Source organism: Bubalus kerabau, chromosome 11 (genome assembly GCF_029407905.1).
Source record: "Bubalus kerabau isolate K-KA32 ecotype Philippines breed swamp buffalo chromosome 11, PCC_UOA_SB_1v2, whole genome shotgun sequence".
Taxonomy (NCBI): Eukaryota; Metazoa; Chordata; class Mammalia; order Artiodactyla; family Bovidae; genus Bubalus; species Bubalus kerabau.
The window spans coordinates 6,423,543-6,693,361 of NC_073634.1; the positions used below are offsets into that span (position 1 = coordinate 6,423,543).

General features: G+C 43.3%; 2 protein-coding genes and 1 long non-coding RNA gene across 11 annotated transcripts; 2 read left to right on the forward strand and 1 right to left on the reverse strand.

Annotated features, from left to right (window-relative positions):
• Positions 1-7,531: 7,531 nt before the first annotated feature.
• On the forward strand, positions 7,532-176,843 carry VWA3B (von Willebrand factor A domain containing 3B). Of its 7 annotated transcripts, XM_055539392.1 has the most exons (27): positions 7,532-7,731; positions 12,931-13,158; positions 18,977-19,071; positions 24,908-25,158; positions 27,208-27,367; positions 32,045-32,214; positions 37,034-37,149; positions 54,647-54,772; positions 65,563-65,741; positions 73,028-73,182; positions 78,279-78,417; positions 79,481-79,612; positions 86,909-87,007; positions 95,486-95,668; positions 100,747-100,874; positions 103,504-103,646; positions 110,322-110,438; positions 111,815-111,902; positions 111,985-112,141; positions 120,961-121,079; positions 127,253-127,303; positions 134,011-134,215; positions 157,699-157,810; positions 162,993-163,117; positions 164,237-164,374; positions 166,438-166,538; positions 175,741-176,843. In XM_055539392.1, exons 2-27 carry the CDS (start codon positions 12,963-12,965, stop codon positions 176,090-176,092), a joined length of 3,837 nt encoding a protein of 1,278 aa, XP_055395367.1. In that variant the 5' UTR covers positions 7,532-7,731; positions 12,931-12,962; the 3' UTR covers positions 176,093-176,843. The 7 variants fall into 7 exon arrangements, 6 of the variants coding, with proteins under 6 accessions (XP_055395367.1, XP_055395368.1, XP_055395371.1 ...); XR_008700128.1 differs by lacking the exon at positions 175,741-176,843 and having other exon boundaries at positions 162,993-163,041; positions 166,438-166,527; XM_055539393.1 differs by lacking the exon at positions 127,253-127,303.
• A 25,196-nt stretch (positions 176,844-202,039) lies between these two features.
• LOC129622771 (uncharacterized) lies at positions 202,040-204,391 on the reverse strand. 2 transcript variants are annotated; one of them, XR_008700131.1, is made up of 3 exons: positions 203,901-204,391; positions 202,487-203,751; positions 202,040-202,124 (listed from the first exon to the last, which is right to left on the reverse strand). It is a non-coding gene; the product is annotated as an uncharacterized LOC129622771 (long non-coding RNA). The 2 variants fall into 2 exon arrangements; XR_008700130.1 differs by having other exon boundaries at positions 202,040-203,751; positions 203,901-204,376.
• Positions 204,392-204,421: 30 nt separating this feature from the next.
• CNGA3 (cyclic nucleotide gated channel subunit alpha 3) lies at positions 204,422-239,455 on the forward strand. 2 transcript variants are annotated; one of them, XM_055539399.1, is made up of 9 exons: positions 204,434-204,761; positions 217,161-217,297; positions 224,954-225,067; positions 225,927-226,106; positions 229,311-229,364; positions 232,183-232,248; positions 233,534-233,641; positions 234,819-234,925; positions 236,511-239,455. In XM_055539399.1, the coding sequence occupies exons 2-9, from the start codon at positions 217,197-217,199 to the stop codon at positions 237,899-237,901; spliced, it is 2,121 nt and encodes a 706-aa protein (XP_055395374.1). In that variant the 5' UTR covers positions 204,434-204,761; positions 217,161-217,196; the 3' UTR covers positions 237,902-239,455. The 2 variants fall into 2 exon arrangements, 1 of the variants encoding a protein (XP_055395374.1); XR_008700129.1 differs by lacking the exons at positions 217,161-217,297; positions 224,954-225,067; positions 225,927-226,106; ... (3 more) ...; positions 234,819-234,925; positions 236,511-239,455 and adding an exon at positions 205,376-206,497 and having other exon boundaries at positions 204,422-204,761.
• Positions 239,456-269,819: the final 30,364 nt, after the last annotated feature.

Below are 269,819 nucleotides of genomic sequence, written 5' to 3' on the forward strand. Positions count from 1 at the left end.
GGTGCTTGCACCTGGACAAATATCTCTTCCAGCAGTAGATTCAAACTACAAGGGACTTAAAACAACTGCAGGCATGAGCAGTTGGTGCAAATTATGTACAAGATACAAAAAGTCAACAAACTAACTGCAGCTTCTGAGGAGCTGGGAGCAAAAGCAGAGTCCCCCCTGGCCAGGGTCCCTGCACACAGAGCCACCAAGGGGGCGCACAGACCTCATAAGCCACCCCTCCAGTAGGATCCACAGATCCGCTCCCACCCTTCCACGCTCAGAGCATTTAAGGAGCCAGCTCACTACCCCCCCCAGCCCACCCCTGGAGGAGCTAGTAAGGACACATGTTATTTGTTTTCTCTCCTTCCTGTTGCACGAGTCCCAAGAGAGCCTTGTCTGACTACCGGCCTCTCATAATTTCTGTTGATTTAAGAGTTCAAAGCTTCCCAGGTGGTGCTAGTGGTAAAGAACCTGCCTGCCAATGCAGGTAGATATAACAGATGTGAGTTAGACCCCTGGGTTGGGAAGATCTGCTGGAGGAGAGCGTGCCAACCACTCCAGTATTCTTGGCTGGAGAATCCCAGATTTCTTCAACGAATGGGCCTCAAGCGTGGCTGCTTGTGTCCCCTCTTGCCCACTGAACCAACATCTTGGCTACATCCAAGGGAAACCTGGCCACAGTGAGAGGGATTCTGAGCTTCTCGGGGAGTCTGGTGTCCAGTGCAGCCCCTGCAGAGTTGGCTCCATTGGGCCCCCACTGCTGGCATTCATCCATTTGACTATCTTCACCCTATTTGTCAGCCTGGGGGCTTCCTTCAGTCTTTTGTTTGCACTCCATCCTCTGGTTCAAAGCCAGGATCCTTCCGTATCTATGTTGGCTCAGCTTGACAGACACCCACAGGAAACCCAGACTGACCAGACCCTTCCCAAATTTCTTTCTTTTTTAAATATTTATTTACTTGGCTATGGCAGTTCTTAGTTGCGGGACTTGGGATTTTCGATCTTTATTGTGGCATGTAGGATCTTTGGCTGTGGCGTATGGGATCTAGTTCCTTGATCAGGGATTGAACCTGGACCCCTTGCTTTGGGAGCTTTGAGTCTTAACCACTGGAGCACCAGGAGAGTTCCCTGAATTTCTTTATCACCTCTCTTCATCCCCTTTCCTCCAGGTGCTAATTTCCTTCCACGTGTATTTCCCTGTGCTTTGCGCTCTGGGTCACTACATTCAGGGCTCTCTGAATCGAATACAAGCTTATGCATTATTCACAATTTGCTCTCTCCTCCTCTGCGGCCACACTCATTGGTCTGGGCCCAGAAAGAAGGCTCCTGCCTCCTTCTCCTCCCTGTGAAACTCCCTTTCTTGAAAGGCACTGAGCTGCCATTAAAGGCCCATTCACACGCACACATGTTCATCTGACTCCTGCCCTAGGAATTCAAGTTCAGATACACAATGTTATTTGATGTATGGTATTTGAGAAGGGTAGTTTGTTTTCTTTCACATTTGCACATTAAAACATTCCAGGGGGTATGAAGGCATGAATGTTTTATGACCCCTGAGAAAAATGATCAAAGAGTATAATTAACCTGACTAAGGTCACACAGCTAGTGGGTGTGTTTAATCAGTGCATGGGCCCCTTGACCCATTACCTCTGATTCCTGTACCTTCAAAACTTCCTTTTTGTACTTGCATTGGTAGGTGGGTTGTTTACCACTAGCACCACTTGGGAAGCCCAAACCACAGCCTGCAACTCTTTATTCTCCAAAAGCCCAAGCCTTGGTTTATATGGCAGAGAGAAATCCCTACTGCCCACTGGTTAGCCTGAGCTCCCCATAGTTCCTCATCTCCTACCGATGAGGTGGGGCCATGTGACTTGCTCTGGCCAATGGGCTGTGAGTGGATGCAAACACGACTACATCAGTATAATTGTGTGTGTGCATGTACATAAAATGTTTGCATTTGTTTTGCAACTTGTTTAAAAGATAAATCGGTAACATACCTTGGAAACTGTTCTGCATTATTACAAATAAACTTTGTAATGCTATCATATTACCATGAGAATATACCATAATTTCTGCATTGTGTGCGTGCTGCTGCTGCTGCTAAGTCACTTCAGTCGTGTCCGACTCTGTGCGACCCCAGAGACGGCAGCCCACCAGGCTCCCCCGTCCCTGGGATTCTCCAGGCAAGAACACTGGAGTGGGTTGCCATTTCCTTCTCCAATGCATGAAAGTGAAAAGTGAAAGTGAAGTTGCTTAGTCGTGTCTGGCTCTTAGCGACCCCATGGACTGCAGCCTACCAGGCTCCTCCATCCATGGGATTTTCCAGGCAAGAGTACTGGAGTGAGTGTACGTGCTAAGTCGCTTCAATCGTGTCTAATTCTTTGCAACCCCATGGACTATAGCCTGCCAGGCTCCTCTCTCCATGGAATTCTCCAGGGAAGAATACTGAAGTGGGTTGCCATTTCCTGCTCAGGGGATCTTCACGACCCAGGGATCGAATCTGTGTCTCCTGCATCTTCTGCGTTGGCAGACAGGTTCTTTACCACTAGCATCACCTGGGAAGCCCATCATAATTTCTACTACTCCTTCACTGATGGACACTTAGATTTCTATTATTTTGCTATGATAAAAACACTTTCATATATTCTCAAGGACATCAAAAAGTGGAATGGCTAGGTAGAAAGGTATATATGTTTACAATTAAAAAATGATTTAAAAATATTCTATTAAATTCATTTGCTGCCATTTTACCTGGGAATTTTACAATTAGATTCATCAGTGAGAATGCTCCAAGTGGTCTAATGTTATCCTCTTCCTCTTTTTCATCTCTTCCCTTCACTCCTCGGGAAGTGTGAGTACTGGCCTAATGGGATCAGATTTCAGGATGCTGATGAGGCTAAGTTTATGTCCATCAGGTGTGTTTCTCCCTCTGGCACTTAGCTGTTTCACAAAAGGGACAAGAGGGCAGCCAAACCAGAACTTACATCTTCTGGTGGGCAAACACTCTTCTCTCTTCCTCCCACATTAGCAGTGTCACACGCTGGCCCCTCCAGCCTTGGCAAGGATCTGGTAGAGAGACCTGAGCTTTGAAGGAGAGACCCTAGACCTGTGCCCGAGTCCTGTGCCCTGTAGTTCACCCTGCCTTGGGTTCATGCAGTGTTTACTTGCTAAATCGTGTCCAGCTCTTTTGTAACCCCATGGACTGTAGCCTGCCAGGTTCCTCTGTTTGTGGGATTTCCCGGGCGAGAATACTGGAGTAGGTTGCCATTTCCTTCTCCAGAGCATCTTCCTGACCCAAGGATCAAACTCACCTCCCCTGCTTGGCAGGCAGATTCTTTACTACTAAGCCACTCCCTAAAATGAGGAAATGTCTTATTTCCCATTGCCATTGTTAACACTGTCTACTCTGATCCTTAGGAACCACGAGAAGAGCATGTCCCAGCCAAGGCAATATTCAGACCCATTCCTGAAGATTTGTGCCTATGATCAAAGTCTCATTCCAGGAGTGTTGGTTTTGCCAGCTTTTGGTATAAGTATCTATTTTGAAGAGTGATTTAAAATGTTCAGGTGTTTGGGACTTCTTGTTTAGATAAAATATTTATCTAAGTCTTAATTCAGCAATTGGGATATGACTGTAGACTTAAAGGCATCTAGTTTATTGAAAAGCAACACTGCATTGCAAAGGGGTTGATTAACAGGAAGTGTGGGAAGGAGGGGTGATTAGAAAATGGATGTGTTTTATTCCATTTAAAACTGAAATGTGTTCTGTTAAAAGCCCATTCAAGTCCAGTGAGGTTTTCACTGTGGCACTAATATCCAGTTCTAAATGAACACTGTACAACCAAGATGAAAGAACATTTATTATGGAGAAAACTAAAGCCAATAACTGATCATCACACCACATAATTAAGAGGGTGGGGTGTTGAAGCAGATTGCCTGGGTTCAAATTCTTCGGCCACCATTTACTTGCTGGGTAATTTTGGAGAAGCTGCTTGGGCTTATGTCTCAGTTTACTTGTCTGTCAAATGGGGATAATCATGGTATCTTCCTCCTGGAGCCTTTGTAAGTATTGAATGAAGTGACATATTAATAGTGCTTAGAACATTGCCTGGATTTCAAGAAATTCTAGCTATTATTTTTAAATGTTGATTAACACTGAACATTGTTGTTCAATTGCTAAGTTGTGTTTGACTTTTTGTGACCCCATGGACTCCAGCATGCCAGGCTTCCCTGTTCTACACTACCTCCCAGAGTTTGATCAGACTCATGTCCATAGGGTCAGTGATGCCATCCAACCATCTCATGCTCTGTCGTCCCCTTCTCCTCCCGCCTTCGATATTTCCCAGCAGCAGGGTCTTCTCCAATGAGTTGGTGCTTCATATCAGGTGGCAGCATCGGTCCTTCCAATGAATATTCAGGGTTGATTTCCTTTAGGATTGACTGATTTGATCTCCTTGCAGTCCCAGGGACTCTGAAGAGTCTTCTCCAACACCACAGTTCAAAAGCATCAATTCTTTGGCACTCAGCCTAGCAATTGTCAAAGGGCAGAACAGTTATGCTTAAAATCTCTATTTCTCATGAAAGATGTTATAGACTGAGGGCTGCAGACCTGCATTCACTCGCCACACAAAGAACAGTGAACTGAAGAACATCATGCTACGTACAAATGTCTCTTTGGACTTTGCCTGCCCTGATGTCTCAGGCAGCCCACGGCAGCCAAACTCCCTAGACCAACAGCACCATCCAAGGTTCAAGAGCAGCTGCTGCCTGATTCAGTTGCTTCACTCCCCATTGCCTCCTTCCTCTTCAGGAGTGCTTCTGTGATAATTCTTTCTCAGACTCATCCTCACATATATATACAATTCCCTTGGATTAACATTTTACTTTTTCTCTGGTTCCAGGTTTTGTGGTGGGCTCAGGAAAATTGCTTTTCTTCCTCTGGTTTCATTTATCACCCTCCCTGCCCCTCACCTGCTGCTGCTGCTGCTGCTAAGTCGCTTCAGTCGTGTCCGACTCTGTGCGACCCCATAGACAGCAGCCCACCAGGCTCCCCTGTCCCTGGGATTCTCCAGGTAAGAACACTGGAGTGGGTTGCCATTTCCTTCTCCAATGCATGAAAGGGAAAAGTGAAAGTGAAGTCGCTCAGTTGTGTCTGACTCCTAGCGACCGCATGGACTGCAGCCTACCAGGCTCCTCCGTCCATGGGATTTTCCAGGCAAGAGTACTGGAGTGGGTTGCCATTGCTTTCTCTGCTGCCCTTCACCTACCAAGATTCTAATCATGATCATAAGCCCAGTAGTGCCAGTGATAGTCTTGTTTAAGAAAAAAGAAAAAACATTCAACTTGAAAAGTAAACAGCACAAAGGTCAAATAACAACGTAAAGGGTTGTCACACTTGGACATGGTGCCAAGAGTGTGGTACTGACAACTGGTACTCTAAATCTGGACAGGTGGAAAGAAATGATTGGGGCTGGAGTGTCCTGGGGGCCAAGTAGAGACAGGGGCTTGAGCTGGCCCTGTAGGTTCTGGGGACTGTGGCTCCCAAGTGGTGGTAATTCAGGTGAAGCGGGTGTTGGAGTAGAGGCATCTGTGGTCAGAGGTAGGGACCACATTTGTCTCTCTGCTGGAGAATTTGAGATGTGGGCAAAGAGGCTGAAAGTATATGGTCCCTGAATGGTAAACTCAGGTTAAACTTTACTTCCCAGGTGGCGCAGTGGTAAAGAATCCGCCTGCCAACGCAGGAGATGTAAAAGAGGAGGGTTATATCACTGGGTGGAGAAGATCCCTTGGAGTAGAAAATGGCAACACACTCCTATATTTTCACCTGGAAATTTCACAGGCTACAACCCATGAACTCCAAAGAATTGGACACAACTGAGCGCACACACACACAGATATTACTTTAAGGATGGTAGTGAAATGACAGATGTCAATTACTCAGGTTGAAGGTAGGATACAAAATATGTATAAAATTCAAAACAAAAGTGTAAAGGTTCAGTCCAATGGCATATTGCAACTGTGCTAAAGGTTTTGTTTTGTTTTGATATTTATTTGGCTGCACCAGGTCTTAGTTGAGGCATGCAGGATCTTTAGTTTTGATACGTGGGATCTAGTTTCCTGAGGGATGGAACCTGTGCCCCCTCCATCCGAAGCGCAGAGACTTAAGCCTAGTAGTGCCAGTGATAGGCTTGTTTAAGAGAAAAGAAAAACCATTCAACTTGAAAAGTAAATAGTACAAAGGTCAAATAACTTCTCCGGAGCACCAGAGAAGTTCTGCTAAAGATATTCTTACTCCACACCACTCAGCAACCAAAAATAAGTTGAACTCCCGTAAGGCTGGCTGAACTGAAGTCCCTATCAGCAATGCAGAATTCCAAAATGATTTCAACTTCTGCTCACTTTTCTGTCTACACTTTAAGTAATTAATGATTAATGTTTCCTAAGAACATATGCTTACAGGCATATACACATAACTGACAGAAGCATAGAGTCACCTGCAGTGACTTGCATGTTAAGAGGCGAGTGTCACAGGGAAGGGAGAGGACATGGGATGAAGGTGGGGTGCCCGGCGTGACAGCATGAGGCAGTGGGTTTAGTAGAGTGGATGCTGTATGCTCTGTCTCACCCATAGTGACCTAGGAATACAAGCCTGGCAGGGTGTGGGCAGCAGGGTTTAATGTGGCATAGGCAAACATGGGCATGGCCACTGTGCTACTTGCCTTCTGAACAGAATCTTCAGTACTGCTGAGTTTTTGTTTTTTGGGGGTGCAAATGGCAGGTGTCATTTGGGACAGTAGTATACAATCTAATAATTTTGTGTAATGATTTATGATCTGAGAGCAAACCTTTCAGTACTTTTATAGTTATAAAGGCATTCAAAGAATATAGGAAAAATAAACCCCTGTAGATAGGTAGACTTTTCTGTTGGGGACAGAAATATTCAGTTCTAATATTAACTATGTTTTATTATATCTCTGAGCCAAAAACTTACCAAAAAAAAACCCACCCCAAAATAATCTGGTCACTTCTTGAATTTTAAAATCTAAGACACATTTTAATATCTCAACACAGTAAAACAATACTTGCCTGTGGGATCTTATTAAGGATTTAAAGATGCTTTTCATAAACAATTTTATTTCCGAGAGACTGAAAAAAAATCACGTCTTGCGCTCTTTGCTTACTCATGGTTACAAATAAAAATAAGGGTTAAAAATAAAGCCAAATAGAGAAGATAATACCTATAGGAATACTCACATCCAATAGAAAGGAGGAATTTTGGTAACTGCAGCCCCACCCCCGCCCCTCTCCAAAATTACAAACTTGCAAGACTACAGTTCACAGTTCTTCGGGTCCATCTGTCTCAGCTGGACCCGCACACCCAGCCGCGGGCCGCGCCCAAGCACCGAGTCCCAGCGCCTCCTCGGAGCCCCGCCCCTCCGCCCCTGGCTCCGCCTCCGCGGGGGCACGTGCTCCATGGGCGGGGCCGGACCGGGGAGCCGAGCCGTGATTGGAGGTGTCCGAGCGACCGCCGCGACGCTGTGCCCCACAGGTCGCCCTCGGGTCACAGAGAAACAGAACGGCTGGAATCCTTTCGCACCAAGCTCGGACACTTCGCCCGCTGGAGTCGCTCTTTATCAACCGAGATGCGTACCTCGCCTGTCCTCACGGGCCGAAAGGCCCCCCAAGCAGGGGAAGGTGGCTGCTGACAGGAACCGCCTGGTCTTTCACCTGACAGGTTGCCTCGTAAGTGCGGACTGCTGTCCCCTCACGTCAGAACCCCTGAGGCGCCCAGGTTGCCAACAAGCTGCTGATGGAAGCCTTGGAATCCCACAGTTTACGAGCTGGACTGGCCCCCGCTTAGGGGAAAGCTCGGCAACTTACCCTGAGTCACTTAACTAATTCATACCAGGGTCAGCCAGAAACGCGTCCCGACCCCTCCTACCTTAGAGCGCTTTGCACCTCCCCTCATTCCGGGGGCAAAGCTCGCCTCTGTGGTGGAGACCCAGCTTAGAAAAATTTTGTCTGTACTCTAGGCCGACACTGATAAGGTGAAGCAGGTAGAAGTGTGCCAGATATTTAGACTGAATTAAATTATAATTAAGTCATGCATTGTGGTGGTGGTGGCCCCCTCAGCCCCAGCCCGAGATGTGAAGGGCCCTTCCCTCCCTGGCGCGGGCCGGAGCGCTCCGTTGAGGCAGGCCCGGCTCTCCGACAGCTCTCTGGGCTCAGCCCCGCATATCCCACCCGACCGGCCTATTCCCGCCGCCAGCACTGCACAAGCGGATAGGGAGCCCCGTTTTGGTGCAGTGGGTAGCTCCAGGGCCACTTCGTGAGTCATGGGCTGGCTGGTGGGGTCGGCGGCCGGCTGGGCCCATGGCGCTGGCCAACTTAGACTGTGATCCCGGTTGATGGGGCACGTCCACCGTGTCCACGTGGCCACCGTGGTCTCTGCCGCCTGCAAACCTCCCTCAGCCAAGGGCTGGAGGGCGAAATTGCAGGAGCGGCCTCGTATTGGTTTGGACAGGCTGCTTTCTGGAGTGCACCTTTCTGCTAGAAGAGCAGTGGAAGCGAGGCAGGCACCCACTATACCACCAGCTCAGCCACTGGTGGGTGCCACGGTGGGACCAGGGCTTCCTAGGTGACTCAGCTAGTAAAGAATCTGCCTGCCAAAGTAGGAGATGTGGGTTCCGTACCTGGGTCGGGAAGATCCCCTGGAGAAGGAAATGGCTTCCCACTCCAGTATTCTTGCCTGGAGAATCCCATGGACAGAGGAGCCTGGCAGGCTACACTGTCCATGGGGTTGCACAGTCAGACACAATGGAATAACATTGCCACTCAACCTCTAACCATACAGGACTGCTGTCTTAAGGCATGAGGCCTTCTGCAGGACTCAGCTCAGGGCGGCCGTGGGACATCTCTTGCTGCCTGGTACCCAAAGACCCAGCAGCTCCAGGGTGGCCGTACGCGGAACCCCTAGTTACCTTGCTTGGGGACTTTGGACTGTGCCAGTTTAGACAACTTTCTATATTTTCCCCAAACTTCTGCCTGCCTGCAGCTGCCTTCAGCTCACACTTTCACTTTTTTTTTTTCTTTTTTCCATTTATACTTCCTCTTTCTATGTAGGAAAACCTTTTTCTATTTCCCAAAACTTTGACTCTTGGATAGCTTTTAAAACTTAGGGAAGTGCTCAACTGGAATTTGTTATTTCTAACTTCTGGATTCCTCTATATTGTAATAACCTCAGATAAAGAAACTCAGTTATAATACTAATCATAATAACATAGTCAGAGCTGGAAAATGTCTGTTTAAAGAGACAGCTATTTCCTGCACTGCGAATCTTTGCCTTTTTTGGAACAATCAGGATTCTCAGTAATTCTGAGTGATCAATTTAATTCAACTCAACACTTGCACAAAGTACCTGCTGTATATAAGGCACTGTGCTGAGGACATTCATGTGGTTTATCCCTGTAGTAATCGAATCTATTTTCAATCTAGGGAGGACAGATTTGAAGTGGCTAAGGCCATATGGGTGGAATAGCCAAGCAAAAACTGGGGCTTTTGCAGGGGGAGGGTGCAGGGGTTTGATGAGGCCTCTGGAGAGGCTTAATGGAGGAGATGGGATTGGAAATGGGCCTTGAAGGCTGAGATTCCACACAGGAGAATGACCTGAGACCAGCTTAGAGGTAGGAAAACAGGTGGGCTGTGTGGAAGGATTGCTTTGTCAGTTCACTCGGCAACTTTGCTCTGGAAACTTTCTTGCTTCTCCAGGGTACCTCTTACCCCATTTGAGAAGAATGATCTCTTCTGTTGGAGGTGCCCTTTCTCTCCTTCCTTCCTTGTTTTCTCTGGATAAGTTCAGCTCAATATGGGTATTCTCATGCTAAAAAGCCAGAAAAGTCAAGATATGAATTAGGAGGACTCCTATAGGTTCTCTGATCTGACAGAGCCTACTAGACTTAAAAAAAATATTTAAAAAGATCATTTGAGGGACTTCCCTGGTAGTCCAGTGGCTGGGACTCTGTGCTCCCATTGCAGGGGCCTGGATTCTGTCCTTGGTCAGGGAGCTAGATCCCATATGCTGCAGCTAGGCATGTGGCAACTAAGACCCAGAGCAGTCAAATAAATAAATATTTACTATTTTTAAGATAAATAAAAATCTTTCAAATGCAAAAGGGACTGGGCCATACACCTTAGCTGAAGGATTCAGTTGCCTTTTGTTTGGAATTGAGAATATGTTTGGCTTAAAAGCAAAAGCTATGGCTCTTCTAAAATCTTCTTTAAGCTTCCAAAATCCAGTTTAGTAGCCTTAGTGAGCAGTTTGTGTAGCTGTGCTCCTTTTTTAACCTCATGCATGTAGCTCCCTTTAGGAAGAAGATTACAGGAGGTAGATGAGTGTGTTCAGGAAAGAGAGTAACTGGAAATGATGAAATAGTGAAAAATATTCTGAGCTTCCTTTTTCTAGTTTCTGTAGGAACCATTGACCAAATTTAAAAGTCCTTCAGCTGGCAATCTTTGTTGGACAGACCTCAAAAAGAAAGCAGAAGCATATTAGCCTGCCCATCTTGCTGTCTTCATATTCTGTGATTCTAAAGGAGTAGGAGGTTTCCAAACTTCATAGCTCTGGGAACTTTGGGACTTCCAAAAGGAGGTTTGGATAAAAGTGGATGTATGAAACAAGGCACAATTACTAAAGGGTAATAACTTTTTTTAAAGCTTAATAAGTCCATTCATTAGGTTACAAATAGTATGAAGAGTAATGACTTTTAAGGAATTTATTTGTGCATAGTTCTTTCTGATATATCAAGTGCTCATCCACGCATTGACACATTTGTTCCTTGCGGTGGCCCTGGGAGTTAAGATGTGTTAACAGTGCAGAGAGGAGGAATCACTTGCTTAAAATGGCAGAATGGACCTATAAGGAGTTTTCATCCTTTATCTTCCAACTCCTACATGATGCTCTCCAAATACTATTGTAACATTCTCATCAAATTGAGCCTTTGTAGAAAGAAGATCTTCACCAAAAATATGAATTTGTTTGAAATTTGGAATTCAACATATAGGGACAGTACAAATTCACATAAACCTTAAAATGAAAATCATTATCTTTATTATTTATTTAGTTAGTTAGTTTTCAGCTGTGCTGGGTCTTCATTGCTGCTCGCAGGCTTTCTCTAGTTGTAACAAGTGGGGGCTACTCTCTAATTGCAGTGTGTGGGTTTCTATTTGCAATGACTTCTCTTGTTGCAGAGCACCAGCTCCAGAGCTCAGGCTCAGTTACAGCGCACGGGCTTAGTTGCCCTGCAGCATGTGGAATCTTCCTCGACCAGGGATGGAACCCATGACCCCTGCATAGGCAGGCGAATTCTTAACCACTGGACAACCAGGGAAGTCCAGAAATCATTATCTTTGAAAATATGTCAAAAAGCTTATTGAGCCTGTACATATGTGCTTAATCACTTCCAACTCGTTGTGACCCCATGGACTGTAGCCTGCCAGGCTTCTCTGTCCATGGGGGATTTTCCAAGTAAGAATACTGGAGTGGGTTGCCATTCCCTTCTCCAGGGGGTCTTCCTGACCCAGGAATCGAAGCTGTGTCTCTGATTCTTTAACACTAGTGCCACCTGGAAAACCCTTATTGAGCCTGAGGTCTGAGAATAAAGGTCAGTGCTCGGTCTTCAGTGAGGACCCAGGAGCCCTCCTGGACAGCAGTCCTGTTGTATGGAGTCTGTAGCCTTGTAGCATAGGACCAGGTGGGAAGAGGTCACTTATCACCATGGCAGAGTGGTAAAGAAATGGCTTTGATTTCTGCTTCTGCTTTACTGACTGTGTCTTCTGAACATGTTCCAATTCCTCAAATGTAAGTAGGGTGATAGCCGTGGGTAACTGATACTGTTATGAAGAATTTGTGAGATAGTCTTTGAAAGGCTCAGCCCAGTTCCTGGCCAACAAATGGAAGTTGCTGCATGCAGTTGGATTTTTTATTGTAAAGTCCGCAGGACATAGACCCTGGAATGGAAGGCACAGGTTAGAATCTAAGCCACATACCTCCCCCCACCCCACCCCCACCAGCTGTGAGAACTGGCCAAGTTAGTTAGACCGCCGCTATGTTGGTTTCCTCATCTGTAAGATGCGAATAGTAGTACCACCTACCTCATTAGGTTACTGTAAGGGAAAATGTATACTACACAGAAAATATACAAAGTTAAATAAATGTTTGCTAATAGTATGTCTAACGTCTTTTCACAAAACCTCCCTAGCTTGGGTCCAGTTGATTTCTGTTTGACTAAATTTGCTTGTCATAACAGGGATACTTTCTGGAAATAGGATGAGAATTTTAGAAATGGGAGAAGGGAGTTTTTCCATTGTTGGAAAATGTTGCATTCCAGGGAACCCATTTACATGCACTGCACATTCCTAGATACAAAGGGAAGCAGAGCTTTCTACTCTTTCCTCAGATTTTCAGGCCCTGCCTGAAGTAGTGGTAAGTGAGCTAAGATCACATTACAGTCTCCCCACTCCATGTATACACCAGCTTTGTTTAGGCAGGTTGTATATTGCTTTAAGTTGGGCTGATCTCTTAAACTTTCTGGCTACTTGAGCCAGAAAGCCACAACTTTCAAGTAAAGTCTCAGAGAATGAAACATGGGATGGTGAATCCTTGTATTCACCACACAGAGAAAACTACTGTAAAATTGGCATATATCTTTCTCAATGTTTTTCTGAGTGGGGGTATGCACATATAGATATTGAATCTTATGAATACCTTTTAGGCATATATTTATGTATCTTCTTTGCCAACAAATATACAATTTGTATTATTTTTACCTGTGCTAAATAGCATTCAGTGTGATTGTACTCTCATTTATATTAAACAAGTCCTCAGTTGATATTAGCTTGTTTCCAAGTTTTCAGGAAGTCTGATTTTGACAATTGCCCTTACAGGAGGTTCCTGTGACTTAGATCCTGATTCAGAGATGGAAGTACCAGGCTCATCTTCCACCATCTCTGAGGAGCAGCCTCGGAAGCAAGAGGGGCTGAGCGACACTAGAACAGACTCAGTCAAGCAGAGTCTCATCTCATCTGAGGAATGGCTTCAACTGCATGGGCTTAAGAGCAACAAATTGACCTTGAAACAGATTTTATCACAGATTGGATTCCCACATTGTGAAGGTATTAATACAAAGCAGCACTGACTGGAAAACCCAAACAGCATGCTGCCCTTTAAGCCTTTGAGGAGGCGGCATCAGTTCTGAAGTCCTCTCAAAACACAGGTCTCTGAGTTGGTTTATATTTTTATTTGACTGTGCCAGGCCTTATTAATAGTCACAGCATGCAGGATCTTTGAGTTGCAGCATGCAGGATCTAACTCCCTGACCAGGGATCGAACCTGGGCCCCCTGCATTGGGATCACAGAGTTTTAGCCCCTGGACCACCAGGGATGTTCCTCTGAGTTTGTTTTGATCTCACATCCTTATGGGTAAAAAAGGTTTGCACATGGACCCCCAATATATGTATATTATATAGATGTACAATCTTCAATCCACCTATTAAATATTAGTAATACTTAATTTCATTCTTTCTTCTTTAAAGATGAAATAAAACCTAAATATAAGTTATACCCCTCACACCCTGCATATGTCTTGCTCCCACCCTGGCATGTGCAAACCCCTTTTGGAGGCTATGGATTAGGGTAATAATTATAATTCAGTCATTAACATTAGCAAAATAACAATTCTTCATATTTTGTCAAGGATTTTTCCATTTAAGATCATGAGGGGTGTTACTCTGTAATTCTCTTTTAATGTCCTTATTAGGTTTTGGTATCAGGATTATGTTGACCTCATAAAATGATTTGGAAGTGTTGCCCTCTCCTCTGTGTTCTGATGGTGTTTGTATATGATCGGTACTAGTTCATCTTTAAATGTTTGATAGAACTCACTGGTAAAACTTATCTGAGCCTGGAGTTTGTAAGAAAAGTTTGATAAGAAATTCAATTTCTGTAATAGACACAAAACTATTCAAATTTTGTTTCATCATGTCATTTAGAATTTCAAAGTCTTCCTGGTGAATTGACACTTTTATAATTATATAATGTCCTCCTCTAGCCTTAGTAATATTCTTTGCTCTGTAGTTTACTTTTTTTTACATTAATACAATCAACCCTGCTCTGTTTTTATTAATATTTACATGACATCTTTTTTGTCCTTTTACTTTAACTTATATATCAGTATATTTGGAGCAAATTTCTTAGACACATTATTTAATCAGTTTTTAAATCCTCTTTGCTAATCTCTTTTAACTGTTGTCTCTATACCATTTGTATTTAATATAATTATTTGTATGTTAGAGTTTGCTATTTTGTTTTTTGTTTTGTTTTGTTTTCTTTGTTTATCTGTTTTCCATTTGTTTCTTTTTCTTGCCTAGCTCTGGGTTTCTTAAACACTTTTCAGAATTTAAAAAAAATTATCTGTAATATTTTTGAGTGTATCTCTTCATGCAGCTCTTTTAGTGGTTGTGCTAGATATTACATTATAAATATGTAACATATCAAAGTCTCCTGGTATCAGCATTTTACCAGTTTGGATGAAGAATGGACACTATTTCCCTTTATGTCCCTTTAATCTCATTTTTAATATGCTTTATTTTTTCGTACATTGAGAATCACATTAGGCTGTACTTTAGTTTTTTATTCAACCGTCAAGCAATTTAGAAAATTCAAGAAGAGTCTGCTTATTTACACATATTTATATGTGTCAATACTTACTGTGTTCTTCCTTCCTGATGTTTCAGAGTTCTTTCTTTTATCATCTCCTTCCTGTTTGTAGAACTTTATTTATTCTATAAGAATAGTTCTGCTGGGAACTTTTATTTTTTTTAGTTTCTTTGTCTGACAGTATGTTTATTTCTCCTTCATTCTTGAAGAGTAATTTCACCAGATATAAGTTTTGGTGTTGACAGTTCTTTTCTTTTAGCACTTAAGAGAGACTGTATAGGTACTTCCCTGGCAGTCCAGTGGTTAAGACTGTGTGCTTCCACTGCAGGGGGCACAAGGTTCGATCTCTGGTTGGGGAACTAAGATCCCACGTAGTGAGAGGCACAGCCAAAACAAAGAAACAAAGAAGCTGCTTCCTTTTGGCCTCCATGATTTCTTTGGCTGTGCTGGGTCTTTGTTGTTGCACAGGCTTTTATCTAGCTGTGGAGAGCAGGGGGCCACTCTCTAGTTGTGATGTACAGGCTTCTCGTTACTTTGGCTTAGGGCACGCCGTCTTCGGTGGTTGCAGCTACCAGGCTCTAGAGCACAGGCTCAGTGATTGTAACCCATAGGCTTAGTTGCTCCAAGGCATGTGGGATCTTTGCAGATCAAGGGTCAAACCCAGGCCTCCTGTGTTGGCAGATGGATTCTTTATCACTGAGCCACCAGGGAAGCCCCCTCCGTGATTTCTGATGAGAAAACCACTGTCATTAGAGTTGTTGTTATTTTGTTTTGTCATTAGAATGTCACCCAGTCATGTCTGTCTTTTGCCATCCCATGGATCAAGATTTTCTAGGCAAGAGTACTAGAGGGGATTGCCATTTCTTTTCTCTAGGGGATCTTCCTGACCCAGGGATTGAACCCATGTCTTCTGCGTTGGCAGGAGGATTCTTTGCCACTGAACCACCAGGGAATGAAAATGTTTTTACCCTGATGCTTCTTTATTCATTACATTTCCTTTACACATGTTCATATCATGTACTCATTTTTAATCTCTTATACTTAGAATATATGCATTTTATATCTATTGACATTTGTTGTATTGGAAGTTAAAACTAAAACCTTAGCATAACATTTTTAAGAAAAATAAGTAAATTTTTTAAAATAAAAATGCTAGCAGGAAGAATGGCACGGTTTTACATTTTTGCAAATCTCTTTAATGTTTATCCCAATAGGAAACAGCTAGTTCAGGTATGGCTGATTCATTTTGCAGTTCAGTAGAATCTAACACAACATTGTAAAGCAATTATGCTCCAATAAAAATTAATTTAAAAAAACACAGCTGTATTTGTATATCTACTCAAAAAAATTATTTTTGATCATGCTATGTGGCATGTGGGATCCTAGTTCCCCAGTCAGGGATCAAACCTGTGCCGCCTGCAGTGGAAATGCATAGTCTTAACCACTGGACTGCCAGGGAAGCCCCTCTCCTCTCTGTTTTTTCAGAAATAACAGCTTTATTGAGATGTAATTCACATTCTATACCATTAACCAATGTAAAATGTATAATCCAGTATTCTTTAGTATATTCACAGAAATGTGCAACTATCATCACAGTCAACCTAAAGAAAATTTTCATCACCTCAGAAATAAACCTCGTACTTCTTAGCTATACACCCTGCCCATAAGGCCCCAGGCCAAAGGAATCTACTTTCTATCTCTCTAGATTTGCTTGTTTTGCACATTTCATACAAATAGAGTTATATAATATGAGATGCTTTTTGGCTGATTGTTGTTTAGTTGCTAAGTTGTGTCCCACTCTTTTGCAACCCCATGGACTGTAGCCCACCAGGCTCCTCTGTCCATGGGATTTCCCAGGCAAGAATACTGGAGTGGGGTGCCATTTCCTTCTCCAGGGGATCGTCCTGACCCATGGATAGAACCCAAGTCTCCTACGTTGGCAGGCGGGTCCTTTACCACTGAACCAGTTTCTGTTGTTGTTCAGTTGCTAAGTCGTGTCTGACTCTTTGCGAGCCCATGAACTGCAGCCTGCCAGGCTCCCCTGTCCTTACTGTTTCTGGGAGTTTGCTCATATTCATGTCCATTGAGTTGGTGATGCTATCCTACCATCTCATCCTTTGCCAGGAAGCCCCTTTGTGACTGATAGCTTTCATTTAACATGATGTTTTTAAAATCCATCTATTAGTATGTTGTAGCATATACCAGAGGGAGAAGGCAGTGGCACCCCACTCCAGTACTCTTGCCTGGAAAATCCCATGGACAGAGGAGCCTGGTAGGCTGCAGTCCATGGGGTCGCTAAGAGTCGGACTCGACTGAGCGACTTCACTTTCACTTTTCACTTTCATGCACTGGAGAAGGAAATGGCAACCCACTCCAGTGTTCTTGCCTGGAGAATCCCAGGGACGGGGGAGCCTGGTGGGCTGCCGTCTCTGGGGTTGCACAGAGTCAGACATGACTGAAGCGACTTAGCAGCAGCAGCATATACCAGAACTTTATTTGTTTTATGGTCAATTACTGTCAGGAGATGAATTGTATGGATATTGCACAGTTTGTTTATCCGCTTATCATTTGATGGGTGTAAATCTGATTTTTATCCTAGCAAGCAGTTAACTTGGTCGGACTCAAACTTCAAAGTGTCTCCCCTGTTAAATAAATGCAGAACTCACCAGTTTCCTTCTTTCAAGAATTAATGCCACTCCAGTTTCTGCCTGTTCTTGATTGCTCTCTAGTGCCTTCAAGTAGCTTTTTAAATATTTTGTTGAGAGGGGTTTTTTTTTTTTTTTTTCCTGTGTAAGAGTTAGCAATAAAACCTACTTCACCATTATTGAATGAGGAATTCACAATGCCTTTTATTTTAATTGGCAATACAGCTGATGGAGTCTTACATAAATTAATCTCCTTCAGTTCTCAAAAACACAGCCGTCTCTCCTGACTCCAGATAAATGCCTGAGGTAAAGAGAGAATGCTGCTGGTGATGTGAAGTTGCTCTATAAATGTCAGTCACGATATTGAAATCTTGGAAATGAAGGTTTTAGAGTTTGAGAGATTTATTGAATGAGGATATTGCTGACAGAATTCAAGTACCCATTCTTTGCTCTTTCCTATTATGGACATTGAACTTCAAGACTTGTAAATTTTATCATTGCTGGTGATTTGGGACCAAGCCTAGTCTATAAAATGTAGCCTTGCCCTTCCTGCCTTTCCCAAGCAGGCTGTGATCCTGCCTCCCTAGAAAGGCAGAGGAAAGGAAGTGTTGGATCCAAGAGTATCACCATTCTTTTCACTACTTTTGGGACTTAATAATTTATAATAATAACAAAATAATCATCACAATAAAAACAGTTCCTGAAGCCTTACCTCATCTCTGTCTTGCCAAGTCATAACTAGTCCATGAAACTTTCTTTTAGTTGTGTGAGGGAATGACCATGTTTCAGGAAGCATTGTATTCCCATTCTGGAAACACTGTGTCTAGCACATAGTGGGTGTTCAGTGAGGGTTTATGGGGTGGATGTTGAACAGCTGAGCATATGCTCTGAGAAGAAAGTGGTTTTGACATTCTGTATGAGTATTCTGACTCTTGCTTCATCTCATTTATTCACAACCCCCTACTTGATGGAACAATAGATAATATCTAAGTTTAATATTTAAAATCTTTATTCATTTAATTTACTGTGCTGTGCTGGGTCTTCGTTGCTGCACGTGGTCTTTCTCTAGTTGTGGCGAGTGGGGGCTGCTCTCTAGCTGTGGTGTGTAGACTTCTCATTGAGTGGCTTCTTTTGTTGCGGGACACGGGCTCTAGGGTGCGTGGGCTCAGCAGTTGTGGTGCATGGGCTTAGTGGCTGCATGGCACGTGGGATCCTCCAGGAGCAGGGTTGGAACCCGTGTCCCCTGCATTGGCAGGCAGATTCTTAACCATTGAACCGCCAGAGAAGCCCCTAGGTTTTATTTTTAAAATTCTGAAAACTAAGTCCAAGTCCCAAATAAAAGATTTCTGGAATTAAACATAATTTCTGTGTCATCTTTTTGACCTCTGCCTTAATCGTTCTGGGCAAAAGACCCAGCAGACCAAGAAATAAACACTGTTCGTCCTTCCCATTCATTCATACATTTGGTGTTATAGCGGTCACATGTATCATACTGCCTGGAAATACTTCATTGTCTAGAACAGAATTCTAAGCATCACAGATATAATTTGATGTCAGAGATAAGCGTTTGGAAATAAAAATAAGTGTTGATATTGTACCATTTTGACTGCTTTTCTTTATAAACATGCAGATTATGTGATGTCTCTGGGGAGACTTGTGGCTTCCCGGTATGCAGATGGCCTGTTTCCACGGATCTACACGACGGAAGATGGCAGAGTGTACAATGTAAGTTGGAGTTCCCTCGATGGGCAGGTCCAGGGACACACTGCTGAGGTTGACACAGAGAGGCAGCCAAGCCAAGGCCTTGTCAGTGCTGGAGGATTTCTTCTGACAGTGTAGAGGGTGGTGAAAGTCACAGCCCAGGAACTTGACCCATTAGAGGTGAGTGCAGAAAGCACCTGACCAGAGGTGAAGACGTTTGCATATCAACACTTTGTGTTACCTGGAAAATAAAGGGGAAAAAAAAAGTATGACGGGGGTCATCTGAAAGGCTAGAGCAGGCTGCTGTTACCTGACAGGTGGTGTAAAATAAAGGACCACTGGTGCAGGTAGTAGTGAACATCGAGAGAGTGGCACCTTGTACTGGAGTCCTTCATTCCCAGCAATTCCACATGTGATTCCTGCACCCGCCCCATGTCAGGCCCTGTGCACACCCCGGCCACCACAGGGAGCTCCAGAGACACACGTCCCATTGTGTTGCTTCACGGATACTTGTTCATGTCACTGTACATCCATGTAGAGTCCACTTGGACCATTATTTCTTAGTATTTAAAAAATACACGTTACTCTCATACTTAGCCTGTTCCTAAACAATAACAGTGTTTAGTAGGGCTTCCCAGGTACCACTAGTGGTAAAGAACCCACCTGCCAATGCAGGAGACATAGGAGAGGGAGTTCAACTCCTGGGATGGGAAGATCCCCTGGAGAAGGCAATGGCAACCCACTCCAGTATTCTTGCCTGGAGAATCCCATGGTCAGAGGAGCCTGGCAGGCTGCAGTCCATGGGGTTGCAAAGAGTTGGACACAACTGAAGTGATTTACTGCTGCTACTGCTGCTAAGTCACTTCAGTCGTGTCCGACTCTGTGCGACCCCATAGACGGCAGCCCACCAGGCTCCCCCGTCCCTGGGATTCTCCAGGCAAGAACACTGGAGTGGGTTGCCATTTCCGTCTCCAGTGCGTGAAAGTGAAAAGTGAAAGTGAAGTTGCTCAGTCGTGTCCAACTCTTAGCGACCCCATGGACTGACAGCCCATCAGGCTCCTCTGTCCATGGGATTTTCCAGGCAAGAGTGCTGGAGTGGGGTGCCATTGCCTTCTCCACACACACAAACAATAATATCCATGGAATTTTGAATTTGGTGTACAAAATGTATTTTTTTTGTCTGAATCACCTTAAAAATCAATGCAGAAATACCGAATACGTCTGTCTTTGCCATTCAATTCCACCTTTATGGCCCCTGTGACACGGTCCCACCCTGGTTTTCATGCTGTGGTAGTGACTTGTAGTAAGTGCTGGGAAGTCTGGCGAGGGGGTTGGGAATGCTGCTTTAGGGAGCCATGGAAAGCGGCAGGAAGTGATGCTTGTGCTTCAGGAATAAGCTTGAGACGCAGAGTTGGGGGGTGAAAATGAAAGGAGCTGAAGGCAGAGTGCTGAGCCTGAGCCAAGGCATGAAAACATAGAATTACATGTTGTGTTCAGGAGACACACCTTCCTTAAGGTGTTGTGAGGATTGTTGAAAGGTTTTTTTTTTTTTAATACCATATCTTTTAAAAATTGATTCTTCACAGAATAGGACACCACCTTTTCTCATTCCTTTTGTATATCTCCTGCCCCCTGCCAACACCCTGGAAGGCCTTGCGTGGTTGTTCTGACCTTGTGAATGATGCTTTATTTGTGTGTCACCTTTCAAGGGCAGCCCCTGAAGCGTTGGTGGTGGTTCTGGGTGATCAAGTGATCTAGGTACAGGGGAGCTCGGCCTGAGAGACAAGAGGTCACAGGACAAAGGCCATGAGCACGAGGATGGGCACTGGGATGGCACCCCTTAGGGGAAGCCAGGCAGATATGCTGGCATGTTTGGAAGCATTGTCAGAAATGTTTTTGGCATGTTGTAGTTAGGCAGATGTTTCAGTGAAATTTTTTTTTTTCAGTCTGGCTTTGCTGATCTCGCTTTTCTTCTACCTAATTTCTTCCTCGCCCCACCTAGTTTTCTTTGGAATATCTGAATTTTATCTAGATTTGTTGAATACAAATTTTTAAAAATTTAATTCTTATTTTATATTATTGGATAGCATCACTGACTCAATGGACATGAGTTTGAGCAAACTCCAGGAGATAGTGAAAGACAGGGAAGTCTGGCATGCTGCAGTTCATAGGAACAGAGAAAAAGGAAACCTCTGCAGTTGCAGAGTGTGGACACAACTTAGTGACTGAACAACAGCAAATAGTTGATTGACAATATTGTGTTAGTTTTAGGTGTGCAGCAAAGTGATTTAGTTATACATATACACATATTCATTCTTTTTCAGATTCTTTTCCCATATAGATTGTTACAGAGTATTGAGTCCAGTTCCCTGTGCTATATAGTAAGTTCTTGTTAATTATCTATTTCATATATAGTATGTTGCAATAAACATTGGGCTGCATGTATCTTCACAAAATTAGTGTTTTCATTTTCTTTGGATATATACCCAAGATAATTGCCGAATTATATGCCAGTTGTATTTTTAGTGTTTTAAAGCACTTCCATCCTGCTTTTCATAGTGGATACACCAGTTACTTTCCCACCAACAGTGTCGAGGTCTCCTTTTTCTCTGTTCCTTTTCCATCATTCGTTCTTCGTGGTCTTTCTGATGACGGACATTCTGACTGGTGTGAAGTGATATCTCATTGTGGTTTTGATTCGTATTTCTCTGATGATTGGTGATGTTGACCATCTTTTTATGTGCCTGTTAATTATCCATATATCTTCTTTGGCAAGATGTCTGTTTAGATCTTTGGCCCATTTTTTCAATTGTGTTTTTTTTTTTTTTTTAATATTGAGTTGTGTGAGCTGTTTATTTTGGATATTAATCCCTTGTGAGTTACATCATTTGTAAATATTTTCTCCCATTCAGAAGACTGTATTTTCATTTTGTCAATGGTTTAGTATGCTGTGAGAAAAATCTTTAAGTTTATTTAGGTCCCATTTGTTTATTTTCGCTTTTGTTTCTTTTGCCTTAGAAGACAGATCCAAAAAATATTGCTCTGATTTATATCAAAGAGTGTTCTGCCTATGTTTTATTCTTGGAGTTTTATGGTTTCCAGTATTACATTTTGTTCTTTAACCCATTTTAAGGTTATTTTTATATGCAGTGTTAGCAAATATTCTAATTGTATTCTTTTATAAGTAGATGTCTAGTTTTCCTAGCACCATTTATTGAATAGAGTGTCTTTTCCCCATGGTATATTCTTGCCTCCTTTGTCATAGATTAATTGCCCATTATTTCTGGGCTCTCTGTTTTGCTCCATTGATCTATGTGTCTGTTTTTGTACCAGTACCATACACTGTTTTGATTGCTGTAGCTTTGTAGTATAGTCTGAAGTCAAGGAACATGATACCTCCAACTCTGTTCTTTCTTAAGATTGCTTTGGCTATTCTGGGTCTTTCGTGTTTCCATACAAATTTTAGAATTATTTGTTCTAGTTCTGTGAAAAATGCCATTGGTATTTTGATACGGAGGCATTAAATATGTAGATTGTCTTGTGTAGCATGGTCATTTTAACCACATTAATTTTTCCAGTCAATGAACATGGAATACCTTTCCAGTTCTTTGTGTCTTCTTTAATTTCTTTTATTAATATCATAATATTTTTCTGAGTATAGGTCTTTTATCTCCTTAGATTTATTCCTAGATATTTTATTCTTTTTGATGTGATGGTAAATGGGATTGTTTTCTCAATTTCTCTTTTTGCTGGTTCATTGTTAGTATATAAAACTATGACAGATTTCTGTGTACTGATTTTGTATCCTGAATTCATTCATGATCTTTAGTAGTTTTTTTGGTGGTGTCTTTAAGATTTTCTATGTATAGTGTCATGTTGTTTGCAAACAGTGACGATTTTACTTCTTCCTTTCCAAATTGAATTCTTTTTATATTTTTTAGGTCTGATTGCTTGAGTCTCTGACTAGAACTTACAATACTATGTTGAATTAAAGTGACAAGAGCAAGGCATCCATGTCTTCTTCCTGATCTTAGAGGAAATACTTTTAGCTTTTCACCATCAAGTATAGTATTAGCTATAGGTTTATCATATATGGCCTTTATATTGTCAAGGTCCCTCTATATCCACTTTGTGAGGAATTTTTAAAAAATCATCAACGGATGTTCAATTTTACGAAAAGATTTTTCTTCATCTTTTGAGATGATCATGATTTTTTATTCTACAGTTTGTTAATGTGTATCACATTTATTGATTTGCAGCTATTGAACCATCCTTCACCCCTGGGATAAATCCCACTTGATTATCATGTGTGATCCTTCTAATGTATTTTTTAATTTGGTTTGCCAATATTTTGTTGAAGATTTTTGCATCTATGTCCATCAGTGACAGGCCTGTAATTTTATTTTTTGTGGTTTTGATATCAGGGTGATACTGACCTGGTGGAATGAATTTGGAAGTGTTCCTGACTTTGCAATTTTTTTGGGAAATAGTTTGAGAAGGATAGGTGTTAATTCTTCTCTAAATATTTGGTAAAATTTTCACCTGTGAAACCATCTGGTTCTAGACTTTTGTTTCAGGGGAGTTTTTTTTTTACTTATTCAGTTTTGCTGTGATAATTGGCCTGTTCATGTTTTCTATTTCTTCCTGGCTCCATCTGGAAGATTCGTGCTTTTCTTTTATGTTGTTCATTTTATTGGTATATAGTTGTTCATAGCAATCTCTCATGATCCTTTGTATTTCTGTCTTTTTCATTACTGATTTCATTGATTTGGGCACTCTCTCTTTTTTCTCTATGAGTCTGGCTCAAGGTTTGTCAGTTTTGTTTATCTTTTCAAAGAACCAGCTCTTAGTTTCATTGATATTTTCCATTGTTTCTTTAGTCTCTATTTCATTTATTTCTGCTCTGACCTTTGTAATTTCCTTCTTTCTACTAACTTTATGTTTTGTTTGTTCATCTTTATCTGGTTTCTTTAGGAATTTTTTTTCCAATCTGCCTTTGCTGATCTCTATTTTCTTTTACCTAGTTTCTTCAGAGTATCCCTGAGCATTTTCAGAATTAAAAATAATTCTGTAACTGGAAAGGTTAAACACAATCTGGAAACAGTTTTTTTTTTTTTTTTTTTAAAGAATGCTATATTTTTGTATAGATCTCATCATCATGTTTCCTTCTGTGGGAAATTATCCAAGGGTTTTTTTTATGTAAGATTGGAAGACTTCTTCCTGGAATGTATGGGGTTTGGAGGATCATCTATGAAATTGTTATTAATATACAGTTCTTGATGGCAAAGTCATAACTCAGTGGGCCCTATTGTTCCTGGCTGCACTGGGGTTCAAATGACTTGTTTGGACTCAGGTAATAACAAAACAATGCCATTTACAGCAACATGGGTGGACCTAAATATTGTCATACTGAGTGACATTAAGTCGGACACACAAAAAATATGATATTGCCTAAAGTGGAATTAAAAAAAAAGATACAAATGTATGTATTTACAAAATGAAAGTAGAGTCACAGATGTAGAAAACAAACTTATGGTTACTAGGAGATGGAGAGAATAAATCAGGAGATTGGGACTGACATATACACACTACCATATGTAAAACAGAAAACTGTTGCTGTATAGCAAAGGGAACTCTACTCAGTACTCTGTAGTGGCCTGTATGAGAAAACAATCTTTAAAAAAAAGAGTGGAGATATATATATATTTATATATATAAAACTTATTCACTTTGCTATACACCTGAAACCAACAAAACATTGTAAAAAAAGAAAACTATACTCCAGTAAATGATTTTTAAAAAATAACTTGTTTTGGTATGCTTCTATTTATTTTATTTTGTTACTTTTATTCTCATTAAGCTGACAGCCAAATCAGAGCTAATCTCTCAGTATATGGAACATTTAACACAAGCTGTGGAGAGCTACAAGCAGCGGATGGACTGGCTCACCAGCAACAGCCGGCAGGTCTTTGGCGTCATCTTGGAGCAGTGCATCACCATAGTGCTGGATTTTGGTGGCATGCTGGAGGAGGAGCTTAGTCTGTGCCGAGATGCTCTAACCATGGTCCTCCAGGAGCAAGTGGCTCACATAGCCAAGTTCAATGTCATATGGTGAGTTCCCATAGGAAAGGAGTATTTCCCTGAAACTTCATGAGTAATTTTCATGTATCTGGAGTTAAGTAGCATCACTAACACAGTTAGCTCTGTGGATAGGGAAGAGCTATAATCTTGTAATTTCTTAGACTTTATCATTCCAGCAAAAACCCACAATGAATCAGTATTAAAAACTTTTATCTATTTTGTGCAGGGCATTAGAAGAGATTTTAAAACAGCCTTCTCTTCAGTGTATGTCAAGGTCAAAATATAAGAATATTTATTATATTGAATATATATTTAAGGCCATAAAATTCCTTCACACATTTTAGACTTTAGGTTTGATAATGAATTTCAGCATCACAAATTTTCAGTTTTTCAGACTGAGTTTGCAGCTCAACTTGATTTCCTCTGTAAGCTGATCTCTCTTTTAATCAGAACAACAGGTGGCTGGCTTTATAAAAGTTCCCTTATTTCAGAGTCTTCACAATCGATTATTTACAGATTCTTGGATTCAAGAGAATTTGGACTTCAGTGCTGATTTCTCCTGTGGAACAGTTGCTCTATCTCCTTGACAAAAGATACCTGGATGAGAAGGCCATCTATCTGAATCTTCCTTTTCTAAGTAATATTTTCAGCTAAAACAGATGACATTGAAGATACTGCCTGATTGTGTTTGTTCTATCCTAGGTTCCTATTTCTATCACAGATATATTATCGAAGGAATTAAGTGATTAAGTCTATAGTGCTTCAGCTTTCTTGGAAATATGTGCTATAGCATATATGCCACCAAGCCAGATCCTCTATGCAGAGGCCACACAGAGGTGACACAGAGCTGAGGCAACCTAGGCCTCTGGAGGTATAGGCCAGGAGGGCAAATCAGGCCGATTAATTTAGTCCGGGATTCATATAATTCTTCCTATTACAAATTAATATATGATTCATATAATTCATTTAATTATTTAATTATAAACACAGAGATGAACTCAAGTAGCTGTTGTTTTTTGGGCAGGGGTGGATTTCCATCACATTTCCAGTCCCAAATTAAATGATTTAATCAAAAGTTCCAAGAATTTAAAAACTTACACTCTGATGAATTCAAAGCAATACTGTTTTTGATCCTAAAAAGGGTAACTGATAGGAATCTTTCAGAACAATGAAAACAATGTAATAAAAGAATTAGAAATAAAGTTGTGGAGCAACAAAATTGTTGCTGATTTGCAAATCTTAATGCTTATAAACTTAATACTCATAAAAGACAGTTGCAACTAAACCTGCCTATTTATGAAAATAACTTTCCTCAATAAGTTTTTGACATTAAAATTTTTATTGAAATATAGTTGATTTACAGTGTTATTTTAATTTCAGGAGTACAGCAAAGTAAGATTTACAGTGCTATGTTAATTTCAGGAGTACAGCAAAGTAATTCAGTTATAAAAATTTATACCTATTCTTTTTTAGGTTCTTTTCCATTGTAGATTATTACAATATATTGAATATAGTTCCCTGTGCACTTGCCTCAATAATTTTAATGCACTTGGTAATATTCAAATTTTTGAGATTTTTTAATTCTCAAAAGTGAAAAGTGAAAGTGAAAGTTGCTCAGTCGTGTCCAACTCTGCGACCCAGGCCAGAATAGTGTAGTGGGTAGCCTTCCTCTTCCCCAGGGGATCTTCCCAACCCAGAGATCGAACCCAGGTCTCCCGCATTGCAGTTGGATTATTTACCAGCTGAGCTACAAGGGAAGCCCAAGAATACTGGAGTGGGTAGCCTATCCCTTCTCCAGCAGATCTTCCTGACCCAGAAATTGAACTGGGGTCTCTCATTGCAGGCGGATTCTTTACCAAATGAGCTATCAGGGAAGCCCTTCTCCTATAAATGTTGTTTTTCCCAATCAGTACAGCTTATGGAAAGTCACCTGTTTTCTCAGTAACTTTCAGAGGTCTGGGAGCTACATTTTCTTTCTCTCTAGTGACGTTGGGTGTCTTGTTGCTTGTAGCTCTGAGACTGAGGGCTGACAGCTACGTTGACCACTGCCTGGTGACAGCCCCATGTGATTCCTTTCAGGGTTTCTCAAGAGCCTGTGAAATGGCAGGAAAACGCTGTTCCTGTGACAGCACGATCCATAGCTGCCGCCATCAGCTGGGTTGCGAAGTTGCCTTTTGAGCTGGCTTCGAGCCACACCAGCCGCCTGGAGGCTCTGCTGGAGGCGGGGAAGGATGAAGTGGTGAGTGAGCATCTGTGTCTGGTCCCAGGTCACAAAAGTGGCTTTGAGCTTATTCCTTCACACTCAGTGTCCTCACACTGCCTCTCAGCTGAGCCGGAGCCCTTCCAGTTGCATCACACAGACACTGCCTCCTGGCATCCAGGAGCCCCAGAAGTCTTAATCCTGTTCGCCTCGGAATCTGGATCCAATTGAGAAATAGATGACAGGCCCCACATGGGGATCAAAAGAGCATATCTGGTGGTGCAGAGGTGGATCAATCAAATCAGACTCTGCTCCCCGAGCCTGGCTGGGCTCCCCCTGCGAGGAGGGGATGGGGGCCACAGGGCACACCCTCCTTTAACTGCTGCGGGGAGAACCATGTGCTGCTCACAGCCTCTGAGCATCAAGAAAGGAAGGCAGTGAGGCCCTGATTGTGTATCTCTAATGCTTCAATTTGGAGAAGGAAATGGCAAGCCACTCCAGTGTTCTTGCCTGAAGAATCCCAGGGACGGGGGAGCCTGGTGGGCTGCCGTCTATGGGGTCGCGCAGAGTCAGACGCGACTGAAGCGACTTAGCAGCATCAGCAGCAATGCTTCAATTCCACTTTTGCTCACCTGACAATTAGATAAACCTGTCTCTTATAGGCTCTTCCCTGGCGGCTCAGATGGTAAAGACTCTACCTGCAATGCAGGAGATCCAAGTTTGATCCCTGGGTCAGGAAGATACCCTGGAAAAGGGAATGGCAACCCACTCCAGTGTTCTGGCTTGGAGAATCTCATGGACAGAGGAGCCAGCAGGCTACAGTCCATAGGGTTGCAAAAGGTTGGACATGAGTAAGTGGCTAACACTTTTCTTTCTTGTGAGAGAAGAAGCTATAAGACTCCTCATAGAACCCCAAGGATGAGGAAATAGGGTTTCCCCAACATCCATGCTTTGAGTCTTTCCCAGTTCCTCTTCTTCACAAATGGGTCCATCAGGTGCTTTCCAAGGTGAAGTGTATCCCTGCTGGTGCATCATCTGTTTTCAGATCATATATTTTTTGATAGGGACCTTTGGGAAATAAAGCTTTACCTGGAAGATGTGATTAAATGGTGGTGTTTTGTCTTTTTTAGCCATTAGGATGTGTGTTTCTGTGAGTGACTATTAAGGACAGTGACAGGCTAGAGAGGAAGTACTCTGAGCAGGTGAGGTCCTTAGGGCAGCCTCAACTTTCTGCTTTGTCTTGGGATACAGATGCATAATCCTTACTAACTGATCCATATTAATTAATATTCATAATTAATTTCTGCTTCTACCCTGGAAGCCTGGGGATTCTGTAGATTTCAAGCTTTACTCCGTTGTATTAAGAAGTCGTTTCTTGGGTGAGGCACCTTGAAAGGAGAGCCCTCAGTGGTCACCAGACTGTTTATTGATACTGAGGGTTGATGGTTTGAAATTGGAAACATACTGTTTATCTTTATAAAGCCAGAGGAACAAATGTTTTCCATTAAAGAAGAACGAAATACAAGCTACGTTGTTCTTTGGCCTTTCAAGTTTGTTTTAACATCTGTAAAATTTCAAATGTCTGGACACTATAATAAGCATTCAAGAAATGGACTATTTCACAGGCTTCGGATGTGTGTGTGTGTGCATGTGCACATGGGTGTTCTCTTTCTTTGTTCCCCTGGCTACCCTGGTCATAGCTGGCTCTGGCAACCTGACCTGACAGCAAGATTTCCTGGTGATCTTGCCTTTCTATTTTATGTTCCTCTGGTTTGTATGCCTCCTTTCTCTGGGGTTTTCCCCTAGCCCAGGAAATGTATAACAATATAGTGAGTTCCAGGGAAGTTCTGTGGAAGAGAAAGTACCAAGAAAGAAGTTTCCAGGCATTGGCCACCAAATGCCACATGAAAACTTGAGCAGAGACTATGGGATGTGAAAGATGCGGAACGTATTCAGACTGGTGTTCTCCACTCAGAACTTGTATCTGGCTGTGGTCCCGAGGAGAATGTTAGTAACTGCCTTACATATAAAAATGCCATGCTCTGTGTCTTAAGATGAGTGAAGAAAAGCATGTGTGGTGACTTCCCTGGCAGTCCAGTGGTTAAGACTCTGAGCTTCCACTGCAGGGGACACGGGTTCAGTCCCTGATGGGGGAAGATACTGCATGCCAAGTGGTGTGTCAAAGAAACAGCAACAACACCACCCTATAAATAGGATAAGACTTAAAAAAACAAATCTATTAAAAACTTCCCTGGCGGTCCAGTTGTTAAGACTCCATACTTCCAGTGCAGGAGGTACAGGTTTGATCCCTGGTCAGGGAACTAGACCCTACATGCTGCAACTAAAGATCCTGCATGCCACAGCAAAGACCCAGTGCAGCCAGATAAATAAGTAAAGATTTTCTTTTATAAAAAGAAAGAAAGGCAGTGTGCAGATAGTAGTCTCTGGGAAAACATGTCCCCAGAACTCTGGAGCACGGATAACTGAGAGTTGACCAAAAACACAGGCAACTAAGAAGCTGAGTAAGAACCTTAGTGAATAGTAAATAACCCCATAGCCTTGATTAATGAACGAAAGCAAATCCTGACTCACTGCTGGCTATAGCAATTTCTAGTTTGATGAAATCTTGAGGGAAAAAAATCTCTCTGTGAGAATTTCAGGTTCCTGGGTTATTGCCAGAGCAAAGAAGCTATGTTTGCACTGATTGAGGCAGAGATACAGGGTGTCAGAAGCTGTCAACAGAACAATGAGAGATATTTGTCCTCACTCACTTTCCTGTTGATGTACCAAACCCTAGAATATACTCCCTGTGTCTGATTCCCTGTCTCGAGCTTTGTGTGATTGTAGATCCCAGGAGAGGATGAAGCTGTCCTCATGCTAAACTTGGGCACCAACACAGCTAGAAAACCAGTAACTGTGGCTCAGGAACCTATTTAAGATGTCCTATGTAAGCCTGGGGTGCTACAGTCCATGGAGTTGCAAAGAGATGGACATGACTGAGGGACTGAACAACAACAATGTAAAGTAACTTCTAACACCACGAAGAGAATGCCAGGGAATGCACTTTCTGGAAGAACAGTATTAGTGTCTAATTAGGAATCTGAAGAACGCTTTCTTCCTCCTGTCAGTGTTTTTAGTTCTTTTCAGGTGACTAACTGGGAGAAATAGACAACATTCATTCGTCTTTACCTCCCACAAGGTACTTTTAAAAGTCAGGGACTTTGTGGTGAAGGGCCTGAGAGAGTGAGGGGTCAGATGGACTTTTTGTGCCCAGTTCGAGGAGGAGTGTGGTTGCAGTAGACAGGGCTCAGCTCCCACTCTGGCCATCACCTGACTCCCAGCATGGACCCCCTGCCACCTGCCTCCTTGGGCACAGACTGTCCCCACTTTGCTGTCACTGACTGGACATCCTAAGCAGCTGGGAGCTGACCCTCTGCCCACCTGCCTCTGGGCCAGGTAGGCTTAAGTCCCAGCTTTGAAGTTGAGGTGAGGTAACTGACTATATACCTTCAGCTAACCCGGGATGGGGGATGTGTAATTAGAGGCTCCTGAATCCTGAAGGGCTGGTGACATCTGTTTATCCCTTACAACAGAACACATTTGCTGGAGGTTCTGGCCGGGTTATAGGTAGAGAATCACTTAGGGTGTTTGGTGGGGTTAGGTTTAGATGATGTGCGTTTCTGGCTCTCCCTGTGGTTTTTACTTCCTGAGATTTATATACATGCATAAGTGTAAGTCATCATGTTTAAGCTCTATCATGAAGCCAATTGCATAAGCTCCTTTTCACAGTGAAGAAACTGAACTTACACCACTTTTCCAAGGTTACGGAACTCAGTAGTGGCAGAGGAGACCCTTAGAGCAGTGTGGTTAAGGGTGGGGCGGGACCACTGCTTGCGGCCCTGTGGATGGAGTTGATGTCTTTAAGTTAAGCTGCTGCTAAGTCGCTTCAGTCGTGTCCGACTCTGTGTGACCCTATAGACGGCAGCCCACCAGGCTCCTCTGTCCCTGGGGTTCTCCAGGCAAGATCACTGGAGTGGGTTGCCATTTCCTTCTCCAATGCATGAATGTATGTTAAGCAGGGACCACTTTGTCATTGTCTCCTTTCTGGGTGAGGTATGCATCTCCCAGATCCCTGGTTTAAGCTTGGGTGGGTGTGTGTGTGTGTGTGTGTGTGTGTGTCTTTCTCCTGACTTCTGGCCTGCTGTGCCCCCTGACTGGCCTCACCTCCCCAGGTGTGTCTGTCCCCTGAGGTGAGACCAGAGGATGAACCAGCTGGGAATATGCCCTCCTCCCCACACACAGCCTCAGACTGAGGATGCCTGAGTTTGCACTGTAGAATTCTGGCACCAACATGGGGAATTGCTAATAAGCTTCCTGCTCCCAGTGGCTATGCCAACACTTCCTTCATTCCTGGACTTGAAAATAGCCACTCCTGACCTCATAACGTATCTGTGGGCTCAGAGGAAGCTTTTCTCCAAATCTGCCAGTCATATCCTTCCCATGTAAAGCCTGAGACTTCTTGGCACCAGGCCTTGAATATCTCACTTCTTGACTTTGGCCCCCACACATCCTCAAGAAATGTTGAGGAGTGCTGCTCTTCTTTCTGCCCATTTATTTTTTTAAAGAGACAGTTTTATAGAGATTATATGAGCCATGAGTCTGATTCAAGGCTAGGGTGTGTCAGGGAAATAAACCAATGGCACCACTGTTTTGCAGATTGAATCCATTTACTACTTTGTGGTGGGAGACATTCCTGAGGAATCCAAGGAGCTTCTCCTTCAGCAGGCTTTGGAGATCCCCTGTCCTGTCTGCACGGTGTCCTTCAATGCCAGAGGACAGGGCACCATAGCCTTCCTGAAGGATTTGAGTGCCAAGACCTTCAGCAGGTAGGCCAAAAACAGGCTCCAGGGGAACTGAGTGAACTGCTGCTTGCATGAAGTCAGCAGTGGGTCTCAATTCCGAGTGGTTTTCATGACAAATCAGTTGCTATGGGATTTCCCTGGTGCTCCAGTAGTAAAGAATCCACCTGCCAATGAAGGGGACAAGGGTTAAACCCCCGGTCTGAAAAGATTCCACATGCAACTAAGAGCAACTGAGCCCATGAGCCACAACTCCTGAGCCTCCAAGTGTAGAGCTCATGCTCCGAAACAAGAGATGTCACCACAATGAGAAACCTACACACAGCGATGAGGACCCAGTGCGGCCAAAAAATTGGTTTCTCTGTTCTTCCCTTTCCAGGAGCCTTCAGTCTCCATTCACCCTTGCACCTGTGTTGTTGTTGTTCAGTTGCTCAGTTGTGTCCTGCTCTTTGCTAACCCATGGACTGCAGCATACTAGGCTTCACCATCTCCTGTCCACCATCTCCTGGAGTTTGCTCAAACTCATGTCTGTTGAGTCAGTGATGCCATCCAACAATCTCATTCTCTGTCACTCCCTTCTCCTCCTGTCCTCAATCTTTCCCAGAATCAGGTTCTTTCCCAATGAATCTGCTCTTTGTATCAAGTGGCCAAAGTATTGGAGTTTCAGCTTCAGCATCAGTCCTTCCAATGAATATTCAGGGTTGATTTCCTTTAGGATGGACTGGTTTGATATCCTTGCTGTCCAAGGGACTCTCAGATGTCTTCTCCAGCACCAAAAATTGAAAGCATCGATTCTTCAGTGCTCAGCCTCCTTTATGATCCAACTCTCACATCCATACATGACTACTGTAAAAAACCATGGCTTTGACTATATGGACCTTTGTCTGCAAAATGATGTCTTTGCTTTTTAATACACTGTTTGGGTTTGTCATAGTTTTTCTTCCAAGGACAAGTATCTTCTAATTTCATGGTTGCAGTCACCATCTGCTGTGACTTTGGAGCCCAAGAAAATAAAACCTGCCAGTGTTTCCATTTTTTCCCCATCTATTTGCCATGAAGTGATGGGACTGGATGCCATGATCTTAGTTTTTTAACTGTTGAATTTTAAGCCAAGTTTTACACTCTCCTCTTTCACCTTCATCAAGAGACTCTTTAGTTCCTCTTCACTTTCTGCCATTAGGGTGATGCCATCTGCATATCTGAGGTTGTTGATATTTCTCCTGGCAATTTGATTCCAGCTTGTGCTTCATCCAGTCTGGCATCTCACATGATGTTCGCTCTGCATATAAGTTAAATAAGCAAGGTAACTACATACAACCTTGACGTACTGCTTTTCCAATTTTGGACCAGTCCATTGTTCCATGTCCAGTTCTAACTGTTGCTTCTTGCCCTACTTACAGGTTTTTCAGGAGGCAGGTAAGGTGGTCTGGTATTCCCATCTCTTTAAGAATTTTCCACAGCTTGTTGTGACTCATATGGTCAAAGGCTTTAACATAGTCAATGAAGCAGATGTTTTTGGAATTCTCTTGGTTTTTTTATGATCCAATAGATGTTGGCAGTTTGATCTCTCATTCCTCTGCTTTTTCTAAATCTAGCTTGTACATCTTGAAGTTCTTGATTTGTGTACTGTTGAAGCCTAGCTTAAAGGATTTTGAGCATTATCTTGCTAGCGTGTGAGATGAGCGCAACTGTGCAGTAGTTTGAACGTTCTTTGGCATTGCCCTTCTTTGGGATTAGAATGAAAACTGACCTTTTCTAGTCCTGTGGCCCCTACCGAGTTTTCCAAATTTTCTGGCATATTGAGTGCAGCACTTTCACAGCTTCATCTGTTAGGATTTGAAGTAGCTCACCTGGAATTCCATCACCTCCACTAGCTTTGTTTGTACTAATCCTTCCTATTTATACAGTTCATGGTGTTCTCATTGCAGGTATACTGGGGTGGTTTGCCATTCCCTCCTCCAGTAGATGGATCATGTTTTGTCAGAACTGTCCACTATGATCCGTCCATCTTGGGTGGCCCTGCACAGCATGGCTTATTGCTTCATTAAGTTACACAAGCCCCTTCGCCACAACAAGGCAGTGATCCATGAAGGGGATCATAAAAAACTGGAAAACTCTTAAAGAGATGGGAATACCAGGCCACCTGACCTGCCTCCTGAGAAACCTGTATACAGATCAAGAGGCAACAGTTAGAACTGTACATGGAACAACAGACTGGTTCCAAATCGGGGAAAGGAGTATGTCAAGTTTTGTCACCCTGCTTATTTAACTTATATGCAGAGTACATCATGTGAAATGCCGAGCTGGATGAAGCACAAGCTGGAATCAAGATTGCTGGGAGAAATAGCAATAACTTCAGATATTCAGATGATACCACCCTTTTGGCAGAAAGTGAAGAAGAACTAAAAAGCCTTTTCATGAAAGTGAAAGAGGAGAGTGAAAAAGTTGGCTTGAAACTCAACATTCAGGAAATTAAGATCATGGCATCCGGTCCCATTACTTTATGGCAAACAGATGGGGAAACAGTGACAGACTTTATTTTCTTGGGCTCCAAAATCACAGCAGATGGTGAGTGCAGCCATGAAATTAAAAGATGCTTGCTCCTTGGAAGAAAAGCTATGACCAACCTAGACAGCATATTAAAAAGCAGAGACATTATTTTGCCAACAAAGGTCCATCTAGTCAAAACTATGGCTTTCCCAGTAGTCATATATGGATGTGAGAGTTGAACCATAAAGAAAGCTGAGTACTGAAGAACTGATGCTTTTGAACTGTGGTGCTGGAGAAGAGTCTCGAGAATCCCTTGAACTGCAAGGAGATCCAACCAGTCCATCCTAAAGGAGATCAGTCCTGAATATTCATTGGAAGGACTGATGCTGAAGCTGAAACTCCAATACTTTGGCCACCTGATGCGAAGGACTGATTCATTGGAAAAGACCCTGATGCTGGAAAAGATTGAAGGCAGGAAGAGAAGAAGATGACAGAGGATGAGATGGTTGGATGGCATCACCAACTCAATGGACATGAATTTGAGTAAGCTCCGGGAATTGGCGATGGACAGGGAAGCCTGGCGTGCTGTGGTCCATGGGGTCACAAAGAATCAGACACGAGTGAGCAACTGAACTGAACTGAACTGATGGTTGTGAGAACTGGACCATAAAGAAGTCAGAATGCTGAAGAATTGTCGCTTTTGAACTGTGGTGTTGGAGAAGACTGTTGAGAATCCCTTGGGCAGCAAGGAGGTCAGACCAGTGAATCCTAAAGGAAATCAACTTTGAATATTCACTGGAAGGATTGATGCTGAAGTAGAAGCTCTAATACTTTGGCCACCTGATGTGAAGAGCTGACTCACTGGAAAAGATCTCGATGTTGGGAAAGATTGAAGGCAGAAGGAGAAGAGGGCGGCAGGGGATTAGATGTTTGGATGGCATCACCAATGCAGTGGACATGAACTTGGGCAAAGTCTGGGATTTGGTGGGAGACAGGGAAGCCTGGCATGCTGCAGTCCATGGGGTTGCAAAGAATCGGACACAACTTGGTGAGTAAACAACAACAATGCTTCCTAAGGCCCACTTGACTTACAGTCCAGGATGTCTGGCTCTCATTGAGTGATCAAACCATCATGGTTATCCAGGTCATTAAGACCTTTTTTTGTACAATTTTGTGTATTCTTGCCACCTCTTCTTAGTATCTTCTGCTTCTGTTAGGTTCATACCATTTCTGTCCTTTATTGTGCCCATCTTTGCATGAAATGTTCCCTTGATATCTCGATAATTTCTTGAAGAGATCTCCAGTGTTTCCAGTTCTATTGTTTTCCTCTGTTTCTCTTCATTGTTCACTTAAGAAGTCTTTTTTTCTCTCCTTGCTATTCTTTGGAACTCTGCATTCAGTTGGGTGTATCTTTCCCTTTATACTTTGCCTATAAGTGGTATCATACAATGTTTGTCTTTCTGATTTATTTCATTTCATATGATAACCTCTAGGTCCATCCATGGTGCTGCGAATGGCATTGTTTCATTCTTTCCATGGCTGAATAATATTCCATTGTATATATGTACCACATCTTCTTTATTCATTCATCTATTGATGGACACCTAGGTTGCTTCCATGTCTTGGCTAGGGTAAATAGGGCACCATGAACATTGGTACACAGGCGCTTTTTGAGCTTTAAGCTACATGGAACTGCCCCAGGGACCTTGTTAAAGTGCAAGTTCTGACTCAATGAATCCAGGTGGGGCCCAGGAATGTGCATCCCTAGCCAGCTCCCAGGTGCTGCTGCTGCTCCTAGGACCTCACTTAGAGAAGTCAGGCCTTAAAAACTCGCCCACACTGAATTCTTTTCATTAGTCCTTATGCTCAGGTCCTGGGGGCAGTGTGTGTTTGCTGAGTTAAAGCTGACTGAAGCCCATCAGCAGCCCATCAGATAAGCCAATGGTGCCTGTTATCACCAAATTTCAACACTGAGCCCTCAGGACTATGGGCACTGTCTGGCCCCTCATTAGCTTCTTGGCTATCAAAACTGTGTTGACATGATGGAACCCTGGGAACAAAAGAATAAATCTCAGCACAGGGTATCATTTTTCCAGGATCAGTAAATACCATTTGGTTGAGCTAAGTGTCCTCTAATGAAACAGAAGAGTCATCAGTTAAAATCCCAATGGCTTCTCAATTCTCTGTTCTGTTCTGCCTTCCTGTCTTTTGTTTGTAGGAATTGACAAGGTACAGGGGAAAGCAGTGAACACTTGGAAGATTCTTAGCACCACAGAAGAGCAAATTCACAGCCTTGGGAGAATGAATAGGCATGTGCACTTACTAGCCTAATGTGGCAAATCTCTTCCTATTTCAGATTCCATGCATTTGCAGAGAGAACAGAGTGTGTAGAATTTCCTGCCTTTCCCATTAAGGATGGTGACAGTGTGATTACTTGGAATTCAAGGAAACTGAAAGGAAAACTCCCTCCAGGTATCTGGGGTCAAAAAGAAGTGTGTACTTTATGTCTTAATAACTCCAGATGATCCCTGGCCTTGAAAAATAAAGCACAAGGGAGAGAGACTAACCGTATCTTTTGTATTATTCATGTGGTACGGGGCAGAGTTCATAGATGTTAATGGAGCATTTGGCAGCCTGGCAACCAGGCATAAGTGTTTTACCTGAGGAAGTAGCCTCAGTGAGATGTGTTTCCTAGCTTGGGAAACTTCTAGAGACACGGCCCCAGGCGTGTCAGTGCGGTCTTCATTCTTGGACAGGCAGAGCTGCTCTGGCCCGGGTTATCTGGAAGCTATAATGAGGATGCCCTCACTTCTTGTGGGTTTTCTGCTGCCTCCCCGTCAGGGCTGGCAGTGCTTCTAGATGTACATGCTGGATGATCCTGCCTCTTGTGAGGGCCAAGGGCATATAGGAAACTCTGGAGGCTGAATGAACTTCCTCTTTCATTCAAAAGATGTGATCAGAGAGTTTAATAGGCATTGAGAACAAGCTCAGGAAATAAGTGAGAAATAGTACTGTGATTCAGGAATCCAGTTCTAGAAGCTTCCTCCGAAAGCAGCAGATGGGAGTTTCTTTGGGGAGCTGATGAGATTGCTAAGCTGGAAATACACTGAGTAAACACCACTGAGAGGAGTGGAGCAGGGAAGGTAGCTCCTGTGGGAATGTGAGATGACCCAGCACAGAGGGCATTAGAAGTCTGAGAAAGCCTATCCCAACCCCTATCTTCCCGCTCATTTATGATAATCATCAGAAAGATTTCTAGCTTCAAACAGCCAGGAACTATTCTTTGGGGGTAGTTTGGGGCTGGGGAAGAAGTGCAGGGTACACATGTTTGCAAGTTCCCTCTGTTTACATAACAGTGTTGCAGAGGCTCCAGAGAGAAGGGCCCTGGGACTGCGTTGGAGCCACTTGCATTTGCAGCTCAGGGGTTGACACACACTTTGTGAGTTCAGATTCTGGGTCGCCCCAGAGCAGGGGAGAGGTTCCAGTTGAGGTCATCAGGGTCACTGCTTTGGGTCACTTACACCTTTGCTCTCATGGTGAGGTGGACATCTCCAGGGGATTTGAGAAAATGTCAGTTGGTAAGCAAAATTGTTGCTTATCTAAGAAAAACATTAATTTAGGATGTATGCCTTTGAAAGTAATTTATAAGATTACACCTAGTGGGCAATGAATCAGTCAAAGTAAAGAATGTGAGATGTCACCAGCTCCCCAAGGCACACCAGTGACCGTAAATGGGGTTTAATTCAGGCCTATGTGTTCCTTGGCAACTTGTTATAAAGGGAAGCGTCTCTGTCTGCATAGCTTACATTTTCAACAACTACCCTCTTTCCAATTACCTTGAAGCATACAAATCAAATTACAGATAAAAACAATTTTCTTAGAATGAGGTCCTCGGTGTGGCCTGCCATTCTAATGCCATCTCAGTGATCACATGTTCTGAACTAGGGAGAGAATCTCAAATCCTAAATATGTGATCTTGTCCCTTCAATCCATCACAGTGTCCTAGAAATGCCAGCATTTCAGAACCTACCTCTCCTACTCAAAAAAAAAAAAAAAAAAACCCTGCCCAGAAATCCTTGAGATGGTTTTGGTTTGGAAAATGTGTGCTTTTCAGCCTCACTCAGGCTCAGAGGCAGTTCTCCAATCTTGCCCTGATCAGTTCCCCCTCCCTGTCTCTCCATCATCTGTCTCAAGCATTTATCAGTTGAGCTTCTTCAAGGCCCTCTCTAGTCTCCTCTGGAGATAATTCCGCCTTCTGTTACGTAGAAAAGACATACTGTCAAGTGCGGGGTTGGAGGAGCAGTGCTCAGAGAAGCGAACTGGCAACTGAAAGAAATGTCCTGCTGTTTCTGACTTTGAGGTTTCCAGAGCGTGAGTTCCCCTCATCCCATGCGCTACATCAAGGCTATAAACCTCTGTAGTCAAGATAATAGTTTTTAAAAACTGTTGTAAAATGTACATAAAATTTATCATCATAAGGACTTCCCTGACAGTCCAGTAGTTAAGACACCATGCTGCAGCGGGCATGGGTTCGATCCCGGGTCGGGAAACTAAGATCTCATATGCCAAGTGGCACAGCCAAAAAAAAATTTATCATCTGAACCATTTTTAAAGTGTTAAGTACATTCTCTAAACTCAGGAGTGTCAAGTACCTTCACTGTGTTGTGCAACCATCTCCAGAACTTCGTCCCTCTTGGAAAACTGAAACTCTGTACCCATTAAAAAAACCTCTCCATTTCTCCCTCTCCACAGCCCTGCCCCCAACATTTGCCATTCTGCTTCCTGTCTCTGAATCTGACTGCTCTAGGTAATTGGAATCACACAGCATGTGTCATTTTGTGACTGGCTAATTTTACTTAGCACATGTCCTCAGGGCTCATCCATGTAATAGCATGTCAGAATTTCCTTCTGTTTAAAGGTCGAATAATATTCCATTCTCTCTTTGTGTGTGTGTATAGGGTGCAAGTCCAAGGCTGGCCACTTTCTTTGGTTTCTAGAATTCAGTTTAATGTTTGATTCCAGTGCCCTACTATCGCAGCAGATTAGGGGAAAGTTAACCCCAGTCATTCCCAGGGATGACTCCTGAGCTTTTCCCACAGCTTGGAGATCCTCAGCTGTGCTAAGGCATCAGGAGGCGACTCTAGTAGTTGGATATCTGTTCCTGCAAATTGCCCTATAAATATCCCCTATGCCCGTCTTATGGTCACTCCATGCTGAGCAGTTCTCTGCTGTTCCTGTGCATGGTGGCTTTGGATGTGGGAGTCCTTTGTAGACTCTACCCCCCACACCGTTCACCCTGGGACGAAGGCCCAGGGTGCTGCAGAGACTCAGAGCCAGTTCTCACCTTATCCCAGGATAAGGGGATTTCTTCTCTTCTTCCCCAAGCCAGGGGGAATCTCCTTCTAATCTGGGATACCGCTTCTCTTCCTATTGCTTCTTAAAGCTACCTGCTTTGTAAACCCCAGCACCTCTCCTTGGAGTGGGGGATGGGATTAGGCTTCAATAGAAAAAGCCAGAATGTCTTGCAGGCTGTTTCCTCTTTCTGCTCTGCCTTTTTTGGGGCAACTTTGCTGTGTTCCTGATACCTGCATCAAGGTGGAGGAAGGAGATGGGGAAGAGAAAAATACAGGGAGAACAGATGAACATAAAAAATATGATCCAACAATACACATAGAGGAAAACAATAGAATGGGAAAGACTAGAGATCTCTTCAAGAAAATTAGAGATACCAAGGGAACATTTCATGCAAAGATGGGCACAATAAAGGACAGGAAACAGTATGGACCTAACAGAAGCAGAAGATATTAAAAAGGGGTGGCAGGAATACACAGAAGAACTATACAAAAAAGATCTTCATGACCCAGATAACCACCATGGTGTGATCACTCACCTAGAGCCAGACAACCTGGAATGAGAAGTAAAATGGGCCTTAGGAAGCATCACTATGAACAAAGCTAGTGGAGGTGATGGAATTCAGTTGAACTATTTCAAATCCTAAAAGATGATGCTGTGAAAGTGCTGCACTCAATATGCCAGCAAATCTGGAAAACTCAGCAGTGGCCACAGGACTGGAAAAGGTCAGTTTTCATTCCAATCCCAAAGAAAGACAATGCCAAAGAATGTTCAAACTACCACACAATTGCACTCATCTCATATGCCAGCAAAGTAATGCTCAAAATTCTCCAAGCCAGGCTTCAACAGGACATGAACCAAGAACTTCCAGATGTTCAAGTTGGATTTAGAAAAGGCAGAGGAACCAGAGATTAAATTGCCAACATCTGTTAGATCATAGAAAAGGCAAGAGAGTTTCAGAAAAACATCTACTTCTGTTTCATTGACTGCGTGGGTCACAACAAACTGGAAAATTCTTAAAGAGATGGAAATACCAGACCACCTTACCCGCCTCCTGAGAAAGCTGTATGCAGGTCAAGAAGCAACAGTTAGGACTGGACATGGAACATGGAAAGGAGTATGCCAAGGCTGTGTATTGTCACCTTGCTTATTTAACTTACATGTAGAGTACATCGTGTGAGATGCTAGACTGGATGAAGCAAAGAGGGAATCAAGATTGCTGGGAGAAATAGCAATAATCTCAGATATGCTGATGACACCACCCTTATGGCAGAAAGCAAAGAGGAACTGAAGAGCCTCTTGATGAAAGTGAAAAAGCTGGCTTAAAACTCAACATTCAAAAAACTAAGATCATGGCATCCAGTCCCATCACTTCATGGCAAATAGATGGGGAAACAATGGAAACAGTGACAGACTTTATTTTCCTGGGCTCCAAAATCACTGTAGGTGGTGACTGCAGCTGTGAAATTAAAAGACGCTTGCTTCTTGGAAGAAAAGCTATGACCAACCTAGACAGCATATTAAAAAGTAGAGCCATTAGTTTACCAACAAAGGTCTGTCTAGTCAAAGCTATGGTTTTTCCAGTAGTCATGTTTGGATGTGAGAATTGAACCATAAAGAAAGCTGAGTGCCAAAGAACTGATACTTTTGAACATGTGTTGGAGAAGAGTCCCTTGGACTGCAAGGAGATCAAATCAGTCAATCCTAAAGGAATTGAGTCCTGAATATTCACTGGATGGACTGATGCTGACGCTGAAGCTCCAATACTTTGCCTACCTGATGCAAAGAACTGACTCATTGGAAGAGACTGATGCTGGGAAAGATTGAAGGCAGGAGGAGAAGGGGATGACAGAGAATGAGATGGTTGGATGGCATCACTGACACGATGGACATGAGTTTGAGCCAACTCTGGGAGTTGGTGATGGACAGGGAAGCCTGGCATGCTGCAGTCTTTGTGTAGCAAAGAGTTGGACACAGCTGAGTGACTGAACTGAACTGAATGATAAGCATAAATATGACCTTTTATAGAGGTGAAACCTTAACCCCAGGATGGGCTTTCTCTGAAGGAAGATAATATATCCAGTTGCTATTTTTTATTCTATAAAATAACACTTCAGGAATCAGTGTTGGAGAATGGAAAACGGAGAGTTGGCATGCTATTAAATTGGTGACACATATAGGTCTGGATCTGCTCTGTTCAGTATGGGAGCCGCCAACCACATGTGGCTAGTGAGCATTGAAGTGTGAATCCAATTTGAGATGCGTTGTAAGGAATCCCCTGGTGGTTCAGTGATTAGGATTCCGCACTTTCACTGCTGGGGGGCCCAGTTCAATCTCTGCTCCAGGAACTGAAATCCCACAAACTGCACCGAGTGGCAAAAAAAAAAAAGGTAATGCACTGTAAGTGAAAAATGCACCTAGAATCTCAAAGACTGAGTGGGGAAAAATGCAAATTACCACATGAAAAAAATGTGAATTATCACAAAATCTATTTAATATAGATTAAATGTCAAACTGATAACATAAAAATATGCATTGCATCAAATATTATTGATAAAATTAAGTTCTTTCTAACTTAATTGTGGCTGCTAGAAAATTAGAAATTATATATGTGGTTCACCTATTGAATTAGTATTGGATTGTTTTGCTCTAGAGCCACTCTAGCTGCATCATCACTTAAGCAGCTGTGTAACTTTGGGAAAGTTATTTAACCTTTCTGCTTCCTTTTCTCATCTATAAAATGGGACTAATAAATTATTATTATATTATACTATATTATATTACTGTTTATGTGCCATGTGCTCAGTTGCTCAGTCATGTCCAACTCTTTATGACCCTATGGACTGTAGCCCACCAGGCTCCTCTGTCCATGGGATTCTCCAGGCAAGAATACTGGAGTGGGTTGCCATTTCCTTCTCCAGGGGATCTTCCAGACCCAGGGATCAAACCGCATCTTTTGCATCTCCTGCATTGGCAGGTGGATTCTTTACCCTTGTGCCACCTGAGGAGCATATTGCTGTATATTATATTATTTGTGTTAAATGATGAGGAGGCGGAGAGAAATAAAGTGTTGTACTATGTTCAGGGAACTCAAATGCAGTAAAATTAAAGGCCCAGGCTTTGGAGCCAGACCTAGGTTTGGATTTATCGCTTAGCTGTGTGATCTTAGTTAAGGTACTTAACTAATCTGATCTTTGGCTTTCTTATTTATGAATGGAGATGATGATGTTTGGGGCTGTCCTCATGGCACTAGTGGCAAAGAAGCCACCTGCCATTGCGGAGGCATAAGAGACTTGGGTTCAATCCCTGGGAAGACCCCCTGGAGGAGGGCATGGCAACCCACTCCAGTATCCTTGCCTGGAGAATCCCACGGGCAGAGGAGCCTGGTGGGCTACAGTCCATGGGGTTGCACAGAGTCAGACATGACTGAAGTGACTGAGCATGCAGCACGCACGATGATGTTCACCTTATGGGTTGTTAGGAATATATTTATATATGTGTGTGTGTGTGTGTGTGTGTGTGTGTGTACACTGTATAAAACACTGTGTGTATATATACACGCACACACAGTGTTTTAAGCAGTACCTGGCACATAGTTAACCAGTCAATAATTTATAACTTGTTATTGTCATAACCATCATCCTGTGGGTTACTCTACTGTTATTACCCCCAAGTAAGCAACTTAAAGACTGAATTTGTTTACCTTTACTTCTGTCATTCCAATTCTCATGTTTGTTTTAATTCTTCTATTAAGTACATTTAGTTCTGACTTGCAGTCCATCTGCTTTGGTTTCCCAAGCCATCCCTTGGTTGGCTAAAGTTTATCTTCTAATAGTTTCTCCAAGGAGGGAATCAGAGAAAAAATATCCCCAATGTTTCCAAATGTTCTTTTCTACCTCTTTATACTTAAGACATCTTGGCTGGATGGAAAGTTCTGGCTCACATTTTGTTTGTCTTCTGTGTGTTACGGATTGTGCTACAGTATCTTCTCATAGATCATGCTGCCGAGAAGAACTCCAAGGCCAGCTTAATTTTTTTTCTTTCATAAGTGACTTGTCTTTTGGCCTGGTTGCCTAGGAGTTTCTTTTATTCCACCAAGCTTTATTGAGATACAACTGACATATAGTATTGTAAAAGTTTAAGATGTACAGTATGATGGTGTGATACACATATATTGTGAAATGATTATCACAATAAGCTTAGTTAAAGCATCTATCACCTCACATAATTACATTTTTTGTGTTTTGAGAGCATTAAATATCCTCTTAGCAACCTTCAAATGTATAATACAGTATTGTTAAATATAGTCACCACACTGTACATTAGATCTCCAGGATTTACTCATCTAATAACTAGAAATTTGTACCCTTTGACCAATTTCTCTCCATTTCTCTCACCCCAGCCGCTGACAACAACCATTCTACTTCCTCTTCTACAACTTTGGCTTTTTTTGTTTTTACATATAAGTGAGATCATAATAGCATTTTGTCTTTCTAATTTATTTCACTTAGCTGCCCTCAGGGTTCCTTCTATCTCATGACTGATTAATATTGCATAGATAGATGTTTTAAATTTTTATACCCGTAAAAAGTAAAATATAAAATCACATTTTCTAAATTCATTCATCTGTCAGTGGATAATTAGGTTATTTCCATGTTATGACGGTTATAAATAATGCTGCTATGAACATGGGAGTACAGATGTCATTTTAAGACAGTAATTTCATTTTGTCTGGTTATATACCCAGAAGTGGGATTGCTGGATCATATGATACTTCTATTTTCAGTTTCTTGAGGAACCTCCATCCTGTTTTTTGTAGTGGCTTCACAAGTTTACATTTCCCAGCAACAGTGCACAAACGTTGCCTTTTCTCTACATTCTCACCAACACTGTTACCTTTTTATAATAGCCATTCTAACAGGTTTGTGCTGATGTCTTGTATTGATTTGTTTTTCCCTGATAATTAGTGATGTTGAGCACCTTTTCATGTATGTGTTGACCGTTTGTATGTCTTCTCTGGAAAAATATCTATTCAAGTCGTTTGCCCATTTTAATTGGGTTGTTTGTGCTTTTGCTAATAAGTAGTTTGAGTTCCTTTACATTTTCTGTGTTAACTCCTCCTAAGATAAAAGGTTGGTAAGTATCTATTATACTTCCATTCTGTAGGTTGCCTTTTGTTTTACTGATAGTTTCTTTCTCTGTGGAGACAATTTTTAGTTTGATATAGCCCCACTTATTTATTTTTGCTTTTGTTGCTTGCTGTGTTGGTGTCCTACCCCCAAAAATTGTTGCCAAAACCTGTATCAAGGGGCTTTTCCCCTGTGTTTTCTCCTAGTAGTTTTACAGTTTCAAAATGTTTAAATTACTTAAGTTTAAGCCTTTAATCCGTTTAGAGTTGATCTGAAGAGTGGCATAAGATAGAGGTCCAGTTTCATTCTTCTACGTGTGAATATTCAGTTTTCCCAACACCATTTTTTGAAGAGACTATAATTTTTCTATCGAGGATTCTTGGCTCCTTTGTCAGGTATTAGTTGACTTTATATGCACGGATATAGAGACTATCATACTTAGTGAAGTCAGAGAAAGACAAGTGTCATATGATATCACTTATATATGGAATCTAAAAAGAGATACAAATGAACTTGCTTATAAAACAAATAGACTCATAGACATTGAAAACAAATTTGTGATTACCAAGAGGGAAAGGGTAGGGGAGGGATAAATAAGGAGTTTGGGATTAGCAGATACACATGACTATATGTAAAATAAATAAACAACAAAGACTTACTGTATATCATAACTGTGTCTCAATTTTAAAAATATGGGAAAAAAGGAAATTCCATTGCAGTCCGGTGGTTAAGATGCTGAGCTGCCACTGAAGGGGGCGTGGGTTCAATCCCTGGTTGTAGAACTAAGATGCTATATAGTGTGGGGGAAAAAAAAAAGGTGGGGGGTTAAAAAAAAAAAAGAAAAGGAGTGAATTTCGGGTAATAGGAAAAGATGATGATTTTCTGAGAGAGTTTTTGTGTCCAATACGCCTGGCAAAATGGTGTTAGGAAATCTGTTCTGCTCCACAGTATTGTTCTGAAGTCCAGAAATGGTGTGGCTGTAAAAATTTGGCTGATTCTACCTTCAGAAACTAAACTTTTTTGTGTGTTGGTGAAGGAAAAATGCATGAAAGAAACTAGGTTTTACAAAACCAAAATTTACTTATTTTAAGGTATGTTCTGCCTGTCTGGCTTAAGGAGAAAAAGCAACCAAGTCCTTATCCTTGGAAGACATTGTGATCTTGAATTAGGTATTTAAATTTTGCAGGCCCATCACTCAGACTTGGCATCACTTCTTTGTTTCTAAGCGGTAATTTAATTTAGAAGCACCGACTGGTGCCTGTTTATGGTTTACTGAGAGCAGTTCTCTCAGAGGTCTCCTTCTTGCTCCCCGAGAACTCAGTTTAATTCAATAGATGGAGCCGGAGCAGCTGCACTTCCAAAACTATTGCCACATTACAGATTATGAGGCTGAGACTTTAATTATCTCCAAAGTCCTGCTCCTCCTAATGGCTTGCCTTGGATTTCTTATTAATACTACTCTGAGACAGTCCTCTGGTTAATTAAGCACTTATTAAATGCCTTGTGTGTGCTTTGGAGTCTCAATAGGGGTGAGGAGGAAATTCAAAAGGAATAGAAGACAAAGTTCCTATTCAGGGAACCCCAAAGTCTTAGGATATCAATTTGGCTTCCACTTGGTAATTTAATTTCCCATGATAACTATAGGATCTCAGTTTAAGGTTTAAGAATTGCCCACCTACACTCAATCTTCTTCTTCCCTTAAGATACATCTTCACCTGATATATGGGAAGGTCTCAGTTCAGTTCAGTTCACTCAGTCGTGTCCAGCTCTTTGCCACCCCATGGACTACAGCATGCCAGGCTTCCCTGTCCATCAGCAACTCCCAGAGTTTGTTCAAATTCATGTCCATCGAGTCGGTGATGCCATCCAACCATCTCATCCTCTGTCATCCCTTTCTCTTCCTGCCTTTAATCTCTCCCAGCATCAGGGTCTTTTCCAATGAGTCAGTTCACATCAGGTGGCCAAAGTATTGGAGTTTCAGCTTTCAGTATCAGTCCTTCCAATGAATATTCAGGACTGATCTCCTTTAGGATTGACTGATTTGATCTCCTTACAGTCCAAGGGACGCTCAAGAGTCTTCTCCAACACCATAGTTTAAAAGCATCAATTCTTCAGTGCTCAGCTTTCTTTACGGTTCAACTCTCACATCCATATATGACTACTGGAAAAACCATAGCTTTGACTAGATGGACCTTTGTTGGTAAAGTAATGTCTCCATTTTTTAATATACTATATAATGTCTAGATTTGTTACAGCTTTTCTTCTAAGGAACAAGCGTCTTTTAATTTCATGGCTGCAGTCACCATCTGCTGTGATTTTGGAGCCCAAGAAAATAAAGTCTGTCATTGTTTCCATTGTTTCCCCATCTATTTGCCATGAAGTGATGGGACCGGAGGCCATGATTTTAGTTTCCTAAATGTTGAGCTTTAAGCCAACTTTTTCACTCTCCTCTTTCACTTTCATCAAGAGGCTCTTTAGTTCCTCTTCACTTTCTGCCATAAGGGTGGTGTCATCTGCATACCTGAGGTTATTGATATTTCTCCCGGCAATCTTGATTCCAGCTTGTGCTTCCTCCAGCCCAGCGTTTCTCATGATGTACTCTGCATATAAGTAGGGTAACAATATACAGCCTTGACGTACTCCTTTTCCTATTTGGAACCAGTCTGTTGTTCCATGTCCAGTTCTAACTGTTGCTTCCTGACCTGCATACAGATTTCCCAAGAGGCAGGTCAGGTAGTCTGGTATTCCCATCTCTTGAAGAATTTTCCACAGGGAACCCCTTTATTGCTTGCTTTCTACCATGGGAAGAAGAATGATGATTTATATTCATATTTTCTATGTGAATATTGGACAATTAGACTGCATTCCATTTGCATTTTATAGTGTTCCACTTAGAAGAAAGAGACCCCAGGAGATGAAACCATAGCCAACTGTTAAGATTTACCCACACTTGAGATTTGAAATTGCTTTTAAGACATTGTGTTGATTGTGAAACACATATATTCATTGTTCCATGAAAATGTTAGATGTTTATCAACATGGTGAAATGAGTCTATTTGCTTTAAATTAACATAAAGGAGATCAGTCCTGGGTGTTCATTGGAAGGACTGATGTTGAAGCTGAAACTCCAATACTTTGGCCACCTGATGCAAAGAGCTGACTCATTGGAAAAGACCCTGATGCTGGGAAACATTGGGGGCAGGAGGAGAAGGGGACGATGGAGGATGAGATGGTTGGATGGTACCACCGACTCAATGGACATGAGTTAGGGTGAACTCCGGGAGTTGGTGATGGACAGGGAGGCCTGGCGTGCTGCAGTTCATGGGGTCACAAAGAGTCGGACACGACTGAGCAACTGAACTAAACTGAATTAGTGGTTACTTTCCATAGGGCAAGACTGAGGAAAATATCTTAATATGTAATTTAACACAAGGAACTGTGAATTTTTCCATTATAACAAAAACTACCAATTTCACCACTTTCAATCCCTTTATGGATATAATATGTCCTCTTTTATCAGATCCATATTATAATTTTAGGTCTCTTGGAATTTTAATCACCTCATTGTTTATTATTATTTTTAAATGATTCATCACTTTCTGAAAAGAGATGTGCCATGTTTTCCTGAAAGTTCAGCCTTTGAGAGTCATCTTCAGCTTTTTTATATCCTTAAAATGAGTAGGGATTTAGGGCTCAGGCAGTCAGCCGAATTTCCACCCGGGGGGGCCAGTTCCTCCCCCAAGAGTCCTGGCCATGGGGAAAGGGCCACAAACTAATGAGCTCACAGTCTATTAATCACCTTTCTTCTCCTGCCCCTGGTATTGCTAATATTTCAGATATTGGAGGGAGAGGTGAACCTTCCCTTGCTGTGGCATGAAGATCTAAAAGTAAACAACTTACTGCTTTAGGGCATGTCACTGTCAATATCCAGCACACCTAGGGCACAGCCATATGCTCAAATGATATCAGTCTGTTATATACCATTCAGAAGAGTTTCTTGCATGATTAGGGGCTATCAGTTATGAGACAGTGCAATTCCTTGAGGAAAAAACATATTAGGTACTTGGTCATTGTTTCTTCATAAAAAATAAAAGGAGGAAGGATAGGAATTCTTACTGGAAACTCTGGATCCTGTGCTGAGTGCCTTGGAGGATATAAAGACAGAAGAGACATTATGCCCTTGCAAACAGAACCCGTAATCCAACTCTGCAGGCTGATACCATAGAAAAGCTGTAGGTCACAGCTCTCGGCCCCAGGATGGCCCTGGACACAGTGCTGTGTGGTGAGCTGTGTTGTTAGCAGCTGCTTACTAAAAATAAAGCCTTGTGTTTGTGAAGTATTGACTTAAATTGACGAGTTTGGATGGACTCCGGGAGGTGGTGATGGACAGGGAGGCCTGGTGTGCTGCGGTTCACGGGGTCACAAAGAGTCGGACATGACTGAGCAACTGAACTGAACTGAATTAGTGGTTAATTTCCACAGGGCGAGACTGAGCAAAATATCTTAATATGTAATTTAACACAAAGAACTGCGAATTTTTCCATTATAACAAAAACTACCAATTTCACCTCTTTCAATCCCTGTATGGATGTAATATGTCCCCTTTTATCAGATCCATATTATAATTTTAGGTCTCTTGGAATTTTAGGTCTCCTGGATTCAAGGTCTGGATACACTAATTCACTATCTCTGCCCAATGCTTCTTTGTGCTCTTTGGAATTGGAGGTTGACATGCCAGGCAGCCAGGAATTGCATATGGCGCCAGCCTGTCTAATGGCGTGTAGCCTGAGAGTGTGTCCTGGCACAAAAGCACTGAGAGCTGTGGTTGTGGCTGGTTCATTTCATGGGAATTAAGAAGGGGCAGAAGGCAGATGGCTGTTTCACGGAGAGGCTGGGTGAAGCTTGATGATGGAATCAGGCCGGTGCCTTGACTGAAGGGTGGGGTTGGGTAAGTGCGGTGGTGGGCTATGAGCCCCCGATTGGGAGCACAGGCAGATGCAGGGGCCCTGGAGGGCTGGGAGGACAGTGCTCTGGCCAGGTTCATGGTGGCAAACTATTAGAAGGGACATCCGTCCTGGGGGGCCTTGACCCCTGGGTTTAAATGCCAGCTCAGGGAGCAGGGCCCTGTTCACTTGACAGTGTCCACTCACCATGTATACTAAGTGCTCAATGAATATTTGCCAACTGAATAGAATAATGGGGACTTCCCTGGTGTCCAGTAGTTAAGAGTCCACCTGCCAATGCAGGGGACACGGGTTCAATCCTTGGTCCAGGAAGATTCCATATGCCATGGAACAACTAAGCCCATGTGCCACAGTTACTGAGCCTGTGCTCTGCAACTGGAGAAGCTACTGCAATGAGAAGCCCGCACACTGCAACTAGAGAAAGCCTGCATGCAGCAACGAGGACCTAACACAGTCAAAAATTATTTAATTAATTAAATTTTAAAAGATTAATGAATTGGACTCTGACAACTGGACTTTATGCTGCAGGTGAGACAAGGAAGTTTAACAGGGAGATGGTGTTTGGTGGCAGGTACTCTGTGGGCTCTTCCCCTGATACGTCAAAACATACCTGACCCGAGTCTCACTCATATGTTGAACTAGCCAGTCTGAAAAGTCTGTACCGGCTACAAATGACAAACAGCAGCTTGATGTGACCCTAGCTGCAACTGGTGTCAGCATTCTGGGAGCCTTCAAGTTGTTGCCACAAGGCCTAGGGGGATGTCAGGGGTTGGTGAGGGGAGAGAGTCCTTTGGGTTGGAGGATCTTTTAGGTCACCTTGGTGTCTCTAAGGCACAGACCCTGTTGCTGTGCATGACAGGTCTCTAGATGGCTTATACCTTGATGGTCAGAATCCATTGTGGTTTCATCTCCTCTCTGGTTTGACCTGGAGAAATTCAAACTCACAGAGCTTTCTGAATACTGAAATTTCTTGTGTCTCATCCCCCACACTCTTCTATTTTCAGCAGGGCTGTCTCTTTGGCTGCAGTTGTTTTGATTTTCCAGCTAAGTTCCTTAGAAGTGACCCAGATAAAAATGATAGCCCTTTCTGACTGCCTGTAGGATAACTTGAAATAAAACCTCTACCTTCTGGGAACTTCCCTGGTGGTCCAGTGGGCTAAGACTCTGACTTCCCAGTGCAGGGGTCCTGGGTTCATTGATCCCTCGTCAGGGAACTAGATCCCACATGCTGCAACTAAGACCCAGCACAGCCAAATAAATATTTTTTAAAAGTCATAAAAAACCGCCTCTACCTTCTAAGTTAAGCTTTTTATTGCCTGTGTTTTTTTCTTGTCTACTAGGTGGTTTTGTTTCATTCTGTTTGTTTTTAAAGCAAACATAGTTAAATGGGTGCTACTGCTGCCAAGTCACTTCTGTCGTGTCCAACTCTGTGCGACCCCATAGACGGCAGCCCACCAGGCTCCCTCGTCCCTGGGATTCTCCAAACAAGAACACTGGGGTGGGTTGCCATTTCCTTCTCCAGTGCATGAAAGTGAAAAGTGAAAGTGAAGTCGCTTAGTCGAGTCCGACCCTTAGCGACCCCATGGACTGCAGCCCACCAGGCTCCTCCGTCCATGGGATTTTCCAGGCAAGAGTACTGGAGTGGGTTGCCATATAATTCTATTTGTTTATTTTATTTTTGGCTGTGCTGGGTCTTTGTTACTGCTCTGGCTTTTTTCTAGTTGTGGTGAGCGGGGACTACTCTTTAGTTTCCATGCTCAGGCTTCTCATTTCAGTGGCTCGTCTTTGTTGCAGAGCACAGGGCTCTAGGGCTCATGGGCTTCAGTAGCTGTGGCATGTGGGCTCAGTGGTTGGCGCTCCCAGGCTCTGGAGCACAGAGTAGTTAAGGTGCACAGGCTTAGTTGCTCCCCAGCATGTGAAATCTTCCTGGATCAGGGATTGAACCGTGTCTTCCTCATTGGTGGGCGGATTCTTTATCACTGAACCACTAGGGAGGCCCTAGGTGGGTCGTTTTGAGTTGTTTTGTGTCCCGATCCCCAGTGTTGGAATGTGTAGCTGCCTAATTTTAACGACTAAACCAGTGGAGTGATAGTTTAGTGACTCCTTGGTCAGGGGAGCACATCCCAGCTCACTGCTGCCCCTTAAACACACTTTCCTGTCCTTGGATCAGTGAGTGGCCACTGTATTTCCTTGGAAGCTTTTCCTTTGATGCTGAAGGAGTGGTCCACTTCTTGACATATCATTGACAAACCTGGGGAAAATGGAAAGCCTTGACTCATTTGAGACTTTTAATGAGAGAAGTCTGCTACTTAACACGTCTAGGCTGAAGCAAGCAGCTGGAAGTCAGTTTTGCTGTCACAGGGTCAGAAAGTCCTGTGGGCTCCAGGTTTGCAATTGGCAGCAGCCTGCGATATTTTTGGAGTTCCCAGCGTGGAGCTGGGCACTCATCACATTTCACTCCTGGGGCTGTTGATGGCTGCAGATCACTGGTAGCTATCCATCTCTGTCAGGGATCGTCACTTGCTTCTTAATGAATATGGCTATTAATACTGTCTCACTCGCTCAGTCTTTCAGGAGGGCAAAGCTCTGGTGTCCCTCAACTTCACCATGCCCTTCTGGACTACATTTTAAGAGTCAGGAACGTTGACTGTGGTCTGCCCCGGTCTGTCCTGGTGGTTTAGGGTCAGTCCTTTGGGGGTGGATAAATCTCCTATGTCATCTCCTAGACCTGATGGTGGTCCCTCGTTCTCTGTGATTGTGGATCTCGGGCATCTGTGGACTGTAAAATGGGATGCCATCAGCATCTGCTGGGGGAGGGGCTGCAGGGGCCTCTATAAACCAGTCATCCCTTTTCCAGGACAACTAGTCAGGGTGCTGAGTTGGTACAGTCACACCAACTTGGATTTGATACTTTGCTCTACCACTTTTGACCTTGGTATGAGCTGGGACAACTAGCTCTGCCTCCATTTACACAGCCGAGAAACAGAAACAGGAGTAGAATTTGCCTGCAGAGTTGTGGTGAAGAGAGATGAGAAAATGTTTAGAAAGCCCTAAGCACAATGCCAGGCACATAGCAGGTACTCTGAAAAGGTATTTATCATTAGAGAATTGGGACTCAGTTTTAAGTAAAAGCATCAGTGTTCTCTGAGCCAACTGCATACAGTCTGTGAAATAGATTTGTTGTGTACATTTTTTTTGGGTGGGGGATAAACTTTTATGAAATGGAATCTTTAAAACTAGAGAATACATCTGCTAAATTCTTATCTACACAACCTTTTAGAAGCATCCCAAAGCAGAGACTCCCCCGTAGCCCCCACGATGCCTTAAGTGGTGCCAGGTGGTGGCTGGGCCCACAGATGCCACTGAAAATGGGTGAGTGGCATCTGCTAAGTGTGGTTGGAGTTGCCACTGACCTCGTATCCACAGCAGACAAGGTGGAGAGAACTGTAGGTAGAAAGAACTATAGCTGTAAGAAATGCCCACATGCTCTTTTTTTTAAATACATTTCTTAAAATGTGGACCATTTTTAAAGTTTTTATTGAATTTGTTATAGTATTGCCTTTGTTTTACATTTTGGTGTTTTGATGCCAAGGCATGTGAGATCTTAACTCCCCAAAATCGAACCCACACTCACTGTATTGGAAGGTGAGGTCTAAACCACTGGACCACCGGGCAAGTCCCACCCACCTGCTCTTTGTGGCATCTTGCAAAACTATAGGATGATATCACCACCAGCATATTGATATTGATGCTGTCAATATGCAGCCACAGGTTCCCTCGTGTTGCACTTTTATAGTCATACCCATCTCCCTCTTGCTCCTACACCATCCTTAACCTCTCAAACTACTCACATGTTAGAGCCAGGATCTTAGTGGAGGCAGACCTTCTGTCCCAGCCTTGGACCTCTTACCCATGGGATGAACTTAGGTTGACTGAATGATTGATTGCTACAATGATATAAATACCTATATTTAATTTAGCCATATCATTAAAAAAAAGACACACAGCCAGACCAAAACCTTAACTGAGACAGCAGAGTTCCAGAAAATGAGGCCAAAGAATTGTTAGCACATTAGGGAAAAATACCAAGTTGTGAAGGTGGTTTCAGAGGAGCAGAAAGTTTCAGCTTGGTCAAGAAAGGTGAGGGTATTGCTTTCATAGACGGTTGAGTTTCCCTGGCCCACAGTGATAACTCTGGCTTTCATTGGATGCTTTTTGAATATTTTTACTCTTTATTTTATTTGAGTGTTATCAATAAACTCATCTTAAAATATACTGGCTGCTACAAATATTTCCTTTATGAGGACTTATTGCATCCTAAAGTCTGCATTTATGATTTCTTGAGATGACAGCATTTTCTTAGGGATTTCACTTCTGGAATCTCAGAAAGAATTAGTGGGAAAAATGGAATTTGATGTTCAGAAATATTCTAGAAACTTGACCAGGGTGTGCCAGGCCTGCTCAGACCATCAGAGGGTTCTGGAGCCTCCTGCAGTCACTTGCTCACACGTGTTTCCCTTTCAGGAGCTGGGGTCAGAGAAGATGTGTTTCTCATCTGGAGGGAGATGGAGGAAGCTGGCAGCACATTGGCCCAGATCCGGAGGCTGGTGGCCGAGACTCCCAAGACCAGCGTGGCCACAACAGATCGTGGTGGGTGCTGTTGACAGGCACGAGTGTGAACGAGTCAATAGTGAGTTGTAACTGCTACTGTTCGAGAATTGGAACTGTTTCCATATTCCTTACCAAGGAGAGCTCCTTAGTCCGGCTGGCAGGAGCTCCTGAGGGGACTCTCCAGAGCTCTGTTGTGTGTGTGTTTGTGTATGCATGCACATGTGTGTGTCTATTGGTTGTCAAAGCAAAACCAGAGATGGACAGTCAAATGGTTAAAAAAAACAAGGTTCTATTCAGGGACTATTGCAAGAAGGGAAAAGAGACCTCAGTATGGAAGTGGAATCAGTTATTAATAAACATGAACAAGTGGGTGCACCCAAGGAGCAGGGTGGAGGGCTGCTGGATGGAAGATTACTGAGAAGAAACATCAGGGATCAAAGGGGTTTCTGGCTAAACCTATCTGACAGGATTCTTGCTGAAAGTAGGTTGAGGTGATCAGACATCACCTGGGGACAGTTGGGTATGAGGAATTTTTCTCAGATGTGGAGAATGAGGGATCCTGGATAAACTATCTTAGCAGGATTTTTGCTAAAATTGGGCGATGCAAAGGCAAACATAGAAGACCATGGGTCAAGAGCCAGCTGAAAAGAGGATTCAGAGGAGCCTGAGTTTGGAGTGAGAAATATGGTTGTAAGTACCAGTTCCATCATTAGATTAACCTGACTGTCTCTTTGAGCCTTTGGTTATTAGTCTGATAAATAATTATAATACTGGTCTTGAGAGATTCTTGTAAAAATTAAGATAAATAATGCATGCTTTGCACCAAGGAGGTTCTTGGTAACTGATAGCTCAATCTTTTCTCTTTCACAATTAGGGCAATGAGTATACTGATTCTCATCCCTGAGTTCTTGAGTTAGTAAAGGATTTTTCTCTGTAGTCACTAGTTTCATTTAGGGCACAGCTAGTAATGATAGTAGTTAGTACATACCTTAAATGTTAGGCACTGTTCTGAGTTCTTCATAGGTATTAGCTCATTTCATCGTTGCTACAATCTTATGAGATAGATGCTGCTATTATCTCCATTTAAGGCTAAATAACTTGCCCAAAGCCATGCTAGAACTAATGAAGCCGGGATTCAAAACCGAGTTCCTCATTAAGAATACTGATGTCTGGCTCCAAACACAGACATTCTGATTTAATCCATAAAGGATGAAGTCTGGACACTGGGAGTTGTGTTTTTTTTTTTTTCTCTCTCAGTCTGGACATTGGGAGTTTTGAGAGCTCCCCAGGCAATGATAATGTGCAAAAAAACTGGGAACCTCAGCCATGCTGTATTGCTCCTGGTGCCCCGCCTGTGTTACAGAGGCATCTGTAAGGGAAGAGAGCAAGGAGGCCAGGCTGGCTAGGGGAGAAATGGGGAAGAGGACAGGAGTAGAGGGAGGAAGGGGTGAAAGGCAGAAGTGAGCTTGCCCAGTATGACTTGATAAAATCCTGGCAACACTGACTTTTCCCCATGAGTGGGTGTCCTGACTTGGGTCTGGGGTGGCAGCAGCGGCAGTTGCTTTGCAAGGACCAGCTCTCTGAGCTTTCTGAGACGGGACCCAATCAGGCTAGTCCGGAGGGACTGCTCACTTGTAGGGACACCTCTCCCTCCCCCAAAGGTGATCTTAGAGTCAAATACTCAGAGAGTCCTCGGTCATCCTGAGAGAAGAATGAAAATGAAGCAGGGGACCTGGAATACTCCAACATCCATGTCAGGCAAAGAGAGTGGTGATCCTGCTACTAAGGTGTTTGTTTTGGGGAGCACAATGGACTGAATTGTGTCTCCCTCAAATTCAGATGTTGAAGCTGTAACCCCAATGTGTCTGTATTTGGAGATAGGGCCTTCAAGGAGGAAATTAAAGGTAAATGAGATCGTAAGGGTGAGGCCCTAATCTAAGAGAACTGGTGTCCTAATAAGAAGAGGAAGAGACACAAGAGACCTCTCTCACTTCACACATCACATAAAGGAAAAGCTACATGAAGACACATCCAGAAGATTGCCATCCACAAGCCAGGAAGAGCTGCTTCACCAGAAACCAAACCTGTAGGCACCTTGATCTTGGACTTCCAGCCTCCAGAAATGTGAGAAAATAAATTTCTATTTAAGTCACCTCGTCTGAAGCATTTTATGGCATCTTGAGCAAACTAATACAGGGAATAGTTAAACTTGGGGTACTCTTGAGGGTAACAAGATTTTTAGATATTGTTTCTAAAGGAAACAGAAGGGTTGTTGGCCTCTGTAATCTTTAGAGGGATGGATTATCATCCCTTTGTTTCAATCTAATACACATGAACACATACCCAGAATTAAAATCAAAATGACTTCAAGCATAAATTTTCAAGATGCTTTTAGCATACCATTTCTAAAAAGGAAAATTTGGATACCGAAATTTCCACTGTTGGATACCCATAGAAGCTTTTGTAACCTTGCTTTGGCCGCAGAGACTGACTGCTCCTGTTGCTGTCCACAGCCCAGTGTTATTGAGGCAAATGCTGTGTCAGCCAAGACCTTGTGTCTGCTTCGTGTGAAGGTAGTGGCCTTTCCCATGCTTAGCTGCCAGGGCCTGTGGGCCTGAGGAGACAGGGTAGTCATCTGGAGAGGGGAAGGGTCAGAATGGAGGAGATCAGGTAGGCTGTCGTTACAAGAGGAGCCTTCATGTGTATTAGACAAAGTGTCCCTTCCTGAACATGGCAGCCCCTCATTGCCCGCCAGGCTAGGTGCACTGGTTCAGGGACCAGCTGGCACCTATAACCATAGGATCAGAAGGGCAGTTTCTGGCAGGGATGACTCATCAGCCTGATGCCTGGAATAAGAAGATGGTGAGGCCACACACACTCTGGCTGTTGGTAATTTTGACCTCTTTTTAATTACCAAGAGTGGTACATGAGAATTCCCTAAGGGAAACAAAAAAACTGACCAAAACACACAAAGCATTGGTTTTTAAAGACACTGGATACCAAGTATCAAAGGCCAGAGATCCCTGAGAGATACAGGAAAATCCAAGGTAAACTCTGATTGTCTCAGCTTAATGCTTTGCCATGGTGTAAGAAGAAGGAGCACAGCAAACTTCCAAGTTTGGGAGGTAAAGCTAAGGATCCAGGAAGATCAAGATATCTAGCTTTCATAAGACAAAGAAGTAGAGAGAGAACTCTGGAAATCTGCCAAGAGTCCCTCTAGTGATTTCTGATTATCTTAATCATTCTGTGAGGAAATTACCCAAGGCTGGGAAAGATCCGCTGGAAAGACCTAGAAAGAAAAGGTTTAGAGCTCATGCAGGGTGAAGAAGAATGCCTGTTTTCACCAGCCCATTTGGAAAAATTTATGCCATAGAGCACTGGGTGGACTGCTTGGGAGGTCTTACCTCAGTCATGGGGAATGGCTGGCTTTAAAGAGCTCTGAGCCCTCCTGAGGAAGCATCAAAGCAAGACATGAAAGGAGAGAATTCTTTATATATAACTTAACTTCATCTCAGAACAAAGCTCAAGAAGATTTATAAGAATATAAAAGCATCCAGCATCCAACTAGGTAAAACTCACAATGACTGGCATCTGATCAAAGATTATTAGGCATGAAAAGAAGGCTCTGTCCCTTGCTAATCAATCAACATTGACACAGATGTTAGAATTGACAGAAGACAGTAATTATAACTGTATTCCTATATTCAAAAAGTTAAATAGAGGCAGGGAAGTATTTTTTAAAAAAATACATGCTGAACTTTTACAGATTAAAACTTTTAGGCAAGAAAATATCTTAGGTTGAAAACATGCTGAATAAAATCAATGGCAGATTAGACACTGCAGGAAAGAAAATGGGTGATCTTGAAGACATAGCAAGAGAAACTATTCAAAATGTGAGACACACAGAGAAAAATAGCAAAAACAAAGAACAAACAGAAGAGCATCAGTGAATGTAGATGGAATTCCTGAGGAGAGGGGAGGAGACGGAACAGAAAAATATTTGGAGAAATAAAGATTGAAAAATTTCCAAATTTGATGAAAGTTATAACTTAGAGATCCAAAGAATTCAGGGAATGTCAAGTACAAGAAAATGAGGGAAACTGTACCAAAGAACATCACAATCAATTTGCTCAAAACCACTGATAAGGAGAAAATCCTGGGACTTCCCTGTGGTCCAGTGGTTAAGATTTCATCTCCCAGTGCAGGGCACACAGGTTCCATCCATGGTAAGACCCTACATACCTCTTGGCCAAAAATCAAAACATGTATTGCAAAAAAATTCAATAAAGACTTTAAAAATGGTCCACCAAAAAAAAAAAAAGAGAGAGAGAGAGAAAATTTTAAAAGCAAACAGAGGGAAAAAAGACATTTTCTATAGAAAGGAACAGAGATAAGCACAATAGTAGATTTCTCATTGCAAGTGAAAAGACAGTGGAGTAACATCTCATTTTTTTCATTCAATACCCTAAACTGTCAATCTAGAATTCTGTGTTTTGTGAGGATACTTTTTCAAAAACAAAGGCAAAAAAAAAAAGGCAAAATAAAGATATTTTTTATCTTTACCTACAGCAGAAAAGAATTAATTGTCAGCGCATCTGCACTGTGAGGAAATCCTTCAGGCAGGAGGAGAATGATGCTTTAATGTGGGAAGAAATGAATGGAAATATGGTTCTACACAAAGGAATAAAAAGCTGGAAATAACTGTGGATAAATAGATGATGTTTTGCTATTTAGATATCTTTAGAAAGCAATTTCTGTTTAAGCAAAAGTAATAATGGTGTGCTGTGAGGTCTGTGTGTGCATGCTATGTCACTTCGGTCATGTCCAGCTCTACAGCCCTATGGACAGTAGCCCGCCAGGCTCCTCTGTCCATGGGATTCTCTGGGAAAGAATACTGGAGTGGGTTGCCATTCCCTTCTCCAGGGGATCTTCCCGACCCAAGGATCAAACCTATGTCTTTTGCCTCCTGCATTGGCAGGTGGGTTCTTTACCACTAGTACCACTAGGAAGCCCCTGTGAGGTCTGTATGATATATATAAAAGTTAAGTGTTTGACAATAGTGCATGAAAGACAGGAGGGGAATCACAGCATTATTCATAAGTTCCAAAGATGAACAACCCAAATGTCCACCAACAGATGATGGGACAAAAAAAATGTGGTCTGTATGTGCAATGGAATATTATTCAGCTTTAAGAAGGAAACTCTGACACATGCTACAGCATAGATAAACCTTGAAAACATGCTAAGTGAAATAAGCAGACACAAAACATGATTACCATGGGCTGGGGGAGTAGGGAATGGAGAGAGTCATTTAATAGGTACAGAGTTCCTTTCTGGGATACTGAAAAAGTTTTGGAGTTGGATAGTGATCCAATAATGTGAATGTGCTTAATGCCACTAAATTGTTCATCTAAAAATGGTTAAAATGATAAATTTCATATTATGTATATTTTACCACAATTATTTAAAAAAAAATCCCACTGCATTGCCAAAAAGAAATTCAGAAGGGGAGAAAAGGAAATATGCTATTGTAAGGTTCTTTAAAAAAAAAAAAAATTTTTTTTTTAATTTATTTTACTGTGTCAGGTCCTAGTTGTGATGTGAGGGATTTTTCTCTCTAGTTGCGGCTCATGGGCCTAGTTGCCCCAAGGCACATGGGATCTTAGTTCCCTGACCAGGGATCGAATCTGTGTCCTCTGGACTGCAAGGTGGATTCTTAACCACTGGACCACCAGGGACGTCTCTGTTATACAGTTCTTATAGCATATGGGGGGTAGTATAATATCCATTGAAATTATCCATCCAGATATCCATTGGGCTTCCCTGGTGGCTCAGACGGTAAAAATTCTGGCTGAAATGCGGGAGACCTGGGTTCTATCCCTGGATTGGGAGGATCTCTTGGAGGAGGGAATGGCTACCCACTCTAGTATTCTTGCCTGGAGAGGACAGAGGAACCTGGCTGGCTACGGTCCATAGGGTCGCAAAGAGTTGGACATGACTGAGCGACTAACATACACACATGTTGAAGACGTGTACTCTAAATAAGGGCTTCCCTGATAGCTCAGTTGGTAAAGAATCCACCTGCAATGCAGGAGGCCCCAGTTCAATTCCTGGGTTGGGAAGATCCCCTGGAGAAGGGAAAGGCTACCCACTCCAGTATTATGGCCTGGAGAATTACAGGCCTTTTGGCCTGGAGGGTCGCAAAGAGGTGGAGGCGACTTTCACTTTTCACTATAAATAAATTACCCACTAAATAACAAAACAAGCCAACAAACAAGATAACTAGGAATTGAAAATACTCAATCCAAAAGCTGTCTTGGGACTTCCCTGGTGTGGATGAGAATCTGCCTGCCAATGCAGGGGACACGGGTTCAATCCTTGGTCTGGGAAGATTCCACATTCTGTGGGCAACCAAGTCCTTACACCACAACTACTGAGCTCATGTGACACAAGTATGGAAGCCCACACGTCCTAGAGTCTGTGCTCTGCAACAAGGGAAGCCACCACAACGAGAAGCCTGTGCACCATAACAAAGAGTAGCCCTTGCTCACCACAACTCGAGAAAGCCTGCACACAGCAACAAAGACCCAACGCAACAAAATAAATAAATAAATAATAAATAATTTTTTTAAAGTGCTATCTGGAAAAAAACAAAGAACAAAGGACAGATGGCGCCAATAGACAACAAATAGCAAAGTGATTGACATAAACCTAAGCATACATATGTCAAAACTTAATGTGTATAGTTTAGTTATCAATGATGAATATACCTTAACACAGCTGTTCATAAATAAAGTAAAAGAGGAGATGTGGAGGACTTCCCTGGAGGTCCAGTGGTTAAAACTTAGAGCTTCCAATGCAGGGGGGCATGGGTTCAATCCCACATGCTGTGTGGTGTGGCAAAAAAATTAAAAAAATTTTTTTAAGAATATGCATAATTCCTGATGTGCTAAACTGTTTTGAGACTTGTTGTTGGCACATCTGAGCATTCTATGTGTATGTATACCAGTTATGGCAATCAAGATTATGACTTTTCTCACAAAACATTCAAGACTTCAGCTCAAAAAATTTCAGGAAGTCCTTATTTGGAATAACCTTCACAGCCATTTTAAGACTTACTAGAGATGATTAGTTTAATCATATTGTGTAGTCATGCCAAGATTGGACTCTGAATGCTTGGTTCAAAATACCAAACTCTGTCAAAGGACGAGGAAAAGCTGAAAAGTTCAGTCAGGCTCTGTGGACAGGCTAAGTAGGACAGGGAGGCCAGGTAAGTTAATCTTGTGACATATATGTGATCTAGCATGTGATTCTCCTGCCCATGGATGAGGGACAATCTTTAAGAGATGGGTCATGGGGAATGGTAAAGCCATGTAATCAGGATGTGCCCTGAAGTCACATCTCCATCATAAATGAAGGTATTATACTCAGCTCCATAGGTGAGAATTTATGTAGCATTTTTAATTAAGATAACCACAGGGGAATCGGAAAGACCTCTTAGTAAGTGACTCTAATGAACAGATGACTCCCTCTCCTGTCCCTTCCCTGGGATATGAGGCTCAGGTGTTGGTGGTGTAATTAGCACTGAAAGTGAAAAGATTTCCCCCTTTCTCTCCTTTCTTCAGCTTTGGAGTACCTGGGCTCTCTGTTTTTGCCTGCTTGACTGCCCCTTCTTTCTTTGATAAGGTTCAAGTTATTGGGGGTCTTCCTCCCAGCCTCCATTTAGAGGATAATTGGAAGCCTGAATCATGCCCCCAGGCTGACTGCAGTGCCTGGTCCTGGGTGGAACTCCCAGTCAAAACTTAGTCTCTGGCTCTATAAAATCCCTTCTTAGAATTGGATTGATGTGTTTTTAGGAAGTTCTTTTCTGATCAGCTTGAATTTATCATTGATAAAGGACTCTTGTCTTTTTAAAAGAAGGCAACCAAAACAGAGCAGAGCCTGTGATAGGGTGAATGTTGCTATGGAAATAACTGAATGAAGTTTATTTCCTACTGTACCTACTGATCATAAAGGAGGGAGGAGAATAAAGTAGGAGTAAAGAGACAAAGTCTTAGACTGTAATCAACAATAACTGAAGAAAAACACTCAAAGGGTTTCTCCAGCCCAGCATTTCTAGAAAAAATCACTTTAATTCACTTCATGGCATATAGATGGGGAATCAATGGGAACAGTCAAAGACTATTTTCTTGGGCTCCAAAATCACCGAGGACAGTGACTGCAGCCATGAAATTAAAAGATGCTTGCTTTTTGGAAGAAAAGCTATGACAAAACTAGGCAACATATTAAAAATCAGAGACGTTACTCTGCCGACAAAGGTTTGTATAGTCAAAGTATGGTTTTTCCAGTAGTGATGTATGGATGTGAGAGCTGAACCATAAAGAAGACTGAGCAACAAAGAATTGATGCTTTTGACCTGTGGTGTTGGAGAAGACTCTTGAGAGTCCCTTGGACTGCAAGGAGATCCAACCAGTCCATCCTAAAGGAAAGCAGTCCTGAATATTCATTGGAGGGACTGATGCTGAAGCTGAAATGTGAATACTTTGGTCACCTGATGTGAAGAGCAAACTCATTGGAAAAGACCCTGATGCTGGGAAAAATTGAAGGCAGGAGAAGGGGATGACAGAGAATGAGATGGTTGGATGGCATCATCGACTCAACGGACATGAGTTTGAGCAAGCTCCAGGAGATGGTGAAGGACAGGGAAGGCTGGCGTGCTGCAGTCCATGGGTCGCAAAGACTTGGACATGACTGAGTGACTTAACAACAACAACAACAAAAGGATTTCTCCAAGGAACTTGACCCTACTCACCAAAATGGCTCCAGTCTCTTTAGGCTATTTCCCTGTGATGCAGGAGAACCTCAGGATCTTCCCAAAGCTCTGGGAAAATTCTGATTTCAGCCCCCTGTTCGGGGTGAAAAGACACTTTATGAACCATATAGAAACCAACTGCTGGCATTGGGGATGGTGCCCAAAGGGGCTTTTGATGCCAGATGGGATTAAAATTCAAAAGCCAAAATCAAGCTTCTTTGAGAAGTTCCAGCCCCAGTAGGTTTCAGAGTTAATTTTCTAAAAGTTGTTCTATTAGAATTTGAGGACAAGTATAACATGAAGGGACAGAGCCTTCATGTATCATTGAAAAATAATTGACTCTCAAGCATTTTATTTCTTCATATAGTATTCTAGTTATATGTCTCCTTAGATATAGTAGTGGGTAACTATGGGCAATATTTTTATTTCCCCAACATTGAATGCTACTTTTTAATTAGAAGTATAATTTAAGTCTGGTAGAAGCATAAATGATGGGATGACCAAATCTTAATTTAGAAAGCTCTCTTCCTCTTACCCTAGTGCTTGGCTAAACACCTAGGGAACTTTGAAAATCTCAATGTCCAGATCAGTTAAAACAGAATCTAATGCATGGTGTGTGGGGGGGGCAGGCATCAGAGAATTCCAGTGTGCAGAGTTGAGAATGGCTGATCCAAGTGAGTAACTGTAGGGCTACTACTACTACTAAGTCACTTAAGTCATGTCCGACTCTATGCGACCCCATGGACTGCAGCCTACCAGACTCCTCCATCCATGGGATTTTTCCGGGCAAGAGTACTGGAGTGGGTTGCCATTTCCTTCTCCAAAACTGTAGGGCTAGTGGACCTAATATGTGGTAGTGCCTGTTTTAAAAACCACCTCTCTGCCTAGCACCTTCTCCCAGTCCTCCCTAGGTCCCACTAGGGGTAAAAGCTCAGGGTCCTCTCTGCCTTCCATCCAAGGGCATGTAGAGAAATATCAGCCCCTCTCTGGAATAAGAAAGCCCTCATTTGTAGCATCCACTGATTTTCACATTTTGTAAATGCTTCCAGCTTGGTCACTTTCATCATGTGCCACCACTGAGCATGGAGTCTGGAAGAAAGGGGTACAGTTAGCTCTCAGGGGCCAGCTTAAGACACCCATGCCTCCTCTATGCCCACCCTCAGATACCCCACTCTTCCTTAGGTGGTTGTAGGGTTTCTGAGCACATTTTAAGTACTTTGCTGTTAGTATGATAAACTGGCTACCAAGGTGTTCTGCTCAGGAAGCATAACATCTCCTCACATTTACAGAGTACAGGTAAGCTTTGGAAGACAGCAAGGGAATGTGCCCAAGGCTAAGGATATTCGGGCAATTGACCTTCTTTCTAGACTTGATCCTATGAGCCTGAGGTGAGTCACAGACATAGCTTCAGGCACCTGAGCTGACAGGAGGTTCCTGAGCCTGTACTGTTGAGAGCCAGGCTCTGAATCAGGGATAAATCCACCATGTTAACACAGGAGTTCCTGCCCCTCCTTCTCCTCCTTCTTCATTACAACACACTTTCACATAACTTTTCATATTGAATAACTTCAACCTGCTTAGAAAGGCCAAGCAGATGCCATCTGCAGGTGAAGAATTCTATTGATGCTCAGAGAGTTTAAGTGGGGTGACTCACCCAAGTTTGAGCAACTTTCCCAAGCTAGTAAGTAATGGAGCCAGGACTTGAACCCAGAGCTCTGACCCCAAGTCTAATGCTCTTCTGACACCTTGCCTTGTCTGTCAGCCACCTCCGCCCACGCATGGGTCCAGGCAACTTAGGTAATGGAGGAAGTGAAATGAAAAGTAGCAGGTTCCTGCCTTCCAGTCTTGTGAACTAGTTATCTGCTAGTCCTGCTTTTGGAAAGTGTGCCTTCTGCAACAAATGTGAGCTAACAAGGAATATGTTTCAGCTTGGGAAAAATACTAAGTTGAGGATGACATATGAAAGTCTTGTGTAATATAAATGTCTGATGAACTGTGATTCCACAACTGCAATTAGGAGCACATGAGTCAAATCCAGAGGACACCTGGGACTCAGAGAAGTGGCTTCAGAAATATGGTTTGAAAGCCCAGAAGCTGTCATTTTACAATGTCATTGCTGACTGCTCCTTCCGCCACGCTGATGGAGTTGTTGATATAAAATCCAAACCAGAGAACGAGTTGGTGCAGACCAGTGCGGTAAGTGAAGCGAACCCCTAGGTTGGGGCTGCCCTGAGTGGGGCATTGAGGACCAGGGTTGGACCCAGGGCAGGACCAAGGTTGACTGTCTGTGAAGGATACTCCTGTTCTCTGCCTTATACTTCTCTGAATGATACTTGTGGGAGTGGAGATCAAGTCTGAGAATGGCTTCTAGATATAAGTGAATTAGATAATAATTATATATATAAACCAGGAGTTGTAGATATCTAGGCATTATGTCAAAAAAACAAACCCTTTGTTTTCCCCATATTGAATGGAAGAGAGAAACTGCTGGTGAATGTTCCCCAAAGCAGGCATTTCTGCGGTCCTCTTGTATTGTCACCATCTTGAAGATACATTATTCAAATGACTTATTGTTGCTCAGTCACTAAGTTGTGTCCGACTGTCTTCGACCCCCTGGACTGTAGCATGCCAGGCTCCTCTGTCCTCCACTATCTCCTGGAGATTGCGCAAATTCATGTCCATTGAGTCAGTGATATCTCTGCTTTTTAATACACTGTCTAGGTTTGTCATAGCTTTCCTTCCAAGGAGCAGCATCTGGCTTCAGTCACTGTCCGCAGTGATTTTGGACAGCAAGAAAGTAAAATCTGTCACTGCTTCCAATTTTTCCTCTTCTGTTTGCCATGGAGTGATGGGACTGGCTGCCATGATCTTAGTTTTTTGAATTCTGAGTTTCAAGCCATCTTTTTCACCCTCTTTCACCCTCATCGAGAGGCTCTTTAGTTCCTCTTTGCTTTCTGCCATTAGAATGATATCATCTGCATGTCTGAGGTTGTTAATATTTCTTCCAGCAGTCTTGATTCCAGGTTGTGATTCATCCAGCCCAGCATCTCACATGGTGTACTCTTCATGTAAGTTAAATAAGCAGGGTGACAATACACAGCCTTGACATATTCCTTTTGCAATCTTGAACCAGTCAGTTGTTCTATGTGTGGTTCCAGCTGTTGCTTTTTGACCCTCATACAGGTTTATCAGGAAGCATGTAAGGTGGTATTATATTCCCATCTCTTTTCCACCATTTGTTGTGATGCACACAGTCAAAGGCTTTAGTGTAGTCAATGAAGCTAAAGGCTTTAGTGTAGTCAGTGAAGCTAAAGGCTTTCGTGTAGTCAATGAAGTACATGTTTTACTGGAATTTCCTTGCTTTCTCCATGCTCCAACGAATGTTGGCAAGTGACTACCAGCCAGCATTTAGCGGATTTTCAATAAATATGAAATTATTTTCGCTAAGGGGTTATAGCATGGGAAGGGTCTATACTGTAAATTTCTGAAAGCTGCAGTTCCATTGTGACAATGGTTCTGAAAGAAATGTAGCTTTTCCAGGTGCCCAACTCTGGCTGGCAGTGGAAGGATAATGATCTGCAGTAGTGGCGCCTAACCTTTATTTTATTTTTTAAGCTTTTTATTTTATATTGGAGTATAACTGATGAACAATGTTGTAATCATTTCAGGTGAAGAGCAAAGTGACTCAGCCATACATATACATGTATCCATTCTCCTCCCGACTCCCCTCCCATCCAGACTGCCATATAGTATTGAGCAGAGCTCCCTGTGGTACACAGGAAGTCCTTGTTGGCTATCCATTTCAAATACAGCAGTGTGTACATGATGATCCCAAATTCCCTAACTATCCCTTCCCTCCATTCTTCCCCTCACCACCACCTTTAAGCATAAGTTCTGTTCTCAAAGTCCCTGAGTCTGTTTCTATTTTGTAAATACATTCATTTGTATCATTTATTTGTAGATTCCACATATTAAGTGATGTCATATTATATTTCTCTTTTTCTGTCTCATTTCACTAAGTAGGACAGTTTCTAGGTTTATTCATGTTGCTGCGAATGGCATTATTTCATTCTTTTTAATGGCTGAGTAATATTCCATTATATATGTGTAAGTGGCTTCTAACCCTTAGCATGCATGAGTCACTGGGTTTGAGGCCAGGCCCAAGAATCTGCCTTTATAATAATCACCAGATGATACTGAAGCTGCCAGTCCATGGGTCACACTTTGAGAAATGCTAGTGTGTAGAACAGGACCAAGAAGGCTATCCAATGTTTAGAATTATGGAAAGACTAAAAGGTCTCCATATGAAACAGAAACATCAGGATAAAATGATTATTGTAAATTTGTAAAACTGATGGAAATCTCTTTTGCTGCTCCTGCTGCTAAGTCGCTTCAGTCGTGTCCGACTCTGTGCAACCCCATAGACGGCAGCCCACCAGGCTCCCCTGTCCCTGGGATTCTCCAGGCAAGAACACTGGAGTGGGTTGCCATTTCCTTCTCCAATGCATGAAAATGAAAAGTGAAAGGGAAGTCATTTAGTCGTGTCTGACTCTTAGTGACTCCATGGACTGCAGCATACCAGGCTCCGCCGTCCATGGGATTTTCCAGGCAAGAGTACTGGAGTGGGGTGCCATTGCCTTCTCTGGGAAATCTCTTTTAGAAGGTGGTTAAAATCCAGGTCCACACTGAGTGAGTGAAAGTCATGTCTGACTCTTTGCAACCCCATGGACTGTATAGTCCAAGGAATTCTCCAGGCCAGAATACTGGAGTGGGTAGCCTTTCCCTTCTCCAGGGGACCTTCCCAACCCAGGAATCAAACCCAGGTCTCCCACACTGCAGGCAGATTCTTTACCAGCTGAGCCACAAGGGAAGCCCAAGAATACTGGAGTGCGTGGCCTCTCCCTTCTCCAGAGGGTCTTCCCAACCCAGAAATGCACTGAAATGAGAGCTAAAATGCAAGTCACAGAGCAGCCATGCCAGTCATGGCAGCCAAGCAGAGACTGCTAGGAAAGGGAATGTCATGTCCTCTATGTGTCCTCTAAGACTGTGGTTCAGTGTCAGGGTCATCACTGTAGTGTCTCTCAGTCCTACTGAGGCGAAACTCCAGTCCCTTTGACACTCCTTCTTAGGCCCTGGATTCCACATTTCCTCCCAAGGAAGCACCGTTTTTCTTTGGGGCCACTTTAGCCACGTGATGTTGTTTTTGCCTTCTTACTGCTGTGTGTTTAGAATGAACTGCAAGAGGAAAATACTAAAATTGAATTATAAAAAATACAGAATTGATGCAAGAAATGTTTCCTGACTTACATGTTGGGATCCAGAGTAATTGCTACATTGCAGGGAAATCTCATTTGTGGGTTTCCTCCCCCAGCTCAGTTTTCTGATTCTGTAGATATTATTCAGTAACATTATTAGTTCAGGAAATCACACTTAATCACATTTTCATCTTTAAAATAATTAGGCCCTGAATATTGAAAAATGTAGATTCCTGTCAATTTGAACATAGCTTACTGCAAGCTCCCTATAGTGTGGTATACATAGATCTTCTCTAATTCTGATTTTCTCCTTTTCTTTCTTGACAAATTTAAATGAAATTTTACAAGCATGGTTTGAAGAATTTGGCTTTATAAATGGGGAATCTTGCCTCAAATTTCTGATGCTAGCAAGTTCTAATATAGTAAAAGTTGAGAACAGCTTTTACAGTATAGCTACAAAATACAGTATAGCTGTAAAATGCAGTATAGCTATCCTTTGTCACCAATACTGATGGGAAAGGGACAATTTTGCTTTTAGTATTATTTGGGGCTACATATCTGAAACAGGATTTATACCTAAAATTGAGACTGATTATTTAGGGTTACCCTAGACTCCCACTGGGCAGAACCCCATAAACTTTTAACTATAAAAACTGCTTTGTAGGTAGAGAACCAGGAAATCAATACACTGAGAAATAAATGACAAAAAAGGCCTTGCTATGAAGCATTTCTAAGATGGATGAGCAGGTGAGGGGAGAAAACAAAAGTACTTTTCTAATAGGGAATTGCAGGCAAAGTCTAACAACTTAATATTTTGGGGCGCCCATGAAGTCACATTGCATTCATGGCTCCTTATGCTGCTTGAGCACAAAGCCAGCCCTGATGTTCAGAAACTCAGTCTAGTCTCATCACTTATTCCTCTAAAAAATATTTACTGAGCCTTCACTATGTACCAGACAATGTGGTATGGTAGAAAGTATACCCGGTTTGAACGAGAAGACCCGAGTGTAAACGCTACTTCTGTTGTTCAGTTGCTAAGTCATATCCAGCTCTTTGCAGCCCCATGGACTGCAGCATGCCAGGCTTCCCTGTCCTTCACTGTCTCCCAGAGTTTGCTCAGATTTATGTCTATTGAGTGGATGATCCTACCTAACCATCTCATCCTCTGCCAACCTCTTATTTTGCCTTCAGTCTTTCCCAGCATCAGCGTCTTTTCCAGTGAGTCTGCTTTTCACATCAGGTAGCCAAAGTACTGGAACTTCGACTTTAGCCTCAGGCCTTCCAGTGATTTCCTTTAGGACTGACTGCTTTGATCTCCTTGCTGTCCAAGGGACTCTCCAGAGTCTTCTCCAGCACCACAATTTGAAGGCATCAATTCTTCGGCAGTCAGCCTTCTTTATGGTCCAACTCTCACATCCAAACATGACTGCTGGAAAAACCATGGCTTTGACTCTAAGGACCTTTGTTGGCAAAGTGATGTCTTTGCTTTTTAATATGCTGTCTATGTTGGTCATAGATTTTCTTCCAAGGAGTCTTTTTTTTAATATAAATTTATTTATTTTAATTGGAGGCTAATTACTTTACAATATTGTATTGGTTTGCCATACATTGACATGAATCCGCCACGGGTGTACTTGTGTTCCCCATCCTGAACCCCCCTCCCAGGAGTCTTTTAATTTCATGGCTGCAGTCACCATCTGCAGTGATTTTGGAGTCCAAGAAAATAAGGTCTGTCACTGCTTCCACTGTTTCCCCATCTATTTGCCATGAAGTGATGGGACCGGATGCCATGATCTTAGTTTTTTGAATGTTGAGTTTTAAACCAGTTTCTTCACTCTCCTCTCTCACTTTCATAAGAGGTTCTTTAGTTCCTCCTCACTTTCTGCCGTTAGAGTGGCATCATTTGCATATCTGAGATTGTTGATATTTCTCCTGGCCATCGTGATTCCAACTTGTGGTTCACCTAGTTTAGTATTTTGCATGATGTACTCTTCATGGAAGTTAAATAAACAAGATAACAATATACAGCCTTGTCATACTCCTTTACCAGTTTTGAACCAGTCAGTTGTTCCATGTAAGGTTCTAACTGTATTCTGGGTTTGAATGAGAAGACCTGCGTGTAAATGCTGTTTCTGCTGCTGCTGAGTCACTTCAGTCGTGTCCGACTCTGTGCGACCCCAGAGGCGGCAGCCCACCAGGCTCCCCCGTTGCTGGGATTCTCCAGGCAAGAGTACTCCAGGCAAGAAATACTGTTTGTATCAGTTACAAAATATGAGCTGTGGAACAGATAATTTAACCTGATTGATTGTCTCTACATCTGTAACATGGGTTGGTGTAAAGTCTAAATTTGAAAATCGCATATCTGAACACCATGCCTGGCACTTTAGGAGATGCCCACTAGATGTTGCCTTCCATGTTTTCTTCATCACAAACATTGTGGGTCAGAAAGGAGCATTTATGAAATACCTACCTGCTTTATATACAAGGTAAATATTTGTGCTCTCATATCAAAGATGTGAAAATGAAGTCCCAGGGCCTCCGAGAGGTTAGATGACTTTACCTGAGATCTCCTGGCAGGTAGAGGCCAGGCTTGAATTCAGATCTGCTGGGCTCTCAACACTGGGCTTTCCCCATTTGGACATTCTGGTGCTGGACACCTGTTTTCACATAACTTTTGGTCTCGTGTGTTTCCATTTGGAAATGCATGAAGCACAGTTGAGAACTGCCCCGTGACGGGGTTCAGAGTAGGGAGCACATGGTCAGACTGAGAGAGACGACGTGGTCCTCCTCCCTTCTTTGCACTGCAGTGGAGACACTATTCCCCTTCTCGCCTGCCTTGGGAGCATCAGCACTGATCCCATCACCGCTTCCACCCTGCTCCCATCAGTCATCCCTGGACCCCTGGATTCTGCCTCCCTTCTCTGAGCCCCCTCCATTCCTCCTTGACTCCTAAAATCCCTCTTGATCATTTCACAGTAGATCCATATATCAAATAACTATGTTGTACACTAAAATTATTATAATGTTAAATGTCAATTTTATCTCAATTAAAAATTTTTTGTCACTAAGAATTTACTTTAAGGCCTTTGGATGCTTCATTTTTTCACTCAGAGGACAAGCCAGGGTCATTTCCATCAGTGATTAGGTTTTACAGCATCTGCTTCCTGGCCCTCCTCCTCCTCCTGCTCCTCTAGCTTCGTCTTGCTCTTTCCCTCACTCGCTGTATTTCAGTTACACTGCCCTTCCTCAAAGTCCACAGACTTGCTTGGCAAACTCTTACCTCAGGGCTTTTGTCCTGGCTGTGTCCTCAGATTGCCCCCAGACCCTCAAATGGCCACACGCTTTGTTCCCTCAGGTGTCACTCATATTTCACCTTCTCTTTGAGGCTTCCCCTTCTAGGATTCAACTTGCCCCCACCCTTCCCCTGTCCCTTGGCATTCTCTGCTCCTTCCTCGCCTTATTTGTCTCTATAGCATTTGTCATCCTCTAATCTGCTACATGATTATTGTTTTATCATCTGGCTCTTTTCCTGGTCATGTGAGCTCCACAGAGGTAGGAATTTTGGTCTTCATTTATGGATTGTCCTGGTCCCTAGAAGAGGGCCTGGTGGAGTGGTGCTTAATGCATTTATAAGCTGGTTGGATGAGTGACAGAAACAGACCTTCTGAAAGCTCTCTGTGGGAAGCTTTTGTCTTTGACCCATTCTGTATGTCCAGGAGTGGGTGCTAGATGTGGAATGGGGTTCTCAGGTGCTTTTCTTCCTTTGGAGCCGGGAGTAACAATGGAAAGAGGCTTGGAGTGTCTCAAGTCCACCTCCTGTGGATCTCCTTGACCCTCCTGTCCTCTGTGAACTCTTTCTTCTTTGCCAAAACTTGTCCAGTCATTACTGTCTCAACCCAGGACCAGGTACTGGGTGCCTGGTACTCTGCCTTGCCACTTTCTATGTGGGTATGAATCACTGTGTGTGTTTGGTGTCTCCTTGCTGGAAACATTAGATTCTTTGGGGCACAGATGAGATTACCCATGTCTTTCTGACTGTCATTCATGACATCCAGCACAGGGCTCCGTATGGAGCAGGCTGTGGTACGTGTTTGCTTGAACCAACTATTGAATGATCTTGCAGTAGGAGTGAGGGCTAGCAGCTGTCTAAATAAGGCCGAGGCGGAGATGCCTTCGGGGCTTTCCGTTAGTTGTTTCTGAGCGGCTTCTGTCCTATCTTTTCCTCAGGAGACCAACAAGAAGACAGTCCATGCGAAATACTGCAGCAGATTCGTCCACGCTCCCTGGAAGGATGGGAGCTTGGTCCACGTCTGCATCACCAAGGAGAAGTACACGTGGTTTAGTGAAAGAATGCACGCAGTCCTGGCCCAGATCCAGAGGAGGTTGGTGTACTTGCACGAGGGTCCAGGTGGTCCAGCCTCCCTTGAAATTCAGATTTGCTTGAGTGCTTGATAAATTAAAGCTCAGTCAAGAGAAATGGCCAGTAAGCATTGTTAAGTCAGGGCTGCCATCTGACAATTTGCTGTTGGCCTGGTTGTTCATAACCAAAGGGGATATTAAGATGCAGATTCTGAGCTGCCTTGATGCCAGCGTAGATGCTGAAAAGCAGCAAAAATGTAGTTATCATGTTGCTTATGCATCACTGTAGGAAGCAAAGGAATGTTTCTGCTTTGTCTTGCATTTTTTTGTGGACCTCAGGTGAATACAAGACTGTATAACACCTCTCCTCTGTACTCTTGAATATTTTATTTCAAAGCAACTGTTACAATGCTGTGAAACATTTGAATACAATGAAATAATATATATATACATTTTAGGAATCAGCTAAAAATAATTTCATGTGCCCCCGCCTCAGCCCTGCTGGTTCTTAAGATCTGGGAATGCTCATAGTCTCGTGTACTAGTGCTGTGACCTCAACATCAGCTCCATGGGGTGACCCACCTTTATGCTTTCACCTCCCCAATGCCAGCAGACAGTTCTAGACTAAGAAGACCAGGTCCACTTAGGTACATAGTCCCTAAGGTCGGATGGAGCTGGATTCTAATCCCAGTCTGCCATCTGCCGCGACCCTGGGCAAGTTAGTGTCTGTGTGTATCGGCTTTCTCATTTATAAAGTGGGAATAATAATGTCATTTACAAATGTGTTCTTTGGATTAGACTAGACACTAAATCTAGTAAGTTTAGTCCCCAGCCTGCAGTAGTCACTTGTCCGAGCTTATTCACTCTTTCCATGTTTTCTGTTATAAAGTCACAAGCTGCAAACAGCTGTCTACCCCATGTATGCTCTGCATAGCCCCAGTTTCTCAAAACCCAGCTGGACATGATTACACAGAAAAAGTAATCCTTGTGTCTGGAGTCTGCTGTGCTTAAGGTTTGGAGTTGACTCCATGAGGAGAGTAGTTTGGCTTTCAGATCTGGGGAGAAGGACACTGCTTTGACGACACCCCAGCTGGCAGCTCTGGGGTCTGTTTGTCCTCCTCCCACCAAGTGTCAATGGCTGTTGGGAAGTTTTCTCTCCCCTTTTATTTTTTGGAAGACTTCATAGAGAATTTGTGTCATCTCCCCATTAAATATTCATAGAATTCACCATTGAAGCCATCTGGGCCTGGAGTTTTTATTTCTGAGAAGATTTTTGATTTTTTATTATTTTTTAATGTTTTACTATTATCTATTCAGTTGTGGTCTTAATTGTGGCACGCAGGATCTTCAATGCTTGTTTCAGCATGCAGCACCTTTTAATTGCAGGATGCAGGGTCTTTAGTTGCGGCATGCAAGTGCTCTATTTGCAGCATAGGGGATCTAGTTCTCCGACCAGGGGTCAAACCTGGGTCTCCTGCACTGGGAGTGCAGAGTCTTAGCCACGGGAACATCAGGGAAGTCACCAAGGGAAGCATTTTTAAAATGGTGCCTTCAATTTCTTTAAATACACATACAGCTGACATTGGTCATTTCTGTCATTTTTGTTTTCTAATAAGTCTGACTAGAAATTATCCATCCTCTCAGTCTTTTCAAAGAACTGGTTTTTGGTTTCATTTTTTTTTCTCTGTAGGGTTTCCTCCTTTGAATGCCATTGATTTCTACTCTTATCTTTATTATTTCCTCCTTTTTCTTTACTTTGGGTTTAAGTTTTTAAAGATAGATGCTTAGATCACTGTTTTTGACCTTTCTTTCTAATATAAGCATTTAATTTTATAAATTTTCCTGAGTACTGCTTTAGCTATCTGTCACAGATTTCGATATGTTGTATTTCATTTCATTCACCTCAAAACATTTTATAATTCCCCTTTGATTTCTTCTTTGACCAAAAGGTCATTTAGGAATGTGTTGTTCATGTCCCAAGTATTTGTGGATTTTTCTGATAGCTTTTAATTTCACTGTGGAGAGAGAAATACTGTTTTATTTCAGTTCTTATATTGAGATCTGTTTTGTGGCCCAGAATATTAAGTAAAAACTTTCTTTGGGTGGAGTGTACTTTATCTCAGCTCAAGTTTGTTGATAGTATTATTCAAATCTTCCATATTTTTACTGATTTTCTGCTTAATTGTTCTATAAATTATTGAGAGAAGAGTGCTGGAATCTCCAAGTATAGTTTTGTGTTTGTCCAGTTCTTTCTGTTCTGTCAGTTTTTTCTTCATGTATTTTGAAGCTCAATTAGCCAGTACATGAACACTTGTGGTCATTATGTCCTCCTGATGAATCAGCTCCCTTATTATTATGAAATGTCCCTTTTTATCTTTGGTAAATTCTTTGTTGAGAATTTGCTTTGTCTAAAATCAATATAGCTACTCTGGCTTTCTTTTGATTATTTTCTGTAGGATTTATCTTTTTTCCACCCTTTTTCATTTACCTATATGTATTGTATATTGAACTAGGCCTTTCATTGGTAGAATATATAGAGATATTATTTTTAATCCAATCTGACCATCTCTGACTTTTCATTAGAGTGTTAAGATCATTTGCATTTAATGTGATCATTGATTCGGTTGGATTTAAACTTAAAATCTTGCTATTTGTTTTCTATTTGTCCCACATGTTCTTTGTTCCCTTTTTAACTTTTTCTGCTTTCTTTTGTTGGAAGACTTTTTTATGATTCCATTTTTTCTCCACTATTGACTTATTAACTACCTCTTTGTTTTGTTTTGTTGTGATGTGACTACTTTAGCATTTACAATGTAAGTCTTTAACTTATCTCATGTGCATGCATGCTAAGTTGCTTCAGTCATGTCCAACTCTTTGTGATCCTGTGGACAATAGCCCACCATGCTCCTCTGTCCATGGGATTCTCCAGGCTAGAATACTGGAGTGGGTTGCCGTGCCTTCTTCCGGGGGATCTTCCCGACCCAAGGATGGAACCCATGTCTCCTGCAGCTCCTGCATTGCAGGCAGATTCTTTACCCCTGAGCCACCAGGAAGCCCCAACTTATCACAGTCTACCTTAAAATAATAATGTATTGCTTCATGTACATCATGAAAGTCTTCCAATTTCCATTCCCTTTAGGTATTTTCTGTTGTTCTTCTACACTTAACTTCTACTTATGCTATAAGCCCGAAATACATTATAATCTATCATCTTGTAAATAGACTCAAAATGAGAATAAATGTATTTTATACTTATTCACATGTTTGACATGTATGTTGCTCTTTACTCTTTTTGTATAGATCCAACACACATCTGTTGGTGATGAATTACTCAGCTGTTTTAGTCTGAGAAACTCCTGAATTTACTTTTATTTTTGGAAGATATTTTTGCTAAGTATAGAATTCTAGTTTTACAGTTTTATCTCTCAGTACCTTAAAAATTTTTCTCCATTCTCTTTTGACTTGCATAATTTATGATGAGGAATCACCTATTATTCTTATGTTGTCTCTGGCTCCTTTAAAGATTTTTTTCTTTATTACTAGATTTCAGCCATTATATAATGATGTGTCTTGGTATCTTTTTTTTTTTTTTTTTTTTTTTTTTGTCTGTCTATTTGGGTTCTTTGAGCTTCTTGGATCTGTAGGTGTATTTTCATCAAAATTGGAAACGTTTGGTCGTATTTCTCCAAATATTTTTCTGTCCCCTTTCCCTCCTCTTTAGTTTCTAATTACACATATGTTACACTTCTTGATATTGTTCCATGGGTGGCTTATCCTCTGTTATATTTTTTAAACCTTTTTCTCTCTGTATTTTTTTTAACTGTTTACTATTGCTATGTCTTTCTTAAAGTTCCTTATCTTTTCTTCTGCTACTGTCTACTTTACTATTAATAGCATACAGTATATTTTTCCTCAGGGGATTTTTTTTTATGTCTTCCCTTCCTCTCCTCACTCCATTCCTACTTTATCTTCTTGAACATATGAGTTATGTTTATAATAGCTGTGTAGCATCCTTTTTAGAGAATTCTATCATCTGTGTCATTTTGAGGTCTGTTTCTGTTGATCTGTTTTTCTTCTGATTATGAATCATACTTTCCTGCTTTTCTATGTGCCTGATAATTTTCTACTGGATGCTAGACATTTTGAATGTAACATTATTGGGAACTGGATTTTGTTATATTTTTAAAATGTGTGTTATGTGATGCATATAAGTTACTTGGGGTGCAGTTAAGTTACTCTGGGACTTGCTTTTAAGTTATGTTAGCATAGTGCTAACAAGGAGGCATTTTAGTCCAGGATTCATTTGGTCCTATTACTAAAGCAATACCCTTGTGAGGACTCTACTTGGTGCCACATACCTTATGGAGGCCTTTCCACTCTGACTGCTTGGAAGATGAGCTATTCCCAGGCCTATGTAAGCTCTGAGGGATTGGCCCAGCTATTCCTTTTTTGGTGATTTATTCTCTGATTTCAGTAGTTTTTTCACATACATGCACTGATTGTAACTTAGCCAAAATCTCTAGAGAATCCTCCTGCAGACCTCTGGAGCACATTCTGTCCTTTTCTGTCTCTCTTTCCATCATTCCCCAACCCACTTTCTCTCCTTTGCAGCACTCTCTTCAGTGTTTTGCCCTATAAAGTCTAGTTGTTGGGGCTTGCTGAACTGTGAACTCAATTTCAAGTATTTTTATGTCTGCCCTGCCCGCTCTTCCAGACTTTGCCTGCACCATGAACTTCCTGAATCATTTACATCTGTGATGGGACCCTGAGCGTGGACCACATAAGTAGTCCTGCTTACAAAAGTGGCACTTGATTATTATTGGGATCTGGGGTTGCTTGATTCTATCCATAAGCTTCATTGAAGCTTCAGGAATGTGCTGGCATTACTAGCTTGACTACAGTCAGCAGGGTTAGAAGAATAAATGGTGTGAAGTCATAACTAAAGGCCTCAAAATATCAGATGACAGGAAGTAATTTACTTTTTTGGCTTTGAAGCCCAGTATTGGATTTATTTTTCTGTCCTATTGATTTTCCTCTGTAGACGTATCATAAAGTTCTTAGGAAGATGCTCTCAGTGCCACAGGCTCTAACCATTCACTTTCAACTATTTCCTCCCCAGGATTAAATGGTTACAGGATGGGAGTCAAGGCCTCTTTGGAAAAGTGCCTAGTGATTGTGTCTACATTCTCATTGACACGTCTCACTCAATGACGGGGAAACTGGACCTGGTGAAGAACAAGGTCATCCAGCTCATACAGGTGAGATGGTGCTGTAGGCCTCAGGCACCTGGGCACCTGTGCATCATGAGTACATCTCCACCAGTCATGACCTGCAGTGGTTATGAGAGATGCTCAGCCCAGCTTTGTACTTAAAAACCCACAGGAAAGCCACTTCAGAAAAAGGATCCTTTTTGCCAGTGCGAGTCATCCGTTCTTTGCAAGTAGATCCTTGGGTCAGTGGGTCCTTCCTATAACGTACAGGCTGTTAGGTGAATCTCTGTGTCCATCATTCCAGGTCTGCTCTATCCTGAAATCTGTGGCGTGCACATGCCTTCATTATTTTCCAGATACTCTTCAGCTGGGCATGTTTATTCCAAATTTCCAATGAGTGTTAGGGATGCTGCGTGTACTGGCCCCAGAACTGACGTGTCGGGGGAGGGCAGGCTGTTGATCAGGAGCGTCTGGTCCTTATTCCACCTGTGCCACCTCTGAGTTGCACAACCTGAAGCAGGTTTCTAACACTCCCTGCCTCCTAGTTTCCACACCTATAAATGGGTGTCAGAGTACTGTCATGAGTTGGTGGTATTCAAGTGAGTATGCACCATAGAAAACAATCACAGGGAGTGTTTGACAAATACAAAACACAATTTTTAATTTGATGAACTTCTACTGGAGAAATATGGGCTGATGGAAGGCAAGTGAACAAATCTGCAACTGTAATAATAGCCTTGCCAAAAAGTGATGACACCATTTTGTATTTCTTTTTTTCTTTAAGCATGTTGCATTTAGTGTACATATTCAGTATATCATTAATGTCAATATTAAAGAAAATAATGTAATATTTTATATATATATAAATTTATTACATATATCTGATATATGGTCATACATATATACATTTGTAAAGGTTTAATGTCCAAACTGTATGTAAATTTTATTTAAATACCTCTTGTACTAGATTTTTTTCTATTGAATGTAATTTTTAGCTTCTACAACTGAAAAAAGAAATCATAGTGATTAAAATGTATCAAGCAATGACCTGTCCTAATCCCTTCTCACATTTGAATGATTTTTATTGCTAAATAATAATTATCCCTTACAGGAACAGTTGAAACATAAAAAGAAATTCAATTTTGTGCAGTTTGATGCTCAAGCCAGTGCTTGGCAGGAAAAACTTGTTGAAATCAATGAGGATAATCTGAAAGGGGCCCAGGCCTGGATTAGAGACATTAAGGTAAGAAGGAGGCTGGGTCTGGGAGAAGAACAGAGATCAGGATAGAAATGCTTAAGAAACTGCTTTGAACTCCAAGGATGGCCATGGCTTCACATAGACATTTGTTTTACTTACCAAGGTCGTGTTGATCCAGTCTTTTTAGTCGATATCTAACCTTTAGATAGGCTTCTACTGACAACACTGCTCTCAGCCTGTTTATGAAAACAAATTTCAAAATATAGTTTTTTTACTTAAACATTCATATTTGTTTCTTCTTAGACTTCTTCCTTGTTTCAAATGATATATTACAGCTATTTTAAACAGTGGGTTTTGTTCAAAAGTAATGAACTTGTGGAAATACACAGTATAATGTGAGTGGTTAGGGCTGAAAGCCAGGACAGAGATAGGGCAGCAGGGTGTAATGAAAAGGTAAAATCACTTCTTCAGGGGTCTATTTTACTTGGAGAACTTTATATCTACACAGACTACTGGGAAGAATTTCCCTTTTCTCAAGTTTTCTGTTGTCTTGAACTTACCTTCATTTTAAAAGTTCTTTTTTTAGAATCACATAGCATTCCACATATTTAAGATATACTAAAATTGAGACCAAGGACTATTCTTAAAAAGTCAAATATGGATCATGCTGCTGCTGCTGCTAAGTTGCCTCAGTCATGTCCGACTCTGTGCGACCCCATAGACGGAAGCCCACCAGGCTCCCCGTCCTTGGGATTCTCCAGGCAAGAATACTGGAGTGGGTTGCCAGTTCCTTCTCCAGTGCATGAAAGCGAAAAGTGAAAGGGAAGTTGCTCAGTCGTGTCCGACTCTTAGCGACCCCATGGACTGCAGCCTACCAGGCTCCTCCACCCATGGGATTTTCCAGGCAAGAGTACTGGAGTGGGGTGCCATTGCCTTCTCCGAAATATGGATCATAAATAACTTTAAAATGATTCATTGCCTGAATTAGAGTTCCAGATTTGACAGGAAGCTACACATGGCCATTAGTGGAGCTCCCTGAGTATTAATGAGCAGGGTTTGCACTACCATTGGAATGTTCTGGAGTTCCTTTGGGATTCTTTTTTTTAATGAGAGGAAGGGGACTTCCCTGGTGGTTCAGTGGTGAAGAATCCACCTGCCAAAGGGACATGGGTTCAATCCCTGATCCAGGAAGATGCCACATGCTGCGGGACAGCTCAGCCCCTGTGCCACAACTACTAAACTCAAGCTCTAGAGCCCATGATGCTCAGCAAGAGAAGCCACTGCTATGAGAGGCCTGTGCACCACAGCAGAGAGAGCCCCCACTCTCCACAGCTAGAGAAAGCCCATGCACAGCAACAGGGCAGCTGAAATAAGTAAATGAATAAATTAACAGTTTCTCTTTTTAAAATGAGAGGAGGGCCAATTTCCTGGTGGTCCAGTGGTTAGGACTCTGTGCTTTCACTGCCAAGGGCCTAGATTGGATCCCTGGTTGGGGAACTAAGATGCCACAGGCCATGCACCACAACAAAAATAAATAAAGTAATTTAAATAAATAAATAACGAGAGGAGGAAATCTGTTCTATAAGGAATAATGTCTGTAACATTTTGTCCTAACTGGCCACCATATGCTGGAAAAGAGTATTAAATTCATTCTCAGCTTGTTAAACATCCAGGATTATCCATTGAAGTTTCTTTTATGACTCTAGGTAACGGGAAATGTCTTAATTCAGAGCGTGCTAATTTAGAGTTTGTGATAACAGGATGTTATATATGTACTCTCATTGGATAAAAACATTAGCAGGTTCCTCTTTATATAAAAATCACTAAAGAATAGAATCAGTCTCATCTAAATGGCTAAAAATATGTCAGATCATTTTTTACACTGTGATTCTGTTCTCTTCAGAAACCTTTACTGAAGTACCTTTGCTTGCTTGCTGAATGTGTAAAATTCATTTTCAAGAACACCAGATTCCTCTATTAGTCTTTGGACTGATTTGGTCCAGAAATCAACCAAGTCAGTTCGGGACACTACCCAGGTGTTCTGAATGTGCTGTGTGCTGATATCACCGAGCTGTGGTCAGCTGGCATAGGTCAGAGAATTTATAAAATTTCAGTTATTGTATTTTTAAGTTCTAAAAGTTCCATTTGGTTCTCCTTCATGTCTTTTATTTTTTTCATGAGACTTTCTATTTCTTTGCTGATGTTTTTTAGTTTTCATTTGTTTTAAGATCGTTGGTCATTTCTAGTTGAAGCATTTTTTTTCACAGCTGCTCTAAAATCTTTATCAAATAATTCTAACATCTCTGTCTTCTTGCTGTTGCTATCATCTTTTTCATTTCAGGTTGAGAGCTTCCTGGTTCTTGGTATGAAGGAGTGTTTATCAACTGAATCCTAGACATTTTTGTCTTATGTTTATGAGACTCTGGATATTATTCTAACCTCCTATTTAGTCTACGTTGTCTTGACACTGCTCTCTCAGGGGTGTAGTAGGTGGCCCCTGCCTCATACTTCTGGGTGCAGGTTGAAATTCAGGTTCCCCACTGGAACTCTGTTGAAACCTGATGGGGAGAAACACCTTTTCACTGCTAAGTGGTAATGGACATCATTGAGCAGGGAGGACATGTTACAGTTGGTGGGGATGAAAGTCCCAGCTCACTACCTGGCTTTCTTAGCTATCACACTGGGAGAGTGTTAGGTCATTTATTTATCCTACTTGATGTTATCTGACCTTCTTGGGTCCATGGGGTTATATCTGTCATTGTTTTTGGGAAATTCTCAACCATTATTTTTTCAAATATTTCTTCTACCCTCTTTTTCCCTTTTCTGCTTTGTTTCCAATTAAGCATATACCAGACCATTTGCTCCACAGCTCTGTGATGCTCTTTTCTGTTTTGTTCTTTTTCCTCTTTGCATTTAATTTTAGATAATTTCTATTGCTCTATATTCATGTTCACTAATTCTTTCCTTGGCTATTTTGAACTTACAGTCATTCCTCTATATCTACAGGTTCCTTATTCATGGATTCAACCAACCCCAGATGGATTTTTTAATTCCAGAAAGTTTCTTTTTTTTAATATAAATTTATTTATTTTAATTGGAGGCTAATTACTTTACAATATTGTATTGGTTTTGCCATACATTGACATGAATCCGCCATGGGTGTACACGTGTTCCCCATCCTGAACCCTTTCCCACCTCCCTCCCCATCCCATCCCTCTGGGTCATCCCAGTGCACCAGCCCCGAGCACCCTGTATCATGCATCGAACCTGGACTGGCGATTCGTTTCACATATGATAATATACATGTTTCAATGCCATTCTCCCAAACCATCCCACCCTTGCCCTCTCCCACAGAGTCCAAAAGACTGTTCTATACATCTGTGTCTCTTTTGCTGTCTCGCATACAGGGTTATCCTTACCATCTTTCTAAATTCCATATATATGCGTTATTATACTGTATTGGTGTTTTTCTTTCTGGCTTACTTCACTCTGTATAATAGGCTCCAGTTTCATGCACCTCATTTGAACTGATTCAAATGTATTCTTTTTAATGGCTGAGTAATACTCCATTGTGTATATGTACCACAGCTTTCTTATCCATTCATCTGCTGATGGACATCTAGGTTGCTTCCATGTCCTGGCTATTATAAACAGTGCTGCGATGAACATTGGGGTACATGTGTCTCTTTCAATTCTGGTTTCCTCGGTCTGTATGCCCAGTAGTGGGATTGTTGGGTCATAAGGCAGTTCTATTTCCAGTTTTCGAAGGAATCTCCACACTGTTCTCCATAGTGGCTGAACTAGTTTGCATTCCCACCAATAGTGTAAGAGGGTTCCTTTTCTCTACACCTTCTCTACATTTATTGTTTGTAGACTTTTTGATAGCAGCCATTCTGACTGGTGTGAAATGGTACCTCATTGTGGTTTTGATTTGCATTTCTCTGATAATGAGTAATGTTGAGCATCTTTTCATGTGTTTGTTAGCCATCTGTATATCTTCTTTGGAGAAATATCTGTTTAGTTCTTTGGCCCATTTTTTCATTGGATCGTTTATTTTTCTGGAATTGAGCTGCAGGAGTTGCTTGTATATTTTTGAGACTAGTTCTTTGTCAGTTGCTTCATTTGCTATTATTTTCTCCCATTCTGAAGGCTGTCTTTTCACCTTGCTTATAGTTTCCTTTGTTGTGCAGAACCTTTTAATTTTAATTAGGTCCCATTTGTTTATTTTTGCTTTTATTTCCAATATTCTGGGAGGTGGGTCATAGAGGATCCTGCTGTGATTTATGTCGGAGAGTGTTTTCAAAAAGCAAAGCTCGAATTTGCTGCATACTGGCAACCATTTACATACATTTAAACTGTATTAGATATTACATATAATCTAGAGAAGATTTAAAGTAGATGGGAGGATGTATATTAGTTATATGCAAACACCATGTCATTTTATTTAACAGACTTGAGCATCTGCAGATTTTGGTATCTATGGGAGAAAGGGTCCTGGACCAATCCCTGTTGATATATAGAGACAACTGCACTTTGAACTCTTTGAAAGATTTCTTCATATTCCTATTGCATTTTTGTTTATTTTTAAATTTATTTATTTTTATTTATTGGGCTGTGTCAGGTCTTATTGCAGCACACAGGATCTTCATTGTGTCATGAATGCATGCATGAATGCAGTCTCCATTGCATCAAGTCTTCGGTTGCAGTCCACAGACTCTGGGTGTGATGCCTGGGCTGTGGAGCACGCTGGCTTAGTAGTTGTGCCTTGGGGGCTCAGTTGCTCCCTGCCATTTGGGATCTTGTTCCCCAAACAGGAATCAAACTTGTTTCCCTGCATTGCAAGGTGGATTCTTAACCACTAGATCACCAGGGAAGTCCCCTTACTGTGTTTTTCATTATTAGCATTTCCATTCTGCTATTTCTTAAGGTTTCCATCTCTGCTGAAATTACCTACCTAGTGTTGAATGTTGTTCACCTTTGCCATTAGAGATTTTAGTGTATGAATCACAGTTATTTTAAATTTTCTGTCAGATGGTTTTAGCATCTGTGTCACATCTGAGTTTGTTTCTGAGGAGTACTTTTGTCTCTTGATAGTATGTTGTATATTCTATTTGATATGCTTATTTTTTGCTAAAGCTGAAGCTCCAATACATTGGCCATGTGATATGAAGAGCCAACTCATTGGCAAAGACCCTGATGCTGGGAAAGATTGAAGGCAGGAGAAGGGGGTGACATAGATGGTTGAATGGCATCATGGACTCAATGGACAGTGTTTGAGAAAACTCCAGGAGATAGTGAAGGACAGGGAAGCCTAGAGTGTTTCAGTACATGGGATTGCAGAATTAGACATGCCTTAGCAGCTGAGCAATGAACAACACATTTTTTGTTAAGAGCTGGACATCATAGAGCTGCAGTATATAGAGACTGAGATAAATATTTTTTATGCCTGGAAAAGAGCATGCCTTTCTTTTGTGGGATGGGTTAGTGAAGTGAAGTGAAGTGAAGTCGCTCAGTCGTGTCCTACTCTTTGTGACCCCATGGACTGTAGCCCACCAGGCTCCTCCCTCCATGGGATTCTCCAGGCAAGAGTACTGGAGTGGGTTGCCATTTCCTTCTCCAGTGGGGTGGGTTAAATTGATCTAATTAAGAGCTGGACTGGGTTTGAGGTTGGTCTGTTTGCACCATAGCCCTCACATTATTGTAGTGATGCTTTGTGTTAGGGTGACAGATGATGTACCAGAAGGTTGTCTGCTCCACCCTCAGCTTTTGATTTTTCCCTTTACACTGGGCTTCAGAGAGAACTTTTCTCTTGCAGGTTGCTTGTTAGTTGATGTTTCTAGGGGAGTAACAGGGATGGGTATTTTCTGAATAAGCCTCAGTGTTAGTCGGGCCTGGTGTCCAGGAGTCTCAGGGGTGTGGCTTTGTCAGTATCTCTGAGCCCAGAATGTAGCCCTGCTCCTTCTGCAGGTGTAGGGGCTTTGTTGTTTCCTCTTCCATTCCTCAGCCTTCTGGGTTTTGACCAGCACCCTGAGGATGAGTATGTTCGTTACTGCCCTTTACCACACACACACACACACACACACACACACACACAAGCTTTTGTTCTGCAGGGAAGAGAGAGAACAGGGTCTCTGTGGATGTTCCTGTGTCACTGAATCTCTCCCTCAGTTCTGCCCTATGAAGGAGATTTTCTCTAGGCTCTCTCAGTCTATCCTGTGAATACCCTTTGGAGTTTGTGGTGAAACAGTCTTCAAGACAGCACTGATGCCAGGCTTCCCTGGCATTCCACTGGTTAAGAATCTGCCTTCCAATGAAGGAGATACCAGTTTGATCCCTGGTCCAGGAAGATCCCAGATGCCATGGGGCAAGTAAGCCCATGCACGATGACTACCGCAGCCCATTCATCCTAGAGCTTGTGCTTCCAAGAGAAGCCACCGCAATGAGAATGCACTGCAACTAGAGAAAGCCGGCATGCAGCAACAAAGACTCAGCACAGCCGGGTGTGAATAAATAAATAAAACTGAATAAATAATGAGTAAAGACAACTTTAAAAAGAAAAAAAGAACACTGATGCCCCCATATTGTGGTCTCTTGCCAATATATACCCGCAGCTTCTGCTGGTTCACCAGCCACCCCAACCCAGCTCTCCTTCAGTGTCTGGCTGCATCCTGTCCCAGGAGCCAGGGCTTGCATCTCACCGGACTCTCCAGATGCCCACCTATCCCCAGATTTGGGGCCAGTTGGTTGCCCTATGATCTGAGCTCTCTCATGAATGTAACAAAAGTCACATACTTGCTGTTTGTCTGGCTCTTTTTTATTGTGGAGTGACAGTTCTCTCCATCCCTGGACAGAGCTGCAGGAATTTTAGTTTTACAGCTTTCTGTACCTCCAGATTGCCCATGACACCACACTTGTGTTTGCTGAATATTGGGTGTCATGAATCAATCCTGGCTGAAAACAAACACGGTCCCCACCCGGGTGTATTCAGGCTGTGTGTTTAAGCCATGCTGACAGCTGAATGAACAGTAACTGAGTTAGTGCCTCCCACAGAAACACACAAAGATAAAATTGAATTAAGAGCTCTGTCAATAGGACAGGAAATCCATTGTCCCAGCTTCTAGCTCTCCTGGGACTATCCGCATAGACGCTTTTATGATACATCCAAGGATTCAACTTCTTGAATTCCTGGACTGAAATCATTATCTCAATATAATTTAAATTTATCTTTTATTTCACAAATACCTTCTTTTTTTTTAGAGGCAGGGAATAACACTTGTTTGTGAGCTCTTTTTTTGAGATTGAAGTATACACTTGATATGTCTCTCTCTCTCTTTTCTGTAGATTGGAAGTTCCACAAACACCCTGAGTGCCCTGCAAATTGCTTTTGCTGATGAAGAAACACAAGTAATCTACCTTTTGACAGATGGGAGACCTGATCAGGTACTTATCAAAGTTGGGAACAAAGACAGACTCACTAATCCCCTGAAAGTGAGAGCTGAAAGTGGGAATTGGGGGACCTTTTTCATTGCCACCAAAAAGCTGTTGACAGATGCTTGCTTGACTTAGGGACCCAGAAGTGAGGTAAAACAAACACATCCACACTGAGAAATTCCTTTGTCTACTGCAACACTGAGGAAAATTTATGTGACAGTGAGTGTTGTCTGGTTAATTTGATGCACTCCCATAGGCCTGGAGACCAACCCCATGAAAGGAAATGTCTGCCTTCCATGGAAGACTGGTTTATATTTTATTATAAACTAAGAGCAAGGATATCTTTTTGATTTTTTTTCCTTTGGGGACACTGAATCTAAACATGTCACTGCACAATGTCCTTGGTTTTACCCCTAATTTTAACTTAGTAATCATTTAAACAAAAGCATGCCTTTCTGGTGAAATGTTCTTTGTTTTGTTTAGCCTGACTGGAAAATATTTGAAAAGTTTTAGTGGAGTCTGTTCATCTTCTTTTGAGCTTTGTGAATGAAAGACTAATGCTCTGGGCATTAAATAAATATACGGATGTGCAGGCCAGTACAATGTAAATTAACCGCTGAAGTGAATTAGTATCAACTTGTTTCCTTCATTGTGAAGTGTCTGCATGTGAAGACTGCTAGGCAAATATTGTAAAATATCCTGTGTCAAACAGTCCAGGGCTTAAATACTAAAGCAACCGGATTTTACTGCAGCGTTAGATTTGTGGCCAAGAAGTTGTATATAAAGTAAAATTTTATTTGGTATAATTTTCCTATCAATTTCACTGTACTTTCTACTCAAAGGCAGTTTATTGTGCTTTGTTTATGCTCCTTGTCTGGTGCCAAGGTGTGAGGCTACAAAGATGAATAATGTCCTGCTCTAGGGAAGCTTACATGTTGGAGGGTGTGCTAGCATGTACAGTGAATTCTGACACTGTACAGGGAGTAGGGTTGTCTAGGCTACAGACTGGGTGGGAGCACAGTGATGAATTCTGCTGTACAAGATGGAAAGAAGACCAAGCAAGCATCCACTGAGAAGGGCACGCTTCAGCTGTGTCTGAAAGGAGGATAAGGAGTTTTTTAAACAGAAGAGGTTGCTGGTATCCTGGGCAGAAGGAACAGAGGTGTAAAAGTATGTGGGCTGCTCAGGGTGACAACCGGAGAGCAAGAACAGTGATAGAAGAGTGTCAGGGCCGAGTCTCTGAGGTTAAGTTGGGGGAGACTGTGATGGTCCTTGAGTATCACATGGAAAGGATGGTCTTTATCTCACTGGGTACTCTCAGGGGAGCAGAAGGTCCCATCCACCTAATATGTTATAAATATGCCTCAGTAGAGCCAGGGAAAGACTAGATCTTGATGAGACCTGGTGAGGTCCCATCTCAGGGAGGAGCAGCAGAAATTTGGAAGGAGGAACCCATCAGAGACGAGATTATAGGAGTAGCATCAAAGGACTTGGTGGCCAGTTTGTGAGTAGAAGGTGGGGGGCTGGGTGAGGACCAAGAGAGGAAGGGGTCAAGAAGACCGATTTCAGTTGTCTAGTAATTGCTATTAACTGACTGACAACTAAAGAAGTTGAAGACTTAGGGGTTGCCAGTGGAGGAAGCTGAGCTTGAGCCACCTGGATTTCATGGCTGTCCAAAACCCATATAAGTATGGGACTGGTGTTTGGAGAAGGTGTAGGCTGATTCTGTAAGGAGATTCTGACTTGCAAGTCATCTGGACAAGGAGTCTTTTTCTTTTTAATAAATTCTAACTGATTTTATTACAATTTAGGAAATATAGGTAGGCATATAATCATAAGGAAAAATAAGAGGTAAGTATAAGTAGTTCATAATTCAATTTTCTGCCCTTTCTCTAATATGTGCCAGTTTTCCAAGTCATGAGACATTCTTCTGAAACATCATTCTCAATGACTGCATCATATTAAGTTATACAGATTTAATAAAACTACCTTAAAAACTGATTAAATTTTTGCATAGTAGTACATTAACATGGAACATATTACAAAGGTACAAAAGGATATGTAGAGAAAATTCTCCCTCCCACCTCCTGTTCATCACCTAAGAGGCAATGTAGGTTACTAGTTTCTTTATTTTCTTTGAAAGATAGTTTGTTATGTAAACAGATAAATGTTTATATATGTGTATATATATATATATTTCCTTTTTAAAATATATAAATGATAGCATATTACACGGGCTTCCCAGGTGAAGTTAGTGATAAAGAACCTGCCTGCCAATGCAGCAGGTGCTGGAGACACGGGTTTGATCCCTGGGTCAGGAAGATCCCCGGAGGAGGGCATGGTAACCCACTCCAGTATTCTTGCCTGGAGAATCCCATGGACAGAGGAGGCCAGTGAGCTACAGTCCATACGGTTGCAAAGAGTTGGAAACCACTGAAATGGCTTAGCACACATGCACGCAGCATATTACACACACAATTCTGAACCTTTATTAATAAAACAGAGGACTTCGCTGGAAGCCCAGTGGTTAAGACTCTGCCTTCCAATGCAGGGAGACTGGGTTTGATTCCTGGTTGGGGATCTAGGATACCACATGCCTTAGGGTTTGGCCAAAATTTTTTTGTAAATATTTATATAAATAAAACAATATACCTCAGAGATCGCTTAATATCATTTCATAAAAAGCTTCCTCATTTTTTAATAGCTGCTTACTATTCCATCACACAGCTACTTAGTCATATCCCCTGGAGATGAACATTTAGGTTATTTCAATCTTTCTATTCAAGGTTGCAAAAGTAACGGGGCACATATATCATTTTGCACCTGTATGAGTGTATCTGTAGCATTAATTCTGAGAAGTGTTCTCAGTAAAAAGATATATATTTTGATAGATCCCAGCAAATAGCCCTTGAAAAGGATTTACCAAGTAACACTATACCAACAATGTGTTAAGAAGGATGCTTAGATTGGAGTTCATCACAGACTTATGAGGATCTTGGATCTCCCAAAAGTATATTTAAATTGGAATCTCCAAAAAATATATTTAAATTATATTTAAATACGTTCCTCTGGGGAGAAGGTCAGTAGCTTTCCCTGGATTCTCAGAGGGTCTGTGGTCTAGTTAATGATAAGAAACTAGGTCCCATTTGTTTATTTTTGCTTTTATTTCCAATATTCTGGGAGGTGGGTCATAGAGGATCCTGCTGTGATGTATGTCAGAGAGTGTTTTGCCTATGTTCTCCTCTAGGAGTTTTATAGTTTCTGGTCTTACGTTTAGATCTTTAATCCATTTTGAGTTTATTTTTGTGTATGGTGTTAGAAAGTGTTCTAGTTTCATTCTTTTACAAGTCGTTGACCAGAGTTCCCAGCACCACTTGTTAAAGAGATTGTCTTTAATCCATTGTATATTCTTGCCTCCTTTGTCAAAGATAAGGTGTCCATAGGTGCGTGGATTTGTCTCTGGGCTTTCTATTTTAAAATATCATGTATGAAACAAGTTGCCAGTCCAGGTTCGATGCACGATACTGGATGCTTGGGGCTGGTGCACTGGGACGACCCAGAGGGATGGAATGGGGAGGGAGGAGGGAGGAGGGTTCAGGATGGGGAACACATGTATACCTGTGGTGGATTCATTTTGATATTTGGCAAAACTAATACAGTTATGTAAAGTTTAAAAATAAAATAAAATAAAAAAAAAGAAACTAGGGATATGGATGAGCTGGAATTAGGAATATGCAAATTGCTTAAAAAGTGATTTATAAACTCTCATTCAGGCATTTCATATTTCTCTCTGCCTTTTCCCCACATGCAGCCTATTTAGTTTGTATTGCCCCTCAGGTTCTCTCAAAAAAAGGATATTTTATATTCATGTTCTATGTAAAGGACATTAAAATGTAGCACTCAATCTCCATTTGTTTTTTGATTTTCACTGACTGTGTAGGACCTGAATAGGTAAGACCAATGTTATTATTCCCAGTACTCAGCAGAATTTTCTACTTGGAAGAACACACAGAGATGCTATTCAGGATTCAATTCCATGGACATCACTGTACTGCTTGTTTATTAAATGTCCAGGGCAGAATTATATGGAAGCCAAGTCTTTAATCCAGTTCAAAGGGTTCTAGTAATACTAGTTTTCATGAACCTGGGACCACTAGGTGTCCTTTGCTGGGTATCTGTAGATGTGAGTGGACACTGCGGGGCCTCTGCTAGAGAAGCCAAGCACATTTGGCTGTGATTGTGTGGGGATTTCTTTGAAATTAGGGCCTCACTCTCGCAAAAATTGAGAAAATGGACGTGAGGAAGTTAACTGCACCATTTTAAACAAAAACAGATGTATAATAAGGACCCACATGGGGTATATGAGAGGTGGGGGCAGGGGAAGGCACAGGGGACTGCCCCTGTACAAACAAACCTCCTTCAGACTATGAGAGAACCATTCCTGCCTTTCTTGTCATGCCAAGGTAACCTTTGTGGTGAAAGGGACATCTGGCCACACACCTGTTTAGACTCAGGGACAAGGCACTGGGGTGAATGTCTCAGGTGTGCAGCTTGGCCTCATCTTAGGGACCTCATCTTAGGGACCAACAGGGCCTCTGAAGGGAATTGATTAAGGAGTTATATGGGCATTACACAGGGAGTGACCTCCACATTCAAAGCCCTTCCATCTGAGCTACTGGAGTAGCTCCGCTTAGCATCTGAGAAGAGTCAAGGTGAGTCAGGCTGCAGGGGGAAAAGGCTTACTTCAACTACTGAGTCTTCTTGTCAAAGCTGTGAGGACACCCACCAGCAGAGGAAAATCCCTGGGGACTGCGGGCGAGGGGCAGGAGGACAGGAATGCTATCTTCCCTGGCAGAGATCAAGCTCCTTCTGCAGTCAAGATGCAGCCCCGCCCTCTGCCCAGCTCTCTACCACCTCGCTGGGCTCTGGAACCTCGTGCCAGTTTAGCAAACATTACCTGGGACTGCGTGCGGGTCGGGGGCTCACAGCAATACATGTAGCGGACTTTCTCATGCTCGTGCTCTCTTGGGGTGTCAGGACTGATGGGAATAAGTAGCTTTAAATCCAGAGACCTGGGTTAGAGCTCATCATCAGCACTGCCCATCTGAATGACCTTGGGCAAGTGTCCCCAAAGTGAGTTTCCTCATCTGTGACTTAGAGCTAATGCTCCCTCCTTACAGGCTTGCTATGATGTTCTTGTGAATGCATTCCATGGATATTTCCTGAGCATTTTTTATGAGCCAGGTACTGTTATCAATCTGAGATATGGTAGAGAGCAAGACAGACCAGGTAGCTGCCTTCAGCAAAGCTTCTGTTTTATGGGGAGATAGATAGTGAGCAACGCAAAGCTTTTCAGGCTTCCCAGGTAGCACTAGTGGTAAAGAACCACCTGCCAGTGCAGGAGACATAAGAGATGCAGACTAAATCCCTGGGTTGGGAAGATCCCCTGGAGGAGGGCGTGGCAACCCACTCCACAGAGGAGCCTGGTGGGCTACAGTCCATGGGGTCGCAGAGTTGGACACGACTGAAGCGACTTAGCATGCAGACAGTGAGCAAATAAATCTATGAAGTGATGTCAGGTAATGTATGAAAATGAAGATGCTACCCACAATATCAGCACTAAATCAACATTAATGTTCCTCCCCAAATATCTCAGCTGGAAGTCAATATAGAGATTGTTGTTGTTTAATTGCTAAGTCATGTCCAACTCTTTTTTGCAAGCCCAGAGCCTGCCAGACTCTGTCCATGGGATTCTCCAAGCAAGAATACTGGAATGGGTTGTCATTTCCTTTCCCAGGGCATCTTCCTCACCCAGGGATTGAACCCTCATCTCCTGCTTGGCAGGCAGATTCTTTAGCATTGAGCCACCTGGGAAGCCCCAATATAGGAGCAATCTCTAGCTAAAACCTATCTTATCAAATAAACAGAATTTAGGCCTGGTATCTCCAGTCTGGTATATAGGCGTAGGGCCAGTGGCGACGAGTCTTGGTAAGAAATGAGGATGATGATCGTACCTTCCTCAGTGGGTGGAGGGGATGCAGGGAGAGGGCACAGCAGAGCTCTTAGTGACTGGCCCATGGTGAGTGCTCACAATGGAAGCCAGGTCGAAGGAGAGGCAGGCAGCAGAGAGAGATTTGCTCTGTCCTTGAAGTTGACAAGATAGATGGGGTCAGCCCTCAGCTAGGTTAGGTTGCTGTTTGGTTCAGAACCAGCTGATGGGCAGAGAGGAGAGGAGAAGAGAAGAGGGGAGGAGAAGTGGGGTGGGCTTATGGGCAGTGTGTGTGTTAGGCACTCAGTCGGGCTTATGGGCAAGGGCAGGCTCAAGACTGGAACCAAATACAGAGACCGAAGTCATGTGTATGTAGTGGCTGGAATGAGACCGGACACCAGGGGACCACTCAACTGGCACCTCCCTGAGCAGCATGTGAGCTGCTCAAGGCCAGCAGGTGGTGAGTCCAGAGGCCTCCTCCCTCGTCACCTAACCTTCCCGGGGTTCATAGGAAACATTTTGGAAGGGTTAATAGTCAAAGAATAGGAATTGGGGGTGGAGAGTGGAAACTGGCTAAAGGAGCCAGCAGGTTGAATCAGTCAAAAAGGGACTGAGAAATACAGAAGCAATGAGGGCAGGACAACCAGAGGCAGCTTCTGCGGGCGCTGATCTGGGTGTGCTGGTGGAGTGGCAGCAGGGCACATCATCAGTTCACCTTGCCCGTGTGTCTGGTAATGTTTACAGAGTCGATCCTTGCCAAGTGACAGTCTGTTGCAAGCAGGGGAAAACAAATAATCTGACATTGCTTCTAGTACTAAAATCTGTCTTTAAATCTAGTCTTACCACTTAAGAGATTGATGACCCGAGGAAGCTTAGTCCTTCTGAGCCTCAATTTCTCCATCTTTAAGTGGAATCCCTACCTACTGTGCCAATTAGGATTTCATATTACTGGGAGAAAAAAGCAGGAGAGCAGACAAATGATAACTGAAATGGAGAGATTTATATTCCTATGAAGAAGAAGCCTGGTGGTAAGTAGTCTAGGTTATACAGCTACTCAAGGATATCTCCAAGAAAACAGGCTTCTTTTAATCTTCATGCTTCACCTGATCTTTGTGTTTGTTTGACATCCACCCTCATGGTTACAAGCAGCTGCTTTGTGCCTAAGCAGAGTGTCCATTTTCCAGGAGGCAGGGGTGGAAAAGGGAAGGATATTAGCTTTTTTGTTACGTCTTTGCCTTTTTATTAGCAAAAAAAAACTTTCCCTTGAAACTTCAATGGACAGACCTGGGTCATGTGGTCACTCCTAGCTGCAAAAAAAAAAGTGTCAGAAGATGAGTTTTCATGTGTGTTTTGTTACGTTTGTATGTTTGTTTTTAACTGAGTCTGTTGCTGTCTTGAAAAGAAAACCAGGTCTCTGACGGTAAAAAGGAGAGTGGGCCACTAGTAATCTTTCCAAAACTCTGTCACAAGAGGGTTAACTGGGGTATTATGTCCCCAACAGAGTGCTCAGAACATGAAAAGACCCTAAATAAATGTCTCTTTTTTCACTCTGAGATACCACTTTTTATCACTCTGAGGTATCTAAAGCTGGACATTGCTTTTTAGGAGTAGAAGCTTTGGAAGCCACCCCAAGATCCTGTGGCCTCATTCTGTAGAATCCCAGTATCCAGGATGTCTTACCCATGACCCAGTACTTTAAGTGTCCAGAAGTATGTGCGTGCGTGTGTGCTAAGTCACTTCAGTCGTGTCCGACTCTTTGTGACCCCATGGACTGTAGCCTGCCAGGCTCCTCTGTCCATGGGATTCTCCAGGCAAGAATACTGGAGTGAGTGGGTGGCCATGCCCTCCTCCAGGGATCTTCCTGACCCAGGGATTGAACTCGAGTTTCTTATGTCTCCTGCATTGGCAAGCAAGTTCTTTACCATTAACACTATCTGGAAAGCCCTGCTCAAAATTATGTGTATATATGTGTTATTTTCTCAGTCGTGTCCAACTCTTTACAACCCCATGGACTGTAGCCTGCCAGGCTCCTCTGTCCATGGAATTCTCCCCACAAGAATACTGGAGTGGGTAGCCATTCTCTTCTCCAGGGTATCTTCCCAACCCAGGGATCGAATCTGGGTCTCCCACATTGCAGGCAGATCGTTTACCATCTGAGCCACCAGGTCCAACCCTTTAAAAGCATGGATTCTAGGCTTAGGTGCACTAAAATCGAGTAAATGGATTAGTCCGGTCTTTCTCCCAGACTTTTCCCACAGGAACTGTGAGCCCTCAGAGTGCATGCGTTGAGTCACTGGTCTTCGTGCTCTCACCACCTGGCAGTTTGCTTTGTCAGTCAGATTGGATTGACACCTTTCCAAGAAGTCAGTCTCCACTGTATAAGGAATTACTAATTGAGCATTTCACTATCTAGAACAAATACTAGGGACTTTCATGTATTTTTTTTTTTTTTGTCTCTTCCTATCTCCCTTCTTTTCCCTGAAAATGTATCATTTCAGTCACCTGAAATGGTTATGGACCAGGTCAAAGTTTTTCAGAGAATTCCTATTTACACCATCTCCTTCTGTTACAATGATGAGATTGCAAATGGATTTTTGAAAGACCTTGCTTCTTTGACTGGAGGAGAGTTTCATTCTTATAATTTTGGCTGCAAGGATCCCTATACTCCAGAGGCTGTTCAGGTAAGAGCTTCATGAGCCAAGCAGAGAGTGTTCACTTACTTGGGCACTAATGGTTGGAGATCTGTGGACAATGATTGGGAGAACAGCAACCATAAGGACAACTAAGTTGAGAAAATGAATCACCTAACAGCTAGTGTCCTGCAAACTGTGGTGCCCTAAGGACCACCTGAGCTAGGGCACCTGTGAAAATTCAGATTCTTGAGTTCCACTACCAAGCTACCAAATCAGGCTCCAGGCACAGAGGCCCAGGAATCCTAATAGATTTCATTTTTCTTCTAAGGTTTTCATTATGGAATGTTGCAAACAAATGCAAAAGTAGAAGAGTATATAGGCCATGTACCTATCAGTCAAATTTAACAATTACCAACATTTTGCCAAACTTTAGGAACAAACACCCTGGGGGTCCATACATAAGGTTTGTTAACCACTGCCTGTTTGCACACATTTGTGGGAAAGTTTCAAAAAATTCACTTGCTAGGTAGTTGTCTTCTGACTCATCAGGCTGTATAACCATGTGACCATCTGATTAAACAATTCATTTTAATGAGCTAATACAAGAAAGTAAATAAAATTCTATCCCCCAGTTCTCCAATTTTGGCCTGAAGATGTGCATTTCAAGTGTGCCCCTCTAGAGAACGTGTTTCTTATTGTCTGTTCTAAGGAGTGACTTGAAAGCCAGAACACTGATCAATGCTAACATGTGAGAAACTATTAATACTAGAGTCTGGAAATGACTCATTCAAAAGAATCAGACAGACCAGTACTCTGAGCTCATCAGAGGGCAGTGCCCACTCCCATCAGCTAGACTAGAAAAACCTCATAATCCAGTGGGTACTGGGTAAAGTTTAAAGGAAGATCTTGCCTCAGTAGTGGGAGCAGCCAAATGCTGCTCTACTTCTGTCTAGAAAATCATAAATGCAAAACGTGAAAGGGTCAATCCATTTCCAGGGAATTTAGCTGCGTCCACTCTCCCCACTCACATTCAACATACTACTGGAAGCTCTACCAAGATAAGGCAAGAAAATAAAGGCATACAGATTAGAAAGGAAGAAATAGACCTGTCCCTGTTTGCAAGTAACAAAACTCCAAGGGAGCTACAAAAAAACTCCTAGAACTATTAACTGCAAGTAAGGTCACTGGTTATAAAATCAGCACACAAAATTCAATCACATTTTGATAAAGTAAAAATAAACATACAGAATTCAAAATTAAATATTGAAATTTAGTATTTCCTCCAAAATGAAAGACTTAGGTATATATATTACATAATATATATACAGAAAAATCTTCTGAAATAGAATAAAATTAAACTATATTTTCATTCAACATCCAATGGAATGTACAAAAATGCTACTGGAACTAATAATTGAAGTTAGCAAGATTGTAATTTCCTACAAGGTCAACATATAACATACAAAAATGTTGTCATATTAGCAAATAACAATAAACATTGAAATAAAAATTATCTTTTACAATCTCATCAAAAATATGAAACATGTAGTGACAAATTTGTCAAAGTGTGTGAAAGGCCTGTCACTGAAAACTATAAAACACTGAGGGTTGTATGTTGTTTATGGGTTAGAAGACATCACAGTGTTAGAATGTGCATTCTCAAAAAGAAAATCTGAACTGTGTCTATTTTGTATTTGTGTAGTCGTTCCTTTACCCTTCAGTCTGTAGTTGACATGCACAGACAGAGTAGTGGCTCTCGAGTTGCTGTTCTGTTGTCTTCCTGTCTCCTTCAGTCCCTCCATGTGCATTCCATATGTAATGACCTTCTTCAGTGCTATAATAGGGCATTTAACAGAGGTTGCTATGTGCAGTACTGTGCTTAGTGTTTTCATTTTAATTTTTCTAGGACATTAATTTATATGAAAATAAAAAGAATACTAAAAGAGAAAAAAATAGACTTAACACATTCCTAATCAAAATTTCAGCAGTAAAAGCTGACGAACTAATTCCCTGGAAATTCAGAAGATTTCAAATAGCCAAAATGCTTTGAAAAAGAAAATCAAAGTTGAAAGACTAATACTACTTGATCTCAAGATATATAAAGCTATAGTCATCAAGACAGGGTGGTATTAGCATAAAGACAGATTTATAGATCGACAGAACAGAATAGCAAAACCAGAAATAGACTAACACATATGTGTATAACTGATTTTCAACAGAGATGCAAAGGCAATTCAGTGGAGAAAGTATATGTTTTTTTTTCCTCCAACAAATGTTGGAACAATTGGATAAAATAAACACATCTTGCTCCATACATCACACTGTAATAAAAAATTAACTCAAAATGATACATGGACCTAAATGTAAAACCTAGGTTTTTTCCCCTCCTAGAAGAGAACATATGAAAAGCCCTTTGAGACATTGTGTTAGACCAAAAAAACTTGATTAGGATATCAAAAACATAGTCCATATAAAGCAACTCAATAAATTTGATTTAATCAAAATTAAAAATTTCTCTTTAAAAACAATGTTAAGATAACTAAAAGACAAGTTGTAGACTGGGAGAAAATGTTTTCAAATTGTATTCATTGTCTTGTATCCAGAATATATTAAGATTTCTCAAAACTCAAGGAAGCAAAAATGGGCAAAACATTTGGACAGACACCCTACCAAAGAAGATATATACATTTCAAACAAGATCATGAAAGGATGCTTAATTAATTAATTAATCATTAGGGAAACACAAATTAATTAATTCATTAATTATTAGGGAAACACAAATTAACCATAATGAAATACCATTACACAGCTATTAAAATGGCTAAAATTAAGACAACTGACCTTATCAAGTTTTTACAAGGACGTGGAGGAACTAGAACTCTCATAAATTACTAATGGGAATGTAAACTAGTGCAATCATTTTGGAAAACAGTTTGGTCATTTCTTGAAAAGTTCAGCATCACCACCCATGTGATCTTATTCATTGACCCAAGAGAAATGAAAGCAGATGTTCATATGAAGACTTGTGCACAAATGCTCATAGCGTTAGTATTTATCATAGCTCAAACCTGGAAACTCAAATGTCCATCTGCTGCTGCTGCTGCTAAGTCACTTCAGTCGTGTCCGACTCTGTGCGACCCCATAGACGGCAGCCCACCAGGCTCCCCTGTCCCTGGGATTCTCCAGGCAAGAACACTGGAGTGGGAGGCCATTTCCTTCTCCAATGCATGAAAGTGAGAAGTGAAAGTGAAGTCGCTCAGTCGTGTCCGACTCTTAGCGGCCCCATGGACTGCAGCCTACCAGGCTCCTCCGTTCATGCGATTTTCCAGACAAGAGTACTGGAGTGGGGTGCCATTGCCTTCTCCGAATGTCCATCTACAGGTGACTACATTTTGGATTTGGTATATAATAGAATACTACTCAGCCATAGAAATGAATGTACTATTGATTCATGCTGTATCATGGGTGAATCTCAAAATAATTATGAAATTAAACTAGACACAAAAAGATGATATGCTGTATGATTCCATTTAAATAAAATTCCATAAAGCAACTATACTCTAATAAAAATTAATTAAAAATAAGTATGGGTTTCCATTTGGGTGATTAAAAAAGTTCTTGAACTAGATAACAGTGATGGTTGTGCAATATCGTAAATGTACTTAATGCTACTGAGGTGTACACACTTTAAAAATGGTTAAAATAGTAAACTTTATGGTATTTTGCTGAAAACAAATATAGACCTGCTGAAAAAATAAACAGACAAGTAAAATTCCAGAAAATTGAAACTGATAGTGACAGAAAGTAGATGAATAGTTGCTTGTTTTTTGAAGAGGGGCTAAGAGGGAGGGCAGATCTACAGTGGGATACAAACAAACTTTATAGAGGGTAATGGATATAATTATTGTCTTGATTGCAGAGATGATTTCACAAGTGTGAATGTCAAAACGATTCACATGGTGCACTTTACATCCATTCAGTTTGTTGTTGTTCAGTTGCTAAGTCATGCAGCCCCATGGACTGCAGCATACCAGGCTCCCCTGTCCTTCACTATCTCCTGGAGTTTGCTCAAACTCATGTCCATTGATTTGGTGATACCATCCAACCATCTCATCCTCTGTTGCCCCTTCTCCTCTTGCCTTCAGTCTTTCCTAGTATCAGGGTCTTTTCCAAAAAGTCAGTTCTTCTCATCAGGTGGCTCAGGTATTGGAGCTTCAGCAATCAGTCCTTCCAATGAATGCTGCTGCTGCTGCTAAGTCGCTTCGGTCATGTCCAACTCTGTGCGACCCCATAGACGGCAGCCCACCAGGCTCCCCTGTCCCTGGGATTCTCCAGGCAAGAACACTGGAGTGGGTTGCCATTTCCTTCTCCAATGCATGAAAGTGAAAAGTGAAAGTGAAGTCGCTCAGTCGTGTCTGACTCTTAGTGACCCCATGGACTGCAGCCTACCAGGCTCCTCCATCCATGGGATTTTCCAGGCAAGAGTACTGGAGTGGGGTGCCATTGTCTTCTCTGCTTCCAATGAATATTTAGGGTTGATTTCCTTTAAGATTGATTGGTTTGATCTCCTTTTAGTCCAAGGGACTCTAAGAGTCTTCTCCAGCACCACAGTTCAAAAGCATCAATTCTTCAGCTATCTGTACATGACTACTGGAAAAACCACAGCTTTGACTATATGGACTTTTGTCGGCAAAGTGATGTCTCTGCCTTTTAATACACTGTCTAGGTTTGTCATAGCTTCCTTCCAAGGAGCAAGTGTCTTTTAATTTTATGACTGTAGTCACTGTCCGCAATGATTTTGGAACCCCCCAAAATAAAATCTGTCACTGCTTCCACTTTTTTCTCTTCTATTTGCCATGAATGATGGCAGCAGATGCCATGATGTTAGTTTTTTGAATGTTGAGTTTTAAACCAGCCTTTTCACTCTTCTGTTTCACTCTCATCAAAAGGCTCTTTAGTTCCTCTTCATTTTCTGCCACACCTCAATTAGGCTGTCTAAAAAATAAATAAGAACTACATGAAATTCTTTAGATTCTTCTTTTCCTGATACAGTTTGGTTTTTCATTAGAAATGTTTGGAATCTGAACTTTCGTATAATCTTGCAATGTGTTTACTTATTTTGGCAGAATGAAGATCTGACTCTTTTAATTAAGGAAATGGAGCAAGGACGCAATGACCTAGAGAAGGTGCAAGACCTTTACTCAGAGACATTGGTCATGGACTGGTGGTACAATGCAGAAAAGGATGGAGACAAGTGAGCATGGCAAAGTGCCCACTTCCCCATCACAGAGGTCCTCTTGGGTGCTCTGCTGGATCTCTTTACCTCTTTCTACAGTGCTTTGTGAGAGTTCTTTAAAAAAATCACATAGTATGATTATGTTAGGATTTTTGTTTAAGCAAAGGGAACTCATAATCTAGCAAATTAATGATTGGCTTACAGAAGCCACAGACTCATCCTTTTTTTAACTTTAATGTGTTTTGGTTATACTGAGTGGCATTGCATATGGGATCTGAGTTCCCCAACTGGGGATCAAACCTGTGCAGTGGAAGTGCAGAGTCTTAACCACTGGACTGCCAGGGAAGCTTCACATACTCATCCTTATATGCAGGTTCTCAAATCCTGTGTGGTCCTTAGGGATGTCTCATCTGCACCCAATGTGGACATCCCCCACCCCCACCACAACCCACAAAGGTGACAGAGCAGAGTAGGGGTGCACTGTTGTGAAGATTTGACTCAGGGTCACAACTGAAGTGACTTAGCATGCATGCATGCATTGGAGAAGGAAATGGCAACCCACTCCAGTGTTCTTGCCTGGAGAATCCCAGGGATGAAGGAGCCTGGTGGGTTGCCATCTATGGGGTTGCACAGAGTCAGACACAACTGAAGTGACTTAGCAGTAGCAGCAGGAGGCTCAAGGGCTGGACTTCACTCTGTGTGACCTTGGTGAATCCCTAACTTCTCTCCACACCTGTTGATTGCTGTGGGTCTCAGTTTCTTCCTCTTTAAGATGATGTGGTGGTAATATTTGAGATAGATGATTTTTCAGGTCTTTCCCATGCTATATGCTATTAATAATATGTCTAAACCCAAAACCACCCCAGCATTCAGTAAATGTGTCAAATCTTACATGATTTCACATTGTACAGATATTCAGGCATCATAGCATTCATGTATCACAGCATATAAATACCCTATCAGGAATGGAAAACAAATTTATGGTTACCAAAGGAGATAGTAGGGAATGGGGGGAGTTTGGGATTAACAGTGGGAGGAGTTTTGAATTAACAGATATACACCATTATATAAAAAACAGAATAACTTTATTCTGGGCTTCCCTATTGTAGACAACAAGGACCTACTGTATAGCACACTCAATATTTTTTAATAACCTATAATGGAAAAGAATCTGTATAATATCATATATGAAACGAGTCACCAGTCCAGGTTCGATGCACGATACTGAATGCTTGGGGCTGGTGCACTGGGACGACCCAAAGGGATGGTATGGGGAGGGAGGAGGGAGGAGGGCTCAGGATGGGGAACACATGTATACCTGTGGTGGATTCATTTTGATATATGACAAAACCAATGCAATATTGTAAAGTTTAAAAATAAAATAAATAAAAAAGAAAAAAAAAGGAAAAAATAAATAAATAAGAGCCAAAAAAACCCCCAATAATAAATAAACTGAGATTTACTGGATTTCAAGGTATTTTTCAGGATACAATTAGGCAGAGGTTGAAACTTGCATGATTAAATAATATATAAGGTGACCCACTGAAATAAAGAATTTTCTATTTAATAAAGCAGTCATATTTTGTGATAAAAAAAAGAATCTGAAAAATGTATATATGTGTGTGTGTGTGTATATGTATCAGAGAAGGCAATGGCAACCCACTCCAGTACTGTTGCCTGGGAAATCCCATGGATAGAGGAGCCTGGTAGGCTGCAGTCCATGGGGTCGCTAAGAGTTGGACACGACTGAGCGACTTCACTTTCACTTTTCACTTTCATGCATTGGAGAAGGAAATGGCAACCCACTCCAGTGTTCTTGCCTGGAGAATCCCAGGGACAGGGGAGCCAGGTGGGCTTCCGTCTATGGGGTCGCATATATACATAATATATGTAATATATGTATAAATGTATAAAATGTATATATATATAATATAAAATGTATATATATATATATATATAAAACTGAATCACTTTGTGCTCTTGAAACTAACACAACACTGTAAATTAACTATACTTCAATTTAAAAATGACAAACAAGAAATGCCCCATCAGGAGTGTATCTTTTTACTTAGAAGTGAAAGAAAAAGTGAAAGTTGCTCAGTCATCTCAGACTCTTTGTGACCCCATGGACACAAAGAGCCTACCAGACTCCTCTGTCCTTGGGATTCTCTAGGCAAGAATACTAGAGTGACTTGCCATTTCCTTCTCCAATTTTCTAAATGAATATCCACAAAATAGAATCTCTTTTAAGGGCTGGATGATTAACCCAAAGTGAAAGTTGCTCAGTCGTGTCCAACTCTTTGTGACTCCAGGCCAGAATACTGGAGTGGGTAGCCTTTCCCTTCTCCAGGGGGTCTTCCCAACCCAGGGATCGAACCAAGGTCTCCCGCATTACAGGCGGATTTGTGATAGCAAAATGGAAAGAAGTTGAAAATATGTATTAGTCAGGATTTCTTCATTGAAATTCACTGTCTTCCTATTAGCAAATTAAGCATTTAATAAATGCCCATCAGGAACAAAGAGAAATTAAAAACATTCCTAGACAAAAAATAATTGTAGCTAATAGACCTACCCTTAAAGACCGAACACAGGAAGTTCCTCAAATTTTTTCTTTCATCATCTTTGTCTACTTTTTAATCTAAAACAGGCATCAAAAGGAGATTTGTTCCATGGTTTCAACCCCAGAAAAGTGTGCAAAACCTCACACTGATGTCAAATCATCACGAATGCTGAAAATACCAGAGGACCCATCAAGTCAAAAGATTCAGAGAAAGAAAGCGCTCCATGCAGGTATCTGTAAATAAAATGTTTGAATCTCATGACCGGTTTTCCTTCGGTGCAAGAAGGTATTAACAGGAATAAAGGAGGAATAAAGCTAAAGCCTCATAACATTTTAAAAGAAGCCTAAACTTGTGTTTGTTAAACTGAAGTTATTATTGAAGTAATTGTACATTCCCATGCAGTTGTGAGAAATCATACAGAGAGATCCTGTATACCTGCTCTTCACCCAGCTACCCCCAATGGTCACATGTTGGAAAAAAAATTCAGTTTTGCAACCAGGTTATTGACATTGATGCAATCCACAATCTTAGTCAGATTGCCCCAGTTTTACATGTGTTCATTTGTGTGTGTGCACTTCTCTGATTTTATCACATGTGGTTTCATATTCCCCACTCCTTACAGTCAAGATACGGAACATTTCCATCACAACAAAGGTCCCTGGCCTTGCTGTTTTTTAACAACACCCATTTCCCTCCAACACCCTTTCCCAACTAGTGGGAACTACTAAGTTCTCCATTTCTAAAATGTTGTCATTTCAAAAGCATTATGTAAATGGGATCATACAACACATAATCTTTGGGTTTTGGCTTGTTTCAGTCAACGTATTTTCTCCCGGACTCATCCAAATTTTTTACAGGTATCAACACTTCAGTTCTCTTCATTACAGAGTAGCAGCATGTGATATGGATGCTCCAGAGTTGGTTTAACCATTCATCTGTTGACGGACATCTGAGTTGCTTCTAGTTTGGGGCTATTAAGAATAAAGCAGTTCTAAACATTTTTGTACCTGTTTTGTGTGAACATAATTTTTCACTTCTTTAAGATAAAGCCCAGGAGTGCAACTGCTGATTCATATAGTATTGAATGTTTAGTTTTATAAGAAGCTGCCAGACTATTTGCTGGAGTGGCTGTGCCATTTCATATTATCACAGTAATCAATGAGTGATTCAGTTTCTCTACATTCTTGTCAGAACTTGCTATTCAGTTCAGTTCAGTTGCTCAGTTGTGTCCGACTCTTTGCGACCCCATGAATCGCAGCATGCCAGGCCTCCCTGTCCATCACCATTTCCAGGAGTTCACTCATGTGAACTCACGTCCATCGAGTCAGTGATGCCATCCAGTCATCTCATCCTCTGTCATCCCCTTCTCCTTCTGCCCCCAATCCCTCCCAGAATCAGAGTCTTTTCCAATGAGTCAACTCTTTTCATGAGGTGGCCAAAGTACTGGAGTTTCAGCTTTAGCATCATTCCTTCCAAAGAAATCCCAGGGCTGATCTTCTTCAAAATGGACTGGTTGGATATCCTTGCAGTCCAAGGGACTCTCAAGAGTCTTCTCCAACACCACAGTTCAAAAGCATCAATTCTTCGGCGCTCAGCTTTCTTCATGGTCCAACTCTCACATCCATCATGACCACTGGAAAAACCATAGCCTTGACTAGACAGACCTTTGTTGGCAAAGTAATGTCTCTGCTTTTCAATATGCTGTCTAGGTTGGTCATAACTTAACCTCCAAGGAGTAAGGGTCTTTTAATTTCATGGCTGCAATCACCATCTGCAGTGATTTTGGAGCCCCCCAAAAATAAAGTCTGACACTATGACACTGTTTCCCCATCTATTTCCCATGAAGTGATGGGACCAGATGCCATGATCTTCGTTTTCTGAATGTTGAGCTTTAAGATTGTCACAAATATTTTTTATTTTGAAGGGCTTCCCTGGTGGCTCAGTCACTAAAGAATCTGCCTGCCAATGCAGGAGATGTGGGTTCAATCCTTGGGTTGGGAAGATCCCCTGGAGGAGAAAATGGCAATCCACTCCTGTGTTCTTGTCTGGAAAATTTCATGGACAGAGGAGCCTGGCAGGCTACAGTCCATGGGGTTGCAAAGAGTCAAACACGAATGAACACACACACACACAATTTTTAACTGTTCTGATAGGCGTGTAACATCTCCTGGTGATTTTTTACTTGCATTTCCCTAATGACTGGTAATATGGAACATCTTTTTACGTGCTCATCTGCAATCCTTACATTCTCCTCAATTAAATGTCTGCACACATGGGCTTTGCACATATTTTATAAGGATACGTTTGTTTTTTATTGGTGAATTTTGAGAGTTCGCTCTCATGGTCACAAAATGGCTGCGCCACTTCTAGGCTCTCAGAACAGAACTTGTTCATATGTAGGGAACTTACTGTATTTGGAACAATTAAAAATGGTATTGATTTTTTAATATAGCTTGCCATATGTTTATTGTTAGTGTAGCAATATGTGGTTCATTTTGTGTGTTGATCCCATAATGGACAACCTCACAGAACTCACTTAGTGGTTCTAGGAGTTTTTTTGATTTTGTGGGTTTTTTTAAATGGTGATGTGTGTGTGAATTCCTTACCATTTTCACATACAATATGTTATCTGCAGATTGGGACGGTTTTATCTTCTTTTCCAATCTTTCTGGCTTTATCTCTTTTTCTTGCCTTTGTTGCAAAAGCTAGAATTTCCAGTAGTATGTTTAATAAGGGTGATGAGAGTGAGCATCCTTGCCTTTATCCTGGTCTTAAAGGGGAAAGATATTCAATCTTTCACCAGTAAATATGATTTTAGCTGTAGGTTTTTCGTGCATACTCTTTGTTAAGTTGAGGAAGTTCCCCTCATTCCCAGTTTTCTAAGAGTTTCTATCATGAATTGGTACTGGATTTTGTCAAATGCTATATCTATGTCAAATGATATGTTGTTGCTTAGTTGCTAAGTTGTGTCCAACTCTTTTTGATCCTATGGACTGTGACCCACCAGGCTCCTCTGTCTATGGGATTCCTGAGGTAAGCATACTAGAGTGGATTGCCATTTCCTTCTCCAGGGCATCTTCCCCACCCAGGGATCTCCTGCATTGGCAGGCAGGTTCTTTACCACTGAGGCACCAGAGAACAGGGATCAGTGAAAGTCGCTCAGTTGTGTCTGACTCTACTATACAGTCCATGGAATTCTCCAGGCCAGAATACTGGAGTGGGTAGCCTTTCCCTTCTCCAGGGGATCTCCCCAACCCAGGAATTGAACCGAGATCTCCCGCATTGCAGGAGGATTCTTTACCAGCTGAACCACAAGGGAAGCTCCACCAAATGAGAGATCATATATCATATGATTTTTCTTCTTTAGTCTATTGATATGGTGGATTACATTGATAACTTTCAAATGTTGAAGCAGCCTCATATGTTTAGAACATCTCCCACTTGGCCTCAGTGTTTATTTCCAGTGCTTTTGAGTGTAGCTTTTGGTTTCTTTGAGTATAACAGCCTATAAATGTGACTTACAACACTCTTCTGGTATCAACATTTTACCACTTTTTTGTGAGTGTGGAGATCTTACTTCATTTTGGGTTTCTTTCCTGTCCCTAGTTTTCAATGTCATTGGCTTGAGTATCAGGTGATGCTGTAATTTTTGTTTAAATCATCAAATATAAATCTTATGAAGAACAGATAATCTATTGTATTTACCATATTTTTTCTCTTTCGTTCTTTCTTCCTTCCTGATTCTCCAAAATTCCTTCTTTTCTCATTTACTTTCTGTTTGAAGAACTTCCTGTGTTCAGTCTTCAAGGGCAAGTCTGCTGGCCACAATAGTTTTTTTCTTTGTCTAGGAATGTTTTTACTTTCTCCTCATTCCTGAAGGACATTTTTGCCTTGTTCAGAATTTGCAGCTGATTGTTCTTTCCTGTCTATAGCTGAAAACATAGGGCCTCTCCCTCAGGCTGCCTACACTTTAAATGTGAAACTGGCTCAGACTGGTTCAAACTGCTGCTTCCCTGTAGGTACTGGTTCCTTTCTCTCTGGCATGCTTTTTAAATTTTTTCTTTGTCTCTAATTTTCAAATGTTTAACTATAATGCATCTTGGCATGGATTTCCTTGGGTTTATTCTGTTTGGGGTTGCACAGCTTCTTGATTTGTATGTTGTATCTTTCACCAAATTAGGGGCACTTTCATCTATTACTTCTTTAAATAGTCTGTCAGTCCCACTTTTTTCCTCTGTGTCTTGGGACTCTGATGATATGAATGTTGGATATTTTGCTATTATCCTACAGACCCCTGAGGCTCTGTTTATCTTTTCTTGTTGTATTTCTATTGTTAAAATTGGCTGAATTCTATTATTCTGTTCCCAAAGTTCTCTGATACTACCCTCTGCTATTTTCACCCTGCTATTGAGTTCACCCAAAATGTTTTTCATTTGTTATTTTTCAGTTCTACAATTTCCACTTAGAAATTTTTATAACTTCTATTTCTTTGCTGAGATTTTTCTATTTGTGTCAAGGGAATTTTATAATTAATGGCTGAACCATTTTTCTGACAGCTTCTTTAAGATCCTTGTCAGAATTCCAGCTTCTGATTCATCATGGTATTAACATCCTTTGATTGTTTTTTCTCCTTCAAAGTGTGACTTTCTTGATTCCTGATATGATGGATGATTTTTTTTTTATAGTTTCCTAAATGTTCTTTTATGTTAGGGACCCTGGCTGCTGTTTATATCTTTTAGATAGCAGTTGTCCTGTTTAAAGCTGACACATAAGTCTCACTTTGGCCTGCTCTTGTGGGTTCTAATGGTCATTTCATTTTGACAGCCTTTGTGGTATCATTTTGGTGCTTGGTTACCTGGTGTTATTGCGGCTCCCACTGGTCCCTTTATGGTGCTTCCTGAGAGACCAGAGGAGTTTCCCCAGGCCAGGATGCTATATGTCTCTCAGTGAGGAAAGTTGTGATGGCTTCCTCTGCCATACACACACTGTCTCTTTTGTCTCCCCATGTCTCTGGGCAGAGGAGGAGAGCCTTAAACCCATAGAGACCAAAGAAGTATTTGCTGTAGCTTGGTCCCTCTTTCATGATCTGTCCATTTGCCCTCGTGTCTCTGTCTTAAGCCCACGGGGACAAAGAGGATTCCCATTCTGGCATTGTGTGGCAGCATCCCTTTTGCCATTCCTGCCTGGTCGTTCCAGTGAACTTGACTTTTGCTAGAAATGCTATTTGCTACTCATCCTAAATGTTTTAATGGCCTTTTGTCACTTGCACCATTTCATTTAGATTTGGGATTGTTGCTCTTGTTAGGCAGCCCTGTGCCAGGTTTTTATTCTGATTCAATTTTTAATTTAGAAGAGTGATAAAATGTGGTGTTAGACTATACAGAGCTAGGGGAGTAGTTAAATGCTTGAATCCACTGCCAGATAAATATGTCTTCACTCATTATTTGCAGTTTAGGAATAGTACAGTTTTCATGTCTGGAAACTTTGGGAGCTAAATTTCATTTTCGTTTGGACACATCTGTTGTTTCTACCCAGCAATTTTGATCAAGATGGCCTGCTGGTATAGTGAGGAACAGGAGTTCACCTCTCCTATATGGATCATTTGTCTCTTTTGCTCACAGATACAGCTCCTGAGAACATTTATCCTTCCAAATTCCTTGTTACAGAAGCAATGGAGACAGGAATCACCCTATTTGTTGCCTAGAAAAGCAGTGACTATCACATAGCACACTCCTGACTCCACATGTGAAAACTACTGGGGTTATCTTTCTGTGTGAAAGGCAATGCAGATTATTAGCTAATTTTCACTCTAATTTCTTGTAAGAAAGGATAAGTCCCTTCTTGTTGAAAACAGGACACATTTCGTTTACAAATACTACATAAAGCTTTGGTACTACATAAAGGCCTCCAGATCACAAAGTACAGACAACAATTAAAATTAGTGTGGTTTCTGTGATCCCATGGGAAAAGTAATCAAATGTCTTGGTGCAAATGCATTATCCTCTGAAGCAGTAATCCCCAGCGTTTTTGGCACCAGTGACCGGTTTCATGGAAACCCATTTTTCCACGGACTGGGGTTGGGGGAGTGGAGATGGTTTGGGGATGATTCAAATGCACTTCATTTCTTGTGCACTTTATATCTATTATTATTACATCAGCTCCACCTCAGATCATTATGCATTACATCCCAAAGATTGGGGAACCCTGCTCTAAAGCACACAGATTCAGTGTCATTATTTACTTAGTGTCTACTTGCTAGTTGAAAGGACCCAACAGAGGGTAGAAAAGAATACAAATAAAAGTGTAGACAGCAGCTGTGGTGGGCAGAGCTTCTAAAATGACCTACAAAGAGGTCCCGTTCTAAACCCTGCACCCTGTGAAGGTAATGGGCATCACTTCCCTGATTATGTTATGTGAGCCTCAGCCAGGGTTCCTAGGAGAGCCCCATGTACTCACATGAGCCCTTGAATGGGGGGGGGGGCGTTCACCAGCTGGTGGCAGAAGAGGAAGTCAGAGATTTGAGGCAAGAGGGAAATCAGTGTGCCATTGCTGGCGTGAAGATGGAGGGGTCCATGAATAGGAATGGGGGTGATTAAGAAGCTGAGACCCCTGTGTAACAGCCAGCAAGGGAATGGAACCTAAGTCCTCCAACCACAAGGAAGTAATTTCTGCCAACAAGCTAAAGGAACTCAGAAGCAGATCTTTATCCGGGAGGGGCAGAGCTTGAACTCAGATCAGTAGAATCCGCCATTACACAGCATCTGCTTAGTGGCAGCACCGTCCCCCTGAGGGTTGGGAGACTAAACCTGCTTTCTTTTTAGAGGTCCAAGCACATAGCTGCATCTCCCGAAGCACCTCCTTCCATCCGAAATTCCTTTAACCCTTCTCCCTGTGACGCCCACAGAACCAACCAAAACCAGCCTGCTCAGAAGCCAGCTGTCCACCCTCAGGAGCTCAGCCTGCAGTGAGAGGAGGGACAGGCTTTCCAGTTCTAGCAGCTGGAACACGCCAAGTGACAGGGGTAAGCTGTTGAGGGTCTCTACATCAGGAGGCCCAAGCTGGTCTCCCCTCCCCCGTGCGTCTTCTGAAAGAGCTGAGGAGAGAGATTGAGGGGATGCAGATCATTTTTAAGTGAGTCTAGGTTTCTACCTCTTCAGAGGACTCCCTTGTGAGTCAGGTTGTCTTGCTTTAGTGAACTGGCCTCCCTTAGGGCCAGACTTGCATCATCAGTCCCTGGGTGTTTAATACACCCTTGGCTCGGGTAACCACTGGCACTAGTGGTGGTTTTTGAAATTTGAAAACCTAATGCTTCACAGTTGGTTCATTTTCTTCCATTCGTTCACAGGTGGTACCATCTGACGAGCACCTCTCTGACCCATACTGTCAGCCTTATGGGGGCTAAATATGAGGGAAATTCGACTTTTCCGCTCAGTTTTTATTGATGATATCATTATTTTTAAAATAGTAAATTTAAAGACTTAATTTCCTAACATTTTAATTCCTGTAGCACTTTTCCCTATGTTTCATGGAGTTAATAAATAATAAGCCCCCGGCTAAACACACACATCCGCACAACCCCTTAAGTAGGAGGAAGCGCATGAGGGACAAATTTATACCTGCTGTTACTGAGCCATAGCTTAATCAAACCTTGTGTTCTTCAGTGCTGATCTGTGGGGTGCCTTTTCCTCAATTTTAATTAACCTTCCATATTTCCTAAATCTACTACGTGCACAGTCCTTTAAAAGGATTATCATATGATGACTGAGATGTGATTTCTTAGGCATTTAACTAGCTCACTCCCAAACACCCCTTCTTCTACTAATTCAATTAGCTAATATTGCTTTTCATTTGTAAATCCAAGCTTCTATAAAAATAGACATTAAAAATTCCAAATAATAGTTTGAAAATTTGAACTTACAACTAAACAGGACTTAGTAGGGATTTTGGTTTTCCACATAGAGCTGAGGAATCAGGGACTAAACTGTCTAAAACTGAAATGTTGAACGAGGCTGTCCTATGTAGTCTGGGGGGAGTCTAATGAGGGCAACACTGAATAATTATTGGCTCATGGCATTCTTATTTGACATTTAGAAGATACATTTTCTGGAGTGTGAGAGAATGAGTCCGTCTCATCCTTCCACAGAGAGAGATCTCAGTGGGTATGGGGTGAGGTAGATTAGTTAAACAATGCAAGTACCCTATTACCCGTGCATCAGCCTTTAATGTCCATTGCAAATTCATCTTGCCTAGAACCCACTCAGAGATCAGCTCTTGGAGATATAGTCCATTAATTAGTCCTCAGACACACTGAACCCAGATATGAGTGTGATCCTTTTGCATTTTGATATGAACCCCACATGTGAGGAAATTATACAGCTTCCATTTTCTTTTCTACAGAAATAGGCATCCTGCTGACAAATGAGTTTCCAGATGACAAGTCATTAGAAAGATTGACTCGAGAAGGAAGCCAAGTTTATGACCAAGAGTGAGTACTTCAATTTTACTAGCACAGGCTTGTTATGTGTTTGTTTGATATGTCTTAAAATGTCACAATCTCATGTTCTTAGTTCTGCAGGAATATCTTCAGCAACCTGGCTCAAGATCCACGGCTTGGCAGCCAAGAAGCTCACCATCATGGATGCTTTGTCCATGGCTGCCATTCCTCACAGCTCCACCTACGTCCCTGTTCTGGACAAGCACGTTGTTTCCAAAGTCTTTGATGAGGTAAAACTGATTTTCTATACGTCCCTGCTTGATGTACTTTTCATTTCCTGCTTACATAGAAAGTCGTCCACTTAATGTCTTGTACAGTTGTAATAGAAATGTATTTCAGCCATTGGGAAAAAATTATTCGTAAAGACAATGAAAAGTAGAGGGAGAAGCTCTAAGCATTTTTGCTTCTAAGCTGAGAAGAAATTGGCCTTTGTTTGGTTGGCAGCTCATGGCTCCTTGCTAATGGATGGCAGTGTGGAGCTGCAGAAATGTCTGAAAAGCCTCTATGTCAGAGTCACGAGTCATGAGAGAATACCATTCAATATCAAAGGTCAGGGAGAACTTGTGGGAAATTATGATCCTCCTTTGCTTACCTTCTCTTCCTAAATACAGTGGCATCTTTTCCATCATAAAGGTCTCCAAAGGAAAAAATCAAAAGGAGGGAAGGAGAACCACATGGGGCTGAGAGAGAGAAACATGTTGAGTGATTTTCAAGAAGGAAAATAAATGAAAGAGTATTGAGGGTTCTGTTTAGAAAGCAAAGCCAATAAAACAGGACATATATTTTTCTCCTGTGCCTTCCACCATGGGCACTCATGCTCAGGGCCTTCTGTGGCATCCTAAATTCTCACCACAAGCCTGTGGGCACATAGTACACACATGCTCCCCTCATTCCATTATTGATAAGAGCAAGAATCATGACAATGAAGGAAATAATAGTGCAGTAAATTCCAGTTTCACCCTCAAAGCACACTTACATCTTTTATTTAATATTTTCTCTAACTGGAAGAGACCCTCAACTAAAGAAAAGAATGGGAAAACAATGATTGAAAAATATAAACCCTCTGGGTGAGATATATAGCTTTTATATTTGGACCTAACAGTTTTTTGGAAAAGTAGACAAAAAGTAGAATGGAGCTGAAAAGGAAACATGAATCTTAACTTACTTCACTGAGAATTTTAATTTACTTTTACTCCAGTGTCCTGTGTGTGGCCACGTCTGTCTGGGTAGAATTGTAAAGCATCGTTTGGTTTTGTCCCCAGCCAATTTGTTTCATTCATGACTTATGTATGGGCTGTTTCTTCTTCTGGAACACAATGCTGTTTTGGTTTTCATGTTTCCTGGACCAGCATCAAATCTATCACCTTGGAAATGAAGTGTTGAGCAGAGAGGTTGCCCTGGCAACTCTTCATTCAGTTCATTCCAGTTCAGTTCAGTTGCTCAGCCGGGGCACGTTCAGTTTTCAGTGGACCAGATAACTTTAACCTTAGCTCTTTCAAAACAATGAATTCATCACCAAGTCATATACAGAGTAAAACTGCTTTAGCTATTTGATGAATCTGGAATTTAAAGCTCTTTATTGCCAGTTGCTTTGGAAAAAAAAAGAATGTGGGAACAATAGTTTTTGCATCATTGGAAAGGCCACTACAACATCACACATCATCCTATCTTTAACAGCAGCTCATCAAAGCTTCCTGCTTTGCTCTAATCTGGGTCCAGCACATAGCTCTGTGACCAGGTAGCCTGGGCTTGCACCCATCCCTGTCACTTACTCCTGACAGGCCATGACAAGGTCTTTTAATCAGGTATGTGAGGAGCCCTCGTGCTGGGTTCTTTTTTTTAATATTTATTTTTTATTAATTTATTTGGCTGCACTGGGTCAGTTGTGTCACATGGGATCTTAAGTTGAGGCATGTGGGATCTAGTTCCCTGACCAACGATTGGCAAGCCCAGGCCCCCTGTGTTGGGAGCATGGAGTCTTAGCCACTGGACCTCAGGAAAGTCCCTCGTACTAGGTTCTGAGAGAAGCATTTTATCTCATCAAACTGTCTGATCTAAAACTTAAAGCAACCTAGTGAGGTGACTATCTCATCATTTAGCTGACAAGCAATGTTAGGGATGCTGCTAAGGGCATAACATTTTGCTGCTTTCAAATATAATAGCATTGAAAACTGTGTTGATAGAAAAGTTAATTAAAAATTTTAAAGGACAGTTAATACAAAAACTGTATGTATTCATTGTGTAGAAAATTGGAAAATACAGATAAGTAGAAAAGAAAGAAACATTAGAATATAATTTCTCACAGATTAATTATTTGATGACTGTTTGATCAAAGCTTTTTCATTACATATATTGTCTTTTGTTCTCTGTTTTGTTTCACCAAATGAAGTTGAACTGAAGATACTCTGTGCCTTGATTTTTACTCAACAATCTATTTTGAATATCATTCGATACCAGAAAATTTCATTCATAAAATTTACAAATTCAAATTTCATTTATAAAATTTACATTAAAAATAATCTTTTTATTTTCTAAAAGTTTAAAGTTTGTGAGATGTAACCTACCCTGTTGTAAGTAATGTATTTTCATAGGTTTATGAATGATCTTATTGACATACCTCTTTGCCAGTTAATTTTGTGGCCCTGCCTTCAGTTTGCGCTATGGAAACCTGGAAATGTTTCTATTTAAAAAGCAGAGGTTTGGGACTTCCCCAGTGATGCAGTGGCTAAAGACTCTGCCTTCTAATTCAGGGGGTTCCAGTTTGATCCCTGGTCAGGGAACTAAGATCCCACATGCCATGGAGTGCAGCCAAAAATTAAATAAACACAACTTGTTTAAATAAATAAATACAAGCAGAGGTTTAAGTTTTAGCACTGCACCTGTGTTCAGAGTCAGCCATGCGGGATGTGCACAGCCTTCGCATTTTCATTACTCACAGCCAGTCAGACCTCTCCTTGCCCAGTCTGGCGGCAAGCTCTGGGATATGTATAGGAAGAAATGATTTAGTTGAAAAACAGTGAAGGTGTTGAATTCAGTCAGTGTCTAATGATAAATATATAAACACCAGTTTGCATCATTTTCTCATTTTCAAAATGTTGTGGGATTGCTTATAAACACAGCCAGAATGTGGTCTGGTCACGTTCTTCCTGGACTACTGTAACAACTAATGACAGTGCCTGCAGTTCAGAAAGGCAATGCAAAAGAATCGGAGAGCTCACCTCACACGCCAGCGAAGTAATGCTCCAAATTCTCCAAGCTAGGCTTCAACAGTACGTGAACCGAGGACTTCCAGACCTTCAAGCTGGATTTAGAAAAGGCAGAGGAAGTCAAATAGCCAACAGCCAATGGATCATAGAAAAAGCAAGAGAATCCCAGAAAAACATCTACTTCTGCTTCATTGACTATGCTAAAGCCTTTGACTGTGTGGATCACAACAAACTGTGGAAGATTCTTAAAGAGATGGGAATACCAGACCGCCTTACCTGCCTCCTGAGAAACTTGTATGCAGGTCAAGAAGCAACAGGTAAAACTGGACATGGAACAACGGACTGGTTCCAAATTGGGAAAGCAGTACATCAAGGCTGTATATTGTTACCTTGCTTATTTAACTTATATGCACAGTACATCATGAGAAATGCCAGATTGGATGAAGCACAAGTTGGAATCGAGATTGCTGGGAGAAATAGTAATAACCTCAGATATGCTGATAACACCAGCCTTATGGCAAAAAGCAAATAGAGCCTGTTGATGAAAGTGAGAGAGTGAAAAAGCTGGCTTAAAACTCAGCATTCAAAAAACTAAGATCCAGTCCCATCACTTCATGGCAAATAGATGAGGAAACAATGGAAGCAGTGACAGACTTTATTTTCTGGGACTCCAAAATCACAGCAGATGGTAACTGCAGCCATGAAATTAAAAGATACTTGCTCCTTGGAAGAAAAGCTGGTTTTTCCAGTAGTCATTATGAATGTGAGAGTTGCCATAAAGAAAGCTGAACGCCAAAGAATTGATGTTTTTGAACTGTGGTGTTGGGGAAGACTCTTGAGAATCCCTTGGACAGTAAGGTGATCAAACCAATCAATCCTAAAGGAAATCAATCCTGAATATTCACTGGAAGGACCGATGTTGAAGCTGAAGCTCCAATACTTTGGCCACCCGATGTGAAGAACTAACTCATTGGAAAAGACCCTGTTGCTGGGAAAGATTGAAGGCAGGAGGAGAAGGGGAAGACAGGGGATGAGATGGTTGGATGGCATCACCAGCTCGATGAACATGAGTTTGAGCAAGGTCTGGGAGTTGGTGATAGACAGGGAAGCCTGGTGTGCTGCAGTCCATGGGGTCCCAAAGAGTCGGACACGACTGAGCGACTGAACTGACTGACAGTTCTGTGCCGCACTTTCTTCATTTAGCATATCTTAGGCACATATTTCCCTGTAATGACCGTTTTTGGATGAATTTTAATAGTTGTAATAATATTCAGTAATATGAATTACTACAATTACTTTAGCTATTCCCTGCATTATTGGACAGTTTACTTGGCATTTTGTGAGTGCCTGTTTCCCTACATCTTAGCTGTCACTTAGAGCAGTAACATTAAAAACAAAAAAACCTGCCTACTGCTAAGGGAAAATGGTACTCCAAATTTAACTTTTTTTCTTTTATTGTTTGAGAACAGTTTTTTATGTAAGCTAAATACATCTCTTAAAATTTTGGTTACATCATTCACATTCTTGGCAAACACGTCTTTTAAAATAGCAAAGTTATGCTCATTTCATGCCTCAATCACCAAGAACTCAAATCTGGTGGAGTTTAAGACACAGTATTTTACAATATAGATAAACTTCTAAAAATGTTGGAGCTTTAGCCATTACTTGAATTTATATAATTTTAGTCTTTTACATATTTCTAAAATGGTTACTTTGCACATGTATTGTGTTTTAGAAACTAGTATTTTTTAATAGAGTAAAAAACTAGAGTTCAGTGGAGAGGAAAACCAAGTAACAAAACTGCATTTCAATGTATCTATGGAAGGATTGAATGAGAAAATATATAGAGGGCTTAGGAGTTGGCAAACAGCAAAAGATCAACACTATTATCATTATTGATAAAAGTGTTCTCAACTATTGATAAAATTATTGGTTAAGGAGTGTCTCTGGTCTAACAGTGGGAAAAATTCTAGCAGAACCAGCCCAAATTGAGGCTGTCCATGGATTCAGCAGTTATAGTCAGTGACTCTCTCTCTGCCCCTCTCCTCATACCTCTGCCTTTCTCACTCTGCTCTTCCTCCCTCAAGTTACAGTCTCGCACAGACTGTGATTATCATTAATTTGGTAAGGCTTCTAGGTTAATCTCAAGAGGATTAAAATAGGCACTACCTTGAGGCTTCCTTTTATTATCAAATACTGTCCAGAAGGGCCCCGCCATGTTAGTAATGCTTGATTTCCATTATAAGAGGTAAAAAGTAAAACATGTTCAAAGGACATGTGACCAGGTGGTTTCATTCCCTTTCGAGCAATGTCAGTTTCCTCATTAACTGCACTCCCCTCCCCACCTGCCTCCCTACAGAAGCTGAGCAGCCAAGATTCTGATCCCCCAAGTCCCTGTGAGAATGCCCTTTATGACCTCACAGTCACACCAAACTTGGCATCATAAAGACAATGTCCCATGGGACCTTCAGCTGATCACCATGTTGTAAAAACTAAGCCCACAGACTGAAGGTGTGGAGCATGACTTTGTCTTTCCCTCAGTCTGCACACAGAAGGGAATGAGAGTGGGCGCACATGAGCCACATTTGAACTGCTGCTACCCTGAAGTCCAAGATGGCCACGCAAGGGATGAGATCCAAACCCACGAAAGAGGGAGGTAGAGCGTTAAACAAAGGGTTTTCTTTACATACCTTCTGGCAGGGGTCCAGCGGATCCCGATGAAGTCGTATAATGTTGCTAAATATTTTGTGGTGTTGATTTTGCAGTTGAGCCTTAAGTTGGCAATTTGAAGAGCTATTTATAGACTTCTAGAGGGAACTTTTCCCCAGGAGAGATAAGAGTATAGGATCTTTCACAGTTTTTGAGGCTGTTTTTTCCCTCTAAAAGTTTATGTGGTATTTTAAAAGATGGTGGGTTTTGTTTGTGTTTTTTTCTTTTTCACTTTTGTAAATTTCTTTCCATTTTCAAAGTCCAGTCAATTCACCTTTATTTTTTATTTTGTTTGATTGATTGATTGATTTTTGGCTGCACTGGGTCTTCATTGCTTTGCACAGGCCTTCTCTAGTTGCGTGGTGTGGGCTTCTCTTGTTTCAGAGCCTGGGATCTAGGGCGCATGGGCTTAGTTGGTCTGCAGCATGTGGACCCTTCCCTGACCAGGGATCAAATCCATGTCCCCAAAATTAACAGGAGGATTCTTAACTGCTCGACCACCTCGACTCACCTTTTAACCCACTGTTCAGGCTCCTTCTCTTGGACAAAGCTTGCTTAGAGGTCACATGATGAATTCTTTTGTCTTACAAGTAGCAAGATTTGACTATTCAGCCTAACTTAATTGCTTCCTTCCTTCTCAGTTTCCTGAATCTTTGGCTATTTTGTTTGTTTTGGTCTTGAGGTTTTAATTGCAAAATCAACATACATAGTTTTCAATTTCAATGTCTTTTTTTTTCATAATGTTATTTTATTATTCAAAATATTGTTCTTTTTCTCATCCATTTGTTTTCATGGCACATCTGTTTGTTCTTACACTTTCTTATGACTGTTACATCTTTGAGCAACTTAATTGCTAATTTTAATCATAATTAATATAAAATTATTGTTAGGTGGTCATAAAATTAATTTCTACTCAAGTGAATTGATATTCAGATTGTTGATTTGCTCAGCTACCATTTGGGGCATTTTTGTGTGTGTGTGTTTAGGAATTTTAGTTTGTTGGCTCATTTTTAATAAGACTTTTAAAAAATCTGTTTTTTCCTCTGCCTTCTTTTTTTTGCAGTTACCTAAATGCATCCCCTTACTCCCCGGTCATTGGCATTTAGAGCTCTTATTCCATGATGATACTGGGCTAGTGCAGATTGAGGGTGGCTTGGTTTAGTTCTTGGTTGTGAAGCTACACGAGCGTTCTTTCTCATCAGGCAGGGCCTTCTTGCAGGGGTGGGAGAACCTCATACACCAGCTTCAGGCACTGAGCCTGACTCAGAGCCCCACTTGCTTCCTGGGAGCTAAGCTCCCTCTACCCCTGCCATCTTTGGACACAAGAGCCAACAAACAAACCTGCAGCTTCAGTCCTGCTGATGTGTTCAACTTTTTCTCTATAGAAATATGTCGATGCATCTTTCTTTTACTTTCTTTCCTTCTTCTTTTCCTTCTTTTATTTCTATGCATTTCTCTTAAATAATAACAATATAATTTTTGTATGATTTGGAGGCAAAGGGAAGCATGAACTCTGTATCATCTGGAATGAAAGTAAAAATTTACTTCTTAAAAGTGATGGCCCATATTTCTAAAAGGCCTACATGCTCCTTGTGGTTGGAATCACATGCAGTATTGAAACACCACTGTATCTCAGTATTTCTTCTGTTAGTCTTTCTTTTGCATATAAATATTAAGATATGGAATATACCTTTTGAGGAACATACATTTATTCCTTTATCAACAGATATTTGTAGAGGGCCAGGCCTTGTTCAGGTGATAGAAATAAAGAGGTGATGAAACAAAGTTCCTGCTCTTAAGGAGCTTACATTTCTAAAGAGGGATAAGTGAAAGTCACTCAGTCCTGTCCAACTCTTTGCGACCCCAGGGACTATATAGTCCATGGGATTCTCCAGGCCAGAATACTGGAGTGGGTAACCTTTCCCTTCTCCAGGGGATCTTCCCAACCCAGACATTGAACCCAGGTCTCCCGCATTGCAGGCTAATTCTTTACCAGCTGAGCCACAAGGGAAGCTCAAGAGAGGATAAATAATATGCAAATAGGTAAAAGTGAAATACTGGGCTTCCTGGGTGGCTCAGTGACAAAGAAACTGCCTGCCAATGTAGGAGACCCAGGTTCGATGCTTGGGTTGGGAAGATCCTCTGGAGAGGGAAATGGCAGCCTACTCCAGTATTTTTGCTCAGGAAATCTCATGGACAGAGGAGTCTGGTGGGCTACAATCCATGGGGTCACAAAAGAGTTGGACACGACTTAGCAACTAAGCAGCAACAAAAAGTAAATTATTACAGGTCCTATTAACATAGCATGGAATCAGAGACATCCCCAAACCCAGAAAGAAGCAAGCATCAGATGCAGACAGAATTTTTTTTAAATGCCCTCTCATTCTGGTTCTCTACTGTTGTTACAGAGCATGGTTTCATTGATCACTAAGCTGTCTTTATTTTACATGTATAAGAATCTCTTCCAAATTGACAAGGAAAATGGCCCAGAGATATTAATTATAATCATATATTCTCAAGAGAAAATCAAATTTAAAATAAGTACTTGAAAAATGTTGAATCCAACTGAAAAGTGAAAGTGTTAGTCACTCAGTCATGTTTGAGACTTTTGTGACCCCATGGACTCTAGCCCGCCACACTCCTCTGTCCATGGAATTCTCCAGGCAAGAATACTGGAGTGGGATGCCATTCCCTTCTCCAGAGGATCTTCCCAACCTAGGAATTGAACCCATGTCTCCTGCATTGCAGGTGGATTCTTCACCATCTAAGCCATCATGGAAGAACCTAACTAGTCATTTACAAAGTAGCAGCAATGAGATTCTATTTCTTATTGCTCATGCCCATCAATTTGACAGAGGCTTATGAAGAGAATACTTGGTTCTGATTAGGGTTTCCTGAAATAGTTTTTTGAGGTGATGGTTATTTTTAAAATATGTGGTTTTAAAAATTGGAAGGAAAAGGTTAGCAATGATATCTCTGATTTTTATTTCTTTATTTTTTATTTTCTGTATTTTCTAATTTCTCTACAAATCTAAAGTATTGATTTTCTAGCCAGAGAAACATATTGTACAACCATTAAATGGAGTTTTGAAGGCACATATTAAGTGACACTTTCCTTTGACATTGGCGTATAGGTGTTCCCTCTGGCACATGTGTGCAACGACACAAATAAGATGACTTTAATTAACCCCCAAGGAGTGAAGCTCAATATCTACAAGCAAAAAGTGGAACAGGCAATTAAGTCCTATGAAAAGTGAGTATTACTCCTGGCTACTCTTTAATGGATGTGGAATTTGTTTTGGCTTTTCTCTTGTTTTAGCTTAAATTTTTCATCTAGAGCAGCTATTTAACAATAGTCCATAAGAAATATTAACAGCAGCCCCAGCTAACAGAAGGGGCTTCCTCTATGCCTGTGCTGCATTAAGTACATTACCTGAATGTGCCCAACAGGGTTTTCAAGAAACCATCTTCCCTTTCCAAACTCTGTAGACATCTCATGTTTCCATAAACTCTTTTTTCTTTTTAAAGATTTTTAAAGATTTTCTTTTGATGTGGACCATTTTTTTAAAGTCTTTATTGAATTTGTTACAATATTGTTTCTATTTTTTATGTTTTGGCTTTTTGGCCACAAGGGATATGGGACCTCAGCTCCCGGACCAGGGATCGAACCCCAGCCCCCTGCCTCGGGAGGTGCAGTCTTAACCACTGGACTGACAGGGAAGTCCCTCCATGAACTCATAAAGCTTTCTTTTTAGCAGAGTGAACTGGACCATTTTAGCATTTAACTTTCTGTAAAGTGACTAATAAAACCCCACAATAATGACATAATTTACTTAAACAATTTTTAAATCAAAAGCAAGATGATGACCAAGTTGACTACAGTGAAAACTGTACTCTTAAATAGTCACTGTGTTCATGCTGAGTTAGGGGGCCTCTCTTCACAAGGGCAGATAACCCAGGATTTGGCAGGCAACTGCCAGGCTGGAGAAGAGATCCAGATGGGAAAGAAACCCAGGGTCCTTGAATCCCAGCCCCTTCCTGGGGCCTGGCTCCTTCAGGCCTGACCTGGGAGCCCATCTCAGAGTGGAGATTACAGCTCTGTGGTTAGAATCTCACCCTCTCCCAGCTCTCTAGTCACCTCCCCACCCTGCCCCGTAGCACTTAATTACTCCTTGTGCACACTCTTGATTAAACTTTGAGCTACCCAGCTCTTCCAGGCAAGTTCTTATTCTTGGTTCTGGAAGTTGTGCAACTGGGTTTTCATTTACTACCATGTGGTTGGGGAAAATCAAAGTAAGCAAAAGTGACCAGGGCCCAGGCCAGCCCTTACTGGTCTACTATCATTTTTTCGTGTGTCTAGTGTGCGTTCAAAAAAGTATTGGTTTGGTCCCAAAGTTCGGATTTTTCCATTACATGTTACAGAAATACCCAAATAGACTTTTTTGACCAACTGAATATAAGGTCTGACTTCTGCCCAGAGACTGGCCCAGAGACTGGCCTTTCTGCACTAGGCCCATCTCTGCTGCTGCTAAGTCACTTCAGTCGTGTCTGACTCTGCGACCCCATAGACGGCAGCCCACCAGGCTCCCCTGTCCCTGGGATTCTCCAGGAAAGAACACTGGAGTGGGTCACCATTTCCTTCTCCAATGCATGAAAGTGAAAAGGGAAAGGGAAGTCACTCGGTCATGTCCAACTCTTTGCGACCCCATGGACTGCAGCCTACCAGGCTCCTCCGTCCATGGGATCTTCCAGGCCAGAGTACTGGATTGGGTTGCCATTGCCTTCTCCTAGGCCCATCTCAGGCCTCTCCAAATCTGCTTACACTTGAGCTTCTTCTGCTACCCTCACCTAAGAACTGAGGCTGTGTTGTATGGGCTCCTTATGTTGCCTCAAGGCTTTTCTGAGTCTCTGTGGGCCCTTCATTTCCCTCCAAGGCAGGCTGAACTCTCCCAAGGGTCACCCTCCTGTCTGGGCCAGAGACTTTGCTCTGTCTGGTCCTCTTCTCTGCCTCTTCCTCTGCACCAGGCATGCCTTCCCTTGCCTCCAAGCTTTATTGCCACTCTCCCTGCCCACCAACCCAGCTATCCTCTTTCATCCCTTCTTGCCTCAGCACCAATGGCCACTGCCTCCCCTGCCCAGAGGCCCTTCCCCAGCGACTCTCCAGCACCCACTTTGACTGTGGTGCTTGGGAGTGCTCCCAGCTTCAACGCAGGCCTGCCTCTCCCCTGTGAGGGTGTCAGCCCCCAGGGCAGACTCTGGGCTGCTGGCTTTCCCCCTGGTCTCCTCTTCCTAGCAGGTGTCACTGTATATATTTTGACTGTTGGAATTTAATTTGAATTTGATCTAATTCAGGTTTAGTTATTAAAATTCATCTAGTTATATAAAATATAATATAATGATATCATTTATATTATAGTTTAATTTGCTTGACTCGTTCAAATATTTGAGTGCTGTGATTACCTGGTCTGTGAAAGCCTACCACAGGGCCACAAGCTGGGGCTTTGAGGTCAGACAGCTCAGGGGTTTCATTCTTGGCTCTGACAGTTGCTTGACAGGTCATGTGACACTTGTGAGCTTCAGATTCGTTATTTCCAAAAATTTGGTTTGAAGGTTATGTAAATTATATACATAAAGAGCAACTAATGTTAATTACTTCCCTCTTTCATTCTCTGAATCTGCTGATGCTAAAATAACCATAAATACATGGGATGGAAAAGTCAAATAGTTCTTTCCACTAAGATGACCCTTTCCTGAGAATTTCCAGAAGGACAGAGACCCTCTGTTCCTAGGCAGAAGAGAGTCCTTCATTCATAGCAAAACCAAAATACAGACCTAGTAGTGCTCTGTCCCAGTTCTTACTTCCAATAAGTGAATCTGGAAAAGCCTTTAATACCCTCAGAGGAATATTATACCATATTGTTATTAAAATAATAAAATAGTATTAATTTAAATATGATTATTAGCATTAACTTTAATATGATTAATATTGATTGAATGTATATTATTTGGTACCATTAATTTTATGTTTATTTTAAATGAATTATTTAATATTGTTTTTAATAATATTAACATTCATATTGTATAGAACAAAGCTTCTGATCTTTTGTGTTTAATAGTATTTGTTTGCTGGTATAAATGTCAGTTCCCTTTTCCATCTTGCCCCATCTTTCTAAAGCTATGCAGACTATGAAAAATAATTAGTGAAACTTGATTTATCCCCATCTCATCCCCAATAAAACATTTCTAAGGAGTTTCCCACCACAGGTAAGCCAGATATAACTCTAAGTCTGTATGGTTGGGGATGACCAAGTAAGTTGGAAGCTCACAATCCTTTGGTCAAAGTAGTGACACTCTAGCTATTTTGGTCACACCTAATTCCCTTGTGTTTCAGTATTTTAAGAATTGCAGGAGCAGTTTTGACTTTGTGTATCTGCACATAAGCTCTGAGGATATCAGTGCTGGCTAGATTCTCGGGTGATTTTTCTGCAGCTATGTTCATGGTGAACCTGAGGTCAAGTTTGGTTCTCCTAAAAACAGAGGAAGATTGTGATTTATCAAACCCCAGTATCCCGGACGGCTCTCATCCCACACTTTTAAAGGCTTTCCTGCAGCTGCCTTCCACACCAGTGGAGCCAGGATTCATATACTCTCCGCTACCCCCAATTCATGCCTGCTTGCTTTTTCTGTGTGCTTTGAAATAGTTCAGTGAAGATGGCAAATGGAGGAATAATAGGGGATGTGAAAATACATACCCTCTTACGAAAATATTTTCTGAATAAACAAATTAAAATTAGAGACGGGGGACTTCCCTGGCAGTCCAGTGGTTAGGACTGCTCACTTCCAATGCAGGGGGTGTGGACTCAATGCCTGGTAGGGGACTAAAATCCCACCTGCATGCAGCATGGCCAAAATAATAATAATAATAAATAAAAACACTAACCTTTGAGCACTTAGCACATGACAGGCACTGTGGTAAGCATTTTTTTTTTCATTTTAAAAATAAATAAAATTAGAGACATGTCATAGCTAATTGGACCCACATTCACCAACCATTCCTGAATTTCTAAGTCCCCCTCTTCTTTAGAACCTGGAAGGAATAAGCCTTAGTTATTTCTGATCGCTTTATACATACTGCTCATTTCATCCCCTCAATGCCAGGAGTAAGTGGTGTTATCCTTGTTTTATTGGTAAGAAAGCAGTTTTCAAAAGTTACATAACAGGGGTTTCCCTGGTGGTCCAGTGGTTATGAATCTGCCTTGCATTGCAGGTGTTGCAGGTTCGATCCCTGGTTGGGGAACTAAGATCCCACATGCCATGGAGTAACTAAGCCTGAGTGCCACAACTACTGAGCCTTGCATGCCACAGCTAGAGAGTCCAAGTGCTGCAACTAAAACCTGACACAGCCAAATAAATGAATATTTTTTAAGTTATGTAATAGGAGCACACAGCAATAAAGCAGAACCTCTGAGATTTGAACCCAGACCAGTGTCTGCCAAGCCCTTGTCTACACTCCCAGCCTCTCTCTTCCATTGCCTCCACTTTCAAGGTTTAAATTTTAAAATATTTTTAAATACTTTTTTATTTTCCATAAATGCACACAAGTTTTAGAAGCCCTCTTTAATCAACCACATGATTAAAGAAAATTGGGACTTCCCTGATGGTCCGTCCAGTGGCTAAGACTCCACACTCCCAATGCAGGCAGCCCAGGTTCGATCCCTCAGGGAACTAGATCCCACAGTCCACAACCAAAAAAATCCTGCATGCCACAATGAAGATTAAAGATCCTATTGTGTGTTAGTTGCTTAATTGTGCCTGACTCTTTGCAACCCCATGGACTGTAGCCCGCCAGGCTCCTCTGTCCATGGGAATTCTCCAGGCAAGAGTACTGGCTGGAGTGGGTTGCCATTTCCTTCTCCAGGGGATCTTCCCAACTCAGGGATCGAAATCTTCATTGCAACCCGGGTCTCCCTCATTGCAGAAGAATTCTTTACTGTCTGAGCCACCAGGGAAGCCCTGCGTGCCGCAACTAAGACCCAGGGCAGCCAAAATAAATAAATAAATAAAATTTTTTTTAAAGAAAGCCAGTTTCTTGCGACCCCATGGACCAGGCTCCCCTGTCCTTGGAATTTTCCAGGCAAGAATACCTAAGTGGGTTGCCATTTCCTACTGGCATCTTCCTGACCCAGGGATCAAAACTGGTCTCCTGCATTGCAGGAAGGTTCTTTACCATTTGAGCCACCAGGGAAGCCCTTCTAAAGAGGCCACAAAGAACCAAAACTATTGAAGGAGACAGGGGCAGAGCTGGCTTGTTTCCCGCTTCTGACACTTTCTATCACTTACAGAGCGTTTACCTGTGTCAGACACAGTTCTGTGTACGATGCATACACTTGCTTGTTAAATCTGCACTGCAACACTGGGAGGGAGGTACTGTTATTATCCACATTCTACAGAAAAGTTGGCTACTGGCCCAAAGTCTACTGGATAATAAGAGGGGAACACTGAGCTTTGGGCCCAGTGGCTCCAGAGTCTGTGCTCTTCACCACCACACTAGACCCCCTTTCCATGACCTCCCCAAGGTCATGATGGATGATCAGGGCAAGATAATACCACCCAAAGTATGCTCCCAGAGTCCTGTGCCACAGACACTGGGCCCAAGGATTAGGAGCGTGCTTCCTGGGGGGTGGCAGTATTCTCCCACTCCGTCTTATTGAGACTTTTCTTTTCATGGACACAGCTCACAGCCCATGGAGCCAGTGTTCTGTGCCTGGTGCTCCTGGAGCACCGCTGATTAGTAACAAGAAAAGGAGCTATAACTACCCAATTGAAAGCACTGGCTCCAACTTCTTTCTTTCCAGAATCTTTCTGCAAACACGTTCAATGAGCTTAGTCTCAGCCCCACCTCTCCATGCTGGATGAGCAAGGCGCTTCACCATTCTGCCCCCTCAGCAGCCACATTTGGAAAACAAGGAGGTCAGGCTGGTTGATCTCTAAAGTGTATCCCAGTTTTCTTATTTATGACCCTATTAACCCTTTTTTGTTCTGCAAATCCAGACAGAAAAATGTCTACAGGAGGCAGGCTAAGAGCACACTTGTATTTTTCCTTAAGATGAAAATCAGATGTTTTAAAATATCTTCATGCAGAGGTAATGAGGACCAGTTTGTTTGCTGCCTTTTCTCAGCCTGGGTTTTACCTAATGGAGCTGAGAACTATGCCCTCCTTTCACATTTAGCATGGTTGCCACAGAGTCATAAAGCTTCTGCAGTGATGCCGAGGGAGGGAGACCCTCACATCCAGTCTCCGAGCAAGTGGCAATGGTGCGGTCCTGCGAGGGTGCGTGGCTTTGGGCTTTCCCTGCCTGGGGTCAGCCTTTTCTTCTGAAGTAAAGTATTGCTATTAAATAATTATTGTTGATTTTTTTTAAACAGGCGCTTGAATAAAATTGTTTGGCAAGCATTATCTCCAGAGGAAAAAAAAAAGTAAGCCAGTTCCTTTTCATCTTTAAAATGGCTTTTTAATTTTGGTGAAATTCATATAACCTACAGTTAACAGTTTCTTTTAACTGTTTTTAAATGTGCTACTCGGTAATACTTAAGTTATTCACAGTTAGTTCACTTTGCTGTACCGCAGAAAATAACAACATTGTAAAGCAACTCTAGTCCAATAAAAAAAATTTTTTTTAATGTTATGCAAGCCACACGTTCCTTTACTTTCAAAACTTCTCTATCATCTCAGAAAATACCTTGTGCCTGTTAAGTACTCCTTCCCCATTCCTCTCTCCCACTTTAGTAACTACCAGTCTGCTTTCTGGGCTTCCCTGATGGCTCAGATGGTAAAGAATCTGCCTGCAGTGCAAGAGACCTGAGTTCGATCCCCGGGTTGGGAAGATCCCCTGGAGAATGGCAACCCAGTGCAGTATTCTTGCCTGTAGAATTCCACGGACAGAAAAGCCTAGCGGGCTATAGGGAGTTTTGAAAGTCTCCCAACTTTGTTCTTCTATTTCAAAACTGTTCTGGTTATTTGTGGCCCCATGAAGTTCAATGTGAATTTGAGGACTGGCTTTTAAGAAAGTTATTTTAAGTCTTTGTCTGCCAAATCCAGTGTCTGAACTTTATGTGTCTGTTGCTTTTTTCCCCCCGTGAATGGGCTGTATGCATCCATGTTTCTTGGTATTCTTTGTAATTTTTTGTTGAAAACTGAACATTTTGGACATTGTAACAGTAACTCAGGAAATTAGATTCTCTACCCTCCCCAGAAATTGCTACTGTTGCTTGATGAAGGCTGCAGTTGTCTGTTTAATGTCTTTCCACGCTATTTTGCAAAGACTATTCTTTATCATGTGTGTTCACTGAAGTATTGTTTTGTTATCCCTGGGGTCAGCCAGTGACGTGACAGAGATTTCACTACATGTCAGCCTCTCTTTTCATCAAGCATTCTTCTGAATGCTATGTAAGTATTCAACTACATTTTTGAGTTCCAAAACAGTTAATTCTATCAAATAGTTGTTTTGGTGAAAAGACCAGTTCCTTGATTTTTCTACTGCACTGTCTTTCATGACATCACTTCCCTCCTTAGCATCTGAAGCATGATTTTGAGCAAGTTATGACACCGTTACTATATCACAGTGCTTGTGCTCAGTTGCTTCAGTCATGTCTGACTCTCTGCAATCCCATGGACCTTAGCCTGCTAGGTTCCTCTGTCCACAGGATTTTCCTGGCAAGTATACTCGAGTGGGTTGCCATGTCCTTCTCCAGGGGGTCTTCCCAACCCAGGGACTGAAGCTGTGTCTCCTGCGTTGCAGGTGGATTATTTACCTCTGAGCCACTGGGGAAGCCCCATATTGAGGCCGTTTCCTCCTAATCCTAGTTTGTTGAGTGTTTTCATTTTTAATCATGAAGGTGTTCAATTCGTCATGATTTTGCTGTATCCATTAAGATGATAAAGTCATTTTTTCCCCTTCATTCTGTTACTGTGATTTATTATATTGACTGATTTTTACATATCACATTCTGAGAATAAGTCTCATTCTTCAGTGTCTCATTCTTTTAATGTGTGGTTGAATTTGGTTTGCTAGTATTGAATCAATGTTCAAAAGCAATATTGGGCTGTAATTTTCTCATCTCATAGTATCTTTGTCTGGCTTTGGTATCAGGGTGATGCTGGCATCATAGAATGAGTTTCAAAATGTTCCCTCCTCTTCAATATTTGGAATTATTTGAGGAGGATTGGTGTTAATTCTTCTTTAAATGTTTGGTAGTTCTCTCCATGGAAGCCATATAGTACCGGGCTCATATTTATTGGAAATTATTTGTTTGCTGATTCAATCTCCTTACTAGTTACAAGTCTGTTCATATTTTTTATTTCTTTCTGGTTCAGTCTTAGTTCATTATATTTTTATAGAAATTTGTCCATTTCTTCTAGGTTATCCACTTTGTTGGTATATAATGGATCGTGGTAGCCTTTTATAAAATATCCTTCTTATTTCTCTGATAACAGTTGTAATGTTCATTCTTTCCTTTCTGATTCTAGTTATTTGAGTTTTCTCTTTTTTCTTCATCATCTAGCTAATAAGCATTTGTCATTTTTGCTGCTCTTTTCAGAAACTAACTCTTAGTTTCATAGATTTTTTTCTACTGTTCTATTTCACTTATTTCTGCTCTCATCTTTATTATTTCTTTCTTTCTGCTAACTTTGAGTTTATTCTTCATTTTCCCACTTCCTTGAAGTGTAAAGTTAGGTTGTTGATTTTAGATATTTTCTCTTCTTTAATATAAGTCTTTAGCACTATAGTTTTCCCTCTTAGGACTGCTTTTGCTATATCTTAGACATTTTAATATGTTGTATTCTTATTTTAAAATATCTCAAGATATTTTACAGTCTCCCTTATGATTTCTTCTTTGGCCCATTGGTTGTTTAAGAGCGTCTTGTTTAATTTCCACATATTTGATTTCTAGTTTTATTCCACTGTGATTGGAGAATATATTTTATATGATTTAATCTTAAAACTTTTAAGACTTGTGCTTTTACATGCAGTTTATCCTGAAGAGAATGTTCCATGTGCACTTAGGAAGCATATGTATTCTGCTATTGGTTGATAGTGTGTTCTGTGTATGTCTGGTCTAATTAATCTATCATGTTTTTCAAGTCCTCTGTTTCTTCATTGGTCTTCTGTTTGGTGGTTGTATCCATTATTGAAAATGGAAATTGAAATCTTCTCTTATAGTGTTTCAGTTTCTCCCTTCAATTCTATTAATGTTTGCTTCTATATTTGGGAGCTGTGAAGTTAGGTGCATATTTATAACTGTCATATCTTCCTTGTGGATGGACCCTTTTTACCATTATATAATGTCCTTCTTATATGCGAAGTCAGGTGGGCCTTAGGAAGTATCACTACAAACAAAGCCAGTGGAGGTGATGAAATTCCAGTTGAGCTACTTCAAATCCTAAAAGATGATACTGTGAAAGTGATGCACTCAATATGCCAGCAAATTTGGAAAACTCAGCAGTGGCCACAGGACTGGAAAAGGTCAGTTTTCACTCCAGTCTCAAAGAAAGGCAATGCCAAAGAATGCTCAAACTACCACACAATTGCATTCATCTCACACACTAGTAAAGTAATGCTCAAAATTCTCCAATCCAGGCTTCAACAGGAGTGAACCATGAACTTCCAGATGTTCAAGCTGGATTTGGAAAAGGCAGAGGAACCAGAGATCAAATTGTCAACATCCACTGGATCATCGAAAAAGAGAGAGAGTTCCAGAAAAAACATTTATTTCTGCTCTATTGACTACGTCAAAACCTTTGACTGTGTGGATCACAACAAAGTGTGGAAAATTTTTAAAGAGATGGGAATACCAGACCTCCTGACCTGCCTCCTGAAAAATCTGTATGCAGGTTAAGAAGCAACAGTTAGAACTGGACATGGAACAACAGACTGGTTCCAAATCAGGAAAGGAGTACGTCAAAGCTGTATATTGTCATCCTACTTATTTAACTTATATGCAGAGTACATCATGAGAAATGCCAGGCTAAATGAAGCACAAGTTGGAATCAAGATTGCTAGGAGAAATACCAATAACCTCAGATACACAGATGACACCATGCTTATGTCAGAAAGTGAAGAAAACTAAAGAGCCTCTTCATAAAAGTGAAAGAAGAGAGTGGAAAAGGTGGCTTAAAACTCAACATTCAGAAAACTAAGATCATGGCATCTGGTCCCATCACTTCATGGCAAATAGATGAGGAAACAGTAGAAACAGTGAGAGACTTTATTTTGGGGGCTCCAAAATCACTGTAGATGGTGACTGCAGCCATGAAATTAAAAGACATTTGCTCCTTGGAAGAAAAGCTATGATCAACCTAGAGAGCATATTAAAAAGCAGACATTTCTTTGCCTACAAAGGTCTGTCTAGTCAAAGCTATGGTTTTTCCGGTACTCATGTATGGATGTGAGAGTTGGACCATAAAGAAAGTTGAGTGCCAAAGAATTGATGCTTTTGAACTGTGGTGTTGGAGAAGACTCCTGAGGGTCCCTTGGACTGCAAGGAGATCCAACCAGTCCATCCTAAAGGAAATCAGTCCTAAATATTCATTGGAAGGACTGATGCTGAAGCTGAAACTCCAATACTTTGGCCACCTGATGGGAAGAACTGACTCATTGAAAAGACCCTAATGCTGGGAAAGATTGAAGGTGGGAGGAGAAAGGGACGACAGAGGATGAGATGGTTGGATGGCATCACCGACTTGATGGACATAAGTTTGAGTAGGCTCCATGAGTTGGTGATGGACAGGGAGGCCTGGTGTGCTGCAGTCCATGGGTCACAGAGTCAGACATGACTGAGCGACTGAACTGAACTGAATGTCCTTTTTTGTCTCTTGTAACAATTTATGACTTAAAATAGTCATAATTTTCTGATTTTTTTTTTTCTGATTTACGAAGTCACCTTTTGAAGCTCTCTAGTGAATTTTTCGGGTTTCCCTGGTGGCTCAGAGGTTAAAGCGTCTGCCTGCAATGCAGGAGACCTGGGTTCGATCCCTGGGTTGGGAAAATCCCCTGGAGAATGGAATGGCAACCCACTCCAGTATTCTTGCCTGGAGAATCCCATAGGCGGAGAAGCCTGGTGGCCTATAGTCCACGGGGTCGCAAAGAGTCAGACACAACTGAGCGACTTCACTCACTCACTCACTCAGTGGATTTTTCAGTTATTGTATTCCTCAGATACAGAATTTCTGTTTGGTTCTTTTTATAGTTTCTGTGTCTTTGTTGATATTCTTAATATGTTCATCCATCATTTTCCTGATTCCATTTAGTTGTCTGTATTCTCTTTGAGCTCAATGAGCATTTTTTTTAAATTTTATTTTATTTTTAAAATTTACATAACTGTATTAGATTTGCCAAATATCAAAATGAATCCGCCACATCAATGAGCATTTTTAAGACAGTTATTTTCAATTCTCTGTCAGGTAATTCATAGCTCTTTTCTTTAGTGTAGATTTCTGGAGATTTATTTTGTTCCTTTGATTAGGCCACTCTTCTCTATTTCTCTTTATTCCTTAGTACTTTTAGGCAAGATCTGGACATTTGGAAAGGCAGGCACTTGTCCCAGTCTTTATAGATGACTTCTTATAGGGGAAGACCTTCACCAATCATTCTGACTAGAGATTCTGGGAACCTCTCACAACTTTTCTGAGGGTATTTCTTCTCTAGGAGTGGTGGTGGTGGTGGGGTGTGTGTGTGTGTGTGTGTGTGTGTGTGTAATTTCCCAATCAAAGAGATTTGCCCCTGTCTTTTCTCAGGAGCGGGTAATCTTTTCCTCCCCCTGGTGTCTTTCTTTGGGTACTGCAGTATCTCTGGTGCTGTAACCAACCATGAAACTTGCCTTTGCTCTCAGCTGCCAGTAACCTGGCATGCAAAGTATGCTGCCATTTTTATTGGCACTCTGAGTCAAGTGAGACAAAAGCTAGTCTCTCAAGAAGCCCCACAGAAGACGAAAATGTTGCATACATGTTCCACTCTTCTCTTTCCGAGAAGTCAGGACTTCATTTCCTCTGAGTTGCTCCACACGTTGCAAGAACGGGGAGGGGCTGGGCCAGGCAAAGTGCAACAAATGTTCCCAATACACACTTCAGTGCCCACTCTTCTTGGCTTTGAACACCTGGAGAGCTGGTACCTTTTAACTGGCTTCTTGGACTTCTCACAAAGGCAGTTTGTCCACATATTATTGTCGGCATTTCTGTGGGGGAATGAGGCCTGGGGTTTCTCATTTTACTATTTTCCTGACATCACTCCCATTTAGATTTTTAATAAGGATTTTTGCTGTCTTCTGGAGACAAGTTTATCTGTGGATTGAGTCCTGTGATTGTGCTGGGTTTACAGTGTGCTCTTCCAACACACATAACACACACTTAAAAAAATAAAAAGACGTGACACCTTCAGCAATAAGAGAATGATAATTATGAAATGTTCTTCTCCCCATATCTCCCTCACTCAATCTATCCATCGCCCTCTCTGTACCTCCTTCCATGAATATCTGACTCAGAAGTAGCTGGGACTGGAAATAGAATTTAGAACTTGGGCCCTCCACACCCCACTGGCTTTCCCTGGAATCGTGTAGCCTGTTCATCAGCTGATAGAAAGTTTGGCTTCTGTTCTTTGTGAACCAAATCAGTGAAACCAGAAAATATAGGCCTATTTAGGCTTACAAGAGGACAGGAGATAAAGGTAGCTAAAATGAGCTAATAGAAGAATTATTGCACTGAGACAAGTATTTGGGTTTAGTGTTTGCTTGTTTTCCAGAGTCACTGCTAGACATAGCTGTGTGAAATCTCTTTGAAAGTTGCTTTTGCTTCTGCCAAATGTTAGACCTAATAAGAAAGGAATGGGTTCCAAACATACTGAAAAAAAATTGTTGGAAAAAAAAAAAAAACTCGTGTAATTAAGTTCTATAAAATCAGACCATCAAATTAAATAATGGGGAAAAGGGCCTTCCATGACTCAGAGATGATTATTTTTAACTTGTGCAAACTACCAAAGCCCCAGTGGACAAAAAGGCGTGGCTGCAATTCTGTCGACATCTGACATCTGCTCCGACAGATGTTTCTCAGGGGAGGGTTGACTGAAAAACCATCTTTCCATATGTTTTCTGTTATGATCACATTACGTTTCTCTTTCTTCTCCCTTCTCTAGGTTAGATGCAAACAAACCAATGCAGTACTTAGAAAACAAGGCAGCTTTGAACGAGGCATTAGAAAGGTTGAATTGGCCCATTTCATTGAAGGAGCTGTCCATGCTGGAGAATGAAATCCTAGCTGGGAAAATGTACGTGCAGCAGGCCATGGAGCTCCAAGAGGCTGTCAAGAAGGAGAATTATGGAAGCAAAGCACTCGAAGAGGTGTGTGCCATGGTGGGGTCTGTGTTTGCTCCCTCGCCTCTGGTCCGAGCCCTTGACATCTCTGTGTGGGCCTTCCCTCTCCTCCACTTCTCAACACACTGATTTCTAAGACTTAGAGCCAACCCACTGAAGGTCTCAGCACCTCTTTCAGTAGAAAGGAAATGGCGTTTGATTTTACTCTGACCTTATTTTTTAAACAATACATGTTTTAACTGGAAAATAAAACTAAGCAGAAGTATCACAGAGTGATTAAAAGCCTGGACTTTGATATGAGCCAGACCAGCATCTGGTCTCAGATCTGCCACCTAATCCCCATGTGATCTTAGTCAGTGACTCTCTCTAAACCTTACGGTTTTTTTTTTTAATCTGTAAGATAAGAGTATTAATAGTATTAATAGGCTTGTTATGAGAAAATGAACATTTAAAGTAGTTAGTATTGGAAGTCTTCCATAAGTATTAGCGATTATTGTTACTAGTAAAACAGACCTTCTAAAAAGAAAATTTATTATCTAGCAGCCTTAATATTTATTACCACTTTGGATCATTTACTTCTTTATTTTATTTTTTTGTTTGCACTCAGTCTTTGTTGCTACATGTGGGCTTTCTCTGTTTGCGGCAAGTGGGGCTACTCCTTGTTGCAGTGCATGGACTTCTCGTTGCAGTGGCTTCTCTTGCTGCAGAGAATGGGCTCTAGGGTGCTTGGACTTCAGTAGTTGGAGAAGGCAGTGGCAACCCACTCCCGTACTCTTGCCTGGAAAATCCCATGGACGGAGGAGACTGGTGGGCTGCAGTCCATGGGGTTGCTAAGAGTCAGGCACGACTGAGCGACTTCACTTTCACTTTTCACTTTCATGCATTGGAGGAGGAAATGGCAACCCACTCCAGTGTTCTTGCCTGGAGAATCCCAGGGACGGGGGAGCCTGGTGGGCTGCCGTCTATGGGGTTGCACAGAGTCGGACACGACTGAAGCAACTTAGCAGCAGCAGCATACATATATCCCCTCCCTCCTGAAGCCCTCTCCCATCTCCCTCCCCATCCTACCCCTCCAGGTTGACACAGAGCCCCTGTCTGAGTTTCCTGAGCCATACAGCAAATTCCCCTTGGCCATCTATTTTACACATGGTAATTTAAGTTTCCATGTTATATCTCACCCTCTCCTCCCCTCTCCCCATGTCCATAAGTCTATTCTCTCTGTCTGTTTCTCCATTGCTGCTCTGTGAATAAATTCTTCAGTTCCATTTTTCTAGATTCTGTATATATCCATTAGAATACAATATTTATCTTTCTCTTTCTGACTTCACTATAATAGGTTCTAGGTTCATCCACCTCATTAGAACTGACTCAAAGGCATTCCTTTTTATGGCTGAGTAATATTCCATTGTGTATAGGTACCACAACTTCTTTATCCATTCATCTGTTGTAAATAGTGTAAATAGTGCTGCAGTGAACAATGGGATACATGTGTCTTTCAATTTTGGTTTCCTCAGGGTATATATGCCTAGGAGTGGGATTTCTGGGTCATGTGGTTTTATTCCTAGTTTTTTAAGGAATCTCCATACCTTCTTCCATAGTGGCTATATCAATTTACATTTCCACTGACAGTGCAGGAAAGAAAGAAGAAAGTGAAGTTGCTCAGTCGTGTCCGACTCTTTGCGACCCCTTGGACTGTAGCCCACCAGGCTCCTCCATCCATAGAATTTTCCAGGCAAGAGTACTGGAGTGGATTGCCATTTCCTTCTCCAGGGGATCTTCCTGACCCAGGGATCGAACCTGGGTCTCCTGCATTGCAGGCAGATGCTTTACCATCTGAGCCACCCTTTTCTCCACACCCTCTCCAGCATTTATTGTTTGTAGAGTTTTTGATGATGGCCATTCTGACTGATGTGAGGTGATATCTCATTGTAGTTTTGATTTGCATTTCTCTAATAATAAGCAGTGTTGAGCATCTTTTCATGTGTTTGTTAGCCATTTGTGTGTCTTCTTTGGAGAAATGTCTGCTTGGGTCTTTTTCCCACTTTTTGATTGGGTTGTTTATTTTGCTGGTATTGAGTTGTATGAGCTGCTTGTATATTTTGGAAATTAATCCTTTGTCAGTTGTCTCATTTGCTATTGTTTTCTCCCATTCTGAGGGTTGTCTTTTCACCTTGCTTATAGTTTCCTTTGCTGTGCAAAAGCTTTTATGTTTAATCAGATCCCACCTGTTTACTTTTGTTTTTATTTCCATTACTCTAGTAGGTGGGTCATAGAAGATCTTGCTTTGATTTATATAATCAAGTGTTCTGCCTATGTTTTCCTCTAAGAGTTTTATAGTTTCTGGTCTTGCATTTAGGTCTTTAATCCATTTTGAGTTTATCTTTGTGTTTGGTGTTAGGGAGTGTTCTAATTTCATTATTTTACATGCAGCTGTCCAGTTTTCCCAGCACCATTTATTGAAGAGGCTGTGTGCCCCGTTTTCTATTCTTGCCTCCTTTTTCAAAAATTAGGTACCCATAGGTGTATGGGTTTATTTCTGAGCTTTCTATCTTGTTCCATTGGTCTATATTTCTGTTTTTGTGCCAGTACCATACTGTCTTGATGACTGTAGCTTTGTAGTATAATCTAAAGTCAGGGAGTTTGTTTCCTCCACTCCATTCTTCTTTCTCAAGACCACTTTGGCTATTCAGGTCTTTTGTGTTTCCATATGAATTGTGAAATTTTTTGTTCTAGTTTTGTGAAAAATGTCATTGGTAATTGGATAGGGATCACATTGAATCTGTAGATTGTGTTTGTTAATATAGTCATTTTCACAATATTGATTCTCCCTACCCAGGAACATGGAATATCTCTCCATCTGTTTATGTCACCTTTGATTTCTTTCATTAGTGTCTTACAATTTTCTGTGTACCATTCTTTTGTCTCCTTAGGTAAATTTATTCCTAGATACTTCTTTTTGTTGCAATGGTGAATAGGATTGATTCCTTAATTTCTTTCTGTATTTTCATTGTCAGTATATAGAAATGCAAGTGATTTCTATGTATTGATTTTCTATCCTGCAACTTTGCTAAATTCACTGATTAGCTCTAGTAATTTTCTGATACTGTCTTTAGGGTTTCCTGTGTACAGTATCATGTCATCTGCAAAACAGTGAGAACTTTACTTCTTCTTTTCCAATCTGAATTACTTTTATTTCTTTTTCTTGTCTGCTGTAGCTAGGACTTCTAGAACTATGTTGAATAATAGTGGTAAAAGTGAACACCATTGTCTTGTTCCCGACCTTAGGGGGAATGCTTTCAACTTTTTACCATTGAGAATAATGTTTGCTGTAGGCTTATCATATATTGGCTTTACTATGTTGAGGTAGGTTCCTTCTATGCACATTTTTTAATGTGCATTTAAAAGTTTAATCATAAATGGGTGCTGAATTTAGTCAAAGGCTTTTTCTGCATCTATTGAGATTATCATATGGTTTTTATCTTTCAATTTGTTAATGTGGTGTATCACATTGATTGATTTCCATATATTGAAGAATCCTTGCATCCCTGGAATAAACCGAGCTTGATCATGGTATATGAGCTTTTTGATGTGTTGCTGAATTCTGTTTGCTAAAATTTTGTTGAGGATTTTTGCATCTATGTTCATCAATATCAGGCCTGTAGTTTTCTTTTTTTGTGTGTTGTCTTTGTCTGGTTTTGGTATCAGTGTGATAGTGGCTTCGTAGAATGAGTTTGGAAGTGTTGCTTCCTCTGCAATTTTTTGAAAGAGTTTTGAAAAAGTTTTAGAAGGATAGGCAATAGCTGTTCTCTAAATGTTTGATTGAATTCTCCTGTGAAGCCATCTAGTCCTGGGTTTTTGTTTTCTGAGAGATTTTTGATCACAGCTTCAATTTCAATGCTTGTAATTGGGTTGTTCATTATTTCTGTTTCTTCCTAGTTCAATCTTAAAAGATTGAACTTTTCAAAGAATCTGTCCATTTCTTCCAGGTTATCCATTTTATTGCCATATAGTTGTTCATAATAGTCTCTCTCTCTTTTTTTTTTTTCTGGTCAGCAAGTCATCACTTATTCATTAACACAACTCCAAGTCCAGAAAGCTGTCTGACATGACAACTTTTCTTTCTTGGTTATGGTCCCCTCCAGACAGTAGAGTGACAGGGTCATGGATCCCCTTCAACAGAGTGAGATGTGCTTGCCCCAGGGTGCCCTCTTCAGAGATACCCTGTAATTTTGCCAGCCTTGCCAACGTGCAACATGGGGGGGGTCACCCCATTGTCTGTTGTAACCTCTCCATTTTCATTTCTAATTTTGTTGATTTGATTCTTCTTTCTTTTTTCCTTGATGAGTTTGGCTAAAGGTTTGTCAATTTTGTTTATCTTCTCAAAGAATCAGCTTTTAGTTTTATTAATCTTTACTATTGTTTCTTTCATTTCTTTTTCATTTATTTCTGCTCAGATCTTTATGATTTCTTTCCTTCTACTAATTTTGGAATTTTTTGGTTCTTCTTTTTCTAGTTGTTTTAGGTGTAAAATTAGGTCTTCTATTCAATGTTTTTCTTGTTTCTTGAGGTAGGATTGTATTGCTATAAACTTCCCTCTTAGAACTGCTTTTGCTGCATCCCATAGGTTTTGAGTTATCGTGTTTTCATTGTCATTTGTTTCTAGAAATTTTCTGATTTCCCTTTTGATTTCTTCAGTAACCTGTTGGTTATTTAGAAATGTATTGTTTAATCTCCATGTGTTTGTGTTTCTTACAGATTTTTTCTTATAAATAATATCTAGTCTCATAGTGTTATGGTCAGAGAAGATGCTTGATACAATTTCAGTTTTCTTAAATTTACTGAGGTTTGATTTGTGATCCAAGATGTGGTCTATCCTGGAGAATGTTCCATGTACACTTGAGAAGAAGGTGTATTCTTCTGCATTTGGATGGAATGTCCTAAAGATACCAGTGAGATCCATCTCATCTAATGTATCATTTAAGACTTGTGTTTCCTTATTAATTTTCTGTTAAAGTCTCCTAATTAAAGTCTTCTACTATTATTGTGTTACTGTCAATTTCTCCTTTTATGTCTGTTAGTGTTTGTCTTATGTATTGAGGTACTCCTATGTTGGATGCGTAGATATTTACAATTATTATGTCTTCCTCTTGGATTGATCCCTTGATCATTATGCAGTGCCAACAAAGGTCTGTCTAGTCAAGGCTGTGGTTTTTCCAGTGGTCATGTGTGGATGTGAGAGTTGGACTATAACGAAAGCTGAGCGCCGAAGAATTGATGCTACAACTGTGGTGTTGGAGAAGACCCTCGAGAGTCCCTTGGACTGAAGGAGATCCAACCAGTCCATCCTAAAGGAGACCAGTCCTGGGTGTTCATTGGAAGGACTGATGCTGAAGCTGAAACTCCAATACTTTGGCCACCTGATGTGAAGCGCTGACTCATTTGAAAAGACCCTGATGCTGGGAAAAATTGAAGGCAGGAGGAGAAGGGGACGACAGAGGATGAGATGGTTGGATGGCATCACTGACTCAATGGATATGAGTTTGGGTAAACTCCAGGAGTTGGTGATGGACAAGGAGGCCTGGCATGCTGCGGTCTGTGGGATCGCAAAGAGTCGGACACAACTGAGTGACTGAACTGAACTAAATTGAACTATCCTTCCTTATCTCTTGTAGTATTCTTTATATTAAGCTCTGTTTTGTCTGATATAAGGATTGCTACTCCAGCTTTCTTTTGCTTCCCATTTGCATGGAATATATTTTTCCATCCTCTCACGTTCAGCCTATATGTGTCTTTAGGTCTGAAGTGGGTTTCTTGTAGACAGCATATATATGGGTCTTGTTTTTGTATCCATTCAGCCAGTCTGTGTTTTCTGGTTGGAGCATTTAATCCATTTACATTTAAAGTAATTATTGATATATACATTCCTATTGCCATTTTCTTAATTGTTTGAAGTTGATTTTGTAGATCTTTTTACTTCTCTTGTATTTCTTGACTATATAAGTCCCTTTAACACTTGTCGTAAAGCTGGTTTAGTGGTACTGAATTCTCTTAACTTTTCGTAACTTTTGCTTGTCTGAAAAACTTTTTATTTCTCCATCAATTTTGAATGAGATCCTTACCAGGTACAGTAATCTTGGTTGTAGATTTTTCCCTTTCAGTACTTTAAATATATCCTGCCATTCCCTTCTGGCCTGCTGAGTTTCTGCTGAAGGATCAGCTGTTAAACGTATGGGGTTTCCCTTGTATGTTACTTGTTACTTTTCCCTTGCTGCTTTTAAGATTCTTTCTTTGTGTTTATTCTGTTAGTTTGATTAGTATGTGTCTTGGTGTGTTTCTCCTTGGGTTTATTTTGTATGGGACTCTTCGTGCCTCTTGGACTTGATAGACTATTCCTTTTTCCATGTTGGGGAAATTTTCAACTATAATCTCTTCAAAAATTTTCTCATACCCTTTCTTTTTCTCTTCTTCTTCTGGGACCCCTGTAATTTGAATGTTGGTGCATTTGATATTGTCCCAGAGTTTATTCTGCTCTTCAGAAATTATTTCCACCATTTTATCTTCCAGCTCACTGATTCATTCTTCTGCTTCAGATATTCTATTCAGATATTCTATCAATATGCTATTGATTCTTTCCAGAGTATTTTTAATTTCAGTAATTGTATTGTATGTCTCTGTATGTTTATTCTTTAATTCTTCTAGGTCTTTGTTAATTGATTCTTCTATTTTCTGCATTTTGTTTTCAAGATTTTTGATCATCTTTACTATCATTATTCTGAATTCTTTTTCAGGGAGTTTGCCTATTTCCGCTTCATTTATTTGGACTTCTGTTTTTCTAGTTTGTTCTTTCATTTGTGTAGTATTTATCTGCCTTTTCATAATTTTTTTAACTTATTGTGTTTGAGGTCACCTTTTCCCAGGCTTCAGGGTTGAATTCTTTCTTCCTTTTGGTTTTTGGCCTCCTAAAGTTGGTCCAGTGGTTTGTGTAAGCTTCAAATAGGGTGAGATTTATGCTGAGTTTGTGTGTGTGTGTGTGTGTGTGTGTGTGTGTGTTTGTCCTCTGTTGGGCAAGGCTGAATGAGGTGGTAATCCTGTCTGCTGATGATTGGGTTTGTATTTTTATTGTTTGTTGTTTAGATGAGGTGTCCTGCACAGGATGCTACTGGTGGTTGGGTGATGCTGGGTCTTGTACTCAAGTGGTTTCCTTTGTGTGAGTTCTCACTATTTGATACTCCCTAGTGTTAGTACTCAGGTATTCTAGGGTCTTGGAGTCAGTGCTCCCACTCCAAAGGCTCACGGCTTAATCTCTGGTTAGAAATGAAGATTTCACAAGTGATTTGTTATGGCATTAAGTGAGCTTAAAACAGATACCCCAAAGTGAGAAACCAAAGATGAACCCCAGACAAATGGAAGTTACAAAATCAGGTAAATAATAATTAAAATAATGGAATATACACATACACATATGCACCCATAAGCAAAGTCAAAACAGTCCAATTAAAACAAAGTACAGTAGATTGACCTGTTAAACAAACAAAATCAAAAATTATATGTGTGTGACTGAATATAAAAAAGTGTGACTGAATATATACATATGCATATACACACACAATCAAAATCAAGAGTCCAACAAAAATAAAGTACAATAGGTTGATCTGGTGAATAAAGGAAGCCAAAAATTATATCTACCAGTTAAGAGCAAAAGTTACTAAAGCACAAACTGGGAAATAAAACTAAAGCAAAGTGCCAACTGGGGAATAAAGCAAAGAAAATAAAACTAACAAATATATTGAGAGGAAAGGAAAGAAAGAAAAGAAATAAAGAATAGATATGCAAGGTTAAATAGAGGTAGATAAAGAAGATTTATAGACATTAAAGATTAACTGCAAGGGGAAAGTAACAGTAGGAAAAGCAAACAAAGGAATAAATGTAGAAAAATTAATTAAAGCTAAAAAGAGAGAAAAAGGAAAAAAACAAGGAAAACTCCACAGAACTGCAAAAGCCCAATGTAGAGGCAGAGGTTTATACAACAATAAAAAAATGTGACTGAGAAAAAGAGAAAAGAAAAAGCTCAAAAGCTGAATTAGATTTCATAGCGCCAATAAACTTGACAACTACAACAGAGGAGGGGGAAAGGGGAAAAAAAAAATCCAAAGAATCTACAGAACAAGTCAAAACATAGGAATAATAGATGTTTTTCTTGAGTCACTGCTCTCAGAGTCCTTTCCTTCACTGGGAGTCACAGTCCACCTCACCTCCCTAGGAGGCCCTCCAACACTGCTGATCTCTGGACCTGTTGTGGGGGCGGCTTAGATTCTAATCTGGTCCTACTTCTATGTGTTCTTGCCTCCAATGTCCACAGCTATCAGAACTGGTGCATTTTCTTTTGTGAAAGCTCTCAGTGTTCTTTTATATATTCCATAGAAACAGAGTCTGCCTAGTTGATCGTGTGGATTTAATCTGAAGCTTATACAGCTGGTGGGAAGGTTTGAGGTCTTCTTCCTTAGCCACACTGCCTCTGGGTTTCAATTGTGGTTTTATTTCCACTTCTGCATGTGGGTTGTCCCCTGGGATTTGCTCTTGAGGATGCCCTGGAGCACTTGGGTTTGCCCCTGTGAGGGCCAGGTGTGGAGGTGGTGCAGCTGCTTGGGTCGCAGGGGTTCTGGCAGCACCAGGTACTCAGGGGAGGTGGTGGCTAGGACAGCAGGAAATATAATGCTCTAGAAGGGTATGGCAGAGAAGGCAATGGCACCCCACTCCAGTACTCTTGCCTGGAAAATCCCTAGGATGGAGGAGCCTGGTAGGCTGTAGTCCATGGGGTCGCTAAGAGTCGGGCACGACTGAGCGACTTCACTTTCACTTTTCAGTTTCATGCATTGGAGAAGGAAATGGCAACCCACCCCAGTATTCTTGCCTGGAGAATCCCAGGGACAGAGGAGCCTAGTGGGATGCCGTCTGTGGGGTTGCACAGAGTCGGACACGACTGAAGCGACTTAGCAGCAGCAACAGAAGGGTATGGCAACCAGTATTGGCCAATACTTCCTGTATTCTTGCCTGGTGAGCCCCCTGACAGAGAAGCCTGGCAGGCTGCAGTCTACAGGGCTACAAAGAGTTGGACACGACCGAAGCAACCCTGCGTGCATAGACGCGAGACTCTTTTTTGTCTGTGGCAGCTCTGCCCCAGTGAGAGTTGAACATGAAGGTGGTGCAGCTGCTTGGCTTGCAGGGACCCTGGAGGCACCAAATGTGCAGGGACATGGACTGCCTTTGCTGTAGGAGTTATGGCCCTATCAGAGAGTCTTTCTTCAATTCTCTTGTAGCTGGTGATCAGAAGGCCTCTTTGGCCAGTCTTTCTCCATAGCTCTGCCCGTTCAGGCACTTACAGGGCTTCCTTGCCTGCGGTCCTTCTCTGTTGTTTGGTGCATCAGGCACATAGAGAGGGCCCCCTGGTTGGGATCCTACTCTGTAGGTTGGGGTGTCAGGCACTTAAAGGAGCACCCTGGGTGGGGTCCTATTCTGTAGTTCAGTGCGTCAGGCACTCTCTGGGCCAGCCTCTCTTGTTCAGCTGCCACTGCTGGCTGTTGTAGGGGCGGGAGGCTACGGTGATGGCTCCACCCCCTACGCGTGACTCAGCAGTATCCCCTTGCTTCCACGGCTGCCCAGCTTTCCTCCACAGGCATTTCTCACCACAGTCTCCTCCCTCACATCCCCTCCATCCGTCTCTCCGCAATCAACAGCAGCCCTTGCCCTGGGATTGCTCCACAATCCCTAAACTCCAGCTCCCAACCACTGCACCTTCCAGGGGACCTCGTCCCTGTCCGGAATATGTATGGCTGCGGCAAGAGCCGTCTGACTCTCGTTCCATTTAGGCTGCCACAGATCAGCTGTTTCCCTCTCAGACTTAAATGTTTCTCCTCTGACTCAGACAGTTGCCCGGATATGGGGATCAGACCCTTGCTTCAGTTCCCCCACCCGTCGAGGGCAAGTCCAGTCTTGCTAACACTCCTGTTTTTCCCCCTAGTTCCTTCATCCTAGCAAGTTTTATGTGGTTCTATATATTCTTTTCCACTGGTCAGGCACTCCTGTCTGCTCTCAGCTGGTGTTCTGCATGCACTTCTGTGTCTGAAGGTGTATTCCTGATGTATCCATGGAGAGAGATGTACTCCATGTCCACCTATGCCTCTGCCATCTTTAAATCCTCAGTCATTTACTTTTAATTGTTCTTCTTCCTTGAATAAATTTTACACATAGATACAGAGTGTCCATAATCATTTTATATTCTACTCTTCAATTTAGCATTGTCTTATATACTTACTTTCTGTTTTTGCTGAACCATCAGATTGATATTTTTTGTGGTTACATGATATTCCATGGTGTATAACTACCCTCATTGGTTTAACTCTTCACTGAATGTTGGACATTTGGGTTTTTGTTTTTGTTTTGTTTTGTTTTCAGTTTTCCTTTCAGATGTTTTGATGCTTCTATGGTGCATACAGTTGAACTATTTTGTTAAGATAAGTCCTTAGAAGTGGGACTCTTGGTCCAAAGAACATAAACACCTGGGGGCTCTAAATACCTCTGCCTGTATAATAAATATTCTCTTTCTGATTGTAGTAGAGTGTGTGTAGACCTGGAATAGTTCATCCAGAATCTTACTGACTTCCATATAATTTTCATATATTCACCATTTGATGGCATAAAAAATATATCCAAGGAATTGACCTTTGAGATTCATCTATTTTTTATTTCAGTCTTTGCTAAATGATACTGACTTTGCCTGGTTTTAAATTCTGTTTTTGCTATTCTAGATTGTTGTGTTTTATTTGCTTATTTTAATTTAATTTTTCCCCTGAAAATGGCTTTTTCTCCCTTTAGTGTCAAAAGCTATTTCTTTTCTGCAGAGTGTAAAAGTTTTATCATATCTTTATTTTTGCTTTTACCTATTCTGTTGTATTTATTTATATGTATTGGGATTCTTAATATTGTTCTTATTCAAACAAAGTGACCCCCTCAAAGAGTTGTTCAGTCTTTCCTTGGAATGCACCATCTGTTGACCCCAAATGTGTTTCTGTCTGTTGGCCTTTCACACCTAGATGTCCCATGGACACCCAAGAATCAAGAAGGCTGAAAATGAATTAACTCCCTCTCCCTGGAGATCTTTTCTTTCATCATGCCTCTTCCTCTCTGTTTGTCCCTTCATTTATTCATTGAAATATTTATGAGTTCCTCTGAGGTGCCAAGCCCTATTCTAAGCACTAAAAGTACTTAAACACAGGGACCAAGCCCCACTCTTACTCTAGTTGAGAAAACAGACCATTACAGGTCTTAAATGATGGACTTTCCCACGTTGAGCTCTGAAGACATTACTGCCTAACAGCAGAATTTTCAAGCTTTTGATCTCTGGGTTAGGAAGGTCACATGGAGGAGGAAACAGCAACCCACTCCAGTATTCTTGCCTGGGAAATTCCATGGACAGAAGAGCCTGAAGGGCTACAGTCCACAGGGTCTCAAAGAGTCAGACATAACTGAGTGACTGAGCAGCAGCAACAGCAGGATTCTTTCATCTACACTTTACATTAAATTTAAAAATGGGAATGTTGCTAATGTAGTGAAAAGAAGCCTCTTGTGATTCAGAACAAAGTGTGTTCTGAATTTGTCTAGATTTGTGGGATTCAAAGGCTCATTGTTCGTGGGATATGAATTAATTGTTCTATTTCTTTATTCTCTTGTCCACAGAGTGGGAAGTAAAATAATTTCCACAATTTCTTCATCCAAAAATATTTGTTCACTCCCTACCATGGATCAGATTCATGGCACAGGTGATCTCAGGCAGTGAATAGCCTGTCACATTCTTCCCTCTTTCCTTGGGATCTGCCAAGGTGAAGCTATACATTGAACACAAAATAGGGGCTTGTTAATACCATTGGAGACATGGGTTCAGCCCAATGTAGGAGACATACTGTATTAGAGCATAATCTCCATGAGAGCTGAGATCTTGTTTGGCCTCACTTATAGCTGTATCCATAGCTACATCCACTGAGAATGATGCCTGGCACATGGTGGGTGCTCAAAAGTATTTATTGAAGGAATGAAACCCAGACCCTTATATCAGAGTATTACAAATATGACAGTAGAGGCATAGCCATAGAACAACTGGAAGATGGGGAAAAGTGAACAATTCTGGCTGGGGAGTTGAGGAAGTCTTCACAGAAGGGGGTGATTGAATTTGATCCAGAAGGTTGTGTAGGGATTTGCGGGTGGGAGTGTGAGAAGTGTTCTGAGTGAGAGAAACAGCTTGTGTAAAACAGCTTGCCAAGACAGGTAGAGGGGAAGAACATGGTGTATTTACCAGGGGTGTGGCAGGAGACGAGACAGGGAAAGGGAAGATGGACCCAGAATACAGGGAACTGAAAATCTCTCTTAGAATCAGGGACTCTATCCTGTAGGAAATGAATACCAGTGAGAGATTTACAGCAAGCAGAAAACATGAACAGATTTTTGTTTTGAAAAGATTATTTTGGCAGCAAGATAAGGCTCAATGTAGGGGGAAGAGACCAAAACCAGGTGCAGACTCAGAGACGTTGATCCTCGAGCCAAGCCAGTACAGTATGGAGGGTTTAGGTGAAAGAGGCATGAGTTGGTGGAAAGTGAATGTGTGCAGTGAGCCAGAGGGCAAAGTTGAACACACCCACAAACTTCCCATCTTGGACAGCTAAGAGACAGAAGCACTGTTAATCACCACATCCATATCACCTCTGCTTCTTGAGGAGACAGCCCTTCGAAACACCGTGTCATTCTCTCACCCCTTACCACATTTTTGTTTTCTTCATAGCACATTTCACCATCTGACATTATATATGTATTTGTTCATGATCTGTATCCTCTACTAGAATAAGAGTGGGACTTGGTCCATTGTGTTCTAGGTATTTCTAGTATTGCTGGAGTATTGCTTGACACCTTGTAAGCACTCCCAAATATTTGAATGAATAAATAAACGGAAGAACAGAAGCAAGAGGTACCACGAGAGGAAAGGAAAGGAAACTCTCTTTAGGTCCTCTCGATTCTTGGATGTCCCCAGGGCATCTGGGTGAGAAAGGCCCATAGGCAGCCACATGTTTGGAGTTTAGGATAAAAGTATGAGTTAAGGAGATAGATTTGAAGGTTCTTTGAGGTAATGAGAAAGGGAGACTGTAGAGGGGCCAGTGCAGGACAGCTGGAGAAGCAGAAGCTCCAGGTAGAGAGCTGTGATGCCGGAGACCAAGGAGGAGAGGTGGCAAGAGCCCTGGGCCTGGAGTCAGAAAGACCTGAATTCAAGTCTCAGCACTGCCACACTCCAGCTGAGGGACCTTCTTTAGGCTGTCTAAGCCTAGGTCCCTCATCCTTACGTGAGAAAAATCATAATGGCCACCTGCAAGATGGTTATGAGACAGCTCACATAAAATGCTCAGGACAGTGTGCAGCATTAAATGTTCAACGGGAAACGCTGTCTCAACACACATTGTCCATCATTGCTATTTTTATGATTAATGAATTACTGAGGAGTTTTGAAATAATCATACAGGATGATGTCTGAAAGCCATTTGACTTTCAAGAGGGATATCAATAATGATCCTAGCCAGAACAGTTTCGGTGGCCTTTGGGGAGTGGAAGCCAGTTTGCAGAAGGTGGAGGAGTGGATAGAAATTGAGAAAATAAATATAGGAAGTGAAGACTTTAGTTTCAAGATCTTCATAGAAAGGAAAGGAGAAAAAGATGGTGGGAACTTGATGTGAGAGCCACAGCGAGAGATGACATTGAATTCATGTAATGGTATTGGTGGGCCCACTGCTACCCTCTTTTTTGGTCAAGGATTAAAGATGTCCTTTCACTGCCCTGTCACTTTATTGGGTGACCGAAGCCCCCACTGTCTGCTCAGGGCAGTGCCCATGTGCCCAGGAAAGTTGTCCACAGGTAAGGAATGGGTGGGAGAGGTTCATACTTGGCAGCTGATCCACAATTTCTTCCACTGTGAGTGTGGCCCTCTGCAAAGGAAGATTTTCCTGTGTAATATTTAAGGTGATGCTTCTCCTTACTGTATGTGATGTATTGTGTGATATTTTACTTCATTTCTATCTGAATTGATTTCATGACCACTAACAGGTGTCAACCTTTCTGTGTGAAAAATGGTTGGAATCAAAGCTCAGGATTGCAAGACTTTTTGAGATCCTGCAGTGAAAAATCCATCACATATGTAGTCATCTTTATTGATTCAGATATAACTAGAGTCTCATTTTAAATTCTAATAGCAAAGGCCAAAGATTTTGATCAATGATTGTAATTTGGAGAGGAAGAAACCCGGTTTTTGTTAAGATCCCCTACAGTTTATTGATAACACAGCAAAAGGTGGTCAAAGTTGGTGGGCATGAGAGGCAATCAGAAATGCCCATGTGTGTTCAGAAGGGAGTGGTCACTGTATTTGATCCAGTCGAGGGTGCATCATGGAGCCTGAGGGTCTGTGGCTCTTAGATACTTTCCCCTGACATATGTTGGCACCCAGCGTAGACACACATTGGTTCCTGAGCTTGGGAAGCTTCATGATTTTTCTGTTGGTCAGGATTAGTGCTGGGGAGAAGTGGTTATACATGCCAGTGTCTGGCTAGATTGTGCCCTGCTTTTCCACTCAGACTTTCCCTGGCAGTTCTTTGCAAGATCAGATGTAGGGTGTGAATCATTATTTCACCTGCTCTGCCCAGCACATTATACTGGGCACATCCCATGCTTAACTGTTCTCCCTGTTTCTGTAATCCACTCATTCTGTGGCATCCTTGGAGATAGGTGCTTGGATTACTGACTGCGTAATGGAAAGAGAGGTCTTAATTCTGAACTTTTATTTTTTTAATGAAGAAATATCTTCCTGGTGTTTATTTTATTTTTGGCTACACTGCATGGCATGTGGGATCTTAGTTCCCCAACCAGAGATCAAACTCATGCCCCTTGCATTGGAAGCACAGAGTCTTAACCACTGCACCACCAGGAAAGTCTCTTAATTCTGAACTTTTAAAATTCCACTGGAAAGCTCCCTTCACCAGCACTGCTCTTGTTGCCGTGATTGAGGAGTTCAATGACATTAGCCCATCCTGAGCCCTCAGGGCTGCAGGACGGTGGAAAGCACCAAGGGCATCCAAGATATAATTAACCTCCCCGAGTTCTCCCTGGGAGCCTGGTGTAGGGCAGCCCCAGTCATAACCTTGGCTGCCTTGAAACACACTGTGGTGGAAAATCTTGTTAAGCTATAAGCATCTTGAACAACCTGAATAGAGACCTTGGAAATGAACTAATCCAGCTGGCTGCACATGGTTACTACTCCAAGTTGTGACCAGCAAGGAATCTGGAGTCTTTGGCTTTGAGAAATAGCTAATTAAATGTTCCATTCCATGGAAAATTGTCCAGGAGAAAGAGAGCATTAGGAAAATGCACCACAGGTGGGAGGATGTAGGTGAGACTGGGTGAGAAGGGAATGGGAGAATGAAGTGATGAAAGGAAACCACTTGGATTTGAAAACATTATATTGGATTGTGACTTTGACATTACACAAGAGAACAGTAGTTCAGGAGACTTAGAAATTTCTTTGAGTTGTATAAAATGAAGTCAGAATAAGTAGAGTCATCTGTTATGTTTTCTCCCAAACAGTAATTGAACCAGTTGTCTGTCATTCCTGCCTCATAACCCATCTTTATACAGCTCGGAGAAGGCAATGGCACCCCACTCCAGTACTCTTGCCTGGAAAATCCCAAGGACAGGGGAGCCTGGTAGGCTGCAGTCCATGGGGTCGCTAAGAGTCGGACATGACTGAGTGACTTCACTTTCACTTTTCACTTTCATGCATTGGAGAAGGAAATGGCAACCCACTCCAGTGTTCTTGCCTGGAGAATCCCAGGGACGGGGGAGCCTGGTGGGCTGCTGTCTATGGGGTCGCACAGAGTCAGAAACGACTGAAGTGATTTAGCAGCAGCAGCAGCAGTATTCTTTCTTTAAAGGGAGGCATCACACCTTAACCCTTAATGACTAGCCAGCCTCTCTCATTCCACGAGTGGAAACTGTAGTCTCTTCTGCTGATACTTGAGTCTGATAGGAGGACTGACTTCCTGGAGACTGTGACATAGAGGGTCCCCTGGTGTGCAGGCGGGGAATTAGCAAGTCTGGATTGTGCATCCGCGATGCCGTCACACAAAGAACAACACATACACATTGAGGTGATAAGTGGACATCTGGAAACCAGACCCACCATGGGCTCCTGTGAGATGATGATGGTGGGACACCTGGCCAGTGTGAGGCTGAAATCCCAGAGAGAGTGAGGTGCCCGGATGTGATGGGCAAGGATGCCAAAGAGAAGATGCTGCCTGTGTCATGATAGTGCCATGGTTAGCTGGGGATTTTAGGAGAGGATCCTGCTCAGGAAGACCAGCCAATGGAGGAAATTCAAAGAAGGGAAGAAACACTCCCACCAACTCTAAATAGTATCCAGAAAGGTTTCTGTCTAGTACCCTGATGTTCAGGAGTGGAAAGGGAAGGTATCAGCTCCAGGAACAAAAATCAACACCTTGATTCTTTTTATTGTAAAGCTGAAGGCAACCCTTTTGGCTAGAGATTTCAGCTGGGTGGACCCCAGCACTCCCCTGCCACAAGACTCGTCTTTTTTTTTTTTTTTTTTTGGCTGTGCTGAATCTCCATTGCTGCTCGAGGGCTTTCTCTAGTTGCAGCGAGTGGGAGCTAGTCTTTGTGGCAGTTCCTGGGCTTCCCACTGCAGTGGTCTCTCTCATTGCAGAGCACGGGCTCTTAGGGCACTCAGCTTCAGTAGTTAGAGCACATGGGCTTAGTCGTTGGGACTCATGGTCTTAGTTCCCCTGCGGCAAGTGGAATCTTCCCAGACCAGGGGTCAAACCCAGGTCCCCTGCATTGATTGGCAGGCAGATTGTCCACCACTGGACCACCAGGGAAGTTTTCATCATTTTTTCATTGGCATAAATTCTACCCTAAACAGGTTTGGGTGTGGTCATTGACTTCACTGGCTGGAGGAGGAAAATTGAGTGCAGAGGGCTTATAAGGAGAGTCCAGGCAGGAAACAGAATCTCATTCAGTCACTTCAAGTGAAGAAACATTAATGAAGGGACTGTTTGCAGAGGGGGAGGCAGGTCAAGGCCGCTAAAAGGGGATTTCGCCTCAGAACTGGCAAAGCAGGAAGTTGTCAGCACCTCTGGACTTCAGCAGTGGAGGGAAATAGTGGTACTGGAGCCTGCAAGAGTTCAGTCCACTAGTTGGGGTGGGGGGGTGGTATCTGTAAAGAGACAAAGACAGGGAGGGAGGTTGGAACCAATGCCCCAGCCCTTCTCTCCTTGCTGCCCTCTGACCTCCCGCCTCCCATTGGCTCAGCCTATCAGAAAGTCAGTCAACAAGAGAAATTGGGTCATGTTGTCCTTGGAGGGGTCAGCCTTCTGGAACATGGGGCAGGGCAGGGCAGAGAATGGACCTAGGGGCAGATGGGTGGACCAGAGTAAGCAGCACAGAGATTCTTTTGAAAAGTTTTCTTAAAGGCCCAGCATCTCTATTTATACCATCACCTCACTTGAGATATTTCTGTACAACCGCAGCAGTCAGCTGGAGGTCCACACTCCAGGCAATGGCACAGAAGTGGCCCTAGTATGTGCATCTCTGAAGTACCTGCCTGTGAATAACTATCAGTAACACCCAAAGTACAGACCTCAGAGCTGCAGTAATTTTCAGGTTTAAATACTTAAAACCTTTTCAAGTTTTCCTCTCTTTGATTCTTCCCTAAAAGAGCAACGAGGGACTATTCCCTGAGAAGATGTTACAAATGTACTTTTCAAGCTACAGAAATAATTTGATTCAGTGTCTAATGCATATTTATTAGGTTCCTTTGCTACTACCCTGGTGGCTCAGATGGTAAAGAATCTGCTTGCAATGCAGGAGACCTGTATTCAATCCCTGGGTCAGGAAGATCCCCTGGAGAAGGGAATGGCAACCTACTCCAGTGTTCTTGCCTGGAGAATTCCACGGACAGAGGAGCCTGGCAGACTGCAGTCCTTGGGGTGGCAAAGAGTCAGACATTACTGAGAGACTTAACACACTTTAGATACTGCCAAAAAAAAAAAGAAACAATTTTCTGAAAAAATTCACCCTTCCACAAAAGCCCTTTGAGTTGCTATGGATTGAGATTTGGTTGGAGACTTCACTATCAGAGTGGTTAAGTCTCCCTAATCCAGTGCTGCTGTGTGCTGGACTCAAGGCCATTCAGGGCTTCATTCTATCATTGTTTCCTATGCTTCGTAAGCAGCTGCTTACACAGCTCAAGGAACCACACCAGGATGAGGGTAAGGCCAAGCCACCCCTGGAGAGGGGATTAGAAACTGCACAGAAATTTGCGGACGTGTATTGCTCATGTGTTTTCTAACATTATGAAATTCCATGAGGAGGAGGGGAACAAAGCTCCGCAAAAGCACTTGCCAACCCTGCTCTGGATTTGAAAGTACAACCAAGTGTCAGAGTAGCCTGGCAGGCTACAGTCCATGGGATAGAAAAAGAGTCAGCCACAACATAACTCCTGAAATGGGACAATAATTCTCTGCATGTTCTCCTGGTTGCAGCTTCCCTCTTAAGCCTTGGGCTCACGGATGGACTCCTCAGTGTCCCCAGGAGCCCAGCACTGACCTGCTGTGCTTGAGAAATCTTGCAAGGAGACTTACGCTCCTCTTGAAATGGAGGGAGCTGGGACAGGAAATTCCACTTACAGCTTCACTTCTATGGCTTTAGTTTGACTCCTGCTAAAACGCAAATTTCCTAGAAAGGAAAACTCTCCAAGTCTTTTCAACTCTCTACCATGGGTAGAAGAAATGAAGAAGGAAATGGCAACCCACTCCAGTATTCTTGCCTGGGAAATCCCATGGACAGAGGAGCCTGGCAGGCTACAGTCCATGGATTTGCAAAGAATCTGACACAATTTAGCAACTGAACACCAACAACAGCAACCATGGGTCGGTCACTCCCATTCTGCTGCCTCGGGGCACTGGGCAGGAGTTTGCCACCCTTGGTTTACATCTTCCTGTAAGGTCATTTTCTCATTTTCTCTCCAGAACTCATTTCTAAAAGGGACACAGATCCTGGATACTCTTGTGGAGGAGCAAACCCCTCTACGTATAAATGAGAGGAGAGAGAGAGTAGGTCAGAAAATGCTCCAGGCTGGCCTTGTTTTCCTCACTAGGTTTCAGAAGAGTTTCCAAATGTTTTAATCTCATAATTAGGTACTCTATGGAGAGGAAAGGTCAGAAGATCCCTGGCCCTACGTGTAGTATCTTGATCACAGCAGTCAGACTTTACTTGGCTTTAAGGACAAAATATGGCCAGAGAAGCATGTTGGATCTGCTGCTAGTACTGTTTAGGGGTTGTTTGCAGCAGAGTTCTGGAGAAGGCGATGGCACCCCACTCCAGTACTCTTGTCTGGAAAATCCCATGGATGGAGGAGCCTGGTGGGCTGCAGTCCATGGGGTCGTGAAGAGTTGGACATGACTGAGCAACTTCCCTTTCACTTTTCACTTTCATTCATTGAAGGAAATGGCAACCCACTCCAGTGTTCTTGCCTGCAAAATCCCAGGGACGGGGGAGCCTGGTGGGCTGCCGTCTATGGTGTCACACAGAGTCGGACACGACTGAAGCAACTTGGCAGCAGCAGCAGCAGAGTTCAATGATTTGAGGCAGGAAAAAAATACAGTGATTTTACAACAAGATTTTGAGCCAAAGACTAGTTCTACTTACATCATAGAAGTATGTTCTGTACCTGATGTGAAAACATGCTGTTTGTTAAGTGGAAAATTCTAAAGCATCAAACATTTAGTGATCTCCACCCCACCAATGCAAACCTGAGAACATAACCTTGAAACTAAGTAATAAAACAAAAGGAGGGTATTGTATCTTGGATCCTGTATCTATTGATACATCACTTGATAACTGAATCTGGCAAAAGAGTGAATTGGAGTCTCTGGATTTTGGAAACAAGGCAGAATCAAATTACCCAGAGAACAGCATCCCTAACTGCAGCATCACTGCCCATCTGACTTTCTCACTAAAACTGGCCTGCAGTACTCCCATGCCCCTGAGCCTGCAGATAGGTTGGCTTATTTATTTAGTGCTGGCATTTCTCATTCTCTCATTCTCCATCCCCTGTGACTCTCATCCTCCAAAGATTTCTTTTTCAAGCTGAAGAAGGCTGAGCACCGAAGAATTGATGCTTTTGAACTGTGGTGTTGGAGAAGACTCTTGAGAGTCCCTTGGACTGCAAGGAGATCTAACCAGTCCATTCTGAAGGAGATCAGCCCTGGGATTTCTTTGGAAGGAATGATGCTAAAGCTGAAACTCCAGTACTTTGGCCACCTCATGCGAAGAGTTGACTCATTGGAAAAGATTCTGATGCTGGGAGGGATTGGGGGCAGGAGGAGAAGGGGACGACAGAGGATGAGATGACTGGATGGCATCACTGACTCAATGGACGTGAGTCTGGGTGAACTCCGGGAGTTGGTGATGGACAGGGAGGCCTGGCGTGCTGCGATTCATGGGGTCGCAAAGAGTCGGACACGACTGAGCGACTGATCTGATCTGATCTGATCTGATTGCGCATATGATTAGTTGCCTTATGGCAGAAAAGGAGCAGGTCAGGGAACACCCTCTAGTATGGGCTATGTCTCCAAAGTCTTTGGTAAGTCTTTGGTAGTCCAGTGGCTAAGACTGCGTGCTCCCAATGCAGGGGACCTGGGTTTGAGCCGTGTGCTGCAACTAAGACTCTGTGCAGCCAAATAAATAAACATTTTTTAAAAAATATGAAGCCTTTGGCAAGATTCAAAAATAGCAGGATGTCATCTCTCTGGAAAGGTTCCATCGGCATTGTGGCTGAAGGGATGAGGTATCTAGCTGCCCTGACTGGTGTCCTACCATCCTGAGAGACCAGTGCTCTATTTCTGTGAATGAATCCATATATTAAAGCTGGCCCCCATAGGTCTGCACTGCTGAGGCTTCTCTGCTCTATCTGTGGTATAGCTGAGCTGCCTGTGCAGGGATATGGAAGAATCACTGAGTGTGCAGTGAGAGGTTCCTTCCATACAGCTCCATGCTATAGAAACAGCCAGGAGCGAGTTCTTGCCAGTAGCAGTACCAGTTGGAAACAAGAGCAGAGTGAATGTGAGTGTGCAAAGCCCTGTAGTAGCTGTAATGGTCCTTTCAGGTGAACTCAAGGTGTGGGAATGATGTGAAGGAGGGATGATACTTTTTGGCTGTTTAGAAAGGCAGGGTTTTTTTTTGTGGCGGGGGGTGGAGGGGTTTGGCAGTGCCTCACAGCATGTGGGATCTTAGTTCCGCGACCGGGGATTGAACCCAAGCCCCCTGCTTTGAAAGAGTGGAGTCTTAATCACTGGACCACCAAGGAAGTCCCAGAAAGGCAGTTGTTTAGGTAGCATTTTCAGTGTGTTAAAATGAACACGAGCAGCCCTCTGCATCGCTTCCATTCGTTGCTATTACCCTTGCAGGGAAGGTCCTCACAGAGTGAGTGGTTTTTCTGTATTAGATGCATTGGGAAGTGAGTGACAACTATAGGAAGGTAAAAAAGAGCTCTCTGATGATTTTGGGCAAATGACTTCACAGATTTGTGCCTGTGGAACTGTAGAGAACAATCATATTTGTTAGCTTCTGGCTAAGAGAAGCTCTCTGGTTGAATCAATATTTGGAATCTAGAGATAAAAAGAGGCTAGGTAAATAAATTATGTGATTATTCTTATTTTGAATTTTGAAAAGGAGTTTTAGATGAATCTAAGCATAGGTTCTAATAAACCACTGGTCTGTTATACTGATGGAAATCTAAAGGAGAAAAATGGCTTTCTAGAATCAATATGGAAATCGTTTGTAAATAATAGGTTATTATTGGTCTGGAGATGATAAGACTGCCTCATGCCTCAGGGACCAACACCATCTCCCTGGCTGATTGGTCTTTGATATGAACACTGATGGTGTGAAGTAGTGTGGCTTTGGAAATTAAATTTATGTAAAGGTGAGGTATTTATGTGACATCTGATTTAATGTGGCATATTCTGAATTTTCAAGATTTTGAATTCTATCAATAACAAGAACATACTGTACATGGAGTCTTCCATCAAGGAACTGACTACAGTTCTTGTGTAGTCTGTGGTGTGGGCATCTCTTTGGGGTAATTATGATGGAAAACTCTGCTACTCATGTCACAGTTCTGACCATGACTTTTCTGTTATGTTGTAAAAACGACAAGCCAGGGTATCATGCTTGTGTTCCTGCCCTTGTATGCATGTGACCTGACAGTTTCTCCAGTACTGCAGAAAGTCTACTAAGGCTAAGGCTCTTCTGGACAAATATTAGAGGACATTAGAGATCATTTATTTTGTCCTCTTATTTTGCACATGAAGAAACTGAAGCCCAGAAATGTTAACATACTGCCCAAGTTCACACAACCACCTGGATAGCACTTGGTCCCATTTCTCCTGTCCCCTGGTCCAGTCCCATCTCTTTGAGACCATTTCAGACTGGCAGTAGGTCATTCTGATTGCCCATGGAAAGGAGTGCTTAGATGTCTCCTCTGGTTGAAAGCTCAGGAACAGTCAGATGATATTCACCATCTACCAATGATGTTGGGCCATCCTCTTTGATATACTGACTGCATTTCTAAAAACAGAAATTCCATGAGAATGGAGGGTCCCAAGCAAAATCCAACTAGGTGGGAACATCAAAAGGGTGTTGGTCATCTTCCATTTTTGTCTGTGGCCACATAAACTAAAAGCTATGTGAGTCCAAAAACTTGAACACATCCCACAGCCCTGGGTCAGGATGATCCTCTGGAGAAGGGGAAGGCAACCTACTCCAGTATTCTTGCCTGGAGAATCCCATAGACAGAGGAGCCTGGTGGGCCATGGTCCATAGCACCGCAAAGAACTGGACACACTACGGTTGTGACTGCTAATTTAAAGTCTTTATCTGATTATTCCAATGCCTGAGTCATCTCAATTCTGTGGTCTGTCGATTGCCTTTTACCTTGAGAATTGATCATGTTTGTGTGCTTTTTTGTATGTTGCATTTTGGCTTGTATAATATTATACAATATTAATATTATATAATACTACACAATATTATACAATATTACAGTTATATTAAATTATATTAAATATTGTGTTTTAAGACTCTAGGTCCTGTTTAAATGCTCTGGAAAGGTTGCCTTTTTTGGTTTCATTTTAACTTGATTAGATTAGGCTGGAAATTCTGCCTCATTTTCTATGTGCAGCGGTTCCCCATATCTGTCCAAGTTTAAAAGCCTGTTCCACAACAGAGAGTCCTCCAGAGTGAGTATATAGTATGTGCGTGTTCTGTAATTCTTCAGTGACGTAATTCTCATCAGAGAATAACAAACTATCTTGTTCCTGTGATTATTAATGTTTTGTTTATTTATTTTTTAGCAACAGAAAATTCAAGGAACTCCAACAAAGAAAAACAAATCAAAAAAATTGGATCCACTCAAAGGCCAGAAGGTTATTGCAAGATGTGATGAAAATGGCTTTTATTTTCCAGGTAGGTAGATATTTTATTTTGTAAAATTCCTTTGTTAAGTAATACGATATCAGGGACCAGAAGTTCTCAAACTGTGCTTTCCCTATCACATTGACACTTCATAAGCCGTACTAAGGTATTCCACTTCTAAGATGAAAGGATGATGAGGTTTCTACCCATATTTGTGGAGAAGTAATCGCCAGAAAACCTTATATTAATCTTTCATTTGTTTAGTAAACACGTTTTTATTACATATTTACTATGTTCCATGTATGTAATATTCCTAAAGTGCTGGTCTAACACAGTAAGCAAACAGAAGAAAATTCTAGTCTTTATGGAGCTTACATGCTAGTGGGGGAGTCAGACAGCAGCTGAATAAGTAAAATATGTAGTGTGTCAGATCCAGGGCTATGAAGGAAAATGGAGCCATGAAGAGAGTTGAGCACATCAAAAGTGAAGGTTGCAATTCTAAATATGGTGGTCGATGAAGAGCTTATGGGTAAGGACTTTCAAAAGGAGCAATAAGGGACTTTCCTGGTAGTCCATCAGTTAAGACTCCAGGCTTCCACTGTAGGGGGCATAGATTTGAACCCTGGTTAGGAAGCTAAGATCCCACATAGTGTGTGGCACAGCCAAAAAAATTTTTTTAATAAAATTAAAAAATAAATGAATTAAAAGGGGCCATGAGGTTATCTGGGGGAGAGAGTTCTAGCAAGGGAAGACCAGGGCTTCACTAGAAGCCCTGAGAATGGAATGCCTGTGATATCCTCTTCCTTAGAGGAAGAGGCAAATGTGTCTGGGACATGATGAATCATAGATGCACCATGAGACACTAATGTTGTCAGAGACGCAGGTGGAGATATGGATCTAGAGTCTGGAGAGGAAATCTGTCCAGAGACAGAAATTTTTGACACGTCAGCACAAAAGTACTCACTGAAATCATGTAAAAACCTATGGGGAAAGAGAGCTTAAAGAACCCAGAAGAAGAGATGTCAATCAAAAAGATTATACCTTGAAGTATAGCCAGTCCTACTCCCAGTCACCATTTAAAAAAAATTATTTATTACACTTAATTAAATCTGCTTTTTAAGTGGGAAAAATACTTAAATAGGAATTTAGGTTTCCAGCAGACATATGTGTAGAACTAACAACTAGGATATTGTATTTGAATTTTTTTACCCCTTCCAAAAAGGAAGGCCAAATAGAATTTTGAGGAGCACAGGCATGATCTTCACTGGTGACTCTTTTCTGATAATCTTTGTTCAAAGCCTCAAAAATGTTTCTAGAGAAAAACAGCTAAGCCGAAGGCAGCTGCAGAGCAATTGGTTCAAAGCATCCTTTGCTTAAGGCCAGGTCTGTGCAGGAGCAAAGCTGGCTCAGTTCTTGCTGCCACCCTTGGGATCAGGGCAGGGATTTCCATTTGGCTACCTCTGTTCCAAAGAATTGATGCTTTCAAATTGTGGTGCTGGAGAAGACTCTTGAGAGTCCCTTGGACAGCAAGGACATCAAACCAGTCAATCCTAAAGGAAATCAGTCCTTTATTCGTAGAATATTCTTTGGAAGGATTGATGCTGAAGCTCCAGTACTTTGGCCGGCTGATGCAAAGAGCTGACTCATTGGAAAAGACCTTGATGCTGGGAAAGATTGAGGGCAGGAGGAAAAGGGGGTGGCAGAGGACTAGATGGTTGGATAGTATCACTGACTCAATGAACATGAGTTTAAGCAAACTCCAGGAGGTAATGAAGAACAGGGAAGCCTGGCATGCTGCAGTCCCTGGGGTCACAAATAGTCGGACACGACTAAGTGACTGAACAACAACAACCTCTGCTCCAGGGATCAGTGTGGATTAGCTAGTGGAGGTCAGACTGTGTTGTGCAGAACACAAGTGACAACCTGATAGCCTGGTTCATCCTGATGCTGAAAATCAGGAAGGCGGACACATTTCAGAACTTTATTTTAATCATTATTTGTAGGAACTGTGTTGTCTTTCCTGTTGTTCAGTAAAAAGCAGCATTTTATCTCAGGAAATCCTCAATGATGAAAAGTCTGGGTTGCAAGATTTCTGCAGTATGCCATCAGAACAAGTTACAACAGGAAAAAAAAAAAGGCTGGGGGTGGGAAACAGAATACTTTCTCAGGTGTAATGATTTAGGACCAGAAAAATCCTAATTTTTTTTTTTTTTTGAAATCTGTTTCTTGCCTCTACCAGCCAGGTGACAGGCATCACTGAAGTATTCTGAGCTTGTTTCCTTCTCTCTCCAAATGGGATTTAAAACAGTGAAAATCCCCATAAGATAGTGATGTCGATTAAATTTGATAATGTGCAGCATTTTGAAATTGGAAAATGTTAATTACCTATAGAGTTTTTCTATTACCGCCTCTTGGGAGATATAAACAACTCACCTGGGGTCCTCACCTAGGGGTATAGAACACTGCTGGAAGTTTAAAAACTTTAACAGTAGTTTTAAAAGTTTAAGAGCAATTCAAAAAGGCAAAACCAGCACAGTGAGCTACAGAGGAAACCTCTGAGACTAAAGGAAGAAGAGACTATGATGACTAGATGTGTAGGCTGGAAGTCAGTGGAGGAGGGGCAAGTGGAAGGCACGTTTCCAGTTGAGCAGAACAGATGCCTCTTCCAGGAAACGGAATCCCAGCCCAGCTGTGACTATCAGAAGGTTCTTATAGCCAGAGGTAAAAAAATCTGCACTCCAGCCTAAGAAATTCCTGTTTGGAATGAAGATTGAAAACAACCCCTGCTTTCTTTTGCTAAATGAACTGACCCATGCTGTCTACTTAGACTGTTTCTTCATTCCTCTGACCTTTGGGCACGAGCAGTGTTTTCACTGAGGGTCTCAACTGGGGGGCACCCCCTTCTCCCCCCACCTGGGTATAGGAGAATCCCCCAGCCGAGGTAGGGAAGCTGACTCATACCCAGGAAGATGGGGGTCCCAGAGCCTCCAGTAGGAGGAAGACAGAAAGCCGTGGAGGTGGTTCTGGTCCAACCTCCAGAGCCAGAGCCCCACATGGCCCTGGGAGATGCCTTCTCACCTCTCTGGGGCTGAGGGCAGAAGGAAACTGCAGCATAAGGGCAGCCCAGAATAGGAAGCCGATCTGGAATCAGGACCTGGAAATGGCAGCGACTCCTTAATTAGGTAGAGAAGGAGTTAGTGCAGAGGCTGAGCCATAACCGGACAGGCCAGCAGCTCTGGGTCCTCCGGCCTGATTAACAGCTAGCCAGGTGTCAACACCATGAGGCTGGCTCTACAGTTAATTGGGAAGAAACTGCACTGATTTCTGGAGGTGAACAAAAACCCACGAATGCAGAGATTGAAACAGAAAAGAGATGGTAGAAACATACCAAATGTCTAGGTCTAATGATCTAGATCAGGGGCAGGAAGACTTTTTATGTAAAAAAAAGCTAATGCATGGTGTAGACTCCATGGGCTATGCAGCTGCATAGCTGCTCAACTCAGGCAGACACCTGAAAAACTGCACCCCAGTTTTAAGTCCCAAAGGCTAAGAATTCGAGGAGGGTCACACTGGCCAACGAGGTCATCTTGGCAGCTTGGACCCTCATCCCTGCTCTGTGGCACTGGCTGGTGCTTGTGGCAGGGGCACACATATGCTGGGGTTATAAGGATTCTTCTCACCTCACAGTGGTTCTTTGTTTTCATAGTAGGAATTCTTTATAAAAAGTAGCATTTGTTTTCCTAATGAAAAGGTAGAGTCAGTTTATGGTAAAAAAAATGTGTGAATAGTGTGTAAATAGTACTTCAAAAACCACCCAAACATCTTAGTCCAATAAGAAAATAGATAACATAAAGCTGGTTTTCTTGTGTGTGTGGCGGGGGGAGGGCAGTTGTTTTGTTTTTAAGCTTTCCCTTTTTTTTGCCATTTAAAACAAGAAACATGGGGAACTTCCCTGGCGATCCAGTGGTTAAGACTCAGCGCCTCTACTGCAGGGGACATGGGTTGGATGCCTGGTGGAGGAACTAAGATCCTGTAAGCTTCAGAGTGTGGCCAATATAAAATAAAAGGATTAGATCCTTTATAAATAAATAACTGAAACAAGATACATGAACTCAAGATGAAAGCCAGCAGCTGTTTCTTTGCCACTTGGAAGGACCTAAGACCGGAGAAGGCAATGGCAACCCATTCTAGTACTCTTGCCTGGAAAATCCCATGGACAGAGGAGCCTGGTAGGCTGCAGTCCATGAGGTCGCTAAGAGTCTGACATGACTGGGCAACTTCACTTTCACTTTTATGCATTGGAGAAGGAAATGGCAACCCACTCCAGTGTTCTTGACTGGAGAATCCCAGGGATGGGGGAGCCTGGTAGGCTGCAGTCTATGGGGTCGCACACAGTCGGACAAAAAGCGACTTAGCAGCAGCAGCAGTACCTAAGACTTCACCAAGGCCAACGAGTAAGCTGGACTGGGGAAGGAAGCCAAGGCACTCAAGCCGCTGGAGCCCAGTGTGGGGGCGAGCACATTTCTGTCTCAGGATAAGGGGGTCCAAGTGAAGCTGTTACTGCTGGGGAAGTGTCCCTGTCAAAAATCTCTCCCTAATATTAATAATCCCTTTGCAATGGGAAAATTAATTTCACCTAAGATAAATAACAAAATACATGAACCTTAACACTGATATATTCTTTTCCTGTTATAATAATCTCCCCATATAACTAAAAGACAAGAAAACTTACTTTTTTTTTTCCTTCGTTTTTTAATTATACATTTTAGGGAAGCTGTGGGGTGTGTAATATCAGATGAGAAGCTGAGGATGGGGATTCATATTTCCTTTCACTTTCTCAATTTAACAATAATGATTTTCTGTCTCCAAGTATATTATAGAAGGAAATATGGCTGAAATAAATAAATAAGATGGTAGGAAGCCTCCAGGGAGAAGGTATTTCTAGGATCAGTGTTCCCATCGGAATGGCTTCTGGGAATACTGGTTGAACAAGCTCCCAGTGTGTTCTCTCAGCTTCCCAGCTCAGCTCCAGACCACAGCACGGCACTGCTGTCTGAGCTGGTTAACCCTAGCAGGCATCACACAGAACCCAGCATTATGCAGTGGAGACATCAAGGGGCTTGCTGATTTCAGCAGGCAAAGTGTTATAATTTAGCAAACCCCAGAGATGGGGCAAGCCTAAGGGAACAGGCATTGTCTTTATATTTTATTTCAATAATTTTATTCCTTATAGGAGTTGTGAAGAGGTGTGTGAACCCCACCCATGCACTCGTGGGCTTCAGGTATGGAGACACCAAGGTTGTGCCCATCCCGTTCATCACGCCGGTGGGGGGCGCCATGCCCTGCCCACTGCTCCAGGTACCTGCTCCAGCTAGCTGTTCCTGGGCCCCTTTTCACCTTTCCTAGAGCTTTGGACAGCAGCAGCCCCTGTTCCTGTGACCTCTTGCTTACCAATGTCTTTGCTCTTGACCCTTATCTGCCAATGCCCTATTTAAATAGCTCAGACGTGCTCGCGTTGTCCCTTGAGGCCTTTGTTGCTTTACAGACAATAGATGGGAAGGGAGTTGCTATAACTGCTAGAGCTTGGAAGCTTTCACTGCAGGAAATCACACTAAAACAGATTGAATAAAAAGACCAGAGGTAGCACCTGCCTTGACACCGTAAGTCAGTTGATGCCAGACCTTGATGCCATAATGCAGTTACTCCTAAATGTGCATCCCAGGGGTGAGCCGGGCTGATGTGTTCTCATCTACTTATAAATTCATCAGAGCCGTGCTGTGTCTGCCCATTCTCCTGTATTATCCTTACTCCAGCACCAAGGCCAGAGTAGAGAGAAGGCCTCTGCAGAGTTCCACTGCTGCTGTTTCTTGAATAGTATGAGCCTGGAGGAAAAAAAGCACTGAGGGGCACTCAGAGGATTCACGTGGGTTGTCTGTTCCCTCATCTCCTGGGCAGACACAAAGGCACATCAGGGCACTTTCCCCCGACCATGAATTCCCTCTATCTGACTGATGTCCAAAACTTTGTGTGTCCCTTCACCAGACTTTGTTTCTCCTGGAAGTTCTCTCTCTCTGACTTTTCCCCATGGATTCCAGGTGTGAGATTCAGAGCCACAGTAAACAAACACACTCCTTTCCTCCATTCAAACTCATTCTTGTGTCAAAGAGTCCTGGTTCCTTCAACCAGTCATTGTAAGAGTTGGTTTCCAGACCCTTCGCCACCTCGCTGGCTGTCCCTGAGACCCTTGGCAGGTGAAGCCCTACTGAATGTGGCTTCCCCAAACTAATCACAAAATTCCAGCCAGGGCCCTATGAACCCAAAGAATGTTGGAACTGTAACTCTTTACAACTAAGAAAAAAAATGTGTTTGAATCCTAGCATCAGCTACATCTTGGGGTGTTTTCAAACAAGCTTATTTACTATTGTCTCTAAGATCCATAAGCTGAATATTTGCTCTGAAAGATGTTCTCATCTACAGATTGGAGATTATGTGTTTGCCAAAATTGTGATCCCCAAAGGATTTGACTTCTATGTCCCCGCCATTGTTATTGCACTTCCAAATCAAGATATGGCTGACGATAAATTCTACACAGTTTTAAAGTGTAACAACCGGAGAGTAAGTAGACTTTCATTAGAAAAGCACTTTTTCTTTAGGCAGAAAGTGGCTTCCTTGACCCCTGCCTTTCTCGGGTGCAGTGCCTGGCTCTCTCCTGCCCTGGCTGTATCTATTTCCCCTGCACATCCAGCTCCTGTGGTTAGAGTTCCGTCCACTGGGCGACTCGAAGTCCGCCCTTGCTAAGTCACAGTGCTCTCCTAACTCCCCCATCAGATGGTCTCTGGGGCTCTCGTTCCACATTGGGGGACTGGGGAGGCTTGCTCCAGTTCTGGCTTCGTCAAGAGCTTCCCAGTTTCTCACAGCCCCACTCTGTCTCCCTACTGCTCCTCCCTATGTATTTTTCCTAAAAGTTTTAGAAAAAATATCAGGTTACAATGATGAGGTCACTTGCCTACCTGATGTGCCACCTGCCCCACCCCTACACACACACACACACACACACACACACACACACACACTTCTCTTCAACCTCGAGGAAAAGCCCAGCCCAACCTCAGCCTGCCCCCCTGCCCTGTGAGTTTGACTCCCAGCCACATGGAAGGCTCACTGCTTCCTGAACACAGTGGAGTTTCTCAAGCCTCTAGGTTTTTAACCCTTCCTGGATCACCCTCTCCATCTTCTTCCATATAAACTCCTGTCCCCTGAAGACTCTGCCCTGTTTCTGCTGAGGCCCCCAGATCCCCTTGCACACCATCCTGCCTTCCTCTCACACCAGATCCCTCTCCAATCTCCCAACTCCTTAAAGGCTGGGCCTGGGTCCTTCCATCTTTGCCCCCCTGGTACCACCGTGGATAATGAGCACATTCTCACCATGGTTTTATAAAGCGCTTGCATATGTGATGTTTCTAATGGAAATAATGTTGTTTGATGTCCCACGTAATATGCCTGGAAAATGTATTGGCAAGCAAATACTGTCGTGCTGACTGTATTCAGCACTTTCTATGTGGCATGGGTGCAAACCCAAGTGCTTCACACACCGTGAGCAGTCGGATGCTGAGAACTCTGTGAGGTACATATGCACATCCCCATTTGTATATAAGAAGCCAGAAGTGGAGAAGTGAAGTCACACCCAGGGTGGCGGTGTCACAGGCATTTGAACCCAGGAAGTCTGGTTTTATGGCCTGCTCTCTAAATATCTGTGCCCAACTGCCTAGTGAACAGAATTAAAATATCTTGTCAATTCTTGACTGTAACTGAGGTATGTCCATCAGGGAAGGGGTCATGGTGAATGAATTTTAGGACGAAGGGATGAAATTTAGGATGGATGAGTGAAGGCCATCAGAGCCTGTGTCCCCTGGAGTGCTGTATCCAATCCGACAGATCAAGAGGGAGAAAGGGCACCTTCTCATCATCCAGGAAAACCCCTGAGGGATGATGGACTCTTCCTGGGCTGTTTGGATGATAGTGAAGAAGGCTGGAAGTGGGTGGGTAGCATCTCTGCCAGGTGGCCCTGCTCTGGGGACTTCCACCAGGCAAGAGAGGAGAAAGCAGATATAGGGTCATTGGAAGAGATGCCCCTGAATGGGTTCCAGGTGACCCAGGGTCCCTGAGGAAGAGCCTCGGAGCCCAGGAAGGACCTCAGAAATTATCCACAGGGCAGCAGGGCCATAGAGACTAGATAGCATGGTATGGAAGATAGATGCCAAGGACAATTCTGATAGGAATTCTGGGAGACCCAGGGGCTGACAGTGGGACTTTGAGCATCAGGTGGTGGTGACAGTTTATAAGTCCAGAAAGGAGATGGTCAAGGCTGAAGTTAAGATGGAAAGGAAGATAGTTATATGAAATAGTGTGTGTTTGTGCATGCACACACGCATCTTAGCGGGGTGAACTTGGCAAATGATCCAGAATGTGGGAAAATGACAGAAAGGATTCAATGATGACTTTTATTCAGCATAAAATTACCAAGTTAGACTCTGCATTCGAACCACTCTCTTAAGTGTCACCAGAATAGGAAAATGGCTGGTAGCTATTACAGTGGGCTGTACTAGCAAAATAAAATCACATCTGAATTTTGGATATTTCCGATTTAAATTGAATGAACTCTTTTGGTATTATTACAGGAATTTTGCCCTCGGAGTGCACTCATTAAGATCAGCCAAAACAAATATGCTCTCTCTTGCTCTCATATTAACTCACCCCCAATTCAGGAGGATTCAAAAGCGTAAGTGGACCCAACTTCTTACTTTCTGAATTTAATTTATGTCTTTGCACTTTTCATCTGCTTCTGAGTTGAGATCCATGATCTCTAAATGCTTGAGGAGAAAAGCAAAAGTGAGGATTTCCTGCTAAAATGCAGGTCTAGGATGATGGTTCCTGCCACATCACACCTTTTATCTACTGGCTGTTTGTCTATCTGATTCTAATCTCAAATTCAACATTATTTTACTGACCTTTCAGAAAAGCATTCAATCCTGTCATAAATCTGAAGGAATTATTTTCCTTTCATTGGTAAGGATTCAAGGCCTTCCAAGATGAAATCTTACTAGAAAGCACAGGTTAGATTAAGTTGCACCTGGGATCAATCACCCGTTGCCTCTTGGGGAGAGGTGAGAGTGAGGTACAGGTCCTGGCTTACCTGTGCCCTGGTGAGTGTGGGTGGGTGGTAGTTTCCTGGGGCAACGGTGGAGTGAACACATTTTTATCTGAGGCAACAGGATCAATAAAAGCTGGAAAGGTGGATTAAAGCAAAATCAGTAAGAAAAAGCTGAGACCTGGAGAGTAGGCAAGAACCCAAGTCCCTGGGACCAACAAGGAACATCAAAGTTGGAGTCAGAGCCATGACCTTGGAGGTGACCTTGAGCACAGGTTGGGCCATCTTTGGGTGCCAACCTTCCATATCCCCATGGCTTCACCTGTGCTTCATAGACAGAAACCACCAGACGTTCTCTCACTGTGCTGCTTTCCCCACCTCTGGGCTTATGGAAGCCTGGATCCCTCCCCCTGGCGTCAGAGTCCCTCCTTGTCCTACATTGATCTGCCCAGTATGTCTGTTGCAGGAAGAGGGACCTCTTCCAGAACCCAAGAGTGGGGTCTTGTCTAACGCTTGGAAATGAATTGTCCAAGGAGACACATGTGCTGACAAAGCAAGAAACTTTATCGGGAAGGGGCATCTCTGTGGAGAGCAGCAGGGCAAGGGAACCCAGGAGGACTACTCTGCCATGTGGCTCCCAGTCTCGGTTTTATGGTGATGGGATTAGTTTCCGGGTTGTATCTGGCCAGTCATTCTGATTCAGGGTCCTTCCTGGTGGTGCACACATCACTCAGCCAAGATGGATTCCAGCCAATAGGATTCTGGGAGATTGGTAGGACATGTGGACTGGAGTCTCCTCTCTCCTTTTGACCTTCCCTGAATTCTTCCAGTTGGTGGTAAGCTTGTTAGTTCCACATTCCTTATCAGGACCTCCTGCTTAAGATAACTCATGCAAGTGGTTACTATGGTGCCTGGCCAGGGCAGGCAGTTTCAGTCAGTAGTCCCCTAATAGATCTGTACCCCACTGGGGTCTTGCTCAGTCTGGGGTCCTTGCTCAATCAACTACCCTGGACTCCCTTCACCACCCAGATCTGAAACCACACAACCCAGACTGGAACTTGAACCCACTGTCTTTTAACTGAGACCACACTCCTGGTCTCAGGACGTAACGAAGCTCAGGTTCTTGATGTCTCATTGCAGAATGAATTCAGTGAGATACAGAGTCATAGGTAAGAAGTGGATTTATTTAAAGACAGACATATTCTATAAACAGCTTGCAAATATTTCTCAGCACTGCTGCACATGTGCTTCCTTAGGTCAGGAGGCTTCCTCCTGCCCTGCTGTCCAGCCATCTACCCTGAGGGCTGGGCAGAAGAATCTTCCTCACAGGTAAATCTGCTCTTGTCCCTCCCCCACTAAAGCTCCCTCCTCCCTGAAATGCCTCCTCTTAACCTAGCTTAGCTTCTTGTTGACCTGAACCAAGCCTACCTACCTGGTCTTACTTTTCCCCTAGCTACTCCCCAACTATCCTCCCAAAAGCCCTCGGCACACTAACCATACTAAATTTATAAACTTGTAGTTTTTCCCCCATGCTGTGCTTTTTCAAAGCCCTGTGCCTCTGCGTAGACTAAGTATTCCCTCCCTGGAATGCAACTCTTGCCCTTGGCTGCCTGGGGAATTCCAATATCAAAGGCAAGCATCCCATCACTCCTGTGTGTTGTTCTGGGACTCCAGTCCTCTATGGTGAGGTGATCCCACTGCCTCCTGTAAACATTTTCATTATGAGACTGTTGCCTTGTCTTGGGCCATGTACTTTCATGGTCATCACTCTTACTGGACATGAGTCTTTGAAAGCAGGGACCAGGATCTACTTCTATATCCTGGGTGCCAGGGTCCAGCCTGCAAGATGTACCCAAGGACAATTCGAAGAATGAACAGATGAACAAATACTAGGGGATGCCCAGCAAGACTCCTTGAGGGGCGAGTAGTTCCACAGAAAAGCCTTTATTAGGTATGATTGTTGAAAATAGATGTTACAATCCTTTTTCTAGATGAATATTTCATTTTTAAATAATAGCACTGTTTTTTGTTCATCTCAAAATCCTACTCAAACAATTTGATATCCAAATTACAGTACCTAATAAAGGAATATGGATACATGGGTCTAGGTATTGACCATCTTCATTAAACTCAAGATTATCGATCACTATTTTAGAATTAAAATTAAAGCCTTTCGTTATTTTCTACCTTAGTACTGCCCCAGGCCTTATTTAAAACTCTCCACTGCTAGTGGCCTACCCCAGCTTCTGGGTCTTTACACAGCAGAAACATTCATTGACCCTCTTGTCCCTCTTTGTAATTTCCACTGTTTTGTTGCTCTGGCTGCCTCTCTGCTAGCAAGAGACAGCATCTAATTCTCCTAAGCAGAGGTGGCATCCAGCCTGCTAAGTTCAGAGCCTAATCTGTCTCTGTTTCCATAATCGGAGCTGGCAGCTGTGAGCACACAGAATAAAGGCGTAGGTCTGATTTTGTGTCTACACGGGGATTTCCTTCTGGTAGGTCCTTCTCATTAGAAGTTCTTTCTTACCCGCTCTTTTTTTTTTTTTCCCTAACATATCTTTACTTCGTATGATTTTCATACATTTGGAACGGTTCTTTTTTAAAAAAAAAAAACTTTTTATTTTGTATTGGTTATAGCCAATTACAATGTTGTGATAGTTTCAGGTGAACAGCGAAGGGACTCAGCCAGACATACACATGTATCCATTTTCATCCCCAAACTCCCCTCCCATCTAGGCTGCCGTGTAACAGTGACCAGAGTTCTCTGTGCTATACAGTAGGTACTTGTTGGCTATCCATTTTAAGTACAGCAATGTGTACATGTCTATCCCAAACTCCCTAACTATCCCTTCTTTGAATCCTTCCCCTGCCCCCTGGCAACCATGATTTCATTCTCTGTCTTTCTCACTCACTTTCTAAACGTACCATTTCCCTTTGGTGGTTCTTTAGCAGATCTTCACACCATTGCACTAAATGAGACCATTAAAAAAAATTATGGTGCTTTCTTCGAAGGACTAATTAAAGAAATGAATTGTAGGTTACAACTCCAACAGGACATCACTTGACAAAATTTTGTTTTAGAATATCAAATCCCAATACAGTATACTAACGCATATATATGGAATTTATAAAGATGGTAATGATAACCCTATATGTGAGACAGCAAAAGAGACACAGATGTATAAAACAGTCTTTTGGACTCTGTGGGAGAGGGAGAGGGTGGAATGATTTGGGAAAATGGCATTGAAACATGTATATTATCATATGTGAAATGTATCTCCAGTCCAGGTTCAATGCATGATACAGGGTGCTCGGGGCTGGTGCACTGGGATGACCCAGAGGGATGGGACGGGGAGGGAGGTGGGTGGGGGGTTCAGGATGAGGAACACGTGTATACCCATGGCGGATTCATGTCAATGTATGGCAAAACCACTACAATATTATAAAGTAATTAGCCTCCAATTAAAATAAATAAATTTATATTAAAAAATAAATAATGAAATATAAAATTAAAAAATAAAATATAAAATATAAAATTAAAAAATAAAATATCAAACCATTTGAGGTTGGTGAGACCAGGGGTACATGGTCCCAGACAGCTATGGACCAGAGTGCCAGATATCCAACTTTCCACCCTCTGCCCCTCCTTTTTTTCTTCCTTCTTGGGGTCTTCAGTTGGGGCTGACAGAGTATTTTCAGAAAACCCCTCTTCTGGTTCCTCATGAGGGTGCAACATAGTGAAAGGCAGGAAGAACAGTATTTGGAAGGTGAAGAGTTCAACATTGATTGAATATGGCTGCAGCTGATACAAATTTTTCATTTTCAGTTCAAAATTTGACACTGAAATGATTCTTAAAGCCTCATAATAAGTTTGGTTTACAAAATATGTTACCAAGTTCACTAAATTCCAAATAACTAGTCCTTAAAGGAGATAGTTTTAGTATCACCATGTTTGTGAAGCTGTTCCAATTTCCTCTTCCCTTTGCAACCCAATGACTGTGTTCTCTGATGGCGCTTCTGAAAGAGGTGTGTCTGGTGGAGGGAAATGACCACTCTTGCCATGCCTTACCTTCAGGAAAGTCCCTGAGCTTTTTCTATATTTCACAGCATGAGAGATCTCTCTTCTTTGTGAGAATATCCCCTAACCTCTCTATGGCTTTCCCCATTTAGAGAACATACATGTAATTTTTTCTAACTCCCCAAAGCAAGTGGACCGGAAGGAATATTCCTCACTTTTTGGCATCCTCCCTTCTCACCAGCAGGAGATTCATGTCCTCGGTCTCCTTGACTACCTCCCCCAGGATCCTGTTCACATCAGAAGGCTGTGGCTTCTCGCTCCTTCCAGGAAAGTGTGCCTTGTGGGCTTAATGCTCGGACTTCCAGTTTCCTCCAGCAAAAGGACGTGCCCCTACTGGTGTTATTCAACCACCACAGCTGGGGACCACATGCTCCTCTGGGAAGGGCAGCTCTGGCAGCTGAATCCATGCTCCTGATGCCATGGAACTAGTTGGAAAACCCTCCCAACAGAGCTGGAATCCATCTTCCCTTCCTTTATTGAAATTTTTTAAAATCTATTTATTTATGACTGCACTGGGACTTCATTGCTGTGCTCAGGTTTCTCTAGTTGTGGAGAGCAGGGACTGTTCTCTAGTTGCGATGTGCAGTCTTTTTGTGGTGGCTTCTCTTGTTGCAGAGCACAGCTCTAGAGCTCAGGCTCTGTAGTTGTGGTGCACGAGCTTAGTTGCCCCATGTCATGTGGGATCTTCCCATGTCTGCTTCATTGGCAAGCAGATTCTTATCCACTGTGCCACCAGGGAAGTCCTTCCCTTTCTTCTTGACAGAGTACAACTTGGGCAGATTGCCTTCAAGGCTCCTCTTTAAGAAAATTCACTGTAGAGGAAGTCTGATTTCTTGAAAAAAATTTAGCAACATTCTAAATGTGATCTCAGGAAAGCCAGAGTGAACTAATTATTGTCTCTGTGGTGACAGAAAATCATTGGGGATCTGAAGTAGGGTGTTGGTCATGAGATCCTGGAGATAAGAGTGTTCTTTCCTTGATGCGTGATTATAACCATGTGGACTTCGTGGGATGCAGTTGGCGATAAGAGTTCTGGTGGGGGGACCCTCCTCCAAGGGTTCAGATGTGGTTTGTCTGGGTCTGTGGCCAGCTCTTAATTCCTATTACACGAAATACTAGCCTCTCGTTATCCTTCTTTGAGCAGTTTAGTAATTTTCCATCAAGCTGTTTGAATTAAGACTGTGCCCCCACAGGCGATGATAATTCCCATGTTGTTGAACACTCCTCCCTTTATCCATGTAGCCTGGCCTCACACTGCCTTCCTAACAGCAGGGACATAAGTCATTGATTAAAGCTTCAAGATTCAGCGCAGACTCTGACATTACCCGAGATGAATCACTTCCCACCATCTCGCCTGGTCACTACTGACTATTTTTCCCTTAAAAGGAGCTTGCCTCTGAAATCATTAAACCTCTATATGTCATCAGCAGCCTCGGTCCATTCTGGTCAGATCAGGAGCCTCATTTCCAAGGCCTAAAAGATAAGCAGTTCAGCAGTAACCCTATGATTGAGTGCCCTGCCATATCAGGAGGGGAAAATGCCATTACCTGTCCTCAGAAGGTGTGTAGTTCTTGGGACCAGAACACAGAGTCATGGAGATCCATTACCCCTGAGGGCCAGGGGGAGCCATTTGGATGGCAACTGCCTTTGCTTTTTTTTTCAAATGATTGATGTATTTCAGCTGTGCTGGGTCTTTGTTGTTGCAGGAGGGCTTTCTCTGGTTTCAGTAAGGAGGGGCTACTCTCCAGTTGCTCTCAGGCTCCTCATTGCAGTGGCTCCTCTTATTACAGAGAACAGATTCTAGAGCACAGGCTCAGTAGTTGTGGTGTGCGGGTTTCGTTGCCACGAGGCATGTGAAATCTTCCCGGACCAGAGATGGAACCCATGTCCTCCACATTGGCAGGCAGACTCTCACCACTGGACCACCAGGAAAACCCAGCAACTGCCTTTTCTTACCAGTTTCTCCACTTTCTGCCCCTTCTGTTGTCAAAACCCCGGGGCCTCCTGATACTCATCAAACATCTCTTCAGTGCCCACCCCAGAGGTCCCCGTGTTCTTCATTTACCAAGATGGTCTCACGGACAGAGACACACTTAGTGCAGAACAGATCTGAGGCCTCAGGGAACCAGCAAGAATATGGTTAAGCTGACGATGCCTGGTCAAGGAAATGCATTGGGTTTTAAGCTAAGGAGAGCGTGGACAGGAGGCTCAGAACTCTTCCCTGAAGTTGAACCAGCTTCTCTGAAGAGCCAGTGAAGACACAGTGGCTGGCTCCCCAGACACCCCCTATAGTGTTGGCATGTTTATTGTGTTACCGAGTTAACTCTATAGTGGAAGACAATAGGGCACTAAATTTAACTCAGTTTTGGCTTAAGCTTCCCTGGTGGCTCAGACAGTAAAGAATCTGCCGGCAATGCAGGAGATGTGGGTTTGATCCCTGGGTCAGGAAGATCCTCTGGAGAAAGAAATGGCACCCCACTTCAGTATTCTTGCCTGAAAAATCCCATGGACAGAGGAGCATAGCAGACTACAGTCCAAAAATATCACAAAGAGTTGGATGCCACTGAGCGACTGAATACACACAGGGCAAAAGAGAACCACCTAGCAGGGTCCTTCTAGATGTGCTGGTGGAGAATGTGCCCTGACTGAAGTGAGGAGACGGCCGCCCTTCCCCTCCCTGCGGAGCAAAGTGAGGGTGCGTGGGGGGAATGGATAAGAATTTTCACATCAGATTCATTTCCCGCCTACTCTGCTGGCCATCCCATGAGTGGACATTTCCTTGTGGAATATCTTGAACTTGGTCAATATCAGTCATTTTGGAGAGTATGATAAAGTGGCCCAGCATCTGCTTGGTTTATCTAAAGGCTTTTCCTTGATCAAAACCCCAATCCATTTTTATTCTAATCCTGACAACTTGTGTGTGTGTGTGTGTGTTAGTCCCTCAGTCGTGTCTGACTCTTTGCAACCCCATAGACTGTAGTCCACCAGGTTCCTCTGTCCATGGAATTCTCCAGGCAAGAATACTGGAGTGGGTAGTCATTCCCTTTTCCAGGGAAACTTTCTGACTGAGGGATCAAACCCAGGTCTTCCACATTGCAGTCAAATTGTTTTATATATATATATATATATATATTTTTTTTTTTTTTAGTTTGTGTGAACTTTATTTTTTTAATTTAAATTTATTTATTTTAATTAGAGGCTAAGTACTTTACATTATTGTGTAGGTTTTGCCATACATCAACATGAATCTGCCACAGGTGTACACATGTTCCCAATCCTGAACCCCCCTTCTACCTCCCTCCCCAGATTGTTATATTGTTTTATTCCTATTCCAAAAGTAATGCATAGTCGATATAATTTAGGAATTAAAAACAAAAAGACTAAAAACCATCCTTAGTTCCTCATTTCAAGAGTAATCACCATGTAAAGATATCTGTTTGGGTCCCTGGGGATAAGTTCCACTTATTCCCAGAAATAAGTGGAATTTCTGGATTATGTAATTCTATTTTTAGTATTTTGAGGACCTGCCGCACTGTTTCCCACAGCAGCTGTACCATTTTACATTCCCATCACAAGCATTCCAATCTTTCCACATCCTTATCAGCACTTGTTACTTTTTGGTTTTGCTTTTTCTTTTTTTGGCAATAGCTATCCTAATGGGTATAAAGTGGGCAGGCCAATTTTTTAATCTCTCTTGGAAATTACCTCCTGAGTCTTTGAACCAGTTTTTGCAAAGTATCACATGTGGTTTGAGATTCAGACCACTGAAGAGGGATTTTCTACTTAAAAATAACTAAAAATCTTTTCTCACTCTACTGATTTTTTTCTTGACAATTTCCAAAAGGATCTGAAACAACCATGGTCAAAGCTATTCAGTGTGAAAGGTAGGTGATCAAGGTGGCAGATACTGATTATGGGAACAAAATAAGGTTGAATGCCAGGCAGCTGGTGTCCTTACTTTGCCCTGAAGCCTCTGAAAAGGCAAGTTCCTGAAATGGTGCGCCATGGTGGCATGGCTGGGAAGGGATCATGGTGTTCCCAAGGCGCCTTTTTTGAAGGACAACACTTCAATATAAATAAACTGCCCAATATATTTTATTTTTTTATACCCCTTGGCCAACATCTCCCTGTTTCTCCCACCAGTCCCCCTTCTTCCCCTCCCCCTGCCTCCAGACCCTGGCAACCACCATACTATAGTCCCTTTCTATGAGTTTGGCTCTTTTTAGATTCACATATGAGTGAGATCATATAGTATTTGTCTATCTCTGTCTGACATATTTCAGTTAGCATAATGCCCTCAAGATCCATCCATGTTGTCACAAATGGCAAATTTCCTTTTTTCTTATGGCTAATAATATTCCACATATATCACGTTTTCTCTATCCATTCATCCACCAGGGGACACCTAGGTTGTTTCCATATCTTGGCAATTGTAAATAATGCTGCAGTGAACATGGGAATGCAGATATCTCTTCAAGATACTGATTTCATTTTCTTTGGCTATATGCCCAGAAGTAGAATTGCTGGATCAAAAATATTATTCTACTTTTAATTTTTTGAGGAACGTCCATGCTGTTTTCTGTAGAGGCACTACCAGTTTACATTCCCACCAGCAGTACAAAGGGGTTACTTTTTCTCCACATCCTCACCCACACTTGTTATTTCTTAACTTGGACATCTCTGTAGACACAGCAGCCATCAAAACCAGGATAACCCTTATCTCTCTCTCTTTTCTCCGTCTCTCTCTCTCTCTAGGGAAGATATGGACACAAAGAACTCTTCTCTCCTAGTATGGCCAATCCGAGAAGTTAACACAGGGGATTTACAAGCTACAAAACAGGAGAACCCTAGAAGGAAGAAAAAGAAAGCCAGCAAGAGGCTACCTCTCCAGGAGGTGGTCTCCTCAGATTCAGATGACTCTTCCCGTGGCAACAGGTCCCGAGACTCCCACCCTAAGAGACACCCTAAGCCCAAGCTGGGAGGGGGACATCATGTCTCCCAGGAACACCCTGAAGTCTCTCTCAAGGATAGCACATGTGAGCTCACACCCCAGTTTCCGGGTCAGTGTAGGCCCCAGCACAGCAAAAACTCAAACACCCTTAAGTAATGCTGACATCACTTCCCCAGAGAATGTCCTCAGCCTGGGGTCTAGGAGTCAACCAGCCATGCCATCGCTGCCACACCCACACCGGGAAAAGCCCCGCCCTGCCCTCATCAAGCGACCCACAGCCGAGGGCTGAGTGGCACCACTGAGAAACCTGAAAGCAGCCTAGCGCCATCCACGTTCACGAGCACCAGCGGCCCTTCAGGGCTGCCCTCAGCCGCCCGGCACTGCGGACCTAGCCCCTCTGCTGAGGTAAGGCCGCCCCCCACTCTGTCCTCGCCTTCCCGGTTGTGGCAAAGGTAGGTCCCTGCCGCCCTCTGCCTGGATCTAGTTGAGCCTATTGGTTCTGACTTTTCTGGGGCGTTCTTCATCCTATTATTTCCCCTGTCCTCACAAAACCGATAGAATACCATCTTCCAGTAGACACACACACCCAGGAGTTTAATCTGACCGATTACCCTCATAGGATTTTCAAGTTTTTTGAAATCTGTAGTTCTAATCTTGAAATTCTGTAGTTCTAATCCAAGCTTGCAATCTCATTTTACATTGATTATCTCCTCATAATCAGATTTTATCATTAAATATTAGGACTGAAATCAAGACCTAGTAACTTGCCTGAGAGCTGTAAAACTGAACATTACCTATTTTGTTGTCTGAAAATTTTTATTGAGCCCTCCCTAATTATTTTTGTCTGAAGTCTGTTGTAGGCACTTCTAATTGAGCGTGGAGCCAGAATAAAGACTCTTACCTTGGAAACACTTCAAAACGATTGGGCTGTTTGTTACTATTGTCTTTGAACACATTTTGGCAAAGACATACAAAAATATTCACTTCTATTCAATAATTGTTTAGTAAAATTAGCTTCATTAATTTTATTTTTTCCCCTCTCATTCTTAGTGTAGATGAAAGGCAGTTCTCCTTGCAGCTTCCTGGAGATGAGTGATGAGAAGGTTTGTTTATTTATTTATTTATTTTTTGGCTACACTGGGTCTCCACTGAAGCGTGGGCTTCTCTAGTTACAACACACAGGCTGTCTAGTTGTGGCTTGAGAGCTTAGTTGCCCTGCAGCACTTGGGATCTTAGTTCCCCTGCTGCTGCTGCTGCTGCTGCTGCTGCTGCTAAGTCGCTTCAGTCGTGTCCGACTCTGCGACCCCATAGAAGGCAGCCCACCAGGCTCCCCTGTCCCTGGGATTCTCCAGGCAAGAACACTGGAGTGGGTTGCCATTTCCTTCTCCAATGCATGAAAGTGAAAAGTGAAAGTGAAGTCACTCAGTCGTGTCCGACTCTTAGCGACCCCATGGACTGCAGCCCACCAGGCTCCTCCATCCATGGGATTTTCCAGGCAAGAGTACTGGAGTGGGGTGCCATTGCCTTCTCCGCTTCTCCAGGGATCAAACCTGCATCTCCTGCATTGGAAGGCAGTTTCTTAACCACTGCACCACCAGTGAAGTCTCAACCTCATTAATTTTAAAAATAAAATAGTCTCCCAAATTCTCCTCTCCTAGTCAGAAATAGCCCTGGGGCTATATAATAATAGGGTACAGATTATTAATAAGAAAAATATTGGATGCTTTCCTCCAGAAAAGATAGGGCAGTGTTGTGATACTCTAAAATTCATAATCTAATTAAAAGTGATGCTTACATTCCTAAAAGCTAGGAGGGGGTCACCAAGAGTTATGGTGAAGAATTTCAAGGAGGAATCCAGTTCCAAAAATATGAAAGAAAAGGGGATCAGGTTAAAATGCATCAGTAATACAAGGAGGAAGGAATTGAGGAGTGAGGAAATGATCTGGAACAAGGCTGGGGAGAGCATCCTATCCCTGGGCATCCTGTCACCCAGAACCCCAGCAGGAAGGTACTGGAGCAGTCATCCGGGTTTGGTCTGTACAGCTGAGGACTGAAGGGGTAGGAAAGAAACCATTCACTTGATCATAGTGATTCTCTCACGCATGTGTGCATTCATGTAAGCCTGCATGTATCCATTCAATTATTCAGTAAGCAGTTGAGTGCTGACAGTGTGCCAGGCTGCAGAGAGACCATTATACTATTCTGCCTCTCTCCATTTCCATGGGGATGCAAAGATGAGCTACAGGACAAATATTCATAATAGTATATTGATATTACATTATAGTGCATGATATGCTCAATGCCATTAAGTGATATGTTCAACGTGTTGTCCTTCAGTAATAATGCACAGTTCTTTGTGCTGGGAAAACTGCAATAATCGATGTATTTCCACTTCCAGCCAATGTGGAATAACAGAAATTAGATTTCTACCCATACCCCCATCCCCAACCTGAAACAACTAAAGCACCTGATAAAAATGTATGTAACAGTTTCCAAAACATTGGACAGAAGCACTGATCTCTGGGAAACAGACAAAGTGAGCCCTGTGAGTGCCTGATAGACTGTCTAGAAACAGTTTCCAGGCTCCAGTAAAGGCAGGAGATGCATTACCAGCCATCCTTACATTTCATCTGTATGCATTGCCTCAGGTAACTTGTGTATTTGATTTTCACTGAATAAATCTGCACTTTTAGCATATGACAGAAGAAGTAATAAAAGAGATTAGATCCGTTTAAAAATAATAACTATATATACAGATTTTATAGCTACCCTTTATAATTAGCTTGGATTAAAAGCCAGGAGCAGAGGCATCAGGATGGAGTGATTGATAGTCACACAGAGCTATGTGGAATGAGTACAGGGTGATAAGCTCTTACCAGAAGAAGGGGAACAGATGGTTCAAGAAGAGACCAGAATGACCCCTTGAGTGATGTGAAAAAGGATCCATGCATCAAATGACAGAATCCCCAACATTACTTCTAAGTGCCTTTCAACTCGAGAGTCTGTGCAATAACTAAAGTCCATTACTAACTCAGAGCAGTTCAACATAGATGAAAAACCATCCTTATAAAAAGGGGGAGGGGTTGTAGCCAAGACAATTGGATGAGAAAATTAATTAGGAGAATAGAATTGAAAAAGAAAATTATATTTTCACATGAAAAGAGAATATACCTGAAAAACCTGAGAGAATAAGTGATAATATTGATACTAATTGAAACAAAAACATTCAGTGAGGTGGCAGGATAGAAATTTAACATACAGAAATCATACAGTTTCTGTGTGAAAATCAAACTGTATGAAAACCAATACAGTTTTCATACACACAAGTCATGATCAATTAGAAGATATATTGATAGAGAAAACCTCATTTACAACAGCAACTAAGAAAATTAAATATAGTCAATTCTCATAAATCTCATATTTTGAATGGCATTTAGGGTCTATAAAGTTACCTCTAAAACTAAATTTGGCATATACTGAATTATGGTTTTTAGGGGTTAGGTTCCTGTGAGCCTCTGGTCACATCGTTTCCACCAACTGATCAACATCTAACCTCCTTTTATGTGTTTTTCTGTTTAAAGACACTTATATTTAATATGTATTGTTGATTTGTTAACATAGAATTCATGGCTAACAGCACTAAAACTCCTATCTGAAGGAAGCGAATATGCATTTTCTTTGTAGGGTACATCATGGCCTTCTTGCACTTAGGAACACTAGACAGCACTTCAACTCTACTTCATTTGAAACAGTGAAATCACCAGCAGGACACAAAAGTGTGAAAAAATATGGCACTAAATATGCCATGAAAAGGACATCTGTTTACTGTATGAGAGCTGAAATGAGAAGCAGAAAGATGACCTAAGTTTTCACCACCACTCTGAGCATATGCATATTCTACAAAATACTTTGAGTATTGATTTTGGAGTTACAAAGACGTTTTAGTGACTAGGTGAATCACAAATATGGAAATCCATCGATAATGAGGATCTATTGTAACTTGAATAAACTTAACAATAAATGTGCAAAAACAATATGAGAAAAACTTTAAAACACTCCTGAAAGACACAAAATTAGATTTAATAAACATCCCCTGTTTTTAGACAAAATGGCTTAGCATCATGAATATATTAGTTCTCTCTGAGGTCATTTTTTAATGCAACATAGTCCCCATAAAAATAATACCAAATGTTTTATAAGACTTGAGAAGTTGGTAGTATAGTTCATATAGAAAAATAAATATGTGACACTAACTTGAAAATACTAAAAGACAGGAGAAGGACTTGTGATAACACATGAAACATGATAACATCTTCATGCTTAAAACTGGATAGTGCTAACACAAGACAAGGAGACCAGTGGGATAAAATAGTGTCTAGAAACAGACCCAAATATAAATAGAAATTTAGTGTATTACAAAGGGCTGATGTCCCTAAAATATAGAGAACTCTTAAAAATTGAAGGGGAAAAAATGACCAAAAACATGGCAGAAAATAGGCAAAGGACATAAAAAAAAATATAAGAATAAACCTAAAAGCTTGAAGAGATGTTTAACTTCACTCATGTTAAGAGAACTACAAATTAAAACTATTGGGAGAACTTCCAGAAATGTGGCAGTGTGAAGTGCTAATGCAAATCCTTTCACAATAACAATTTTATGGCCTGCATAAAATATTTTTTAAAGTCAACAGGTGGGACTTCCGTGGTGGCCCAGTGGCCCAGACTCCACGCTCCCAATGCAGGAGACCCAGGTTCGATCCCTGGTCAGGGAACTAGATCCCACAACTGAGAGTTAAAATGTGGCGACTAAATATCTTGAATGCCAAATCGAAGATCAGTGTTATAGCTAAGACCTGGCACAGCCAAATAAATAAAAATAAATATTAAATAAAAGTCAATAGGTATTTAAAACCACAATAAAAATGTTCGAAAGCATATAGGATATGGAGAGTTTATTCTCCAAAAACTGCATCTAGAAGAGGTAAGATTTGTGGCGACAAAGAAGAGGTGGCGACACTCTGGCTTAAGGGCAGTTCCCAATTTTCACGCCCAAGGCCACAGAAAACTATATACTGACTGGCTCCCGGTGCCAGAGATAAGTGTTCAAGGCTGGAAAAGAAGTGAAAATTTAAAGATATCTTGGGAGCAAGAAACCACAGTCAGAGTGAGTCATAAAAACTGAATATTAACTGTTTTTATTCCTGACTGATCACTAAACTATATAAGCATGTGTAAGGGAGAACTCAGGGAGCTCTGTTTAAAACCAACAACAACAACAAAAAGGCAGAAAACAGGAATTTTATGAGATAGAGCTGCAAGTCTGTGTGTTGGCTGCCTGTTAACTGAAATGTATTTGCAAATCATGTACAGCTTGGGCAGCAGTGATCTAGTCCTGTGGGATTACCACATCAGGGGACAGAGTCTGAGGCTGGCAGTGCAGTTGAAAATTTAAACAAGGAAAGAGTGAGCTTCAAAATCTGCTACCAAGATATGTAGACATAAGGGAACTACCCAAGGTGCCAGAGTTAAAAAGCAGCAATGAGAAGCCGTAAGAACAGAATAAAAATGTGAGCAGCTTCATACTACAGGAGAGAAGAGTTTGCAGTTTGAGTACAGCAAGTTAACTTATTACTAGAATAGAAAAAAAAACACAACAGCAGACCAAAAATAAATAAACAAAAACCCCCCTTGAAGAACACAACGGGCTTCACACTGCTAGAATATATTGCCTACAGTGTCTGATTTTGAATTAAAAAACTTAGTAGACATGCAGAGACACAAGAAAATGTGTTTCATTCTAATGGCTGAAAGAATCAATAGAAACTTTGAATCTAGATGTTGTGTTTAACAAACTTCAAAGCAATAATCATAAATATATACAGGGAATTAAAGGAAAATCAATGAAAAAAATGAATAGGGAATCTCAATAGATAAAAGGAGGTCTTAAAAATACAAAAGGAGAATCCTAGAGCTGAAAAATATAACAAAGCATACTAAAAGGACTGAACAGCAGAAGGAGAAAGCAGAAGAATCATTGAACTTGAAAATATATTGAGAAAAATTACCCAATTCAACAAAAAGAACAGAAACAAAAAGGTATTGGAGAAAAGTAAACAGAACCTCAGAAACCAGTGGTATGGTTTCAAACATTTTCAAAATATGTGAAATTGAAGACCTAAAAGAGGAGACAGGAAAAGAGAAAAAACATATTTAGAGACAATGACTGATAACTTCCAAAATGTGGTAGAAAACATTAGTAGATTCTAGAAGTCTAAATAATCCTAAGCATAATAAATACAAAGAAAACCACTCTAGGCACGTTGAAGTCAAAGTGTTAAAAAGATGATGATAACAAGAAAATCTTGAAAACGGCCAAAGAACAATGTGTTACATTCCAGGAAACGATGACGCAGTATTAATGACTTCTTAACAAAAGCTATGGAAACCAGATGTTGGAAGAACAAAGTGCATAAAAAAAGGAAAATAACAAAAACCTGTAACAAGGAATTGTATATTCAGTGGAACTAGCCTTTGACAGTGAAGGTGAGAGAAACCCCACTTCCAGTATGTTTGAATAAACTCTCAGGGAAACCAGTGATCTTTTTTTCTAAGTGTGCCCTTGGCTAGGTTATAGTCCCCAGGAATTCAGACACTAATCTAGGTGGTGGTGGTGGTGTTCAGTCACTAAGTCAAGTCCGACTCTTTGGGGCCTCATGGAATATTGATTGCACACCAGGCTCCTCTGTCTTCTGCTATCTCCCAGAGTTTGCTCAAATTCGTGTCCATTGAATCTGTGATGGATTCTGTCTATCTATTCTAACCATCTCATCCTCTGCCGTCCCCTTCTCCTCCTGCCCTCAGTCTTTCTCCACATCAGGGTCTTTTTCAATGAGTCAGCTCTTCACATCAGGTGGACAAAGTATTGGAGCTTCAGCTTCAACAACAGTCCTTCCAATGGATATCTAGGTTTTGAAATGAAGGTATTTTGTAGGTATAATTAAACTCCATAACCAGTTGTCCATAAGAGAGATTATCCTAGATAATCTGGGTAGGTCCGAGTCAATCGGTTGAAAGGCCTTAAGAGTAGAACTGAAGCTTCTCTGATGAGGAAGAAATTCTTCTCGTGGACAGGAGCTTCAGCCAGCGCCCAAGAGTTCCAGCCTGCCCTTGCTGACAGCCTGCCCTCTGCATGTCACTTTGGCCAGACTGGAGAAGATGAAGGTGAGGGCCCTTCAGACGACCCTAGAGGAGACAACTGATTCCATCTGACGGATGAGGGATGCTGTACTGTGACCTTCAGAACTAACGTAGGAATAACACATACCCTGCTATATTCCCGGGCTGCTTCTCCTGTGTGGGTTTCCTAGGATGGTAGGCTCACCATCTTCCAAAAGAGGGACCACACTGGGCCATTCAGGGCTCCAGGAATATTCTGGGGCTAGATGGCCAACCTCAGACTCTTGCTTACGCCCTGTTTCCAGCCCCCAGCCTCCAGAAGAGGACAATGTCTTACTGGGAGGCCTTTTTCCTTTACTTCCCAAGGGCTCAGATTTGCAGGATGGCAGTCCAGGGACTTTCAGTTCTGGGATTGCTCTGTGAGATTATTTGAAGAATGCTCTCCCCGCTCCTCCATTTTCACATCTCCTCTCTTTGTTAATATATTTAACCTACACCTTGTGTCCAGCAGAGAAACACCTCCTTTTGCTGTTTTGCTGTGGCTGATACCCTGAGAAACACATCAACTTCTACCAACAGCTGTTTCTAAGGCATATCTCACACCTCTGCTCCCTGGACAATGATCTATTTACTTTCTCTATTAATTACCTGTATTCATTTTGAATAATTATTCTAGGTACCTCTGGGGTTTCTGCTTACTCCCCACAACATCTCCTTGGGTGTCCAGTCAAGGTGGCGTTTAACCTGGTGTCTGCTTCCTAGGTGGCCCAGTGGTAAAGAATCTGCCTGAAATGTAGGAGCCAAAAGAGACTCGGGTTCGATCCCAGGGTCATGAAGATCCCCTGGAGTAGGAAATGGCAGCCCACTCCAGTATTCTTGCCTGGGGAATTCCATGGACAGAGGAGCCTGGCAGGCTACAGTCCATGAGGTCGAAAAGAGTTGGACATGACTGAACACACACACATCAGCACATCATAGGTTGCAGTCAGATAGGCCTTCTCTGAACCCTGCAAGAGAATGTCACAGCAAAAGCTTTGCTTACAATGCAAAGGCTGGGGTGCCTCGGGCTCCTCGACGTGGCCTTTTTCACTTGTGAGAAATTCTGCCATTGTTTGGATTTACACTGACTGCTGAAGTGTCATGAGGTTTCAACCCTCTTTCTGGGATATTTTTTGAAGGCTGCTGCTGCTGCTAAGTCGCTTCAGTCGTGTCCGACTCTGTGCGACCCCACAGACGGCAGCCCACCAGGCTCCCCCGTCCCTGGGATTCTCCAGGCAAGAACACTGGAGTGGGTTGCCATTTCCTTCTCCAATGCATGAAAGTGAAAAGTGACAGTGAAGTCACACCACCTAGCAATTCTAGTTATCAGGAATCTTCATTTGTGTTCCTTTGCTTCCAGAGGAAATTTGAATATAAATGATTCACCTCCCACCAAGAATACAACATTATATTCCTGTATGCAAGTCTTCCCAATATTTCAACCTTTTCTGTAGAACAAAGTAGAGACTGTCCAAGGCAGGAATTACACCCCACAGAGGAGGTTTGCCACTTTGTTGTTGTTCAGTCGCCCGTCCGTGGAGGTCTTTGCAACCCTCATGCACTGCAGCATGCCAGGCCTCCCCTGGCCTCACCATCTCCCCAAATTTGCCCAAGTTCATGGCCATTGCATCAGCGATGTCATCCAGCCATCACATTCTCTGATGCCCTCCTCGCCTACCCTCAGTCTTTCCCAGCATCAGGGATTTTTCTGATGAGTCAACTGTTCACATCAGATGACCATAATACTGGAGCTTCAACTTCAGCATCAGTCCTACCAAGGAGTATTCAGGGTTGATTTCCCTTAAGATCGACTGGTTTGATCTCCTTGCTGTCCAAGGGACTCTCAGGAGTCTTCTCCAGCTCCACAGTTTGAAGGCATCAATTCTTTGGTGCTCTGCCTTGTTTACAGTCCAGCTCTTACAACTGTACGTGACCATTGGGAAGACCATAGCCTTGACTATATGGCAGAGTAGTATCTCTGCTTTGTCGGCAGAGTAATGTCTCTGCTTTTTAATGCGCTGTCTAGGTTTGCCATAGCTTTCCTGGCAAGAAGCAGTCATCTTCTGATTTCATGGCTGCAGTCACCACAGTGATTTTAGAGCCCAAGAAGAGGAAATCTGTCACTACTTTCCCCTTTTCCCCTTCTATTTTCCATGCAGTAATGGGGTCAGATGCCATGATCTTAGTTTTAATATTTAGTTTTAAGCCGGCTCTTTCACTCTCCTCCTTCATCCTCATCAAGAGGCTCTTCAGTTCCTCTTCGCTTTCTGCCATTAGAGTGGTAACATCCGCATAGCTAAGGTTGTTGATATTTCTCCCAGCAATCTTGATTCAGCTTGTAACTCACCCAGCCTGGCATTTCTCATGATGTGCTCAGCAGCGTATAGGTTAAACAAACAGGGTGACAGCAGACAGCCCTGTCATACTCCTTTCTCAATCTTGCACCAATCAGTTGTTCCATACTGGCTTTTCTCACTGTTGCTTCTCGACCTGCATACAGGTTTCTCAGGAGACAGTTAAGATGGTCTGGTATTCCCATCACTTTAAGAGCTTTCCACAGTTTGTTATGATCGACACAGTCAAAGGCTTTAGCATAGTTGATGAAACAGAGGTAGATGTTTTTCTGGAATTCTTTTGCTTTCTTTATGATCCAGTGAATGTTGACAATTTGATCTAGAGATCCTCTAGATCCTCTTCCTTTTCTAAACCCAGCTTGGACATCTGGAAGTTCTTGGTTCACATAATGCTGAAGCCTAACATGCAAGATTTTAAGCATGACCTTACTAGCATGGGAGATGAGGTTAGAAGATTCTTTAGTTCTACCCTTCTTGGGAATTAGGATGAGGATTGACCTTTTCCAGTCCTGTGGCCGCTCCTGGGTCTTCCAGATTTGCTGACTTATTGAATGCAACACCTTGATGGCATCATCCTCTAGGGTTTTGAATAGTTCTACTGTAATCCCATCACATCCACTAGCTTTATTAACAGCAGCACTTCCTAAGGCCCACTTGACTTCACACTCCAGAATGTCTAACTCTGACCACACCATCATAGTAACCCAGTTCATTAAGATCTTTTTCGTATAGTTCTCTGTGTTCTTTCCATCTCTTCTTGATCTCTTTAGCATCTACTAGAGATTTTAATATGCCAGTAAATTGCCTTGTTGAGAATGCAGAATCCTGGGCTCCACTTCCAGGTAGTCAAATGCAGAAGGCTTGGGGTGGAAACTGGCATTCTGTATTTTCAACAAGCTCCTGAGCAGGATCTCAGTAAATCACACATAGGGAACCAGTACCTGAGCAGGTGATCCAAGAGGAAATACTCTTGTTATACATAAATACTGTTATACATCTCCCTCCCAGGTCTGAGCCCCAAACACCCTCCAACCAAGGTCAAGGAGAACTCGGCCTCCGAAACCTAGAGCCAGTTCACTTCTTGACTGTTAGGCTCGTGGTCCCTACAGAAGGTCCTCTGGGCACCTAGAGTGAAAATCATGCCTGCCTCACAGGCTCTCATGGGGATGAATGGCTGGAGGACTTGGAACAGGGTGAGGCACACAGTGAAAAATCATTACACCTCAACTGTTCTACAGCCATTACCATGGCTACTGGCATCAATAACACTCCCACCGAGAGATGGCAGGGGCCTCCTGAATCCCTCTACCCCCATACCTTGTGAGGAAGAGGAGATCACCGCTTAAAGCAGCAAAGATCCATGCAGGACAGATTATAACTGTGCACTCAGCATCAGCACCATCCTCATTTCACCTAATCTCCCCGTCACTGGGAGGCTTTCCCAGGGTTCTCACCCCCTGCAGCCTATGTGTACCCCCCAGCAGAGAGCTATCCTCCACTGAGAAGTTACCATCCCATCATCCTTCTCTGTGAGTTTCCTTCCTATGTGCACTGTAATCCCCAGATACCCCTTCTGTCATTCCAGACATGCACCATGGTCTCTCAATAAGCTCCCTCCTTCCAGGCATTGAGTGGCTGATGGAGGCCCTCACCAAGCACCCCTTTGAGTCAAAGTGCTATGAATCTCCCCAAGACCCCAGTGACTATACTGAGCTTCAGCACACTTCCTGAAAGTTAAAGTGTTAGTCGTTTAGTCATGACTGACTCTCTTCAACCCCATGGACTGGTAGCCCGCCAATCTCCTGTGTCAGTCTCCTCCTAGGATTTCCCAGGCAAGAATACTGGAGTGAGTAGTCATTCCCTCTCCAAGGGATCTTCCTGAGACAGGGATAGCACCCAGGTCTCCTGCACTGCAGGCAGATTCTTTACCACCTGACCCACCAGGGAAGCCTGCACAGCACACTTCCTGATATTCCCAAAACAGTTCTTCAGAAGAGAGTCAACCTTTGTTCCAGGAAGAGAATAGCTGTGTCTTACATGACCCTGAGGCTTTGTCCCAGCTAATTCACAGGAGTAGGAGGTCTTTTTCAGTGTGACAATGTGAGCCAAGCACACGGTGGGTGCTCAATACATATTTGTGAAATGGATAGACCTTTTAGGTAGCCTCACTCCCGGGCTTCAAAATTCCCTCAATGGGGGCATGTATGCTGTAGAGAAATAATTAACACTGGGCCTCAGCGGTGGCCAGCACTGACGGGCTGCTGCTTCCCCAGCAACCCCCAGGGCATGGGGATTGGAAGGGACCTCTAGGTTACCCAGAGTCTTCAGGAAGGCCCACCCTGTCCTTTCTGATTTGGCCTCCCATAAAGACGCACATGGAGCATGGCCTGGCCACACCTGACCCCTTAAACCAGCTGTTTGATCCCTACACGGTGGTATTTTGCATTATGTCCAATATCCTCCGGCTAGTATAACAGTTACAGATGAGCCAGATGCTACAATCAGGAATAAAATGGGTCTGGTCCAGGAACACTTTTTGCCAACTTTCTTATCACTGCTGCTGCTGCTGCTGCTAAGTCGCTTCAGTCGTGTCTGACTCTGTGCAACCCCATAAACGGCAGCCCACCAGGCTCCCCCGTCCCTGGGATTCTCCAGGCAAGAACACTGGAGTTCTCATCACTGCTGCTGCTGCTAAGTTGCTTCAGTCGTGTACTACTCTGTGCAACCCCATAGATGGCAGCCCACCAGCCTCCCCCGTCCCTAGGATTCTCCAGGCAAGAATACTGGAGTGGGTTGCCAGTTCCTTCTCCAATGCATGAAAGTGAAAAGTCAAAGTGAAATCGCTCAGTCATGTCCGACTCTTAGCGACCCCATGGACTGCAGCCTATCAGGCTCCTCCATCCATGGGATTTTCCAGGCAAGGGTACTGGAGTGGGGTGCCGTTGCCTTCTCCGAGGAGTTCTCATCACTAGGCATAGCTAAACCAAAAAGGACGATTTCCTCAACTCACAGCTGATTGCTGTTTGGGGGGCAACCAATGAGATACCACGGAGGGGGGTGCTGCTAACCTCATCAGTGATGGGGAGATGAGCATTTACTGAATCCTCAGTAGCCAACCCATCTGAGAGCTAGCCATTCAGGATAAATGGCCTCAGATTGCTCCTCCCGAGACAGGCTGGGACCTGGGACCCTTTGCTGCAGTGCTTGTGCCTGGACAAACACCTGTCTCCTCCAGCAAGTCTTCTCCTCCTCCCACTAACTGTAAGGGACTGAAAATAACTGCAGGCATACGCACTTGGGGCAAATCACGAACAATAAGATACAAAAAGGCGAAAACCCAACTGCCGCTTCCCTGAGCAGGGTCCTGCTCATGCTGCCTGCACACAGCGCCACCCAGGGGGCAAGCCGACCAGCTAAGCCGCCCCTCCAGCCCCACCCACAGATCCGTCCCGCCCTCACCCCTCTTAAGGGAGGAGCCAGCAAGGGCGCCTGCTTCTAGTTTTCTCTTCCATGAGCAGCATGAGTCCCAATAACGCTCCGGCTGAATTCCTCGTCTGACCTCATCAATTCCTGTTGACTGAAGAGTCCAAGGACCCAGGTAGACAACCCTCCTCCCCCTCCGTTAACCTTCCTAGTGATTCTGGCAGGGGAGAAGGGTGAATCCTGAGGATGTCACAGAGAGAGCAACAACCCTGGTGGCCTGAGGTTTCACACCGCTCTGCCAGGTGTCTGGTGGGAGGGTCTTGAGTCCCCAGAAGGACCTGGGGGCCCAGCTTTCTGGTATGACAGAGACGCAGCTTAAGTGTGTGCTTAAGAACCCACCACTGGTGCCAGCCTAGCTCTATGGTAGTGGACAGCTCTCCTGTGCCTCACTTTCCCCTTTCGTAATTAGAAAAGTAAATGAATTGATTTACAAGTGCTTTGCAGTATTTTGTTCAGAGTAAGTGCCCTGAAGGCAGTAACCATGATTACCAACAGGGTGCATATTTTCTCAGCATCTCTCTCCACATAACACTGCATGGGATGGTTATGAAGTAACTTCTAAGGAAAGGTCAAGCTTTGTCTCTCCCAAAGCACAAAACCCTCAGTTTTGTTTGATCTGCAAAATCCTGAGCTTGCTTCTTAATAGGCTGAAGGCATAACAGGGGAACTTCGGGGCAGATCATCTGGCTAGAAAGAGAGCCAGAACCTGATCACAGAAAGCGGTCCTTGGTGAGTAGCAGAACTACATTTAAATTAGAGCTAGGGCACTCCCTGGTGGTCTGGTGGTTAGGGTTCTATGCTTCTGCTTCAGGGAGCATGGGTTCAATCCCTCTGGGGGCAACAAGATCCCGCATACCACATAGTGCAGCCACCAAAAAAAAAAAGAGAGAGAGAAAAAAAAGCCAAGTGTGCCAGTAACACTCCTTGATTTAAAAAAAAAAAAAAAAAAAAAACTTGAGCTTGTTACTCCCCACTATGGGCCTCAGTTTTCTTATCTGTACAATGGGCAGGTTTGAGGAATGGGGTCAGGTGCGTGGGAGGAGACTCCTGCATCCAAATTCCCTCAAGAACCTCCCAGATCTGCTTCCTACAATCTCCCTCCTCATTCTCCTTCCACAACCAAACCAAGCATTCGTGGTAACCATGGGGCCCATGCAACACACAGAGGATTTGAACTCACACCGGGCAGGAGAAAATGGTGGTTGTACCCTCACCCCAAACAGTAGGTACAAGCCAGAGTAGGGAGGAGGTGGAACAGAGAAGAGAAGAGGAGGGAGAGGAAGGAGAAAGACTGAAAAGTAACGAAAGGAAGGAGGTGGGGGAGAGGCAGAAGAAAAAAGATAAATTCCTTTATACAGCTACTTGGTGAGAAATTGGAATTCAATAGAGAAGGCAAATTCAAAAGCCACATTTCACAGAGAGTCAAATGGAAATGTAAAATACCCTTGTTTCCTCTAAAATGTGTTATTTATTGCTCTGTGGCACTGCCGATGTGTGCTGTGTCCTCTCACAGATAAGCAGGGTACATCTGCATGATTTAAATGTCACTGTGATCTTGTGAACAATAAACTGCGTGAAGTCATCCCAGAGGTTCTGAATCACTTCCCCTGGAAACCTTTACTTCATGAGCTCAGCTCCACTCAAGGGGTTGAAATTCCAGGTGCCTGTGACTTCTTGCTGCGCTGCGTCATAGCTCTAAGAGGGACAAAGCAAACCACGTTCCCTTCATCAGCAGCTTTCAAACACCTCCATTCCGTGGGGGCCACCTCATCATATCAAGTAAGTTAGACCTGAGTAATGTTCCATGTTTGAATAAATCACAATCTGTTTATCCCTTCATGTATTGATGGACATTTGATTTATTTCCAATTTGGGGCTATTATAAACAAAGTTGCTATGAACATTTGTGTACAAACCATTTTGATGATGTATGTTTTCATCTCTCTTGAGAAAAAGACATCTAAGAGTGGAAATGCGGGATCACGAGGTTGGGGTACTTTTAACATCATAAGAAAGTGTCAAGTTGTTCTCCAAAGTACAAATGCATCATTGTACATTCCCACCGTGTGCTTGCTTCTCTATATTCTCTCCATATTTATTTTAACTTTTTCATTAGTCATTCTAATGGGTGTGCAGTAGTATTTCACTGTGGTTTTAATTTACATTTCCTATTTGTAATTTGATTACTAATGACAGAGTACATTGCATTTGTATATTTGTCATCCCTATATATTCTTTGGTGAAATGTCTGTTCAAATACTTTTCCCATTTTTTAATTGGGTTGTCTTTTTATTATTGATTTATATAAATTTTATATATTTTGGAAATAATTCCTTTGTCAGATATATGTATTGTGAATATTTTATGTCTATACATTTCCTTTTTAAATATTTATTATGAAATAAGACTTACAGAAAAGTTGCATAAGTAGTCCAAACAATTTCCATATACCCTTCACCCGGGACCCATAAATGTTATTTTACCAATCACCATGTCAACATTTTCTGTCTCACACACACATACATATACTAATTCTTTTTTCTGAACCATTTAACACTAAGTAACAGAGATGTTGGGAGAAAGCAATGGCACCCCACTCCAGTACTGTTGCCTGGAAAATCCCATGGATGGAGGAGCCTGGTGGGCTGCAGTCCATGGGGTCGCTAAGAGTCGGGCACGACTGAGCGACTTCACTTTCACTCTCCACTTTCATGCATTGGAGAAGGAATTGGCAACTCACTCCAGTGTTCTTGCCTGGAGAATCCCATGGACAGAGAAGCCTGATAGGCTACAGTCCATGGGGTCACACAGAGTTGGAAACGACTGAACCGACTTAGCAGCAGCAACAGAGATGTTGCTTCTTTATTTCATACTTCAGTGTTTTCTAAATACAAGAACATCCTTTTATTAATCACAGTACAATTATCAAAATCAGTAAATTAACAGTGACACAACTATTATTAACACAATTATTATTAAACTACAGGCCTGTTGAGAATTCTTTGGTTGTTTCATGACAGCCTTGACAGAAACGCTGCCTTTAGTTGTCCTTTATTGTTAGACTTCTTTAATCCGAAACAGTCCCTCAGTCTGTTTGTCTGTCTGCCCATCTGTCAGTCTGTATGTTATTGAAGAGCATGTACAATTAATTTTGTAGACTATCCTCTTCATTTTCTTGATGGTATCTCTTGATTAGAAGAAACTTTTTGGTGAAGTATAATTTACTGTGTTTTTTTATGGATAGTAACTTTTGGTCTTGTCTAAAAAAATTTTGCCTACTGCACAATCATGAAAATATTCTGTTTTTTTGTTTTGTTTTGTTTCTATGCATTTGATTGCAGCTTTCATATGTAGGTCTGTCTATGATCCATCTCAAATTAAGTTTCCTGTGTAGAGTGAAATAGGAATTGAGATTTGTTTTATTCATACACATCCTGATTTTTTCACTACATTTCTTAAAAAGGAATTTCTTTTCCACACTGAATTGCCTTGACACCTTTATCAAAAAATCAGTTGTATACACACACACACACACACACACACACACACATGGGCTTTGATTGAGACTGCATGAAATCTATAGATTAATATGAGGGGAAATCTTTAAATTATTGAGATTTCATAAACATATGCCATGACATGGTATATATTTACATTTATTTAGTAATTTTTCTTAGCAATGGTTTACAAGTCTTACACATAGAATAAAGAATTATGTCTATGATGCAATTGTAAATAATACTTTTTAAAATTTCATTTTCTATTGTTTTTTGCTAGATTATATAGAAGTACAATTGAGTTTTGTATATTAACTTTGTGTCCTGCAATCTTATTAAATTTACTTATTAGTTCTAATATTTTTGTAAATTGGATTTTCTGCATACATTCATGCTGTCTTTGAGTAATGGCAGTTGCATTCGCCTCATCTTCGTGCCACTCGCTCATTCTGTTTTCCAGTATTGCCCTGGCTAGGACTCTCAGTACAGACACTAACAGAAGGACTGAAAGCGAATACCCTTGCTTTGTTCCTGATCTCTTCAAATTTAAGTGTGATTTTATCTGTAAGCTTTTCTAACTTCTAACTGTAAGCTTTTCTAAGATGACTTTTATCAACTTAAGGAAGTTTCCTCTTATTCCTAATTTTCTGAGAGTTTTGGGTTTTGTTTTTTAATATGAATGAGTGTTGGATTTTGTGACAGAGACCATCTGGCCTGAAAGCCTAGAATACTTACTATCCAGTTAGTATTTAAGAAAAATTTTCTGATCCTCTTCTCTAGATAAAAATATAAAAGATATCCCTATATCAGTTTTGATCAAGTCAAGAGGCAGAAACCACACAATAATTTAAACAGGAGGAGATTACTATAAAGATCATTAAACTATGATAAAAGGGTAACCAAGAGATGTGAGAGAATCTACATGACACCCCAGGGCTGAAGGGGAGTAAACAAGGAAAGACAAACTTGGAATGGAACCCCTCCTCCCCAAGGCTAGAATTTAGACCTTGTTGGATCTGGCATAACTGCAGGCCAATGGGTGGCAGAGAAGGTCTCTGGTTTGCATAGGCCTGAGCTGATCTGCAGCTGTTGGACCAGCAGGAAGCACCTTGCAGAATGCAGATGGGGTAAGCCACACAGGTGTGCAAAGAAACTGAGGGCACTGGTGTGAGGAGGAGACCTAGAGCTCTGATGCTTGTGTCAGAGGGTTGTGGCACCAAAAGTCCCAGGAGACAAATCTGGGGGGTGAGGGCATGGGGAAGCAGATGGAGTTGGAGCACCCGTACAGGCAGGATGGGCTGTGGCACCAGGTGTCCACGCTGAGAGAGCTGCTGGCAGGCAACAACCAGGTAGGACTGGGGCTGAGACATCATCAAGGAGCCGTGTGGTTTAGGCAGAAGTGGGGGTGGGGTGGGGATGGGGCAGAGACCGCTGGTCATGCTCACGCCCTCTCTGCTGACCAGCGGTGCAGCTGCCAGAAGAGGCAGAAGTGTCCCTTCCTGCTTCCTCTATGGAGTCAGCTTTACATCTTGCATTCTGCACAAAACAGATGCCTAATATTACACTGAGAAGCAGGTAATACTGGGGAGCTGAGAGCTAATGAGCTGGTAACTGACATAGCATGGTTGAAGAATCCTGAACAATGGTGGGGGTATCCTGGACAATCATGTATTTGTCCACTCAATAGTCTATTAGAGGATCTTGGAATAAGAGAAGTAGGTGGCTTTTAAATTTTTTTAATAGATGAAGAACTTGAGTTCCACATTAATTAAAAAGTTTCAAAGATTTTAAGTAAAATTCTTGACTATATGTCAGAACAAGTCCAGTGGTATTAAAAAGTTAATATTAAGTATAAAAACATGTAAAACCATCAAAAAAGGAGTAGGCAACATATATGTAGTGGAAGTATGCATTCTAGGATTTCAGTGAATTGAATGAATCTCAGTGGGAAATGTTTTGTAAGTCTATAAAATAAACATTATAACTCAAAGGCAAGCCAACTGTGAGAAATATTTTCATCAAATAAACCAGAGAGAGGTTTCTCTCAGTATTGCACAAAAAGCTCATAAAAATTGAAAGGAAAAGCATCAGCTTTAATGTAAATGGGCCAAGAACACGAATCAGTAATTCACCAAGAGGAAACACAAGTAATAAACAGACATGAGAAAATGTTCAACTTTACTGCATCTTACTGCGATGCAAATTAAAACTATAATAGGGTAGAGTTTATGCGTGAAATTTGAAAAGTAGAATACGGGTGAAAAAATGGTGGAACTGGTAAATGATTTTTAGCAATAGAAATTGCTAAAACTTCTCTTGGATTCAGATGTTTACGTCTTTGGAGTAATCCTACTTCTGGGAACATAAGGAAATAATTACCAAAAATAGGCAAAGATTCTATGCATGTGCTTATGGCCATCATTTAAAAGACTGAAAAATGGGAAATAATTTAAATGTACATTAAAAGATCAGTAAGTGTGTAAATCATTCTATTGATTATGTAATTCATTTGGCCATGATCATGGCCAGTGATAAACGGTTTGGCCGTGACCAGAAAAGCATTGGAATCTAAATAGCAAGCTAGGCTATTCCTCAAGACAATTAAAAGTAGAGTAATGAAATTTGTATTTACACGTTACTATGACTGTAAAAGAGAACATGTGTATGTGAAGAAAAACTAGAACATAACAAAATGTAGAATTGATTTATTGAATAGATTTTTTAAGTTTATTATAATATGACTGGGCAATACTTATCTTTTTGGCTGTGCCACTGCTTTTGCCCAGGCTTTCTCTAGTTGTGGGGAGCAAGGGCCACTCTTCGTCATGATGCACAGGCTTCTCCCTGCACTGGCTGCTCTTGTTGCAGAGCACGGGCTCGGGCTTCAGTAGTTGCCACGTAGACTCAATGGTTGCAATTCCTGGGGTCCAGAGCACAGGCTCAGTAGTTGTGGTGCATGGGCGCAGTTGCTCTGCAGGGCATGTGGGATCCTCCCAGACCAGGGATAGAACCTATGTTCCCTGCACTGGCAGGTGGATTCTTCACCACTGTGCCACCAGGGAAGTTCTGTTGTGGAACACCTTTTAAAAATGTGGTAACCAAAATGAAAATAATCCAGGTAGGTTACATGAAAAGCTCTAAGCAAGCCTCACCTCTTTTCTAGAATGCTCAAACTATCGCACAATTGCACTCATCTCACACGCTGGTAAAGTAATGCTCAAAATTCTCCAAGCCAGGCTTCTCTAGCAATACGTGAACCGTGAACTTCCAGATGTTCAAGCTGGTTTTAGAAAAGGCAGAGAAACCAGAGATCAAATTGCCAATATCCACTGGATCATCGAAAAAGCAAGAGAGTTCCAGAAAAACATCTATTTCTGTTTTATTGACTATGCCAAAGCCTTTGACTATATGGATCACAATAAACTGTGGAAAATTCTGAAAGAGATGGGAATACCAGACCACCTCACCTGCCTCTTGAGAAACCTGTATGCAGATCAGGAAGCAACAGTTAGAACTGGACATGGAACAACAGACTGGTTCCAAATAGGAAAAGGAGTATGTCAAGGCTGTATATTGTCACCCTGCTTATTTAACTTCTATGCAGAGTACATCATGAGAAACGCTGGGCTGGAAGAAGCACAAGCTGGAATCAAGATGGCTGGGAGAAATATCAATAACCTCAGATATGCAGATGACACCACCCTTATGGCAGAAAGTGAAGAGGAACTAAAAAGCCTCTTGATGAAAGTGAAAGAGGAGAGTGAAAAAGTTGGCTTAAAGCTCAACATTCAGAAAACTAAGATCATGGCATCTGGTCCCATCACTTCATGGCAAATAGATGGGGAAACAGTGAAAACGGTGTCAGACTTTATTTTTTTGGGCTCCAAAATCACTAGTGATTGCAGCCATGAAATTAAAAGATGCTTACTCATTGGAAGGAAAATCATGACCAACCTAGATAGCATATTAACAAACAGAGATATTACTAGTCAAGGCTAAACCATAGCCTTGACTAGACAGGTCTTGTCTAGTCAAGACCTGTCTAGTCAAGGCTATGGTTTTTCCAGTGGTCATGTATGGATGTGAGAGTTGGACTGTGAAGAAAGCTGAGTGCTGAAGAATTGATGCTTTTGAACTGTGGTGTTGGAGAAGACTCTTGAGAGTCCCTTGGACTGCAAGGAAATCCAACAAGTCCATCCTAAAGGAGATCAGTCCTGGGTGTTCATTGGAAGGACTGATGCTGAAGCTGAAACTCCAGTACTTTGGCCACCTCATGCGAAGACTTGACTCATTGGAAAAGACCCTGATGCTGGGAGGGATTGGTGGCAGGAGGAGAAGGGGACAGCAGAGGATGAGATGGCTGGATGGCATCACCGACTCAATGCACATGAGTTTGGGTGGGCTCTGGGAGTTGGTGATGGACAGGGAGGCTGTCCTGGCATGCTGCGATTCATGAGGTTGCAAAGAGTCAAACACGACTGAGCAACTGAACTGAACTGAACTTCTCTATTAAGTCAGCATTCTCCTTAACTTTTGCTAATTCTGTAGAAACACATCATCTTGAGGCTTTGCATCATATTAAATGAGGTCTGCTCAGCCATGTCTCCTCTTCTGTACTGGGACAGCTGATTTTTTAGGACCCTGATGCAGAACATTATCCTTGTTCCTGTTACTTTTTTTTTTCTTGGTCTGTATTTTCAGCCCATCACTGAAAGCTCTCAAGCATTTTTTGGATCTGGATTTACACCCCTTATTTGCCATATTTCCTGAAAGCATGTTAGCCATACACTCCATCTATACTGAAATGTACAGGACACTTCCATGTGTTTCCCCCAGGCCCTGAGGAGAATGTGGTCCTGAGCAGTACTGAGCCCCAGGGTGACTCACATCTATTAATGAGCGCCTGTGATGGCATTCATGCTGCAATCCACTTGAGCAGCCTTGCATTCCGTACACATTTGTCAGCTTTTACAATCGCAAAGGTAATTGTCCTTCCATTTGGGTGGAAAAGGAAGGTTTTAGTCTTAGAGGAACACTCAAGTGATTTTCCCAGGCCAGGACCAGGCGTGGCTGTAATGGGGGCCAAGTTTGCCCTCAGTATTGAGTGTCTGTCATCCGGCCCTGGCCCCCTCTGATAGCACCCCCCTCCCCCCCGCCGTGATATCCACACCATGCCACCCTCACTGGTTTCCAGCATCATCAAATGCTCTCCTCAATCTTATCAGAACTTTTTATTTGATTCTTTATCTACCACATTCTAGCACCTGGAGTTACTGGCATTTTAAAAAGAACCAAAGTTTGAAAATAAAAGGATGAAATTCTGAGAGTGGAATTTCAGGCATTGGTGGTCAGACACAGGAGATTTGTACAGTGAGAAGGCTCCCACCCACATAGGCCTTTTCGGCAGCTCCTACCTGTCCACTGCCTGCAAGGGTGACCTGAAGGGGGCGGCTCCCGGGACAAAGTAGCTTAGATCCACAGCATCACGGACCTCCTTGGGCTCTTAATGACATCTGGATAGAATTCATAACTCCATATTTCATTAATTTATTTTCCTTCTATTCTTCCAACTGCCAGGTAGGTGAGGGAAACAGAGGTTGTCTTCTTCATGGTCTGAGAAGGAAGCAGGCAAAGTGGGCCTTAAAAACTAAACACAATTGCCTCTCCCTACCTCAGGCATTTTTCCCCCAGATGCTTTTACACTGACGAGGAGCATTTTTGCTGGTGAAACTGATGCATGATTGCCTCTCCTGTGAACCCTGTCTGCCTCTGCATAAGTATTTTATTTCCCAAAAGCCACTCCTACAAATTGCCTTTATCATTCACCAAGGATCTAGGCCATCTGCCAGGGCTGGCCAACACCTTCCCCTTACTGATAAGTGGACTTATCTGTTTGCATTTCTACTTCTCATCTGCTAGTGTGGCTTATCTGCTTATCAGATTGTGTGTTCTTTAACATAAGGGACACCATATGGCCCCCAGCAGAAGCAGCTGCCTTGTTGCCCACCTTTGGGCACAAATTATGTGCCTTTCAACACCAGCCTGTAATTATCAGGTTCCCAGTATGTCTGAAGTGTTTGGACTGGGCAGATTTTATGTAATTAGAATAGCAAAAATTTAGTTCCGCTTCCCAGTTTTTTAAAATGAAAGTACATCATACGCACACAGAATAAATAACAAATTGTATATATACAGAGTAAAACTAAAAGACCTATGGCTACAAGCAACAACATCACTGAATCTTATTATTGGTTGGGAAAAAAAATCCCAGAAGACTATATAGACTGTAATCACACCATTTCTAAATTTTAAAACAAAACTAAATATCACTGTTGTTCAGTTGCTTAGTTGTGTCTGAGGCTCTTTGCTACCCCTTGGACTGCAGCACACCAGGCCTCCCTGTCCTTCACTATCTCCTGGAGTTTGCTCAAACTCGTGTCCATTGAGTCAGTGATACCATCCAACCATCTCATCCTCTGTCGCCCCCTTCTCTTCCTGCCCTCAATCTTTCCCAGCATCTGGGTTTTTCCATATCACTGGGGAGTCCCCTAAGCCACACTTATCCAGGCTCCTGTTCTAACTCAATCCTTCTGGGCATGGCTAGTATTTATCCTTTCATTTCTCTGGCACTGAAATCACAGGTGAACAGAACTGGTCTCCTAGCTTCCCTGGGGCCAGCCTTCCTCAGCTCCGGATGGCCAAGTTCGACCCTTTCCCCCACAGACCCCTTCTCATTGCTTTAGTGAGTCCTGACTGAGACTGAAACAACACAGGATCCACCCAGTCTTCCCTCCTCCCAACCTCACCTGCCCCATCAGAATAAGGAAGTAGTGTCCTCCATCATGCCCTTCACACTGTGGTCTTCCTCTTCTGGCACAAGGCTTTGGGTTTCTGACGATCCCTATGCTGAGTCTCTGGATCCCATGGACCTGTGAGGACATCCCACTGGCTCATCGGGAATTGCCTGGTGCTGATTGTGTCCTGCCTCTTGACAAAGATGCCATCCATACACACCATCTTGTACCTCAGATGAAGCTTCAGCAATAGGACAGATCCCCAGATGCCACCACACTCAGTGTGTCTTTGGCCAAATCTGGACCCTCTAAATTGGCAGTCAAAGATCTTGCTCCTAGACGTCTTTCCAGGCAAATTCACAGAGACATCTTCTGTGGGCTCTTTCTGCTCATTCCCAGTCTCAGTTCATCTGTTTCCATCTTTCAGGTGCCAAAAGTTCTTCAGTAATAATTATCGACACCCACATAATGCCCTATAGCCCAATTATGTGCTCAGCCCTAGAGTAGATGGTCTACTTTATTTCATCAGATTCAGTGCACTTCTCCAGCTTATGATCAATTTTGTAAGATCTTGTTTTCCCCTTCAGATCTTAGAAATGGTCTGCATTTCAAAAACAAAGTTCAAATGGATTTTTAATATTATGCCTCAAAAATTGTTTCCTATTTGATAGCTACTACTACTACTTTCTCCAAAATCAGCATTCTTTAAAAGCTCTAAAATATTTCTGGGTCACAGAGGATAACCACCTGCTTCCTGTCTTCCCTGAGGACAAGCCAACAGGAAACAGCTCTTACTTGTATAAATCACAGGGATTAGAAGAAATGCAGCATTTCTCAATAATGACTATTTTTAAAAAATTGCCCAGGGTAAATGATGTATGTTGGAGACTCTGTGGGCTAAGGAGACCATGGTCTCATGAATTGTTTTTTTCTCTTGTGATAAATTCAAGTTTCTTCCAAGAGCCCAAATGACCAAACAAAAACTCTCTTCTTCTCCATCTTCTATGGCTTCAGCTTTGTTTTATTGATTCACCATTTCCATTCATTTGTTTTCCTATAACCAGAATCCTTTGAATCTGAACAATTTAGCCTGACTTTTCAAGGAAGTTTTTTTTCCCTAGGCTTTGTGTCCTTTCTGTAGATAAATGTGTGTACATATGTCTAATTCGTTATTTCTCCAGTGAATGGGATACACTTCAGCTCTCCCTTCAAATCTGCATGAACTTGAAAGCTTGCCCTCTGAAGACAGCTTGCTCCATGAATAGACAGTTTGATAGGTATGTTCAGGAAATGCCATGTACTTCAAGTCCTCAGAGAAGCCTCTGGTTTTCAGGGTCCTGAGGGGGATCTGCTCTTTCAGAGTTTCTTCCTGTAAGGGTGTTAATTTATGGGAGCCTGGAACCCAGAGGCTTCTTGTCCCAGACAAGAAAGCTGGACTCCTCCTGGGACCTGTTCATCCAGAACCGGAGAGTGAACAGGAGGTGAGATTAGGTCTTCATCCTTGATGTGTGTGTGGCAAAAGTGAGTTTGCAGAAATATGGAGGCTTTGCTAAAAGGTTTTTTTCTTCAAAGAGTTTAAGCACCTTTGGCCTCCATAGTGGGCAATGAATACCAGCTGGATTGGTAGGTTTAAAATTTTGGTTCAGGGAATCTGTATTGTCTGGTGTGATAGAAGGAAACCAAAACTCTGCAAGGAGAATACACCATATCCCCAAGAGACATTTGTTTCTAAAACTCTCCCGCCTAAGATTGTAAATGAGTTTAAGGGGATATATATTCCCACCTTTAAACTTCGAACTCCCAGATCTCTGCTGTGTCCTCATGCGGTGTGAATTACACTACCAGTTTTAAAACAAAATCCCAGGAAGGAGTCCAAGGAGGCTGTTCGCGGTTAGGAGCGAGTCCAGATTTGATAGACGGACTTTGCTGCTTGCTTGTTCCTGGCTCGCCCCTCTTGCCTCAGAGGGTACAGCCTCGAGCGGCTTCGGCCTCTTCCGGGACCGCCTTTGAGGCTCCAGAGCCTCACCTGACTTTCGCAGAGAGAGGAAGGCAACCGGCTCCTTCCGCTGCCAGCAGAGGAGGGTCCTGGGGCTGGAGCGTGTGGGAGCGAGCAAGGCGGGCGCTGCTGTCCAGAGCGAAGAGGAGACGCTCCGCCAGGCACAGGCGCGCCGCGGAGAGCTCAAACTTTGGTGGGGTAAGGAATTTAGGGACTCTTGAGCTGATGGTTCTTGGGGCGCTGGGAGGTGCGCGGGGGACGCAGACTCCAGTATGAAAGTGGATTGAAGATATGCGCTCAAGGGACTAGGGTCGCGGGGCCCTCTGGTGGGCGCGGCGCTGTCCGCAGCCCCCGGTGCTGAAACAGGGGAGAAAGGGGCAGAAGCAAGGGCCAGCTCTGCTCCCACCCCGGCACACACATCCTTTCAGCGGCAATCAAAGGACTAGAGGCAGTCCCTGCTTCCTAAATCTATCGCACCCCCTTCTACTCACGTCCCGCAGCCGCCGCGCTGGGCCAAGTCAGGCTGAGCCGTCAAGGCCGGAGGCAGAAGAAGCTGGGCTCCTTCAGCAAAAGGATGCACCTGGCACCACCCCCAAGACACCGCCCCAAGATCCCGGATACCCGGACGCCTCGCCTTCACGGCCGCCCGTCCTAGAAGAGGCTCGTGGCCGCCTCTTCCCCCGGGCTCCAGATCGGGGTCCCGCGCAGTCTCCCCCCGAGTGTGCGCGGCTCCTGAGGAAGTTGTGACCACGACTTGGAGGGAGCAGGAGCCAAGGGGAACGCAGACGGGGGTCGGGGGACTGCCTCCGCTGAATCCTACTCAGCCTTGAGGATCCGGAGACAAGTGGGCTGAGAAAGAGGCAAAGAATTAAAATTCTCTGGGGGAGTGAACAGTGACTTTTGGTTTTTTAATGATAAAATCATAATCCGAGATCTTGGCTGCTCCTGCCTTAGGGGCTTAGCGTTTAGGAGCAAGAAGGGGCGGGGTGGGGGGCCCTCTGAGTCTTAGCAATCCCCTAAGCGGATAATCACACGGGCTCTCTGTCCTCATCCTCAGGCTTTTCTCCCCAGCTCAGCCGCCGCCCCATCCCAATCCTCGAGGGGCGCGGCCAGCAACCCCTTGCGCTCCAGCCTTCCCCAGCAAGGGCTGGATGACTGGAGGAACGGCCGATTCATTCTCCTCTCCGCGGAATCCTCCAATTCACAGCTACCTTATTTTATGCTGTTGTTGAGACTTTAAACATTGTCATTCTGAAGTGGGTATCCCTAGTTAGACGCGGGATGTGGCCGAGGATGACGGGAGCAGCAGCAAATAAAACACCGAGCCCGGGTCTGTGGTCTCCGCGGCGGTGGACCCGGTGCCTGGAACAGGCAGTTCGCTCGCTCAGGGCTCCCTGCAGGGGGTTCCGCCTGCACAACTCCTCATCTGGAAACCCGACAGCCTGATAGTGGGAGCTCCTCCCCAAATCTTCCAGAGGGGCGAAGCTGGGGTCGGCACCTTCCCTGGTACCTCCAACCCTGGGGCAGTAGCCCCAGACCTGGATTCAGGCTCTCTCCGGGACAGTTCAGTCTCTCTGGACGTGTCCTCCAGCCTACCAAGCTGCATACCCACGCGCGCACACACACTTTCATTCATAAAAATTCGCAACTGATATCGTTGTCTAGGCATGGGGCGACATAATTGAGTGAGAAATCACTGGATGGGGCGCTAGAAAGTCAGGCCGGGAGAAGGGAGGAGACCGCCGTCACAGCCACTAGCTCTAAGCTTGTACGCCCAAATTTCGGATTCTTGAAAAGTCTGCTGGGTCAGGGAAGCGCGTTAGGATTTCACTGAACTAGTGGGAGGATTCGGAAAAGGCGATGGCACCCCACTCCAGTACTCTTGCCTGGAAAATCCCATGGACAGAGAAGCCTGGTAGGCTGCAGTCCATGGGGTTGCTAAGAATTGGAAAGGACTGAGCGACTTCACTTTCACGCATTAGAGAAGGAAATGGCAACCCACTCAGTGTTCTTGCCTGGAGAATCCCAGGGACGGGGGAGCCTGGTGGGCTTCCCTCTATGGAGTCGCACAGAGTCCGACGCGACTGAAGCGACTTAGCAGCAGCAGCAGCAGCATTGGGAGAATTAGAGGATGTGGCGCCTCTGTTCCGTCATTAATGGGGCCCTCGATGGGCGCTGGATGCCAGGAGAGGGTCACTGGGTGGATGCCCTTTGGGTGACTAGTTCTGCAAAATCTCAGTCACTTTAGCAGGGACTTTGGCTAGGACTGCTTGTGCCTCTTGCCTTTGATGCTCCTGTGCTTAATGCGTTTCCTGACCTCATTCACTATCTGCCTGCGGTTGCAGCGTCTTGTCAATAATGGGGTTGCCATGACAACCAATTTCCCATCGCCATGGTACCCAGGAGGTAAACAGTTGGAAGCTGCAGAGGTTCTTGAGTAGTAGCTCCCCCAGATCCTGCACAGGCTGAGGGGTTCCTGCAGTTGTGAAAGAAGGATGGCAATGATCAGGTACTGCCGGTGCTCACCCTCCCCCACCCTCACCCCCCCACCCCCCATCCCCCCATCCCTCCCACCCCCCATCCCCCCCACACCCCCCATCCCCCTCCACCCCCCGCCACACACACCGCCTAGCCGCCTGTTCACCGGAAACCCTCTCTAATCCCTGTGGCCTCCAGGTTGGGATAGGTCAAGTTTCCACTTCGTTCCTCCAATCGTTACAATGAGGCTGGGGGAAAATGGTTTTCGCTCTGACCTAACTCATGTCTGCTGCTCACTGACTACTCCTCAGTACAAATCGCAACACTAAGCCCTGTGGCAGACAGAATTAACAAAACACACACAGCCCCTGGTCTCCGCACATCCCGGTGCAGAGACGGCCTCCTCTCTGGAGGTGATAGTGCCCAGAGAGTACAGAGGTGGGGATGACAAACCACCGCCACCCCTTCACCCAGGGGAGGACATATGGGAGTTGAAACGAAGGAATTTCAACTGAGGAGCAAGAGGGGAAAGGTCTCTCTAGGCAGAGGGACTAGCAGGAGCCAAGACATGAATTTCCTCTGCACAGGCCAGCCCCGCGGTAGCACAGAGACTTCTATTAATAAGATGGGTGGGGCGGCGCGCAGCCGTCAGCTCGCGACGATTCTCGCGAGATCCTCGCGAGATCCTGAGCGTGAGGCCCAGAGCGTGTCGGTTAGAGGTCCTGCTCGCTTCCCAACGGTCGCCCTCACAGTGGTCGTCATGGCGGAGGGCGCTGTGGGAGGTGGATGGCAGCCTTCTCCCCAGGACCCTCCAGGTCCTCTAGCCTGGGGGCCAGTGGGTGAGCTGGGGGTCCCAGGACAAGCTGAGGGCCGCGTCCTCGGTAGCTCCAGAGCCCCCGGCCCAGCTGCCCTGGGAACCTCTTCCCCCTTCTAATGGCGGAGGTGGTCTTCACAGGTCCGAGTCTGTGGAGGCCTCAGCAACTGGAGTATGTGGACACTGCCATTCAGGTACCAGCTTCAGCCAGCTTCAGTCTCTCCCTTCAAGTTTCAAAACTGGGAACAGCATAGATCAGTTGTCCATTCCTAGTAAGTGGCTGGAGGTGAGGGTTAAGTTGCAAGGACTTTGCACATGGTTACTTCAGGTCCGCCTCTGTGGGTGGGGCTCTTCTTAACCAAGGGCAGTTGTCAGGAGCTGGGAATTGACCTGATGAGTATTTGCTAGAATGGGTATTCCTGTTCCCGTACAAATGGTTCTCTCCAGGTTAAATGACAAGCCTGAGGGCTGGCTGGGTTCCGGTCACCCAGTGATGATGGCTGAGCAGGGTCTGGGAACCTGGTTCTGAGGGTGCTGGCAGGAGGACCAAGACTGGGTGCTGGAGGAACACTCCTGGGCAGGGTGAAGGCACCAGCAGAGACACACGCCCCACCCCCACCCCGCCTTCTCCAGGGCCAGGGCATCGGAGGGAGAGCTGAGTCTTGGGACCTTGCCCTTCCTTTTCAGAACAGAGAGTAACATTTGTTGTTCAGTCACTAAGTCGTGTCAGACTATTTGTGACTCCATGGACTGCAGCACGCCAGGCTTCTCTGTACTTTACTAAGTTTGTTTGGTGGATTTGGTGGAGGTTTACAGGAGCCTTGTGACCGGACCATGACCTGACCTCTAGAACAAAGGATGTGACCCCAAGAAGTTTGCAACAACTCACCACACCCATCCATCACCTTTCCTAGAAAAAGGCTTTACTGAAATCTGTATGCAGGTCAGGAAGCAACAGTCAGAACTGGACATGGAACAACAGACTGGTTCCAAATAGGAAAAGGAGTACATCAAGGCTGTATATTGTCACCCTGCTTATTTAACTTATATGCAGAGTACATCCTGAGAAACGCTGGACTGGAAGAAGCACAAGCTGGAATCAAGATTGCCAGGAGAAATATCAATAACCTCAGATATGCAGATGACACCACCCTTATGGCAGAAAGTGAAGAGGAACTAAAAAGCCTCTTGATGAAAGTGAAAGAGGAGAGTGAAAAAGCTTAAAGCTCAACATTCAGAAAACGAAGATCATTTCATCCAGTCCCATCACTTCAGGCGAAATAGATGGGGAAACAGTGGAAACAGTGTCAGACTTTCTTGTTCTGGGCTCCAAAATCACTGCAGATGGTGACTGCAGCCATGAAATTAAAAGACGCTTACTCTTTGGAAGGAAAGTTATGACCAACCTAGATAGCATATTCAAAAGCAGAGACATTACTTTGCCAACAAAGGTCCATCTAGTCAAGGCTATGGTTTTTCCTGTGGTCATGTATGGATGTGAGAGTTGGACTGTGAAGAAGGCTGAGCGCCGAAGAATTAATGCTTTTGAACTGTGGTGTTGGAGAAGACTTTTGAGAGTCCCTTGGACTGAAAGGAGATCAGCCCTGGGATTTCTTTGGAAGGAATGATGCTAAAGGTGAAACTCCAGTACTTTGGCCACCTCATGTGAAGAGTTGACTCATTGGAAAAGACTCTGATGCTGGGAGGGATTGGGGGCAGGACAAGAAGGGGACAACAGAGGATGAGATGGCTGGATGGCATCACTGACTTGATGGACGTGAGTCTTAGTGAACTCCGGGAGTTGGTGATGGACAGGGAGGCCTGGCGTGCTGCAATTTATGGGGTCACAAAGAGTCGGACACGACTGAGCGACTGAACTGAACTGAACTGAAAGCTTTTAGGGCCCTGCAATAAACCTTTCTCTGCTCCAAACTGCAACATTTTGGTTTTGATATTACTTGGCCTCCTGTGTTTCTGGCACACAAACTTGCATTCAGTAATAGATTCATAACGTCTCAGCAGCTTAGTATATTGCCTATGCGACGTCTGCGGTTCCAAGGCTTGGGGCGGCGGGGGGGGGTTCCATCAATGGAGGATTCTGCTGGCCAGAGCCTGCCACTCCGTCCTCAGCTGCTCTGGAAGGGGGACTGAGAAGTAAAAGCCAGTGCAAAGTGGGCTTTGGTGAGCATTCTATGCCAGTAAGTGGAATGAGAAAACTCATGCCACCCTTAAGGAAAGGGGGAGTGATTTGGTTTAAATGGAGCATCACTTTTAAGGTAATATGATCCAGGTTACAAAACATCTTTAATGTCAGGCTAAGGCTACACGCTGGAGAAAATAGGCCACCTCTAAAAGTTTCTGATTGACGTGTTTAGAACTACTGTATGGGAATTCCCTAGTGGTCCAGTGGTTAGGACTCTGTGCTTCCACGGCAAGGGGCATGGGTGGATTTGTTTCAACAGTCCTGGAGAGAGGGACAAGAGCCTGGACAAAGGTGGGAGCAGAACTCAAGAGGCCAGGAGCTGCTTCTGGATTGTTCACTGTCACACCCCTACTGCCTGGTACGGTTCTGGCACATGGTTAGGGCTCAATCCATTTCTGAATTAGTGAATTGAAGAATGGAAGGCAACAGAGGGGACAGATAACCTAGAGGACTTGGTGACGGTAGATCTAGGGAAGTGAGGGAGAGGGAGGTCTGGAAGCTTATGTGAGTCTTACTTAGCTGGGTGATTAGCAGGCTCTAGTGGGAGGGTGCCATTCAGGACAGTTTTGTATCAACTCTTCCCTGGATATGCTGCATCCTCTCTCACATGGCCCTCATCCCCAGAGCGCTTCTTTTGTCCTGTTTTATTTATTTATTTTGGCTTCAGCATGCAGATCCTAGTTCCCCTACCAGGAATTTGAAACATGGCATCTCAACTACTGGACCACCAGAGGAGTCCCTCTTTTGTTGTTCTATGAGGAATTTCACACATCCCATCTTGTATTAGAATAATCTAGTATAGGGGTTAAACCCAAACAGACTTTTGTTCCCCAGTGCTGCCACTCTTTGAATAACCATTGTTAACAGTAACTGTTGTTAGCCATTCTGAGCCCAAGGTTCTTCATGTGCAAATTGGTAGCAGGAGTTATACTGTCTGCCTCATTGGGTTGTTGGAGAAGAAATGAAGCAATTGGAGTGAATTTCTCAACACAGTGCCTGGTATGGCAAGTGCTTAAAGTTGGATACGACCATTTTATAATTTACTATAATGACAGTGTACTACTTTTATAATCATATCCCAAAAGTTAATTAAGGGGAAATAACACACTTTATTTATTTTTTTTTCACACTTTACTTCCTGTGCCTGCAGCTAGTCTTGGAAATGGGTCCTTGGGGAAAGAAGGGAGGGAGGTCCTTTGCCCGGCCTTGATGACTGTAAGTGTGTGTGTGTGCGTGTGTTGGGAGGAGAAGACAATTCTGCAGAGAGCATCTATAAGACTGGCTATAGAGATCTGGGTTCACCGGCTCTAGCAACATCTAGAAAGTAGTTTCATCCTCTTGGAATCTCAGCCTGAGCAGCTGAATCTTATTGCAAAGTAGTCATTTAGAAACTGAGTGCACTTAAAGCTCAGGAAACCAGAGTCCCATGAACTTTGAACCATCTCTTGCAGAAGACCAAGACACTTTCCAGGCATGTGGCAAGCCTCTGTTTGGTGGTTGAATAACAGAACTAACAACATTGTTACAATTTCAGTGCATTCTCTTTCACCCTGAATCTCTTCCTGTTTGGGGAACAATGTTAGCTTTTTTTCTCAGTCAGGAATTGAAAATCTACAGCTGGTATGTGCAAGCTGCCCTTTGCTTGGGTTATAGAAATGCATAGAGCTCAGAAGCCGGAGAACGGCACCTTCTGAGGGTTACAGTTTAACACTTTTCAACACTCCAAAAGGAAATCCTGCACCCATTATCAGACATTTTCTTTTCTAACTCCCCTCCCATCCTTGTCCCTGGCAGCCACTAATCTATTTTCTATCTCTATGGATTTGCCTATTCTGGACATTTCATACATATTGAATTATACGATATGTGGCATTTTGTGTCTGGCTTGCTTACTTAGCATAATGTTTTCAAGGTTCATCCATGTTGTAGCAAATTCCACCTGAATAACATTATGTAGATACACCTTATTTTGTTTATCTAGTTATCAGGTGATGGACATTTAGGTTGTTTCCATTTGGGGACTGTTAGAATAATGCTGCTATGAACATTGAAATACAAGTTGTGCACACATATATTTTCATTAGGTATCTGCCTGTGAGCGGAATTCCCGGGTCTTATGGTGACTATTTTCAGCATCTTGAGAAACTGCCCAGTTGTTTCCAAAGTGGCTACACCATTTACAGCATTCCTACCAGCAGCGTGTGAAGACTCCAGCTTCTCCACATCCTTACCAACACTTGCTATTGTCTGTTTATTTCTTAATTATAGCCCTTTAGGCAGTGTGGAGTGATATCTCGTCATGATTTTGACTTACATTTCTCTATAACTAACTATATTAAGCATTTCTTCATGTGCTTGTTGAACATTTGTGTATCTCCTTAGTGAAATATGTATTCAAGTCCTTTGCCCATTATTTAATTGGGTTACTTGTCTTTTTATTATTGAGTTGTAATAGTTCTTTACATATTTTGGGTACAAGGCTCTTACCAATATATAATTTTTAATTATTTTTTCCATTCTGTGGGTTGCCTTTTTACTTCTTGATGATGTCATTTGATGCACAAAGGTTTTATTTATTTTGTATGAAGCCCAATCTTTTTTTTAGTCTATTATACTTTTGATGTCATATCTAAGGAACCACTGTCTAACCCAAGGTCGTGAAGATTTACTCCTCTGTCTTCCTCTAGAAACTTTATAGTTTCAGCTCTTATATTTAAGTCTATGAGCTATTGTGAGTTAATTTTTATGAATGGTATGTATTCTTTTACATACCAGCAACATTTGATGAAAATACCATTTATTCTTTCCCTCATTGAGTTATCTTGGGACCATCATTGAAAATGAGTTGATCGTATATGCCCTTAATCAGGTTGAGGAAATTTCCTTCTAGTCCTAGTTTATTGACAGTTTTAACATGAAAATATGTTGGACTTTGTCAAATGCTTTTCTTGTGCCCATTGAGATGAACATGTTTTTACCATTTAACCTATTAATACGGAGTACTGTGCGTTGTTGTGCTTAGTTGCAGCCAACCCTTTGTGACCCCATGGACTATAGCCTGCCAGGCTCCTCTGTGCATGGGGATTCTCTAGGCAAGAATGCTGGAGTGGGTAGCCTGTCCCTTCTCCTGACCCAGGAATTGAACCCAGGTCTCCTGCATTGCAGGTGGATTCTTTACCAGATGAGCTACCCGGAAAGCCCAATATGATATACTAGGCTGATTAATTTTGGATGATAAACCAACTTTGCATTCCTAGAATAAGTATCACTTGACCATAGTATAAGATACTTTCTATGTATTACTAGATTTGGTTTGCTAGTATTTTGTTATTAAAATCTTTGCCTATTATAATTTTCATCTTCTCACATTAAGTTCTGATATTTAAGTTGTTTATACTTGTGCCATGTCCAGAGAATATTGACATGATATAGTTGCTTCCCCTTTCTGTTTTTGAAACTCTGGACTATTTTTATCTCCTCCATATAGGATCACATTCATAGAAAACAGGAGAGGACTATCAGGTGCAATATTTGCACTGTAGAGTTTTGTCCCATCATGGAAATTCTGAAACAGAAGGCCCTTTAATAATCTACTGTGTCTTGGTTTGTAACTCTGTTCTACAGAGTTCCCAAAGGTATTCTACCTGCATTTTAAGGGTTTTTTAAAATGTATATTTAAATATTTTAAAACCCCAAATGAATAGAGATAGCATTGGTTGGTATGATGTGTTCCATACCTAACTTTACTATTTGGATATTATGGTCAAAATTAAGTTATATCCCACCAATTGTCTTTATAAAAATTATCAAACATTTAAACAGAACACTACAAGTGAATGTTTTTTGAATTGGGTTTCTGTGGAAGACTTCATCTATGTGCCATAGTCTATGTCCCATTATTAGATGAAGAAACTAAAGTGCTAGGTCACATGCCCAAACTGAAGGCTGAGCTGAGAAGAGACTCCAGCTCTCCTTTCTCTTAGTACAGTACGCATGACCACCTATATTGTCTTTCCAATGTCATTTGTTGCAAACAAAAGATATTTTACTCAGGGAACTGCTTGAAAACACAAAACCCTTATCATTGAGTTCATGTACTAATGTCTGCTCTGGTCCCTGTGTTTGTTCTGTGGCTGGCTCACATGTCTTGAGTGATTCAGTGGCTCAGCGTTAGAGATTTTCCCTTCTACCCTGAAGTTCTCAGATGAAATAGGAAGGAAGGGAAAGGCAATTAGAAGTGTGCTTTAGATAAAAGTTCCAAGGTGTGCAGACTTTGTGGGAGTTACTAACTTATCTTTGGAGTTTAATTTGACAAAATGAGCCTGCCCAACCTCACCCTTACCGAGAATTAGCTGAATGCTTTTTGCCCAGAGTGATGCTAGGTAAGTTGTGGAGGCTTGAAATGGCTGAAGCCCAGAGACAGGTTACTTCTGAGAAGATCAAAGACCCCAAATGGTAAAAATGGTCCATCCCAGCTGGAGAAAACGGAAGCCTGGGTCAAGTGTGTGTGCCCAGCAGGACTGCAGGGCTCTCCTCTGACGGGGATTCCCATCTGCTTGGTGTGGCTTTGTGTCCAGACTTAGTGCCTCACTGATCGGACCTGCCAGACCCTGATTGAACAGGAGTCATTACCCAGGACAGTGATCATTCACAGAGGCCTCACACCTCTCTGTTGGTGTGCTACATCCAGGTTTTGGAAAATGACAATGTGTCAGTTGACATACATGGAACCAGGACTGGTTTTCATGTTTAAGCCAGAATAAAAAAGAGGACAGGACATGGACAATATTTTTTTAGTATGAGATGTTAGTCATCACAAGTGGGGACCAAGATTTTTTTTCAGAAGCACATTTCAATTTAAAAAAATAGAGCTTTACATGTTTTGACTTCCTTTGTGGCTTACTTGCTCTATCCCTCATAAATTCCCCTCCATTCTTAAATAGGACGTAAATGTTCAGCATGACTCATTCACAGAAGTGTTAGGAGGATCAAATGAGTTGAATACGACTTAAGTTATCAAGAACGGTACCAGGCAGAGAGTAAAGGCTAATAAATGTACTGTTGTGATTATCATTGTCATCACTGCAGTTACTCACCTGCATCTTCCTCCCTTTATACCACCTACTTTTTATTACCTACCATGAGTATATAATGCGTATTTCGGAGGATAAAATATTTTAAGTAAAGTTTATTAACTCCTTTAAGTCTTCTGGAGTTAATAAAGGAATGAGAAAAACACAAGAATAGCTGGGCAAGTTGTGTTAGATTTCTGCCTACTTAGATGTCCAAGCCGAGAAGAGTGGAGAGAGAGCCACGCACAAAGACAATCAAATCCTTAAAGGTGCACAGCACAGTGGTTCACACGTGGTAGATGTCGAATAATGTTAAATAATTATCGTGATTGCTCCTCACATAAGGAGTCTCCTCAGACCTCAGTGGTCCCTAAGACAGAATTAGTCCCCCGCCATCTGCATTGCTTCCCATCATGCCTCTGTCTCTATTTCAGCACGTCTGTCTCCTCCTGCTGCTGTTTACATGCCTGTTTCCTCATGCAGTTTTGTGTCTTCAAAGACAGGGACCTGTTTTCTTCATCTTCGTACTCCTCAGGGCCAGGTGCAACGTTTAGGACACTGAAAGAATCAGTAAGTGTGTCAGTGGGAAGAAAACACGTTGGATTTAGTGATGCTGTTAAAAAAAAAAAAAAAAAGGAATTGTCTGAAACAGTATGTCCTAAATTCCCCAGTCAAGCCCTGGAAAACACACATGGACTTGGGAGATGATCACAAACCACTCACACCTGGGATCCACTTCAAGGTCACCCTAGTAGTTGGTAGACTGTATCTTCTTCCCATGCTTGAAAATTAAAACTATATTTGTGCACTTCTAATCTCCTGCAGTGGGTGTGATAAAATAAAACAAACCACAACATGGACTTCAGGGTCACAGAGGCCCTAACCTGCGTTTCCTCATCTCCAAAATCAGCTTCACTATTACCTCTTAAGGTTCCTGAGGATGTACAAATAATGGATATGCAGGTGTCCCACACTCGGGGCACCCTGGCTGGATGGTGGTTTCCATTCTCAACAGAGCCTCAGTATTACTGATTTTAATTTCATGATCTCATCTGTGAGTTCTTCTAGAGTTCATGGGTCCCAGAGATGTGAAAACACTTGGGTGGTTGGGGAATTACTTGGATTGAATTAAATGTTTATCCTGCCTTTCCTGGGCTTCCCATGTGGCTCTAGTGGTAAACTGCCTGACTATGCAGGAGACATAAGAGATGCAGGTTTGATCCCTGGGTCAGGAAGATCCCCTGGAGGAGGGCACGGCAACCCACGATGGTGTTCTTGCCTGCAGAATCCGATGGACAGAGGAGCATGGCAGGCTATACAGTCCATAGAGTCTCAAAGAGTCGGACACGACTGAAGTGACTTAGCATGCATGCACCTGCCTTTCCTGTATGAATCATACTACTGAGCAGCCAAATAGTGTCAAATTTTCTTTTTTTAAGAATATTTCAGCTAACTTATGAAGATGGAATGGTAGAATATCACCAATATGCAACTCCTAATGAATCAATGATCACCAGTGGCTGCTAAAATCAGCCAAAGGAATATTCTTGCAAAAAAAAAGGAACCCAAATTTAACCGCATCCTGAGTACAGCTACCAATTTATGGGAAACATTGTAAAATTGGAATTGGCAAAAATCCATACCGTGGGAAACTCAATAATACAAGCAGTTTTGGTTTTTTTCCATAAAAAGAAGAGAAATGCATAGAAACTTTAGATTTAAAAATACCAAAGAGATACATCAAGCCATCAGAATACATAGACCTTGTTTGGATCCTTAGGCTTTTAAGTAATTTAAAAAAGACAACCATTATGACATTTGTGAAACAATTGGAAAAGATCTTATGATTTATCTTAAACTAACATTTTCCTTTAATTATGTACATTTTGCCCTGCCCTACCCAACCTTGTTCTCCTGGATAAAGAACACAGAATTAAAAAAGATTACTTCTAACCTTTGAGAGGTCTGGGACAAGGGCCCATTTACCATGTCTAAATAACTAAAAAACATTCTCTGAGTTGAGGTAATTCCCTCCTCTCACCATAAGAACCCACAGAATTTTGGGTTAAGGGCATACTGGCAGGCAGCTTTTTGGGGAAAGTGGTTCCAAGGAAGAGAAGTAAGAGTCTTGGAAGACAAAACAAGGGAAAAAGGGGAAACCACCCCAAGTGTAGATTATCAAACTAATGACCACTATGGGCAGCTGGTTAGATCCTTCAAGGGCTTCTCCAAAGAGCCCTGTAGAATATAGGTCTGAACTGTCTTCCTGAGGGGACAAAAGAGGGGAATATCTATCTTTGGTTCTGGGTTCTATCAGTCAAGGGTTGCCCAAGGAGGGCTTGCAGTCTAGCACTTCTGGGTTTGCACACGTGTCACAGTGGCCTCAGAACATGGTAGCATGGGGAGATTTGATCTCCGGTCTCCCATCCATGGTTTGCCCCATTCTTTTCCCTTTGGGTTTATCCCAAGTCACAGGGGAGACTTTCACACATGCATGTGGACATTCTCCCCACACCTCCAAGCTCCATTTAACCCTCCCACACAAACAGCTCCTCCTAAGCTACCTGGAAGTCTAAGGGCTTGCACACTGACACACTTCTCAGGAAGACAGACCTGGGAAGAGGCCCCAGCAGGTTTGAGAGCCAGTCCACAGCCTGCTGGGCAGAGAATTTGGGGATCCAGGGCACCCAGAGCACAGCCTAGGGCAGGGGGCAGGGTTCTGGGTGGGCATGTCCCGTTGGTCATGGGCTGTGGTTGGAAAGTGGTCAGAGTGGGTCCTTTAAAGAATGGGACCCCAGGCAGGGGCCCTACTGCTTAGGCCTAAAAGCAGTGCCAGTTCTTTTCTACCCACAGACTTTACACTATCAGGCTCTGGAATCAGATTTTTGTTCATCTTGGCCCAGGTCTCAAGCAATAACATTAGGGAAACTGCTCTCCTGTTCAGTTTCTTCATTGGAAAAGGGAGGCTGCTGGGCGGGTTAAAGGAGACAGCGTTACGCAAGCACCTACTCCGTGGAGGCAGGAGCTCTCCACAGTGGGCAGGTCTGTGAGGGTCCAGAAGTGCTGCCTCCATTCAATGGCATCAGGGTCAGGGTTTGAGCCCAGGGTGGAGAGGGCAGTTCATGGAAAGGGCCCAGACTGGAGGCAACGAGATTTTTCTTTGGTACAATTTTCCTGGAAATGTACAAAGAGTAATTTGGATAGGTTTTCGACAGAGTCCCAGACTTCTTTAAGAGTTTCTCTAGATCCCACTGTAAGCTCCTTGAGGACAAAGCTGCATATTGTTTTCTAATAAAACCCCAGCATATTGCCTGGCACATAAGTGAGTACAGTCAGGACTCAGTTAAAAAATCACTGGATGGATGATTTAAAATTATAGATGTATTTCTTTAATGGGAGATTCTTGTTTCATATGTTGGCATCACATTTTCCTCAGATATCTCAAACCAGAATCATTCTCTTCCTCAGCCCTCCTCCTTCCCCAGTCCCCGCCTCAGTGGGCAGCACCACCAACCCCACACCCTCGCAGTCATGGCAGCATGACTCCTTCATTTATCCTCGATCAGTTGCCATGTCCCCATGCTCCTATCCATTTAGTTTTTAAATTTATTATATTTGATTCACTACCACAAACTAGTTCAGGCAACAATTGTCTCTTGCCTGAGATACTGCAGCACTTAGCTGCTCGTGTTCCCTGAATATATCCTCCCCACTGCAGCCAGAATAACGTTTACACATCTGACCACATCCCTGCTGGGCTTAGAGTAGAATCCAAGCTCTTGACACAACCAGCAGGACTCTTTGGTATCTGTCATCTGCCCCACTTGTAAGATCCTTGAGAACTGTCTTTGTCTTATATTTCTTTGTATCTCCTGTGGTCAGCCAGAAACTAAGTTACATAAATGAACATTGTTTTCAAAAACCAAAACCATTTTTTATCTATTGAAAAACTGTAAAAATTTTAATTAAATCATCGACTTAAGCTATCAAACCTCAGAGATGAACCAGGACCATCTAAGCCAATATCTTCGCCTCCCTGAGTAACGTGTGATGAGCACGGACCACGTCTATGTTAGGTACTTTGGTGCAGTGCTCTGGGGTCCTTGCACCGAGCTTCCTTTGGATATGAAATTAATTTAGTTCTGGAGTGAGCCACTGGGCTATTTTGGAAATCACCATTTTTCTCTGGAGTGGTCTCAACTGACTTCTGACACACTTAAGCCATGCGGCAGCTCAAGAGAGCCTGTGCTCATCTGCCTCAGAAAAACTATCCTCAGGAATTTATTTTCCTCCTGCAGAATTTTGATCAGAAATCACGCAATTGGTCTGCTGTTTCCATCATGCTAGCTGGTACTCACATCAGTTTTCTTTTCTCATCGATCAGAGGGGCACCTTCCACCGTTTGCTGAAGGGAGAGTATTCATGGTCAGCACTGGGATCTCAATTTAGTCGTCTTTAAATAGAGACAGAAATTGTATGTGTCTGATGAGGTTATTTTGAAGATTAAATGAGATGAAGTGTGTATCGGGTTGAACATCTTGTTGTAAAGGTTTTTATAAATGTCAAGTATTTAGGCTTTTTATGCTTTGTTTTAAAACAAGATTTGGGGGAGCTATAAAATGAACAAAATTATAAGATAAATATAGGCAAATGACAAAGTCAGACTTTTTTTTTTTACTTTTAAAAAATTGTTTATTTTTGTCTCTGCTGGGTCTTCACTGCTGTGAGGGCAATGAAGCTGCCCTGGTTGCGGAGCAAGTTTCTCACTGCAGTGGCCTCTCCTGTTACAGATCACAGGCTTTAGGGTGCGGACTCTAGTGTCTGCAGCATGTGGGCCCAGCTGCGGCTCCTGGGCTCTAGAGTATAGGCTCAGTAGTTGTGGCACCTGGGCTCAGCTGCTCCACAGTATGTGGGAATCTTCGTGAATCAGGGATTGAACCGGTGTCTCCTGCATTGGCAGGTAGATTCTTTACCACTGAGCCACCACAAAGTCAGAGTTAAGAGGGACACTGCGTCACTGAAGAGAATCATGAAGGTTTAGCTTTTTTACGTTGGATACCAAGTTCATTCATTTGTTTGATCAGCATTTAATTTTGAGCAGTTCTTGGCATGCAGCTTATACAAAGGAGTAAAAGACCTTCTTTGTGCTTCTGGATGGGAAGAAGAACCCACACTAAAACACTGTGGCAGGAGTTGTGAGAGAGATGGAGGAGGACGTGTGTGCCAGGGCTTGTCTGGGGAGCAGCCCTCCCAAACGAGCTGGGTGTTCAGTTACTTCCTCGTCCTGACGACATATCTGGTTCATGTTCATGTTTCAGCAGCCACCTTGGGGTGGAATGTGACACAGCAAGAAGATGGCCAAGATTAGCACCCAATACTCCCACCCAACCAGGACACACCCCTCGGTCAGGACCACGGACAGAGATCTGGATTGCATTGAAAACGGTCTCAGCAGGTAGGATGGGCTTTAACTTCATGCCTGGAACAGATTGTTCCCATAGCTGCTCTTGACCAGGGAGAAAGAATGCCTTAGCCTGTGGGCAGGACAGGTTGGAGAGCGGAGGCTGTTCACAGCACTCCTTCTAACTGCATGACTCCTCCCAACCCACACTGAAGTAGTTTTTTTTCTCATTTTAGAGATGTGGGAAAATGCTCCAAAAGTTATATAACTTTGGGAAGGCAAGAAAATGAAGATTAAAATGCAGCAGATTAAACACGACTGAAAACGTCCCCAAAGTGCCACACTTTCTCTTGTGTACATCAAACATTTATCAGGCTCTGTCTGCACCAGTCAGTGTCCTGGGCACTGGGGTGGAGTACCAATCCAGTGCCCTGCCCCTCATTTCCAGGGGAGGGTCAGGACTCAGTCATGCTCATGGACTTGGGGGAAGGGGCCATGCCTGCCAGCAAAGCCATCAGCACCACCGATGATGTCCGACATAGGCAGTCACCTGGAAATCTGGGGCCTCTACTTCAAGCCCTGTTCCTAACTTACTGGTAGATCTGGGAAAATGCACTAAACCCTCTATGCCTCAGATTCTTCAACTGTAAAATGCAGCAGCATTGGGAAATGGGAGTATCTATTTGGTACAGACAGACTTACATTTTTTTGATGCTTCTTAAATTGTCAATGAGTCAATTGAGTTAAGCCAGGAGAAACTGTATTTCCAATATTAATGTTATTTTTGTCCCACGTATATAGCACTGAAAACTTCTCCCGCCCATGTAAACTGCACATTATCTAAGGCCCAAAAATGCAATGACAGTCCCTCAGTCCTTGCATCCCTGGCACTGGCCCTCCTCCATCATTTTTCCTCACTTACTTGTATATGTCTCTTCCTCTCTCAGATGCACATTTCATTTTTTTGTGTCCAGGTTCTTTGTCCCAGGTCCTTAGCAAACTCTGCTTATAAGTGATGGACAGTAGTTTCCCTATCACTGCAAACTTATGCAGTCTTTGGATCCCCACTTTCTGGGATTCAAGCAAAGGAAGGAAAGTCTCAAAGCATGCCAACAGATGTGTATTCCCTCCTACTCTTGCAAGTTGGTGCTGAGACCCAGGAAATTTTATATGACTCAGGGGCATCATAAATTCTCACCCTACTCAAATCTCTCCCTGCTAACTGGCTGACCATCAATATCTGTGTTCCATAACTGAGGGCTCCTTCCTTTAGCTTAAGGCATTGCCCTTATTTAAAAGGGGAAAGAACACTGTTAGGACACTTATCTGCTATTAAAACTTTGGTATATATTAATAGTTTCTTTCCCACATCAGAGCTGATAAAACCCCTGAAGAAGGGGCTGAAGAGGGGCTTCAAAGAGGGTTGCAATAAAATGGAAAAAAGGCCCAAGGGGGACTTCCCTGGTGGTCCAGTGGCTGAGACTCCGAGTTCTCAATGCAGGGAGCCTGAGTTCCATCCCTGGTCAGAGAACCAGATCCCACATGCTGCAACTAAAAAAAAAAAAAAAAAAAAGGTCCAAGCATGGCACACAACAAGAAAGACAGGCTCCCTGGAGACATGAGGCTCCTAGGATCTTGGGCCCCAGGGAGAAGGACAGAGGCTGTCAGGATCAGGAGCATGTGAAGCAACATGGAACTTCTCCCCATTGCTCCCTTTTGCTTTAGGCAGGACATAGCCAGAGCATCTCTGGGATCCAAGCTCCCTGGGGTCTGTCTGGCTTCTCCCAGTGGGAGAGTCAAGAGAAGGCAGGCCCAGCAGGTTGGCTGGGGTTCCTGCCCAGAATGCCTGCTCGACCCACACCACCACCACACGGGCCAGCTCTGCCCGACGCATCCTGGCTCTGCCTCAGCAGGTGGCCAGCAAGTCCCATCTGGTCTGAAGGCTGTTCAAGAGCCTCTGGTTTCCCAGAGCCTCTCTGTGAGCTCAGGTTGAGCCCATGCACACTCAGAGAATGGGTCAGCCACACAGCAGGGGCTCTGAAATGCTGCTCTTGGACAGTCCTCTCTGCCGTCTCCCCCGGGTGATGCCATGCCCCTCCTCCCCTGCTCTGCATCCCCAGGCCAGCATGGTGACCACCAGCACAGGCTTAAGGCCACTCTGCCAGGTTTGAAAACTGGCTCTGAAAAGCTGATCAACAGCTCCAAGCCTTAGTTTCCTCATCTGCAAAATATGCTAGTTCTGACCTCAGAGAGCAGCAGTGAGGTTAAAACAAGGCAAAGCTCATGGCACAGCCCCTGCCATGCAGTAAGCACTTATCACCGCTCCCTGCTGGTCCTGGAGATGCTCACCTCCATGGGCCTTCTCTGTGTCCCAGGCTGAAGCCTTTTCTGACTCCTCTGACCTCCGATAGCCCCAGCTGCCCTGACACCTGGATGGGCCGTTTCCTGCCTGTGTCCACATCAGGTTGTCTCAGCCTGACCACCAGCCAAGTCTCACTGAGCCCCACTGGGGGCCATGCCCAACAACACGTGTGGTAAGAGCTTGTTGACAGATTAGTACAGAATCCCATGGAAACACTAGAGAAATCTCAAAAGGAGAGACAGGAAAAAAGCTTCCTTCATGAGAAGCATTAGCTCACAGAGGCAGGAGTGGGTTAACAAAAGTTTCCAGAATGGTTCCTTAGCATCACTGAGGATTCAGAGTAGGAGTTCACACTGGGGATGGTACAGCCTTGGGCCAGAAAGCTGCATCCAGGCCCCTCGCCTGCTTCTCAGAGCAGCCTAACATCTGCCTATGGACAGACCAATTTTCCCTGTAAGATTTATTTGAGCAAAGGATTTTGACACAGTCACATAAAATTTTTAAAGTTTCCAATCACTATTTTGAGGGAGGAAATGGAATCTGAACGAATCAGATCTTTGCCTTGAAATTCCAATCCTTTTAGAAAGCTTTTGGAGAAATAATTACAAATGGGTGTCCTTGAATATGAATCACTCTTTATTCTCAGTGATACCACACAGCTGTGCTGGGAACCTGTGTGTTGGTTGGCCCTTTGCTGAGGGCCCCCCAAAGAGGGAAGATGTCATCTTCCTGTCCCCTGAGACATCCCTCTTCCCAGCTCTTTCACCAAATTAGAGACCGGTTTCCATTTCTCTTTTAAATCACTGAGATCATTTTGCTTGTGAAGAGTCATAAGGAAGGATCAAAGTGTTTCCTTTGAATAACAACACAAAAAAATTAAATTTACACCTTGAAAAGACCAGAAATAAAAATATCCTGCATTTTGCTCTTTCTATTTAGATCTGTTTCATTGACTCAATTATTTAAGAGCTCCCTGGCATATTTTTGCAGATAATGCAATAAAGACTTCAGAACCTGCTGCAGAGAATTGCAGCTAGCACCAAGGACACCTCAACCCCCAGAGCAATCTCCTGGTGTAGCTATTTTAGATGAGCTGTTGGGCATAGAGGGTCATGTCCTAAAGAAGAGGAGACTTCTTCGTGCTGCTTCCTGAGCAGAGCCCAAAGCAATTATCACAAAAGAAAACCATTTGCAACCTGCTTCCCCAGGACCGAAGGCAAAAATGCAGTGACCTCGGTTTCCTGGTCACATGCGGCTGGGGCAGCACCTGCCCGTCACTCTAGTTCCTCGGGGCTTGGGAGGAGAAGAAAAATAATGTGTCACACTCTCCACCCTTGTTCTAAAAGGTCACTTCTGTTCACTCGCATGTCCCCAGAGTCACTAGAGGAAGACACCAGATCCACAGAGCACAAAGTTAATTACCGGTTTCCATTCTGATGAGAACCTCTGCTTCCTCCAGTGACAAAAAAGCCTCACCTCATGGACATGAATTCCTCTGTATAAATAAACACAGAAGATGAGCTTTACGCGTTGAAAATGACCTTGTCTTTCAAAACAGTTTCTTATGTTTCACCAGTTGTCCCTGTTCTTGCTAATTACCAACTTCCCAGGGCTTCTTCCTGTAGAGGTAGCATCACCACCGAGAAGGAGTCTGAGAGGGAGGCAAAGTCAGGCTGTCCTGGCCTGCTCTGCTGGTTCTATAGAGCCTGAGGCCTGTCAAGTCCTCAGCTAGCTCCTCAGCCAGCTAGCAGGACGGGGCCTGGCCCCCAGTCTCCACCCTCTGTATTTCCCTTCGAGGTTCTGAATCTCTGATCTTGCAGTGATTGGCAGAAGGTTCTCCCTTTCAGCAGTACCTGTGTGTCCTTGGGGACTCAAAATGTTACCTCAGACATTTGTTTCCTCTCCTCCCACCCCATCTCCCCTTCTGTCTACCTTGTGAAATCAGTTTCTCTGAGGAGTAACTCATTGGATTTGCTATTATTTAGGTATCTCCCAGGCGTTTAAAAAGGGTAGAGATTCTGGAGCTAGAAGAAAGACATCAGGGTAGAACTTTGGGCATCAAGAAACAATTAAGGAGATGCATCCAGAAAAAAAAGCCCCTTGGGTCCCTTGGACTTACATCATATAAGACCCTTCCTGTTCCTCACAACTAAATGTGCCTTTTGTGACTTGGGTGTTTGAACAAGTCATTATGAAATCAATTTTTCCTTTGTTTCCTTTTCGAAGACCAGGAAAATTAAACTCAGGGAAGGTAAGTGACAAGCCTGCAGTACACCTAGCTAATAGGCGTTGGAGTAGGGACTCAAACCCAGGCCTCCAGGTCCCCCACTTTGCTGCCTCCCCTTCCAGTGGATGCTGTAGGTCCAGGCCACATGCAGTGGCTCTCACTGCTGCCAGCTGCAGGCCTGCTTTGAAATCTGGGGTGAGTTCTGCCCCTCTGTCTCACCCACAAACCCTGATGTCATGCACATGGAGTCTTTTGCTGCGGATGCAAGTAAATGTGCTCTCAGGAGGTGCTCCCACACAATTAGCAGAAACCAGACTAGGCAGAAATGCTGGGCTGACTGCCTGGCGCCTGGAGCTCCCTGAGGACCTGGTGGGGACAGAATAGCTTCATCCTGGGGACCACCTCCAGATCTTCCGGACATACAGGCCATGCGGAGCTCCGGCCCAGCTGCCAGTTGCTGCCCCCACCTCCAGCTCCCCACCCCCAGGCATGCCAGCTGCTCGGAACCAGGGATTGGAGAGATGGATTCACTTGTCCCCTGCCTCCTCCTCCTGTAACTGACCCGGTGCCTTGGAACATGCATTCCCAGCTTTGCGGTACACAGTATTAGAAGGCAAGGGAATTGTAGCTTCCTAATTGTAGCAGGGCCTCTGATAGGGTCTCTCTCTTTAAATTAATTAATGTTATTTTTGGTTGCACTGGGTCTTCATTTTGGCGTGCAGGCTTTCTCTAGTTGCAGCAAGTGGGGGCTACTCTTTGTTGCGGTGCCCGGGCTTCTCTTTGCAGTTGGTTCTCTGGTTGCAAAGCATGGGCTCTAGGTGCACGGGCTTAACTAGTTGCAGCACGCAGGCTCAGCAGTTGTGGCACATGGGCTTAGTTGCTCCGCAGCATGTGGAATCTTTCTGGACCATGGTCTGAACCCATGTCCCCTGTATTGGCAGATGGATTCTTATCCCCTGTCAGGGGAAGTCCTGACAGGGTCTCTTATATGTATAAGGTTGAGGTGTGAGTGGTCTCTCATGAGATTAGAGAGAGAATTCAATTAGGTGCTTTGGCAATAAAAAAAAATATGCCCACATAGTACAACTAGGGGAATCAGAGTCATGTCTCTAGTGGCATGCTACAGAACTCAGTCCTCAGTTCAGTTTAGTCCCTCAGTCGTGTCCGACTCTTTGCGACCCCATGGACTGCAGCACGCCAAGCTTCCCTGTCAATCACCAACTCCTGGAGCTTGCTCAAACTGATGTCCATCAAGTCGGTGATGCCATCCAACCATCTTATCCTCTGTCATCCCCTTCTCCTGCCTTCAGTCTTTCCCAGCATCAGGGTCTTTTCCAATGAGTCAGTTCTTCACATCAAATCGAGAAAGTATTGAAGTATCAGCTTCAGCGTCAGTCCTTCCAATGAATATTCGGGACTAATTTCCTTTAGGATGGACTGGTTTGATCTCCTTGAAGTCTAAGGGACACTCAAGAGTCTTCTCCAACACCATACTTCAAAAGCATCAGTTCTTCGGTGCTCAGCATTCTTTATAGCCCAACTCTCACATCCATACATGACTACTGGAAAAACCCTGGCTTTGACTAGACGGACCTTTGTTGGCAAAGTAATGTCTCTGCTTTTTAATATGCTGTCTAGGTTGGTCATAGCTTTTCCTTAGCAAGCTTAGCAAGCGTCTTTTAATTTCATAGCTGCAGTCACCATCTGCCTCAGCCGTGTCCTATTCAACTTTTGCTTTAATTAGAAAATACAGAAGGCAGATTCATGAGGGGGTGACAGCAGGCTTTGAAATGGGATGGCATGGCATTCAAATCTCAGCTTTTCCAGTTGGCTACATGACCTTGGGAAAGTTATTTAATCTCCCTGAACCTGTTTCGTCCCTTATAACGTTGTTATATGATTTAAGTGATAAAATGTAAGTGGCTGATGTACAGTAAGCAGTCAATAAATGGCAGGTACTTTATGTGTCACTCTGTGTGTTTTCAGTAAAAAAAAAAAAAAAGTATCCTCCATAGGGGGAAGCTGAGGGAGAGAAGAACCTGCTGGCTGTCAGGGCTGAGCAGGGACTGCCTGGAGGAGCTACGGTGTGGTAGTGAGCCTCCCCCCGCCCGTGCTGGAGACAGCAGGGCTGTTGCAGAAAGGAAGAGGCAGCAGCTTGGTGGCTGGGTTGTGGAATTCTGACTTCTGATCACTCACTGGGGAGACACAGAGCGTTTACCCTGACAGTAATTCTTGCTTACTTCTTCAACCGTGTTGCCACCTTGTTAAGAAGGCTGATTAGGTTGGAATAGGTCATGTGATCGAATTAATTTGTCTTGCTCGGGCTCTTCAAGACACAAAGGATGAAGTGCAAATCCTTAGAGGCCAGTGCCTGGATGGCTTTTAATCAGGCTGATCAGACTTCAGCCCCAGGAAGTTTTAAAGGGAGAGAATGGAAAACAGGCCCCAGCAGGGAGCTCTTATTCCAGGAAATTCAACAAACACCAGGCTCTGCTAATGCTCAGACTTTTTGCCCTGAATTGCACAAGGGAAGGTCCTCCGCCCCTACCTTGGCAAAAGGGCACAGCAGAAGTGGACTTTCATTTGAAAGCACTATACAAATAAGAAGCCAATTCATTACAATATTTCAGGACCCTCCTCTTAATCAGTGGTTTCCTGCAGCACAAACACACTGGGACAGAGGGCAAGGGAAGACCTCTTGAAGGAGGCGGCACCTGATCTGGCTTTGGAAGAAAGGGTTTCAGCATGCAGAGATGTGTGTAAACCAAAATCCTTGTTCTGGAATCCTCATGTGGAAACAACTGCTCTGGCTCCAGAGGCAGGCACAGTACCTCCCCCACCCCAACTCCCTGCCCTCGGTGCTCATAAGGACCACTTACTGCTGGCTGGCCCCTTTCGCCTAGGCTATGGCCAGTGGCCTCCTTGCCATAAAGTAAAGGCCACATTATCCTAAAAGCCAGGATCTGCTGGAGCATGAACTGAAGGGTGGAGCTCTGGCGTGAGGATCTCTGACAGGGGCGTTCCTCTTTAAGCAGAGCATCTGGCCATCTCGGTCCTCAACATGTCCAAGAGTTGGATGAGCTGGAAATCAATTTTGCTTGCTGCATATTTGATTTCCTAGGACCCACTTGCCATGCGAGGAGACATCGTCAGAACTGCAGGAAGGCATTGCCATGGAGACTAGAGGACTGGCTGAATCCAGGCAAAGCTCCTTCACCAGCCAGGGTCCCACCAGGTAACTGACCGGTTTCGGCCCTCAGCTTGGGAATAAGGAGACAGAGGCAGAAAGAAGATAAGTCTTAGGAAGAAATGGTGATGAGGGTGGGGTTGCAGATTTGGAGAATAAAGGGGCAGGAGAGGCAGTTCAGAGGTGTCCAGCCGAGAAAGCCATGTTCAGTTCAATGTGGGCAGCCAGGAGCCACCAGAGAGAGGGAGAAGGTAAGGGAGACGGGGCCACCTGTACCAGATGGGGCTGAGGGAAGGTTTTACAGGGAAAGCTGGAGCTTAGATGTGCTCTAGGCATGCGGGCTGCCTGGGTTCAGGTGCCTGAGGCCTGGACCGGATCTGCTCCAAGACAGAGGTCAGTGCACATTGCAGAGGGACTTCTCCACAGGCCTGGAGAGAAAATAAAAGTTTGTATGGATAGCAATTCATAGGACAAGGGTTGGGGAAAGAACCTAGGTTGTATCTGGGTGCTTGCTCCATTAAACTTGCTCTGAATTTTATCCCTATTTGGAAATTGTATTTTTTTTTACTGTTCCTCTGCTTACCAGTCATAACAAAGAGCTCTACATGGGGCAAAAGGAAAAATGAGCAGAAAAACTTGCTAAGGCCCCAGTGGAAGGATCATGCCTTTGATGGAGTCCAGGCATTAAAGTGACAAAGCCACAATGAAAATAGTATCCCTTATGGAGGAAGCTCCATCCCAGGTGGCAGAGGAGGGAGGAAGAAGCAGTTCTGGGGAGTGGGGGGCAGGGGTGGGGTCAAACCTGAGCCTGCCACCTGCCAGGGGATCACTGCCCCTGCCCCCACCCTCTGGGAGGGGCTTCCGCCTCCTTCCACTGTGCCCTGGCTGCCCATCTGTGTCCTTCCAGGTTGTCACGCCTCATCATCTCGCTCCGTGCCTGGAGCGCCAGGCACTTACACCAGGAGGACCAGAGGCCCGACTCTTCCCTGGAGCGTTTCCGCGGAGCCGAGCTCAAAGAGGTGTCCAGCCGAGAAAGCCATGTCCAGTTCAGTGTGGGCAGCCAGGAGCCACCAGACAGAGGGAGAAGGTAAGGGAGAGGGGGCCGCCTGTACCACATGGGGCTGGAAGCGCTTGCTGCTCGTGTGGGCCAGTGTGGATTAACCCAGCATGTGGCCTGGAACGTCGGTGCCCAGGTATTCCCTGAAGAAGGGGTCTGTCCTGGGGTTAGACTGCTTGCTCTAAGCATCTCTGTCAGACTTCAAGAAGCCCTGCAGGAGATGAAGCCCTTTAAACCTGAGGCCCCAGCCTCAACTGAGCTCTGACCCTGTCCTCCGCAGAGCCCCCCAGCACCCCCTGCTGCTGGTGCCTTCAGAATCGCACCTGCAGGACGTTGGCCTCACCAATCTCTCCATCAAAGGACCCTCATCCTACACTGCACTGTAACCTCTCTTGCTAGAAAACTGAGGCTTTTGTACCACGAGCCTCGGGGAGTACCTGCATAGCACCCACAATTTTATGGATGGGTATAGGTGCGTTCTTCTGGGGAAAAGATCTGACGGTTGGTTAGAACTTTCAAGGAGAACCTTCCACCTCCAGGTTAGGTTGAGAACAATGAGGGGACGATAGGTGGGCCTGAGGGATGGGGAGAGTGTTTGCTTTTCATTAGGAGAAGGGTCTGCAGAACAAGGGCTTTGAGCACCTTGCCTGGCCCCCTACCCAGCGGGGAGTTTATGGCTGGTGCTGTGGGGTGCAGGCACGCAGAGAAGTTTGCAGGGGCTAGACTGATATCCCCTGCTCCCCGCCCCACACAGAGCGGCTGCCTCCCCTCCCCTCCCCTCTAGTGCTCTTGAGAAGCACCCAGCTTCTGGCCAGTGGGAGACGACTGAGCCGCCACAGGTTGAATCAGGTGTCGATTAACAGCAGAAGGTCTCTTTAGGACCCCGTAGCAGTAGGAGAGGTAAGCCTGCAGGGGAGCAGACCTCCTCTCAGCCTCACAAAGGGAGGACACTTGCTCAGAACCCGCTTTAAGGGAAAGGGGGGCTTGAACAAGATCTCTAAGCTGAATTCTCTAGGTCATGCCAGGATTTAAAAGACATAAAAAGAAGGGTGAAAAGACGCATGGTTGTTGCAGAACCGACAGTCCCTATGTAATTTGATAGAGAAAATGCTGTTTTTGAGTCAAAGGAACAGAAGGGCTCAGATGTGGCACCTCAAACAGGCAGAGAAAGCCCCTGGGGACTGAAGGCTCTGAAGCTTTGGGGAAAACAGGATGGATCTTCTCGGAGCTTCAGTTTTATTTCCAGATTGAGGTGGGGGGTATATTTTTATTACAGGTTATGCAGTACATTGTGAAATGTGCAAGATATGCAAGCATGCTTAAGATAAAATATGACAGTTCAAAGAAATGTCTTGCTGGTGACATTAGGAGGTCTGCATTAGTCTTCCCTGCTGAGGAAGGCATGAGAATTGCTGGCTGAGAGGCAGAGGTCCAGTGGAGCAGCATTTCCGGGCTACTGTTTCACACGAGTTTGGACCACAAACCCTTGGTCTGCTGGGCTGTGAGAAGGGTGGGAGGGCCTGAGCGCTGGGACGCGTGCAGGCTCCCAGAGCTGAGAATCCAGGACCACAAGGCACACATCCTGTTCACTGCTGAGCCAGAGAGACAGGAGGGATGCAGGCCAAGGAAGAAGGGAACTTGGAGAAGCGGGGCAGGGCAAAGGTGGTGTGTGGCAGGGAGGTAGGGTGCAGGGAGCAGAGAAGGGGTAGGGAGGGAAGGAGGTGTGTTAGCAAGTCAACAAACTGGTTCAGTTCCTTTGGGGCAAGCAAAGACTTCCTTGGCTTAACTGATCAAACTGTCTTCTCCGCAACTTGAGATTCATGGAGACGAACACTAGACTCTGTGTGTTCAGACCCTGTGTGACCAGATAAGTGGAGGGTTGAGCAAGGACCCCATCAGGGCCAGGCCCCAACTTGCCACCAATGCCTGGTTAACTCACTGGAAGGTTCAGAGTGGGCAGGTGAATGCAGTGGTGCAGGATGGGAGCAGAGTACTCAGGGAGGCTTCCTGGTGGAAGAAGACCTTGAATTTTCAAGGCCAAGTCCTATTAGCAAAGCAAAATGTATGCAGAAATGAGTCTTAGTTCTCCTATGGGTTTGGCCCAATGAGATTATGGGCACAAAGGTGTGGCAATCACATGCCACTGCACCCCAGAAACCTAAACTTTCCTTTGTAATAGCACAGCTTTGATTTCTCGGGGGATTTTCAGATGATAAATTAATCCCCAAAAAAGCAATTAGAGCCACATTCTGAATGGAGGGAGGGAGGCATGGGCAGGGCATGCAGAAGTACCAAAAAAAGTATTTGGCTAGATGTTCAACATCAGAGGAGAGGTGCTTTGAGAGTCAGTCTGGAGTGTCCCAGGCACTGGCTTTGGCCCCCAGACCTCCTGTCCTGTGACTGGTCTGCAGTGACCACAGACAGGCAAGCCACCCTCCAGCCCTGTGAGGCCAGGCTGGCTTTCTTAAACCAGCTGTCACACACGTGAACTGGCAGTTGAGCTCACAAGGATCACGCCTTTTCCTAAAGAACACCGTCAAGAACTGCCCAGTCCAGCTTTAAATAAACATCGCTGGGTGCAAAACCAATCCCTGCCTTCTACAAGATTCTCACATAGATCTGGGTAGTGGGCCCTGAAGTTTTAAGGTGAATGTTGGGGACAGGGGTGGGGAGGATGGGCTGAACTCTGGGGCAGCTCTGCCCTCGGTCTATTTTTTGCCCTAAGAATTGGAAGCGACCCCTGTGATGGGGTGTCTGAGGGAGGGGCCCTGTGAGAACCTCGTCCCTGCCGACCCTCTAAAAGTGCTGCTGCTGCTGCTAACTCTGTACCCTTGGCCCAAGGCGCTCAGCCTGTTCTCCCAGAAGCACCCGAGGGCGGGCACCATGCTGGGTGGCCTACGTGCCCTCCGTAGTGTCTGGTGCACTGCCCAGCACGCGCTAAAACGCAAGAGGAATTGAGGCCAGGGTGCTGGATGGGGTTCAAAGAGGCATGCCCCATTTATTCAGAATCCTCACGTTCCCCAAGTGTCCATCCTCTCCTCTACTCTGAGGCATTCACCAGCACAAACTGGTCACACACACAAAAGAAGCTTGTCCCCAACGATAACAATTCCCTGTGTTCAAACTGCGTGGAAAGGCCCAGGAGACAAGGGATGGGAGTCCCAGAATAACTGCCGGAGGGCAAGGGGTCCCCAGCAAGTGGACCGAGTTCAGATTCTCTTTGCCTCCCCGCAGTGCCTGGCCCCTGGCCAGAAACAACACCAATGCCTGCAACAACTCGGAGAAGGAGTGAGTACCTCCGCCCCCTCCCACTCCCCACCGCCGCCCTCCTCCTGTAGACACGCCAGCTGTGTCTCCCTCCTTAGTCCTGCTGCTTCTGCCACACCCGCCAGACCCTGCTAGAACCCTGCTCCTGGCATTGGAAACCCGTCCCCATGGACAAACGTGGGGAGGGACCTATTCGGTGAGACTTCCTTGGGCAGGTCCTCTTTTCTGTGTCTTGCATTGTTCTTATTTATAAAGCGAAGGAGTTGGATGGGTAAACATTTTCAGTGCCAGCACCCTCTGTTGCTATGTATCTGAAGGTGCAAAGCTGGAGTCCCTTTACTGAGCAGTGGATCTTCTCCTTCATAATAAGAATGTACTTTGCATTCTACGTCCTCAAGCTCCTGTGTGCCAGGGAAATGCTCTTGTCTTAAGGCTAAGGATGTGATCAGGATGTAATCAGTGGAAAGAGGAAATTTAAATATTTCCAGAGAACAACCTCTTGAAACCCTGGCCCACTGCAATTGTTTCCTACCACCTGATGCTGAGCTGGCAGAGAAGTTTGATGTGTGATTCTGGCAATGCCATCCAAAAGCCCAAACAGGGTGTGTGTATGTGGTGGGACCATTTACATGTGTGAACACATGCGCATGTGTGCCCCATTCTCCAGTCTTCCTTTATGGAACACCACGGGGTTAGGTAGGGAAGGGGGCTCTCAGTTGGAGCCTAGGAGGACAGTATCAGCAAGCAATGCCAATTTCTTGACTTCCAGTTGACAGAGAACGATGCCAAGGCTTTTTCTGATTATTTCCCTTTGTTCTGATAGAATTTTTGTTTCTGTTTTCCTTCTTGAACATTAGTCACATTGGGGTTTTTTTTGTTTTTGTTGTCTTTTAAATTTACTTTTTTAATTGAAATAAGTTTACAATGTTGTGTTAATTTCTGGTATACAGCAGAGCGATTCAGTCTTATATATGTATATATTCTTTTTCAGACTCCTTTCCATTGTGGTTTATCACAGGAGATTGAGTATAGGTTCCTGTTCTATGCAGTTGTTCTTTATCCATGCTATATATAATAGTTTACATCTGCTAATCCCAAACTCTTAATCCATTTCTCCCTTGAAGTGAAAAAAAGAAGGGCTTCCTAGGTGGCTCAGACAGTAATAATGCCTACAATGCAAGAAATCCAGGTTCAGTCCCTGGATCAGGAAGATCCCCTGGAGAAGGGAATGGCAACCCATTTCAACATTCTTGCCTGGAGAATTCCATGGACAGAGGAGCCTGGTGGGCTGCAGTCTATGGGGTCACAAAGAGTTGACCTGATCTCAAACTCCTAATGCATTCCTCCCCCTCAGTGCATTTTGTTTACATAAATTGGGACATCAAATCCAGAGACCCAAGTGTCAGAAAAACAAAATGATTTAATATGCAAAATGATAGCTGTTTCAAAATGCTTGATGTCAAGGCAAACCTGACTTCAAACACCCTTGAAAGTCCTGCAGTTGAGTAAAGACTCAGAACACTGGACTGGGAGGAGGTCCTATGGGTGGGTCTCCAGGCTTCTCTGACCTGGGGCTAGGATGTGGGCAAGGATGGGGGTGGATGCAGTTGGCTGCATCAGGCTCTGATAAATCTTTTCAGATGGGCTCATACCATGGGTCCAAGGACCAAAGGACAAAACAGGGAACTGTTCCCAAATGGGGCCACCTGGGCACAAAGATACAGAAGTAATTCTTATGGACACCTTCCCCCACTCTTCCACCACATTTATGGCATTTTCGCTTAGTCCATGGGTTCTGAACATTTCTTTCTCCTGACCAAATTGTTCTCAGTCAAAGCCACCATCGATGCGTAGCTCTGTGCAGGTCCCCTGGGTCGGTGCTGGTTGCATTCCGGGACACAGCTGGATGGCACAGGGTCTTCCCTAGGCCTCAGCAGGTTGGTAGCCAGAGGAAAGGCCAAAGTCAGGCCACAAATCCTGAACAAGGGTGGCAGAGCCTGGTGTTAATTAAACTCCCAGCAGGGCTCAGTGTGCCCAATAAGCTTGTGGGCAGCGCCCTCTGCTGGTGTCTTGGCATTAAGACTTTAGCTGCTGAAAGACCAGTAGATTCAGAACAGAGGATGGGGCGACTGTCCTGGCTCTTCTCATTTACCAATTATAACTTTTTGTTCCTACTCAATTTATTAATATGCTCATTGTCAAAAACTTGGGACACAGAAAAGCACCCATGAACACACACCCACAAAAGTATACTCTATGTTAATAATTGAACCCCAGTATCAGAGAAACCCCTCTTCACATATTGGCAAATATACCTCCAAGTTTTCTCTAGATCTATGTATTGAGAATATAGATGGGTAAATAAATAGATACATACATACATACATGCTAAGTCACTTCACTCATGTCTGACTCTTTGTGACCCCATGGACTGGCTCCCCGACTCTCCAGGCAAGAATACTGGCGTGGATTGCCTTTTCCTTCTCCAGGGGATCTTTCTGAACCAGGCATCAAACCCATGTCTCTTTTAAATCCTGCATTGGCAGGCAGGTTCTTTACCGCTAGCACCACATACATGCAATACATTTAATATATATACTGGTTAAGAGCATTTGTATCCCAACTCAGCTACCTAAGAGCTTTGTGACCTTGGGCAAGTTACCTGACCTCTCTGTGCATCAGCTTCCTGACATTACTATTCTTGAAATCAGTAAGCTCGCTTCACCCCAGCGTGCTGGAAAGATGCGTTTCCTGCACCACGCCCTCTCCTTCAGTCACCGCGGCCTGCCCTCTCCCCGTGGTATACGAAAATCACTAAGTGTCACCCTGTGTCACCCAGTGACAAGGCGAAAAAGGAGGAGAAAGAGAAAAAGGAAGAGAAAAAGGAAAACCCCAAGAAAGAGGAGTAAGTACTAAGAGAAACTGCCCCCAAAGAGGGGAAGTTCTGGGGTCACAGCACGCCTGGTCCCTCCCCAGGGAGGAGAGAGAGGCTGACTCTGTGGGGCCTCAGGGTCAGCCCTGGAGAGGGGGCTGCTTAGGGCTATGGAAAAGGACTTGGTCTCAGGCAGGGATCAGGCCTGCTGAGATCATGTGAGGGTCTCATTCTGCAGGGAAAGTTGGGGACCTCAGAGTGGGGCTTGTAGGTAGGCAGGGTGGACTGCAGCCCCGGGTGGGCAACTGTGGGCTTCCCTGGGAGCCTGCTCTGGTGCCCTCTTCTGGGGCGTTCTGTTTGCCCACCGTGTCATCTTCACAGCTGGGGTATGTGGAGCCCCTCTCCCGGGCACTAGAAAATACTATGTTCACAAACTGTAATTCAAACCCAGTGATGATGAGTGTTGGTGGTTGGGAATGTCCAAAGCCCTGTCAGTGAGAAACTGATCTTGCATTTGCTAAGTTGAGGTGCAACCAGAAAGGCAACCCAGGGTGTCCTCTGGGGCTCAGGAGCAGCTCTGCAGGCCTAGTGGGCATGGTGGGGAGTTGGCATGGGGGAGGAGACAGGGGGACCAAAGAAAAGATCTCCAGTACCACCTATAAATTCTAACCCTTTGAAAATCCTGAAAATGAAAGCAGAAAGCACCCTAAGCTATTTCTTCCACTTAGTCTTGGCTGACATAACTGCAGTGATTCCCAGGTTGGTGGTTTTCGGTGGGAGGCAGGACCCCAGTGCTCAGAAGTGAGGCTTTAGAACATCTGCACAAATGCAATTAGTGAAGTGGACAGAGCACCTTCCTGAAGGGGACCCCCGGGATCCCAAGGTCAGTCCAGAGAGGAGCTGCCTCAGAACCGCCTGGGGCGAGGGTCAAATGCACATTTCCAGACCCCAGCCCGGGAGGGGTCGGGGTGGGCCTGGGAACTTGCATTTTCCCAAAGCTTCCCTGAGGTGGTTCCAACATGACGGTGCTCCACTTTCCTCCCTGGCACTCTGGAGTGCATGGATGATACCACAGGGCATGTGGGAATGTCATCACCATGGTTTTAGAGTTACCGTGGCTTCCTGGGGGTGGCAGAGAAGGCCCTCTACAGGGACACCCACATGACCCCCGCTGAGATTGATAGCACCCTATCTGGGAAGTCATCTCTTCTGCTGCAGCCCACAGCTGCCCTGGGGTCTGTAAGCTAGACCAGGTCTCTAAACCCCTCCAGAGCTGCAGACTTCCAACACACTGTGCTGTTTGTGTGGGCGTTCCCAGGAAGAAGAAGGACAGCGTTGTGATGGACCCTTCCAGCAACATGTACTACCACTGGCTGAGCGTCATCGCTGTGCCTGTCTTCTACAACTGGTGTCTGCTCGTGTGCAGGTAGCGGGGAGGGGCAGCTAGGGACCGAGCTCTGAGCGCCCGGCGGCTGCCCTCCAGCTGTGTGTGCCTCAGGATCTCTGTCCACAGTCGCTCAGTAGTATCCGACTCTTTGTGACCCCATGGGCTGTAGCCCACCAGGCTCCTCTGTCCATGGAATTCTCCCTGCAAGAATACTGGACTGGGCTGCCATGCCCCACTCCAGGGCTCTGTCCATAAGGAAGGGCTCAAAGAGGGAGCACCGGTGGGGACCTGTGTTTGAGATCAAAGCAAAGGGCCTGGCACCCTGGAGCCTTCCTAATTGAGTCACCGGAGGAAGATGCAAGAGCGAGTTATTGCTCTCCTGAGGGGAAGTGGGAGGAGTGGGTCACTCCTGAGCTGACCTGCAGGACGGGGCTGTAGGTAACAGGTGGTGTTCTCCACTGGCTGTGGGCTTTGGGCTTTTTTGTTTGTTTTCTATTAATTCTTATTGGCATATACTATATTTACAATGTTGTGTTAGTTTCAGGGGTTCAGCAAAGTGAGTCTGTTACATATATACATATATCTACTGATTTTTAGTTTGTTTTCCTGTGTAAGTCATACAGAGAGTTGCCTGAGCTATACAATAAGGCTTTATTAGTTGTCTTATTAGTTATTTTATATATAGCAGTGTGTATATGTCAATCCCAGTCTGGACCAACCTCACCCACCAGGGGGCAGACACCAGAGGGGGCTTTTGGGCTTTCTGAGCCGTTTGGGGTGCACGGTGAGCTACTATTTTTGGGGGGAGATGTGACTTGTTCCATTGTTAATCTCTAGAAGTTGATGTATCTTTGTTGGCATTTGGCCCCAGAAAGGGCAAGTTCTCAGCTCCTTCATCTGACTCTACCACTGAGGCCTGGAAAAACTGCCCCGGAAAAACTTCCCCAGTGTGGGGAAGGGGCCATCATATCACTTACTGTCAAGAGGCAACAGGGCCCACTCTTTGGGGTCAGTCTCAGCTCTTCTTAGGACCTCTGTGACCTCGAGGCAGAAAAGCTTCTGAGCGCCCAGGCCCTTCATTGAGGCCGGGGTGAGGTGCTGGGGTACAGCCCTGCAGGCCGGGCTGTTGGGGGGATGAACTGAACCCCAGTTTGTAGCACAGCGCTGCTACCCACCCTGGGCCCTCCCCAACACGGCCCTTCTTGCACTTTTTTAGGGCCTGTTTCGATGAGCTCCAGTCCGAGCACCTGATGCTTTGGCTGGTCCTGGACTACTCGGCAGACATCCTCTATGGCATGGATATGCTGGTCCGAGCCCGGACAGGTGAGTGGGCCCGGGCCCCGGGTCCTAGATCCCACAGCATGCAGCAGTGGTGGGGTCTGGGGCCTGTGGGCAGGTTCAGGGAGATCCAGAACAGTCGCCCCTGGGGTTCCTCTTCGTGGACAGTCAGAAGAGCCAGGGTAAGTTACCCATGGCTTTCAGAGTAGGTGTAATATACAGAGAACTAAAATCTGAAATAGGGCCTAGGAGGGTGTGATTTCCTTCAGATTAAGACAGCCTGTGAGGAGCAATCCTCTGCCAGAGTGCTTGTGCAGCAACAGAATACAAAGGATCTATAAGGAACGAAAAATAACTATCCCCATATGCAGACCACCTAAGCCACACCTCCAGCCCAACCCACAGGTCCACCGCCATCCCCACCCCCACCCGGCTTAAGAAACCAGCCCCGCCTCTGGGAGCGAGCAAGGACACCGGTGACTTGTCTCACTGCCTAGTGCTGCTGCTGCCCGAGCCCCAGTAAAGCCTTGCCTGAATTCCTGGTCTGGTCTCTCACCAGTTTCTGCTGATTAGAGAGTCCAAGGACTGCAGTCAGTAACAAAACCACCTCTAGCTGTGAGCCAGGCCTAAAGCCGCACCCATGCCTCAGTCTCCAAGCTGTGCATCCTTGAGGATCCTCTTTCTGATTTGCACAAAGACATCACATAAGCTGCCAGAGGCCCTGCTTGTCACTTTCAAGGTTTTTAAACTAAAAACTGTGCCGTGGTTGTGGATACGAACACCACCAGATCACCACACAACCTGGGGCAGCTTTATAATACACAAAGCATTCCAAGCATGTCTTGTTTTCTCGAGAGAACTGCTGCAGGAGACAAGAAGCGCGGGCGGGATTATCTCCATCTTACTGCTTTAGAAACCAGGGCCCAGAAGCCCTGAGTGACCGGCCTGTGGGATCCTAACTCCCCGACCAGGGATGGAGCCCACATCGCCTGCATTGGAGGGTGAAGTCTTCACCACTGGACCACCAGGGAGTTCCCACGGGCAAGGTCATGCCCCGTTAGTAACTGGTAAAGCCCATTTGCTAGGCCATGACCAGTGTTTTTAAAGTTGTTATTGTTAATATTTTCAAACATATACAAAACTGAGAGAGCACTCTTATGAATCCCCTTGTACCCTCATCCAGCTCCAACTGTTACCAACATTTTGCTAATTTTGGTTCATTTATCCTCCCACACCCTGTTCTTGGATGGAGGTTTTTTAAAGTGAATCTCAGACAGTAACCATGTTAGCATGTAGCTTTAACCAGGACCCATTCTTTAAAATATAACGTCCATTTATCTCTTAAAATTTAATAATCTTTCTTCACTACTATCAAATACCCAATCCACATTCAAATTTACCTAACTGATCTGTATTTTTAATTGAATAAAATAGATTAGAAGATCTGATAGAAAATACCAGAGCACGTTTCCTGTAGTAATAGTGAGTATGGCTTCTGGAAATTGTTTCTATTATATATATATATATAACACCGCATCTTGTGTAGTCACAAGGTAAAATATCTTTCTGTAGGCCGTGACCATAAACAGGCAGCCTCTCTGATGCCCACGTGGTCTGTCTTCTTCCTTAGGCTTCCTGGAGCAAGGCCTGATGGTCATGGACGCCAGCCGGCTGTGGAAGCACTACACGAAGACCTTGCACTTCAAGCTGGACGTGTTGTCCCTGGTCCCCACAGACCTGGCTTATTTTAAGCTGGGCATGAACTACCCAGAACTGAGGTTCAACCGCCTCCTGAAGTTGGCCCGGCTCTTCGAATTCTTTGACCGCACAGAGACAAGGACCAACTACCCCAACATGTTCAGGATCGGGAACCTGGTCTTGTACATCCTCATCATCATCCACTGGAACGCCTGCATCTACTTTGCCATCTCCAAGTTCATTGGTTTTGGGACCGACTCCTGGGTCTACCCAAACGTCTCCAACCCAGAGTATGGACGCCTCTCCAGAAAGTACATTTACAGTCTCTACTGGTCCACCTTGACCCTGACCACCATTGGGGAGACCCCACCCCCTGTAAAAGACGAGGAGTATCTCTTTGTGGTCATCGACTTCCTGGTGGGCGTCCTGATTTTTGCCACCATCGTGGGCAACGTGGGCTCCATGATCTCAAACATGAACGCTTCGCGGGCCGAGTTCCAGGCCAAGATCGATTCCATCAAGCAGTACATGCAGTTCCGCAAGGTGACCAAGGACTTGGAGACACGGGTGATCCGCTGGTTCGACTACCTGTGGGCCAATAAGAAGACAGTGGATGAGAAGGAGGTGCTCAAGAGCCTCCCCGACAAGCTGAAGGCCGAGATCGCCATCAACGTGCACCTGGACACCCTGAGGAAGGTCCGAATCTTCCAGGACTGCGAGGCGGGGCTGCTGGTGGAGCTGGTGCTGAAGCTGCGGCCGGCAGTGTTCAGCCCCGGGGACTACATCTGCAAGAAGGGGGACATCGGGAGGGAGATGTACATTATCAAGGAGGGCAAGCTGGCTGTGGTGGCCGAGGACGGCATCACCCAGTTCGTGGTCCTCGGCGATGGGAGTTACTTCGGGGAGATCAGCATCTTGAACATCAAGGGGAGCAAGTCTGGGAACCGCCGCACGGCCAACATCAGGAGCATCGGCTACTCGGACCTGTTCTGCCTCTCCAAGGACGACCTGATGGAGGCGCTCACTGAGTACCCTGAGGCCAAGAAAGCGCTGGAGGAGAAAGGGCGGCAGATCCTCATGAAGGACAACCTGATCGACGAGGAGCTGGCCAAGGCCGGGGCAGACCCCAAGGACATCGAGGAGAAGGTGGAGCACCTCGAGACCTCCCTGGACTCCCTGCAGACCAGGTTTGCGAGGCTCCTGGCCGAGTACAACGCCACCCAGATGAAGGTGAAGCAGCGGCTCAGCCAGTTGGAAAGCCAGGTGAAGATGGGCCTCCCACCTGATGGTGATGCTCCGCAAACGGAGCCCAGTCGGCCCTGAAGACACAGGTGCTGTCTCCTGCCTCCCCGGGGCGGCGGTCAGTGCGACGCTGCGCAGCACGGGGCTCGGCCGGGACTGAATTCTAGCTTTCCCCACCCTCTGTGCACTGCGTGGCCTTGGGAGAGAGCCTTGGTTTTCCTCATCTAGATAACGGGACTCTTTATGTCTGCCCCAGTTAAGTGACAGGTTGCTGTGAGCTCCACAAGAAACGCTTCGTGAGGCAGGGTTTTGTTAAGTGTGAGATGTCTCTAGGCCAAGAGTATAAAAATGTGAGCACAGAAGTTGTTTTTTTTTAATCTGTGGGGAATATTTAGACTCCTGAACTTCATTTTTTTGTAAATGGGAGGTTATTTACTTACCCACCCCTCCTGCCCCTCGCTCCACTGCCTCCTGGTGAGGGAGTGGTAACAGAAGCTGAGAGTACCCGTGGTAACTCGAATTGGATACATGAAACAGCTTGGGCATATTTCTGACTTGGGTATCTCCTCGTGTGCTCTTTGATGCCATGACAGGCACAAAGAATGAAGCCAGGTCACCCCAGCTGAGGCCATTTCAAGTCTGAGAAGCAAATCTAGGTACCCTGCCATCAACTCCTGTGAAACCAGAATCTGTTTCCTGGCAAAGAGCATCTCCATTAGGGAAAGGGACATCTCCTAACTCCCCAACAGGCTTCAGAGATGGCCTCTGTCCCAGTCTCTGAGTTGGGGCCCTGGGGCAGCCTGTTCTGGCCTGGAGGGGAGAGTCGTGTTGAGGGGGAAGTTTCCCAGGTTGGAGGTTGGAATGGGGTCCTAAGGCAAACAAGCTGACCACTAGGACTTTCAAGAGACAAGACCCTTAGGCCATGTCTTTCCAAACTGTCCCTGCACCCTGGAACAGGAAGCCTCACTCTGTCTTGGAATTACATCCTGAGGCAAAGCTCTTAGACAAAAATGTGCAGTGTCGACCTGGCTTTTTTTGTGTAATCCAGTATATAATATTACATTAAGATTTTAGAAGGTATATATATAGATTTGGGTTCTATGACTGTGAATTAGTACCTTAATGGTCCATCCTCTGCTTCATACACATTGTAAATTACCCAAAGACAAGTCACTCTCCTAATGCAGAGAAGCCGTATATGCAGGCTTTCCTGCTCCTCTCTCCAATCTCATCTCCCCTTCTTCCTTCCTTCTCTTCTCTTCCTCCTCTTCTTCTTTCTTCCTGTCCTCTTTTCTTCTCAGAAAAGATGTCCCATGTACTTTGGAAACCTCGAGGTCTCTGTGGTCTAAGTTATAATCCATATGCTACATAACTGGGCCCTAATGTAGTTCATACAAAAGGTGCTGCCTTTTCAAGTATGCATTTTGGATTTACATGGGTCTGTTCTGGTTTCTACTATGGATCATTTGACCATTTTAACTTTTTAAAAGAAATTTCAAAGAACTATTAAAGAAAGATGTGATCCAAGCTCTTATCATCAGCACAATGTAACTAGCAACGTGTTACCAAAATGCACGTATTTTAAAAGCCTTAACTATTAATTTTGCCTACATTCATATTTACACAGGAAAAATAGAGACCTGGATTTAAAAAAACACTGAACGACTCCTGCTTCATGTTTTGTCATAAGGGAAAACTCACGTGGTCACATACCCGCGGGTATGCTTCCAGGGCAATGAGCCTGGCTTCCCCAAAGGAACAGGCACTGGCGAGCAGGTTTCACACAGGCACCGTGTGAGGGGATGTGTACAAAAAGCAGGCACGGAAAGGCAGACAAGGCTGCGGCACTCATCAGAGTGAGCAACTCAAAGCATTCAGTTATAAAACGTATGTCCCAGGCGGGATGCTAAGCCCATTGGCACCATTTGCCCCAGGCCACCATGGGGGCGGTGGTCAGGCAGTCTAGGAAGGCATGGATGCTCAGGAAGCCAGGTAAGCATTTCCCCAGATTTGTCCAGTGCTTACGCCCAAGAAGTTTGGGTAATAAGTTAGAATATGGGCTTCAGTGTGAGGGGGTTGGGACTGCTCTTGTTCAAGTCACGACTCTGCCCCTCAGGCAGGTTATCTGACCTCACTATACCTGGCTTTCCTCACCTGAAAAATGGAAACTACGTTGCCCACCTCGCAGAGTTGTTGTGAACAAACTTTAAACTTATACAGTATAATGAGGATGGCCCTTCAACCTCTAGGGTACAGAAAATGTCACATTATTGTCCTGGAGGAAGAAATGAACACAGTTTCATCTAGTTAGTCCTTGGCTGCTGAGGTTGCTGGGAAGTTGAGCCTCGGATTGTTTTTAGGACTTCCATTCACTGTCTTGGAACCTGAGAAAGGGCTTGTGGGCTCCCAGCCCAGCCTGTGTGCTGCCTCTGCAGGCAGGCCCTCCCTCTGCACCGGGTCCATCACGGGGGTCCACGCCGGGAGATAGCTTCTCTTTGTGCCTTCTATGGGAATCTAAACTCATGGAGGTGTGTTTGTGTGTATGTGTTTGTGTGTGTATCTGTTGGTCTCAGGAAAAACAGTCTCCGAGACAAGAAAGGAAGAAAACGCTGGTGAGCACCCCTCGATGTTCAGACGGATTGCAGGCTCCCTGGCAGAACCCTGGGGAGGGGGGAGCTGGCCAGACCTTGGATGAGCAGGCTGGAGCTTTGGGTCTGAGGAACCCAGCCTGATAAAGGTTCCGATACCTCAAACTTGGGAAGTCCCAAAGCTTCTAGACCTCAAGGAACCACACTGAGCTGGGCACAGTGTATCTTGGCAGTAACCAGTATAAAGAGCGTCTGAAATTATTGGTAACTCAACTGGTTCAATATGAGAGAAGCTTGCTCCATCCCCCTGAAGCACTAGCCCTCAAATATCTGCTGCTACCAACACTCTAAGTTAGGCAGGGCCAGAGACCTATTGTGGAGAAGGCAATGGCACCCCACTCCAATACTGTTGCCCAGAAAATCCCATGGACGGAGGAGCCTGGTAGGCTGCAGTCCATGGGGTCGCACAGAGTAGGACACGATTGAAGCGACTTAGCAGTAGGAGTAGTAGAGACCTATTGTAACTTTGTTAAGCAAACTCTGGTCTCTCTAGAACCCTTCTGCCAGAGTTCTGTTAAATGGAAGCCAAGGCAGCTTCCTTTTCTGGGTCTGGGGGCCCAGAAAATACCCCAAGGAAGGAAATGCAAAATGAAAACCGTGAGGAATAAAATGGAAAAGAAAAATGCTTCTCTGAAGTGCAGGGAGTGATTTTGCCTAGTAAAGTTGACAACTCATATCTGTGATGTGGCAACCCTACTTCTGGCTCCGTATTACAGGAACGCTTCCATGTGTGTATACCCAGAGACATACACAAATGTTTACTGCAGCATTATTTTAATTAAAAAAAAACGAAAATAACTGAAATATCAGAATCTAAGAACACTCTTGTAGCCCACAGTATTACATGAGGGAGGGTGGGGAGCCTCTCTCCTTTTAATTAAAACTGGAAACATCCTGCAATCTCAGTCCTAAACTATGCCTTGGGACTGTATCATGGATCCGGACCTCAGGTATGGACCGAGACCTGGCCTTGGTCGTGGATGATGTGTCTGCACCTCGGATCTTAACAGAGATGTTGGACATGGATCTTGGATCTACACGTGTCTACTGTTTTCGACATGATGGTGGAAATGAAAGTCAGGGTGAGGAGAAGGTTGGAGTGCGGGTGATGGCAACTGTAACCTTGAGAGTGAGACTGAGGGTGTCAGGGTGAATGAATAGAGGCTGACGAGTCTGGGTGAGAGGAGGTGAGACTGAGGTGTGGAGTAGGAGTGGGTGAGAGGGAAGCCGAGCCTGACAGTGAGTGTGACATGGAGCTTGAGGATGAGGACTGGGGTGAGAGTGAAGATGAGGAACGCGGCGACTGAGTCCTGAGCCTAGACCTGGACCTCAAGCCTACACTTGGACAGAGGACCTTCATCTTTGACCTGGATTTGTCCAAGTACTTACAGTTCACTAGACCAGCCAGTGGCCAAGACAGAAGAAAGCTAACTGATTATTCATTTTTATAATTGTTTTCTTCATCCAACCCAGTGAGAATTATGGCTTCAATGTTAAAAATAATCAGCATTTTAACTGTCAGTCCATTTTGAGGTCCTGGGTCCTGGGTATTGATTCCTCCCCACATCCCCAACATTCTATATTGAAAATTTTCAAACATGTAGCAAAATAGAAATAATTATGTGGTTAAACAACAATATATCCACCACCTAGATTCTACCATTTATATTTTACTGTACTTATTTTATTACTGTCCATCTATCCATTCTTCTATCCATCCATTAATGTGCCTAATTTTAAAATACATTTCAAAGTAAATTGCGGCTGCCATTATTCCTCCCAAATACTTCAACATGTGTATCATTAGAGTTTTGTGCTTACAGGTTTTTTTTTTCCTACTGAGACAAAATGCACATGTGAGCTATGAGGTACACAGTAAGTGCATGTCCTCTGAGCACTGATCATTGTATACCCTGCAACAGATGTAGAACATTACCAACACTCCAGAAAGTTCCACACTCTCCTTCTCAGGCAAGCTCCATTCCACTCTCAGAGGCAACCGCCATTCTGAGTTGTTTCCATCATAGACTGATGGTTTTTGAAAATAACAGAGACTTCCCTGGCGGCCCAGTGGCTGAGACTTCTCCTTCCAATGAGGGGGTGTGGGTTCAATCTTTGGTCGAGGAGCTAAGCTCTCACATGCCACTTGGTCAATAAACCAAAATGTGAAACAGAAGCAATACTGTAATAAATTCAATAGTGACTTTAAAAATGGTGTATGTAAAAAAAAAATCTTAAAAATAATAATATCTAACAAAAGTTTTATACTAACCTTTTATAATATATGGAGCCCATGCATCAGTGCTCATGGCTCTGAGTGACTTTTTGTGAATGGTGATGGGAAGTGAGACACAGGATAGCTCGGGCCCCGATGGCTCAGTAAGAAGATCTTGCATTGCTGATGTTGTTTAGTCACTCAGTCGTGTCCGACTCTTTGCAAACCCATGGACTGCAGCACGCCAGGCTTTCCTGTCCTTCACTATTTCCTGGAGTTTGCTCAAACTCATGTCCATTGAGTCAGTGATGCCATCCAACCATCTCATCCTCTGTTGTCCCCTTTTCCTCCTGCCTTCAATCTTTTCCAGCATCAGGGCCTTTTCGAAAGAGTCGACTCTTTGCATCAGGTGGTGAAAGTATTGGAGTTTCAGCTTCAGATCAGTCCTTCCAATGATTATTCAGGACTGATCTCCTTTAGGATGGTCTGGTTGGATCTCCTTGCAGTCCAAGGGACTCTCAAGACTCTTCTCCAATACCACAGTTCAAAAGCATCAATTCTTCCATGCTCAGCTTTCTTTATAGTTCAACTCTCACATCCATACATGACTACTAGAAAAACCATAGCTTTGACTAGACAGACCTTTGTCGGCTAAGTAATGTCTCTGCTTTTTAATATGCTGTCTAGGTTTGTCATAGCTTTTCTTCCAAGAGCAAGCATCTTTTTAATTTCATGGTTTCAGTCTCCATTCACAGCGATTTTGGAGCCCAAGAAAATAAAGTCTTCCATTGTTTCCCCATCTATTTGCCATTAAGTGATGGAAACAGGTGCTGTGATCTTAGTTTTTTGAATGTTGAGTGTTAAGCCAGCTTTTTCACTCTCCTCTTTCACCGTCATCAAGAGGCTCTTCAGTGCCTCTTCGCTTTCTGCCGTTAGGGAGATGTCATCTGCATATCTGAGTTTATTGGTATATCTCCCAGAATCTTGATTCCAGCTTGTGCTTCATCCAGCCTGGCATTTCGCATGATGTACTCTGCATATAAGTTAAATAAGCAGGGTGACGATATACAACCTTGACGTACTCCTTTCCCAATTTGGAATCAGTCTGCTGTCCCGTGTCTGATTCTAACTGTTGCTTCTTGACCTGCATACAGATTTCTCAGGAGGCAGGTAAGGTGGTCTGATATTCCTGTCTCCTTAAAGAATTTTCCCACAGTTTGTTGTGATCCACAGAGTCAAAGGCTTTAGCGTAGTCAATGAAGCAGAAGTAGATATTTTTCTGAAATTCTCTTGCTTTTTCTATGATCCAATGGCTTTGCTGATGAGCGCCCCAGAATCCAGGAATGGGAGCTGGCTTAGGACCAGAAAGTACCAATTCGCCTTGGGCAGGCATCGAGCTGGTATTTCACAGACCCAGGCTCTAGTCAGCTAAGCTAACAGGAAGAGACTTGGAGGCATGTTCAGTAATACTCCCTGACACGTGGAAGGCACCTGCTTGGTGTCTGGTACAATATCAGATGCTCTGCATTTGTTTCTATTCAACACTTGGAGGCAAGTATTAGAATCCCCATCCTGTAAATTTGGAAACTAAGACTCAGAAAATTTAAATGTCACACCTGGTGTCAAATCAATTGAGAGAGAGAAAAAAGCACCAAGTGTTGGCATTGTATTCACTAATATAAATTACCTCCATCAGAGAATAAACATTTTTTACTATATATTTTGTGGTCAATTTTGGATTCATGGATTTTTTTTCTTAGCAGGATAGCATGCCTGCTAACAAAAATGAAGTTAAATGCAGCCCAACAAAAACTGGAACTAAAGAGAGCTTCACAATCTCTTAATGATTTACTAGGATAATCATAGCATAGAAGAAAGACATTTACCTGGGTTTAAAATTTTTCCTTGACCCAGTCATTGAATGAGTCTGTAGCTCGGTGGTTCTCACCCTCATCCTCACTAAGAACAAGGAAAAGAACATTTTCTTACATAACCACAATGCAGTTATCAAAAGCAGGAAGTTTAACACTGATTTAAAGATTTTGTCTAATCTGTGATCTGTCTTCACATTTCACTGAGTCCCAAGAAGCTCTACTTTTTCCTGGTCCAGGAGCTAATCCAGACTAACAAACTGTTTATCATCACATCTCCATAGCATCCTTTCATCTGGAACATTTGGCTCCTTACTCTTCTTTGGTCTTTTGCTCTTTTTTGAAGAAGCCGATTATTTTGCAGAATTTCCCTCCATTTGGGTTTCTCAGATGTCTCACATATTTAGATTTAGGTTGTGCAGTTTTGTGTCCTAAGATTTAAATGGCTAAAGGTTGAACATCAAATAGGACTCTGAACACCAGAAAATAGAAAACACTAAGTCACATGACTGTTATCGGAAACCAAGAAAATATGCCATTCTTATTCAAGAGGCTCACACATTTAGCATTTTCATACATTTTGTGTGAGTGGCCTCAGAACAGCTCTCTCAGGGTGTGTGCCCACCTCCGGCCCGAAAGAGCACATTTTCCCAGCCTTTCCAGAGGTGAGCGAGGTCAGTCTTTAATCACCCATGTTTCCACTATTCATTTCTTATTTGGTGAATGAGTTTTTATTCTCTTTGTTCCTTTTGCTATTGAGGTTTCATCTCAGTACCTCCTACACTAAATTCCATTCTGATAGATAGCTGGTCTTTTTTTTTCTTACCAGTGTATACCCAGCAAAGGACCAAGCATAATAATAGGTGTTCTATAAATATGTGCTGAATGGTTAAGGGATTAATCTCCTTAGGGTAAATTCCTGGAGGTAGAATCAGTGAGTCAAAGTGTAGGAATTCTCAAAAAGACTTTTGACGCACATTAAGTTGCTCTCCCAAAAGTTTATATCTTTTTACAGTGTATAAGAGTAGCTGTGTATTATCATCATTTTTGTTCTTTGTCAGACTAATAGTTGGGAAATTACCTTATTTTAACTTGAATTAGTTCACTATAAATATAACTGGAGCATTTATATAATAATTGGTTATTTATGATTCTTTTAAAACCCCTGTTTATAATTCTTCCTATATATCTGCTTTGCATCTCTTTCATATTCATTTCTGAGAAGATATTAGGAAAACAAATTGATGTTCCTTTGTCAACATGTGATACAAGTTTCCCTTGACTTAGTTTTTGTTCACAAAGATTTCTATATTTTTATGTTGTTGAAGTTATCAATGTCTTATCTGCTTTGGCCTTTATGTCACAGTTAAGTCTTTTCATTCAGAATATAGAAATATCCACCCATGTATACACCTCTAGAATTTTTGTGGCTTCATTTCTTATATCTGAATCTTTTCTCCATTTAGAAAGAATTCATTTTACAAGGAGTTAAATGAGGTTGGGATCTGGAAGTTCCAGACAAATGTTTTGTTGTGGATAAGACACACATGGGAAGTATCTTAAATGTAGAGTTTGATACATAGTTACACGTGGACATGAACTCACATGCATAGCACAGCTCCAGCATCCTGGGAGGCGCCCTTGGGGCCCTTCCCAGTCAGTAGAACTCCCTGAAAGATAACCATTTGACTTCTGTCACTAGAGATTAGTTTTGTCTGTTCTCAGACTTCATATAAATGCAAACACACGGTATTTGCTTTTTGTAGCTGACTTTCCTTGTTCAACACAAAGTTATCAAAACTCATCCATGGTGTATGTGTAGCTGTAGTCCATATTCTCCTTGCTGTCTACTATTTCATTGAGTGAATACAGCATGATTTACTTTTCCATTCTTGTATTTGTGGGGATTGGGGCTGTTTCTCTTCTTGTCCACAATGAGTAACATTGCTATGAACGTTGTTGGGGGTGGATGTATGCACTCATTTCTGTTTGGCATATATACCTATGGACCATACGTTATTTTATCTCTCTAACTGCCCTCTGCATGCAGGCTGGGATTGTGTTAGGTCTGGCGTGCCAGTGTCTCAGCTTACTCTGGCTGAGAATCAGAGGAAACAGTTGGTTTACTTTAAGTGATTATGTCCAGGGCTCTGCCACATACGGTTGCTCTAGTTGTGAAAGTCACTCAGTCATGTTCACTCTTTGCGACCCCAGGGACTATACAGTGCAGTATTCTCCAGGCCAGAATACTGGAATTGGTAGCTGTTGCCTTCTCCAGGGGATCTTCCCAGCCCAGGGATCAAACCCAGGTCTCCCGCATTGCAGGCGGATTCTTTACCATCTGAGCCACCAGGGAGGCCCAAGAATACTGAAGTGGGTAGGCTATCCTTTCTCCAGCGAATATTCCCGACCCAGGAATCGAACCGGGGTCTCTTGCATTGCAGGCGGATTCTTTACCAGCTGAGCTCTCAGGGAAGCCCCACCACCCAAAAGTGTTCCTCCTAAAGAGGCATCTTGCCTTATTAGAATCACAGACGTTTGTATTTATTATGGAGGATTTCCTGCAGATGGCAGTAGAGGGTCTTGTTCTAATATAGTAAGTGTAGTATGACAATTCCCCAGCAGGGGGAGCTAAAGAGTCTTCTCTGGACAAGACAGCTGTGTGTCCTTCCCTTCAAGTAACAGAGATGTGAGCTCTTAATCAAGTCATTTTTGATTCCGACAAGAGTGTTGCAGCAATAGTTTACCTGATTCGTTTCTGAGTTCTTTTGTATATATTTATATACAAAATCTTAGCCAATGTCACTTGTCAGTAGAAAGCTTCTCCTTAAGGTTTGCCACAAGAAAGCTGTTAAAAGGAGTGATCATTTTTATAGAAAAGAGATAAAGGACACACCAGCATTAAACCTGACAAGGCATTTTATTTCCATGAAAGCAATATGTGTATCTGTTTCAAAATTAATATATCTGAGTGATTTTGAGTTCCCAACTCATTAACAATTCAAATTTTCTTTGATAACTTCATATAATTTTTATTAAAAAAAAATTTTTGCTGGGACTCTGTGGTGGTCCAGTGGTTGAAAATTCCCCGGCCAATACAGGGGACACATGTTCAATCTCTGGTCCAGGAAGATCCCACATGCCACGGAGTGACTAAGCCCGTGGGCCACAACTACTGAGCCCACTCCCCTGGAGCCCACGCTCCCAACAAAAGAAACCACCACGCTGAGAGGCCCACATACCACAGCAAGAGAGCACCCCACTGCTCTCCGCAACAGCCCTTTGGCAGCAACAAAGATACAATGCAGTCCAAAATAAATAATTGTAAAAAATAAAAATTGAATTTTCTTTACTGAAGTATGGTTGGTTTCAATGTTGTAGTTCCGGTGTACAGCAAAGTGATTCAAATATATATATATATAGATAGATGCTGCTGCTGCTGCTAAGTCGCTTCAGTCGTGTCCGACTCTGTGCAACCCCATAGACGGCAGCCCACCAGGCTCCCCCGTCCCTGGGATTCTCGAGGCAAGAACACTGGAGTGGGTTGCCATTTCCTTCTCCAATGCGTGAAAGTGAAGTCGCTCAGTTGTGTCCAACTTTTAGCGACCCCATGGACTGCAGCCCACCAGGATCCTCTGCCCATGGGATTTTCCAGGCAAGAGTACTGGAGTGGGGTGCCATTGCCTTCTCCGTATAACCTAGATGGAAAAGAATTGAAAAGAATATATATAGATAGATATAAATATATTCTTTTCAATTCTTTTCCACCTAGGTTATTGTAAGACACTGAATGTAGTTCCCTGTGCTACACAGTAGGACCTTACTATTTCTCTATTTTATACATCATGGTGTGTATCTGTTAATCCCAAGCTTCTGATTTATTTCTCCCACCCTCCCCCTTTGGTAACCCTGTATTTGGTTTCTACGTCTGGGAGTCTGTTTCTGTTTTGTAAATAAACTCATTTGTGTCACATTTTAGATTCCTCATGTGAGTGATACCATACAATCCTTGTCTTTGTCTGACTTACTTCACTCAGTATGATAATCTCTAGGATGGTCACAACAACCCTGCATTGTTGCTGCAAATGGCGTTATTTCATTCTTCTGTTTTTGCTGAGTAGTATTCCATCGTGTACATATGCCGCATCTTCTCTATCCATTCACCTGCCAGCGGACACTTAGACTGCTTCCACGTCTTGGCTGTTGTAAATAGTGCTGCTAAGAACATTGCATGCATGTACCTTTTCGAAGTAGAGATTTTAGAATTAGACATATGCCTAGGAGTAGGATTGCTGAATGATATGATAACTCCATTCTTAGTTTTCTAAGGAACATTCATGATGTTCTACATAGCAGAGGCACCGTTTTACATTCCCACCAACAGTGTAGGCTGTTGCTGCTGCTGCTAAGTCGCTTCAGTTGTGTCCGACTCTGTGCGACCCCATAGACGGCAGCCCACCAGGCTCCCCCGTCCCTGGGATTCTCCAGGCAAGAACACTGGAGAGGGTTGCCATTTCCTTCTCCAATGCATGAAAGTGAAAAGTGAAAGTGAAGCCGCTCAGTCGTGTCTGACTCTTAGCGACCCCATGGACTGCAGCCTACCAGGCTCCTCCATCCATGGGATTTTCCAGGCAAGAGTACCAGAGTGGGGTGAACAGTGTAGGAAGGTTCCCTTTTCTCTACACCCTCTCATGCATTTAGAATTTATGCCATTCTGATCAGTGAGCAGTGTTACTTCATTGTAGTTTTGATTTTCCTTTCTCTAATAAATAGATAGTGGTATTGAGCATCTTTTCATGTGCCTGTTGACCATCTGTATGTCTTTTTTAGAGAAATGCCTATGTAGGCTTTCTGCACATTTGGGGGGCTTGTGGGTTTTTGTTGTCATTATTGAATTGTTTGAGCTGTTTGTATATTTTGGAAATTAAGTCCTTGCTGGCCACATCATTTGCAAATATTTTCTCCCAGGCTGTAGGTTGTCTTTTTCTTTTGTTAATGGTTTCCTGTGCTGTGCAAAAGCTTATGTTTTATTAGGTTCCATTTGTTTATTTTTGCTTATATTTCTTTTGCCCTAGGAGACCGACCTAAGAAAACATTGCTACGATTTATGTCAGAGAATATTTTGCCTATGTTCTTTTCTATGAGTGTTATGGTGTCATATTTAAGTCTTTAAGCCATTTTGAGCTTATTTTTGTATGTGGTATGGGGGAGTGTTTTCTAACTTTACTGATTTACAAGCAGCTATCTAGTTTTCCCAACACCACTTGCTGAAGAGACTCTCTTCTCCATTGTATACTCTTGCCCCTTTTGTTGAAGATTAATTGACTGTAGATGTGTGACTTTATCTCTGGGCTTTCTATTCTGTCCCATTAATCCCTATGTCTGTTTTTGTGCTAATACCATGCTGCTTTGATTACTGTGGCTTTGCAGTACTGTCTGAAGTCTGGGAGGGTTATGCCTCCTGCTTTGTTCTTTTTTCCCAGGAATGCTTTGGCAATTCTGGATTTTTTGTGGTTCCATATAAATTTTATGATTACTTGTTTCAGTTTTGTGAAAAATGTCGTGGGTAATTTAATAGTGTGTGCATGTGTGTACTCTCAGTTGTGTCTGACTCTTTGTGACCCCATGGACTGTAGCCTGCCAGGCTCCTCTGTCCATGGAATTTTCTAAGCAAGAATACTGGAGTGGTTTGCCATTTTCTTCTTGCATTAAATCCGTAGATTGCTTTGGGTAATATGGTCATTTTAAGGATATTAATTCTTCCAATCCAAGAGCATGGTATACCTTTCCATTTCTTTTAGTCATCTTCAATTTCCTTAATCAATGTTTTATCGTTCTCAGCATATAAGTCTTTCATCTCTTTGGTCAGGCCTATAGTTGTCAATAATGGCCTTATGTTTGTTACAATTGTTGAGAGAGAAACAAAAAAAATCTATTAACTGAAAAAAGTGTTTGCCTTGTCCTGGCACGTCGGCCAGGCTGCTCACACCCTGAGATGCTCTTGGGATCCCTGCCCACTTCAGCAGCAGAAGGACAGGCAGAGTTTCCCACACCATTCAGAGTGCTCCCCTCCTCCCGTCTCTCCTCTTTAGCCCCAGACTCAGTTGGATTTGCAGAAGTGTAATGAGCAAATGCTACAGCTCCACCATGTTTCCGGATGTTTTGTTGAGAAAGGCTACTGTGTTCAGGGCCCCAGGGCCGCAGTGGTCAGGTAATGCTGCTGCCAACAGGGTGACATCACAGCTACCGCATCGCTCTGCACTGGGCTTCCCCCGTGGCTTAGCAGTGAAGAATCCGCCACAGGAGATGCAAGTTTGATTTCTGGGTCAGGAAGCTCTCCTGGAGGAGGGCATGGCAACCCACTCCAGTATTCCTCCCTGGAGAATCCCATGGACAGAGGAGCCTGGTGGGCAGATAGTCGGACATGACTGAAACAGCTTAGCACACACTGGGGCAGAGCCAGGGGGCGGGGTCAGCCAGTCTCCAAGGCCCCTCCACCTCTGCCCGTCTCTGATCCTGCCGGTAGGAAAAAGGGAGACTGTGGCCCTCTTGTTTCGTATGTGGCCTGGATCCTTTGATTACTAGTGCCAGGACAATTAAAATGGACCTTATGTTTCCAGAAAACATTGAAAACACAGTTATCAGGGATGGAAACAGGAACTGTAAATGGTTGACTCTAAGGTATCAGTGGCATCTGGGGCAGAACAGCTCCGTCTCGTGTTCAGAGCAGAACAGCGAGGACATCTGGCCCTTCCCCCGCCCGCACACTAAGAGCTTTTGACACCCGCAGTCGCCTTGACAGGCCAACGCCCTTTCCAGACACCTCCCAGTCCCCACCCTGGGGGGCGGGGCTGGTCAAGAACTACTGAAATTTTTAAAAATTCTTTTCGGTGGAAAGTTGTATTTGCTAACTGTAGGTTAAGTTAGATTTATGTTGTATCACACAGAGTTCAGTCCTGGTACAAATTCACTTTTGTTCTCTATTAACTATTCAGTAATTCAGGTCAAACACACAAGTAATATCATTTTCATCAAAAAGCTCCCTGTTTAGAAAATGTGCTCACCTTTAGATCAAGGCGCACTTGTTTTGGGCAAAAGGCAAATCTAAAGGGTTTAGGGTGCATGAGAAGAAAGGAGGAGGGGCTGCTGAGGGAGCCCACGTTTCTTGTTTGGCCTCCCTTCCCCACCCCGACGCCTCCTTGGCCACGTTTAGCGTCACATCCTCCTAACTGCCCTCACCCTCCGCACTCCCGCCGCGGCAGTGCCGCAAGGCTGGGGCTGCATATCTTCCCGAGGCAGACAACGGGTGATGGGTGGAGGGTAGACAGGACAGATCCTGACTGCAGCAGAGGAGAGGAAGACTCTCATCATCCTGATGTAATTCTGGTTTCATTTTCTAATAGAAACATTGTTTTAATATCAGTGAAATAGAAATCTATAGGCTCCCTGGAAACTTTATCTCCATTTGTAACATTGATTCTCTAGCAAAAGAAACCTAATCCTAACTCTAAATAACTTTCCAAACTTTTCTTTTTGGCAACTCTTTATAGGTTTTATTTGTATGAGGGGTAGTGAAAAAGAAGATGCCTGCAGTGAATGACTCTGGTTTTCTTCCCCTTAGCCAGAGAAATTTGTACAGGAATGAGTTTTTCAATGTACCCAGAAGCAGCTTACACAGTCTTCAATGAATGGGATGGTTCTACTTCTAGGACCTGGGAGTTCACGTGTACACATTCAGTTCCCCAGGTGAGTCACCAGCTTTTTCAGTTTGTGCTTTGGGCTCAGAAGCATTAGCAACAAACCGCCAACAAATGTGGAGGGGAAAGTCATCGCTCTGTGCCCCTCTGCCCCCTTTACTGTCTCCTCCACACTGGATAAGAAGCCAGCACCATTCCACACCAGGATCCGGGCGCTGCCCTCCAGTGTGTTTTCTGGGCCAGTTTGTAGCTCAGTGCAGCAAACCGAAGCAGCTGTTCAACTAAGTGACAAGAGGCTGCTGCCTGCATTTGCCTGGAGCTGGGCCTCTGCACCCTCCCCTCCTCTGTGGCTAGAGATGCTGGAGCCACTGAAATAAGGGTGAAAGCTCTAGTTCACCCTGATTTCAGGCCACCAGCATCACTTCTTCATTCATTCTACATCTTATAAGGCTAGAACATAAAAGTTTAGAGTGGCTTGAGATGAAGTAGGATAGCCAGGCATGGGCTTCCTCACCTTATTTCTTGGACATCTCCCTTCTCCCACCCGTTAAAGCTGGTGATGCTCCTTGTGGGATAGGAAGTCATCCCCCTCTGCCAATGTTATCTCCTGAAGATTCATATGCCAAGGAGTTTTGAACTTTACCTGTGGCAATAAAGAGACACTGGAGGGTTGAGCTGCCTACTAAATAAACCCCTGTTATGTGGGAGTTGGATTTGGAGGCCCAGAGAGGGGAGTTGTCCAGGCTGGGGGAGGGATCTAGGTTGGGGAAGGGGATGGCAAGCTGAACAGTGGAGAAGTAGAGACAGAATCAAGAAACAGTTAAGGGAGGGGGGTTCAGGATGGGGAACACGTGTACACCCGTGGCGGATGCATGTTGATGTATGGCAAAACCAATACAATATTGTAAAGTAAAAAAAAATAATAATAATAATAATAAAGAAACAGTTAAGAGGTCAAGTAGTCAGCGGTATTTTAAAGCCTAGAAGGCATAACCATTTTTAAAGGAGAAAGAAGACTTGCCTGTGAAACCTTCAGGGAACTGAGACAAGCAAATAAGTAGTCAGGGATATGGTAAAAGTCAGAGGTGGAAGTTCAAGGAGGAGAGTGTGATTGATGATGCCACACCCTGAAGAATTGTGAAGTGGGCATTGAATTTGGTAACAAGAAGGACATTGGTGACCTTGGCAAGTTCTCTTGTGCTAGTTCATCCTGTCTTTCATTCTAGAAGAGGAGTCGCTATGACAGCCAAAGTTGGAGAGATACACGCGTAAATCCTTAACGTCACCGTCTGCTGGTAGAATTGGAAAGATCCTTTTGTTACTTGCTTATCTGTACCATCCAACTTTTTCCAACCCACAAGCATGTACTACTGTTGTTATTATTTATGAAAAAAACAAAAGAGACAAGAAAGAGGCAGATCCCCAGGCCAGGTGAGCAGCTTTCATAGTTCAATGCCTGTCTTGGCCAGAGAGGACCCTACACATCTAATATTCTTTAATCCTCCAAGTCTTCTGTTTTAACACTCTGCTCTAAGGTTGTATTTGCTAAACCACATCAGGAATACAGAGACTACATAAGTAGGTAAACATGAATGAAACCATTAAAATTAAAATGATGAACTATTTTTTTCTATATGCAAGGATTTAATGATGAATGGATTTCACAGAAGCACAACAAAGCAAAATTTTTGGAGGAAAAAAAATACACATCCATGGCATTATACTACAAAAGTTGCCTGTCCCCAAGACAAAGCAGTTCTACAGAAACCAGACTTTGTATCTAGCAATTGGTATACGGTGGCAATTGCAATCCAGAAGACTCCAATGTCAGTGATCTTGAATATAACCATGTGTTTGGTTCCCCAACCTGGGAAATGATGCTTCAGATACTGAAGAGCATCTGTCTTGAAAGAGTAGGTTACAAAACTTCAAAATTCTTTTGATAATTCCTTCAAAACAATCCGAGTTCTGTTTCACTAAGGCAAGGATCTTAAAATGGGAATTTCAAAATGATCTTTGGAAATTTTTGAAATTTCAGATATACTTTCAAATATTAAGATTAAACTTTGGTCAATACATTAATAGATATATCACCAATGAAACTGCCTAAGAGTAGATAGTTACAAATGACACATTATAAATCATCTGGGTGGTATTTCCCCCATGGGACTGGCAAAGCCACTGAAGCAAGCCTATCAAGGCTGCTGGCAGCAGTGGTTAACCCTAGACCCAGATGAAGCGTCAGCTTTGACAAAATTATTTCGTTCTTCCATGTAATTCGGGTGGGTATGCGAGGTGCACGCTGTTAACAGACATAAGTGTTCATAGACTTGGCAATGTTGGACTCTTCTATGGTTTAAGTACAGCCTGTATCTTTCCTAAATGCATTAGAGGAGAAGTCGTGTGTGTGTGATTATAGAGTTTAGGTTAATAGTCAGGGAAGCGAGGGATCCAGAGGGCACAGCGGTCAGTACTTGGAGTGGTTTTCCAGGGAAAGGTTAGGCTGAACTGTGTGCAAACCCATACCCAGGAGATCCACCCAGGCCTCAGAGACAGAACAGGCCAGAGTGGGAGGGACAGGGCTTCTCTGGTGGCTCAGCGGCAGAAGAATCTGCCTGCAATGCAAGAGTGGGAGGGAACAGCTCTTTTCTGTGCAAACGTCAGCCTTCAGGGCTGGCAGCAAGGTGTGGCTTGGCCTTTTTAGTGCACTGCAGTAATCAAGATGCCAAAGCAAGAATGTGGTTGGAACCATTTGTAGAATTTAACATGCAATGACTGATGATAAATAAACTCCTAGGTGTTTGACCCTCTGGGTGGGTGGCTTTTGATGATGGTCACCGTCTCTCCTTCATCGTCCCTATGGTGATGTCTTGGTGAAGGCGCCCTGACAGACACCAAGGCCTCACTGTGCCTCTCTTGCAGAGTCAGGCTGACGAGGGAACCAGTTGTGGCCAGAGAAGTGTGAGCGGAAGTAGCGTGTCTGCTACCCCACGCTTTCCTCCTCCCCGCCGTGACCCGCAGGCCTCATGGTGCAGAGCCTGTGCCTCCAGGCCCACAAGACTGTGATACAAGAGATAGGCCTTCATTGTGTGAAGCCAGTGACATTTGGGTTTATGTGTAATATTTTATAACGTCTGCCTTTGAATCAGGAAGGAAGCACTGTGTTTCCTGTGCCAGCAAGTCGGGGTTCTATTTCTATAAAACTCATTTCCAAGCCTACCTCCTGGCCCGTGATGCTCCTGAGGGTGCTGTCTTCATCCCCAGATTCCCACAGTGCCATTCTGCTGGTGGGAACAGAGGCAGCCGTGGACCCAGAGGCACATCTGTTATCTCCCCATCTTTGGGATGGCTAAGAGTGAACTCAGCTTTAGAAGAGATTGAGGGAGGGGGGAGTGGCTGTCACTATTCCCATTGTCAGATGGGGAACCAAGGCTGAGCAAGATGAAATCACTTGTTTAGAGCACACGGCTAGGAAAGCGGGCAGGCTTCCGGAAGCCCATGTTTTAACCACTTATGCTAAACTACACCCTAGGAGTTGGGTCAGCCTGACCAGTTCAGAGAATGTCTAATGCTTTCACTGCAAATTTACGATGATTCTGTGAAAAGCATTTATTTATTTTTTCAAATTGTGGACTGCAATCCATGATCGGGTCATGAAACCAACCTTATAACAAATTTTAGGGGAATATAATAAAAATAATAGACCGTGTTGGCACCATACACGGGAGTATGGCTCCATGGCAACCGTGTTTGTTATACTCACATGTCATGTGTTTGATTGGGACATAAAATTCAATCTTTTGCTACAGATTGTAGTCAGCAGTCTGATCAGATCAGATCAGATCAGTCGCTCAGTCATGTCCGACTCTTTGTGACCCCATGAATCACAGCACGCCAGGCCTCCCTGTCCATCACCAACTCCCGGAGTTCAATCAGACGCATGTCCATTGAGTCAGTGATGCCATCCAGCCATCTCATCCTCTGTCGTCCCCTTCTCCTCCTGCCCCCAATCCCTCCCAGCATCAGAGTCTTTTCCAATGAGTCAACTCTTCGCATGAGGTGCCCAAAGTACTGGAGTTTCAGCTTTAGCATCATTCCTTCCAAAGAAATCCCAGGGCTGATCTCCTTCAGAATGGACTGGTTGGATCTCCTTGCAGTCCAAGGGACTCTCAAGAGTCTTCTCCAACACCACAGTTCAAAAGCATCAATTCTTCGGCGCTCAGCTTTCTTCACAGTCCAACTCTCACATCCATATATGACCACAGGAAAAACCATAGCCTTGACTAGATGGACCTTTGTTGGCAAAGTAATGTCTCTGCTTTTCAATATGCTATCTAGGTTGGTCATAACTTTCCTTCCAAGGAGCAAGCATCTTTTAATTTCATGGCTGCAGTCACCATCTGCAGTGATTTTGGAGCCCAGAAAAATAAAAGTCTGACACTGTTTCCACTGTTTCCCCATCTATTTCCCATGAAGTGATGGGACCGGATGCCATGATCTTCGTTTTCTGAATGTTAAGCTTTAAGCCAACTTTTTCACTCTCCTCTTTCACCTTCATCAAGAGGCTTTTTAGTTCCTCTTCACTTTCTGCCATAAGGGTGGTATCATCTGCATATCTGAGGTTATTGATATTTCTCCCGGCAATCTTGATTCCAGCTTGTGTTTCTTCCAGTCCAGCTTTTCTCATGATGTACTCTGCATATAAGTTAAATAAGCAGGGTGACAATATACAGCCTTGACATACTCCTTTTCCTATTTGGAACCAGTCTGTTGTTCCATGTCCAGTTCTAACTGTTGCTTCCTGACCTGCATACAGATTTCTCAAGAGGCAGGTCAGGTGGTCTGGTATTCCCATCTCTTGAGGAATTTTCCACAGTTTATTGTGATCCACACAGTCAAAGGCTTTGGCATAGTCAATAAAGCAGAAATAGATGTTTTTCTGGAACTCTCTTGCTTTTTCCATGATCCAGTGGATGTTGGCAATTTGATCTCTGGTTCCTCTGCCTTTTCTAAAACCAGCTTGAACATCAGGAAGTTCACGGTTCACATATTGCTGAAGCCTGGCTTGGAGAATTTTGAGCATTACTTTACTAGCGTGTGAGATGAGTGCAATTGTGTGGTAGTTTGAGCATTCTTTGGCATTGCCTTTCTTTGGGATTGGAATGAAAACTGACCTTTTCCAGTCCTGCGGCCACTGCTGAGTTTTCCAAATTTGCTGGCATATTGAGTGCAGCACTTTCACAGCATCATCTTTCAGGATTTGGAATAGCTCAACTGGAATTCTATCACCTCCACTAGCTTTGTTCGTAGTGATGCTTTCTAAGGCCCACTTGACTTCACATTCCAGGATGTCTGGCTCTAGGTCAGTGATCACACCATCGTCATTATCTGGGTCGTGAAGATCTTTTTTGTACAGTTCTTCTGTGTATTCTTGCCATCTCTTCTTAATATCTTCTGCTTCTGTTAGGTCCATACCATTTCCGTCCTTTATCGAGCCTATCTTTGCATGAAATGTTCCTTTGGTATCTCTGATTTTCTTGAAGAGATCCCTAGTCTTTCCCATTCTGTTGTTTTCCTCTATTTCTTTGCATTGATTGCGGAAGAAGGCTTTCTTATCTCTTCTTGCTATTCTTTGGAACTCTGCATTCAGATGTTTATATCTTTCCTTTTCTCCTTTGCTTTTCGCTTCTCTTCTTTTCACAGCTATTTGTAAGGCCTCCTCAGACAGCCATTTTGCTTTTCTGCATTTCTTTTCCATGGGAATGGTCTTGATCCCTGTCTCCTGTACAATGTCACGAACCTCATTCTATAGCTCATCAGGCACTCTATCTATCAGATCTAGGCCCTTAAATCTATTTCTCACTTCCACTGTATAATGATAAGGGATTTGATTTAGGTCATACCTGAATGGTCTAGTGGTTTTCCCTACTTTCTTCAATTTAAGTCTGAATTTGGCAATAAGGAGTTCATGGTCTGAGCCACAGTCAGCTCCTGGTCTTGTTTTTGCTGACTGTATAGAGCTTCTCCATCTTTGGCTGCAAAGAATATAATCAATCTGATTTCAGTGTTGACCATCTGGTGATGTCCATGTATAGAGTCTTCTCTTGTGTTGTTGGAAGAGGGTGTTTGTTATGACCAGTGCATTTTCTTGGCAAAACTCTATTAGTCTTTGCCCTGCTTCATTCCATATTCCAAGGCCAAATTTGCCTGTTACTCCAGGTGTTTCTTGACTTCCTACTTTTGCATTCCAGTCCCCTATAATGAAAAGAACATCTTTTTTGGGTGTTAGCTCTAAAAGGTCTTGTAGGTCTTCATAGAACCGTTCAACTTCAGCTTCTTCAGCGTTACTGGTTGGGGCATAGACTTGGATTACAGTGATATTGAATGGTTTGCCTTGGAAACGAACAGAGATCATTCTGTCGTTTTGAGATTGCATCCAAGTTCTGCATTTCAGACTCTTTTGTTGACCATGATGGCTATTCCATTTCTTCTCAGGGATTCCTGCCCGCAGTAGTAGATATAATGGTCATCTGAGTTAAATTCACCCATTCCAGTCCATTTCAGTTCGCTGATTCCTAGAATGTCGACATTCACTCTTGCCATCTCTTGTTTGACCACTTCCAATTTGCCTTGATTCATGGACCTGACATTCCAGGTTCCTATGCAATATTGCTCTTTACAGCATCGGACCTTGCTTCTATCACCAGTCACATCCACAGCTGGGTATTGTTTTTGCTTTGGCTCCATCCCTTCACTCTTTCTGGAGTTATTTCTCCACTGATCTCCAGTAGCATATTGGGCACCTATGACCTGGGGAGTTTCTCTTTCAGTATCCTATCATTTTGCCTTTTCATACTGTTCATGGGGTTCTCAAGGCAAGAATACTGAAGTGGTTTGCCATTCCCTTCTCCAGTGGACCACATTCTGTCAGATCTCTCCACCATGACCCGCCCATCTTGGGTTGCCCCACGGGCATGGCTTTGTTTCATTGAGTTAGACAAGGCTGTGGTCCTAGTCTGATTAGATTGTAGTCAGCAATCTGATAGCACCACGAAAATTAGGTTTCAATTGTCTGTGAGTTTCATGGGGAAAAACTGTTATATTGTGAATAACCTGTGACTCCTAACCTGCCAGCCCTCAAAAATGCCCCACTCTAGTTTTTTACTATAACATTCCTTTGGGGCTGTGCTGGGTCTTCACTGCTGCACACAGGCTTCCTCTAGCTGCGGTGAGCAGGGCTACTCTCTAGTTGTGGCCTCTCATCGCAGTGGCTTCTCTTCTCGCAGAGCACCAGCTTGAGGGCGAGAGGGTTTCAGCAGTTGTGGTACACTGGTTTAGTTGCTGCACCGCATCTGGAATCTTCCCAAACCAGGGACGGAACGCATGGCCCCTGCATTGGCAGCTGGAATCGTAACCATTTGGACCACCAGGGACGTCTAGCCCACCATACCTTTCGTCACAAATTGAGGTGTAGTTGATTTACAGCATTGTGTTAGCTTCAGGTACATAGCAGAGTGACTCAGTTATGCATACATGCATGTAGCTATTCTTTTTCAGATTCTTTTCCATTATAGGTTATTACTAGATATTAAATACAGTCCCCTCTGCTGCACAATAGGTCCTTGTTGTGAATCTATTTTATGTACAGTAGTGTGCATCCGTTAGTCCGAAATCCCCAGTTTCTCTCTCGCCTGCTTTCCCTTTTGATGACCATATGCTTGTTTTCTGTGTCTGTGGGCCCCACTATACCTTGATCCCCAAAGCACAAGATGAGCAAGGCTGCTTTATTTATCCTATCAAGAAAGGCACCAATGTCAGCGTGCTCCCTGGCAGCCAGATCTTCTCCAGGCCTCCAGCACACCCAGATCTTTCCCACCGAACTGGCAACATCAGACAGGAATCATCCCTTCCAACAGCCCATCCCCAAGGCCCCCGATACACTGATCTTCAGTGTGCCAAGGAATGCTTCCATCTCTCTCTCCAAGGGCCAGCCTCACCTTCCCTCTTCCCTCCACACTCAGGGAATCCACCAGCTCATCTCTCCCCTGCTACCGGAGTCCAGCCTCGGTTGGATCCAGGGATTCCCTCTGGAGGACGGCGTTGGCGAAAAGGATAGATAAAAGGAAAAAGAGACAGAGGTGAACTAACTGGTTTATGCGGAAGGCCAATAAAACCCGTGACACCAGGTTTGCACTGACCGCGGAGGCCGCAGGCGCCCTCTCGAATAGCAGAAGGTGCCCCACCTTAGGCACCTTCTCGAGTGGGTCTTAGAAGCCCAGGCAAGTAACTGGTCTCAGAGAGCCCCACGCTCCAAGTCAGTCACCCTAAAGAAAGAACAGAGAAGAAAAGGAGAGAAAAGGAAGCAAGAACGAACAACACGGGGAGACCAAGCTTTGAGTAAGGCCCGTAGCTTTATTTTCAAAGGGAGCTTATATACCTTAAGTTGTGCATAGAAGATAATAGGGGGTGTAAAATCATGCAAAGTCAGCAGTCTTTGATCCTTATCGAGACCAGGTTTTCTTTTCTGCAAACTTATCGTATACAAATGGTTTAGGTGATTTACATCATCTTCTGGCCAGAAGGCCTGTTAACATTTTATGACTCTGATAAAGGTTTGTCAACCATAAGACTTATTTTCTCTAAGAGTAATTATTTTAAAGTTTGGTGCCATCCTCCGAAGGTGTTAGATAAAGTTGCATTTCTATAGGGCAGAGGTGCAGTGGTTTTACAACAAGGAAAGAATTTATTACCTTAAGGGTCTAAAGTTGTTAGCACCAAGGCCACTACTTATTTTGTCTATATACCAACTATATTAATTAATATACTCTTAAGGTAGGCTGCAGTCCATGGGGTCGCACAGAGTCGGAGACGACTGAAGTGACTTAGCAGCAGCAGCAGCAAGGACACAATATAGGGGATGTGGAAACTTGGCAGCAAACATTGGCTCAACAATGAAATCTTCTACTAGTTCTATTCTAACAATTTCTAACTCCTCTAGAGGCTCTATACTATTTGAATATCTTAAGCTTCCCATGCCTCTCGCATTTGGGAGGTTGCAAACAATTGTATGCGTAGCTGTAGGAGTCCGGGTAAACCTGTCAGGCAAGTTAGAGAGCCATCTGAGGGGTTTGGATTGAAACACTCCTATTATGCCCAGGAAGCTAATTAACTAGAGCTCTGAGTTGATTTTCTTCAAAGAAAGGTGGTCGGGGATAGCCCCCCGTTAATGTCAGAGGAGTTGGTGAAAGTTGTAAAATAGTAAAACAGACAGATTCTGGTTTTGGGGTAGACGCTCAGCAGGGGGGTCCTCAAGCTCTGACTCGCATTGCCCGTCAGGGCTCTCCCGCATGACCTTGTCATGGGTGGGAACTCCCGTGCTGGCTCCCGGCACCCTGCCTAGTCCCAGCCTGTTTGGATGAGATGTTCCATTTTAGCTGGAGAACAGAATAGACTGTGATACTCGTTTGCGTGCATGCATGCGTGCTAAGTTGCTTCAATTGTGTCCAACTGTGACCCTATGGACCGTAGCCTGCCAGGGTTCTCTGTCCATGGGATTCTCAAGGAAAACTACTGGAGTGGGTTGCCATTTCCTCCTCCAGGGGATCTTCCTGATCCAGGGATCGAACCTATGTCTCCTGCATTGCAGGTGGATTCTTTGCCACTGAGCCACCTGGGAAGCCCTACGATACTTCTTTACAGGAAAGCAAAGCAGAGTGAATGCTGCTGCTGCTGCTAAGTCACTTCACTCCTGTTCGACTCTGTGCAACCGCATAGATGGCTTCCTACCAGGCTCCCCCGTCCCTGGGATTTCCAGGCAAGAACACTGGAGTGGTTTGTCATTTCCTTCTCCAATGCATGAAAGTGAAAAGTGAAAGTGAAGTCGCTCAGTCTAGTCCGACCCGACTCTTAGTGACCCCATGGACCACAGCCTACCAGGCTCCTCCGTCCATGGGATTTTCCAGGCAAGAGTACTGGAGTGGGTGCCATCGCCTTCTCCGGCAGAGTGAATAAGAAGTGAAATAGAATTCACAGTGAGCGAGCATTTTGACATTGTGAAAGCACTGTTTCTCAGAACTCATGCATGTGAAGCACCCTGAGAATCTTGTTAAATGCAGATCCTGAGTCGGTAGATCTCGGATGGAGCCTGAGATTCTGCATTGCTAACAAGTTCCCTGATGATACTAGAGCTGCTGGTCCATAAAACACACTTTGTGTAGCAAGGGTCGGTCTCCACGATGGCCAGCACAGAATGGGTGCTCAAAAATATCTGCTAAATTGAATCAAATCTCAGGAGAAGCTGGTTTTATGGCAGGACTCAGTGGCAAGAGCAAGTGTGATAAGGTGGACCAATCAATTAAACCAATGGTGTGCAACCCCGACTGAGCATTAAACCCCCCAGGCAGGCCTTTAAAAATCCTGATGCTTGGGCCCCATCCTTGGCAATTCTGACTTAATTGGTTTGGGGGTAGAGGCTAGACAGCTACAATTTTTTCAAACTCTCCAGATGACCCTAACATGGAGCCAAGTTAAAGAATTTCTGGGATGAAAATTGTTGAGCACACACCACGCAGCAGGTGTCGGGCCCTGCTGAGTGAGGCCTTGCGTAGAGTTGAGCGAGACAAGGTCCCGCCTTCTGTGAACCTGTTGACTAATAGGGGAAACAGATCCGTATGTGACGATAATGTAAAAAGTGCTGTAGCACATTTATGTATACTTGTTTTGGAAGTACAGAGGAGAGATGAACTGATTCATTCTTGAGGAAATTGGAGGGAGAAAGACTGCCCAGAGGTAATGATATTTGAACCTTATAGGAGGGGACTGATGCTGAAGCTGAAACTCCAACACTTTGGCCACTTGATGCAAAGAGCCAACTCACTGGAAAAGACCCTGATGCTGGGGAAGATTGAGGGCAGGAGGAGAAGAGGGCAACAGAGATTGAGATGGTTGGATGGCATCACCGACTCAATGGACATGGGTTTGAGTGAGCTGCAGGAGATGGTGAAGGACAGGGAGGCCTGGCGTGCTGCAGCACGTGGGATCTCAAAGAGCTGGACATGACTTAGCAACTGAACACCAACAAAGCAGTCTTAACGGATACATCCTGGACTTCTCGCCTGAGGCCTGTACCAAAATCAGACTGAGAAGACTCTTTGTCCCTTTTCCCTACAACTAACACTTTATCTCGGCCTAGGGCAAAGATGCTCAACTGATGTGCTGGATATACTTTCCTGATGGGGTCTGGGGAGGCCAGAATCCTTAAGGTATTCACTTCCACTTGCAAGAGGCTTTCTTTTATTCACCCCAGCATCCAGGAGAAATGAGTGCCCTGAAGTAAAAATATTTGACAAGCAATGCTATGGGAAGAAGCAAAGAATGGAAGGTACGGGAGGAAGCCCACCCTTAGGAAGAGAAGGTGCTTCTAGAGCAGAGGGCTGCCTTGAGGGTCTCCAGGGTGAAACAGCTCCAGGCTCATCCGGCTGTACCAGCCAGGAGGGAGCCAACACCAAAAAGGAGAAGTATCATCAAAATTCACCCCACATTCACAGAATCCTGAAAATGGAAGATAAAATGAAACCAAAAGTGCTCACACCCTCAGGTTTCGAAAGAAGTAACCAGACACTGGAATGTCCTGCCTCTTACGAAGCTGTTCCTCTCAGTTCCTATATGCAAAGAAACAGGAAAGTGCGACCCACACACAGGAAAACAGACGCAAATGAAAAAGCAGGCAGTAGAAACTGCCTGGGAGAGAGCCTCACTTGTACTTAGCGGAAGAAAACATCCAAGTCATTACAAACATAAAGAAGTGAAAAAAAGATGATGACAATGGCTCATGAAATAAAGAGTATCAATAAAGAGACAGAAGTTTTTTAATTTTTTCATTTATTTGACCGTGCTGGGTCTTCACTGCTTTGCAGGGGCTTTCTCTAGTTCTGGCGAGCAGGGGCTACTCCTCGTTACAGCGTGAAGCCTTCTCACAGCGGTGATTTCTCTTGCTGCGGAGCACCGGCCCTAGAGCGAGGGCTCCAGGAGTTGCTGTGCAAAGGCTTCTCCTTGTGGGGCCTCTCCTGTTGCAGAGCGTGGGCCTGAGGGTGTGCGGGCTCAGGAGTTGTTGTCCCGGGCCCTAGAGCACAGGCTCCGTAGCCGTGGCATACGGGTTTAGTTGCTCTGGGGCATGTGGGATCTCCCTGGATCTGGGATCGAACCCATGTCCCCTACATTGGCAGGTGGGTTCTTATCCACTGCACCACTGGGGAAGTCCAAGAGACAGAAATTATTAAAAAGTTAAATAAAAATTAATCTGGTCCCTTACAGGCTTAACTGACACATCCTTTCACGGCAATAAACTGTAATCTTGAGCAAAACCACTTGTGGGTCCTGTGGGTCCTTCTAGCAAATTATTGAATTTCAGGATGATTTTAGATATTATTAACACAATAATATGCTACTTGCTTGTTTAAATAACAGGGTTTTTCAGGTATAAATTCATATGCCATAAAAACTACGCTTTGGGAGTGTACGATTCCATGGGTTTTACTCTACGCACGGAGTGTGCAGCCACGATCACTATCTAAATACAGAATATTTTAATCACTCCCCAAACACTCCTCTACATACTAACAGCCACTTCCCAGCACCCCCTCCTCCCAGTCCCTGGGAACTACCTGTTTACCTTTGTTTCTATGGGTCTGCCTATTCTGGACGTACTACAGAAATGGAATCATACACTGTGTGGCCTTTTTGTGACAAGCTTCTTTCATTTAGCCCGCTATAAAGGTTTATCCGTGTATTGCATGTATCAATACTTCATTGTAAATCATATTCTGCATTTTATTTATCTATTCATTCAATTGATGTACTTTGGGTTGTTTCTACTTTTTGACTGTTATAAATAATGCTGTCATGAACAATCCTGTAATTTGCCAGCCCTTGTTACTATGTGACTTGATCATCTTAGAGGCTATGAAGTGGTGCCTCATTGTGGTTTTGATTTGCATTTCTCTGGTGACTAATGAGGTTGAGTATCTTTTCATGTACTTACTGGTCATTCATATATCTTTTCTGGAGAAATGTCTGTTTAGATCCTTTGCCCATTTTCAGTTGGGTTCTCTTTATTGCTGGGTTGTAAATCTCCTTTTTGTATTCCACAATACATAAGGGTAAAAGCTCCTTAAATACATATGATTTCGAGATGTTTTCTCCTATTCTGTGTGTTGTCTTCACGTCCTTGATGACACTCTTTGAGTCACAAAAGGTGTTGATTTTAGTAATGCCCAAGCTATCTATTTTTGATTGCTGTTGCTTGTACTTTTGGTGTCACATCTAAAGAATCATTCCCTAGTCCAAGCCTGAAGCGATGTATTTCTATGTTTTATTCTGATAGCTTTACAGTATTAGCTTTTACTTATAAGTTTATGATTGACTTCCGAGTTAATTTTTGCATATAGTATGAAGTAAGAATCCAATGTCTTTTTTTTTTTTTGGCAATACATATCCAGTTGTCCTAAGATAATCTGTTTAACAGGCTATTCTTCCCTCAGCTGAACTGTTTCGGCATCAATAAAATCAATAACTCAAATATAAGTCTTTATTTCTGGACTCCAAAGTTTATCCTATTGATCTTCATGCCTATCCTTATGTTATCTTGATGACGTGTAGCTTTATAGTAAGATTTGAAATTAGTCAGGGTAAGTCCTTCAACTTTATTTCCTTTTTCATGATTGTTTTGACTATCTGGGTTTTTTCCCTATTTCCATATACATTTTTAGATCAGCTTGTCAATTTCCGCAAAGAAGCTAGCTGGGCTTTTGACAGGGATTATGTTGAACTGAAGATCAATTTGGGGGAATATTGCCATCTTATAAATGTGAAGTCTTCTGATCCATCATCATGGGATATCTTTCCATTTACTTATATTTTCTTTAATTTCTTTGAACAATGTTTTGGATTTTTAGCATACAAAATCTTGAACTTTGTTAAATATATTCCTGACTTTTTTTTATTATTTTGGTGCTATTGCAAAGGGAGTTTTATTAATTTGATGTTTGGATTGCTTGTTGCTAGTTTATAAAAAATACTGATGTTATATTCTTCATCTTTGGTGAACAGGTTTACTCTAATTAAAAAGGAAAATGATTCCCTGGGCTTTTCCATATATGTGAAGAAGTGGAAGTGTCAGTTGCTCAGTTCTGTCCAACTCTTTGTGACCCCATGGACTGCAACCTGCCAGGCTCCTCTGTCCATGGAATTCTCCAGGCAAGAATACTGGAGTGGGTAGCCATACCCTTCTCCAGGGAATCTTCCTGACCCAGGGATTGAACCTGGGTCTCCTGCATTGTAGGTAGATTCTTTACCATCGGAGTCAACTCTGCAAATAGTTTTACCCTTTCCTCTTCAGTCTGGATGTCTTTTCTTTTCTTTCCTCCTTGTCTGCTTGCCCTAGATAGACCCTCCAATATGATATTGCATGGAAGTGGAAAGAGGAGACATCTTTGTTGTCTTTGTTGTCTTAGAGGTAAAACATTCAATCTTTCATCAAGTGTAATCTTTGCTGTGGGTTTTCAAAAATATTCGTTGTCAATTTGAGGAAGTTCTCTTTAATTCCTAGTTTGTCGAATTTTGTCAAATCATGCGGCTTTTTATTTGGTCATTTATTAATATATTTCCTTAATTGATTTTCAGATGTTAAACTTACATTCCTGGGATAAATCCCACTTGGTCATGGCATATAACCTTTTCCATATGTTACTAGGTTCAGCATGCTAGTAGTTTCTTTGGGGGGGGGGGAGGATTGCTTTTTTATATAATAAGGAATATAGATTTGGAGTTTTCCTTTATTCTAGTGTCTGTGTCTGGTTATGGTATCTGAGTAATACAGGCCTCATATAAAGAGTGTGAAAGTGTTTCCTCCTCTTCTAGTTTCTGTGAGAGTCTGTAAAGAGTTTTCTAAATACTTGTTAAAATTCATTAGTCAAGATATCTGGGCCTGAGGATTTTTTTAATGGAATGCTATAAAGTTACTAATTAAGTTTTTTTCTTATTAAAGTTCTATACAGATTTTCTACTTCTTTTCAGTTTATTTTATTTGTTTCTGTCCAGGGATCTCTTCATTTCATCTAAGTTTTGTAGCTTGTTAAAATTGCTCAGTTTTCCTTTATAATCCTTATTATTGATATAAATGGTCAGTAGTGATGTCTCCTTTCTTACTCCTAATTCTAGCAATTTGAATCGTCTCTTTGTTTCATGGCCAAGCTAGCTAAAGGTCTGTCAAAATTGTTAATATTTTCAAAGAACCAACTTTTAATTTTATCGATCTTTCTTCTTTTTTCTATTCTGCATTTCATTAATTTCAATTCTAATCATTTTTATTTCCGTTTTTTTTTTTATTTTTCTAGCTTCTTAAGGAGAAAGGTTAGGTTACTAATTTTAAGTCTTTTTTTAAAAATATAGCTGTTTCCAGCTATAAAATTTCCTCTAAGCACTGCTTTAGCTGCATTGCAAAAGTTTTGATACATTGAGTTTCCACTGAAATTTTTCTGAAAATGTTTTCTCACTTCCCTTTTGGGTTCTTTTTGACCCCTTGGTTATTGAATGCTGTGTTTTTTAATTTCTACCTACTTGTAATTTCCATTTGTCATTGATTTCTATTTTAATATTATGGGTGTCAGAGAACATACTTTGTATGGTATCAATCCTTTCTAATTTATTGAGACTTTTTAATGGCCTGTCAAACAGCCTATCCTGTAGAATCTTTCATACATAATTGAGCAGTATCTCAGATCTCTCCAAAGTTCCCCCAGGTAAGTCTTCCTCATTCTTTCCTTTTAGGTTAATTGGTCAGCCTTTTGCTAGCTCCACCTGGTATCACCACCTTAACCTTATTTAACAGTTGCACTGTTAAATAATTACTACTGATTCCTTTCAGCAAATGCTTTGTGGATAGGGCCATTTGCACCAAATAAACCCTGAGTCAGGTCAAATAAAGACATTATACAGAGCGAAGTTAGTCAGAAAGAGAAAAACAAATATCACATATGAACGCTTATATATGGAATCTAGAAAGAGGGTACTGATGAACCTATTTACAGGGCAGCAATGGAGACGCAGACACACAGAACAGGCTTGTGCACACAGTGGGGGAGGAGCTGCTGCTGCTGCTAAGTCACTTCAGTCGTGTCTGACTCTGTGTGACCCCATAGACGGCAGCCCACCAGGCTCCCCCGTCCCTGGGATTCTCCAGGCAAGAACACTGGAGTGGGTTGCCGTTTCCTTCTCCAGTGCATGAAAGTGGCTCCTCCGTCCATGGGATTTTCCAGGCAAGAGTACTGGAGTGGGGTGTCATTGCCTTCTCCGAGGGGAGGAGAGAGTGGGACAAATTGAGAGAGTAGCAGTAACACATATATATTAAAACAGACAGTCAGTGGGACTCTGCTGTGTGACACAGGGAGCTCACCCCAGTGCTCCGTGACAACCTAGAGGGGTGGGATGGGGTGGGAAGCGGGAGGGAGGTTCAAGGGCAAGGAGACACATGAATACCTATTCATGTCAATGTATGGCAGAAACCAACACAATATTGTAAAGCAATTATCCTCCAATTAAAAAAAAAAAAAAAGACAAGCCCTGAGAATGGAGCTTTCCCGGTAAGCTGTCAGGTCAGTCAGTGAGGACTCCCTGGGGACATGGCTTTATGAAGTGCTCCAAATCCTTTTTTGCCCCTCTGGTGGCTGGGAGGCTGCTGGCTTTCACAGCTACCACGACAGCAGGGCTGTTGGGTTTCAAGGTTACGTATATCCTCCAATGAAAACACATATAAACACAAATATATCTTACTTGAAAGTGAAAGTGTTAGTCACCCAGTCAGTTCTGACTCTTTGTGACCCCATGCATTGTAGCTCATCAGGCTTCTCTGTCCATGGAATTCTCCAGGAAGAATACTGGAGCGGGTTGCCATTCCCTTCTCCAGGGAACTTCTAAACTCAGGGATCAAACTCAGGGATCAAACCGGGTCTGCTGCATTGCAGGTGGGTTCTTTACCATCTGAGCCACCAGGGACGCCCTCTTATCATGTTTAAAGGCCCCCAGAGAAATTCTCATGTAGGTTGGTTCTAGTTCCCCAAATAGCACTATAGATGATCTAAGTCCACATGTTTATCAGAATCCCTGGTCAGTTTGTTAAAATATAGATTTCTTGGCCCATTTTCAGAGTTTCTGATTCAGTTCTGGTGTGGAACCTGGGAACTTGTGTTTCTAGCAAGTTTGGAGAAGATGTTAATGTTGTTGTTTAGCGACTCAGTCATGTCCAACTCTTTGCAACCCCAAGAACTGCAGCACATCAGGCTTCCCTGTCCTTCACCATTGTTCAAACTCATGTCCATTGAGTTGATGAGGCCATACAACCATCTCATCCTCTGTTGACCCCTTCTCCTCGTACCTTCAATCTCTGCAAGCATATCAAGGCCTTTTCCAATGAGTCGGCTCTTCACTGATATCAGGTGGCCAAACTATTGAACTTCAGCTTCAGCATCAGTCCCTCCAATGAATATTCAGGACTGATTTCCTTTAGGATTGACT

What these genes read in the sequence shown, in the direction of transcription:
- VWA3B (XM_055539392.1), top strand. Translation starts at nt 12,963, where the DNA reads ATGGAAGTACCAGGCTCATCTTCCACCATCTCTGAGGAGCAGCCTCGG. An exon ending in GCCAAGTTCAATGTCATATG is followed by an intron (nt 25,159 to 27,207) that starts GTGAGTTCCCAT and finishes GATTCCTTTCAG; the next exon opens with GGTTTCTCAAGAGCCTGTGA. An exon ending in AAATGGCTTTTATTTTCCAG is followed by an intron (nt 157,811 to 162,992) that starts GTAGGTAGATAT and finishes TATTCCTTATAG; the next exon opens with GAGTTGTGAAGAGGTGTGTG.
- CNGA3 (XM_055539399.1), top strand. Translation starts at nt 217,197, where the DNA reads ATGGCCAAGATTAGCACCCAATACTCCCACCCAACCAGGACACACCCC. An exon ending in TGCAACAACTCGGAGAAGGA is followed by an intron (nt 229,365 to 232,182) that starts GTGAGTACCTCC and finishes TGTGTCACCCAG; the next exon opens with TGACAAGGCGAAAAAGGAGG. An exon ending in TGGTGTCTGCTCGTGTGCAG is followed by an intron (nt 233,642 to 234,818) that starts GTAGCGGGGAGG and finishes GCACTTTTTTAG; the next exon opens with GGCCTGTTTCGATGAGCTCC.